Genomic DNA, 288,358 nt, shown 5'->3' on the forward strand with positions numbered 1-288,358 from the left:
CTGGATCTTTGAATAAAGAAAGAAGGGCAAGGCAGGTACTGGCCAGAGCCACCACGGGCTTACCTCCCCTCCCTGTGCACCCGGTGGGGCAGACGCAGAGGAGTAGGCCACGGCCTTTACTTCTCTTCCCCCTGGGAGATCTTCACGGGTGCGAAGGACAGGGGTGTGTGGCCAAAATCTGACTCTTGCCCTTGAGGCTGACTCTCTCCTTCAAGGCATCTGTCCTAAGGCACGAAACAAGAAGTGGGGCCTGGTGAGCGCCTCGAGGGGCACAAGAGGCAAATATAAGAGTCACAGTAAACTTTCTTCTTCTAAAATGCAAGTTTATTAGATTCATCTAAATGGAGTTCCAAGGTCTTTGAGCTGCAAAACCAAGAAAAAGGAGATGGTGGAAGCTGTGGGGGTGTGGGGCAGCATGAAGCCTCAGGTCTTCTTTGTGGATCCAAACCACCCACCATAGTTTACGAATCTCTAATATACACCTTTCAGAGCGACCGTGCCGGGCCGTGAAGGAGGAGAATTGGAATATGGTGGATCCTTCCCCTCAGGTTCTGGTTTTTGTCCTGCAGCATAAGTCTTGCATTTATTAAAGAAATCGGGGCTCCTGGAAGAAAGGAAATTTAAGTATAGAAGTGATTATGATCGTTATTGCTATTAGCAGTGGTGGGTTTGGCATGAGGCCTGGGCCACCCGGATACCAGAGGCCTAAGTGACTAAATGGGAGGCTCAGTCTGACTCAGATGGGTCTGATCTGTCAGCCAGGATGGTGCTGGGGAACCTCCTGCAGACAGAGGGAATGGTGGGCCTGGGGGGCAGGGAGTTACACAGGGGGCAGGGAAAGAGGCAGTAACAGCGGGGGTAACCAGATTCAGGGGGCTCTGGGGAGTTCAGAGCAGGTGCCACCCATGAAATGAAATCTCTGGGGCCGGGAGGCCCTCCTCCTCACTTGCTTCTGTGCCACCCCTCCTTGCTTAAGGATCCTGGACTTCACAAGGCAGAGAGATTATGCCTTTGGCGTCAGCCTTTGTACACACTGCAAAATTTCAGCTCTGCCCTCCCGCCCTGGGAAGGTTAGACTGACGAGCATTGGTATCGCCAAACCCCGCTTTGCAGAAAGTCCCCAGGTGTGTAGAGGGAGGGAGTGTGTGAACAGAAAGTGGCAGAGGGGAGTGAAGGGATGACTGGGAGGGGGTAGGGCCACTAGGGGACAACCAGGCTTTACTGGGTCCCCAAGTTGGATCTGGGCCAAGTCTGCTCCACGCAGCGCCCAGGAGGAGGCTTAGCACCTTCCACCAACCCCAGGTTTAGCAGCCTGGACAATCTCCTGCCATGGTGGCTGTCGTGCAAAGGCGAGGTTTGCATCCGGAGACCCTGCTAGAACGAGAGAGCCCTGGCAGAATTTACCAGATGCCCCAGCTGCCCCGGAGAATCAAGGACTCAGCCTCAGCCTACACTCCCTCCCAGGCACATTGACCGCAGACCCAAGGCCCTGAATCTGGAAATGTGATTACTCTTTAGACGGTAACGACAACAAACTGACATTTATTGACCTGGGAATGACACATGAAGAAAAAAAGACTAGGAGCAGGGAGTTCCAAAAGCCAAGTGGCCTAAGCTGGCCCTTCCCAGCTCCCAGCTGCAGACCGTCCTGTTGGAGGCCTTTGCTGAGTCCCAAGCACAGCGCTAGCCCCCAGGAGCTAGTGCCACAGCTTCAAGGTCCCACGTCCCCTGCTGCCAAGCCCTGTGGGGCCATGTGGCAACACTGAGCAGCCGCCTGCCGCAGCTGTCCCAGTCTGTCACACAATGGGTAACAGCCGGAAATTTGCAGTCAGACGTGGATTTGAATCCTGTCTCCACCACTTCCTAGCTGCCTGATTGTGGGGAAGTATCTGGACCTCTGTGAGCCTCATTTTCCTCATCTGTAAAAGAAGGCTAATAGTAATTCCTCAGAGCGTTAAGCGAGTGAGATGCCGACAAAGCACCTCGTACAGCACCAGCTCGTCGGAAGGGGCTCTCTGTATGGGCAACCGTTTTCCTCTTTCAAAAAGACAGGCTCAGGCCTCTCCTTTGCTGATCTCTAGAGCCCGTGGGAGAAAGGCCTTGCCATGCAGGGAGGTTGGTGGGGGGTCAGTTCTGGTTTCCCTGGAAATCCTCTGAGCTAGGGACTAAGCCTCAGCTTGGGCTCTTGCTTCAAGGAAAAATAAAACGCAGGTGAAATTCATGAGAAGCAGGCGGGCACTTTCGTTTATGCCACGCAGCTGATAGGGTCCACATGCGCCCACAGGCCGTGGCTCTCTGCTGGGAAAACACTGCCGGTGAGGCTGGCACCAGGGATTCCCCAGACGGCCTCTACCCACACCTCCACAGATACTGCCAGGCAGGGAGCAAAGAGCCCTCTTGCCATTAAATCCGTCACCACGAAGTATCAGGAGTGAACAAGAAGGTTGGGCCCGGAAAGCTCTGGGTGGAACGTGTTTCTTCTGGGTAGCCATTTGGGGCCCCTGCTAGCCTGCTGGCCTTGGGGATTCTGGTGGTGATTTTGAGGCCTACCCCCACCCCCCCAGTTCCATGTTCATCTCACCCGGAAAGCAGAAACTCATTAGATGGGGCAGAATTTGTGCCTCACATATGGAGTTTCTTATTGACCTTTTCTCCTCTCCCCCAAGGGGTAGTTCAGAAAGGAATTTACCGAAGTGGAAAACCTAAGAGAGATGACAGTAAGGAGCCCCCAGGGAACACACAGGCAGTGCGGCCAGGCGGACCCTGGGTTCGAATCCTAGCCCATGGCTTCTTTGTCACAAGAGGCCTTTGTCATCTCCTCCCTAGACTGGTGCTCTAGCCTCGTGGCTCGTGAACTTGTCTGTGTCAGAACCTCGTGGAGGGCTCGTTAACACAGCTCGCTGGCTCTCCTCAGGAGGTCTGGGGCCCAAGAAAATTGCCTTTCAACAAGTTCCCAGCTGCTGCTGTTACTATTGATCCAGAGACAGGACTGCACTTTGAGAACCACCACAACACTGCACTTTACGATTAAGTTAATCTGTGAAGGACCCTTTGCTCACAGGGAGACGGGAACACAGCTTCACCATTTGGTGGACCGGGCATCCTGAGGGCTGGCTAGCCCCTCTTCCTCTTACTAGCTGTTCAATTTCCTCAACTGTAAATGAGGCTAAGGCCAGCCACCTTTCGGGCGACAGTATGAGGAGATAAATGTGACAGTGCCTTGTAAAGTCTCACACCCTATGTGATTGTAAAGGACACAATATGGGGATTATTCCAAGGGTTAAAGTTTACAGTGCAGAGGGAGGTCTGTTGTGCAGCGCCTGGCACATAGCATGGCTCATTAAATATGAATTAAATGAAAAAAACAATATCTAAAAATAGCCACTGATTCCATGGCAGACATTTTGGTCTCTGTCATACATTAAAACAAAAAAAAAAAATGGTAATAAAGTTACAACACATGAAATTCATATTTCAATCGTGGGTGGCAGGGACCTCCTTCTTGGCTTCTGATCCAATTCATTATTCAAATCCTTTTACCATTGAGCACTCCACTGCTTAATGTGGAACCAACTATGGATCTTGATAAGAAGAAAAGCCTGGGCTCTGTTTCCACTTTGCTCTTGGCAGTCCTCAGGCCTCCAGGATAACTTTCTTACAAAATGAATAGTGTTGGCTCCCAGAGAGACCAATCTAATCTCATCTTGTTCACTCAGAAGATCCGTATCAAACATTACAGACTCTCTGACTGCAGGACGGAGTATCTAATTCCATCTGGATTTGGATCAGTGTTTAAATGATCAAGAAGAGAGCCATTAGCATCGTAGAAATAGAGAAGCAAAATATAACTGGCCCACTTTTTTTAAACATTGCTCTTGTCGAAGGTTTTATTTGCAAAGCCCCCATATGAGACAAAGACAGAGGGAAACGGCACGAGTGAGAAAGAGCAAGAAGAGAGTTTAAAGCCCACCGCCTCCTCTAAAAACACCTATGAATGAATCAACATCCTGAATTTTTACTGTTTATGGGCATGACAGTCTGATCCGATAACCATGCTGTGCCAAGAGACCTAATTACAGATCCACTGGAGAATTTAAATTACTTTTAAAGTGGGGGGAAAAAAGTCTCTGGTTACTCTTGGTGGAATAAAATGTCCCTTATTTCCAGTCAGCCATTTTCAGAAAGGTGCTGCCCACCTCGAATGGCATTACTGGTGAGCTGTTCCTCAGAAAAGGGGTAACTTCAGACAATCAGTTTTGAGAGAAGCTTAAACACATCAGTTTCCAACACACAACACTCTGAAAAATCTCTACAAGGTTTTTACCTCTCAACCCAGCTGTGTTATTAAGGGGGCCCCCAGAATCAGTAAAAGGGATGCAAATTAAATGTTCCTGCCACAAACACTTTATAAATAAATCTCTAGGGAGGCTACGTGAAACACCCCGATTTCGGTCAAAATGGTTCACGTTTGGAAGAGAAAAACCAAAGTTCAGAAGCTAGATCACTTGGGGACTGGAGGTCTACCCTTTGCCAGATTTTAACACTCAATTAGATGTAGGCTAAAGCTTTAGTTTGCTACTTTAAGAAGGCACAATCTTGAAAAAAAAAAATCAAATTAGGTGAAACCTTTCCCGCAGCTGACTACCTGAAGAAATTAGGTGTTGCAAATGTCAGCGTTCCTTTGGTGTCAGGTTTCTACTAAGAGATTGATTTACATTGGAAGAAGGAAGAAAGAGGGAGGGGGAGAGAGAAAGAACCAAACTGTGATTCTAGAATCCCAGGATAATCACCGTTGGATCTGCCTGACTCCCAGCCTCAGAGGATTGCGGAGTCCCATGCACTGCACGGCCGGGAGGAATTTCTTACATTCCTACAGTCATTGTTACAGTCCCAAATACTCGTTGTATGCTGCCTGTTTGCTGGGAGGGCAGGGAGTGTTTAGCAATAAAACCTGAACACAGGGTCAGTTCCTACACCTGGAGCTCACCGTGTTCCTTTCCCAGCATCGCGGGTAGGTGGGCAGCTCTAGTAAGTCGGTTGCCCAATGCCTGACTGCAGCTCTAAGATGAAAATTGATCCAACTACGCTTTTTCTCTTTCCCTTTAAATTCTCAGTACTAATGATGAGAAGCATTTCCAGACATGACTGTAATTTTGAGGCTTTGGCTTGAGGACAATCACAGAGATAAGGCAGAGGCTAAAGTGGACTGATGTGTTGCACCAGACGCCGCAGGGCAGCAGCAAAGTTTTGGGGAGGTTCTTTGCCACACCCTCACCCAGGTCAGGGTGAGCAAAAACAGGCACAGGAGTCACATATTTGATAGCAAGACAGTGGATTCTGTCTCTGTGATCCTAGTGTTTTGGGCAAACACTAGCCTGCATATAAACTTTCACTTGGAAAGTAGCCATCATTGCATAATTGGGGCAAAGGCAAGAGATGTTGAACATTTGTACGGATGCAGTGTTTTGCAAACCCAAATATTGCTTCCCACTCTCTTTACTACTGATCACTTCCCATCTGTCACCAAACGTTGGGGTTTGTGACCCTGAGATACAACCGCTTCCTGTGACAACTGCAGAAACCTCCTCAGAGGTTTTCGTGTCCCCCACCTTTCAGTCCGGGAGCCCATTCTCTACACTATGCTGCATGTAGCTTTTAAAAACTCAAATGTGACAATCCTCTCCTTACAACCCCCATCACCCACGGGTTAAAATATAAACTGCTTAGCTTTAGGATTCAATACTAAAAAAATCTCCTTGGGGGAAACAGCAGAAAAACAGGAAGGACAGAGCCCTTAGCTTCCTCAGCTCTCATGAAGGGATAAATCCTTGAATGCTTAGAGTAAACCAAATTTGTGGGTTGCGCCCACATGTATATTGGTTCTACGTGGGTTTCAAACAACCAGTTTATAATGAATTCTGAGAACACAACCCAATTATAAGATTGGGACGAGGTGTATTGCTTTATCTGTGTTTCTTATTGTTTTACTGACTTTGGAATTGAAATATTTTAAAAATTACATCTGAATGTTAGCAATGCCTCTCACAGTAAAAGCTTATCATTTTAACCTGTGAACCCAATTAGGCGTCTAGAGAAGTGGGAGGACAGATTCATTTGTCATAAAATTAAGCCTATCATATGGATGAATATGGAGGTTTACATTTTCAAGCAAACTAATGGGTCTAGGCGTTAGTACTTGATTACCTGGGCTAGGCTGCTGCTTCTGCTATTTCAAGGTTAAAACTCAGAGATGAGCTGTTAGATATATTAAATTAAAAGGTCTGAGATGGGGGTTAAGAATCTTTAACAATAACAAAATAGGTGGTTAACCAGGAAGGTAAAAAAGAGATTTTTGCTCAATGCTCTGTATTTCTTCTTGGCCTCCTTTCTTCTCAACAAAGAGAGGCCATGCGTCTTTTGTCCATCTTTCCTATTTCTCATGCCCAGCACATGTTAATGAATGACTGAGCGCATATACACCTCCACACAGTATGTCTGAATAAATGAATCCTCATCTTTTTCATCTTCACCATCGAAGATAACATGAGCACTTCTTCAGTGCTTACTATGTAACAGGAACTAAGTAGGTACTAAGTAAGTACTAACAGGAACTAAGTAAATGCTAAGTAAGTTCACATGCATATTATCTCAATCCTCTCACCGTCCATTTTACAGATGAGGAAACTCAGCCTCAGAGACGTTGTTCTGTCCAAGATCAGATAGCTAGTAAGCGGTGGCGCTCCAGAGCCCATTCTCTAACTCCTATAAAACTGCCCTTTTTTCATGGCCGATCATAGAACTCTCTTTTTTGTAACTGCATCTTTCCAAAGTGACTTTCAGTCGTCCAGCTCTGAGAATCTGCAGAAGCAACGTGTGCATGGTGATTTGGTGCAGAGCTGTGGGGAAGAGGAGGGAGGTGCTGAGTCTTACCGGAATACGAGAGATCAAGTGAGGTCTGAGACCTCTTTTCAAGGTGAATAGTAAGGATATCAAGTTTAAAAAAAAAAAAAAAGCGTATGGTAATCTCACCAAGCTGGTCATGTGGTTTTGAATAAACACAGGGCCAAAAGGTGGGAAGAAAGGAATAACTCTTTGGGGTTATCTTCTTGTGAATTCCCATAGTCATCGTTTTCAAACCAAAAAATCATCCATTCAAAGGGATTTCATTCTCTCTCATAAAATGACACAGATAAAAGGCAGCAACAACAAACTCAACATTTTTCCTGTTGTTTCTCCTCACAGGTCTTAAGTGGTAACTATCGAGAAGCCCATTATATCTTATATATATGCCCTTGGAAAATTTTTAAAGTTTGTGTTTATTTTCATGCTACAAGAAATATAGCAAACCACAAAGAGAATAGCCTTTATAAGATTTCTCCTTGTCTGCTCATGCCTGGAGTGGAAAGGGGGAAAACCTGCATACTGAAGTCCATTTTGGTGGTGGCGCTGCTATCGTCTGCTTGCCCGGTGGTATACCTGTGACCTATGCTAACAGCTGAGACAGGGTGTAAGAAGACAAGGCAAGCCAGTGGGGGGGGAGATGCCTTCGGAGAAAACCAACGGACAGTGATCTGGGATGTGCATCTTGGTACTTGTTACTATCGACAGAAGGTTCCGGAAGCTTAACTGCCACTTTAAAAAACAGCTAGCAACAGGGTGCCTGGCTCAGCTGGCAGAGCATGCGACTCCTGACCTTGGGGTCATGAGTTCGAGCCCCACGGTGGGCGTAGAGATTACTTTAAAAAAAAATAAAGCTCACTGGCTTATTTGATTTAAAAAAATAGGAATGATGAAGCGTACAGTGAGAATGTGAAGGTTTAGGCAACAATCATTGCGTATTGTTTGTTTTTCAGATGTCCTACAGCCCTGGAAATCTAACATGATCACCTGATTCATAACTCTAAGACAAATGCTCTCTTTTCCTACAGAGTATAGTTTTGGTTTTTTTTTTCCCTGTTGAAAGAGGACCAATCATTTTAGTCCAGGTAGCCTGAGCTTTACACATGTACTTCTTGGTAGCACATACCGTTCAAATAGAGTATGTGGACACAGCCACTTCTGGAATATGCAAGTCCGGTCTCCTTTAGCACAATTAGCACCTCCCACCTCCCACTTTTCTCATAGGGAATCTGTAGATGCAGACAAAAGCAGGTATGAGAACCAACAATTATCTATGTTATAGGCACACAAGGAGGCATTACAATAATAACTTGTCGGTAAAAAGTAAAATTCAGTGGCATTTGAAAATATTTATAAAAGATCTTCTATAAAGGGACATGACTAGTGCTCTGCAGGGTCAGAAGGGCAAGCCAGCTTCCTAACAATATTCTAACAGAGCGCATAAAAGCTATTAGTTATTAGTCTGCCCCAGGTCGGCACTTTGTATCCATGATGTCCAACCTTCGCAACACTGTTCTCTCCATTTACTAAAGTCACACTGCTAACTGCAGGCCCTTCTGACTCTCAAATCCATGCTGTGTGGGTACAAACCAAATCTCCTGTTAAGAAAGTTCATCACTGAACTGGTATGTTATTCACCACAATACTATAGAATATAAAAAGAACCAATTATTTGCTCAGAACAGTGAGCCAGTGGCTGGGAAGTGGCGATGTACACAATTGAGAGTTTCTCCGTTAAGGGTGAAAAAAACAATTATTAGAAATGTGTATTCTGGGGACGCCTGGGTGGCTCAGTCGTTAAGCATCTGCCTTCGGCTCAGGTCATGATCCCAGGGTCCTGGGATCAAGCCCCGCATCGGGCTCCCTGCTCGGCGGGAAGCCTGCTTCTCCCTCTCCCACTCCCCCTGCTTGTGTTCCCTCTCTCGCTGTGTCTCTCTCTGTCAAATAAATAAATAAAATCTTAAAAAAAAAAAAGTGTATTCTGTAAAAACATTATGCGCATGTCCGCGCTGCGTAATAAATGTTAATCAGGTTAACCACCCACCCCTCCCAACTTCCTTTACTCTTCTAATTAAGTGTATGCCCTAAGTATACCTTGTAAATTTTCTATCTGAAATTTCAACACTAATGATGAAGTATGAAGCAAAAAGTGGCAGGGGCATGTCAGTCGGTCTGCATGTCATAAATAAGCCAGAAAATCATTACAGATCAATGATGATGCATAGGTTTCTGGTGGCAGTGATAGCTGAGACATTCAACACCGAGTCCACTTGGAAAACGTCCATCAGTGTCAAGGCTACGGAAGAAAATATTAAAACAGGACACCAAACCATTTTTCCCCTTCCCACTGAGTGTTTATTTTATAGCTTTTGCATCAGGTAATCAACTGAAACACTTCAACAACAGAAAGCTGGCAGAATGTTAAGGAAAAGAGTGATTATCTCTCCAACAGATGTGACAAAATGGTTTCAAGTTGGAAACAGTATTGCATAAATGAATCAACTGAATGGGGGAGGAGGGAGAAGAGAGGGAGAGCTGAGACAGGAAGGAGTGAGCATCTTCCAACATGGATTGTGATGGGGCAAAGGCACTGTTTAGCTGTCTGTAGTATTCAGAAAATAAAAGTCAAAATAGACAACCCATGTTTTCTCAAAATTACATTCAACACTGCTTTAGAGATGCTCACATACCTGACTCTCAATAGAAAGCTGGGGAAGCTGTCTAAAAAATCAGATAGACAGCACCAGTGGGTCTAACTCATAGGCTCACCAGTAATGTGTTTTAAAGAGATCATCACCATCAGGGTCCTTCTATCAATAGTACTGCAAAGGTCACAAAGCTGCATGAACTTAAATTACAGGATAAATCTGACTAACTGATCGCCCATTTCAATCTCTAAAATTCCCACTGCAGGAAATCAGAAAGTAAGCTCCACTCCAGAGGAGCTGAATTGGCAGTGCATTTGAAACAGGGATGCTTTTCCCTCAAAAGGCTGCCTGAGCAGCAGTTTAGTTGGCACGGTACAGCAATTCTGCATAGGGTAAATGGATGCAAAAATTTCACAGCAATTGCCCTGCTTCCTCTCAAAGTAAATAGCACTAATTTATGAAGAGGCAAATTTTCAAATCATAAAGTAGAAGCACCTGGGCCTCTTACAGACAAACTTCATAAAAGTTTACAGTACCATACAGCATGGTACTTCTCACAATAAAGGCTTCTAGAACCATAGGTGTGTTTGGGAATGATCAATGGGAAAACCCAGATAGATGGCTTACACAGATGTTCTCTCTGTGGAATTTGAATATAAATTAAAATACCAGCTATGCACTTGGGAACCAGCCTTTAGTTAAATTCTCTAGTGCTTTTAAGAATTTTTATTTTGTTTTATTAGAAAAAGAGAATCATTGTCTACAAACTATTTTCTTTCTAACTATGCAAATACAATGAGCAAATCATCTGCAATATCAAAATACTGTTTGTAAATCACTGATGGCACTAACAATTTTAGGAATTTCCAATAGGACATAATATTGAGAAAGAGCAACAGATTTCAAATTATAGGCATTAACTGAATTTTAAGAATAGAAAATAAAATTCAAAGTTTAAAAGTCAGTAAGTTTAAGTTCTCTGATTTTCAATAATTTAAACCCAATCATCAAGAATTCAGAAGCACCCAATATGTTCAAAGTTGCACAAATGGGTATGGATGATAGAAAAGTAATCCCCATGCAATATTTTAAGTGTTGCTATCAGATATATTTAAGCGGTACTTTACAGATTAAAGCTCCGTAAAATCAAAATATATCCTCCCCATTACATTTTAAAACAGTCACAATAATTTATCAACAGTTGCCATTTCACAGCAATTAGAAAACAGGAGTTGATACAAGTTGAACAAAAAAAGTACTTTTTCCTCTTTTAGGAAATAAACATATGTATATATATATATATATACACACACACACATACACACATAACATCATCTTTTAAAACTCAAAGTGGTTAATTTGCTTTTGTATTATAAAAAAAAAATTCCCTATGGTCAAAATACTGAAAAAGCGCAAAGGCTGAAAAAAGAAAACCACATTTGCCACTTTTAAAAAATACATTATTGTCTCAGTGGTTCTATTTTTTTGATTATAAAGTTAGGTATTACAAGGACTCTGCACTCGTCAGACTCCCAGGACTGTACTGGACCAGACGGAATTCAATCTAACCCTTTCTCCGTCTCCAGGAAGGATACTCCCTAACCCATCCTACAAGATGATAGAATACATGCCTCTCTTATGAACTGTTAAACTGGGAAAGAAAACATGCCCACCTGGAAGCAATCTAAGTCATAAAAGTTCATGAATCTGTGGGAGAGACTGCCTGATTAAGAAAGCTATTCTTTGGATATAAGTTAGGAGCTTTTAGAAGTATATAAACTCTTTTAGGTCACTAGAATACAGATTTAAAAAATGGTTTCTCCATAAATAACCATCTATTATGGGGGTTGGTAAACTACAACCCATGGTCCCTATCTGGCATGTCACCTGTCTTGGTAATAAAGTATTATTGGAACACAGCCATGCTCACTCATGTCTGCGTTGTCTATAGCGGCTTTTGTGTTCAAATGACAGGGCTGAGTAGTTTTGCCGGAGACTGTAGAGATTGCAAAGCCTAAAAGAGTTACCCTCTGGACCTTTGTAGGAGAAGTTTACTGAACCCATGACACAGGGCACTACGTGCTACTCTAGTTCCCTAAGAGTTAATGCACCTCAAGATTTTAGCGTGTCCTCCAAGAATAACCTGCATACTGGGGGGTTCCTTAACAGATTAAATGTCAAACACCCCACCCTTGAAGTGGTGCTTTCCTTTTGGGCAAGGGAATAATTTGTCTAGATTTTCAATAAATATCCGTAAAAGTTAATAAATACACACACAAAAAGGAAGCCAAATAAGGAAAGTATACCTATCAATGTTCTCTTAATGTCTTCCTGTTAAGGGGGGGGGAGGAGTACTAAAATGATTCTCTGCCAACTTCCTTCAGCTTTTCTTTAAATTTGTTTGTTTTTTGATAAGTCATGCCCCCTCCTCACCCCCATACAATTAAGAACCTTTAAAGCAGCCTGCCTAAAATGTTTCTTTACCTAGTTTGGTGAGACTTTGTTCAGGAACAGTATTTATTTAAACTAAACATAGTAAAGATTATTCTTTTAGAAAATGTTCCTAAAATTCTTTATCTCTGTTACTCTAAGAAGGGTAAGATGGTACAGGGAAATTAAACTCTGCAAAATATAACTTAACAACCAGAGGTACAAAATAGCTACCATTTCTGAATGGTAACGTAAAATAAAAACAGACAAATCTCCCAAATTTGAAGAGCACATTTTCCCCTGCCCTGAGTCAGCTAACGAAGTCTTTTTCAAACATGGAACCTCCTGAACTCAAGCAGCTGTTCATGAATCTTTAAGAGTTCACAGGTGTTTCATATTTCCATAGTTGTTGAAACAGGGAAGATAAAACAGAGAAGATACTTATCGAACACAAATTTATATCAAGATCAACCGTTTTTTCAAACCAGGTTAGAAGTAGACTTTTCCCTTCTTTGTTAAAAAATGAACGGTACGGAACTGTACGTGATAGATGTTTCCATCACCCCTTATGGTTCTACAGCGGTTAACAGTTTCCAAAGTGCTTTCACGTGCCGTCTCGTTTATTCCTCACAACACGCCTGTGAGGTAGGTACAGCAGGTATTAGTCTCCTCATTTCAAGATGAGGAAACTGAGGCAAAGAGAGGTTAAGTGACTTGCCCAAGATCACACAGCTGATAAGTGGCAGAGCCAGGACCAGAAATCAAATTTTCTGACTCCTTGGCCAGTACTCTTTCCACTCTAATTACTGCCCCCAATTATGAATAATGTTCTGTGTATCAAAATTGAAAGGTTACTAAAGTTCATTTCAGTGATGTTTAACAGTAAAGTTAATTGAGAACTACAAGAACAGTAGGTCTGATGATTTTACTTGAATAATAAAACTGGTGCAAAACCACTTTTACCTAATTACTTACAACCTTTTGGTCCAAATACATAAAATATGCAATATTTACAGCAATTTCCTTTCTTTTTTTGTAAATGCAATGCTTTAAAACACATTATAAAGCACCTTAGTAAAAACAGTCTACAAGTAAAAGTACAGAAGTAGGAAAATCCTACCCATACCACAGCTCACTAATGGAGTTATAATATGGAATCACCAATATGTCAGTATACTGCTCTACAAACAACCCATGGAGGAACAAATACTGAACTTATTTTTTTGATATTAATGTGTGGAAGCCTTAATTAAAACTCCTGACAATGTCAACATTCTTTGAAGTGTCTCCCCAGTCTTAGATACTGGGGAGACGGGAATGAGAAATACTGCTTTGACTCTTTTAAAATTGGTTTTTAACACTAATGATCAGTTTTTCTTTTTTAAAGAATATTAAAACGACCTACATAAATGTGGGCAATTCCAACTATAGCAGAAACATTCTTAGCAAATAGGATCAAACATTCCAATGAATTTCATGAGACATGATTCACAAAAACAAAACACACACTGCCAAACAGTTAATAACACTATTCAGTAGAGGTGTATAACCCAAACCTCCAGGTGAGGGCGGAAGTAGCAAATGGATTCATCTTCACTCATGGTTAGCTGGAAAAAAAATGCTTTATCAAAAAGACAGTATCAGAACTTGTGTTTAAAATTGTATTTAGCCTCCAATTAGACCTGCTATGTGTTTATTTTAGGTGATGTGTAGGCTTTTTCCAAGCAGGAGATTGTAACTCCCACCAAAATTTAACCAGGAAAAAAGAAAAAAAGAAAAAAAAGGAAGAAAAAAGAAAAAGAAAAAAAGGCCAAAACTGAAACCTCTTAGGCCACTGAAACTTACCAGCCAGCATCTACCTCCTCGGTGTTACTGTTCCCTAACTTGGCTCAATACACACCGTCTTACACACCAATCAGCAACCTGACTTGTGAGGCCGAGAACGAAGGTGAAGACAGGGTCAAAGTTTTAGTTCAAGAACCTAAGAGTCACACCTTGTACTCAGTTCGATTTAGGGTAAATCTTTTCATAGAAAAAGTTTTGTGCGAGGATGTAGAGGTCTCCGTCTTTTTCCCGTACAGCGTGGGCTCTGATGAACTGGAACTGCTCCAGAGCAAATTCATAGAACTCATTCTCCATTTTCCAAATGTCAGACTGCTGCAGTTTTGCAATGGTTTGTTTAGTTGGGAGTTTCTTCTCCGTGGTTTTCCTAAGATGAGATTTCTTTCCTACTTACGAAGGAAAAAAAGAAAAGGTGAGTAATTCTGAAAACACACAAAAGAGCGATGCTTCTTTACGTGGAGAAATGGATTAAGTTAATGTGGCACTTTGAAGGACAGTAACAGTGTTTTGCATTAATATCATTCAGGCGAAACTAGTGCCCTAATCATACCAGAACTGTGATTTATTCCTTTATAATGTAAATCCTGAACCTGTTAAAGACTGAATGAGATGTCAAATAAGAAAAGTAAGGATCACCACTCAGTATGTGTAGGCTATCGCCTTACATGCTGTTCTAATCTCAAACGCTTGGTGCTCTAAGTAGTTTATTTTTTAAATATGATAAAATATCTATTTTCAAACTTAATACTAATTTACCATAACCTACATTCTCTACGTGTGAGAAGCTAGGGTATATGCATACTCTAGAAGAGTCACTATATTGTATTGTATATCGTAATCAGCACGTGCTGATTATCACGGCCAGGACTCAGTCTCACCGTCCCACCCCTACTCCAAACAGCATTAGGCAGGTCTCAGGTGCAATACGGTCATGTTTGGTGTCTGGCATTAGTTAATATTACACATTTCTAACGAAGGCTGGTTCTGCAGATCGTATCTTTCCACTATTCCTACAATGCCTTCTAATTATCATCTAATGCATGTTTATTTGCTCAAAAAATACTGAACGAACACCAGCTATGTGCCAGGCACTGTTTTGTATTGAAAATGCTAAGAAGAAACAGGCAATATACCTGCCTTTCTGGAGTTATAACTTGTGCTTTACTCAAGAAACGTCAAATCACACGTATTTTTCAAGTTGCAAACAAACAAAGCTAAGGACAGCTTTAAAAAGAAACCCGTCCTTTATATACCTGTCCGGTAGAGTTCTGTAGCGCCCCTGAAGAACCGGGGCAAAGCCGCCTCCAGCAACATGATAAAATCTTCAAGCTCTTCAGTAACTCCCACCAGAAAGTATTCATTAATTAGGTTATACTTGGCTTGATCCATAGCCCACCTGCTTCCCACATTCCTAAAACCAAAGAAAAGGAATTAAAAACCTGGCTGTGAAATCTGCTAAGTACTTTTGATGCCTCTGACACTATATATTATGGAGAAAATAAACATGTGTCCATCCAAAGCCTTAATGCCCTTTTATTAATGTCTTTGGTGGGGGTGGGGGGGGAAGTAAATTACTTGATTTCGAAGGTCCCTCCCAGTTCAACGAATCTATGAAATATACTAAAGCAGTTCAATTAAAATCTCCTCACTAAAGTCCAAAAGAGCAATACCCTTTTATTGCTCTAAGGCTGGGGTTGGCAAACTTTTTCTGTAAAGTGCCAGGGAGCAAATATCTTTGGCTTTGCAGGCCATATGTTCTTGGTTACAAATACTTAACTTTGATCTTGAAGCATGAGAACAGTCAGGGACAATAATAAATGGAGATGGCTGTGTTCCAATAAAACTTTATTTATAAAAACAGGTGATGGGCCAAATTTGGTCTCCAGGTTATAATTTGCCAATCCCCATTCTAAGGATATGATTAAAAATTGAGAAGATGTTCTTCCTTTGTTTCTAGTTCTTCTTATGCTGTTATTATGCTTTGGTATAATCTATTGAGTAGGACCCTTAAGGTTCACAGTGATCCTGGGGCGCCTGGGTGGCTCAGTCGTTAAACATCTGCCTTCAGCTCAGGTCATGATCCCAGGGTCCTGGGATCAGGTCCCACATCGGGCTCCCTGCTCAGCGGGAAGTCTGCTTCTCCCTCTCCCACTCCCCCTGCTTATGTTCCCTCTCTCGCGGTCTCTCTGTCAAAAAATAAAATCTTTAAAAAAAGAGAAAAAGGTTCACAGTGATCCAAGTAACATGTCTCACATAATGAGAAAAAGAATGAAGGCATTCCTTGCACTTCTCATCATGGTTTTAAGGAAGACACTAACTCTGAATGAGTTCCTGTTTCTACTTTACCTATTAAAGCAATTAGAACGAATAAATATGTATAAAAATGTACCATTTTTTAAATTTTTATTGTTATGTTAATCACCATACATTACATCATTAGTTTTTGAAAATGTACCATTTTTTTAAAAAAACTGAAAACTGCACATTCTGAGGAAATAAACTCTTTATTAAAGATAAAATATCTATTTTCCACCCCACATTTATTAGCAGACTAAACTGCAACCATAACCTTGACTTCTCTCAAAGTAAAAAAATCAGTTAACAGTAAAACCAGGTGAATAATTTACCCACTAAGCCTTTTCTTGATCTAAACTGAATGGCTAAAACAATAAGCTTAGGAGAAAATGAGGTTTATGAAATGATCCCTGGTCTCTAATTAAGAGCTCTGCTGGAATATAGCAAAACATGTTAATACCAAAACCAAAAAACTATGGGGTGCCTGGGTGGCTCACTTGGTTAAGCATCTGCCTTCGGCTCAGGTCATGATCTCAGGGTCCTGGGATCGAGTCCCGCATCGGGAACCCTGCTCAGCGGGAAGCCTGCTTCTCCCTCTGCCTCTGCCCCCTTCCCTGCTTGTACTCTCGCTCGCACTCTCTCTCAAATAATAAAATACAATAAAAAACCAAAAAACGAAAAAAAAAAAAAAATTAAAAACCAGCATCTGAGAAAACATTGCAAGGATATGATGTATGAAGAATCTTTTCAATGCACTTAAAGGTAACTATAAAACTAGGTATTACTTAATTACATGTTATTTTTAGCCTGGTCTTTCACTAATTTCCCTATAGCTAGCCCTTGACTACTATGTTCACACTTGTGAAAAACAGATTATAGAGATAATAAAGAAGATTGTCAACTTGAGCTAACTTTACGTCCCTACCAGCATTCGGAGCTGTGGCCACAGAAGAATGGGATTTGAAGCCAGAGCTTCTCCGGAGCACAGTCTGAGCCGCCCTCGGCTACACATTCATCAAAGGTCTGGAACAGACACAAAGCAGCACATATGAGTCATAAACGCAGGTCTCACCTACCAAACACCTTAACAGGGAAGTTATTAAATACACGGGCCGCAGCGGGTGGGATGAGCTAGTGAATTAAAGAGATAGGCGGGTTACGAAAACACACTTGAGATATTAGGGAAAGTTAAAAGATTTTTTCCCCATCTTTGTTTAATGCCGATGTGTATAGGTTTTTTTGTTTGTTTTGTTTTCTTAACTGACAAAATATACCCTCCCCCACTGAGATAATAATTTGTCCTTGAGAGTTAAGTACTGGTTTATGTTGAATTTGTGTATTTGTACTTTCTAGCCCCCTTACAAAGGAAATTAAATAAAAACAAGGCTAAAGATACTTTATGTGAAATAATCATTTGAAAAGAGTATAAAGGAGGACTACACTTAAAAGTCTTCTCTCCTTTTCGCGATAAAACAAACAAAAACTCATTGTACAAAGCAGATACTGATGACTTCTGTGCCCTCCTGTCCAGGGCATCGGACTGAATTAATTAAAAGGGAAAGAGACTCACAGGTTACGAATCTAAAATTAATCAGCTTCACTTCCTCGAATACTTACTGTCTGTCACAGGCATTTTAACAGTAGGCACTACCTGTTTGAAATGATACTGAGATCCCAGAGAACAAACTTGGGAGCTCTGGTTGTCGTGGTGAGACATCTACAAATGCCACCTGTTATTTCTGAGAAGAGAAAGTGTGAAAGAATAGAAAGAGCACGAGAGCTGAGTCAAGGCTCTTAGGTTTCTGGAACCAGGTTTGACCTTATTGTAAGTAAGTCTTTAAGGACTCCAAACCTCAGTTTCTAACCTATACAATTAGATAAACTCAAAGGGCCCCTTTAACCAAAAATCTATGAGAATAGAGCCAAAAAATCCTTACACCTGGTGTTGGGTGGAGCTAGAGTGGAATGATTCTCTTTATTCTGGCAACATTCAAAAGACAACAGCAGACCACACACAGCCCAGAATTTACCCATTCCTTTTATAGATGATCTTCTCCATGATATAGCAAAAAGTCTATGACTTGGGTTTGAATCCTGAACCCAGAAAACTTAAGTTTTGTGTTTGTCTCCTTACCTAAAAAAGGAGGACATGATCTTACTTTGAGGAAGAAATAAAATCATGGATGTAAGAGAATCCACCACAGTGACTGTCCATTGTAGGTATCTGATAAAGGGAATGTGTCTACGTCTGTGCCTGACTCTCTCCCACCCCACCTCCCCAAGTCAAATACAATGTTTTGTTGGTTCTTGTTCTCCTTGACCTTCACAGCATTTGACCACCTCTCCTTTCTGAAAATCTCTTGGTCTCTCTGCCCCTAATAGATCCTTGTCTATTTCTTTGGACACTCCCCTTTCTGGCTTTGTTGGTGCTCTGTGCCTTTCTGAATGTACTATCATTATCTTCTTTGAAGGCATGTTTTGGTCCTTCCACCAGGTATGGAAATTCATCTCCATGATCTTCTCTTTGCCCACTGCCTTCCTTAGCTTATTCACATTTCCTACTTCCTTGGCTTCGTTTATAATTTCTAGGCAAAAGACTTCTAAATCTGTACCTCCAGATCCATCACTTCTCATCTTCTAATACCTAGTGTGCGTGTTCATTTGAATTTCCAATATTACCTCATGCTCAATACTTCTGGCAAAAGGATTACGTTGCCCATGTAATTCAGACTGAAGATCTCAGAACATTTACGAATCTTTCTTCTCCCTCACCTAACATCGTTGAGGTAATGTCTTTCCAATCCATCTTTTCTTTTGTCAATCTTGCTTCTATCAGGGTCCCACAATGCCGTGTCTCCATTGTTACAATCACTTTCTAATGGGCTCCCTTCCCTCCTTCCTTCAATTCCTTCAACCTGCTCTGTACAGTTACCAGATTAGTCTAAGGAGTCACTTCTAACATCCTCTACTCAGAAACCTTCAATGGTTTCCAATGTCTCAACAACAACAAAAAAATCCAAACTTTTATCCTGGCTTTAAAAAATGCTTCATATTCTGACCTTGAAATGCTAGTCTAGCCTTATCTCTATGTGTAACTTCCATGTTTACCAGATTAGCCTGTTTTGTAATTTCTCAAGCGTGTGATTTGGACCTTAAATCTATATACCTTTGCTGATTTCTCTAAAAGTGCCTTCCTTCTACCAATCTTGTTTACATGAAGACTATCTTTCCAATGATTCTGGCCCAAAGTTACTCTTACTTTCTTTGGGCTCGTATAAATTAATTGTATACTGCCTGGTAATAGCCAGCTTTTAGGATCCAGGTATGTATATCTATATATACATCTTTATCTGAAGGACTTGCTTCATATACTTTTTTTTTTAATGTGTATTATGTTCTCTCTCAACTACAATGAAAACTTCTTTGAGGGATCATGCAGTATGCATTTGTGTCCTCCAAAGCACATTCAAACTGTCTGCACAATTGGTAGTGGAAATAACTGGAAAGACTGCATTTCAGGGATTTACATAAATTTTAAAGGCACGGTTCTAGTGAAGATGAAGATAGGGGCAGGAACATTTTTTCATGAAGCATTTTCACAGTCCTTAGAGTTCTCTCAAATTCTCTTAGGATCTCTCTGTAGCTAGCTAGATGCACATACATAAAGTATACACACACACACACACGTAAAGTGAAAACACCTCAGTTTACTCTTAAGACTCAATAAACCCCATGTCAGTGGCCATAACATTATTTCTGAATTTTATGAGATGGTCTGACTTAGATGTGCTGGCCTAAGTCACTTTCTAAAAAGTAGTTTTATTATCATTTATGGCAACTTGTAGCTCATAAAAATAAAACAACCAATGTATATATCTATCTCTACCATGTTCCAATTTCCAAGAAATCTTTGGCTCAATGATCTGGGTGATGATATATTAGAAGGTTTCTGATTCCATGCCTATCCAATTTAAAAAAGATCCTAGATCACAGTAGTGCTTCTGAAGCTCAGAAGAAGTGCTCTGCTTCTTTACCCTTCTACCTGATTAGAGTCCTGATAGAAAATAAATGAATTATTAAGGTGATTGTGGGTGAACACACAATCTCTGCTACCATTTTGTGTGTGTAAGATTCAAAGACACTGAAAAGATTCTGCTTAAATATAAGAAACTAGGATATTAAAATGCTGCAATATTAAAAATTTCCATAGAGCTACTCAACTTCGGGAAATTTAAATATCCACTACTAGAATAAAAACTGATTAATGAATAAGCATGCATTAAATTAGTCTCTAGTTAGCCAACTCCTAATTCCTGTGCTCTTGAAGTATTTTGGCATTTCAAATAAAACAATGTGTAGATAATCTTCAAGTCTTTTTCTGGCCAGTAGTTTTAAATCTGCTAGCCCACTCTGGCAGTGTCCAAAATTCACTCTTCCATTCTTCCAGAGTCATAGAGTTTTAGCCTCTCTTGCAGTTAGGTATAGCCATGTGACCAAGTTCTTGTCAGCAGACTAAAGGCAGAAGTGATATGAGCAGGTTCTGGGTCACTTGGTTAAAAGGAAATTGCTTGCTCTCCACTTCCTTCCTTTCCAACAGGCTGGAAGGCAGAAGTAGTGATGACCCAAATTCAACAAGTACATAAGGACAACCTCCTAAAGAACAGCAGAATAACAATATGGAAGGAACCTAGGTCCCTGAATGTGTGGAGCAAAGTTGCTCTAAGAGTCTGGACCCCTCACTTTTAGGCTTTTAAGTATGATAAAATTAAATAATCTTATTAAGGGGCACCTGGTGTGGCTCAGCAGGTTAAGCCTCTGACTTCAGTTCAGGTCATGATCTCAGGGTTCTGGAATGGAGCCCCATGTAGAGCCCTGTGTCCCTCACGTTCCACGCTCAGCGGAGAGTCTACTTCTCCCTCTCCCTCTCCTTCTGCCCCTTTCTCCCTGCTCATGCTGTCTCTCTCAAATAAATAAAATCTTAAAAAAATAAAATAATCTTATTTAAATCATTTGGGCTTCTAGGGGCGCCTGGGTGGCTCAGATGGTTAAGCATCTGCCTTCGGCTCAAGTCATGATGCCAGGGTCCTGGGATCGAGCCCCACATTGGGCTCCTGGCTCAGTGGGGAGCCTGCTTCTCCCTCTTCCTCTGCCTCTCCCCCTGCTCATGCTCTCTCTCTGTATCTCTGTGTCTCAAATGAATAAATAAAATCTTAAAAAATAAATAAATAAATAAATAAATAAATAAATAAATAAATAAATAATTTGGGCTTCTTTTAGAAGCTTAGCATCTACTTTAATTCACCTAACAAATATTTTATTAGACAATACAAAAGTAGAAAAATAGATTGGGTTTTGCTTCCTTTATCATTTGGGGGAGGAGTTTTGCTCCTATCAACTAAAAGAAACAATCCAAACTGCTCAGTGGCCAGTAGCAAGGAAGACATGGAGAAAACAACAGACCATAAAAAATAAAAAACTGGTGAACATACACGAGTGTGCCAGATCTTAGCATAGCAGAAATTCTCCCATTTCTATATAAATATTTGATGAATAAAGTAAACTAAGTATTTCCTAATGGGAGAAGCTAAATTAAGATAACTCAGTATCATCTTTACCACATACACCTTGATGATTCAGTCCACTAAGATTTTAATCAAGATGCGGCACTGACTCCCCAACAGTGACATCAGCACTTGCGCTTCTGTACCCATAACACTGAAGACTGTCACTCAAACGCATGGTCATCAAAATTTTCCTGCTGATTTGCTAACTTCTATTAGCCTTCTCCTACACATTTTGGTCATATTTCAGAAATAGGATTTTCTATACATAAATATTTTTCTCTTCTAAGATATGAAGTCCTTCAAATAAAAGGCAAAAACAAATAAAAACACTCCAGACTCTCTTCCTCTCCTACAAAACCCAGTTCAGTACACCACAGAAACAAAAAATTATGAACAGGGGCGCCTGGGTGGCTTAGTCGTTAGGCGTCTGCCTTCGGCTCAGGTCATGATCCCGGGGTCCTGGGATCGAGCCCCACATCGGGCTCCCTGCTCAGCGGGAAGCCTGCTTCTCCCTCTTCCATTCCCCCTGCTTGTGTTCCCTCTCTCGCTGTGTCTCTGTCAAATAAATAAAAAATCTTAAAAAAAAAAATTATGAAGTTTTTTCACTTAAAAACCATCTATATTTAGAAAGAACAATTCATTGTGAGCAAGATACAGATGTTTTTAAAAAGCATGAAATATTAAAATGTTCTTCAGATTATTTAGATTATTAGTTTAGATATTTAACTCCTAAAACTGAAGTTTAAAAAAAGTAATCAAAATGTGATGCTTCATAGTGATGGCAATTATATTTACATTCAAATCCTTTTCTGCAAAAGATCTTGCTTCACACTTTATACAGAAAACTGAAGCTAAGAGTAAGCTCCCAGGATTTCCTGCTTAGACAAAAGCTTATCTGCATCTCTAGCCCCCTGCTGCCCTCATCTTTAAAGAGGTATTTCCTTCTCCTATCTTTGAATACCATCCTCACCCCCTTCTGAGACCCTGCTCCATCAATTTTTCTCTAGTCTCTTGTATCAGCCATCACCCCTGCTCTCTTTAGATATATAATATGCCCAAGTGTCTATCATCTTAAAGAAACATTTCCTGATGTTTTTTGTTTGTTCTAAAGCCAAACCTCTATCTCAAGAGTGGTCTTTCCTCTGAGTCTTAACTTCATTTCTCAGTTACTCCTCGACCCTTAGGATTCTACTTACATTACTTTTTCAAACAACCCTAATGACCTCCCCAGTGACAAATCTAAGGGACAGTTTTAAATCCTCAATTCCCGCTAACTCCTTTGCAGCTGAAATTATTTTCCATCTATTTAGACTCATCGGGTTTGTCTTCTAATTCTCTGACCTCAGGCTCCTTGCCATGCTCCTCTTTCTCTGTCTACTCCTTAAATGCTAGCACGCCCCAGAGCTACATACTGGCTCCCCTTCTTTTTCTTCTTCCTTTTTCATTTGGTCCTCTTTTTATATTCTAGGTCTTCCAAGTGCAATTTCATTCAATCCCTTGTTTCAACTCCCACCTAATGCTGATGACTCCCAAATCTGTAATTTAGTTCAGACCTATTTCTTGAGATACAAATATAATTTCTAGTGGATACCTCCACTTACTTATACATGATTAAAAAATAATATCCAATCTGAACTCAACATCTTTCTTCAACTCCATGATAACTAACTCTTCTGTTTTCTCTCTTTTGATGAAAGGAAACACCTACAGTCCCATCAGAAACCTGGGAAGAAGACAAGTCAAGGCTGACTCTGGGTTGTGCACTTTTTACTGAGATAGAGAATACTGGTCTATATGAAGCTTTCAAATAAATATGAGCTGTAAAGAATTATACTGTTTTCCTGTGATGCTTTTTACATATAAAATACTACCTATGCAAACAATAATTTTTTCACATGCCTTTGTGAGACAGAATTGTAAAATTCACCAGTGTCAGGGGATTGTGAATTGCTAAGAAATATGGAGGCAGTATTTTTTAAGTTAACGACAGAATCAGGTAGCACTAAGTATGAATTTCTTCTAACCTCATTACTCCCTTGTATAAACTAATACATATTTTTAGGTAGAATACTCTAAATTCACTATAATACTTAGAGCTGTCAATAAGTCTAGTTAATTTAGAGTAAGAAATAAAAAGAATACAAATTGGGGTAGGAATTATAATCCCTGGGACCAATGAGTACTTCCTAACAAACATAAACTGATTCTCTTTTAGATTGTTATTTAGAGCATGTAACTATTTACTCTTTTTAGATATATGACCCCTCCCCGTTGGTGTTCCACTAACAAAACAATAGTTAATAAAAATTTTTTAATAATCTATAGGGCAGTTCAAAGCCAAAATACTTATTTATAATATTTAGAAAATGTGAGTGATGAGAATTATAGGCGCAGTTAATATTACTTAGAAGTCATAAGAAGCCCTACACTGAAAGGAGGACTGAGAGACAAGCTATGGTTATTCAAACTTGGGTATTTGGTTGATGTTTTCTCAAAATGAACAAAGTGTACCTGCCTCTTGGCAGAAAACAGTGACAGTGTTAGTAGCCCAGTGGTTCCCAAATGGAGCTGTTTTGATCCAGCAGGTGACATTTGGCAATGTCTACAGACATTTTTGGTTCTCACAATTGGGGGGTGTGGGGGGGTGCTACTAATTAGGGGTCAGAGATACTGGTTAACATCTTATGTGTATAGGCAGCCCCTCATGACAAGGAGTTCTCTGGCCCAAAACAACAATAGTATTGAGGCTAAGAAATCCTGTGGCAGCCGGTGACAAAAGTTAAGCTTTCAAGCAAAAAAATAAAATTTTGGAAAACCCAATCTGCCACCTTAAGTTTGACAGTTTCCCAATACTTAAAAGACTTCTCTGATGAGATCAGTGGTGATATTAATGAATGTGAATTTCTGATACTGTATAATAAAATATGTCAACATTTGGATGGTCCACATAACTTAGTGTACGAATATGTTTCCAATGACCAATGCATGAGGTTATACAATTATGCTCAGTTAAAAAATCCAAAGTGTAAAATATATCATCAATGGATTTTAATATAGCAGAGCATAAAAAGTTCACTGCTGTTGTTTCAGATTCCATACTTCAACAACTTTAAGAAACTACTACTTGTCAAGTTTTAGTGCAATATTAAAGAAGAACATCCACAATCTTCTCAAAGGCTCTTAAAATCCTCCCTTTTCCAATTACATATCTGTGTAAACCTGATTTTCTTTATACACCTCAACCAAAAGAACATATTCAACAGATGGATTCAATAGCAGATATGAAAATCCAACTCTCTATATTAAGCCAGATATTTAAAACAATTGCAAAAATGTAAAACACATCTCTTTATACTTTTTGGTTATCTGCATTAAAAAATGCTTATTGGCATTAAAATATATTATTTATGTTACCATATGATGGGTTTCCTGTTATTTTTAAATTAATATTTTTAAAATTTCCCTGTAAATTGGTATATTTATTGATATTGATAAATATCACACAAACAAAAGCTCTTTGGGGGTCCTCAATAACTTAAGAGTAAACGGAGTTCTAAGACTATAAAGTTTGAGAATCACTGATTTCTCTATATAGTTCTTTAATGCTCACCTCTGTATTATTTAATATCCCTATTTTCTAGGTTCTGGGCAAAGATTATACTAAATAAACCTCCAGTTACAAATATAAAGAACAGAGTATTTGAAATCTCCCAATCTTTTGTTCCTTACAAGATCAACTGAAAGCTATCATAGGTATACATATGCCTGAAATGTGTTTGAAATTACTGTTTGACAGTGTAAGGAGGAAGCAGTTTAGATTATGAGTTACTGCAGTTTAAAACACAATAGTTGCCATGAGTGCTGAACTGAATATTATCTAATAGGCTTCCAAGTATCACCTGATGTGTAAACAATATACATTTAAAGGAAAGGAGGAAGAAGTGTTGGAGTGAATTTAGAAATAACTATCAACAAATTCTGAAGTACTAGGTCACAAAAGAGTTTTATTATTAGATTTTATAAAATGTCGTAGAATCACCATTTATTTAATATATCATTTCAGTGGAAATGAATCCAATGCAAGGTATTTCCAACCTTTGCCAGGTATTTCCTACATCATCATAGCCACATTTTAATCACCCTTATCTTCAAATACCCTGCCATTTAAAAAAATGTTATATGCCATGCAGTTATCAACTCTATAGATATGAGTTTATTAATGAATGAAAGCCCTTCCTAGTTAAAGGTATGAAGTTATTTGCAATAAAACAATATTATTTAACTAATTAGGTCCCAGAATGTTGCCAACACTTGTGTCATGAGAAACAAGCCAAATTATTAAAAATGTGTATGTTTCAATATGTTTCAAGACCAAAGGGTCCATTTTGCCTATCATAAAGCAAAATAATTGTTCACTTTAATAAAGCATTTGTAGATGGCCCTGTCTTCATGAGAATTAAGGTAATACACAAGTATTTTTCTGATGTTACTAATACTATATCTAAATAAACGGGTGTAGTAATATGTATTTTATAATGACATAAAAAGACAAAACCAAAAACAAACCAAGCGCTATCATTATTCGGGTGAAGAATGGTTAAGTCTCTAGGCTTGGAGAGCATATCTACTTAAATCTTTCAAATATGAAAGGAAAATAATGTTAAAATATCTGCCTGAATTTTTCTGTGGGTACTGAAAATGTAATTTGGGAACATCTCTCATATACAAATGTTGGGTAGCATGTTGCATTCCCTCCCTCCTTTTTAAAGGGACTAGAGGGCTTAAGACGGTGAGCTCTGGAATTAGAGTACTTGTGTATAAATTCCAGCTCTACCACTTACTGGTAGTGTAACACTGGGCAAGGTACTTAACCTTTCTGTGCCTCAGTTTCCTTATCTATAAAATAGAGACAAGAACAGCAGCTACCCTACAGAACCATTGCACAGGCTACCTGGAAAAATAAATACATATATATATATATAAAACTTAAAACACTACTTGATATACAATAAGCACTCAATAGATGTGAACTATTAGTGTTATATTAAGTATTATTATTACCTAATTCCCCAAACTACATAGGGCAGCAACCACTAAACTATGGTATCCAGGGCTGACAGTGACAGATGGTGCATGTAGGAACTGATGTGACTGCAAATCTTTTCCTTATCCACATTAATATTCTTTCCGTCAACATGGGAGGTGGATATTAACATTTACTGAGTAAAAACAGTGTAAATGAAAGGGCTAAAATTAAAAAAAAAAAAGGAAGGAAGGAAGGGAGAGAGGAAAGGAGGAAGAAGTGTTGGAGTGAATTTAGAAATAACTATCAACAAATTCTGAAGTACTAGGTCACAAAAGAGTTTTATTATTAGATTTTATAAAATGTTGTAGAATCACCATAATATCCTAAGTATATATACATATTTTAGAAGATTAACTAATACTAAGAGATCAGTGGACACTTGAAAATAAAAAAAAAGGTCTGGTCAGTTATCTGTGTTTGGATCAGTACCTTCGGCCCAAAGCTTTGAGACTAAGGAAAGAAACAGCAATTTCTAGAAAAGAGAAAAAAGTAAATAAAACAAAAAAAAATCACCTCCTCATGTGACACAGAAGGCACATGTAACTTAAGTGAGAAATTGTCAGATGTTTATTATTATATCAGGTATCTAGCATCATGATTACACAACACTTTAGGCTCAAAAGGTGCAGAATTCACTCATTCAACTCATTTGCTAAGCACTTAACAGATGAATTAGGCAACTGTGCTAAACACTAGGGAAACAAGGAAGAATGAAATATAGCCCCTGCTTCAGGAAGTTCACAACCTTTTGGAGAAGACATATATGGAAACAAATAACTCAATTACTACAAATAAATGCTTAAAAAAAGGGGTTTGGATGGAGTGCTCTGGGAGCTTTAAAAGCGACATGACTAACTGCCTATGGGGCACTAGAAAAGACTTCATCGAAGAGCTAACATTTGAGTAGACCTACAAAGTGGACAGTTTTCCAGAGTGAAGGAGAGACATTCTAAATATGGGGAACAACACACGTGCCAGAAGTGTGAGGCAATAGTTAAGTTTGGAGAAAGTAACACTTCACGTGGCTGAAGCACTGGGCACCTGAGGAAAATAAGGCAGGAGAAGTTAAGTCTCAGCTTACGTCAGACTGTGTCTCTTGTGCCTTGGGCAAACTTGTGAGCAATGGCGTCCCAGTAAAGGTGTCCCACCAGAAAAGTGACAAATCAGTTTGGTATCTCAGAAAAATAACACCGGTGCTACTCTACAGGATGCACTTAAATAGAAGACAACCCAAATTTGAACCTGCTGGTAAGTAAGAACTGTTACTATTCTCATCTTGTCTGGAAAAAAAAAAAAAAACAGCTGCTTTAGCAAAAAAGTGTTCCTAAACCGATGATCACAATTCAATATAAATTGCCACCATTGAGACTAAAAGAACCAAAGTACTTACACAAAACCTCATATGAATGAATAATTATAATGGTCTCACAGAAGATCGTTAGGACTATAGTAAGAGAAACATTCAGCCCTGGAACTAAAGTAAAATATCTTTTTTAAATGACAAAAAATTATGCGTACATCAAAATATCAACTATAAGTTTTACTTTTGTTTCTTTATACTTTTGGGTTCTTTTCAAAATTTCCACAGTAAGTAGTACATTTAGAATCAGCAAAAAAATTTTAAAAGCACACTGTTCATTGCAGTTGATAAACAATTATCTTTATAAACATCTTAAAACTAAAATATTACCTTTTTGTCTCCTTGTTTTCGTCTTCTTAACCCTGGTCTATAATCATCTCCAAATCTCAGAAAGTAATAGTAAGATACTAGCCTCTCGATAGGATCCCTTATGACATTAATGTAAATTGGTTTCTTCTTCACACCAAATCTGAAGCAGAAGGAAACATAAAAGGTGAAATCTATATTTTTGTTCTGTTTTGGGGTGTCCTGAAATTATAAGTTTGAGGTATAAATTCTATATGGAAAGAAGAACATGAGTTTATTTAAATAACATAGAATATGTGGAGATTAGGAAATAGTTTATGATTATTTATGTTACAATACAGTAAAAAGGAAATAAGAATTTAAAAATCACTGCTGAAGATAAAGAAGAGAAGGGAAATTTGAATGAAAGACAATTTTATATTTTACTGGCAAGAATTACATTAAGCATTTTAATTTCATGTAGCAATGATTTCTCACTTCTGGCCCATCAAACCAGACACACATTATCAATAGATACAGCATTAAATCCACACAAGCGTGACCATTGGAGTCTACCGTCTGCTAGTGCTGATTTTAAAGACAACAGTGAAAGACATTTAGTTTCCAGCACTGTTTCCTTGGGGAATGAGAAAGAGGTGAAGGATTAGAGGAGACAGAGTAGGCTTTTACTTTAGCAACATCTGCAGCCCCTAGAATCATCCAGCTGGCTCCTGTTCTAATATCCTCACTTGTCCCAGTCTTGAAACTTTTGTGTTACTTTCATCTCTACTTTCCTTTATTCTTCATTTAGTCCAGTTACCAAGTCCTTTTGATTTTTCTGCTGTTGGCTTCCCCACAGATCTGACCTGTCCTCATCACCCCTTTCCTCTCCACCACCGCCCTCTCCCGGGGCCTCTTGCTTGCATCGCTGCAATAACCTCGTTGGTTTCCTTGCATCGGTGTCTCTCCTTCTCAATCTGTCTTCCAGACCAATTCCCAACTGATATCACTAAAACACCATTTATTAAATCATTCTTCTTAGGAATCTGGAATAACTCTACTGTTTATGTTGACATCAAACCCACACTCCTTTGCCTGGTTGCTGATGGCTGCTGGCCTCTCAGGTACCACCTTATTGACCTAACTTTATTTTTAACTGTCCTCAAAGAAGAAACCATCTGTTACAGTTAGGCTCACCTCTTCTACCTCCCCCAGCATATCACACTTATTCCTATTTCTCCTTACGTGCCTCTGCTCATTCTGTCTTCCTTCACTAGAATGCCATTCTCATTTTTCTATTTTTTCTATTACATTAATGCATTTTAAAAAAACTTTTTTGTGCACCCGATACATGCCAGCACTATTCTAATACTAGGAGTACAGTGGTGAGAAAAAAAAAAGAATTCCTTGTCCTGGTGGAGCCAACATTCTATTTGGGGGAATATAAACCAATAAGTAAGTATGTGAGATGGTAAAAAGTACTAAGGAAAAAAATGATGCAGTGAAAGGGAACAGGAACTGCCAGAAGTGGGGAGAGTACAATTCAAAATAGGGGTTTCCAGGCAGGCCTCTGGAGGAAAATGTTCCAGGAAGATGAAACTCCAGGAGTATGAAGTCCCTGCTCCCTTGGCCCCCCAGCCTCTAAGTGCCAGGCATTTTCAGGGAACAGCAAGGAGATCAGCCTGGCTGCAGCAGAATCAGAAAGTGAGTAGAGAGAAGGGGGTGGGGTGGAGGAAGTGCAGATCATGTGGGCCCTACAGAGCTTTATAAGCATCAGGAGGGAAGCCTGAGTCATCAGAGAAGTGTTACGATATGGGTTTAATATACAAAAGGGTGACTATAGTTACCAACACTGTACTGTAAACTTGAAGTTGCTACGGAGAGTAGATTTTAAATGTTCTCACCATAAGGATAGCAACAACAAGATGGTAACTGTGTGAGGTGAAGGATGTGTTAACAAACCTTATTGTGGTAAACACTTTACAATATATGTGTATCAAATCATCACACTGTACACCTTAAACTTACACCATGTATATGTCAGTGTATCTCAAGCAGGAAAGAAAAAACCCCACCACCGGCTGCTGTTTGGGAATACAATGCAGAGGGGCAATAAAGAAATCCTGTAAAGCCTAGGAAGCCTGGGGCACAACGTGCTGTCTGCTTTCATTAACACCTGCACCCAGGGGCTACTGTTCTCAGGACCACTCACTGCTTGTCCCATTAGTGCTTCTCTTGTAAGTCTTCTCTCCCAGGACCATCATAAGCCACTTGAGAGCAGGCACCGTACTGAACACTTCTTTTATATATTTCACAGGGCCTAGGAGATACAAATCCTTGCCTACTGATTACTACTAATTTGAAAGATTAAAAAAATATATTAGCAATCTCTCCTAAAATAGGAATCACAATGAGAAATGATAGACCTAAGCTTAGGTTGTGTGACTCTGATAAGAGACAGTGAAAGTTGCTTATTCTTTTAACCACTCTTGATATGTTTGTTCATCTGTCCACAGAAACTTTCCATTTTAGCTCACAGCTTATAACTTAAATTTCCCTTCTTATTCAAATCTGTTTCCAAAGGCATTAAAAAGCATATACCTAAACTAACCAATTCCACATTTCCCCGTTACTTCTGCCCACTGCAATCAATGTCTTACACATCAGCACGCATTCTATAAGTGCTTTCTACTTAGTTCTTAAGCAAATGAGTAGTGAAAAGAGACTATACAAGAGAAAAAGCAAGGTGCCTGGATAACTCGATTCTTTCAGCCTCTGAATTACTGAAAATTAACTAACCAGGAAATTCCTAATTTACAAATAGGTTGTATTCTATAAGAACCACTTTCTGTGTGAGAAGGGGTCAGCTGTCTTGACTTCTAGTTCTTTTCTCACCATTAAGTGACTCAAGGTCACTAAAATTCTGCGTACATACAGAAATACTGCAAACTACAGAGAACCCTTCTGTCAAACATTATCATAATATTAAAGTTGTGAGTTGGTAATCAGAATTGGTATGCATTTTTTTCACTCAATTCATAAAACCAATAATGCAGTAAACAATTTTTTCACAAGTTTTTAAAAGAGGAAACAGTATCATTGCCAAATATATGGCACTGTCACATTAGGCATTACAGTAGAAGCTCCATGAGGGCAGGGACTGCTTCCCTCTTAGTCATGGCTTTATCACTAGTGTTCAGCACAGTGCCAGACACACAGGTGTTGAATATTATAGAATTAGGTTGAACAGACAGCTGGAAAGTAACCACTTAGGAGGCCTTTCTGTGGGACAGTGTACTCAGTAACGAGAAGAGTCGGAGGGGGGGCGGGCATCAGAAATACACGGTTGAGGGGGCGCCTGGGTGGCTCAGTTGGTACAGTTGGACTCTTGGTTTCAGCTCAGGTTGTGATCTCAGGGTCGTGAGATCAAGCCCCAAGTAAGGCTCCATGCTCAGTGTGGAGTCTGCTTCCGATTCTCTGTCTCCCTCTCCCTCTGTCCTTCCCACTCATGCTGTCTTTCTCTCTCAAATCAATCTTTAAAAAGAAAAGAAAAAAGAAAAGAAAAGGAGAGAAAAAGAAAGGAAAGGAAAGGAAAGGAAAGGAAGAGAAGAGAAGAGAAGAGAAGAGAAGAGAAGAGAAGAGAAGAAAAAAGAAAAAAACACAGGGTGCCTGGGTGGCTCAGATGGTTAAGTGTCTACCTTCGGCTCAGGTCATGGTCCTAGGGTCCTGGGATCGAGTCCCGCATCGGGCTCCCTGCTTAGCGGGGAGCCTGCCTCTCTCTCTCTCTCTGTCTCTTATGAATAAATAAAATCTTTTAAAAAAAAGTCTATTAAAAAAAAAAACAAAAAACAAAAAACAAAAAAAAACACAGTTGCTACCTTAACTGAGAGAGCGGAGTCTTGTAATAGGAAGCTACGAGGAGGGGAACGCACAGGATGATGGGGCAATGACTCCAATCTTAAAACTGTGGGATTCCCTGGGAACCCCCTTACCATCTCCGTTATTAGCCAGTGACCACCCTAAGTCATTCTCTCGGGAATTACCTCCTTCCCCTATCATCTCCCACCACTGCTTCCTCTTTTTTCCTTCCCCCAAGTCCCTGACATGTGGGACAGACAGCAATTCTTACCAAGTGGCACTAAAAAGGGGATATGGCACTTTACAAAATTCTTTTTGCTGTCTGGAAAATGACTTTCTGGGGCATGGCTTTGGGTGGCATTTATGTGTATGAAGTATGATTTTAATGAGATAACATGTATGAACTCATTCTGAAGATGGATAAGACTATTATTTATATGTTAGTTATGGTTACATAGACATGGAGGCAAGAGATTCTAACAGAAAACAGGCATGATAAAAACAGCACCTGGGCCATTCAGCTCAGCCGGTTAGGAAACAAGCATCCTTTTAGGTTTGTAGGTTTAATTCTTTAGCCAACCAGGTAGTTTTGTACACGGGGGGGAAATGTGTTCTATGGTCATGAACTCCACCTTTAAACCTAGCTGGGCATCTGAGCTGTTCCTCAGGAGGGCTCAGATGAAGAAAAGACAATCCATCTTCATCCCAAAAATACAAACTATTATTGACCTATTAGAACATGATCTTCCTAGGAAGAGAAGAGCATACGTAGTAGGAATCTGCGATGTTCTATAAAGATCAAAAGGCAAAAAATATAATCTGAGCAGCAGATTGGTAAGAAGACATTTTAGAAACCTTATTCTTCCCCCTTAAACATATGTGGTAAGACAAAGAAAGGAACATGAACTGGGCACATGTCTTTACAACTACACTCTATATAGTTTGGATAAATGAATAAATGTCGAGAATGGTTAAAAGAACAAGTGCATACTCAGAACATCTGAAAGTATCCTTGTCGTCTAGTTGGACAAAGCCTACATGGAACATGATGAAGCTGCAAGAGGGCTGACTAGCCTTTGGGAAGCACGATGCTTTGTGATTTCTGCTTCATACTAGATTTAACCTCTTTAGGGAAGCAGCAGTCTCACTGGGGACACTGATATCTTATATATATTTATTCTGGACTCTCTTAGCCCTAAAGTTTCATAGAAACTTTCAAATCCCTCCCCATGTGGCAGGTTCCCATGATCTTGTTTCAAAAACAAAGAACGACCTGTTGGTATCTGTTGGTCCCACTGGTGGATGTTGTGATTTCTGTAGTAATTATTTACGTCTTAAAAAGGGCATTCATCTACTATGCATCTATTAGAATGGCCCAAATTAAAAAAAAAAAGAAAAAAAAAGTCTAACAGTACCAAATGCTGGCAAGAATGCATAGCACCTGGAACTCTCATACACTGTTGGTGAGATTGCAAATAACACAACCGCACGAAAAAAGTTTTGCAGTGTCTTATAGAGTTACTATATAATCCAGCAATCCCGCTTCTATTTGCCCAAGAGAAATGAAGAGGTATGTCCACATAAAATCTATGTGCAAATGTTTTAGCAGCTTTAATCATAATCACCAAAAGCTGGAAACAATCCAAGTATCCACAAACTTGTGAATGGATGAAGACTATGGTGTATCCACACAATGGAATACTAGTCATCCAGGAACTAACTACTGATCGATACATACATTGAATGAATGTCAAAAGCCTTATACTAAGAGAAAGAAGTCAAACTCAAAAGACTTGGTGACTGATTAAATGTACGTGGTAAAGAAAGGGGTTGTCCAAGATGACTCTAGTTTCTGGCTTTGATGTCTTTTTTTTTTTTTTTTAAAGAATTTATTTATTTATTTGACAGAGAGCGAGAGAAAGAGGGAGCACAAGCAGGGGGAGCAGCACAGGAAGAGGGAGAAGCAGGCTCCCCGCTGAGCAGGGAGCCCGATGCAGGCTGGATCACAGGACCCCAGGATCATGACCTGAGCCAAAGGCAGACGCTTAACTGACTGAGCCACCCAGGCGCCCTGTGGCTTCGATGTCGTGATAAAGAAAAATGGGCAAACTTCCCCAAAGGGAATAATGGAGGCAAAGACAGAGTCTTGAGCAATGCCTTATTAAGAGTTGGTAATAAGAAGGGCCAGCATGGATTCAGACAGAGAGAAGAAAAACACCAGTTAAGACAACGTGGTAACTGAGAGAAGACAGAATTATAAAAGAAAATAACACTGCTTTGTGTGAGACATGGAACCTACTGCTTCACATACATTATCATATTTAATCCTCACAACCACCAGGAAGTAGTTACTTTAATTATCTTCACTTCACAAATGAGGAAAATGCAGATCTGAAGTGATGTGGCTGAAACGGCAGAGCCAGTAAGGAACGGGGAGGATTTAACTGCAGACCCGTCTGGTTTTTGGAGACTGCTCCTAAGCAGTCTAGAGGATCAGTGCTGTAGAAAGAGCTGGTGTTACAAGGTCAATAAAAAGGCAACTCTTGCATATCGCCTGTAATGATTACAATAACTTAAGAAATGTTTCTATAATGTTGTGACATACTTGCTGAAAGCGAGAGAAAATGGTGCAAACTTCAACTGGTTCAGCAGAGAAGTACAAGATAAAAGGGACAATCTCACATGAATCTATAGACTAACAAACTACATTAGGCCTAAAATATTGTCGCTTTATTACTCTCTAGGATATTTCAGACCTAGTGAAGCATTCAGTTATGTGTTTCTTGTCCTGACACATCTGCTCTTTACTGATTCACCTCAATTGTTCTGAGAAAGACAACAGGTGATATGGAGAACCCAGAATGACAGCGACAAAGACCCATACTCATTTCTGGGGACAACCACAAAGATAAACACCTGACATGCACCTGAATAAGACTGCTGTATCAAAAATAATTTCCAAATATCTAAGATGCAGACATGTCACCCATAGATAGCTAGATCACAGAAAATCTCAGCAGACTCTGATCGAAACCAGCATTCACACAGTATTCTTTCAGCTCAATATTATTCACTATAAAGGGAAATGTCACTGAAATAAATGAAAGAGGTGTTCTAATGTTTTTATTTTGTAAAATTTGAAGAAAATCAAACTGGAGGTAATAGATGCTGCTGGTAAAGAAGGAGTATGAATTTAAAAGGGAGGATGATCTGTAATATTTTCACTGTTTATAATGAAACATAGTGAACTGATAACTACAGAAAAAAATGGGGTTTCAGTGAACTCACTGAGGACAAGAACTACAACTTATTTATTCAACTTTATATTGCCTGCACTCTAGGACATTTTGAAAATGTCCAACCTATACAATTTCTTTTAGTGAGAAGTTTTAAATTTATGACATTAATGATATATTATTTTAAAAATTGTGCTGTCCACCAACTGAAATGAAAACAAAAATTTAACACTAAAGAGAGAAATGGAAAAAGGAACTAGGAAATGGGCTAAAACAAACAAACAAACAAACAAACAAATAAAAACAAGAATGAGACTAAGACAAAAAGGACCAAGACAGGACAGGAATACAAACTTGGAACAAGGAGATGTTTTTGTTATTATGCTAAAGTTCTGAATAAAACCAGAAAAATAAAGCCAAAACATGGCTTGAACACATATAGGCTTACAAATAAAATGTGTGCCTTCTTAGTGATCAGTCTAAACCAGAAATCACTTTTTTTTAATTTTCTTTATCTTGCTTCCTGGGTTTCCTGGGATATACTGAGTTTATATGCTGTTTAGGGACTCTTTTAAGGCAACTGAAAAGCTAAGTGATTAAACATTTCTTTCACCAAATTCGACTGTTTTCTCCTGAAGGCAAGTATTTTAATGGATTCCACAAAGTACTATGGCAGTCAAGAATATGTTTTGAAGAATAAAAGTATTCTAAAAATTGGTGAGGTGATTTTTGTTTCCTCTTCCTTACTCCTTCATGGTCAGTATGCCTGTCAAACTAAAATTTATTTTAAAAGATACTAGTCACATCTACAATAGTTCTTGACTATATACCTCAAAATATATTCTCTCTAGGTGATTTCTTTCAGGCGTTTGTTTTAAATCTTGTAAAAGTCTACTGAAATTTTTCACAATACTTTTCACTTCCAGTAACATGAGACCCATTATGGAAATATTCAAACCTTAAATGTTCATGTTAGTATTTAATAAATGAGATAAATCTTTTCAAGAAACCTTATACTTTTCCAACTGCAAGAACCCCAGCAAACACCAGAGCTTCAAGTACAAGACTTTTGCCAAAAGCAAAAGCACTCAATATATTATTTTAATAATGGAAACCTCAAGTATTAGAAACCAAGCTGTGTGTGGAAAAAATAAATCATTTAGGTGAAAGGGTAACAAACATTCAACTGAAGGATAATGCAGCCCTGAGGGAAAATATGCATATGAATGGAGTTTATGAAATTGGTTCAGTGCCTCTGTAAGGAAAAAATAATTAGTTTATTTTAAAGCTGCCTATAAAATGTTTTCGATATTGCAGTATGAATTATTTACAGAAAAATGTACATCAAACTTTAAAACTGCCATTTTACTGAAACATCTTGAGTACTGTGGAACTAAACATATATTGTTTCATGTATGTAATATCTGGGAGATTCCCCTTTAATTACAAGCTCTTCAAAAAGTTAAGGGTTAGTATCTAAATCAGTAATAATTCATTCAATTCTTTTTCATTTCAAATTTAGGAGGTTAAAATGACTGGGATATCAATTTAATTTTCAAATTTGACACAGAATGCTCTCTAGAGTTGACAAATACATGAGAGTATATTACTTTGAAGTCATGACTGCTAACAAAATGACTGAGGGAACATGTCTGAGCGTAAATCATTTTAAAAATACATTTTAAATATGTCTTTGAAGTTAGTACAGGTTATTGGGGAAAAGATTTGGATTTGAGGTTTTACCATAATGCTACTCTATGTGCTACAAAAAACATTCAAATGGATTCACAAAATAACCTATGTTTAGAATATTCCTTTTGCCCAGTTGTGTGAATAGTACTTCGATGTGGCACAGACTCTAGGGGGAGCCACACAGTGCGTGGATACCAAGTGTAGGCCTGTAGTTCTATGAACTCTTTTTGAGAGAATTATGATAGAACCCACTCCACGCCCCCAAAATATGGAAAATCGGAGTTATTTATCTCCAGTTTCAGGCAAATCACTATAAAAAAAAATCACTATTTTTTAAAAAGTCTCTTTTGAACATATCACAACTTTAAAGCGAAAACAAGGTAGCCCAAAAGAAAGTGTACACTTCACTGTCTCTTGGCTGAAAAGCAGAGGCAAGGGTAACCAATAACTAGGTGATGGGGTTCTTTGCTTTCTCAGTCCTCAGTCAGTGATATGGTAAGTCAGAATCTGATTGGCCTCTAGGTTAAAACATGGCACTCTCCTAAAATAGTGTCACTTGCTTATACAAGATGCATAAACAGAATAAGGATAAATAACTACCTGCATTTAGTCTACTTTGAATTTCTAAAATTTCTAAAATTAATGTGACAGTAATCAACTTATGAACACTAGAGGGCAGTAAAACACTAGAAGGTGTATTTAAATTACATCTCTAAAAGTGGCAAAGGCAAGCCAGTACATTTTTTTTTTGAATCAAAATCATAACAATTTAATAAATGTGTTTCTTTTTAGGTTGCTAAAGTACAAAGCATTCTTTAGTGTGTCATTTTGGTACAACTTACTTTGCAAAATCCAAATAAGAAACATGTCCATGATAAAACCCTGGTTTCATCTCTTTCCAGGAGGTTATATTCTTTACAAAGCGTACCTAAAACAGGAGAACACACTCATTACTGAAGTTCAATATAAAGGAAAATGAAATCTGATGATAGTAAAATACTTTCCATTTAGACATTTAAAACAAATCACACAAGTTTGACAATTACAGAGCTTGAAACACAGGTTTCAACTAAGGAGAGCACAGTGTGATCTGTAATTACCAATTCATTACAGAGAGAGCCATTATCACCACACTCAGAAAAGAGTGAGAGAGAACCCTGAAAGAAAAACCCACACAGTGCAATCATTTACAATGCTGCACAGTGAGTAATTCACATGAGTGAGGGGAGGGTGGGTACCAACACACGCCCAAGTCTGTTTTTTACTCCCAGAGACTTGTTATTCATAAAAACTCATACTTATTAGCAGCTCAACAAACAAAACAAAAAGTAATCCTTAAACCAAAATAATTAAAGAAAAGATGATTATCAGAGGGCTTTAGAGAACAAAGAGCAGATATTGTTAAGTTCATTGATAAAAAAAGATTAATAAATTTAGAGAGGTCCTATAGGTAATGTTTTTAAAAATTTTGAATATCTATTACTATTTTAATTTGCTGGAATTAAAAGCACTCAAAAGATTAGTTAATATAAAAATTCTTTTAGTATAAATATGCTAAAAAAAATTTTAAGAGCTGATTAATATAGAACTTGATAAGCCTAAGTATCACTAGCTGCAAAGCAGTGATACACTATTTCTCAAAGAAAAATGTTATATATTTTTGATAAGCAAATTTCTGCATGATACACAGCAAGTGGTTAAGAATGTCTTCTGGGGACTAGATACATACAGTGTGGTGGAGAAGAGCTGAAGGGTAGGGGGCCCACCACCCTAAACTACACTGAAAGCTTCTGCAAGCTGTGACCTAAGTCTCTAGAGCACAGGCCTGTCAACTGCATACTTCTGACAACTTATCAATCTTGCATTTACATTTTAGAATGGAGTTAGTCACATGGAGATATTCTGGACCACTTCTACCAGATTAGTCGATAAATTAATAGCAATGAATGATGATGGCTGCCTCCTAGAAAATACCTATTGGTAGCGCAGAGTACAAAACAGTGCAGAAGCGGCCACATGTCAGAGAATGTGAACTAGAGAAAAACAGAAGGTTCTGGGAAAATTTATGTCTTAGGGGAAGCCTTAATAACTCACATACTAAGGGAAATAACAGAGTTCTTAGAAGGGAAGTGATAGGAACCTTATTATCTTATACACACACACACACACACAAGCCCTTAAATCTGAAAATTGAACGTAGATGATAAAATTATGTTGCATTAGAAAATACAGTTATATTCAGCAGTTACGAATTTTCCCCAACCAAAAAAAAATAATAATAAAAAAAAGAGCCAAATAAATGTGTGATTTGAGGTTCTCATGTTCTTTCCTATCTGTTCTTTAAGGAAGGTTCCAAATAGAATGAAAATATCAAAAGACAAATGAAAAAGAAACAAAAAATTAAAATTAGATAACCCAAAAACTGAATCCTTAAAAAAAGTTCACATGTTGAATATGGAAAGTCCTTATAAACTGCCACTTACTGGTAAATTATTTCATATAAGCCTTTGGTTCTGTGAAAATCAATTCCATTATTTCAGCCAAAAATGACGGGGAAATAGAAGGAAAAGAGAATAGGAATGGGAGGTGGTGGTTTAAGGGTACTTAAGGCATATTTAGCAACTCAGCTCTATTTTCCAGAAGCCCAGATTTAATGTGGATGTGATGGTGTGGGAGAAAAATAAGAGGAGACGGCAGATTGAAATCTGGGAAAATGGTGTTCTAGAAGCCACATGTTAGAGAGGATCGATAGTACCAACTTAGAGTACACTGTGGTAAAAGACTCAGGTGAAAATAAGAGTTAGCTATAAATATAAACTTCAAGGATCCTTCTTTCTTCCACCTTTCCTCAAGACAGTCAGGATTAAAGTGAACCCTCCTAAGGACACACTTCATGCAACATGTGTCCTTCACCATCAGGTGTAGAGCCCAGGAAGCTGGATAATGTCTGGACTGCTGCAGGGCTTCTCAAACTCAATCACCTGGGACTCCGGTCAAAATGCAGATTTGATTCAGTAGGTCTGGAGTGGGGCCCAAGATTCTGCACTTCTAACAAGTCTCCACAGGATGGCAGATCAGTGGACCACACTGAGAAGCAAGGCTTCAGCATAGGTAGGCCCAGGAGCTACTGCTTGGTTTTATTTACATGAAGTTTGTTATTGTAGTGCTTTGCAAAGTAGTCCCTGAGGTCTATAAAAGCTCTTAGCAAAGATATACTCTCATATTCACTGCTTTCATGATAAAGAAAAAAAAAAGTGTACTGAAGTAGAACAGATTTTTAAAGATTGCCTTGTAAGCCACAATATATAAAACCGAAGTGAGGACAGGAGCAGAATGAACCCTGCCTACTCCGTCTCCTTCTACCCACACACAGTGATGCCTAAAGCATACTGGAACTAAAGCATTCCAAGAAACAGTTTAAAAACAAATGAAATGAGAAAAAGGGTTGTTTCCAGTTGGGACTCAGGGAAGAGTTGAGTGATGGTGGAGAACAGAACAAGGCATGAAATCTTCCACTGCTGTCACCAACCTCAAGCTCTCTTGTTTACAGAATCAGCATTTTAAAGGTGGAAGGGATTTAGGATATCCTGTACTCTTATTTTACAGATTAAAAGGAAGCTCAAGAACCACATACCTTGGATTTTGGTCCACTCATCCTTCTATACCACAAGCTAATTTCCTTAATTTATTATTGTTCAGTTGAAGCAAAGTGGAAAAAAACCCAGAAGGATGTGAAAAGAAAGGTGAGTAGCATTTGTATCAAGATTTTGATCAACAAACTGGGGCACTGAGAATTTCAGGTTTTATCCACTGCAGAGGAAACCCCTCAGATCTAGCCATTCGAAACTCATCACAAGATCTAAAAGCTCTGTAGATACAGCTCTCAAAACTGTTTATTTTCCTCATCACATTCATTATAACCTCCACGTCCAATCCACCCTGTTCACTACCCTTGTATTGGACAACCATTTTTGCAACAATGACCGCTGACTTATTCTTGCCTTTTTACTATTTTGGGTAACCTTGGGGTTTGCTGAACACTGCTATCAAAACTAAGAGACCTGGTTTAAATGTCTATATAGGACTTCACATTTTATTTTCTAAATTCATTATGAGGTAAATTCACATGGGTTATTATTGCTTTTAAATTCTCTACCCTATTACTGTTAAAGTCTCTCAAAACACACAGAATCTTTCTCTAATCTCCAATTATGAGAATACTGAAGGCACATATGCATATATGTGCATATGTTTTTTTCTTTCATCTCATCAACATTTAAGGCAATGTGTTGAAGTCTCATTAATAAAGCTGTGGCTGATTTACAATTTGCAATAATCAAAAGATGCTGAGCTGAGACTGACCTTCCCTTTACAAAAAAGAAAAAAGTGCTAAGCAAACAAATGATGTCAATAGGTTCAAGTAGTGGTTCAGACTAATTTGGAGAATAGGCGGAGGGAGCATTTAGAAGTGTCATTTACAGGGGCGCCTGGGTGGCTCAGACGGTTAAGTGTCTGCCTTCGGCTCAGGTCATGATCTCAGGGTCTTGGGATCGAGCCCCGCGTCGGGCTCCCTACTCAGCTGGAAGCCTGCTTCTCTCTCCCCCTCTACTACTCCTCCCTGCTTGTACTCTCTCTGTCGAATAAATAAATAAAATCTTTAAAAAAAAAAAAGTGTCATTTACATACTGCTGAAATTCTATAACCATCCTTTGACCCCATTTGAAGAGCAACCTTTTTAAAAGGTTTCCTTTTTGGGGTTCCTGGGTTGCTTAGCTGGGTTGTTAAGCAGCTGACTCTTGATTTCAGCTCAGATCACAATCTCAGGGTCATGAGATGAGCCCAGGGTCTGGCTCCATGCTCAGCGGGCAGTCTGTTTCCCCTCCCCCCTCATGTCCCACCCCCCTAAAATAAACAAACAAATAAAAAGTTTCCTTTTCAAAGTCTGAATTTAGCCATTTCTCCTTTTAGCCATGTTAGCTGATTCCCCCAGAGTGCCCCCTGCAGAGTTTTCCCTGCCTCTCCTCCCTCCATCCCCATTCTCGCCCTTTCATCAGTCAGCCCTACTGTAATTCCTGCTCTACGATTTTCTGCCCTCCCACCTCTCCTGCACCACTTGCCTAGTCTTTCGGTTTATCTTCGGGTTTTCCACTGCAGTGGGGCATCCTGCTCAAGACCTCGAGATAAGGCTCTGGAATAGAGAGGAGTGAGTGGAAGTGGAGATTAGGTGAGCAAACTTGCACGCCATTCACTGTATGGACTCTCACTGACTACATTTGGCACTAGTGAAAGGGAAAGTGGAAAAAAAAAAAGAAAGGGAAAGTGGTAGGTGAAAGGAGCAAAGCATAATAGTGGCAAATGGATTTAAGGAGACAGAAGACACTGAACACACTGGCTCGGGGAGAAGAAATAAAGTCACTGTAGTGAACTTATTCAAAGAGTATTTCCATACTCTGATTGAAATAGGCTATCAAGAAGGACTTTTCAGAAGTAGTTGTTAGATATACTACATGAAAAGAGATGTTTTTATAGCTAGCCTGGAGCAGATCCGAAACTGTGATTTCTGTCAGATTTTATAACTCAAGCAGAGTCAGGCTAGCAAGTCATCAAAGGAGATCTTTAGGGAAAATACAAGCGATGTAGGGATTGGTGCTGTGATTTATCTGTTAGTAGACTCAGACCTGAACCAGTGCGACAGAAAAAAGCTAAGAAAGCACCATAACAGTGTACCTAGACCTACATTTCTAATAAGATTCGTCTCAACATTAATTATCTGAAAGAACTTGCTTTCACCATCTATAAGTAGGAATGTCATCCTGACAATCCTGGCCAAATTCCAGCTTTGTAATTACTATCTAGTGAATGAATACTACTATTAACTTGGGTAATTACTATATACCAAACACCTACTCATGCCTATACTTAAAATAAACATCCACTGTACAGCTCTGGGTAGTTTTATGAGACTAGAAAGGAAGTTTTCTACACAAAAAGGAAAAGTGAATAATAATTGGATAAAAAAGGTTCAGCAGCAACAGAACATATTTCACCCAAGTCCAGAACTGTATTGTTCAGTCCTTTTTGCAGAAGGGTGGGTGTGTCCCAAATCACCTGAGGTAAGGGGAGAACATATTACCATCAATCAGAGGGGCTCATTCTGCCAGTAATTATCATCACTGGCATTGTGCTGAATTAAGAACTACTTTCAGAACCTAATTCCATTCATTTGTTCTCTCATTCATTCATTCATTAACAAAAATTTTATGGAGCATATGTACTATGTCTCAGACACCATTCTAAACACAAGGAATACAGTGGTGAATAATATGATGAACAAGGTTCCTGCCTTTTAGGAGCTTATACAGAGGAAAAGACCAATAGGAAACAAACAAATCAGAAATAGGAAAGATACAGAAAGAATGATGGTGCACAGTAACTTGGAAGAAGTATTTAATATATAGGAGAGACAAGTAAGGTTTTCCTGGAGGATGTTAAAAGGATAACATGAAGTCAATAGTGAGAAACCAGAAGAAGTGTATTCCAAGACATAATGTTAAGTGCAGAGGCCTTGAAATGGGAAAGGCTTGGTACATTCAATGAACCAAAAGGCCAATGTGGCTAGTAAACAAGAGGATGGAGTAATGGACAAGGGCTAGATTTAAAAGGGCCTGGTGGCCAAGGTAAGGAATATGGATTTTGATGGGGAGGTTGGAATATGAATTTAAAGACAAGTACTTCATCATCCTAGGAAGACTATAATATGCATCTTCTCATAACCCATTGAGAACTAGGTTCTAGATCTTTGCTACTCAAACTGTGGTTCAAGGACCAGAAGAATCAGTTTTGGCATCAGGTTCCATCTTAGTCCTTCTGAATCAGAATCTACTTTAACTGATGATTGATACACACATTACAAGTTAGGAAGCACTCATCTAAAGTGATGCTCTGAAATATCAGTATCTGCAACTAACATCAAATCATGGGCTCTAATGCAAAAGACCAGAAGGTGCCCTAACAGTGAATTAAAAGAAAAAAATTACTATGTTGTCCTACAGAGAATGCAAATTCTGGAATATTTCCAATGCTTAGAAAGGGGTTAAATATGATCACAAACCTAAACAGATGAAGAGTAGAAAAGAATTAAGAAAGATGCTAAAAGACCCTGCCACTTAACACCTATCTGACAGTTACTTTAAAGACAAGATGTTCTCTACAACAGACATTTTCATGATAGCAGAGTAAACTTCATTTTCTAACTACAAGAGCTAACTAATCACCTGTCTCCTGACAATCCCTGCCTATTCACTGAGTAAAGCACACTCACAGATATACCTCCCATGACTGAGTCTGTCTCCCTCTCATTGCTTACTCTTCCCATGCCTCATACTCTCAAATGCTTATCTTTTCATTTCCTTGTTCTAACTTTTCCTCTTATTTTATTCCAATTTCTGAATTGTGAAAGATCTCTGAACCGCAGAAAAGTTGAAAGAATATGGTGAACATCTGTATACCCATTCACTAAGATTCACTAACTTCACATTTTGCCATATTTTGCTTCTCTCTTTGTTCTCTCCACATGCACACACACGCTTTTTTCTGAACCATCTGAAAACAAGTAGCAGACATTTTTGATCAAGGATCCAATTACAAATCGCACATTACATTTGGTTTTCATATCTCTTAGTCTCCTCACCTCACCTTGTTTGGTTGTCATGATGTTGATACTTTACAGGAGTTCAGGACAATTATTCTGGAGAATGCTCTAACAAGATGGATTTGCCTGTTTGTTCAAGATTAGGTCTGGATTAAACATTCTGGTGAGAAACATTTTGGATTAAATAATTTGGTAAGAATACCATAAAATGATGTTTTCTTTAAATAATCTTCATAGTTCCTACATCTATGTTTTATGTTCCAAGTAAATTACAAATAAGCTTCTTGAAAGATGTGGCCTTGCTTTTTATTTCTTTAAGAATGTAGCACCAGGGACGCCTGGGTGGCTCCACTGGTTAAGCATCTGCCTTTGGCTCAGGTCATGATCCCAGGGTCCTGGGATCGAGTTCCGCATTGGGCTCCCTGCTCAGCAGGAAGTCTGCTTCTCCCTCTGACCCCCTCTCGTGCTCTCTCTCTAATAAATAAATAAAATCTTTAAAAAAAAAAAATGTAGCACCATCTCTGTATATATTACATACTCAATAAATAAATGAAAACGTGAGAGCAGAGTTGACAACTATTCCTAAGGATGGCAGAATATGCAGAGATAGCTATTATCCACTCAATAGTTTCATACCTGACTCAAAATATTTGGACTTTGCCTCTAAAATCTGAGAATAATTAAGCATGTGAACAGTTTAGCACAGTGCCTAGTACAGTATGTACAAAATACATCCAGGAAAGAGCTGGAGCTAGAGACTATTTCTCTACTCTGTCCCACACAAACATGTTGTAAGTGCTGCTCATTATGTAATCCAACTGCTTTTAAGATAGCGTTTATGCTTCTCTTCTAATGGGTTTTTTTTTCCTATATATAACTAACAAGCTATTGAAAGAAAAACAGAAGTTTTATCTCATCCAAATGCAACTGTGAAAATGTATCACTACATGATGCTTGTAAATGTCATATGTGGAGAGCTTCCAGAGACTCTTATTTCATGAAAAAAAAAATGGCCAATATTACTGTCAGACATCTTATAGCTGCCACACAACTTTGTAATGCTGGACACAAAATAAGCAAGGTAACTTTGTATTTTCTAAAAAAATACTACTGAATAAATCTAAAATTACTATGTGAATATTAAGAGATGTTCCTTTTAAACCAAGATGTATTTTGAAAAGCAATCAAGCAAAGAAATTTAACATCTACCACACACTATATAAAAATGGATTATTTAGGATACTTGCCCCTTGAGATATACAATATTACATAATGAATAGTTTTTATGACCCACTTAGCTAAATAAGCTCATGTTTCTTCTCATTTACAGAAGAGTTATTTAGTTTGGCTGATGGATGTAGATTTTTGGTTTTATGAGAAAGAGTAATTGAGGATACTGCAGAGAGCCAAGAATTATATGGGCAGATGATATACCATATACTATTAGCCTTTACAAACAGCTAAGAAAGCAAACCTTAACCTTATGTATCAGTGTTACTCTCTTGCTTCAGGGTAAGGATTATAAGTTTGCTTAAGAGTAGGATAAGAGTCAGTTCTGTAATAAACAAGTTCAGCTGTTTTCAAACAGATAAATACATTCTTAACTGTATGACTATCACAAAACCTAGGCTACCTTAACATGGTATTTAATTCTACATAGTATTTTCAAATATTATCTTTTCTCCTCATAGGCCCCAATTCCCATTCCCTTCAATATTTATAGAGAATTCTATTTATTTATAATTATAGTGAGAACTCCAGGTGTGGAAAAAATGTGTGCTACTATTGCTAAAGAGATAAGTGATTTTATTTCATGAGATAATTTCCTCTACTTTTCTTAAGACTATTTCATATCTATCCATTTGTTTATCTAAAGTTTCTTGACAATTTAAAGGCAAGGTTATGTTAAAAATATAAACCACAATTCCCGTTCTCCAGGAGTTTGTAGCTAATATTATATAAATTACTAGTAAAGATAAGATGAAGTTAAAAAAAAAAAAAAAAAAAGATAAGATGAAGTTTAGGAGGCTAGTCACAAAACTGAGCGATACAGAACACAGGTATTCATTAAATAAAGATTTCTTTATCATAAAATGAGACAACAGAATGATTTTTGTTGCAAGGTATCTTGCTAAAAATATTTCATATTTTTAAAAGGATACCATACTAAAGAGCATCATTTTCTCTTCAAAAATTCAAGCTTTTAATAAGTTCATTAATTTTACAAATATTTAAATACATATAATATGCAAGGAAATATACCAAATACTGTGAAAAATGCAAAATTATAGAGAAGTTTGTTTGGGGGGGGGGGCACCTGGATGACTCAGTCAATTAAGCGTCTGCTTCGGCTCAGGTCGTGATCCCGGGATCCTGGGATCAAGTCCCATGGCTGGCTCTCTGCTCAGCAGGGAGCCTCCTTCTCCCTCTCCCTCTGCGCCCCCCGCCCCCAACTCACGCACGCTCTCTCTCTCTCTCAAATAAATAAAATCTTAAAAAAAAAGTTTGCTTGGTCCTGTCCCCCAAGAGACTTACAATTCATTGGGGTCAGTACACATACCCCTTAAAATGTTTTTTCCTCTTGAGATACAAAATATGAATGAGGAAGTGTCAGAAAACATTTACTTATCCCCTATGTGTTTACCTGGTCTTGTAGTGACATCACTGGATTATTTTTGGTAGTGTTGATGTGAAGAACATGGTATTTATTCTTTGCACACAGGTCATAGGCAATATTGGTAAAGGAGGTGCTTGCAGTTTTGGGGACTCTGTTATAAATGATCACCATGTCCTCCTCCTCATCCAGCGCTGCCTCTTGCCGAGGACCATCCATTGTATGTCGCTGCTCAATTTCTCGAACTTCATGTCTTGCAATAGCCCTTTCTGCAAAGAAAAACAGTTATGAGTTCACTTTTTAAAGACAATGAAAATAATTTCCAATTCCTCGAACATAATTTTCCTATTCAAGAAATGAGTAAGAGCACTTGAAATGTTTTGAAGACCGAACATTCAGAATTACTCTTTGAAATATAATACACATGCATATACAGAAAAACAGAATAAACAGTCATCAAGTTTAGAATACCACAGACCGGAGACCGATGTAGTACAAAAGTCACACTATGTTCTTTTTTTTTTTTTAGATTTTTTAAAAAATATTTTATTTTATTATTTATTTGACAGAGAGAGAGAGAGAGAGAGAGAGAGCAAGCACGAGCAGGGGGAGCGACAGGCAGAGGGAGAGGGAGAAGCAGACTCCCCAAGGATCAGAGAGCCCGACGCAGGGCTCAATCCCAGGATCCTGGGATCATGACCTGAGCCAAAGGCAGACACTTAACCAACTGAGCCACCCAAGGCGCCCCACACTACATTCTAATAGAATTTCTACAGCCTGAATTAACTCTCAAACACACAAAGACAGATTGCATGGAATACTAAACTTCACGGTAAAAAGTACATTTAGAAAATAAGTCACTTAGAATTTAAGCAAAGATTCTGAAATTTATACTTAGGATTTAATTACTACCTCGTTTATCAAAAGGTAGCAGGGCAATGGTTATAAATGCTGGAGTGATTTTACATAACAAGAGTAGAAACTATACCATTACAAATCCTTTTTCTTTTTGGTGTTGCAAGTCTTGGCTGTGTTTTGTTTTGTTTTGTTTTTTAAGATTTTATTTATCTGTCAGAGAGAGAGAGAGAGAGAGAGCGCATACAAGTAGGGGGATTTGCAGGAAGAGGGAGAAGCAGGCTCCCCGCTGAGCAAGGAGCCCGATGTGGGACTCGATCTAAGGACCACAGGGTCATGACCTGAGCTGAAGGCAGACACTTAACTGGCTGAGCCACCGTGTCCCAGTCCTGGCTATGTTTACTCCTTAAATGGTTCATCTAACTCAAATCACTACCATGCAGTTTGAAAAGCAGTTAGTATTTTGCATCCTATTACTATTACTCTCTATTTAATAGAAGCTTTAGCTTTGAATGTTTTTTAGAATAAGGAAGCAAGAGAGGGGGAAGAGAGAAATGAGGGGATAAAAACCTCTAACACGATTACAATTACCTTGCACAGAGACACATACCGTGCACCCTCCTACCGCCAGATCTTTGTGCAGCTCTCTCACACTCTTCCATTTCTCCTGTACCCTAATGCTGCCTGGTGAATTCCTCAACCTCCACATGGAATGTCATCATTGCTCAAAGGCGAAGTATTATCTGATCTCCCTAACTAGGTAGAATCACACACACAATGCATGCATATGTCCCACATACCACATGTCTCATAATAGCAATTTTTTAATATCGTATGTGTTATTAGTATCTGTCTACCATAAACCATGACTTAATACAATGACATGAAAAAGCAATGAGGTATAATTACAGTAACAAGCGCAGGCTTCAAATATTGTCAAACCATGAATCTTATATTTTGGTTCAGAAGATATGGTCACCACATTATAGAAAATATACTCTGAGCTGAGGATTCACATTCACAAGACTTGAATAAAAGTTCCAGGCCTGTGGGCTTTCCAAAACAGGAGGAGTAGTGCATATATTTATCTATACGTATATGCATATATGTTTCCTTTTTTTTTTTTTCTTCCCCTTGGGAGAGTTGGACGAGAATGTGCAGAGAAGTAAATGAGCTTAATGTTGAACACACTGTTGGATTGCCTGGGATATCCAGGAGATGTTATGTAGATAATTGGGCACATAGGTCAAGAGTTGAGAATAAACATTCAAGTAGAAGATATCTGGGAAAACCATGGAAATGAATGCAACTGCCCAGATAATCTAGAATATGTAGCATGGGAAAGAGACTCTGGGACAGAATCTCAGGAAATACCAAAATTTAAGTAGCAAGTAGAGATAATCTATAGAAGGAGGCTAAGAAGAAAGAGAAAGAAAAAGGAAGCAGGGCAGACTTAAGAATCACATGCTACATGATAGAAAGCATAATACTTTTCAAATTGACAGTGCTTTCCAAATGGACCTATAAATCAAGGTAATATATGAGGTTACAAGCATCTACATAAGATCTGGAAGCTATCTCAGGTTAAATAGAACAAGTATTTATTGAGAACCTACATACATTATTATATTCAATAATTTTTAAGGACTCTTATCTCCCAAACAACCTCAAACTGTCATCAGATCCAAAACTATTACAATATTGTTAGGTACATACACCATCCTCTTTCCACAGAGGGAAATAAAACAGTTCCGCTGTCATTCAAGGGCTGACAGAAGCGTGAGAGGTCTCCTCTAGCAGCCCAGACGTGCAACAAATTGCCTTTAAAAGATTCACCTACGAGCAACAATGCTGACTTGACTTTAACTGGTTTTTCTGAAATCAAGTACTTGGAAAAGAAGACTTCATGTGTTATTTCATATACGGGTACCCCTTTTACCTATAGAATACTTAATGACTAAAGAAAATCTGCAACATTAATAGTATTTATAATTATCTACCTAATAAAATTTTATATGCCCAACAAATTGGGAAAATCAGCTACTAAATTAAAAAAAAATTTTTTTTTTTTAAGATTTTATTTACTTATTTGACAGAGAGAGAACAAGCAGGGGGAGCGGCAGGCAGAGGAAGAGGGAGAGGCAGACTCTTCGCTGAGCAGGATGCCCCATGTGGGGCTCGATCCCAGGACCCTGGGATCATGACCTGAGTCGAAGGCAGACATTTAACCAACTGAGCCACCCAGGCGCCCCTTAAAAATATTTTTAAAAAGAAGTGATCATTTAGTCTGTGGATTTTTAAAATTTTTTTGTAGTGATAAAACTCTAGCCAGACCATGTCACATGTTGTAAAAATTAATCATAGTTCTTGGTTCATCATGGTATTAAATTATATGCAGTATATATTAACACAATTTAAAAAGACTTCTATGCAAAGGTGCAAATATGGGAGTCAATACTTTCCTCATTCAATAACATATTTATATGCATTTTCTATTTTTCAAGTGTTTTTACTTTGCTTTAACAAACAGGATAATTATTAACATAGTGTTATGCCTAAAACTACATAAAAAGATAAAAACAGTGTGGAATATCAAGAGCATTTTTGTTAGGAATATTTGTTTATTACATCAAATCTCGGGGCGCCTGGGTGGCTCAGTCAGTTAAGTGTCCGACTCTTGATTTCGGTTCAGGTCATGATCTCAGGGTCCTGAGGTGGAGCCCCGAGTTGGGCTCCATGCTCAGCGGGGAGTCTGCTTGAGATTCTCTCTCCCCCTCCCCCTGTTCATGCTTTCTCTTTTTCTAAAATAAATAAATAAATCTTTTTAAAAAAATCAAGTCTCGCTTAGTTGAATAGTAATAACTGCTGAGGGTAAAATACTATCTCTTTCCACCTGTGACAAATGTGAAATCAGTAAGGGTGTTTGCAATATAGCCATATTCTTTACTTACTAGGTATTCGACAGTTCCAATTCTTTTTTATCAAAGATGCTCTACATCTAGTTAGTACAGCTTCTTCCAAGATCTCTTAAATCAATGGGGAAGCTTTATTAGTTACAGCACATTTGTAGTGCACTTAGAGAATGTAGGCAGTAACTTAAAATACTTACGATGCTTTCTGAAGTAATGTTTTTTTTCATGTTTGAGTAATGAATTATAAAGAATCTGCTACGCAAGCTATTTCAGAACCACCACAAAATGTGAGGCCTACAAACAACATGGGGTGCGATCCGAGAGTCATGAAATTACAGACAAGCCAGGCACCAGTGGCACTAACATGCACAACACTGAAGACAGACACTGAACTCCACGGCGATTCTAGTTCTTCTAGGCTCCTGCACAGGGTGGCATATATCTCAGCTCAGTGAAACCTTTCCTTGTGGCAAATTATCAACAAACTCAAGTCTTTTAAAAGACCATTCATAACAGCAGTAATTACCTATTTCTGCATTGGCAGGGCATTAAAGGCCTTATTTAGGGCCAGAATGTAATGATCAAGCTAAATATAAAACATTGCACTAAATACACCAAACCAGATCCTACACAGCATTAAAGTCACAAAGATGTATCAGACTACAGAAAAACAAAAGAAAACAGAAGTGAAGATTTTTTTTTAAATCACAACACATCTTTTAATGACAATTTTTTTTTAACTTTAAGATTATTGTTTTGGGGAACACCTTTTCTCCTTGAACATGTTATTAAATGTTCAATGTACTAAATAATTTAACTTATACATTTATAGAGAAATAAGTTTTGTGTTTTATACAAATTAAAGGACCCATGCATATATAACTCTCTCCCCCTGCCACAGCTCAATTTTAAAATGGTCTCAGCAGAAAATAAATACTTCACAAATGTCCAAAATGTGTAGTATATCTCTGTACTGTGGATAACAGATTAGGACTTAAGGGAGAAAAGAAATAACAGAAGGAAAGAGCAATACATTGCCTTGTTTTCAAATACTGAAACTTCTGCATGTTAAAGTAAAAAATATATAGTTAGAATACATGGGGTGCCTGGGTGGCTCCGTCGTTAAGCGTCTGCCTTCGGCTCAGGGGATCGAACCCCGCATCAGGCTCCCTGCTCGGCGGGAAGCCTGCTTCTCCCTCTCCCACTCCCCCTGCTTGTGTTCCTGCTCTCGCTGTGTCTCTGTCAAATAAATAAATGAAATGAAATCTTTAAAAAAAAAAGAATACAAGTAAATATGTAATAAATAAAAGGTAAGGAATACTAAGAAAAAAATTACCAGATTTTAATATTTACAATTATAAGAAAAACACAGAAATGGGCAAGACACTATTAATACTTCAGGAGATAATAAGCTAAGATGGTTCATAAGAGATTCAAACCATATATGCATGACAGGGCAGAGCAAAAGTATTAGTGGCATCATGACTTTTTGGGTCATAAGAGTATGATAAAAACTATGGACCCTTTCTCCAGAAAGACTGACTTGGGCATTTCAAGGAGGGGGCTCTATGACCCCAGATTAACTACTTAAAAAAAAAAAAAAAAGCTCCAAGGACAACAAACCTAACAGTAAACTGCCTTAAGGCAGTAGTATATATAGATAATTATAAAAATAGGTTACTCATTAGTAAGGACTGTAGGCAAATAGAAATCACTGAGGAAAGCAGCAGTGTCCACCTGAGAAATGTCTATGGGTAAGGATGCCCTGGCACAAAACTTGACCTGTCTGGGCAATGCAAGGATGCCTGTTGCACAGCTAGATAAACTGGGCTCTAACAGCTTGCTGCCATCAAATATCTGAATTAAAGTGGATCCTCAGCATTCTCTAGGGATTAACCCTGAACTGTGTAAATCCCCAACCCTGTTATGAAGTATAATTTATTCCCCAAAATATGTATACACTATGTAAAGTAGGAAGGGACAAAGTTGCACCAAAAGAAAGTTATTATGAAGCTATTTAACGGATTCTTTCTTCAGCACCACTTGCTGTGAATGTACTATCTAACCAAACCACCATGGGGCGCCTGGGTGGCTCAGTTGTTAAGCGTCTGCTTTCGGCTCAGGTTGTGATCCCAGTGTCCTGGGATCGAGCCCCGCATGGGCTCCCTGCTCGGCGGGAAGCCTGCTTCTCCCTCTCCTACTCCCCCCTGCTTGTGTTTCCCTCTCTCGCTGTGCCTCTATCTGTCAAATAAATAAAATCATTAAACAAACAAACAAAAAAACACCACCACCTGATCCTCACAGATGTAGTACTTGGCAATCACTATAAATTAAATATGGCTGTCTTGTTGTATACATCATTTTCTTAAGAATATTTTCAGCCTGTATCAGTCTCCTTGAACTCAACCACCATGGGTCTGACAAAATAAATTTCTACATGAAAGGCTGAAGGCTGGACACTGAACACTGGCCAGTGCTTTCTTGTGTGGTTTCCAGGCAGTCAACAAAGGGTGCTTGAGCGATCATTAAAAGTTATGTCTAAGTGGATCATCCGGTAAAAAAAAAAAAAAAAGAGCTGATAGCACCTTTCACTTCAAGGGAGATGGAGTAGACCAATGTTTTGCTATTCTTTCCACTATGGACAACGAAAAACCCTGGATGTTATAAGACAAGCACAAGACTAGAAGGTAGGAGAGAAGGCAGCCGGCCAACTAGTTAGGGTTCTTGGGACTCAGGAATGACAAAGTGGCAAGTTCCCGTCACATACCCCAGCTCTGGAGCAATAGTGGCTGGCAGCCCAGAAATGGGCACACAGAGGAAGAACCCAAACAATAGCCTATTCTCTAGCCAAAGGACCAAGGGAGTGACAGCAAACCAAGACTGAAAACTCTTAGACAATGACAGCTCTAGTCAAACCCTACAGAAAAAACTGGTCTCCTCTCCACCCTCCAGGACAGGTAGGCAGCCAGACTTCTACCCTCACAAGGTTGTAATGAGGTACTCAATGTCCCTGATAGGGTGGTGTCAGAGAAGACCAAGCAGGGAGCCAGGACCTTCATCCCAGGCAGCAGGTATCAAGCCACCTCTACAGTCAGGGAGACCATGCAAACACACCTACTTCCACAGGGCAGTGATGTGGGGCCCCTACCTCTCCCCTTCTTGGCAGGGTTAGAGGAGACAGGTGGAGAGTCAGGACTTGTACCATCCTCCAGTGTGCTAAAGCCACTCCCACCTCTGCCCAGCAGTAAGAACGAGCCCACCGGCTGATAGAGGACCTGGACTTCCAGTTCCACTTGGAAGTAAAAAAGGAGCACCCCTCCCCTTGCCAGAGCAGCATCAGAAAAAGTCAACTGAAACAGATTTAAATACTATCCAGAGTCACATCAGAATACAAAAATGTCCAAGTTTCAAATACTACTCAACATATCAAGAACCAGGAAGATCTCAAACCCAATGAACAGAGACAATCAAGAAACAACAACATCCAGAAGACAGAGATGTTAGAATTATTAAAGATTTAAAGTGGTCATGATAAAAATGCTTTCATGAACAATTATGAACAAGCTTGAAACAAATGAATAAACAGAAAGCCTCAGCAAATAGGCTCAGTAATAAAAAATAATATATAAAAAAGACTTAAATGGAAATTTCAGAACTCAAAATTAAAATAAGCAAAATAAAGAACTGAATAGGCTCAACAGCAGAATGGTAGGTAAGAAAGGAGAAAAGTTTCATAAACTGGAAGACAGAACAAAAGAAATTACTCAATAGCAGTAACAGTGAGAAAATATGTTGCAAACAACAATAACAGAGCCTGAGGGAACTGTGGGATATAACAAAAGATCTATGTATTTGAGAGACAGAGAGCACCCAACTGGGGGTAAGGGGCAGAGGGAGAGAGAGAATCCCAAGCAGACTCCATGCTGAGCATGGAGCCCAACGCGGGTCACGATCTTACAACCCTGAGGTCACGACCTGAGCAGAAACCAAGAGTTGGATACTTAACCAACTGAGCCACCCAGGCACCCCTCTGTCACAGAGTCTTGAAATGAGAGGAGAAAGAAGGCAAGGCTATAATAGTACTGAAAGAATTCACAGCTGAAAACATGACATTCTGACAAGAGACCTAAACATAAAGGTTCAAAATACTGGGCAAACTCCAAACAAGATAAACCAAAGATATCCAATAATAGGACACATCATAATTAAACTTCTGAAAAATAAAGACAAAGAAAAAAATCTTGAAAGTAGCCAGAGCACATGAAGCCTTAACTATAGGAGAAAACTGGAATAGTAGAATAACAGCATGAAGTGGCACAATGTTTCTCAAGTGCTGAAACAAAAAGATCCTATACCCAGAGAAAATAATCTTCAGGAATGAAAAAGATAAATGGGATAGTTTCATCTGAAAGAAAACTAAGCGAATTTACCACCAGTAGATCTACCTTAAAGGTTAGCTTAAGAAAGTTATCTAAACATTGTGTGATGTGGTTCTAAATATATACAGAGGAAGTATTTAAGACAATTATATTGTAAATGACAGATAGTAAAGGGATGTAAAAGGCAGTAAGGTATCTATACTTCACTTGAATTGGTAAAATTATGACACCAGTAGACTGTGACAAGTGATATTTATATAAATAGATAAAGCAACCATGAAAAAAGCTATATGAAGACTTTAAACTCAAAAACACTAGATAAATCATAATTCTAAAAAAAATATAAAACCTACAGGAATGCAGAAAGAAGAAAACAGAAACAACAAAACCAGAGAGAACAAACAAAAAATAAAAGTATCATGGGAAATTTTAAAAAGACATTGAAGCGAATTAAAAGAAAATTTGTGGGATACAGCTAATGCAGGACTGAGAGGGAAATTTACAACAACTACATGCATACATCAAAAAAGAATAGTCTCCAAACAATCATCTAAGCTCCTACCTCAAAAACCAGAAAAAGAGGAAGATAAACTCAAAGCAATAAGGAATGGAATAATAAAGAACAAAAACCAATGAAACTGAAAACAGAACAATATGGGGGGGAATGAATAAAACAAATAACTGGTTCTCTGAAAAAAAAACAAATTGATAAAATTTTAGCAAGACTGATAAAAATAAAGATAAATTATTAATATTAGGAGCAAACAAGACATCACTAGAGATTTTGCAGACATCAAAAGGATAGAAGAATACTATAGCTTTACACGCATAAATTTGACAGCCTGATAAAATGGACAACTTCCCTGAAAAACAAACTGAGAACTCGTTCAATATGAAATTTATAATTTGAACTGCTTTATAACTATTAAGGAAATTGAATTCATAGTTTTGAAACTTCTGAAAATGAAATACCCAGGGATCTGGCAAAAGTGAACTTCTGTTCATGATAAAAACTCTCAGAAAAATAGGAATACAGAAAAAGTTCCTCTACAAAATCCTACACCTACCATTATAGTTAATAGTGAAAAACTGAAATTGAATGCTTTCCTTCTAAGATCAGGAACAAGGCTACTGCAGTTTCACTACTCTTATTTAACATGGTGTTGGAAGTTCTAGCTAGTGCATTAAAGCAACCCTGTTTGAAGATGATATAATTTTCTACAAAGAAAATCACAAGGAATCTACAAAAACAAAACAAAAGAATCCTAGAATAAGTCAGTTCAGCAAAGTTCCAGGATATAAAATAAAAATACAAAATCCTGGGGTACCTGGGTGACTCAGGTTAAATGTCCAACTCTTCATTTCGGCTCAGGTCATGATCTCAGGGTCATGAGATTGAGCCCTGCATCAGACTCCATGCTGGGTGTGGAGCCTGCTTAAGATTCTCTCTCTCCCTTTCCCTCTGCTCCCCTCTCCCCCTCAAAAAAAGTAAATTAAAAAAATACAAAATACAACTGTATTTCTATACTAAAAATAAACACATAGACACAAAAATGAAAATTACAGTATTATCTATAATCACACACAAAAAATACCCAGTTGTAAATCTAACAAAACATATACAGGACTATGTGCAGAAAAAAAGGTTGAAAACCTCCAAAACTTGTTATAAGACATGAATCTACACATTCAAGCTCAATGAACTACGAGAAGGATAAACTCAAAGAAATCCACAGTGACAAATTAAATCAAACTGTTAAAAGCCAAGGCCAAAATGAGAATCTTGAAAGCAGCAAGAAAAAAGCCACTTATTACATACAAAGGATCTGCAGTTAAGATTAACAGTTTATGTTGGTCCACCTGATCATGTCCCTTAGGGTTCCTAGGCTCTGTTCCCTTTCTTCACTAGTTTTTCTTTTCATTCCTCTGACTATAATTTTAAATATTCTTTCTTTCTGTTCACTGATGGAAACTGAAAATAGGAATAGATTGCTTGAGTCCCCATTTTCTATCAAATTATTCATTTCAAGTGATGGAGATGCATAAAGAATGAAGTCTTAAAGTTGGTTAACCTATGATTTTTAACTATAATTTTTTTTTTTAAAGATTTTATTTATTTATTTGACAGAGAGAGAGACACAGCGAGAGAGGGAACACAAGCAGGGAGAGTGGGAGAGGGAGAAGCAGGCTTCCCGCGGAGCAGGGAGCCCGATGCGGGGCTCGATCCCAGGACCTGGAATCATGACCTGAGCCGAAGGCATACACTTAACAACTGAGCCACCCAGGCGCCCCTTAACTATAATATTTTATATTTAAAAAATAAGTACCTGAAAAAAAAGTACATCTATAATATTATCATTCTGTATTTAACTGTGCGGTTCAACTCTATACTAATATAGAAACAGACTAAATCTCAGACAACCAGGGGCGCCTGGGTGGCTCAGTTGTTAAGCATCTGCCTTAGGCTCAGGTCACGATCCCAGGACCCTGGGATCGAGCCCTGCATCAGGCTCTCTGCTCAGCGGGAAGCCTGCTTCTCCCTCTCCACTCCCCCTGCTTGTGTTCCCTCTCTCGCTGTGTCTCTGTCAAATAAATAAATATAATCTTTAAAAAAAAAACAAACCAATCAATCAATCAATCTCAGACAACCAGTTAAATGTGGAGCACATGGGAACGGTATCCTGACATCAGTATTTAACATCAGTATTCAAATGGGGATTACTTCTTTGACACTCAGTTTCCTCATCTAGATGGTAATAATAATGGTGCCTCTTTGGACTGTTTTAAAAAATCAAAACATGAGAATGCATATAAAAACTTACCACAGAACATGCATATAACAGATGATGCATATAAATTTAAAATACATAGTGAGAACTCCATGTTAGCTACTACCAATATTATTATTTTATATAGGTGATTAGTGTATTTCTTAGATTGATAATAAAAGAAGGTTATAACTTAGGAGAATTTCACATTTTTTAATTTGTGTAATAACTGTAAAAAACTACAGTCCAGCTTAGCAAGTATATTAAGTAAAATATAACTCATACGTCTTTAACTTAGTAACCTAACAACAAAAAGAATTGTATTGGTGGTCACTGGATTGATGTGATATTTAACAGCTACTTTCTTATGCTTACCTAATCATCTCAAGAGCATTAACCAATATATTTTTAGTGGTAGTTCATCAGTGAGATGAAGTTTGGAAAGAAAATTTGATTTTTATAATGTATTTTCATTAATGTTAAGGATTAATGCACAAGAATAATGTATATGTAAAACCTGTATTGCAAGGCCTAGGAGAAGTCACTGCATGTAAAGGCACTCAGTAAGTATTTGTTAAATTAAAAATAAATGAGTGCTAGGGTCGCCTGGGTGGCTCAGTCGGTTAAGCATCTGCCTTCAGCTCAGGTTATGATCCCAGGATCCTGGGATCAAGTCCCACATCGGGCTCCTTGCTGAGCAAGGAGCCTGCTTCTCCCTCTGCCTGCCTCTGTCTCTCTCTCTCTGATAAATAAATAAAATCTTATAAAAAAAATAAAATAAATGAGTGCTAGGGCGCCTGGGTGGCTCAGTCAGTTGCGCGTCTGCCTTCAGATCAGGTCATGATCTCCAGGTCCTGGGATTGAGCCCCACGTCAGGCTCCCTGCTCAGCGGGGAGTATGCTTCTCCCTCTTCGTCTGCCTCTCCCCACTGCTCCTGCTCTATCTCTCTGTCTCAAATGAACAAAAAAAAAATTCTAAAAAAATGAGTACTTTATACACTGTTGAGTGTCTTATAAATCCTTTTGTTTTTAATATTAATGAACCCATTTAATAAGATCTTGAGAGTACTTTATTTTTGATAATTTTTAAAAGTGAAGTTCTCATAAAATTAATCATCTTAAAGTAAACAATTCAGTGGCATTTAGCACATTCACAATGTGGGCAACTGCTATTTGTATCTAGCTCTGAACACGTCTTCACCGTGAAGGAAATCCGACACCCAGCAAGCAAGTGCTCCACGTTTCCTTCTCCCCTGACCCCTGGCAACTACCAGTCCGTGTTGTCCCCATGGGTTTACCTCTTCCGGATATTTCACTACACAGTACTGCAATGCCACAGCAACAAGTATTTATTCATATCCAAAAAATGAGCTGACAGTGAAAACTTCAGAGGAATGTTTATATGTAAACTTTATATCTAAATTCTCATTTTAACTTTTAACCTCCTAAGTGTTCTTTTTTCCTTCTCTTAAGTTTAAAATTTCCTTTCTCTTATACGTTCAAGGGGAAATGTAAACTTACTCATATGGACACATACTGATTGTGAAGAAAATACTCACATGGGCAAAGCATCTGAATAGATACTTCTCCAAAGATGATACATAAATGACCAACAAACGTAAGAAAAAATGCTCATCATCATTAGTTGTTAGGGAAATACAAATCAAAACCAGTCACACCTACCAGGATGGCTATAATTAAACCAAACCAGACCAACCAACCAAACAATAAGGATGTGGAGGAATTGGCACCTTCATGCACTGCTAGTGGGAATATAAAATGCTGTGACGATGGAAAAGGGCTTGGAGGCACAATACTGAATGGTGCATGTAGGCCTTAAAGGTGGTTCTTGATAAGCTTAGAATATGGGAGAAGGGGTAAGGGCAAGGTAAAACCTGACACAAACAAGTGCGCAGAGGCCAGATCACAGTGTCTTAATCACCATTCTGGGAATATGAACTTTGAAGTCAGCAGTTCTCAAACTTACTGATCTTGGAACCTCTTTTATATAAGCCTAAAAATTGAGGACTTCAAAGAGTTTTTGTTCATGTGGATTATATCTATCATCATCCTAGTAAAAATAAAAACTGTAAAACTTTAAAAATATTAATTCATTTAAAAATAAAACATGTTAAAATTAATGGCATATTTTTGTATTTTTCCAAAACAAAACAAAAAAATTTTAGTAAAGAGTTTTTACATATCTTTTTTATAAATGTTTGGCTTAATGAAAGAAAACTAGATCCTCATACCTGCTTCTCCATTCAAAATGAAAACATATATTCTTTGGATTGGAGTCTATGAAGAAAATCAGACTCATACACATACGCAGTTGAAAAAGGAATATTTTAATAGCTTTTGCAAACAATTGGGAATATTCTTGACACTACACTAAAACTCAACAAGTGTTAGTTTCTTAAAGGCTAATTACAATGGGATATAAAGCCATATTAATAAACTTTTCATACACTGTTATATTGATCTACCTTATACTGTCATTTGAAAAATACTGGTTCATGGTGTTATACAGATCCTCCAAATGTTAACACATTTAATGATACAATCCCACCCCCCATGCAAAAAAATCACAAGCATTATATCACTGCCATTCTCACGAGAAAAGTCCTTAAGTACTGGGAAGCTGTCATGTTTGTGGTGGCAGCCACAAGTTTGTCAAATTTTATAATAGCAATAAATACTGTCAGTTGATTTTCCTTGAAGTGACAAGTTCACTTTGTTTCTGAGAAAATGTCTACCCCACTCTGAATAAACCCAGTTTATCTGTTGATTTTTCTTTCAAGTAAAAACAGTAACTTATGGAAAAGTGGCTTGTTGAGCTTATAACTCAACCAACACAAGTACTTTCCCTCAAGACGACCATTGTACTTTTGGTATGCAGAAGTGCTTGGTGTACTTTCCATTTTGTCACAGAATATTAAAAAGACATATGTTAAATAGTCAAGATTTAATAAAGACAATGGTTTTGACTGCTTTATAAAGGACATTCTTACTGAAAATGGCTTCATTTTGTAACTATGAATCAATGTGGTAAAGAATACAAAGATAACTAGTACAATCTGATGTCACAATTCCTTTGTACGAGGTACAAATGAAAACTAGTGAAAAAAGGCAACTAACAACTCAGAATTATTGTGGAAATAGTTATGGAGTACTTTGTGAACACCCTGAAAAGGTCTTGAGAACCCCTGATATCCATGGACCATACCTTGAGAATAACCTCTTTGTAAGCAATGTAGACACATTCTTGAAGAGTTTTAAGTAACAGTCCATGTAAGACCTCCACAATGCAAGGTTCCATGGGGCATCACTTTATAGACTGATACCCCTGGAATTGACTATTAATCTTCTGAAGACATAATAGAGATAAAGACCTGAAGGAAGGTAGTTGCAGTAAGGATGAAGCTTTCGAACTGGTAAGAGACAGACTAATAAAAGCTTAGGTGAAAAAAAGTAGATGAGAAGCTGGAAGAGGTTAAGGCTTTTCTCTAAGCTTCTGTACTAAGGAGGAGCATGGTGCCATTCACCGAGTTTGAGCATTAGGAACAGGAAGAAGAGCAACTGGGGTAGGAGAAGAAAGAAATTCAAGATATTTGGTAAGCTACATTGAAGTTCCAACTGAGAAATCAAATATGTAGGTGGTATGTTGAAGAGTCTATTTCATAAGGGCTTTTTGAGCTTATATAATACTACAACCAAGTCCAAGAGGTCTAGAAGACAGGGTAGAGAAAGCACAATAGCAGAAAAGATCTGGACTGCAGAGTGTAATATGGCATCTGTTCTCTCCTAGCCCCATGGATAGCCATATACCCATGTGTTTGAGCTGTTGGAGAAAGGAAATGCAGGACAATGATAAAGGAGCTGTTTTTAAAGAAGGGCTCTGTAATACACAGGGGTACTATTCTAGTTAGGGAAACATCAAGTACTAGAACACATAAAATTCCATCATTTACCATAACAAAAGTTTAGTTCTTATTCAAGTACCAGTGTGAGTGTTCCAGACTGGTAGATGGCCTTTTACACAATGATTCAAGGAATCAGCTTCCTTCCTTCTTATAACTTTGACATTCCTCCAGGAACTCAAAGCATTTTGCAGCCAGTTAGCAGATGTGGCAAGATAGGGTGGAGAAAACACTGTAACATCTCAACTATCCTGGCAAACATTAGTCATATGGCTACACCTAGCTGCAGGGATGGTGGTAAAAAAAATTTAGCCTTGGGTGGGCAGTTGCTTCTTAGCAATAAAGACATACTATGAGAGGGAAAGCATGAACAGTTGTTATATAGTTAGCCATCTCCCTATATGGGCACACAAATCAGATTCACAAGTGATAAAGTATGACATGGATAGGGGGCAGATATAAGAAATTTCTCTATTTCTACATGGAACTTAGCATCAGTCTCAGCAACATGAGGCTCTAGTACTTCCTGACATTTTCTCTTGGGGAAGCAGCAGAGACAATGATGTTTGATCGGAGACGGTTGCTCAGTTGATAAAAAGGAGATAGGGCAGATGCTTGGAGGTAGACGGGATTCTACCCTTTTTTTTTTTTTTAACCACATTTGAGACACCTCTGGAAGATTTCGAGAAGAATGAGAATGACATTTTAATGGAGAATAAGGTCCTACGCAAACATCTGGGGTCAAGACCAAGTGAAGAACAAGCTATTATGTAACTCTGATTCCATAAACATTCACAGGGCTAGTGTGAGGAAAACCTGGATTACCAGTTTTAGACATAGTCCGTTTTAGGTGCCTATGGAATGTCCAGGCAATAATGTGTAGGTTGCTGAAGACATACAACTCAGGAGAAATTTCTGAATTAGAGACAGAACTTCAGGAGTCACAACCAAAGGCAGCAACAGATGTCAAGGGAGTGAATGGGATCATGAAGGAAAAGTAGAGAGTTAAAAATAAAGAGCATCAAAATAGAATATAAGACCATCAGCCTTCAATCTAAAGATTTCTTTCACTAACACTACCTATATGTGCAATACAACCAAAACCAATCTTAGAATATTACTGCAAGATCATGTGTTTACCTACTAATAAACATTTTAAGTGCTTCTGGCCACACTGTCCACTTTTAAATATCCATATTTAGTGCACTTCAACAAGTAAAGCAGTTGTAAGACCTATACCCTTAGCTTTACATCTTACTGATATGCCTTTGGAATGCTTTTTGAGGGCTTGATGAGTTTTCTAATTCAGAAAGCATATATTTGGGCCTTATTACTACAGAATGCACTTTATTAAAATAAATCTCTAGCATTCCTTTTTAAAGTAAAATAAAGATGTGATAATATGAAAGATTTGAAGGTAGAAAGTAAGTTATTCAGGGAAGACAAAAATTGTTCCTAAAGCATAAATGTAAACACTAGAGGTAAAATACAATAGGGGGGACTCAATTATATGTAAACTTTGTAATCCAGCTAAAATATTAATTTTAATATTAAACTGGCAGGAAGAGTCAGAAATTTCCTCATATTTTAGCATAAGTCCAAACTGCCACTAAAATAGATGTGCTTTGAATACTGAAAAAAATACCATACCAAGAAAATTAAAGCATTTTCAAAATCAAGAAAGAAATGCCAATACTGTCTACAAAGCTGAATTATTTTCACACTTCAACAACTGCACCTGATGCTCCATTGACTAGTAAGTAAAAAAGAAGGAGAAACTAGGACTCAACTCCAGCTGGGTTTGGAGATCATTAAAACCTAATTCAACAGCTGTTTGAGAATTAGAATTCGTGATGCTGAAAACCTGCTGTTATTTCACTAGAGCCTGATATATATATATCATTCTGCAGAGCAATGGTTTTCAATTTGAGCATGTAACAGAATGACTTGCAGGATTTGTAAAATATAGATTCCTGCCTTCCCATATTTTCCAGTTAACTAATTCAGGGCCCAAGGAATTTACATTTCTATCAAGTTCCTAGTGATGCTGATATGATGGTCCAGGAACTGAGAATTCAAGTTCTATAGAGTATTTCTTTTGGCTTATTAAGAAGACAGTTATAGAATAGTCTTTTTTCTATGTAAACAGCTCACTGGTATCCCCATTTGGAATTTACAGTAATTTTTGAAACAGTTTAGAGCTGTGAAAAATAACACTATTCAACTTCATGGTATAAACTAATTGAAAGGGTGTTCCAGTCGAGACATCCATTCATGGTACTGATTCTTCTGAGCTAGGTGTGTGTCCCATCTCTTTCCCTGCTCCCCACCAACCATTAGGTCTCCAAAGGCTAGGCAATTCCTCCTTCAAGGAAGCTATAACCATCATTATGGGAGGCATACGTGAAATATTTAAAAAGTTCTTGAGAATAAACTGTTAACAAATGCATTTAAATGGAATATTTATTGATTCTAACTGACCTTTGCTGTTCCCATTCCTTTTAGTCTGAAATAAGACTAAACTGGTTGTGTTGGACACAACCACTAATTCAAGAACCATGTTAAAGGTATTCATTTTGCAAGATTCTACTATATATGAAGAAATTCTTTTTTTTTTTTTAAGATTTTATTTATTTATTTGAGAGAGAGAAAGAGCACACAAGCAGGGGGGAGGGGCAAAGGGAGAGGGAGAAGCAGGCTCTCCACTGAGCAGGGAGCCCAACACAGGGCTGGATCCCAGGACCCCGAGATCATGAACTGAGCTGAAGGCAGATGCTTAACTGACTGAGCCACCCAGGTGCCCCTATATATGAAGAAATTCTGATCAGATTATAGTTTCCACTCTTACACGTAAACTAGATATTACTTATTGTCATTAATTTTGTATTTTAATAACAAAGAGTTTTGATATTAATTTTTATATTTTAGAGTTTCATATCTTTGGAAAGTTGGTATTTGCTTATTAAGAGTTAATAATACATAAAATGCAATGAAAAGGCAGAGATTGTCAAACTGGATAAAAAAGCAAGATTCAGCTATATCCTGCTTACAAGCAACCCACCTTAAATAAAAGAAACAAATGATTTAAAAGGAAAAGGATGGAATGAAACACTTATCATGTTAACATAAATCAAAAGAAATCTGGAGTGGCCATATTAACAATGAAGGATAGTAGGAAGAAAGGCAGGCAGGGACCCCACCCTAAGAGGAAACCACCTTTAAAAGGATTTTACACCACCCTGGAAGGAGCCCTCCACCCCTTCCCACACCAACAACTACCTGATATGTAGATGAGCAAGTGGACAAAAATCTGGGCGGGTGACAGGTGCATGGAGAGTTAATCAGATTAAAACAGCCCACCAATAAGCCCATAAAAACCCCTAGACTTAGAAACTCCAGTGGCAACCCTCTCAGGTCCCCTCCCTCCCTCTTCAGGAGCTTTGTACTGTTGCTCAATAAACTTTGCTTTGCTGCCCACCACTCTTGGTCTGGTCTACCTCTTCAATCATTCTTCGAAGTGGCGTGACCAAGAACCGCGAGCGCTAAAGAAAAAGAAATGCTGCAATATTAATAGCATGGATTTCAGAAGAATATTGCTAGAGAAAAAAGGTTATTACATAATAATAAAGGGGTCAATTTATCAAGCACACATGACCTTAAAAACCTGTGCACCTTTAGGTCTCAAAATACACAAGTAAAAAACTCAAAATAATAGACAAATCCACAAATATAATTAGTGATTTCACCAACCAGTAAAGATACAGAAAGCTTGAACAACTATCTGGCCAATACTAACTGGCCAATTGGCATTTACAGAACATTCCAACCAGAACACAGATACACATTCTTTTCAAGTGCACCTGGAACATTTAACAAGATAGACCATATTTTGAGTCATAAAACAAGGCTTGATAAATACGAAAGAATTCAAATCACAAAAAGGATGTTCTCTGACTAAAATGGAATTAAATTAACAACCAGTAACAGAAAAGGTATTTGAAAAGTCTACAAATATTTGAACTAAACAACATGCTTCGAGTAACCCCAAGTACAAAGAAAACACCAAAAAGGCAAATAGAAAAGCATTTTGATCCTAATAAAACTGAAATATACTGAAATTTCTTTAGATGTAGCTAAAGCAGTGCTTACAGGGAAACTTAACAGTACTACATAACCATATTTAAAAAGAAGGAAGGTCTAATATTAATGAACTAAGCTTTGCCCTAAAAACCTAGAAACAGTAAATAAAAGCAGAAATCAAAATAGAAAAGAGAAAATACAGAAAAATGAATAAAAACTGTAAGTCTGTAGCCAGACTAATAAGAAGAAAGAAGAAAAGACAAAATTATCAACATCAGGAATAAGGAGAAGTCACTACACAAAATAAAGGTACATTATATAAACAACTCTATGCCGATATATTTGACAACTTAGAAGAAATGGCCAAATTCTTTGGTAAACAAAAATTAACAAAGCTCACTTAAGCATAGGTAACTGAACTGAATAACCTTTTATCTACTAAAGACGTCAAATTTGTAGATGAAAACCTTCCCACAAAGCAAAGAAACGGACCTTCCTACATATAAAACAATAGGCCCAGATTGCTTCACTAGGAAATTCTACCAAAGATTTAAGAAAAATACCAATTCAACACAAACTTAAAGAAAACTGAAGACAGAACACTTCCCAACTCACTCTCCGCAGCCACCATTACTGTGATACCAGAAAGAGACAGATATTTGGAAAGCACACTACAACAGAGGACGAGGTGGCAGGATCTCGCTGGCTGCCTGACTAGTCCTTGCTCTGCCTTGCTTGTTTGAGTTTGAGTAGAATTCGAAATGGCTGGCAGAAAGGCTGGGGTGACTCTGCAGAGGCCAAGACAAAGGCAGTTTCCGCTTGCAGAGAGCTGGCTTGCAGCCGCCGGTGCGCCATACTCATCGACACGGGCCGACACCTGCCGTGGTGGACGGCTCAGCCAGCCCGGAGTACCTCACTGCAGAGGCACCTGAGTTGGCCGGACAGCATCAAAACAGTGAAGGTAAAGCGTACTACCCCCTGCTCGCTTGCAACTTGCTATTCCTAGAGATGAAGAGTTGGGCTCTCTGGTCAAGGCTACAATTGCTGGGGGTGGTGTCATTCCACACATCCACAAATCTCTGATTGGGAGGAAAGGACAACTGAAGACTGCTGAAAGGATGCCTGGATTCCTTATTATCTCAGGACTCTAAATACTCTTAACAGCTGTCCAGTGTTGTGATTCCAGGGGACTCTATTTCTGTGAAAAACACAATTTCGCTTTTCTGTAATCCTATTTGAGCAAGTTGGAAATTTAATTAGCTTTCCAACCAACCAAATTTCTGCATTCGTGCCTCAACCACGTTACTGTGTTACTGTGGCTTCCAAGAAGCTACTGATTCTTAAGTAGTGCATTTTGATTGAGTTGACTGTTTTTAAAAAAATTGTTTGGATTTTAATTGTGAGGCAGAAGTTATAGTAACAAACGTTTGGTTCCATACAGCCATTATTTCCATTCCAGTGGATAAGCTCAATAAAGATCATATGCCTCCTCCCCGCCAAAAAAACTACTATAGACCAAATCCCATAGGAACACAGAGGCAAAATTTAGTAAAGTGAGTATAATACATAAAAGGATAATCATCAAACCCATGTGGGAATTCAAAGTTGGTTTAACATTAAAAAGTCAATGCAATTCATATTAACAAACTAAAAAAGAGAAACGATATGATCATCTTAACACATGCAGGAAAGCATTTGACAAAATCCAATATCCATTCATGATAAAAATCTCAGCACAGTAGGAATAGAAGGGAATTTCCTCAAAATGATAAAAGGATACCTTTGAGAACTCTATAGCTAACAGCATTATTGAAACACTGGATGTTTCTACCCTAAGATTAGTAATATAGCAAGAATGTCCATTCTCACCACTTTTATGCAATACTGTCCTGGAGGCTCTAGCCAGTGCAGTAAGGTAAGAAAATGAAATAAAGGCACACAAATTAAAGAGCAAAAAGTAAAACTGCCTTTTGTTGCAGAAAACATAGTTGTCTCTGCAGAAATTCCTAAGGAATCTACAAAAGACCTAGGAGAATTAATGAGTTTAGCAAGGTTACGGTATACAAAAATCAGTAACACATGTCAATTTATTTCTATATGCCAATAACAATCAAATATTAAAAGTTTCAAAACTACCATTTAAAAAAGCATAGGAATATGGATAAATTTTCAAAAAGATATATAAGACATACAGTAAAAATTACAAAACACTGCTGAGAAAAATTAAGTAAGACCTAAATAGATACACCATGTTCATGATTGAAAGACTATTGTTAAGATGTCAATTCTCTCCCAAATTTATATATAGATGCCATGCACTTCCAATTAAAATTCTAGCAGGCTTTTTGGTATAAGTATTTGGTATAATTCAACTCTAAAACTTATATGGAAATGCAAAGGATCTAGAACAGCTAAAACAATTTTTGAAAAAGATCAGAATTAGAGAACGTACACTACTTTATCTCAAGAATATTATCAAGTTACAGTAATCAAGACAGTGTAGTATTGGTGTAAAGACAGACACCAAGATCAAAGAAACAGAACAGTTAATCTAAAAATATAACCATACATATATGATCAATTGATTTTTGACAAAGTTAGCAAGGCAGTTCAATAGGAAAACTGATAACTTTTTCAAATAAATGATACAGGAACAAGGATAGCCATATGTTTAAAAACATACTTCACACCACATAGAAAAACAAAATCAAAATGGATCAGAGACCTAAACATAGGAACTAAAATTATAAAACTTCTAGGAAAAAATACAAGCCTAGTAACTGTGGGTTTGCAAATATTTCTTAAATATATCACAAGCAAGAACTACAAAAGCAAAAATTAATATATTCAACTTCACTGAAATCAAAAGACATGAAAATTAAAAGGAAAGCCACAGAAGAGGAGGTAACATTTGCAAAATATATAGCCAACAAAAGATTTGCATCTAGTATATGCAGAAAACAACCAACCTAAGTTTTCTGAATGGACAAAGATTTGGATACTACCCCAAAGGAGATACAGATAACAGATAAGAATGTGAAGAGATGTTCAAAACTCCTACTCATTAGGGAAAAGAAAATTAAAAGCACAATGAGACACCACACATATTAAAATGGCTAAAATTAAATGACCATACCATACCAAGTCTTCACAAGAATGTGGAGAAACTGGAATTCTCATGAACAGCTGGTAGGAATATAAAATTGGACAACTACTCTGGAAAACAGTTTGAGAGTTTCTTAAAAAGTCAAACATACATCTGACCATAGAACCCAGCCATTCCATACCTATGTATTTACCCAAAAAGAAAATGCAAGTACAAAAAGAAAAATGAAAACATATATCCAAAGTCTTGTGACCAAATCTTCACCTTTATTTTTAATAGTTGCAAACAGAAAACATCAATATGTTCATCAAATAAATGACTAAACAAATGGTAGTACATCCATACAATCAATTACTTATTCATTGAAAGGAAAGACCTACTGATATATGCACATGAATAAATCTCAAAATACTATGCTAAGTTACAGAAGCCAGACGCCCACCGCCCCCCAGCAGAATACATACTATATAATATATACAGTAATGAAGAACAAAGATGCTAGTTTTATCAAGTTCACCTTTTGGTCAACTGTTCATCCCCAAACTAGTTTGCAACCAGTTATATTTAATACTGTAACTGTATAAATCAATGGTACATGAGTGCAAATGTAAGAGGGCTGTTGCTTCCATGAAGATCAAATTGGTTACTCTGGGAAGACCAAGTAAAAACGGCTCTTGAATTAGATATTGACAAGACAATTGCAAAAAACTTGAGAAAAAAATCTGGAGATCTAGGCTGCTTTGCAAAGGTATTTGGTTTCTTTTGTTACATATTAAAGAAGCCCAAAGTGGAAAATACAGACTATGGTAAGTGTGCTTTATAAAACAAATGTGGAACTCCCATAAATAGATTCATAGTCAAAGAAAAAAATTTCTTTTATATTTTTGATATGTGCATGAATGAATGCACTTACAGATTCTAACTTAAAATATTTAAGGTACAATTCCCATATGCATCAAACAACAAAACAGGAGCTTAGCCCCAATGAATAAGAAGGGTTTCTAAGGTCTTTTTGTTTGTTTGTTTGTTTGTTTGACAGAGAGAGACAGCAAGAGAGGGAACTCAAGCAGGGGGAGCTGGAGAGGGAGAAGCAGGCTCCCTGCCGAGCAGGGAGCCCAATGTGGGGCTCGAGCCCAGGATGCTGGGATCATGAACTGACCTGAAGGCAGACGCTTAATGACTGAGCCACCCAGGCGCCCCATAGAGGTCTTTTGAGTTTAATTTTTTCCTGATACACTCCTGAAAAAGATGGATTCACAAAACCAGAAAGAAGAAAATACCATACAAGCTCGCCATCCAAATATAACCCTTGTAAATATCCAGTAACGTTTATTCACTTTTTTTCCTATACTTTTATTAAACAATAATCTTAACATATAAATACTATTGTATTTGCCTCTTCCCCTTAACTTTACAAACATGTTAGTTCTCCCATATCACTGAAAAAAAATTGCTATTTCAAAGACTTGCATCTGGCTCAGGCTTTTAAAATTACAGAAGCCACACATGTACATACTAATGGCTATCCATACTGAGGTACAAAGAGAGTCATTTATTTCTCTTCCTGAATTGAAAATTAGAAATTAAAGATAATATGCATTAAGAAAAGCTAAAAACTGGATTCCTAAGCGATCCTAGACAATAAATAAATGCTACTTTAAAAACAAGGCCTGCCCTATTATTTCTCCCCTTTATTCTCACTTATTATCTCAGTTTATTTAAATGTACAACAGCAGCTTCTCAGAAAGACTGAGACAACCAGAAAATCGCTGCTAACTCAAATAACCTGTGGCATTATCAAAGCACTTCCCACTTCAAAGGAGAACAGTATAAACAATTACCTATTTGGAGTTCCTAAAACACCCTCATTTATGTGTCAAGACAGAAATATATTCTGACATCTCATCCTGATGTCTAACTGCCACTTTCCTATGTTTGCATTCCAGGGAATCAATGAAATAAATATGATAAAGATGACAGGAATGGCTAATGATGTCAACTAGGAAGCAAAGAACAAGTACAGCTGAAATGTCCAAAAATGTGGGTACTGCCCGTAATTGCTGTTTATTTAATGGCCTTCATTTTCTTTTTTTTTTTCTTTTTTCTTTTTTTAAGATTTTATTTATTCATTTGAGAGACAGAGAGCACAAGCAGGGGGAGAGGGAGAGGGAAAGGGAGAGGGAGAAGCAGGCTCCCCGAGGAGCCGGGAGCCTGACACAGGGCTTGATCCCAGGACCTGGAGATCATGACCTGAGCCGAAGGCAGACGCCCACCCAGGAGCCCCAATGGCCTTCATTTTCTTACGCTCTAGTTCCACGTAACAAGAGTAATGGCACATTTCAAAATTATATGACTGAATGATGCTAGTATTCAACACCACAAAACCCTTCTCCTACCAAGTGGTGTAGCCTGTTGATTACCAAAAATTTGTTCTAAGCTCAACTTTCATGATTCTACATAAATTTCAAAGTTTAACTGCCTTCTGAAACTTAAAATACAAGGAAGAGTATTTTCCAGGTATTTCCCAAATTGTCTAAAATAAGCACTACTTTTGGAATCCAAAGAAAATTTATTCTCATAGAATATATTATGGCACAAATATAGTCACTCAGCTAAGATACAAACTACTACATATTTCTATACATGCATTTTGTGGCTACATATATACTTTTGTTGATAAACACTAAAGCTGATATATAGAATCAGAGATAATGCATTTAGTAAAGTCCTATTTCAGGAGCATTTTTATGTACTTCAGAACATAAACATCCACATTTTCAGTAAGAAAGATGTCTTTTAGTTCCAAATGACCATACTCACAGCAGGGCATGGACTAACCATGCAGAATATAAGGCAAGACTGTAACAATAAAATCTTTACTTTCACTTCTGACTACATTAGAATGTAATAAACAACAAATCTCCATCACTTGTTTCTTTAAGAAAGGAAAAAAAATCCAGTAACTGTTTTGCTTTACAATAAATTTAGAATAATTTTTTTTGCTGATTACTAAATCAGTTACTTAAAGTAAAAGGCACTTTAAAGAGGTTTACTTGGTCTCATAAAATGATCCAATCTAAAGGCTTAACTTAGAGCCACATATAAAGTAACACTAAAGACTAGTCTTTTAGAATACTCATCTTTAAAAGTTTAACAGTTCTTGAATTTACAAAATTTTTTACATTATACCCAGAAATAGGATTAATTCTAAGGATATAGATCTAGGTTATTATTCCTTCCCATAAGTCCCAATCCATACAAAACAGTGTTTAAATTATCATGAAGATCCTCCCTCGTATTACTTCTTTGCTTTGCAGCATCTTTTGAGTTAGAAAGCACAATTAACAGAACTGTTCTCTATAAGGAAAGATTTGTTATACATGTCCCCTTATACAAATATGTTGCTTTCCACAGGCAAAATCTAATCTTGAAGGGTGAAAAAGGGGGAGAATAAACAGTAACATGGCTCCTCTTCATTTTCATTTTAAATGGCCACCATGAAAAGAGCTGGGTTTTAGACATTCTCTTAGCAAGGATGCACTCATTTAATTTTTTCATGTGGTGTAAAGCTGGAAAAAAAAAAAAAGAAGTCTGGAAAGGGAATTCCTATGAATCATAGACTTTTTTTACGCAGTATTTCATTTAACATATTCCCTAACACACAGTATTATAAAATTTAGCCAATTATAATCTATTCAATGATGATGATGGAAATACATAATGTCCAACGGATGATATATTTATCATCTTGATACTCTAGAAGAACTAAGTAATACACAAGCTCTCTTCAGGAAGTTAATTTTTTTGAAGGAAAAAGGTTTATCTGTTTAGGCATATTTGGTGGGCACTTTTTCTCTATTTAACACAGCTAATGCCTATCTGTCCAAAAATACTAAAAGGAGGCACAGATAAAAAGAAAATGGGCTTTCCATTTTTCTTTTAAAAATAATAACTGCTGGGCACCTGGGTGGCTCAGTCGTCAAGCATCCGCTTTCGGCTCAGGTCATGGTCCCAGGGTCCTGGAATCGAGCCCCGTATCGGGCTTCCTGCTCAGCGGGAAACCTGCTTCTCCCTGTGCCTGCCGCTCCCCCTGCTTGTTTTCCCACTCTTGCTGTCTCAGACTCTGTCAAATAAATAAAATCTTTAAAAAAAATAAAATCTTTAAAAATAATAATAATAATAACTACTGTAAAAAGCAAATGCAACTCAAAATAGATTAAAGACTTAAATGTAAGACTTGAAACTATAAGACTCCTAGAAGAAAACTTAGGGGAAAAGCTTCATGACACTGGTCTTGGCAATGATTTCTTAGCTACAATATCAAAAGCACAGGCAACAAAAACAAAAATAGAGGGGCGCCTTGGTGGCTCAGTCGGTTAAGTGTCCAACTCTTGATTTCAGCTTGGGTCATGATTTCAGGGTTGTGAGACTGAGCCCCATGCTGGGCTCAGTGATGGGCATGGAGCCTGCTTGAGATTCTCTCCCTCTGCCCCTCCTCCCACCACTCGGACACGTGCGTGCCATGTGCACTCTCTCTGTAAAAAAAAAAAAAAAAAGGAAGAAAAGCAAAAATAGACAAGCCAGACTACAACAAACTAAAAATCTTCTGCACAGCAAAGGAAATAATTAGCAGAGTAAAAAAGCAACCTTTGGAATGGAAGAAATTACTTGGCAAACCATATATCTGAAGGAACACCTATAACTCAGCAGCAAAAATACAAAAGCCCAATTAAAAAATGGACAAAAGACTTGAATAAACACTTCTCCAAAAACATACAAAAGGACCAGAGGTATAAGAAAAGATGCTCAACATCACTCATCATCAGAGAAATACAAATCAAAACCAGAGATGTATCACTTCACACCTGTTAGGGTGAACATAATTAAAAAAAAAACAAAATAGGGCGCCTGGGTGGCTCAGTTGGTTAAGCGACTGCCTTCGGCTCAGGTCATGATCCTGGAGTCCCTGGATCGAGTCCCGCATCGGGCTCCCTGCTCGGCAGGGAGCCTGCTTCTCCCTCTGACCCTCCCCCCTCTCATGTGCTCTCTCTCTCTCTCTCATTCTGTCTCAAATAAATAAAATCTTAAAAAAAAACAAAACAAAACAAAATAGTAAGTGTTAATGAGAATGTGGAGAAACTGGAATTCTTGTACACTGTGGGTAGGAATATACAATGGTATAGCCACTATGGAAAACAGTACTGAGGTTCCTCAGAAAATTAAACAGAGAAGTACCACATGATCCAGCAATCCTACTTTTGGGTATTTATCCAAAAGAATTGAAATCAGGTTCTTGAAGAGGTATTTGTACTCACACGTTCACTATAGCATGATTCATAATAGCCAAGAGGTAGAAACAACCTAAATGTCCATCAGTGGATGAATGAATAAAGAAAATGTGGTATATACATACAATGGAATACTATTTAGTCTTGATAAAAGAAGGAAATCCTGTCACACACAACAATATGGATGACCCTGGGGGATGTTATGCTAAATGAAATAAACCTGTCACAGAAGGACAAATACTTCATGATTCCCACTTATATCAAGCATCTACAGTGGTCAAACTGACAAAAAGAGAAAGTAGAATGGTGGCTGCCAGGGGCTGGGAGATGGGAAAATGGGTCGTTTTAGTTCAGTGGGTACACAGTTTCAGTTATGCAAGATAAAAAAATGTTCTAGAGATCAGGTATACAATAATCATGCTTATAGTTAACAATAATGTACTACACACCCAAAAATTTGTTATGAGGGTTAAAAAAAAGGCTCATGATTATTTTTGCCAATTCACTTTTTCCATTGGAAATTTAAAAACAATTTACAATTGTATACAATAGGAATTTTATTAAAATTATAGATTAATTTGAGAGGGGGGAAAAGCAATTTATTCAAGTGGTTCAAATATTAAGAACAACAAAAAGTCTTGAGAGGTCTTGTTCCATCTGCCAAATTTCCATTCTTCACAATATGTAAGCAATATTATTAGTTATCCCTTCAGAGATCTTATATAAATAGGAGCAAAAACAAATATCTTTTTGACACAAATATTAGGATAATATATACTTTACACCTTGCCTTTATTTCTTTTTTAACTTAAACATATCTTAAGGATTTTTCCATATCAAAACAAAGACCTTCTTTGTTCCTTTGTTTTTTGTTTCCTTTGTAAATCAGCACAGTACTTCACTATGTAGATGTACCATAATTTATTCAATCAATCCTACTGATGGGCATTTGGCTGGTTTCTGTTTTTTAGTCATAATAAAAATATCTTGGTATAATGTGGCATATACATCAAGTTATGGAACTTTTCAGATCCTTAAGAACAACAGAAAGCTTTGGGTACAGAAACCCTTTTTTCATGAAACCCTTCAATAAATTTTTTCTCTTATCTATAAAATGGAGGGTTGGGGCTGGATTATAGCTCTACGGTCTCTATAATTTTTACTGGACTTTCCATAACATCTGTCACATACAATATTTTTAGCTTTAGTTTTATGAACTTCAATTAATTTTCTTGAACTTATGTTTTCATTTGACACAATTTTGAATTTTTTCATGACAATAACCTTAAAAGTAAATGTCAGAATAATATACAAGAGTAGTTTAATTACTTACATGTAGATTGAGCTTCCAGGATGGCACACCCAAACTCAATATAAAATGCATGGACTATTAATTACGGTATGTGCTTAAGATAATTATTTCAGTGGTAGTGATGGATATACACATCCATATTTTCAATACATTTCACGATTTTCCTTAGTCATAAAAGACTCATTATGAGATAATTGCTGGATGTTAAGAGCACAGCATATTGTCATAGAACAGACCAAAGACACTCTGATCAAAAGAATGATCATGACAAAACCAAACATAATTTGATAACTTTTTAAACCATAATATTAAGAGAGAATAAAGTTTACATCTATTTATAACTAAAACACCACTGGTTAAAATAAAGTATATTGATCACTAATGCTACAAAGCTTTTGTCTATCATTCTTCTCCCATAAAAGCATCCAAAATCAAATTCTACTAGATGAATTGAACACTGACCAAGAAACAAGCTCCCAATGTTAAATGAGAAAAGAGGCCACAAAAATATATAAACAGTAGTATCTCAATTTTTATACACACACACACAATATGTTGTAAGTACAAACTGGTACAAATCACACTGAGGGCAACCTCGCAATATAAAGATGTGCATCGTGTGCCAAGCAATTTTATTTCTAGGCACCGACTAGAAAAGCATTTGCTCATGGGTACAAAGAAACACGAACAATAATGCTGACAGCTGAATTGCTTATAATTGTAAAAAAAAAAAAAAAAAAAGATATAACCTAAAAGTCCATCAGAGGGAGAATAAATGAAAAACAGTACATATAAGCTCCACCACAGCTAACAAAACTGGATTTAGAAATATCACCATGGCTAACTATCAGAATTGAGTGAAAATGCAAGCTGTATACAGAATGATGCATACAGTATGATAAACATCTCTGCAAATAAAAAACATTTTTTCTATGGTTACATACATGTGAGTGAAAATATTTACCAAAAAATAGTAGATAAATACACATCCAATATATAATTACTTCTAAAAGAGAGACGGGGATCAGAATTAGAGATGGTCATCAAAAGGAACTTTAGCTTTATCTGAAATTTCTAAATTTAAGAAATAATTTATGTAATTTTTAAAATGTAACCATGGCTGGGGGCGCCTGGATGGCTCAGTCGTTAAGTGTCTGCCTTTGGCTCAGGTCATGATCCTGGAATCCTGGGATCAAGCCCCGCATCGGGCTCCCTGCTTGGCGGGAAGCCTGCTTCTCCCTCTCCCACTCCTCCTGCTTGTGTTCCCTCTCTTGCTGTCTCTCTGTCAAATAAATAAAAATCCTTAAAAAAAAAAAAAAATGTAACTATGGCGAAAAGTCTGGAAGTAAGTATGCCGAAGCGTTAATATTTCATAATTCTGAGAGAATAGAATTTATTAATTCATACTTTTCTGTATTCTTTTAATTTTTAAAATGTTTTTTAAAAGAAAAATATAGAGTAAAACTTATGTACAGATTAGGCCAGAGAGTTTTATTTTACAATTACAAACATGCAGAATAAACAGAATGAATAGAAAACATTTTAACTTGTGCTTTTCAACAGCAAGCTATGTTGAAAAATTACAACAGTTATCCAATGCACAAACCACCTTAGCATCCTCCAGTGGCTGTCGTACATCCCAGGGAGACATTTTCCACTTTTGGACCATAAGCAAACTATCACCAAGATAGTCACTATTCAAAATATTATATAATTGGTAAACATTCAGGTACCTCTTTTACCAGAAAATGAGGACATTCAAATGACAAAAAAGCAGAAGCTGTGAGCAGATAATGTCAGTATCTGTGAATGTGATAAATTAAATAATCAAAGAAATAAATCAATTTATATTATTCATTTCATTAGAAGAGGAAAAAACCACTTCAATTACCAACATGTATAATGTGTCATTTAACAAATATTGTTGGGAAATGATGTGATATATATACAAGTGAATTTTCCAGATAACTAGAACTCAACCTTTTAAAATCAAAACCTTTCAATTTAACCATTCTGATGAAAATCCCTCAAAAATTACATACTTCCCTATGGTTTAAAACCACATAGAATATAACCAAGTTATATTCATATTGAACATAACCAAAGTTTTCTTTGAAAGCTGCAGGTCAGCATTCATTCATTCACTCATTCATTCAGCAAATCAGACCTGTCTTCATAGAATTTGCAATCTAGATACCCTAATCTTGATATTAAATAGTCTGATTAAGGTAATTTTACTATTGATCAACTTAATTAAAAATAAAATTCTACATAATAGAAATTTTTAAGCACTTTTTCACTTCATTGCAGTATTCCACTCTTTCCCTAAATAAATCTTCTAGCCAAACTGTTACATCCCCATAACCTAGTTCATGTTTTCATATCCTTGAGCTTTTGCTCAATATTCACTCCACTTGGAATATTGTCCCTCCAACTGCTGTTAAGAACCTACTCACCCTTCAAAGACCATCTCAAAGTCCAACTATACTATGAATGGTATTTCTTATTTTCCCAGTTAAATCAATGGTGCTAAAAATCTAAGATACTCCCTTTCCTCAACAACTTGTTTTATTTCCTAAATAACAGTACTGGAAGTTGAATTGTATTTATTATATTTTTTAATTTTTATTTTAGAGGGGAGGAGGGGCAGACGGAAAAGGGGAGAGGGAGAGAGGGAGGGGATGGAGAGAGAAAAAGAGAATCTTAAGCAGACTCCATACCCAGCGCAAGCCGATCTCACAACTCTGAGATCATGACCTGAACCAAAATCAAAAGTCAGACACTTAACCGACTGAGCCACCCAAGCACCCTGGGAAGCTGAATTTTAAATCCTTCTGGGAAAAAAGATTTACACAACAAATATTCATTTATTTCAAACTAATCAGTCACTGGGTCACACTCAGGATCCTCACTTATAAAATATATAATGCCAAACTGGCAAAGTTATTATAAAACTTGTAATATATATAGCAACAATGGTATATACTAGATGCATGAAAAATTGATAAATATAATCTACACTACAAATGGAAAACCAAGTCGAGAAGCTACTTGCCAAATTATCACGACAATATCATTCTTTCACGGGCATGTAGGACCATTAGAAAATCTGGGTGATGGAACTCAACTAGGTGGTATGTCTATAGAAAAAAATAATTTGCAGCAGGGGCTCACTCATCTATCTGAGTACATGGAAGGTCTGAATCCTAAAGGAGAATAAGTTTTTCAAGAAAAAACTTATTTTTAAAAAATGTTTAGAAGTAATGCTTAAAATACGAATAGGTCGATGCCACTGTTGAAAATTATTGCTATTGCTGCTGTAACAAATTACCACAAATTTAGTGGCTCAGAAGAACAGAAATTTATTATCTTATAATTCTGGACATTAGAAGTCCTAAAATCAAGGTGTTTGCAAGGTTACATTCCTTCTGGAGGCTCTAGGGTAAAATCCACTCCCTAGAAGCTTCATGCAGCTTCTAAGAGCTCTCTGTATTCATTCTTAGACTCATGGCCTCGGCCTCTGCCTCTACCTCCCCCTTCCAAGCTAGCATCATAGCATCTTCAAATATCTGATTATGACCTCTGATTCTACCTTCTCATCTCTTTCTCTATGACACTTCTGCCTCCCTCTTAAAAGGATCACTGGAATTACACTGAGATTACCTAGATAATACAGGATAATCTCCAGATCTCAAAATGCTTAATTTAATCATGCCCGTAAATCTCTTTTGTCATGTAAAGTAACATATTCACAGGTTCTGGGGCCTATTATTCAATCTACCACAATGGATATTTTTATCTCTTTATTTTTATAAAGATTACTGACACTTTAATTCTTTGATCCAATTTTAAATAATCTTTTAAAAGGAAAAACTTACTACAAATACTTGGTAAAACTAATAGTTTCTCAACTGATAGAATTCAGAAGTCTTTTGAAAGTTCAAGATTCTCGCAAAAGATTTTGATTTCTTAAAGCCTTATTCTACTAGCCTCACACATTATATTTGCATTTTTGAAAATTTAAGTGGTCACACTTATTAGCATATTTACAACTTGAGGATAATTTTAGTGAATAATTTAAAATCCCATAATGAAAAGAATTACAACTGCTTGAAGAATAAAATTATCAATCCATTATTAATTTATTTTCTCCCCTTTGGAATCTGAGAAAAGCATACATAATAGTTACCCTGGAAGCCACAGATCAGAGAAATTAAAGGGCGGGGGAACCCTAACTGCTCTAGAATAATGATTTTCCAAGTGTACAATATATACTGGTTATTTTCCTATAACACTAATATTTCCAATCTCAAAGAGCTTACATTTTCATTTGTCATGGAATAGTAACTTACTATGACTGTCTTCACTGGTATCTCATTAAGTCATTCTTACAACAAATCCTATTTTTGTTTTAACACCTTGAAGCAAATTAAATGTAGGCGGTCTACTCATTTTTTAGATTTAATCAAGATTAAGAACTACTTCCCTCTTAAAAGGAGCAAGAGAAAAACAACTAGTTATGAACAAGGAAATCCCCATAAGACTACTAGCTGATCTTTCAGCAGAAAACTTTACAGGCCAGAAGAGAGTGGCAAAATGTATTCAAAATGCTGAAAGAAAAACACAACCAAGAATACTCGACCCAGCAAGGTTATCACTCAGAATTGAAGGAGAGATAAGGAGTTTCCCAGACAAGCGAAAGCTAAAAGAGTTCAACATCCAACCAGCCTTACAAGAAATGTTAAAGGGACCTATTAAATGGGCAGTAGGGGTGGGGGGGGGCAGAGCATAAATAAAAATAAGAAAATTATGAAAGAAAATATCTCATTGGCAAAGGTAAACACATAGAAAAGGTAGATCAAGCATCTATACAGCTAGTACGGGGGTTATAAGACAAAAGTAGTAAAAATATCTAGATCTACAGTAATTAGTCAAGGAATACAGAAAGTAAGATGTAAAATATAATACCAAAACCATAAAATGTAAGGGAAGGGCAGTAAAAATGTAGTGCTTTGAGAATGTGCTTGAACTTAAGAGACTACCAACTTAAAATAGACTGCTATATACACAGGATGTTATATATGAACCTCTTGGTAACCACAAATCAAACACATATAATAGATGCACAAAAAATAAAGAGAATGGAATACAAACATAACACTAAGGAAAGTCACCAAATCACAAGGGAGGAGAGCAAGAAAAGAAAAAAGAAATGGATAACTACAAAACACAACCAGAAAACAATTGGCAACATGGCAATGAGTACATAAGGGCACTTCGTACTCATACTGCAGGGTCTTAGTAATGTAATTACCATATGACTCAGTCATCCATATGACTCAGTCATTTAACTCCAGCAGAAAATTCATATTCCCCCCTAGCAAAGATTCTTCATTACTTATTATTTCTGAACATCTGATGGGGTTGTTGTAGCTCATTCTAGTTTGCCAAATATGTGTCAATAACCCCCTTGAAGAATATTTATGAATAAAATGATACAATGTCTGAGATATGCTACCGGGGGAGGTATAAATGAAGTAAGATTGTATTTGAGTTCATATTGCTGTAACTTGGTGATAAGTAAACAGGGATTCATTTTACTATGCAAAACGATTCAAAAATATACATAATCTCAGCTTTCCTAATTTATTAAAACATTTAAACAATGGCATTTATCATTATTATTTTTTAATCTAGAGGCTCATCATAATTAGAAGACTGTGTTTACAACACACTAAATGGATTAGAAAAACCAAAGACTGAGAATGAGTCAGATGAAAGGGAGAAAATTATTTTTATAAAGGGCAGTCATCACAGATGGTCAAATGGAACCAGCTGTTCATCCATAAAATCTGTGGGAGTTAATCTGGAGCCTATTCAAAACTTTTAATTACACTGGTCTTCCAATATATACATTTCATTGCTTTTTAGGCCAAGAATATGTGTTATTGGGACTACCTTTGTTATCAAAATAATTGGGGAAAAAACAGCAAAAAAATGAAAGGAAAAGGAAAATGCATTCTTATTCAAAATAAGAACTCAGAATAGATAAACAACAGGACCATAAATAAAAAGAATCCTGACTACTTTGGAAATTAACCCCTGATAGTAAAGAGCTATCCTAGCCAATCTAGACTAACCTACAACAATCTATATTTGCTCTGAGATAAAGCAAATAATTTTCCATAAACATCTATAAGAGAATCAAAGTAACGAAGTTTCAAATGTATCAGTTTAACAGAAACAGAGATGACCTTAACTCTGTGTCTTAAAAATTAATAGTTCAGGGGCACCTGGGTGGCTCAGTCCCTTAAGCGTCTGCCTTCCGCTCAGGTCATGATCCCAGGGTCCTGGGATCCAGCCCCACATCAAGCCCCACATCAGGCTCCCTGCTCAGCGGGGAGCAGGCTTCTCTCTCTCCCTTTGCCTGCTGCTCCCCCTGCTTGTGCTCACTTGAGCGCTCTCTCTCTGTCAAATAAATAAAATTAAAAAAAAAAGTTAGTAGTTCAAATTAGAGCTCAATATTCAGCTCCGGGCGCCTGGGTGGCTCAGTTGGTTAAGCGATGGCCTTCGGCTCAGGTCATGATCCTGGAGTCCCTGGATCGAGTCCTGCATTGGGCTCCCTGCTCGGCAGGGAGTCTGCTTCTCCCTCTGACCCTCCCCCCTCTCATGTGCTTGCTCTCTCTCATTCTCTCTCTCTCAAATAAATAAATAAAAAATCTTTAAAAAAAAAAATATATATATATATATTCAGCTCCATTTTTTACCTTTAACATATAAAATTACGCAGAGTTGGGAAAGAGAACTGGCATACCACAGTTACTCTAAAATAAATGAATTTTTTTCCAATACTATTTATAGTACTAATATCTTATTCAAATATAAAGAAGTATATAAATTTATAAGTTTCATGTCATACAATCAATTTTAGTTTTTCTGTAATAGTCAAAACTTTCTCACGAGCCTGGTATTCTCAGTCCACTCACGAACAATCCTTTTGGTATGAGTTATTTGCAGAATAATGCTATTGATTAACTGATACATTTAAGAGCAACTATTTTCTTAATTTTCCTCAGCTGTCATTACTGGAGTCCTATTCAATAGATCACAGAATTTTTTACACTTTAAAACTGACCTGCAATCATTTTTAATAATTAACCATGTGTAATTCAATTATCTCTTGTGACAATGAAGAAAGAATGGTGCACTGAAGCAGTAAATTATGCCATAAAATATAAGAATTATAATATCATGGTTGCAGAGTGGAACATTTTCCATTTTAGAGGACTAACACCTAAACTTTTTCATTTGTCCTTTAAAAAATTGTCACCCAGTATTTTTAACCTTTCAAACTTAACCATTTCCATTATCTAAATAACATTCTTCTGTTTATTATGATTTTAATTAATACTGCAATAGCAATTTTAATCAATATTGCAATAGCAATTTAATTTGCAAAAGCAAATTTTAGACAACTATATAGTGAATATTCAGCCACAATTCAAGAACTAGGAAAGATCATCGAGAGAGTGCTACTGGAAGTGCTCATTTGAGAGCAGATAAGGAAGGCAGATAAGGACCCTGTGCCTCAGTGTAAATTAAATTCACTACTTCCTAATCAACAAACTCTCGCTACCAAAAAAAATTTTTTTTCAGCCTAATTCAATAGTGCACTAGTGCTCTAGCTGATTTACATTCTGGCACAAGCTCCACATGTCCTCTTGGACTGGTAATAAACAGACTGGCAGGCAATCCGTGGACCACACCAAGTTACACTGTCTTATAGATCATCTAGTTCAGTGGTTCTCGATCTTGAATCCATAGGAGAATCAACTAGGAAGTACTAGAAAACATCAACATCTGGGCTTTGTTGCAGAGATTCTGATTTAACTGGTATTGGCTGGGTAAGTATTTTTGCTGATCTAGGCTCATCCCATTCTGCACATGAGAACACTGAGGCTTAGAGAACTAAACAACTTATTCCCAGTTTATGAGACCTGAGAATCAAAGAACTAACATTACAATATACTTTCCACTACACCCCAAACATAAGATTAGTTACAATTATTATAGCACCATTTTACATTCAGGACATTTTAAGAATGGTAACGTTTGTGAATTTTTTGTTTCTTACTATTGAAATAAAGGATAATAAATATAAGGGAAGCATGACGTGGTTAAATTTAGGCTACCTAAATTTAAGTTAAATTTGGATTATCTACCTTAAGATACAAATAAATTTCTGTTACCAGAGAAAAATCCAAAAGGGGTATTACTAAATTAAATACTCTGGGCTTTTCTTTAAAATACTGACTTATTAATTCTTGAGCAACAACCTATTAGCAAATTAACTTGTTTTAATGTCAAATGAACAACATATTTTTTTTTCTAATTTGAAAAGATCCTATGAGCATCAAAGGCAAATGGACTTTTTTTCTTTCTCTCCTGATTTAATGCTCACTGTGGAAACAGCCAACCAGCTCATCCTGTCACTGATGAGGATGTTTTAAGTAAGGACCCCCAGGGCTTTGTAACTCTTTCTGTAAGGCCTATAAACCAGCAAAAGCATAGATGGGAACAAGCTAGAACAAATACTTGTAACTGCAGGAATGCTCTGCTTCCTCTGCATTTGAAAATAAAACTGTATACATATTTGTTTTCATTTTTACTGAATTACTTTTCTTCTAGGGCATGAAACCAAAAAGTAGTGTATATATTATAAGTGAAACAGAATTCTACTTATAAGATCAGTATATTTAAAACTGGTCTTTATCCATCTGTATGTGTCCTTCAGAAATGTTCCTTCACCTTTCAGAGCTTCAGCTTCCTAATCTGGATAAATCTTCTAGCCACTTTTCCTAACATCATCTTTCCGCCCTAGAGGAACTGGATACATCTCTCCTTTTTATTTTAGCCTCCAATATACAGAGAGTTATCTCATTCTAATGAGGCTACATGGAACCATTAAAGAAGAATACAAGGTAGCATATAACCAAGTATTCAACTGTATGGTTCAGACAGTAAAAGTTATACATTTCAGAAGAAAGGGAGACCAACAAGAACTAGGACTGCCTTGTACATGAAGATGGGTTCCTACCTGGGCTTTGAAAAATGAGTACAATTTTAAGATGGAGGAAAGCAATGAAGCAGGGTGTATTAGTCTGCTAGGGCTGCTATAACAAAATACCAGACTGTGTGGCTTTAACAATATACATTTTTCCTCATGGTTCTGGAGGCTGGGAAGTCCAAATTCAAGGTGCTGCTGATTTGGTTCCTGGTGAGAGCTCTATTTCTGGCTTGAAGACGGCCATCTTCTTGCTGATGGGAAGAGTTCTCTGGTGTGTTTTTCTATTTTAAGAGGGCACTAAATCCTATCATGAGAGCCTACCCTCATGACCTCATATAAAACTAATCATCTCTCAAACACCCCATCTCTAAATATAATCACATTGGGGTTAGAGCTTCAAAATACGAATTTTGGAGGGGCACAATTCAGTCCATCGCACAGTATTCCATCAGAGAAGAATAACATTAGTGAAAGCATTGAGGTGATAATGAATACGGCATGTTAATGGAATGAAGCAGAGACCTGATTCTTTAGACCCAATGAACCTTAGGATACCATAAATCCCAAGAAATTCAAGGGATATAAAGAATGGGATCAGATTATGGAAGACCCAGAAAGCTAGCTTAAGATTTGACTATGCTAGAAATAAGAAGACACCAAATGTTACAGACCAAAGCAGTGACAAAAGGAAAACATTCTTTAAGACTAGCATGGCAAAACTGAAGCTTGGCTTGCAGTAAGAGTTACAAAAAATACCCCAAACAACTTTAAACCAACATGTGCCCAGAGTTAACTCAGTACACAGGGGCCCTAGAGACTCAGGAGTTGAGGTGGCCTAGGGATAGGTATGAATTGAGATGTAAACCACACTGTAACCTGTAATTTTGTATCAGATATTAAGGAAGTTATAGAACAACCTCAAAGTTGAAAATCTGGATAAGGACTCCTTGGATACTTTATTGTTTCACAATCATTGTTTTTGATTGACTTCTCTCAAACATCATCATCCTCATCCTATCACCATCAAAACAAAACAAACAACCAAGTACCCCTTGTACCCACCCCCCACCCCCCACCATCACAATGAATTTAATATTAAAAAAAAAAAAACACTTGGGAAGGTTTAGTTCTCATGTCCGAAGACAGGATAATCCAGTTATTTCAACCAGAAATAGAACACTAGAGCAAATTTTGTTACCTTTTAGAAAACAGCTTCTGATTTCAGTAGAGGTTAAAAAACAAACAAACCCACCAACTATACTTTTTAGTTGAAACTTACTTTTCAGTAGAAAAATAATAAAAGAATGGTGGCAATAAACTTCAGATTTATAAGCTTTCCTGGTTTTACAGTTTTTCTTTTCAATATAATCCTTTTCAACCATGGAGTCTAAAAATGATGGGCCAATATTACCTTTAGCCCTGGAAAGAGCAACAATATTTCAGTCTGTAGGATGTTCCACTCAAATACAGTATATGCTCTTCAGGAAATCTTAAAATATGTTGCTATCCTCCCAAAATTAGGCTCTACAAGGTGTGTATATGTATCCAATATATAGTGTATTTCCCACTGTTAAAAATACCCAAAAGGGAAGTTTTAATTCACCTTCTAATCTTTCCACCATTTATTTATAGGGTGGTAAACAAAACAACGTTGTCAGTTTCATGAGAAAGAATAGAGAGCAAAATCTCTTTAGAAAAATTCCCCAAACTGAGTATGCCAACCATAAAGGGCAAATGGTGTTATTTGTGGGAAGGCTCTTCCATGGCTATCCAAATTATTTTTTTAGAACAGAATTATTTTCTTCCCTTGGTAAAGCCTTTTGCAAGTAAACCAAATAAATAAAAGACAGGAAAATGTGGGAAGTGCTCTGATTTGAAGGGTGATTCGAAGCCCAACAGGCTTCTACCCTGGCTCTCAGGGCTGGCAGTGAAGCACATTTGTAGGACCCTGAGGTTACCTGGTACACGATCTAGAAATCACTGCGCAGATCTACCTCAGCTGAGAGTTTCATTTAGACTTCTGACATGAAAATCACCTGCCTGGTAGAGATATCTGAACAGTGTACTTAAAGTTTTGGTTATTCTCTAGTGTTATCCTGTATTGTTCAGCCCTTCAGAGGAATCTTATTAGACCTGACAGAAGTAGGAGGGAGGTAAGTTAATGCCAGAAAACAGCCAGATATAATCTAAGGCAGTATTTAATATTTTAAAAACTTCTGTCCCATTCTGATAAACACAAGATTTTTTTCCCATTCTTCTCAGTTGAGAATCTAACTTTTCTTCCCCAGAAGTTACTGAATTTTACTCCTGTGGGTTGTATTACAAAACACTATCTTCTTAATTTTCATTTTCCCAGCATAAAATTATGCTATCATGTTAAATACGCTTTTCAAACAGTATCACCACCTATTTTGATCTATCCTAGGATATGATTCTAGTTGAGAAAGAATGATCTAAGTGCTATATGGTGACTTCTCATTCAGGTTTTTAAAATCATGCCTCTTTCCAACAATTTTCAAACATGTTGTCTACTATATGCTTCCCTTCCACTGATCAGTAGTAAAGTGATTTAATTACAGTGCTTATTTTACAAATCTCCAAGACACAGAGTAATTCAGGGCATAAAACCACAATAATTTAATTAAGCAATTATCCTTATCTGATAAATGAAAGCGGACCCTAAAGAAAGGATGTGAAAGCAGCTCATGAGAATACTGGTTAGACAGAATTCCCATTGGAGAAAAAAGGGTTAACACATGGAGCTGTGTACAGTGCTGAAAATTGACACTGGCATTCTAATGGTATTCTATAACCAAAAATCTGCACTGTTCTCAACTAGTATTTTTTTTTAAAGATCTATTTATTTATTGGGGGGAGGGGCAGAGGGAGAGGGAGAGAGAAACCCAAGCACAGGACACAATCTCATCACCCTGTGATCAGACCTGAGACGAAATGAAGAGTCAGATGCGCTTAACCAACAGCATCACCCAGATGCCCCTTAACTAGTATTAACTAATTGACCTTCCTCATCTTCATAGCTGGTGAAAACTTTTCAGTCTGTTTCAGACTATTACGAACACAGATAACAGTGCTGTGGAGGGTTTTCATTAATATAAATCAGAAAAACAAATTGATTTTAAATCTCACTATTAAAATCAACATACTAATAAATGGTTTCCATTAAATTTTAGGATTATTTTAATCAAGAATTTCCTGATCTTTGTACCTAATATCTTTTTTTTTTCTTCTAAGCGGGTAATCGAAGAGTCTAGTTATATGTTGCCATTCATCCAGAGGCTGTAGTACAGGCTTCACACATCTAAAGCTGCCAAATATCCCCTAAACTCCACCCCTGAAATGCCTTTAACGTTAGGCATACAATCTTAAGCTCATAACTGATGACATGGAAAGATCAAAAAGAACTTCTAAGAAACTTTGCCAATTTGTTTTGTTTTTTATTTAATCACATATTCCTTACTTAACAATTGCAACCAAACCATAAATTTTGAATAATTTTGTTAAATGCTTAGAATATTTGTTTTAATACTGTAAAACCTACCTTCCTCAAATAAAGGAACTGAGGTATTTTAAAGGCAGTAAGACTATTTACTAACATTTATGTAACTTCTATAAATCACTACAATGCTGTGTGTGACCAAGTCACACAATTCACCCAAAGCATTCCCTCAGGCAAAAGAAAAGGTGTTTCAAAAGTATGGTCATACCATATTTTTACAAGAGATGCATGCTAAAGCATGCTTAACAGCAACTACAAGATTGCTCACTAGAAGGCAGGAACATATCTCAGTGACAGCAAGGGCCAACAGACAACTGTGGCTTCACTGGGAACTGTATAACTAACTGGAATGTAGTGGACATGTCCAGTTGAAACATGTCTTCTTTGTATCAGCACATCTGGTATGGATTCCAGTATCTGGGGAAAAAAATTACTTTCTTCAAAAATACCAAACTATTATTAATAAAAAATACAATTGTGACCTATTTGGTTCACTTCCGTAAAGAAGAACTTATGTTTTAAATCATAAAGACAGCCTTATCCCTATAAATCCACCCTGCTCTAACTGAAACAAAAAACGAAAAACAAAAAAACCCACACTAGTAATTTTACTCAAATGATAAAATCTGTGACTGCAAAAATGAAGTCATCCTTTAGGTTATAATTTTACAATTTTCATGTTACATTCTGCAATCTTACTTCCTGAAAGAATCACATACAATAAAAAAGGGAAAGGTTTTCTAGAGACTCATGAAATTTTAGATCAAATTTTTAACAAAGAGTTGAGGGAAAAGTAATTTGCGGGATGTTACATTCTGCAATCTTACTTCCTGGAAGAATCACATACAATAAAGAAGGGAAAGGTTTTCTAGAGACTCATGAAATTTTAGATCAAATTTTTAACAAAGAGTTGAGGGAAAAGTAATTTGTTTGGAATTCTTGGTGAACTCAATCTTTTCTGGAATGAACACATTTCAAATCATTGATGAAAAGTGTGTGTACAGTAAGTCCCTTCTAGAGAAAAAAGGATTTCAAAACGTAAGTTTTCAACATGAAAAAATACATAAATGTATTAAAAATATACAGAGAGATTCTACTGAGAGGTCTCTGAGCCACTTTTTAAAAAAAGATTTTATTTCTTTGAGAGAGAGAGAGAGAGCACGAGTGGGGTGAGGAGCAGAGGGAGAAGCAGACTCCCTGCCCAGCAGGGAGCCCGATGCAGGGCTCGGTCCTGAGATCCTGAGACTCTGGGATCATGAGCCGAGCCGAAGGCAGACGCTTAACCAACTGAGCCACCCAGGCACCCCTCTCTGAGCCATTCTTAACACCTACTGTTTCTTAATTCCAAATTTACCCTTCTATACTCTGCTGAGTGATCCTGGAGTTAGGGATGTGTAAACTTACACTCATTCAACCCTCCAACACCTATTTAACCAGTTCCCTATATTAAGTTACCTCTATGGAAATGCACAGTTCATTTCTGTTTTAAACTCTGGCTGATACCGTCTGTACAGTGATATTTGTACCTATGTAACCTTAGGTAGTCACCGTAACTGCAAAACATATCTTATAATTATTAAAATATACATTAAGCATGGTTAGCACACTATAGGGGCATTTACTAAATTCTCCCAGTTCAAAATTTTATTTTTGCTATGATAATTCAATCATAGACATATACAAATTCAATCACAGACAAAACAATACATAAAATAAAACTTACAAAAATATCAGCTTTAGAATGGACCCCAGAAACCAAACAATATAACTTTGTATCCAAAAGCGTTCCTATTTCAACAGCAACAGTTACATTTATTGAGGGCATAATATAACATGGTATTGGGTACTTTGCCTTTTCTTAATCTTGACAGCAATCCCATGAGATACATTTTATTGTACTTGTCTCATAGTTAAGGAAATTTAAAAAGCTAAGTTTCTTGCCCAAGGTCACAGTAGTTCCTAAGTGGCACAGCATTCAACCCTAATAGGCTTGGTTCTAAAAAAGGACTACAAATCTCTCCATTTTACCATTAATCCTGACAGGAATCTCTGCGTAAACAATTGCTACCAAAAGGCTTTATAACAATGCTCTTTCAAATGTTAATAGCTGTTAGCATGCTCCTATATTGGGCTGAAATTTATCTCCCTGTACCTTCCATATCTATTATAGCCCTGTTTTTCTCCTTTGGAAAACACAGAACTAACTTAAATAATGCCTCCTGATGACAGCTCTTCAAATATTAAAAATTTAACATGTCTGCCCTTCATCCTGTTTTCCTCCTCCTCCAATTTCTTCAATGGCTCTACATTACTTAGTTTCTCTACAATGGATTACGTTGCAGTAGCATAACCCTAAAAGATACATTTAAACCAAAATCCTGATAGCAGAATCATGTTCTAAGTATAGGGAAAGCTCTCTGCTTGAAAACAAAACAAAAGCAGTAATATGAAGAATACCGTAGTAACTCAATCATCGTCAGTCTGTTTTACATTTTGTATTCTGTGTATCAAATTTTCTTACAGATATGAATATTAAGAGATATGTCTGTTTTCTCATTTAACATATCCTTATTTGGGTGCTGGTAAGAGCTAGGTACTTTGCATCCTGTTGAGGAGAGAAACATTAATGAAACATAGTTCCTGTCTTTAAGGAACTCAAAGTCTGGTATTATCAAGATATTAGCATGGGCCTCAGTTTTATTCTGTTCACATAAACACGCACAAAAATAGTAATTTTTATGCAAGTGATAGCATATTATACATACTGATCTAAACTCTGGCTTTTAAACATATACTGAGGAACATTACACACCAGTTTGTGTAAGTGGTTATCCTTAATAGCAGCACAGTATTCCTCAAAATGTATGAACCATAACTTATTTAACCACTGATCTGTTAGTAGACATTTAAGATGTTTTAATCTCTTTTGTTACAAACAACTGCTGCAATGAATAGCCTTGTAAATACATCATTTTGCATAAGTACTTACTATCTCTAGGATAATGAGAATTTGTGGGTAAATGGGTATATACATTTAAAGTTTGATACATATTCCCAAATTACTATCTATAAAAATTATGCCAATTTCATGAATTCTGCTGTAACACTCACTTTGAAATGTGTATTTGTTTCAACGCAACTGATATACTGGGGTACAATGTAAGCACAACACAAATTTTGTGTTTGCTTGTGGACTGATTTGATCCCTAAGAACTTGATAAACGCAGAAAAATGCACCCAGCAGAACCAAGCAGGGTAGGAAAACACAAGTCACACATACCTCAAACATAGACCAGCTACCTCCGATTACTACTTGTGTCATGAGCCACAGCCATTCACATCTGATATTACAAGTTTCCAACCCATTTCAGGTAACCTTCTTCCGCCACTTCACAATAACTCACAAGGTGCTACTCTTCCAAGGTCCCCTTCCACAAGAAAGCTTCAGGTCTTTTTCAGGGTAAAATGCCGTATTTATTATAGTCTAACCATTTAACATGTACAACATTTGTTAAAATTTTTATTAGATTTGTTTATGTGTGTGTGACTAAAGAAGAGTAGTCTCAGGAAAAAAAAAAAAAAATCAACCCTGCTAACACACCTTGATCTGACTTCTAGCACACAGGACTGTAAGAAAATAAAGTGCTGTTGTTTAAACCACCCAATCCATGGTAATTTACAATGGCAGCCTTAACAAACTAATACAGACATAAAGAAAAGAGACAATGAAAACAATTAATCAAAGTAAGAACAGTAACTAAAATGTGTTTAAAACTCAGGCAACATAGTGCTACTTGGTAATTAAGAGTGCAGTGGAGGGGATCCTGGGTGGCTCAGTTGGTTAAGTGTCTGCCTTTGGCTCAGGTCATGATCCCGGGGTCCTGGGATCGAGTCCTGCATCGGGCTCCCTGTTCAGCGGGGAGTCTGCTTCTCCCTCTCCCTCTGCTCCTCCCCCCAACTCATGCTCATGCGCTCTGTCTCAAATAAATAAATAAATAATCTTAAAAAAAAAAAAAACAGTGCAGTGGAGCATCGAGGGCCGGAAGTATGGTTTTCCTCACTTACTGTAACACTGCATCTGCTGGCACAGAAAACAGATAAGAAAAAGACCAGAAAGCAGTTGGTCAGAGCTCAGAATGAGAGGCTCATCTGCAGTAATGTAACAGAGGCAGCAGGCACCGTGGGAACTAAAATCACTTGGAATTACTCAACACTTTATGTACTCCAGGGACCATTTTTATCTCCTTTCTTCTTCTCTCAACTATAGAGCCAAAGAGATGTGAAATGGTTAGAGTTCCATATGATAAGGGGAACCGTTTTTTATTCAGTAAATGCAAACACATTCCCAAAATAAAATTTAGCAAAAATTATACCGTCACATAATTATAAACTCAACACCCTACTCACTCCTGTAGTTAAACCACACAAAAATAATGTAAGATATTCTCCATGGTAAGAGAAAAAAGGTATTTTCCAAGGATATTCAAACTGACAACACTATTCTCCCTGCCCGCCCGGCATCCATTATTAGTATACATATGAGCAAACTGATCAATTTCTGTGGGAGTCAGAAATAAGTTTTTATTGTTGACAGCACAAACACACACTGTAGAACAGATGCTGTCATCAAATTGTAGTATTCAGTTACTCTGCTTTGAAATTAAGTGAAGTACTTGTTTAAAAATGTTTTCTCATTAGAATGTACAATGATCATTTCAAATTCTATCTGCTGCAATAGGACATTTCTATGTCCTACAATCTGGACTATGCCATAAACACTATTGTACTTGAACAGATGGAAATCATAAAGTGATATTTAGCTACAGATTTCCTGTCATATAGTTTTGCAAACTGAAAAAGGAGAAATCAACATTTGCAATCAACTAAAAACAAAATACTATCTAGTAAGCTAAAGTGATGCTAATGTGACACAGGAATATAAATGCCTTCAATTTAAGGTACTGTAGCATCCAGGGAAAAGAAAATACTAAAATGATACCTCACAAAGTTAGTCAAGACGGTGATGTGTGGGGGCAGACCTGGGGAAGGAGTGATATGTAAGATATCTACAATAGACTTGCCTGGCATTGTGCATAATAGTTTTAACTGATCAAGCGATATATGTTCCAGTGAACTTACCATTTGATGGTTAAGAAATATCCAAGAGTATTAAGGAATACCCTTGAACTTCAGAGTCTTAATTTCTTCTTACGGAAAATGGGGTGATAATACTTGCAACCTAGTTCATAAAATTACCAAGGAAACTAATAAATTTATATAGCATACTATAAACTGCATAGAGGGTTTTTTTTTTTTTAACTCAGTAATGGATGTCCATCTATTCACCGCGTGACATAAGGTCATACTGCTGATGCATATATCTAAAATTCTGCAAATATCTAAAATTACAGTTTAAAAAATCAACAGTCATCAAAATTAACATTATGATGAAATATTCCACTCCCATGCTCAAGAAGAGCAATCTAAAGAAACAACTTAATGAGAAATTCATATGTATTAGACTGCACACATTTTGCAAACATATAGTATTTCAGTCAAGGTTCAATTAGGAATTAAAAGTAATTTGAACAGAGGAAGTGTTTTTGGTTTTTGTTTGTTTTTGTTTTAAAGTAGGCTCCACACCCAGCGTGGAGCCCAACATGGGGCTTGAACTCATGACCCTGAGATCAAGACCTGGGCTGAAATCAAGAGTCAGATGCTTAACTGACTGAGCCACTCAAGCGTCCCAACAGAAAATTTAATATAAAAAATTATTAACTAAACAGGGTTTTGGAGTAATAGGAGATTGGCTACCAAGACAAGAACTCTGAAGAGTAAAAACAGTAGATATAAGGAGCAACCACTACCCACAGGACTGAAAGAGTGACCAGGAGAGAATCCTATATCCTATGCCTGGCTGAGATCCAGATATTGTTGGAAAGGTCACAGCTATAGTTCACTGGGTGGTAGAGAAGCGGCTGGGGTACTGCACCAGCAGCACGTGCTGGAAATCTATCCTCGAGCATGTTAAAGAAAACCATTCCTGGGGAGATGTTATGAAACCACCCAGGAACTGCAGAGGCTGGACGCTGTTGTGCTGGCACTACAGGCAACAGAGGTACTCTGCTACAAAACCGCACGGTGGGTGGGGATGCAGGTGCGGAAGGACTCCGTGCAGGAAGCTGCTGGTTGTTGGGGGCTGCTGACCATTCTGCACTGCAGGAGCCAGGGGAGCTGCAACCCCTCCAGAACCATGAAAGAAGCTCCCTTCCTCCTTCAATGGGACTGTGCCAACACCCTCAGTTGACAAAACTGGACACTGTGCCAACTGGAAAAGGAAAAACATTTAAACATTTAAAAGGTTCACCTCAATTTTTCCAGAGCAGCCAGTGCAAAGTGAATATGGAGTTGAGAAGTAATAAACTGATGAGTGGGACACTCAGCTAAAATTCTATGCTGTAACATTTTACCTTCAGAACTAAAAGATATAAGTGAATGAGTCAAGGACAAAAGAATCTTAGATAAAATTCATTCCTTGAATCCCAATTTCCCTAATTTACTAATGAAAGAACAATCATTCACATTTAAGACTCACTCGAGGGGGACAGATTGATAAAAGACAGAACTGAAGATTCTTATTTGGGGCCTGTTTTCCTCTGAAATCAGGCTAAGCCAGGGGGGAAAAAAACAAAATGGTGAAAAAACAAAAAAACAAAAACAAAACATGCACCTTATAAGGTGTAAGAGCAATTGGATGAGAGGAGAGAGAGGAAGAGGGAAAAGCTCACAAAGAACTGTATAAAAGTTTACATGTGTATATTTGATTACCTGCAACACAGGAGGAAGAATGCAATTAAAGCCAAAGCTACTAATTTTGGTTTTAGATAAAACCAAGGCATGCATTGAAATAGTAATTTTTTCCCATTAATTTATTAACATAATAAGTTATACTGAGGTTTTCAATTAATAAACTATCCTATCATTCCTAGGATAAACCGTTCTTAGCCTTTTTCCAGTTTTACTGAAATATAACTGACAGACATATGACATTATATTAGTTTAAGGCATACAGCATGAATTGATGTATGGATATATTGTGAAATCACTACAATAAGTTTAAGTTAACACATCCATCACTCACACAGTTAAAAATCTTTTTTCCTTGTGATGAGAACTTAAGATTTACTGTCATAGCAACTTTCAAATATACAATAAAATATTGTTAACTGTAGTCACCATGCTGTACATGACATCCCTAGAACTCCTCTTGATCATACCTCCAGAGTGCCTTGGTTACTGGAATAGAAATACAACTCTACTTGATTCTTTGCCCCCATACAGACCCTCACCATCTCATGCCCAGATTATTACAGTCTACTGTGAGTCTCCCTGCCTCCAGCTCCTTTACTTTTAGGTACTGAATGTTTTTATATACTTGCCTCTCTTCCAAAAGAGAAAACTTATTTTAAAAAGACATTTGCAACATGACTGATAAAAAGGAATAAAAACGAAAAAAGAGAGTTGAGAAAAAGAAAACAATTATGTCAACCTTAAGGGTCAACATACTGCCATAACTGTGAAGCTTCTAAGCACTTAAGGCAAAAAAGAAAATTCAATCTTTCACAGAAATCTTCATTACCAAAAATGAGGAAACATGCCATTTCCTATAAGATTTACCCCAAAATAAACTCTCTTAGAAACCTGTCATGGGGGTGGGGGGGGCGCGCCTGGGTGGCTCAGTCAGTTAAGCATCTGCCTTCGGCTCAGGTCACGATCCCAGGGTCCTGGGATCAAGCCCCATATCGGGCTCCCTGCTCAGTGGGGAGCCTGCTTCTCCCTCTGCCTCGGCCTCTCCCCCTGCTTGTGCTCTCTCTCCCTCTGTCAAATAAATGGATAAAATCTTAAAAAAAAAAAAAAAAAAAAGAAACTTGTCATGTGTGAAATTATATAATACAATGAACGGTGTCCTCAACAATAGTTTTCCAGTAAAGAAAGAGAATTCACAAAGCTGGTTTTTCCAAATACTTAAAAAAAAAAAAAAAAATGAAAAATATAAAACTGAGATACAGCTCAATAATTTTACAGAACACCAGGGTGATATGGTCCAAGTACATATTCTCCTAGGAATCCAAATGGATCTAAGGAAAGGATTTAGAGTGCCTAAGGAAAGAATGGATTGCCTGTTCTTTGGACAAAATGTTTCTACATCTTATTCTTCAGATCCCAAGTAGTTCCCCCAGAGTCCCAAAAAGGGCAGCCTGATCTAGGGCACAAAGTAGAACAAGGTGGGATTGTAATCCCCTCAGTAAATCAGTGCCACTCTACTTCTATGTCTATATACAGGCATTTAAGCTGTAAGGTATTATATGAGTCCTAAGAAAAAAACCTTTTGTCGTCTACAAAGTCACACACTATAAATAATTGGCCTTGGGAGGAAAAACAGGGTTAGTATAGGCCATTCAAATGCTATGCAATCTGAACCAGAGAACTAAAAGACATAATCACTACTCAAATAAAAAGATGTGGTAAGGGCCTAATGAATAATTATAAATAATTACTATAGTAAATATACGGCATTATTTTAAAAATAAAATTGAAGAGAGCTTGACAGAAGAGGTGTAACAGTTGGGTTATAAGAAAAAGGGCAAAATGAATGAAAACTGTGGAGCACAGAGAACAAAATCTTTTAAGATATAGAATGTGGTTAAACAAAATCAAAAGGCAGAATGTGGGGTGAATGAGCTGCAGGCAGTTTCAGGATTCAGTTTAAGAAGTCTTCATTCAACTGCTACAACCTGAAGGTGCTGAGAAATACCACTATAAACCAACCCTACTTCCATATTACACTGACATCGTTCCTTTATTTACCAACTATGTATATGCCAAATGAAAGAGTAACAAAACAGACTGTACTGTTTCTCTAACATTTTATTTGAAAAAAAATTATACTGAAAGGAGGGAAGAGGGAAGTACGGGAGGAGCAGAGAAAGAAAAAAGTAAGGAGAGAGGAAAGGAGAAAAAGAGAGGGAGTAATTAACTTACTAATTTGGAAAACGATCATATTACATTAACTTTCCTGAAACCGACTTCTCCCATCCAGGTTTCTAACGGGAGGTGAAGAGGTAATGAATGAATGACTTGAAGATTAAATATCACTGATGATACACTAAGATTTCCAGAAGCTATGCCACTCTGTTTTGAACTGGGTCTATGCAGAGTGGGTTGACACATTTGGCTTTAAAATCTGAGTTAAATAAAAATATAATACTTAGAAAAACTTTCATTCTCCTTGAAAAAAAGAGCTAAATTATTTTTCATTGGTGTTAATTTTCAACTCTGTGATATAAATCCAAAACTGTATCACTCCAAGCCATGAAATTTAACCTAGAGTAGAATAGGCCATCTTAAGGTATTTCCTTCCAAATGCCCTTCTAGAAAACACCTAACCTAAAGCCTGAGACCAAAGAAAGGTACTACTGAGAAAAGGCACATAATATAGGCATTCCGAAATTTCACTTTGTGAAATGAATGTTGACAGTGATAGAAAAATCTATGATTTGGATACAAGTAACAGTAAAAAGGTAAAAATACCAATGGGGACATAATTCTCAGGTGAAGAAAAAAAAAAATATGGACAACTTCTAAACATTATTGGCAGTTTCTATTCTCTGAAAACTGCAAGACAATATTATGGAGAGGTGTGAATCAACAGTTATGAATAATTTCATTGCCCATATACTGAAGGAAAACTTCGATAATTACAAAGATACCAGATACAAAGAAATGAACTGAGCAAGAATTCAAGTTAACCTTCCTAGCCACTAAAAATATATAAATTAGTATGTCCTAGATATGCTACTTGCATCTCCAAAATCATGTATAAAAAAGAAAGTTACAGCATCAATTCCTCAAAGTACATACCTGAGACCTAAATCTGTCATTTTGACAAACTACCTTTAGCTTTGGACTGTACTGCTACCAAGTAAGAAAAATTCTTATCCCTGATAGAGGTGCTCAATATGATACTAAGACTTAAATTATGCTGATTTTGCTGGGTAAGACAGATGGCTGTCCTATAAAGTAACAACACACAATGCCCTAATTCTATTATCAATGAGTGAATTGAGGAATGAAAAGGAAAGAGAATAAGTTTATAGAACTAAACCTTTCAAATGGTATTAAGAATACTGGGGAGAACAGCAGAAAGAGCTCATTTGGGAGGACATTAGACTGAAGGAAATTGGGGATACAATTTTGGCAAAAAGTTAATAACCACAGAACAAAAACATAATGAAACCGGTGGTAGAAAGGAAGTTCAGAATCCCTATTTTATGTTTAGCATGATTTGCTGTTCATTAACAAGAGTATTTCTCTGTTACAGATATGAAGAAGACTCAAAAATACTTAGGTTATAGGACTGCCACTATTCCCACACATCCTAATATATTTTTATTCAGGTTAATTTTTTTTTTAATCTCACTTGGTTATCACCAGGACACTATTCTGCCTAAAAATCTCAAAAATCTTAACAACAATGCTACAAGATAGGTACTATTCTTATAGATGAGACGCTGTATCATGGAGACGTTTAGGAACTTGTTCAAGATGGCAAAGCTGGTGAGGAACAGAGCTGAGATAAAAAGCCTAAAAGAGAATAGAAAAGTTTTTGGTTTCTATCCCTCCCATTTTCCTGATAGTTTTCAGGTGAGCTGGTATTGTTAGCTAAATGCAATTTCCACAGGAAAACCAATTCTGAATTACAAATAAAGAACGAATGTTACAGAAGAAAACCTTTTCTGTAACTTGGGACCTCTTTCTGTATTTCACACCTAGCAGCTCGGAGGCAACAGTACCGTGGGGGGCAAAGCACAGGTAGATGCCTCACAGGAGCCTAGAAGAGCAGAGCCAGGCAGGGTGGCATTATAGAATAACACAAGCTTTTGAGCTTAGCAAGCATATAATTCAATCCAGTTTGATTGAAATACTTACTAATTCACAGTTCATCCTGTTTTGTTAAGATTTTATTTATTTGAGAAAGAGAGAGAGAGAGCACAAGTGGGGACAGAGAGAGAGGAAGAAGCAGACCCCCCGCTGAGCAGGGAGCCCGACATGGGGCTCGACTGAACCCCGGGATCATGACCTGAGCTGAAGGCAGAGGCTTAACCGACTAAGCCACCCAGGCCCTCATTTCATCCTGTTTTATTCTGAAGACTTTACAAAACTCAAGAATTAGAGTAAATAACACAAATTTGAGTATTGTCTAATGTTTGTCTCTGATATGTTAAAATCTCCATTTGTTACTTTATCCTCCATTTTTCTGCCTCGAGTAACCTATGGCCCTACAGGGTACTTTTTAACATCTCTCTTGCTTCCTACTTTTATTTGATTATTAATTCTTGGCTTTATCCCAGAAATCTTTGTCAGATCCTATCTTTTCCATCTACAAGGCCACTGTCATAGACTTACTTTTTAAAATCTCTAGCATGAATGTTAACAACTGATTCCCCTAAATACAGTAATTCTTCATTGTTATTCACGTTCCACAAAGGAGATAGGATTTTATGATTGGAGGGAGATTATTATTTTATCCTATTTTAAAAAAAATTCTTGATGGCATAAATCCAAACTCCCTAGGTTGGCAAACTAAACTTGCGGTAATCAAGCCCCAAAACAAGCATTTCAACTTTATCTATCCCCATTTCCTTCTCCACAGTGGATTTCTCCCTATTCTCTGTTTAACACAGTCTTGTATAGTTCCCTTCACTCTAACTACTGTTCCGTCTCCCTGGGATGCCCCTCTAAACCTCCTACTCAGTCTAAAAGGCCCAGCTAAAATCCCACTTTCCTTGAAAACATCAGAGGAAGGCCTCTAGACATTAAGTTACAATAATTTGCTTCCATCTAGAATACAGCAAGAACATATTTTACAGTTATTCACTATTTGTATGTCTGTCTTCCACCCCAGAGGTCTAGTTCATCTTTATAACCCAAACTTGTAATCCAAAGCCTGGCATACAGTAGGTACTTGATTAGTGTTCATTGTTCAAGCAATTAAGAGTACCATACTGAAGTGACAGTAGCAAGACCGCAGAATAAGAAGTCCCAGCCCTTATTTCCCCATGGAAACATCAATTTAACAACATAAAGACCAAAATACTTTATAAGATTTCCAGAGTCCAGTTAAAAACTTGCAGTACCCCAGGCAACACAAGGCCAAAAAGAGCTGTGTTGAAATGGATAAAAAGAAAATCTCACTATCCCCACATCAATCCCTCCACCAAGCCAGATCAGCACCAGGAGATAGCCCTGGCTTGGAACTTCCCCCTGGGGGTAGAGAGAGAGAAGAATGTAGTATGCATCCAAGATCCTGGCTTTTTGGAAGGAATACCCAAGGGACCAGTTTCTGTACACCCAACTCTTAACCAAAGACACTTGTACAGTGAAAACTACAAACCATTGTTGTAAGAAATTAAAGACAGCACAAATAATGGGAAGACATGCCATGTTCATCAATTAGAAGACCTAATATTGCTAAAATGTCCATACTGCCGATAATGATCTGTAGATTTCAATGCAATCCCTATTTTAATCCCAATGACTTTTTTTTTTTCCAGAAATAGAAAAAAAGAATCCTAAAATTCACATGGAACTACAAGAGACCCCAAAGAGCCAAAACAGTCTTGAGAATAAAGAACAAAGCTGAGGGCCTCACACTTCCTGATTTCAAAACATACTACAAAACTACAGTAATTAGAAGAGTATGGTATTGGCATAAAGATGGACATATACACCAATAAAACACAACAGAGCCCAGAAATAAACCCGCATATATACAGTCAAATCATCTTCTACAAAGGTGCCAGGACCACACAATGGGGAAAGGATGGTCTCTAACAAATCATGCTAGGAAACTGATATCCACATGCAAAAGGATGAAACCAGACCCTTGTCTTACACCATACATAAAAATCAACTGAAAATGGATTAAAGACTTAAATGTTGAGACCTGAAACTGTAAAACTCTTTTAGAAAAAAACATAGGGGAAAAGTTTCGTGATATTGGTCTTGGCAATGATTTCTTGGACAGGATACCAAAAGCACAAGCAACAAAAGGCAAAAATAGACAAGCAGGACTACATCAAACTAAAATCTTCTGTTAATGACTCTTCTTATTAACGAATCAATTTACAAAATGAAAAGGCAACCTACGGAATGGAAGAAAATATTTGCAAACCATATATCTAATAAAGAATTAATATCCAAAATATATAGGGGTCTCCTATAACTCAATAGCAAAAATACATCTGAATTTAAAAAAGGGCAAAGCACTTGATTGAATGCACACTTCTCTAAAAAAGACATACAAATGGCATACAAAATACATCTGTATATTGGAAAAGACATTTAATATCACTCGTCATCAGGGAAATGAAAATCAAAACCACAACAAGATATTACCTTATACTTGTTAGGATGGCTATTATCCAAAAAACAAAACAAAACAAAACAAAAAAAATGCTAGCAAAAATATGAAGAAATTGCAACCCTGGTACACTGTTGGTAAGAATGGAAAATGCTGTATGGGAAGCAGTATCGAGGTTCCTCAGAAAATTAAATATAGAAGTACCATATGATCTAGCAATTCTACTTCTGGGTTTTTATCCAAAAGAATTTAAATCAGGATTTTGAAGAGATACTTGCACTCCCATGTTCATTACAGCATGATTCACAAGAGCCAAGAGATGAAAACAACTTAAAGGTCCATCGACGTACGAATAAAGAAAATGTGGTATATACATACAATGGAATATTATTTAGTCTTAAAAAAAAAAAAAAAAGGAGGGGCGACTGCCTTCGGCTCAGGTCATGATCCCTGTGTTAGGCTCCCTGCGTAACAGGGAGCCTGACTCTCCCTCTCCTGCTCCCCCTGCTTGTACGCTCTCTAATAAATAAATAAAAATCTTTAAAATAAAAATTAAAAAAAAGAAGGAAATCCTGTCACATGCAACAAAATGTATGTATGTGAAGGGCATTCTGCTGAATAAGCTAGTCACAGAAGGTCAAATGCTGTATGATTCCACTTATATGAAGTATCCAAAGTAGTAAAACTCACAGAATCAGAAAGTAGAAGTGGTGGCCAGAGGAGGGGGTGGCGGGAGGAAATGAGCAGTTGCTGTGCGACTGGGTATAGTTTCAGTCATACTAGATGAAAAAGTTCTAACGATCTGCTCTACAACACTGTGCTTTATAGTTACAAATACTGTACTTTACACTTAAAAGTTTAAGAAAGTAGCTCTCATGTTACGTGTCTGTGCTTTTTATCACCAAAAAAAACCAAACAAACAAAACTAAAACACTACAGTGCTGATGACATGTCTTTGGGGGTATTACAGACTATCTTAGGAAAAGAAAAAGAGCTTGCTATATTTAGGTCAACCACTAACAGGTGGTTCAGGTTGCTAGGACTGAAATGTGTAATTTTACAAAGAGAAAAATTTTAAGCAGATACAACTTCCAAAGTGGGAATACTAATCAGAATAGAGACTGTGTCAAGTTACTAATAAGCGTAAATTAGGATATGTAAACACAAGGAAGCATACTTAAAATTTGAACAGAAAGAAACTGGGAAGGAAAATCTATTCTGACCAATAGGGTTGTACCCTTGAAAGGAGCTTGGGGATTACTGTCACTGTGTGGTAGCCACAAATTTTAAAAGCGGGGGGCAGGGCGCCTGGGTGGTACAGTCAGCCGAGTGTCTGGCTCTTGGTTTCGGCTCAGGTCATGATCTCAGGGTACTGCAGAGTCTGCTCAGTGCAGAGTCTGCTTGGGAATCTCTCTCCCCCATCCACTCGTGTGTGTGCGAGCTCTCTCTCTCTCCCCTCCCTCTTTAAAATAAATAAATCTTACACACACACACACACACAGGGGTGAGAGGCAGGAGATGAGAACTGATATCCCAGATTCTGTATGGTATTTAAGTGAGAGGAGTCAAAGTCCTTGATGGAATTCTTAGAAACAAACATTACTTCAGTATCTAAGCCAAGAATTAATAAGGAATTTGATTTATTGAGAGCAGTGAAACCTATCATATCAAGCTTGAGGATATCAACTCTTAAGCGCTAGCATGGGTTCTCAGTAAGAGAAAAAAATAATTTGGGACCATACAGAAACTATCAAACCCCACCCTAAACCCAACATTCTCTTAAATAAGACAATGCATATAAAAGTGCATGGTAAACTATAAAGTCGGATATGTTATTTATAGCTATATAGGTTTATATAGTTACATATTAATAGTTTAGTAATACATAGCAATATTTACATATTGCTAATTTCTAGTGTAATCTGTTACATTATTTTATGACACAGATAATCTCAGCCATCTGGATAGCTTTATATCACACAAAAAATACTGATTCAGTTAGAGTTATTCTCTGTTTACTTAATCGTAAAGGTGAAACTTAACCACAGTTTGGTATATTACGTTCTAGCTGAATTAACATTTTATTTTTATTAAAATATTTATTTTATTTATTTTATCTAGCATTTTATTATTTTTCCTTATATAGCCAATCTTCTGTACCAATCCTCCTCACACAAAGTTGCTAACACTAGGCATATGACACCAGATGCGCACTAAGTAAAATATTGTCATTATCTCATATCATTTTGTAACTCCATATCCTAAAATCCAAAGTCCCTTGCATTCATTACATGGCAAACACTCCTTTCATGATACGTTTCTAATTCTAGCCAGAAAATCCAACACTGTTAATACCATACATTAACACTTAACATGTTAACACAAAAGCCCATTTTTAAAATTTCTAGACTCCTTTTTATTCTCTTAAAAACTATCATAGACAGTGTAGACTTGAAGGTTTACATATGCACTTAGTCTTTTCCTTTCATCTTTACCTCCTATTTTTTCTAGTCTAGATTGCTTCTCCCTTCCCCATAAGTTGCCTCAAATTCTCTGGGTATTCATAAAAGTTATACAAAAATGTTTAAAAATAACACTTAAAAGTAAAACGAATCAATTGCTCGGAAACTTTTTTTTTAATTTCCACAAATGTTTTGGGTTGAATGAATGATATTCTGCAGTGATGCAGAGTTAGAATTTAGCGATTTTAGAGAAGACTGCATCGAGTAAACCAAGAATTCTGTTTCAGTTACTCTATCAACTAAACACAGCATTTATTATTACAATCGTAACATCTGAAATGTGTTGACAACTTTTTAACCAAAACTATCAAGGATTTGGGGGGAAAAAAGCTATCTATTTAAAATGTGGCTTATTAAGGTTTATTCTGACTACTCCAACTTTGTCTATACTTAACTATCTTAAGACTAATTTTCTTCTCTAATCCTAGAAAGCTGCCTAGAAGACTAAGAAACATAAGCACTGTTTTTTTAACCGGTTTAATGAAAGATGGCAGGAAAAAAGCCTGGAAAATCTAAAACACATCAATACCAAGTCCCAATCACTATATACTGAAGAAGTACCACCCTTCAAGTTTTGTTGGACTTGGTTCGGATGGGATGACTTCAGTTCAACAATCCCATTAATCTGACTGGATAAGAGAAGCATTCTTTCCATTTACAGTGGGGAAAGAAATATACTGAACACTAGTGAGAATACTATTTTAGATCTGGTGTTGGTTAAGTTCCTAATGAGGTAGTCTCTAAGAAGTGGGTTGTTTGTTTGCTTGTTTGTTTGTTTGTTTTAAGGAGTGGGTCTTAAGAAGCCTATGCAGAAGTGTAAGACCATTATAACGTTACCGAAACCCCAAAACAGTTTAATAACTGAAATGGAACATGGTTTTATAATATATAAAACCACTAGGACAATTTAAATAAAATTTAATTTAAAAAATTAAATTAAAAAATAAAATAAAACCACTAGGACAAACCTCCATTATAGCACTTATATTGTATATTTATTATCAGTCTTTCTCAAAACAACCCAGGACCTAAAAGATTATAATCATCAGTCAATAGTCTGCTAAATGAATGTTTTGCTTTTTAAGGCAACTTAAAATGTCTATCTCCCCACCCTTACCAACCAGCCCTTATCCTTAACTGTTCATTATTGAGAAGTATAGACATGTTTTTTAACTTTTTTTTAACATCTAAAATGTACTAGTTGGTTTTAAAGAAATACAAACCAAGCAAAATTTTAAAATAATTTTTTAATTAAAAATAAAGTCAAGGTATCCCAATCAGATGCAGCAAATGACAGAACAAAGAATGCAGAGAACTATTCTGGTATAGTAAAAACCAAAACTCCACAGTCTACAAATGACGTAAGACCCAATATATCTTAGGATATACCAAAAAGTATGCTTTATAAAAGGGACAACTTATAATTAACCTTGACAATTTCCAGGGTAGTGTAATATGTATTTTAAGCAGTTGGTTGCTAAATTTGTGTGACAGATACTTGCAACTCACTAAATTACAGTAAGGCTCTTTTCCAAATGCTAACAACAAATGCATGATTAACATTATGTAAATATATTCCCTTTCTGATCAGAACCAGGCAGACTATTTCATTAAGATATGCACACAATACACAGAAGTCAGTTCATATTACCACAGTAACATTTCTACAGTAATAACTAAGTATTAAGCAGAATCCAAGTTGGCAAATACCTAACAGTAAAAATTAGAAAATGTATATTGCTTTTATCAAAGTGAAAGCAAAGAAATATATTTTGAAATTTATGCACTTTTATTGAATTTTAAATAATAAGAAACTTTACTTTAAAAGCTTTGGTACTTCAAAATATTTCTAATTTATATCCATATGAATACAAAAGCGGAACATCGACTTTTAGTCTACTTATGAAAATTCCCTAACATGAGATAATAAAAATGTATGATAAAATTAATTTGTTATTCTAAATTTCTCTATTGGTTCCTTAATCCCCTAAAAGGTACTTTATCAAAAATATAAGAGGAGGAAAAAATCATTTTTTTCTATATTACTGTCAACTTTTCTTTAATAATAACTCAGAAGAGGTCACCAGTATGGATATGAACAACACCATATGGTCTGTAAACTAATCTCTCTACGCTCACTAGTGTCAATGATTTTACTGTTACTTCCTAATTCTTGTTCAATAATATGTAAATAGTAGTTAAGAAAAAAAGTCAAGAATCATATAAAAGTTAAAAAAAATGTCTATACTTTTCTATAATGAACAGTTAAGGGTAAGGGCTGGTTGGTAAGGGTGGGGAGATAGAAATTTTAAGACCTATGTGATAGATTTTATTACTGTCCTAATATTAGCTGCCCCTCTTTCCTGGGTCTATTTCTATAGGAGAGTTATATTTCCTGCCTCTGTTTGCTGCTTTTACCAATGAAATGGGAGAGTGACAAGCACCAGTTTAAGACCCATCATAAAGTTCCATCATTTTTTCCTTCTCCTTCAGGTCTCAGAATGAGGAGGGCACTGGCAGAGAGCCACAGCAGATCTGCAAAGTATACCTAACATGAGAATAATTAAGCCTCAGAGCATTAGAGTTGTATAATAGCACAATATAGCAAAAGCTCTCTAATACACCGTATCTATGGCAAGTGAGAGAGGTACCCAATATTACAGATACGGACATTAAAGCGTCAAATGGTACATATCCATGACAACCACTCAATATAAAGCCCATTTCTGTATTCCTAAATACGAGTCTAGTTAAATGTCAGGAGACTGCCATAACAAGGCCAGCTGTTCCCATTTTCTAGGGTGTCCCTCTGATGTCTGCGATTGCATTTAATTTGAGCCCACTTACCTTTTCTTTCTACCACTCTCTAAAGATCACAGAAAGTCAATAATCACACTTATATTACACACAGGGTAAAGGGACAGGGAAAGGTAAAAACATAATGCACACTGGCCACAACAGAGGTGGTAGGAGCCAGCTAGACATTAACAATCAGTCTAGGAATTTTCTGATCTCAAATTCCTCCTCAATTTTGCATTTGGGTAGCTACAGAATTAGCTATTTAACATTAGTGTGAGGGATTTTGAATATAATTGAGTTTACCTAACCTTCTTAAGATATAGCTAGCCAATATAAACAGTCATTACATCAATTCAAAGTCCTTTTAATTCTACTCTGCATTGTTTCGTAATAAATTCAACTACTTGCAATTTTAAAAGGCTTGTCAAAACATTAATTCATGTGCTGGGCTAAAAGGTTACATACTGGTGAGTTTAGAAAGTTCACTGGAGAAATGTGTTGAAGCTTTCAGATAACTGATAGTGGAATGAATGCTACTGAATAAGGCATTCACATGTCATTTTTGCTCAGCAATTATATTTCAAAATACCACAGTATATAAATGCTTTGTCAAAACATGGCACAGGCAATCAGTCTTCATTTTTGCTTGAGTGCTGGATATAATTTAATTATCAAATGTCAAATGTGAGCCATTAACTAATGGTATATACCTCCTTCAACATGTCATACATTATTTTGCTCTGAGAACATGAGTTGTGGAAAGAAAAATGAGACAGATTTCCATGTAAGACTTGTTGAACTTGTCTTATAATTATTTAGTCCTCCCATGTATGTTGACTAGGGAAGATTTTATATAAGTTGACTCTGAGACAGGAGTTATTTGATTGAAACCACTTGTCAGGAAGCCTAGACCTAAAGCAGTGACCAAGAACGCTTGATTTAAGTAATTTTCTGATACAGTATTTTCTTTTCTCCACAATTCAGAAATATGAATACCTCTTTTAGCTATTACAGGCTACGATTTAAAGAAGTATTTTTACTTTTAGATTAATTCTGCTAATAAGGTTAGAAGACAGAATGATTTGTACCATTTTATTACACTGAAAATAAAGATAACAATTGAGATGATTGCCAGTTTTAAAACTGGATGCACAGAAGTACACAAAAAATCCTAAGTACAGCATTTAAAGGAGATTTCTATGCCACTGTGTTTAAGTGATAGAGATAGTAACACACTACTTAAAAAAATACTGAGAAGCCATGTATCATGGAGTAAGCTCAGAATTAATAAAACACTGTATCAGCTGTGTGTAACAGGAGATGTCAGAGGAGTGCCACATATTTTGAAGTGGGAAAAAAAAAAAAAAAAACACCTCTGAATGGAGAATAATAGATGAGAAGTTAAACAGAAGAGGTGGTTTCTCTAACACATTTTAACCAACTTGCAGTGCATGGGTACCAGTGTAACTATCCCATAGCACTTCAGTTCACATCCTTCTGTGTGTTCTCTGAGACCCAGAGGCCTGTGCCAATCATTGTGGGAATCTTGGCACGATCTACAAATTAAGTATTTGGTAGGTCTTTTTATTCAGTGTGCTAGGAAGCCAAGGACCACAAAATCTAAAGAGACGGAAATATGCATGTACATATACGTGTATCTCTTAGGATTTTATATGAATGTATGTATGTGAGGGTGTAGGTATGAAAGTGTATTTGAGAATAAAACTTTTTTTTTAAGCTATAGCAAATAGTCTCATAAACTCTGATGAACTGGAGTTCCTAAATGGATGAGATCCATCAGCTTTTGGTGTGGCCATAGGCCTGAAGAAGAGAAAGAGGATATTCAGGTAAAATCCATACAGAATTTGTTAACCAATAAACTTTTATGGTATTGTTGGAAAAGAATTTAACTTTCTTCCTATACAATGGATATCCTTATCCACCTAGTTGAAAAGCAACCATTTTAAAATGCTTTCCCTTTTATAAGATTGTTATTTCAATCAATCTACATAACAGAAGGGGAAAAAAAGTTTCAAGTTAAAAAAATATTAGTAACCACAGGGGCGCCTGGCTGGTTCAGTCAGTAGAGCATGCAACTCTTGATCTCAGGGTTGTGAGAACCCAATGTTGGGTGTAGAGATTACTTGAAAAAATAAAATAAAATCAGGACACCTGGCTGGCTCCATCAGTGGAGTATGCAACTGGCTCTTGTGAGTTGGAGGTTGTGAGTTTGAGCCCCATATCAGATGCAGAGATTATGTTAAAAAATAAAAATCTTCAAAAAAATACTATTAACCACATAATGAAAGGACTAGAAAAATTCTACAACAGCATGTTAATAATGATGTCTTTAACGCGAACTCAGCAGCTGCTAGTGAACAAAAATTATTGCTAATAAAAGGGATTAAGCCAACATTTTATGTTAGCAAATATTTGAAGATTCATTTCAGATTAATCATGTTAACATTAGAAAAAATTAACTAAAATCATTCAAACTTTACTTAGAATACTCATAGCATGAGCTACCTTTTAAATAGCAATTTTAAACTTCAATAATTTCAAGTAGAATGAGTCAACAGAATAAAATGATTCAATCTATTCCAATCAGAATTTTCATCTTGACCATTTTAATTAATTAAAATCTATAATCATTTGGCTATTAATCATTTGTGCACAGAATTACTGAATTGTTACCTTTAATAAATACAATCTCATGGTAATAGGCCTCATCAATCAGTAGGCAGGTATTGCTTATATATGCAAACCAGCCCCTGTTAACTAAGTGCTCTGTGTGCATTATTCACTTTGATATCCTGTATTTAAGGATTCCCTGCATATTTCGGTAGTGCTGTAACAGCTAACTAGCTCAGCAACTCCTATGGCTCACAGCATTACTAAATGTCTTCTCCTGGATATTTTGACAACAAAAAAATAAGCTGAGTGGGTTATGTCAATGCTAAAATTTTTCATTAATTCACTACTGTCCCTAGACATTAGTGGTACATTTCTAAGGTAATGGAAAACATCATAAGGAAAACAGTAAGTACTTCTCAACTCTCACTGGGATGCTAAATAGCCTATTACAAAAATTGCCAGCATGTTTTAAGAATTTCATAAAAATATTCGTCTAAAATTTTGTTTTCATAACAAATTAGAAAAGAACCTTTCCTGTTCTATCTGGTATTTAAAATATTATGAAAACCCCTACTTTTATACAAAAATAATATGGCTCTGGCAATATTTTCTTTACCTGAAAGTAGAGGCAAAGGTAATGTAATCTTCCACTGCTTGCAAAACTGCTAATTCTTTTCTGCAAGTATACCCAAAACTGCACTCTTTTCTGCAAACATACCCATTCTAAAAAATTGGACTAAAAGATTATTTCACTAGAAGAGAATTCTTCCAAATACACTAAGTTTTGGTGATGCGATTAGAGGAGAACAAAGATTGGCATGTGATGTCTTTCACTAATTTCATTTTAGAAACATCTCAATTCTTCTAATAAAAGAGAATCTCTTAAACACACCACAAAAGCAATCTAAATACTCCTATCCAACAAGTAATGATTTGTAATGGAAGAGTTTTAAAAATATTTATCCCATTCCTATTGTACAATCCATGACTGAATGGGCTGAAAAAACATTAAAGGCAAATGTATTGAATTTTGCCATTAATGACTCTGCTTGTTACTATAATTTTCTTAAGATTCTTCTCTTTATAGCTACTCTGCATCTTCCTAAAATTTTTTTCTCCCTAGTTTTCTCCATTAATGGAGGCTAACTAAAATACACATTCATTTAACCTTTAATTATTGAAACCAAGATTGCTTACAGGGAGATCATGCATAAGTGTTAACTATTCTTTCAACTGGTGTAAATCACTGACATCTAAACACAGAACTTCTAATATCAGTCAATTTTGGCGTTTACTGTAGTTAGCTTTTTAAAGAATATACATTACTATTCACTGTATCATTAAATACAGTGATTCTTAAGAGTCAATTTTTTAAATACATGAAACTAGATTAAAATATTTTCTTCGCCTAAAAAGTTAATGGGATTGACTGGAACATTTAGAAAAATTAGGGGATCAGGTACCCCCCCTTCCTGTGCAAAGTTTCTCAAACTATCAAGGCATAAAACATGAAAAGCTCAAGAAAAATGACAAAGCCAACATACATAGAAGAGACTCTGCCTACAAATGGGCAAAAGGGAATTTATACATGATAAATGATCCTTCTGAATTTGAATGTTATAGCAAAAGATATATACTAGGTATTTTTTAAAAATTTACTGGAGAAACATGATAAATATCTTTAAACAGGTCAACTGCCATCATGTGGAACTCTAGATAAGATTAGACTTAAATTGGTAACTCAAAAAAAAAAAATTTTTTTTTGTTAACTCCAGAAGTCAAAACTTGTATGACAGAATGGGAAATAAGAGGCACCTTTACTTTAACTAATAAAGAATTTTCCAGTAATGACAGCTACTTAAAAATGAAATTGATCAACCTTTACTAATGTTAGTGTTTCTAGAAATTTTAAGTAGATGACTTAACGCTGGCCTATCTAAAATAATATGGAGATTTCTATATTGATTGAGAGAGTGAACTATGTAGCTTCTAACTCTTGTTCCATGCTTAATATTCTTTGAAATACAAGGGCTCTTTAGCAGTTTAGTGTTCACCATGAATCCACTGCCAATATTGCTAGATAGGATAATTTTCTTTTATATTCTCATATCAAACTATGTATCAATGAGTTCAGGGAACACATCAAATTGGTGCATAAATTTTTATTTGGCCATTCTTCAGATGACAGTGACTCAATACAGAAGTAAATATTTCTTTTATAAAAGCTTATAAACAATATTTGCTATATGATGCACTCTCTGATAGAGAAGCATCTCCTTAGTAAATAATGACATATAGTAACAATTCAGATCCTGAAGTTAAATGTTTGAGATATATGGCTGGCATTCAATATTTTTTGAATCAATCAATAAATAAAACGTATTTGGAAACTACAGTGGCATAAGTAAACATTTTCCTTAGCCACATACTAAAAATCCTACTGCTAAAAAACACAAAATACACTAAGCTGCTGACTAAAAGCCACACTATTACATATCTGACAGTCCTATAAAGGTAACAGCATCAACCAAAATTCAAGACAAGCACAAAATTATAAAAATTGACTCTTTTTTGTTCTAACACAAACCCAGAATACGCACCCCTAAGCACATGTGATTAAATGGGTCAATGGTAATGTAAACATTTAACTCTATGATGCCATTTCATGAAAAGGGGGGCGGGGGGGAAGAACACCTCAACAGCTTCTTTTTGTTTGTGAACACTATACAAAGTTTATTTTTTAACTTTGGTTAACTGTATATAAAATCCCATCTAGTACAAATACTATGATAATTTCCTACCCAACCCCAAGACTGTGTAAACATTATTCTTTTTTCTCCTGAACCTTGGGCTCAACTAATTTCATATCTAACACAAAACAGATGTAAAGCATTTTAAACAGTTGTTCATTTAATCCTATGACCTACTTCAAGGAAATCAACCATAACCAACCAACCATTACTCCAACTTTCGAGACAACACACTTTGCTTTCCCTTTTGAAAGATCCTTCTTTACCTGACCCATCATTTATTAAAGACCTATTCTTAGTCTGGACTGCGATGCTGGGACCCCCAGGATTCCCTAGCTCACACAGTACATGGAGTTCAAACCCCACCTCTGCACCTACTGCTTCAAAAGAACAATACATTAATGTGTCTTACATTTATACATGTTAAGCTTCTATGAAAGATTTTAAAGAGTTCCACTGCTGAAAAGTTTGAGGAGCTATTGCCCTAGTCTATAGGCTAGACTGATCAATGATTCCCAAAAGGCCTCCAATGATCCCCAATACATCCAATCAGGGGTAAAACAAGGATTTTCAGAATTGTTGGTAACCAAAAAGTGGACCAAAGCATTCAGTGGGAAAAAGAAAAGAAACTGGTATTTTCTTGAAAAAGTATTGGGGCGCCGGGGTGGCTCAGTCGTTAAGCGTCTGCCTTCAGCTCAGGTCATGATCCCAGGGTCCTGGGATCGAGCCCCACATAGGGCTCCCTGCTCAGTGGGAAGCCTGCTTCTCCCTCTCCCACTTCCCCTGCTTGTGTTCCCTCTCTCGCTGTGTCTCTCTCTGTCAAATAAATAAAATCTTTTAAATCTTTTAAAAAAAAATATGTAAAAGAATAAGAATTTTATATAATAATAATCTAACAACTACACCGAGATAAGCAAGATACACAGGCTTACCATTCTAAGTCTAAATAGTAGCTACATGTAAAGTTGTCACCTACCAAAGATTTAGAAGCGTTACTAAAAAAATACAGTAGGAACTGATTACAATAAAAACTTCTCTTAGTCTTTTTAAAATTATAAAGTTCTTTATTCTAAGCTCTAAAGTTCTAAAAGGCTCTTTCACTTAATTTCAGAGCATAACTGTTTTGAATCTTTAAAAATCACTTAAAAGTAAATATTTAAAGCTCCATTAAATTTAGATCTCAAATATCCTCCTTTCAAATAGCCCATCAAGAAAAGGATGGGGCAAGGAAGATTTCTAAAACAACCACTAAAACAGACTTTACTTTTCAAACAGCAATAAAGATCTGAATTTCTTGATACTAACAAAATTTAACCCAGAAACTTGTATGGATATATTTTGGAGACAGGAACTTGGTTCAAAAAGATAAACAACAGATTATGAGAAATAGCCTGTACAGTAAACCCACAGTGCCTCTCTTCTCCTGACCATTCTCACCAAACATTTTAGCATTTTAGGAAAATAGTTTTAAAGAATATTTTTGCTCTAGCTATTCATCTATTTTTCCAATTCTCCAAACTAATATAGTAAGATTATCAGGGATATGCCCATTTCAATAAACACAAAAATTTTCCATTATACTTGAGACTAGGCTGCTGGGTGGCTGTTCACTGGGTACCCCTCACTACCCAGCCCTCCCCATGCTTAGGGAAGGGGGCTGTATGTCTGGGTAACCATCGGTGAGCAGAAGTTACTGTGACTCAGGTCGGTTTCACATCTGTACTCATGTCAACTGCAGAAAACCCCTCCCCAACTGGGGATGAGGCTTCTCTTACTCTTCACAGAGTACCAGGCTCACCTGGGAAACCTCAACCCACCCACCAAAGCACTCACCAATAAAGACTGACCCACCTCATCAAAACAACAAAAAGGTAATAAGCTCTGGAAACCAATACACTGCAGACATTAATTGTGATCCTGAGTGAATGGTATCTTAAATATCTTTAAAATAGTAGGAATAATTAGCTACTCCTCAATAAAAACTGAGAGTAAAACTGTTAAACCTGTTTCAGTAGTTATAACCCAGAAAACAAGGGAGTTATTTTCATAAGTGTAAAACTAAATACATTCCCACTATGCTGTAGCCGAAGCATACAAAAGCTATAAAATGCTTGCCACGCCTTAATAAAGAAAAAGACAGTTGGGGAAAAAATGCAAAGAGCGAAACTTGGCAAAATCTTACAGGCTTTTAAACACATAATTGTAGATGTCCCCAACAATCCATTAACCACAAACTACCAAAGCACATCCTACTCTTTAGATCATTTTTTAGAACATGAAGTTTTTATGTTTAAAACTACTCACATGCACAGTCTGATGCCAAATGTTGTCATTTAATCCAAGTGCTAACCTTTTATTCCAAATTAGAAGTACACATAATTTGGAAATCTTACACCTTCAAGCTTCTGGACTTTAGACTAAAAATCAAAAGCTGAGAGATGTGCCCTGCATACTTATTTGGCATGAAATAAAAATAAACATTTAACTGCTATTTCCTTTACTATAAAATAAGGGGGCTATGATCGTTAATGTTCTTCCATTCTAAAATTGTTTTAGTATTAATTAGTTTACATTTGTATAATTTAATTTACCCTTAAGAAATAACTACCTGTCCATTTTATACTAAGCAATCAAATGTAAATGTTAATTCCTCTTTTTAGGTAACTAAGGGTGACTGCATTGATGTATTTGCTTTATAAGAACCATTCTAGGGGCGCCTGGGTGGCTCAGTCGTTAAGCGTCTGCCTTCGGCTCAGGTCATGATCCCAGGACCCTGGGATTGAGCCCTGCATCGGGCTCCCTGCTCAGCGGGAAGCCTGCTTCTCCCTCTCCCACTCCCCCTGCTTGTGTTCCCTCTCTCGCTGTCTCTCTCTGTCAAAATAAATAAAATATTAAAAAAAAAAAAAAGAACCATTCTATTGTTGGAATTTTCATTTAGTTTTTGGACAAATCAAATTTGGTAAGGGTTGGTTACTGCATAACATGGAAACCTCGTTAACTGTAAAACACAAACTTAAAAATCAATGTTCACAATCATCCAATTGGCAAAGTGTACTTGCTGGCATACTATTTTCAACTTAATGATTTACAGTAATTTTTTAAGTTAAAAAGATGCATTTCAAAGACCGTTTTCTGTCAGAAACTTTATTTATAGAAGTAGAAGTAATGTGAAAATAGGAAGTTGTATTGAAGACATGAATTCCAATTCTGTATCTTCTAGAAGGGATGAAAGGGGGTTACAGAAATAAAGAAGAAAGGGGAAATATCTGTATACAAGAAAAGTTGTGAAAAGACTAAGAGAATTTGAGGCTTTACTGAGCCTAAAACAGATATATAATAAAAGGAAATTAGGAATGAAAGCACTGTTTGAAAAGGATGGTAATATATTCTATCTGGGTCACGATGAATGTCAGAAATGTAAGATAAGAACCAAGATGGAGAACTTAAGGCTGATAGTGGTTTAAAAAGTCTACAGCAAAGACCTGAGAACTAAAGATGTGACTGGATTAAATTAGCAAAAAGAAAGGATGGGGATATAACAAAAAGCACAGTAAAACCACTAGGAACAAAATAAATATTATTTTCTTAAAAGTACAGATTACAGGGCGCATGGGTGGCTCAGATGGTTGGACATCTGCCTTCAGCTCAGGTCATGATCCCAGGGTCCTGGGATCGAGTCCCTCATTGGGCTCCCTGCTCCTTGGGAGCCTGCTTCTCCCTCTGCCTCTCTCTCTCTCTCTCTCTGTCTCTCATGAATAAATAAATAAAATCTTTAAAAAAAAAAAAAAAAGTACAGATTACATCAGCCTCTGAGATATTCCTTGAAAGCTTTTAAAAAATGCTGATCTTGGGCGCCTGGGCGGCTCAGTTGGTTAGGCGACTGCCTTCAGCCCAGGTCATGGTCTTGGAGTCCTGGAATTGAGTCCCACATCAGGCTCCCTTCTCAGCAGGGAGTCTGATTCTTCCTCTGACCCTCCTCCCTCTCATATTCTCTGTCTCTCATTCTCTCTCTCAAATAAATAAAAATAAAAATCTTAAAAATAAATAAATAATGCTGATCTTTGTGCTTTGAATATTTTTTAAAGTACAGGGCCCTTTCCCTTTAAGGGTTAGATAGATTTAATATAAACGCTAGGAAACAGGCTGTTATCAGTGCTCCTCAAACTTTAATGTGTATAAAAATCACTAGAGCATATTAAAATGCAGATTGGGACACCTGGGTGGCTCAGTCCCAGGATCTCAAGAGTCCTGGGATCGAGCCCCGCATCAGCATCATCGGGCTCCCTCCTCAGCAGGGAACTTACTTCTTCCTGCCCCTCTGCTCCTCCCCGCACCCCCCCCCATGCTCTCTGTCAAATAAATAAAATCTTTAAATAAATAAATATAATAAAATGCAGATTATGATTCAATAAATCTGGAATGGGACCCAAGATTCTGTTTCTAATAAGCTCCCAGGTGATGGCCATAGAATTTCATTCCAAGGACCAAAGTTTGAGTAGCAAGGTTTTAGATGAATTTCTAAAAATGGGCCATGAGATTAGATTTTGGGAAAGAAGTAACTATCTCACACATCTGTGAATTTTACTGAAAAGTTCAATTGAAGATGCTTGACACATGGCAACAACAAACATACATTGTGATCAAAAGAACACTAACTTTTTAAAAAGCTGTGTTGTGTGTATGTGCATGCACACATGTATAGGAAAAGAAATTTAAGAAAACTGAAGACCTCCTCAAGACCTAACAAAATCAATCTTAAAAAAAAAACCCAACAAATTAATAATTCCCATTAAGGAGAAAACAGGAATGACTTTTGTACTTTTGTAGTATAACTACTGTGAACATTAAGTAAATAGAGACATTACGTCACTTGAGAGAACAATTTGTTTAGTGCTTTTCTTTATGTATTGCTTGAAAACTTTCTAGTGCACTAGACTTATTGACTTAGACAAGCATATTTGAGAAGGTACTTTAAAAATAATCCTCAGCAATAGCTCTGTAGAAACTCAATGGCCTGTAAAAAAAACATGCTCCTCAGTGCTTTATGTTCCTGTGGATGCTGAATGAATGCATTTGGTCATGCATTAAGTGTGCTGGTCAATCCTGAGGACATTTTACTGCTTACATCAAATTTCCCTAACCATCTAAAAGTCGGCTGTATATGAGAGCAAAGACAAATTGAAAACTTTTAGCAAAATAAAAGCAAATAAAAAAATGACTTAAAGAATTACATATAGACCAACACAAGGATATCCATGACCTCTAAGTACTTACCTCCTGTAACAATCAAGTACAGCAAATGAAAAGTAAGAATCATATACTGCTTTTTCAGATAATGTGCAGTTATGACCCAAAGATGTATTAATTTCATATTTTAACCTCTAAAAACTCAAGCAATATTTTCATTTGGGACATAGCCTAACTCTTCTCTATTTTATAAGACAAAAGATCACAATGTCTGGTCTATTATATTTCTTTAAAGAGATTCTCTTTCATCTTTAGCTCTTAAAAACAAAGTGACTATACAAAGGTGAATATATCCCTGCAGGTGTATATTTTTTAGATAATGGCTTAAGTGTGCCACTTACTAGTTTTGATGGACTTGACTCTAATCTCTATCCCCAGGGTTGCTGAAATTTCTGCTCAGCTCTTTATCCTCACAGTCAGCATTGTCTGATGGGTTTTCAAAGTCCTGTTCTGGGCCTGGTAGTTATTAAACTGCCACACTTGAGGAAGAGTTTACATGCAGATATTATATGTAGAATATTCAATTCCCTACAGCTTTCTTGTCTCAGGGATTTGGCCTCAGTTCCATTTCTTTGGACCCTTCACCCAGTAAAAATGCTTTCTGCCTGAGCTCTATCGGGCATTGAGAAGTGGAAAATTTCCTCAAAGGAAAAACCAGAATAAATATGGAGATCATTCATGAACTTTCCTTTTCCGAAGAAGCATATTCCCTCAAGTTAAGCTTACACTGGTTGCTCTCCAAGGCCTTCAACTAGTTGTTTTACATACATGGCCTAACTGTTATAACTGCTTTCAGTAGGAGCCTTCATCTGATATAAACTAACCAACACAGCCTGAACCGGAGGGCTCACCTACTTACCGTGCTTTTCATTTCTAAGTCTGGCTTCTTTTCAAAGCTATGTTGCTTTTTATGGTTTCCTTACAGATATTTTCATGTGCGTCTCAATTTGTAAGCAGTTATTTTTTTTAAAGATTTATTTATTTATAAGAGAGAGAGTAGGGGGAGGGGCAGAGGGACAGACTCTTCATTCTCTTCATGCAGACACCCCACGGAGCCCATGGCCCATGAGATCACATCCTGAGCCGAAATCACAAGTCAGACGCTCAACCAACTGGGCCACCCAGGTGCCCCAGCAGTTATTTTAAATCTGCATCTAATAATTTCAGTATCTGAAGTATAGCAGTTTTGATTCTGTTTATTCCTGCTGGTTCTGATTAGTTCAATCGCCTTGTGATCTTTGACTACCCACTCAAAAGTGTATTGTAAGAGTTCATTGTAAGATAATGTGATTCGTCTATAGAACTTTACATTTGCTTTTGTGAGACACTACCAGATTAGACCACCTCCAGCCAAGCTGGGCTATGTGTATCTGCAACACAAATACGTACGAAAGGCAGTTGGTGGCCATACTTACCAGTTATTTCTTTTAAAAATATCTTTCCATTTAATTCTCTATTCTGCTCAGCATTCAAATATTCCTATCTGGTTACAGGCTGTTATGTAAAAAGTGGCTATTTTTTTCAGAGCTTCAGTATTTTTAAAGCATTTAAAAATATATTTTATCCAGTATATTTACTCTCAGTGAAAAAGCTGATCTGAATAATTTAGCTTACCATTTTAAGAAACCAGACCCACTGGTACTCTCTCATCATCTTAATTATCACCCTTTCACAGAGGCCTTCTGTGAGCACTGAATTTAAGTAGCTCCCCCAATCACTCTTTATCACTCTATCCTCTATTGTTTCCTTCATAGCACTTATTGGTTTATGAAATAATCTTGTTTACTTATTTTTTGCTATCCCTGAATACAACATAAGCTCCAGTGAAACAGGAAGTCTACCATATATCCTATATAGCAATATAACCCCAGAATTTACCTAGCACAGTTACTGACATGGTATAGTTGTCCAATACATATTAAAGGAATATATTAAACCAATAAACTGGGTTACAAATTTGAAATTTCCAAATAAAGTAGTAAGGCCAAGGGAGACCGGGGGGGGGGGGGGGGCGCAGGGTAGAGAACATCTTTCATTTCATTTCTCTCTTTAGATAAAACTCCAGTTTCTAACAGCCCAGTCCCAACTGACCAAATCTAATCCCTTCTATCTAACTCTTCATCACATCTCTATGTTGCCAAGGAACTGCTAATAAAAAAAGAAGAAAAATATAATGTTGGTGTTTTTAAGAGCTTTCAAGTATCAGACTGTGAAAATGACTGTGGATCATATCCCGGTAAACAGATTAATACTCATCAGAACTCTTAAATGCTAAGGTAATCATACATGCATTACCAGTAGCTAGTTTTACACAGAGATGTTAATGCTTAGGGTAAATGGTATGCAACAGATTTAAATTTTTACACTTAAATATATACTTCTGAAAACAAAGAGGTCAATTACAAAACCAACTGTAAATGTTTGCTTTAATTTCCAATTGAAAAACAAGAAATCCAACAGTTAAATAACCATACAGGTTGGGCTCTTTCATCTCAAAGCATAACAATAAGATGAGAGCTAAGTAAGGAAGAAAAACTTCCTAAGTTGACACTTTCTAATTTTTTTTTTTTTTTAAGATTTTATTTATTTATTTGACAGAGAGATAGAGAGAGAACACAAGTAGGCAGAGAAGCAGGCAGAGGGAGAGGGAGAAGCAGGCTCCCCGCAGAGCAGGGAGCCTGATGCGGGACTCGATCCCAGGACCCTGGGATCATGACCTGAGCCGAAGGCAGCCGCTTAACTGACTGAGCCACCCAGGCGCCCCGACACTTCCTAATTTTTTTTAAAGATTTATTTGAGAGAGAGAGAGAGAGAATGCAAGACTGTGTGAATGGGGAGCGGGGGAGGGGGCAGAGCGAGAGGGAAAGAAAATCCCAAGCAGACTCCCCACTGAGCACAATGCATGTATGACCTGAGCCACCTGAGCCACCTGAGCCAAAATCAGGAGTGGGATGTTTAACAAACTGAGCCACCCAGGCGCCCCTGAGAATTTTTAATTTTTAACATATTTAGTACCTTTTATGTTAAAAATATTTTAAACAAACAATAACTAACCTTATTCTCTATTCTGAGTTAGTATAATTAATGATACAAAAAAAGTTTTGTCAACGGAAAAGAACAACTAGAAATTTGTAATATTCACATTCCTATTCTAAAGTACCTTTATTCAGTTAACAGAACCCCAGAAAACTTCATTGAAGGTCCATGGGCAAGATACTGTAAATTAGTGTTAAGCAATAAAGCATGCATTTTTAGTCTACTAATTCTGCAAGAAACAATACAGCTTTCATTTTGGAATAAAAGAGCCTAAAGCATTAGCTTCACTTATCCAGCATTAGGTTCAACCACTGCAATCCCCCTACAAAGTCTCACATCTCCCAAAGATTACAGGACATTCTCACACTCTCCTTCTGAAACCACCATTACCAATTTTTTTTAAAAGAAACTAAATCTTCTAAAGCAGGGGAAGGCATCTTTGGGTTAAAAATTTCAATCTCAGGAGCGCCTGGGTGGCTCAGTTGGTTAAGCGACTGCCTTTGGCTCAGGTCATGATCCCAGGGTCCTGGGATCGAACCCTGCATTGGGCTCCCTGCTCCTCGGGGAGCCTGCTTCTCCTTTTCCCTCTGCCTGCCGCTCCCCCTGTTTGTGCTCTGTGTCAAATAAATAAATAAAATTTTTTTAAAAAAATTTTAAAAAAAATTTCAACCTCACATTACAGCTGTTACCACAAATATTTTTGTATTTTAGAATTAGCCAACAGTCAACTTGGAGCTGTTTTCACTATGAGACCTAGTAAGCTGTAACAAAACAATTTTGCTGTCCATAATTAAGAGAAAACAAGTACCCCATCCAACTTCTCTACACACCACATAAATACACCCACTGAAGAGCACTGAAAAGCAAAATGTAGGGGCGCCTGGGTGGCTCAGATGGTTAAGCGTCTGCCTTCGGCTCAGGTCATGATTCCAAGGTCCTGGGATCGAGCCCCACATCGGGCTCCTGGCTCAGCGGGGAGCCTGCTTCTCCTTCTCCCTCTCCCTCTCCCCCCACCCCCCCCCATGCTCTCTATCTCTGTGTCTCAAATGAATAAATAAAATCTTTAAAAAAAAAAAAAGCAAAATGTGTAAAACTGCATATTCTGTGGAACATTAGTTTGTATCTATACAAACACCAGTTTATCAAATCGCATCAAGAGAGAATGCAATCATATTGAATAGACTATATGATTATGAAATGATTATATTAAGTTTTCCCTCTTGGTGTAATTTGACAAATGTTAATTAATGTAAATGTGCAATGATAATTTATACATAATATAATTCATACAGAAATGGGACTAAGTCCCCATCAAAATACCATCCACTTTTTTCAAAGAAATGGAACAAATAATCCTAAAATTTGTATGGAACCAGAAAAGACCCCGCATAGCCAGAGGAATGTTGAAAAAGAAAAGCAAAGCTGGCGGCATCACAATTCCGGACTTCCAGCTCTACTACAAAGCTGTCATCATCAAGACAGTATGGTACTGGCACAAAAATAGGCACATAGATCAATGGAACAGAATAGAGAGCCCAGAAATGGACCCTCAACTCTATGGTCAACTCATCTTTGACAAAGCAGGAAAGAATGTCCAATGGAAAAAAGACAGTCTCTTCAACAAATGGTGTTGGGAAAATTGGACAGCCACATGCAGAAGAATGAAACTGGACCATTTCCTTACACCACATACAAAAATAGACTCCAAATGGTTGAAAGACCTCAATGTGAGACAGGAGTCCATCAAAATCCTAAAGGAGAACACAGGCAGCAACCTCTTCGACCTCAGCCGCAGCAACTTCTTCCTAGAAACATCGCCAAAGGCAAGGGAAGCAAGGGCAAAAATGAACTATTGGGATTTCATCAAGATAAAAAGCTTTTGCAAAGCAAAGGAAACAGTCAACAAAACCAAAAGACAACTGACAGAATGGGAGAAGATATTTGCAAATGACATATCAGATAAAGGGCTAGTATCCAAAATCTATAAAGAACTTATCAAACTCAACACCAAAAGAACAAAGAATCCAATCAAGAAATGGGCAGAAGACATGAACAGACATTTTTCCAAAGAAGACATCCAAATGGCCAACAGACACATGAAAAAGTGTTCAATATCGCTCGGCATCAGGGAAATCCAAATCAAAACCTCAGTGAGATACCACCTCACACCAGTCAGAATGGCTAAAATTAACAAGTCAGGAAATGACAGATGGGTTGGCGGGGATGCGGAGAAAGGGGAACCCTCCTACACTGTTGGTGGGAATGCAAGCTGGTGCAGCCACTCTGGAAAACAGTGTGGAGGTTCCTCAAAAAGTTGAAAATAGAGCTACCATATGATCCAGGAATTGCACTACTGGGTATTTACCCCAAAGATACAAAAGTAGGGATCCAAAAGGGTACATGCACCCCGATGTTTATAGCAGCAATGTCCACAATAGCCAAACTGTGGAAAGAGCCAAGATGTCCATCGACAGATGAATGGATAAAGAAGATGTGGTATATATATATACAATGGAATATTATGCAGCCATCAAAAGGAATGAGATCTTGCCATTTGCAACGACGTGGATGGAACTGGAGGGTATTATGCTGAGCGAAATAAGTCAAACAGAAAAAGACATGTATCATATGCCCTCTCACTGATATGAGGAATTCTTAATCTCAGGAAACAAACTGAGGGTTGCTGGAGTGGGGGGTGGGGTGGGAGGGATGGGGTGACTGGGTGATGGACACTGGGGAGGGTATGTGCTCTGGTAAGCGCTGTGAATTGTGCAAGACTGTTGAATCTCAGATCTGTACCTCTGAAACAAATAATGCAATATATGTTAAGAAAGAAAAAAGAAGAAGAATGTAGCAGGAGGGGAAGAATGAAGGGGGGGAAATCGGAGGGGGAGAGGAACCATGGGAGACAATGGACTCTGAAAAACAAACTGAGGGTTCTAGAGGGGAGGGAGGTGGGAGGATGGGTTAGCCTGGTGATGGGTATTGAGGAGGGCACGTTCTGCATGGAGCACTGGGTGTTATGCACAAACAATGAATCATGGAACACTATATCTAAAACTAATGATGTAATGTATGGGGATTAACATAACAATAAAAAATTAAAAAAAAAAGAAATGGGACTAAGGTCCCTCTTTAACATACTTCTTAAAACATTGCATTTATAAACAGTAAGGATCAATACAGTTGTATAGTATGTAATCAGCTTTTAAATTATCTAGAAATAATGACAACAAAACTTTATTATAGACTTTATTTAGTTGAGAAGGAGGGGGAGAGAGAGCACATCAGGGGGAGAGGCAAAGGGAGAGGGAGAAGCAGACTCCCCGCCGAGCAGGGAGCCTGACACGGGGCTCGATCCCAGGACCCCAAGATCATGACCTGAGCCAAAGGCAGCTGCTTAACCAACTGAGCCACCCAGGTGCCCCAAGACAACAAAACTTCAAAATAGCATGTGCTCGCAGACATGAACACAGGAGACAAAAAAATACTACTGTATTTTTGTAAAGAGAAAACAATTTTGATCTAAGTACCAGAAAAGCACATGTAGATTTAGGGGCACCACCTCCCCATACCCTTATGAGGTTTTGGATTTTGAAGTATGGTTGCACAAATTACCAACAGGACTTTTTATCACAGAGGATTCAAAAGCTTTTGAAATGAAGGCCAGTACATATAAAGCAACAGAAAATTAAAATATTACAAAACTCCAACTAACTTTCAGAGTATTAGTTACTCAAAAGGAATAGTTTTCCAGATAACTGAAATCTAATCTCCTTGAGACTCAAAGAATATTTAATAATTTTGGTTACTAAAATCTTCCTTCTTAGAGTGTTTTGGATGTACTTTATCCTCTTGATACTGAAGGTTGGCAGAATATGCCACCACAAAATAAGACTAGAACCTCAGGACATGCCACCCTAATATATGCTGCCTTGGTTACTGATTACTTCAAGCTGTAAGAACTTGAGAAACAGCAAATGCAGGGAGACGCTTTATCTGCCTAAAGACAGATCCTCTAAAAGGAACTCCATTGTCACAAATCCCCTCCCCAGCTGCATCAAGCAGAGCACTGACTCCTATCACAGGGGAGGAGACTAGAAGCCAACACCACACCCTGACAAACTTTGTCACGTTTTCATACCTCACATCTATTCTGCAAGGACCCACTTACCTTTCCTAAAAACCCTTTGCTCTCCCCTAAAATGCCTCCATGCCCCTTCCCCTATTAAGATGGTAACTAAGTCTAAACCACTTCAGGGAGTTAACTTCTTTTTCCCTGGGTATCTCTTACATATACATGAGGCATACATGTGAATAAACTTGTTTGTTTTTTTCTTGTTAATCCATCTTTTCTTACAGGGGCCTCAACTGAGAACTCCCATGGATAGAGGGAAAATTATTTTTCCTAGCCTACAATACATTAATATGGGTATCAAAGGGCCAAACTATGCTGGAAATTTTCATAGATTTTCTCATTTAATCCATAAAACAGCTCCCTGAGACAGGTCTTATCATTTCCATTTTGCAAATGAGAAAATAGAGCCTTGGATATGTTTCTTGTCAGAGGAAGTGGCATTACTGGGATTTACCCTCAAGCATGTTTTATTCCACATACAAGCTCTTTTCAAAATAAGCTGTTCACCCAATTAAAAAAAAAAACTATCACCATGGTTTTTACCTGACATACATATACACAGAGCTTCTTTTTTTTTATCTGACATGCATAAATACAGCTTCAATAGCAAAGGTAGGCACAATATATACTAAGAGCCAAAATCTTGAAAAATGTGGAAAATAGAGGTTATATTATATTCTACTATTTCCTTATATTTCTTAGTGTAAACAAAAGGTAAAATATATTTGTAATATAAATTAAACTGCAAGTGTCTTTAAGACAACGGGCCCATGTCCTTCTGAATCCTTCACCCCAAGAGGATTGGGATTGATCTATTAACTGACTTAAAGAACAAAATGAAAAATAAAGAATAATGCATATCTAGGTAGACTGGGATGAAGAGATAGGAGGGGAAAACAAATTCAGAGATAAAGGCAAAAAGAGATGGAAAAAAAATCAAAGGAGTAGCAAAATGAACTGTTTCTTGAAAAGACTTCAGAAGTGCTTAAAAAAAAAAAAAAGAGGGAGGCTCCTACTAGAGGAAATGAACACCCCAGAGGTGTAGGCAAGAGAGATACTATAGAGGAAATACAATACAGAGAGGACAGCGGAGTCTAAACACTTGTTGAGATCTCCTTCATTGGCATTTGTGTTCTGCAATGTCATATTGTGACCTGCAGTTTCCTCTTCCCACAGGAGTAAGGCAGGAAAAAGTCCTCAACAGCAGTAACAGTGATGTCTCTTACCAACCCTGCCACCATCCTCATCACCTTTCCTTCTAATCACATCATTAGAAGATTTAGGAGACTATTTTTTTTAATCTTATTTCTATCTTCTTGATGTGACCTCAGAAGGACGAACAGCCATCCTCTGATCTTCACCCAGGCCTTCATCCCCACTCCAACTGAAGCAGAAGTGAGAGAGACCAGCAACTCTTATTTGGATCAGCTGGAGAAGGGAGTCTCTCATCCTGGAAATTTGAATTGGAAAGGGGGAGGGGGAGGATGGCAACCCAGTGGCCACAGACTCAAAAGACAAAAACGGCAATGGTGGAAATTAGCAAACGGGGAGGAATAATGCTATAAACTTAAAGGAAGAAGGTGTGTGTGCTTGGCTAAGGGTAACTTCAACTTATACGTTGAGCAAATGGGTTGTTACTATGCAGCAGAGATGTGCAATTACTCTTAAACACAATCTTAAGACTTAAGTAGAAGAGTATTCTGAGTAGCATGAAAATATTCCAGGGAGTAAGAATGACCTGTACGGTCTCAGAAGAGAAGAGGAAAGAATATATATACATGCCAACAGGTACACTTAGAAGTATAAACATGTGTTCTTAAAAAATAACAGCTGTACTATGGAATTTCTCAGAATTCTGTTTGAGGATATCTGGGAAAATAAAGTAAGGAGAGCATGGTCAGAGTATGGACTGCAAGTAATGTGAAGTAGATCTATTACTTTTGAATATTTATTGTACGAGTAATGCCTGAGATCCACCACAATCCCTCACAGGGGCCCTGATACAGTCAAATCCTCGTGCAAGCTTTCTTGACAATGTATCCACCATCAGCCACATCTATTAACAGTAATAATCTTGAGGTCGATATAATCTAGCCTTGAAAACTGATAGAAACAAGGGAAGAACAGTTGGTGCTCTTTCCTCTTTTGACTAGTTTGGAAAATAAATAGCTTTTCATGTTGAATGCTTAATTATTTGATCTATGTGGATGGTTTAGGGAAATCTGAAATAAACCTGCTCCTATCATTAATTCCTCTGGTTTATACACATCAAGATCACTTACTGGGCAAGCAACATTTACCAAAACAAATAGCAAAAAGCAGTGTTCCTCCTACTAGAGAACATATAAAGGGCAAAGAATTGAGAGAATTTTAATACATAGCTAAAGAGAGAGCATAACACGGATTTCTTGCAACCTACTCAGTTATCCATAATAGGGCATAATATAACTGAAAAATGAAAATACAGATAAACAAAACCCTCTAATTCCGATTGTTATCTTCTAACTTAGCAATCAAAAACTTTTCTTCAGTTGCTAAGAAGTGGTGAGACTGATTCAACCTTTACTATCATTCACTGCTAGCCTCTAAAATCTTAAAGAACATATAAAGACAGGTAATAGAAATGAGAGGTTCTGTTAAAAAAAATCTATAATTCGGATAACTACTCTTTGAATGAACAGTGAGTTCACTTCGTATGTCCAATTTGAAATGAGTATCGGTATTGTCTATTTTCTCCTCCAGGGCAAGCAAACATTTTAAAAAAAATATATGTATCTAATAATAGTGATCTCTCTGCAAAATCAAAAATAAAGATGCCGTTTGAAATTTATGTTCAAGTGCTATTATTTTTGGATAAATCATGTCAGTAAAAAGTTTCTTAATTCTACTATAGATGAACACTAGAATTTATACAATACTAGTGAAGAATTGTGAGGAAAGACTGAGAAGTGTTAGAAGACCCAGTCTGTTAAAGACTTAGATGTGCATGACACATGCACACAGCAGTAAATATATAGAATGAAATTAAAAGTAATTCCTCTGAATTACCAGAACACTCTGGTAAGGTATTTAAATTTCACAATAATCACTTAATCTGCAGATTAAATGATAAATAAAGCCACATTCAATGAAAGTCTTATTTAGAATCAAAAAATCTCAAGAGATTGAAAAATATATAATGAAAAACCAAAAGCACTTTCAGAAATGTGTATTTACTTCTTAAAGAAATATTTATTGAGAACCCGTAATATTTTGGCACTGTTACAGGTACAAGAGATCTATCAACAAAGAAAAATAATTACTCTAGTGGAATGAAACATTATTTTTTAAAGAACCAAATGAGTAGATTACATAGCATATTAAAAGGTGATAAAGAGTAAGGAGAAAAATAAAGCTAAGAGGATTAGATGTACTGAGATGGGTTAGAACTGTAATTTTAAGCAGGATAGGCAGGGAAGGTCAATAGTGTTATTTAAGGGGAAAGCTAAAGGTGAGGAAATCAGTCACGCAGGTATCAGAGACAAGGGTGCCAGGTGAAAAGAACAGCGAAAGCAAATGCAAATGCCCTGTAGCAAAAGCACGATATAGTCTAGAAACAGCAAGAAGACAACGTTCCTAGACCAAAGTGAATGGGGATAAAGGAATAGGAGGTTCGGTCAGAAAGGTAATGGTAGGGACAGATGGTTTATGGCACTGTGGATCACAGTAAGATTTAGGTCATGGCCAGGCAAAAGGACCTGGAGCAAGCAGCTGTGGTAGTGGCGTCCAGATTCAGTGGCTTCCAGAGGAAAACAGAGGGAGTAGCAACTTAGTTTATCTATTTTTGCAGTACAGTTTTGAGAGCCCTTCCAGGAAGCTCAACCTGTTCCTCTAGCCCTCCCAACAATCACCCAGGTTACAAAACCTTTTAAAAATCTATGTTAAAATGTAGCTACACTGCATTCTTTATCTGTGACTAAGTATCCTGTCAAATCCAACCCTGATATAGAAGGAGAGCCTAGGGACTGTAGCTCTGAAGTCATCAGGGGGAAAAGCCCTCCCAGGCCAATTACGGAGCATGGACTAGGCCTAAGAGTGACTAACAAAACGCAAAGGTCATGGGAGTTAGGTAGTGTATTCTTTCTATGGATGCCATAAAAAAATACCATAAATTTAGTGGCTCAAAACAACACAAATTTATTATCTTAAAATTCTGGAGGTAAGTCCCAAATGGATCTCACTAAGCAAAACTCAAGGGGTCAACGGGCTTCTAGGGGAGAATCTGTTTCCTTGCCTTTTCCACTTTCTAGAACCCTCATTCCCTGGCTCATAACCCCTTTCATCTTCACAGCCAGCAACCCCGGTCAAATCTTTCTCAGATGGCATCATTCTGACATTGACACTCCTTCCCTCTTCCACATTTAAGGATCCTTGTGTTTGCACTGGGTACAGCTGGACAATCTTTAAAGTCAGCTGATACCAACCTTAACTTCATCTGCCACCTTAATTCCCCTTTATCATACCTACCATAGGCAAGAGAATCAAAAGACTGGCTGCGTAATAGGGTACTCAGGCTGGAACCCTTGTTTAGCAGTAAGATACCAACCTAGTGGAACTAATTCAACCCTGAAGTTGACAAAGTACGTAGCCAAGGTAACTGTAACAAACACGGGCCAGGAAAGGGTTTTTACTTTGTGGATTTATATATATAAATACTTATATAAAAAGTTATTTTAAAAACTCACTACATGATACAAACCTTAAATCACATACTTAATCACTTTTAATAACTTTAGAAGTAAAACACTATTTACCAAATGCAACAGACAAAATAATCCTTAATTGTATGAAATTAGGGCTATTCTGAAAATCTGGGAGGCTTTTTCAATTTTTGAAGAAATAAAGCCAAGCTCATTAATGCATTACAAACATAATGAATACCTTAACATGCCATAGACCTGCAAAGTACATAAACTTAAGAGGATTTTATAAAAGGAAAATAATTTGTGTTACTTTCCAAAAACCAGGTGCCAATTCCTACCTTCTAGGTTAACAGAAATGGTTGATCTGATTTCCTTTGTATGGTTGCTGGAGATCAAAATTATTAGGTGGAGGTAAGCAAAATGGGTAAAGGTAGTCTAAAGGTACAAACTTGGAGTTATAAAATAAATAAGTCCTGGGATATGTAATGTACAGCATGTGCATACAGTAATACTGTTTTTTATATTTGAAAGTTGCTAAAACATTAAAAGTTATCACAAGAAAAAACAATGTGTCATTATGTGTGGCAAGGGATGTTTAAAAAAAATTATTAGTATTATGAATTAAGGTAGAAGTAAGGAAGACAAGCATGCAGTAAAATATTGTAAAAGATTTAGAAACTCTGGCCTTTGAAAATATGTTCTTTTTACCGATAAAATCTCCCTAAACTAACAAGACTTAGGATGTCAGAGATTTTGTCAAGTAAACAATGTAGGATTTTTTTCTTTTGGAGGAAATTTAATCTCAAACACTTTTAAAAAATCAATTATAGATGTATATCAAGATTAGAAATGGGATCATACGCTAAAAAGGTATATACTTTTAAAAACTATTTGACCACAAATTCCAGAAACCACACTATAGAATAGGTTTATTTTTTTTTTTTTTTTTAAGATTTTATTTATTTATTTGACAGACACAGCGAGAGACGGAACACAAGCAGGGGGGAGTGGGAGAGGGAGAAGCAGGCCTCCCGCCGAGCAGGGAGCCCGATGCGGGGCTCGATCCCAGGACCCTGAGATCACGACCTGAGCCGAAGGCAGACGCTCAACGACTGAGCCACCCAGGCGCCCCTAGAATAGGTGTAAATTAACAACTTCCAACACCTTTACCTAAAGAACACTGGATCAAAACAAATTGGCTTAAAATTAGACAAGAACTGGCGTTATACAGATTCATAAGTAACTTTGAGGTACTAATTCACATTAAAAAGGACCCTGATTTATAAACCAGAATGCCTATTTACAGTGTTAATTAATGGACAAAACTAAGACACAGGAGTCCCTATCCCTTTTTGTCAATAACCATTCAATAAGTATCTCCCTACAAAAAAACATAGCTAAAATATTTTTAACTAGTAATTAGTATCAGTGACTTAGGAATAAAACAGAATAAATGGATATCAACATCTAGGGAATTGAGGGAGATTTATACATCTTGTAATTTCTTGCAAATGTTAACAGGATACTTAGTAGTTTATTGTATTCAACTATATTAACCTGTTATCTGTAAGATACTGCATAATTTACTTCTTTTAAACATTTAACTGCAAATGAAGCTTTGAAAATCCCAAAAGAATATAGGATTAAGCTGAGTATATCTTAAATCTCTCATTTTCCTTCCTTTTCAAATCCTAATTAATCACCTTACCTCCATTTCTCTAATTTCAAGGTGGGGTGGAGGGTGGGAATGACAACAGGGGACAATGACTTTTGAGAAAAACTTCTTCCTTGAGAGCTGAGATGACAAAATGAATTCAAAGCCAGATATCATGTAAACTAGGCAGCTACAATACGTAGCTAGGAATTTTGAATCAGACATCAGAAATCTACGAATACATCCATTTCTAGGCCTTACTGGACATTTTATCTAGTTTCTTAAGTTACTGTTTTTATAAACCTGAAACATACAATATTAACTGTGACTTTGGAAAAGCTGAGTAACATTGCTAGGCCACAACTTTCTCTTCTACAGCATCTACTTTTACAGGGTTAGAGACACTGCATGCTCTGTAATGCCTGGTAAATATCAGGCGTCTAGTAAGTGGCTATTACTCAGTTGCAATTTCTTTATTTCTTTAGAAGGGGCATTTTCTGGACTGGTCAGGAAAAGGTGAGAGGGAAGGGTTCACTGAAAAGTTCTCTAGCACTGGTGGTCTTCAACAGTGAGAAGGCCAGAGTCCAGGGTAAAAGGGAGTGAGAAGGCAAGGGTCAAGGCTGACTGACTGGCTCTCTTCCTTTCTTCCTTCAAAGGCATCTGAAACTTCAGTCCCTGCCATAGCTTCCATCCCCGCTCCTCTGCCATAGCAACACACAGCTTCCTCCCCAGAGCCCCCTTCTGAAACATTATTCTATTACTAGGTAATCTACTGTACTTGCTATGCTGAGAGGTACTCTTCAAATCAGAATGTGACATCAATTGATAATAACAAGGTTATTCAAAATTCAGTAATATTTTATGGTCTTATATATTACCAGTGCGTATTTCTTTCAGCCAGAAAGAATGGACTATAGTGAATTTTCCACTTTTTCTTTTCTTCTTGATTAAAATGACAAGTTCCCCTTAATAAAAATTAAGGTGTTTTTTAAGTAATACTCCTTATTTATACTAGAATATTCGGATCCTGCTGGACAGAAATTGACCAAAACTAAAAACTACCTTCCTAGCTAAAATTAACATTCTTCTTTGATCACAATAAACTCTGGATTTACTTGGCATAAATTCAAGGTAGACAAAATGTTAATACTGAGCAACATAAGAAAAAGTAGAATTAAACAGCATCCCTAAATTCTTTTCCTTTATTGGATATGTAATTATCTGTAATTTCTAAAGTAATAATAGGTGCACACTGTAGAAATTTCAGGAAATTTAGAAAAAAAAAAATGAAGCGGCTCATCATCCTAGAACCACTATTACCATTTTTTGATATTATCTAACAGTGTCTTTTCAGAAGCATTTTTTAAAATGAGGTTGTGGGGCACCTGGGTGGCTCAGATGGTTAAGCGTCTGCCTTCAGCTCAGGTCATGATCCCAGAGTCCTGGGATCAAGTCCCACATCGGGCTCCCTGATCCTTGGGAGCCTGCTTCTCCCTCTGCCTCTCTCTCTCTGTCTCTCATGAATAAATAAATAAAATCTTTAAAAAAATAAAAAAAATAAAAATGAGGTTGTAATTGGAATATATGCAACATAAAATGCTGTAATATGTATGCTTTAATATGTTAACCATTTACCCTGAATATTGTCTTTGAAGCCACGTTTTATAAATAAATTCCATAACGGTTATTATGTTTTACTTTTGTGTTCATTAGTTTATTGTCTGTCTCTCCCGTTGAATCACAAGTTACCTCAGGTTAGGGGCTCTGATTTTCTGATTCATCACTGCATACTCACTGCTTAGTACAGTGCCAGGCATGAAGTAGGTGTTTGATACATATTTGCAAATAAATGAGTAAATGAATGTATTTAGCCATTCTCATACTGTGACATAATTCTTTGCCCTTAAAGCAACAGCTTATGCAGTGTAGTAATCTTTTATATTGATCAAAATTTTCTAAGGAAAACATAATAAATCCAGTGAAGAGAGGGATAATCCTAAGTAGAAGTAAAAACAAATAAGGATACACTTCACACCCATTAGGATGGCTACTATCAAACAAAACACAAAACAAAAAACCAGAAAACAGCAGGTATTAGCAAGATGTAGAAAAACTGCAACCTTTGTACATTGCTAGTGGGATGTAAAACGGTGCAGCCGCTGTGAAAAAACGGTATGGTTATTTCTCAAAAGTTACACACAGAATTACAATACGATCCAGCAATTCCGCTGATGGGTATATACCCAAAAGAAGGGAAAGCAGGGAATCCAACAGATATATGTGTACACCATGTTCATAGCAGCAGTATTTACAATACCCAAAAGGTGGAAGCAATCCAAGTGTCCACTGATGAATGGATAAACAAAATGCAGTATATACATACAGTGGAGTATTATTTAGCCTTAAAAAGCAATGAAATTCTGATACATAAGTATGAACGTTGAAGACATTATGTTAAGTGAAGTTAAGCATAAAAAGGCAAATATGGCATGATTCCATTTAAATGAGATACCTGAAATAGTCAAATTCACAGAGATAAAAACTAGAACAGTGGTTACCAGGGATTGGAGGGAGGGGGAAATAGAGTTTCAGTTTGGGACGATGAAAACATTCTGGCAAAAGCAGTGGTAACGGTTGCACACAATGTGAATGTACTTAATGTCACTTAAGTATACACTTAAAAATGGTTAAAATGGTAAACTTTTATGTTATAAATGTATTTCATAACAAAAAATAAAATAAAGAAACTAATAAAGATAAAAATTCATAGTAAAACAAACCAACCAGCCAAGCCAGGAAATCAATGTTTTTCAATTAAAAGATTTCAACTTTTAGGTAACATGGTCAAAAGGAACGAAGATATACTTCAATTACCCATTTTACCATCATCGACATATTATATTCTCAATCATAAATAACTCCTCTCTATTATTATGCATGTATAATTGTTCAGTTAGGAGTGTAATTATGACGAATCACATATTCTCAATGTTCAGATCTTCTGCAACATGCCAAATTATACAACCAGAGATTTATTAAACATTCAACTATAATATCATCTGATGACTTAGATGCTATTATTTAAATATTAAGTCTGACCCCTTGGCTATATGAATATAGGGTATAAGAAAAAGAACATTTCTCAGGGGCGCCAGGGTGGCTCAATTGGTTAATAAGCATCTGCCTTCAGCTCAGGTCATGATCCCGGGGTCCTGGGATTGAGCCCCACATCGAGCTCCCTGCTCACTGGGGAGCCGGTTTGCCTGTTTCTCCCTCTCCCTCTGCTGCTCCCCCTGCTTGTGCTCTCTCTCGCTCTCTGTCAAATAAACAAAATCTTTAAAAAAAAAAAAAAAAAGAACACTTCTCAAGGAATTTAAAATTGATATTCTACACCTTAAAAACAGGATAGAAAACCGCCTTTTAATATTACATATTCCTACCTTTTAGAGTAAAACTTGTCTAGTACAGAGACATTTGAATTTGTGCCACCTTTTGACACTGCCCAATATTATTTATTGACTAAAACAGGCAAGGTACATAACAGTTGATAAATTCTTAAAATTCTCTAAAAATTTAAAAATACTTAAGTTCTCCTAGATTTTTATTAAATTTTATATGTGTATGAACAACACACAAAACAATGCTCTGAACTTTTCTTTTTAAATTTCCGTGATGCCCATCTCTATATTTCCGCATGTCTCAAAAGCAAAAACAACAGGTGTTGCCTTCAGCTATTATATTCATTCCCTCAAGTACTTAGCCTTAAAAACATTACCAAATAGCCAAAAGAACAGAGAAACAAAACTCAAATTGGTGACACTGTCTTCCTTTCCTTTGTGCTTCAGATTAAAAAGCCTTTCCTATTTGAAAGGTTAAGTTTAAGTGGCATCCTCATTTAAATACAAAACTTTTAGTATTTTTAGATGGTCTTTCACATGTTCAAATGACCAAAGAATCATAATTCTGCCTCAGTAAATATCACAATAGCTCCATTATCTCAGGACACGACATTACAAATATGTAATGTGTCTTAAAGCTGCCAAGCCGATATGATACAAAATACATCAAATTAACCAAAGACATGTTTGTTAGCCTTACAATATCCTGAGACACTGCACATAGCTCAGTGTGTATATTAAGAACCAAAATCACAGAAACTGAGGGTAAGGCAAATAGAAACAGTCATTTACCAATAAAGGCCTCTCCCCCAAATAAAAGATCGTGACTTACTGAGATACACACAATGGAGTGAGAAGATTCTCTCCAGTATTTCTACACTGTCTGATGACAAAAAATGCATAAAGAAGAAGACTAGATTTTTAGTTGGGGGTTAATATCCAATACATAGAAAATTATTAGTCTGGCAAGAGTTGAACTACCATTCTTCCTATATATAACGTAATGTAAAACAAAATATTCAGTTAGTCTTCAAAAATCACTTATACCAACCAGATTATACTGCCATGGTTTTCAAAAGAACAAGTGGAAAAATGAGGGGCTATGCGGAGCAAGAGGTGCTGGGACATGTTACTTTCTTTTAAAAATATGGATATACAATTTTATTTAAAAAAGATAAATTTTGCACTTGTCTCATGGCCTGGAAATAATACTCAAAAGTAAACCCTTTCATAACATACAATTTGGATATGTTTCATTGAATTAGTGAAAAGTAATATTATATTAGGCTCATATTTTTCTTCTTTAAATAGGTCTAGCTTTATCTTGCCTGTTTTTAATTGAGAAGAATCCATTCTAATTATATCTAACCAAAGCCAATGGTTTTATTAAGCTTTAGTCTAACTTACATCCCACTAGGAAGCATTCAGCATTGTCCCAATGAAAGCTTTCTAAAAGAACAGTTCATCCTTCCTACTCATGGGAATAAGCAGCCAGATAGATCACTTCAATGGCAAAGATAAAAGATGAGATAGCAAGTTCCTTTGCCATGGCAACAACTTTTAAAATTCTCAATAGATCACTTTCTCCTATTTAAATATAAATGCAATCTAAAGCAGCTGCTACAGTGACTGACAAGTTCTCAATCAAAATCTATTACCATGAGAGTTTCCAATTTAGGATGTGTAACAATATCCGCTACTGAACAGATACAGAAGCTTAAAACGTATCGTTCCAAACTATGTTTCAGCTATAGATATCTAAATTGCAGGATTTGAGATTAATCTTAATCATGTGTTTAATAAAAGTGTACTTTGGTTTTATTCTAGAGAATTAGGACAAATAAACATCCCAAATACACATTTGCTGTGTTTTTTTAAGTTTGGGGTTATAAAGCTGGATCTCATGAGAGCTATTTAAATCTTCAAAATGTGGGCGCCTGGGTGGCTCAGTTGGTTAGGCGACTGCCTTCGGCTCAGGTCATGATCCTGGAGTCCCTGGATCGAGTCCCGCATCGGGCTCCCTGCTCGGCAGGGAGTCTGCTTCTCCCTCTGACCCTCACCCCTCTCATGTGCTCTCTCTCTCTCTCATTCTCTCTCAAATAAAACCTTTAAAACAAAACAAAACAAAAAAAAAAAAAAATTTAAATCTTCAAAATGTATAGCCTATAGAAATAGCTAGTAGAATATAACATATGTATAACATAAAATAATATATAAAGATTAATAAATGCCATCAGTTACATTTAAAGCAACATAATATTTGGCAGAAGGTATAAAATATACAGTACCTTAAAATGAACCTAAATTTGAGGTAAAAATCCAATCCTGATTTTTTACTTCCAATGTAAATACATAATTGTATTTTATCCAGCATAGTTCAAAGTCATCTTGATATCACTAACAAAATTATATTAAGCACCAACTACGTAAGTCAAAAGCTCTGCCCTTGCCTTTACATAGTCTATCATTTAGTAGCTTCTCTGCAGATTCAGAATTTCTATTTAAATATATTACTATCTAAAAAACTATATGTCATTGTTTGTACTTATTCTCTCAGCCTTTGATCCTTCTAGGGGGAGAGCTACCAAGTGAATTTACTTCAGAGTAAAACAAAATTAAACAGCATTTGATATAATGCCAATTAGCATCTTGAGCACTACAAATCCCACCTGCACTGCGCCCTTTGCCTAACATCAAAATAAGAAAAGCCAGAATTATACTGATCTACTTTCTATAGAATATGACGCTTAAATTACACAGAAAGGAACAAGATTTTAAAGTACACATATAAGGGGCACCTGTGTGGCTCAGTTGGTTAAGCGTCAGACTCATGATTTCAGCTCAGGTCATGATCTCAGGGTCTTGAGATTGAGCCCTGCATTGGACTCTGCACTCAGTGGGGAGTCAGCTTGAGATTCTCTCTCTCCTTCTCCCCTCCCTCTGTCCCTTCCCCCACTTGCGCATGCACACACTCTCTAAAACAGATAAATAAATCTTTAAAAAATGTAAAATAAACATATAAAAATTATTTCTCTACCAAAGTCCTTAAGCACTCTAAGAATAAATTAAACGTAAGGCTCATATGTCTATACATACATGGGAACACTGACAAAATCAATCTTAAAAACTACAGATTACCAAGTAAGAACTTCTAGGGGCTCATCAGGGTCCGGCAAGTTCTGGAGTTGCAAAGGAAAGACAAAATTCTGTACTCAAAGTGTCTCAAGAAGTTGATTTTAGTCAACTTGACCTCCTGGATAATTAACCCAAACCCCTCTTAGATAATTAATCTAAAAAGTTCTAAGACTAAAGGCTCTGGATTCTAAGCACACCAAAGATCCTAAGGGTTTGGAATCCACTTAAGAAAGAGTGACTTAAGAGTCTTAGACCCAAGACATACTAAAATATAAAGACTACAGACCTGAATGAACTTTTAGATTGCTCTGCAAATGCCTAAGGTGTCACAAGGCTCCTCTGAACTAGGTGAGAGCTAGATGATTTTGAAAACCAAAGACTTTTATGGATTCCAAGTGATCATATCTTGCATCGTTAAATGGAAAACCATGTTCAAAAAGAACAACTTCGGTTTTTAAATTAACTTCATTGACATATAATTTACATACAATAAAATATGCTAATTTCAAATGTACAGTACGATGAGTTTTGGAAAAATAATTAGGATTTAGGAATTTCCTTCATCTCAAAAAGCTTCCTCAGTCCCCTTTGAACTCAACTTCCCATCCTTGGCCCCAGGCATCTAATGATGTACTTACTATTCATTACAGATTAGTTCTGCCTTTTCTAGAATTTCGTATTTATTCCTCATTAATAATTCTGTGAGATTAATGTTTGGCTCAGTGAGGTTAAGCAAATTTCACAATTTCACACAATTCCAAGATTCAAAATGAGGATCTGAAATCAGGTCCCTCTGATGCCAAAGCATACTGTTAAATGATACTACAGGATTTGGGTCTTGTTCATTTTTACATTCCTAGCATTTTGTAAACCTGACCCTTCGAAAAAAGAACTGAATTTAAGGAAACTGACCTGCACTGGGTGGGACCCAAGGAAAAAAAGATCCATTTTGAATGATAAATCAGGTCTTGAGAAAGGGAAAAAAGAAAGATAAAGGGTCCTTGACTATTATTTGCAAAGTCTCAAAGTATCCCCCAAGAAATTTATTAACTACAAAGGGAAAGATAGCTTTATAGTGAAGAAACCAGCAAAAACCACCTTAACCAAGTGAACAAAATCAACATCACCAGTAAATAAAACATATTGACTTCATGAACCCATATCATTTTGTGATATTTTTGTCAAACCTGTATAGCTTTAGTCTAATTAATGAGGGAAAGAAGCAGAAAAACGTTCACCTTTAACCCAGAAGGCTGACCTATAGCCTGCATAGTTTCTATGAGAATCAAATTAAGTGCTGGTTTCTATATTCCTTTTTTTTTTTTTAAGATTTTTATTTATTTATTTGAGAGAGAGAGAGAGCATGAGAGGGGAGAGGGTCAGGGGGAGAAGCAGACTCCCCACTGAGCAGGGAGCCCGATGTGGGACTCAATCCTGGGACTCCAGGATCACGACCTGAGCTGAAGGCAGTTGCTTAACCAACTGAGCCACCCAGGCGCCCTGGTTTCTATATTCTTAAAGGGTCTCGTGACTGCTATATGTCTCACCAATAGTTAGAATCAAGCTGAATGATAAGCATCAGAGAAATCTTGGGAAAGTAGTTTTATGAGTAGAAACTTGAAGAAAACATTTATGATCTAATACTCCCTGCACATGCCCTCCCCCTTGAGCACTAAGCATGAAACCACAGGCTTCATACAGCAAAAGTACAGCTCTTTCTGCCCACGGGTCCTGTCCCCGTGCTACTTGAATAAACTTACTAAGTTGCGCCATGAAAAAACATCTCAACAATTTTCTTTCTTTTTTTTTTTAAGATTTTTAATTTATTTATTTGAGAGAAAGAGAAAGCAAGCGAGTGCAAGGAGGAGCAGAGGGAGAGGGACAAGCAGACTCTGTGCTGAGCACGGAGCCCAAATCGGGGCTCAAGCTCATGACTCTGAGATCATGACCTGAGCCAAAATCAAGAGTTGGACACTTAACTGACTGAGCCATCTAGGCGCCCCAGGAATTCTTTCTTGACCTTAGTGCTCAATGATCCGGCAATACAATCATGAGAAAATACTGAACAACTAAACTGAGGTCATGAAAGACAAAGTCTGAGGAACTATTACAAACTACAGAAGAATAAAGATGAAATAACAACTAAATCCAATGTGGATCCTGGATTGGATCCTGACCAGAAAAAGAGCATTTGTGGAAAAACAGGTAAAATTCAAATAAGGCCTACAGTTTACTTAATAGTATTGTACTAATATTAATTTCCTAGTTATAATAACTGTCCAGTGGTTATGCAAGACGTTAACATTAGATGAAGCTGGTAAGGGATATAGTTAGAAACTCTGTCCTATTTTTGCAACCTTTCTGTTAAGACTGAAATTAGTTCAAAATAAAAAATTAAGAAAAGGGAGGACCTTGAATATTTTTCTGCAACCTAAAAATACTTCAAAATCTTATAATAATGGATGCATTTAAACCAAACCTGTGTTAAAACTATATATGGTCAGGGTGCCTGGGTGGCTCAGTCATTAAGCATCTGCCTTCAGCTCAGGTCATGATCCCAGGGTCCTGGGATCAAGCCCCGCATCGGGCTCCCTGCTCCATGGGAAGCCTGCTTCTCCTTCTCCCACTCCCCCTGCTTGTGTTCCCTCTCTTGCTGTGTCTCTCGCTGTCAAATAAATAATAAAATCTTTAAAAAAAAAAAAAACTATATATGGTCAATTTCTCTTATACTCAAAACACGCCAATATTTATTGAACATCATCTCTATGTAAGATGGTATAGAATGTGGTGACATGGTGACTGCCTTAAAGCCACTTAGGATTTAATAAGTGAGCTATGAAAGGGGCTCATGGGTGGCTCAGTTGGTTAAGCATCTGCCTTTGGCTCAGGTCACGATCTCAGATCCTGGGATCAAGCCCCGTGTTGGGCTCCTTGCTCAGCAGGGAGTCTGCTTTTCCCTCTCCCTCTGTCCCTCCCATTTCTGCTCTCTCTCTCTCAAATAAATAAAATCATTAAAAAGAGAGAGAGAGAGAAATAGAAAATGTTGAAGGTCAAAATCTTGAAAGCATTGGTTCAAAACACAAAACCACTTATTCTGAAATGTAATAGTTTTCGTATCTTCTGAGACTGGAATATTTTTGCTTTTTCATCTTTTAAGAATAAAGAATCAACTTCAGAAACTATTTAAGATAAGTACTAGATTCTAACTTCCAGAAAATTCCTACAAGTTCTTAATAAAAACATGAGATACGATAGAATACAATTTGAAAATCCTAACAAAACACAACATATATGATTGATACATGCTGTAGGGACATTGTTTCATCTGTAGTGAACAAAATGGAACAAACTTCTGATGTAAAATGCTCATTTCCCTATTCTTAAGATTGAAATTGTTAAGAAGCTATCATTTGTATACAAATCCCACATCTTCATGGGCAAACTGTCTGTCCAGTCTTGGGGTAGACATCTGACCTAAGCAGAGTCCATCATAAAATTATAGTCCAATTATATTTTAGTTAAGCTCTTTTGGTTTAAAACAAATAGAAGAAATTATAAATAAGAGGGAAGCAGTCAGCTTTATTGGAAAGATTGGAAGGATACTGGGGTAAGCTCACAGAACGAAAGAAAGAAATCATCAGAATGACAGAACCAGGGGAGTTCTGTAGACCTTAATAGTATTTATTTATGTGCCTTCCTCTTGAATGCCACCATCTCTACGTCAAGCCACAATTTAATGTTTCAGGAGGGCAAGAATTTTATTTTATCTGTCTTTTCCACCATTGTATCTTTAGCAATTAAAACAATGTCTATCATATAATAGGCCTTCAAAAAACACTTGCTGAATGAACTGATAAAATTAGCTAAAATAATTCCTGGGTAAGAAAATGTCATTGGCCCAGTTTATTTCAGGAATCTGCCCCCCCCTTCTTTTAAAGATTTTATTTATTTATTTGACAGAGAGAGACACAGCGAGAGAGGGAACACAAGCAGGGGGAGTGGGAGAGGGAGAAGCAGGCTCCCCACTGAGCAGGGAGCCCGATGCGGGGCTTGATCCCAGGACCCTGGGACCATGACCTGAGCCGAAGACAGATGCTTAACGACTGAGCCACCCAGGCACCCCTGCCCCTTGATCCTAGATAAGCTGATGCCATTTTGGGGCCTTTTCCATAAACGAGACACTTGTAAATGATGCTAATGGGTAGCTATTAGATATACAAATATTAGAACACTACTGTAAATTATTCTATCAAAGAAAGGCATTTTTATGTAGTTTAAAGGCCTCTAACTTTGCATATTTGTATCATTCCTTCATTTTCTTATGCTTTTTCTCAAAAACAACATGCAAATCAAAGTAACTTTAAACATGGACGATCACCCATGGCACTACTGGCAAAACTGAGTAAAAAGCATAAATGCTAAAATTAGGCTTAAAATCTTTTAACTTGGATTTCATTAAGCAGATTTTCATCAGTTTTTTATTCATAACTGATCTATATTTCTTTCAGATTCTTCTCCATACTGTTAGATTACTAATACAGAAAATTATCTTAATCATATTTACATTAATATTTGTAAAATGTGCATTGGTAGAATGAATAACCTAAACAAGGTTTAATCATTCTGTTATGAAATGTTAACTATCTTCTACTGAATACTCTTAATTTAAAAAAAAAATTTTTTTTTAAGATTTTTATGTAACTCAGTCTTGTCAGTAAACAGGTTTAATCTAATTGTTATAACTCAGAAGCAAAAACCAACTAAACAAAGATTAATTTATCAAATTATATTTATAAATTTATAATATTAGCTCCTCCACTTCATATAATTCTAAATTTCAGAATACCTATTTGTTTATAATATGTGTTTTAAAATGCAACACTATTATAGAAGTCTAGCCTTTAGAAAGAAAATCATTAAATCATTCCAACCTTCAAATTGAGAAGAATTATCTGAAATTATCTGAGAAAGAATGACTTGCAGCTGCAACCCCTCCACCCTCAACATTTTGTATGCATTCACAATTGTTTAAAAGCTACTTCAGCAAGTTAGAATTAGAGAAATGGGCTCCATTAGATAAATTAAGATGTTTGCTTCAGAAAGAGAAGACACAGAAGGCAAATTTATCCTTAAAAGAAAACCTAATTGAGGTTTTGAAGAATCTAACTAGATATTTGTAACCGGGCACAGAATTTTAAATCTGAAAGGCAATTTTAAACCTAAAAGATTAATGTAACTTTGTTTATGAAAAGGCTTTTAAGAAAAAGTCTCTATAGGTAGATCAAAGTAAAGTTGCTGTATGTCAAGTAAGAAAAGTATACTTAGGATTTTGGAGCACAAAATGTGAAATCAAATTACCCTCGATCCTGGTTGACCTTGTATCAGCTGCATAACTTAGAGTAAATTATTTAACTTCTCTATGTTTCAATTTCCTGATTTGTAAACACCTCATAAGTTTGTAAATATCAACGTAATATTACACGCAAAAAACTTGGAACTGTATTTGGCACACAGACCTCAATATAGGCTAGTAATTTTTAAAAAACTGTTAGATAAAGTAAGGGAAATTTTTTACATTACATAAACACACCGTTGTGGCATTTTTCTAAGGACCAATTAGTTGTCCTCATTTAAAGCTCAACCTTGGATTAACCATACCAACCTGGCAAAATAATTCTCATGAGGGGTAGTTCTAAGAAGCTCCTTTTAACACTTACTCCCACCCTAAATTTTTCAAATAAGATCAATGAACTAATTCTAGGAATTAAAGAGATTTATAAAAACTTGTGTAAATGGTTGTTTGTCATAGCATTACTTTTAATATTGAAAAACTAGAAATCTAAATGTCTAATAATAGAGGACTGGTTAAAATAATAATCAACACAAATGAGTATCACCACCACGTCTAACAATTTTCATAATGCTTTACTAAGCTCCAGGCACCATTCTAAGTGCTTAGCATATATGAATTTATTTAATCCACAACTCTGTAAAGTAGATCATTTTATTTTCTCCATTTTAGAGATGAAGTGATAAATATCCTACCCTAAATCAAATGACTAGAGAAAGAACCAAGACTTAAGCCCATGCAGTTCCAGTACCAATGCTCTTAACCATAGGCTATGAAACTAACATTGCAAAAACTCAAAAACTCCGGTTACTATCTTGATTGGTTGGGCCATATCTTCAGTACAGATGATCCCTGAACAACACAGGGGTTAGGGGTGGTGACCTAACACCCCCCACAAACATCTGCATATAACTTAACTATAGTTAAGTCAGCCTAAAACTGGTCAACAGTAGGCTATTTTATCTATAATAACAGCTGATCAACACATATTTTGTATATGTGTTATATATTCTTACGATAGAGTAAGAGAAAAGAAAATGTTATTAAGAATATCATATGGGGGGGCGCCTGGGTGGCTCAGTCGTTAAGCGTCTGCCTTCGGCTCAGGTCATGATCCCAGGGTCCTGGGATCAAGCCCCGCATCGGGCTCCCTGCTCGGCGGGAAGCCTGCTTCTCTCTCTCTCCCACTCCCTCTGCTTGTGTTCCCTCTTTCGCTGTGTCTCTCTCTGTCAAATAAATAAAATCTTTAAAAAAAAAAAAAAAATCATATGGGGGTGCCTGGGTAGCTCAGTAGGTTAAACGTCTGCCTTCAGCTCAGGTCATGATCCCAGGGTACTGGGATCCAGTCCTGCATCGGGCTCCCTGCTCAGGGAGGAGCCTGCTTCTCCCTCTCCCTCTGCTGCTCCCCCTGCTTGTGCTTGCTCTCTGTCAAATAAATAAATAAAATCTTCAAAAAAAATTTAAAATTAAAAAAAAGAAAATCATATGGAAGAGAAAATGCATATACAGTACTGTACTTATTAGAAAAAAATCTGTAAGTGGACCCATGCAGTTCAAACCCGTGTTGCTTGAGGGTCAACTATACCTGTGGAGAGCTTTTGTTTTGTTTTTAATCTCTGCTTGCAACATCTATTCCAAATGTTCACTCAAAGCAAAGAAAGACAGTATACAGATGTTTTTCACAGAACTTTGATATGGCCAATAAAGGTTTAACAATCTTTAAGTCAATGGCTCTTAATCTTGGCTGAATATTAAAAATCATTTGGACATTTTTAAAACATAGCAATACCCAGGTCCCACCACCAGAGTTCTAGTTTAAGAGTCATCCTTATCATAGTCCAATTAAATCAGAATCTCTGAGAATGGGGCTCAGACATAATTTTTTTTTTTTTTTAATTCCTCAGTAATTCTTGGTGGAGACAAGGTTGAGATTCCCCAGCTTTAAACAGTAAGAGTCTTGAGGGGAGGAGATATTTACATGAGTTTTCAGCAGTTCTTACCAACAATCAAGAATCCTATTAGCAAACATTAGATAAGGGAAACAATGGCCAAAAACAAAAACAAAAACAAAAAAACAAACAAACAAAACAAAAACACCTCTGGAATCAAGAATCAGAACTAACCAAGGCCATGAGATTAAAAGGAACAAAAAGGAGGAAGGTCCATGAAGCAACTACTTCCAAAATCAGTGATCAGTGCTCTACCCTGTGGATAAGAGCAAGCTGAGATGCCAGGGTTCCTTTTTGGGATACTGGATAACTACTGGGAGGAATGTAAAAGTGGAATGCCCTTCAGCCTGACATAAGAAAAACTTAAATTATGTGAAAGAAAGCTTTAGAATAGGAGGCAGTGCTTTGGGCTAGGACTCTAAAGGTCCACACCTGAGGAGAAACCGTGTGAATCGAAATAAAACAGCCCTTATGCAACCTGCAGCAAGCACCCTGGCTTTAAGTCATCTCCCCGGCCTAGAAAATCTCAAGTCCCCAAACTGAAGGTGATTCTGATTGCTAGTACTCTCAAGGTACCTGACCCAGGTAAACACAGGAAAATCCTCCCTTGAGGAAAGTAACAATGTCCAAGGCTTCAAATTATCTCTGTAAATAATTTCTTAAGTACAAAGCCCAACATATAATCAAAGGAGATGAGACCACTCTCTAAGAACCAATAGGGAATGAAAATAAGCGCCAAAACAGCCTACCAGGACTCCAGATATTGAAACTGTCATTGATTATGAACCAACTACGCTTATGCTCAAGGAGTTTTTTAAAAAGAGTAGTAGAAAAACTTGGCAGGGAACTAGAAAACTCTAAAAAGCAACTAATCAGATCTCAAAAAGAAACAACCAAAAATTCTACAGTGGAAAAACACAGTAACTAAAGAAGTCAACAGATGAGTTGAGCAGCAAATTAGATACATCTGAAGAGCTTTACTGAACTAAAAGGTCAAAAGAAACTATGCTGAAAGAAGCAGAGAGAGGGAGAGAGAAAGTAACGGAAAGTACAGAAAAGATACAGAGAAAACAATGAGTTATTCTAATATACATTTAAGAGGAGTTCAGAGGAATGAAAAGAAAATATGTGGCAGAAACAATATATGAAGAGATAATGGCTATGTATACTCCAAAAGTAGTAAGAAATCAGTCCACATATCCCAGGAGCCCAATAAATAGAAAGCAAAATAAAGACCTACATTTAAGAAAACAAAATAAAAGATTTTTTTCAGGTAAAAGAAAAAAATATACTAGAAGTAGTAAAAATAGAAAGAAAGACCAAATAAAAACAGACAGTACTGGGGTATCTATGAAATGAAAAGAAATCAGACTGGGGTATATGAATGCAGAAAAGAGAGGAAAAGAAGGGGAGGGAGGGGAGATTAGGGGTAAGCAGAGAAATCTGTATCATTTCCAGAAATGAAAAAATCTTAAGTGCCATCATCTTGGTTCAAGACAATTACATAGTAAAGAAAAAGAATTAAAAATCCCAAATTAAACCAAACCCCCCAAAACACATAAGATATGGTATGAGGATCTATGTCCATTAACTCTTCACCCTCAACCCTAGCCACAGTGTTTTTGATAAAAATCTGAAAACAAACATAATTCATCTTCAAAGAAAAAGTTCATCTGGAAACTTGCTGTTTAGATCTTAAAACACATTTTACCAAAGAAGTTATAAATGATGAATAGATCAGATTCCTAGGCGACTCTATAAGAACACCCTCCACATGAGAATTATAGACTGCAATGACAATGACATAGTCTTTTTTTTTTTTTTTAAAAGTCTAAGAGAAAATGTTTGAGAGTTTCAGTGTCAGGAAACCTTTTCCTCAGTTGCTGGGTACCAAGACAGTATTTTTTCTCCTTTTCCTTATCCCACATGCTTATATAGCATCAGAAACCCTACACCTGGTCTAGGGAACAGGGGTAGAATATGTAGGTACTGGTAGTACCCAGGAAGTGCTTGCCCTGCTTCTGGAGTAAGACATTGTTAAGCAGTTGGAGAACAGAAGTCTATAATCAGGAAGGGGAGTGAAATGATGAGGTCATGGGATAAATGAGAAGGAAAAGTTGAAAAAATAAGTTTTATGGTTTTTCCAAAAAGAAGTGAGAAATACATGTTCCTACCTAAAGGATACACATATCAAAAAAAAAAATCATGTATTTGGAACAATCTTACTTACATGGAATTAAAACAAAGAATTTGATGAAAGTGTCTTTATCCCATTCTTCCAGCAAAAAATCCAATTTTCTACACTACTCAGTGGTACTAATGATTTCATATTCCTGTCTCAACATAAATAATAGAGAATAAAATTAGTTTATAACTCTTATTTTCAACAGGGTTGAAATTAAATTTCCAAATATATGATTTTTAACATCTTAGATCTTAAAATCTAGCAGCATGAAGTTTGTTTTTTAAGCAAACCAAAGATACTTAAACAGTGCACAGAAATAAAGGTTAGAGGAACCACTTATGTTTCAAAGATTAAAGAGGTAAGTAATCCAAAGGTAACCTAAGCCAAAACCATACAAACATCCATTACGTTTTTGCCAGGACTTCAAGAACATTGCTACCAAATACATATATATGCTTTGGATATCAAGAAAGGCCTATATCCGAATAAATAAATCTCCAGAGAAAGAAATACAGTGAAGTGGCCACCTATTAGTGAATTAGATCCTAAAACTTGTTCAAAGACTACATAAAGAACTATAATTATATTGATAAACTTAGCAAGTATCTCGTGTTAGCTGCTTTTGTATTGTGTTCCCAAGATTCCTAATGGTTTAAAAAAAAAAAAAAAAGAGAATCAATTAGATAAATTCTCAGTAATATGTTCTAACAAATAAGGCAATATAATTTACTACACTCTTCCTTTCATAAAAACAATAAAGGTCCTTGTTGAAATAACTCCCTTGTACCTTAAAGTGCTGATCTTAAATCCCTAAAGAATGGAATACATTCTATTATTTTTTAAAATAATCCAAATTAGAGTTTAGTAAGAGAGATTTATACCATGGGTTAAAATGTAAAAAACAAAGGCAGTACCAACAGTTAATGGACAGGAAGTATTACTTAAAAGATGATTACAAATGTATTTAATAATAAATTTTATTTAAGAAGTTCATTATAAAGATACACTTCCCATCAGGTTTCTAATCCAACTGAGAAATAATATTAGTAAGAATTTTCCTCCTATACTCATTAGTATGAATATCTCCCAGTGGCTAAATCCAGGCAGAAGCCTATGGGATCAGCCCCTGAGATAGAAGTGAAAATTCACAAATGAATCTAAAAGCTAAAAGGCAAATGATGACACAAAATACACCCAAAAATCTTTTCTGGTATTAGTAGATATCATACAGACCTTATATTTTATCACTTATTCATATCATATCCTTGTTTAAACTACACCTTCTCCTAAAGAGGGTAGAAAAATAATCCTATATTCCTCACTTTAATGCTGTTTTTAAAAATTCATTATGATATCTAAAAATCTAAGGATTATTTCCAAGTAGTTCAAGCCCTACAGTATTTCAAGGGTCATCTACCCAAGTAGTTAGATTTTAATCACCGGCTGGATATTTTAATCACCTAAGGAGTTAAAAAACAAAATAAAACAAAAATGCCCACCCCCCCCCCAAACTTGCCCCCAGACCAATTAGATTAGAATCTCCAAAAGTGGAGCCCAGGCACTGGCAGTTTCTTTAAAACTTCCCAAAGTGATTTTAATGTACAGCTAGGCTTGAGAACCACTAGTCCATACAAGATAGTGCTAAAATTGTAAGGATTAAAACTAAAATTTTATACTCAATGGCACCCTAAAATCACAGCCAGAAGAGGGCAGCAAGGAGCTATTATGGAAAGTCACACATGGAAAAAAGGTACTAAGAAGCTGTCCTCAGGGAAAGACCCCATGGAAATTCAAGCGCTCTGGGAGAAATGCCACACCTCAACTGGGAACTAAGGAACGGTAAGGAACCAAGAGATAAGCCAGCAAACAGGAGTTGAAGGAACGAGAGGGGGGGAGGGGGAGAGAGAGAGAGAGAGAGAGAGAGGGAGGGAGAGGAAATGTCAGAGAAGTGTCTGACAGAGAAAAGACCACTTAATGGATGGAGAGTTTAAGTTATAGATTCACTAGCAAGCAGAAGGTAATTCTCCAAAATAAGAAGACAGAGGCTAGAAGAGTTTCTTGAAACCTCCATCTTCAACAATAACAGTCCCAGATGAACTAGAAAAATAGTGTGACTCTTGAGAGGTGGTTTTGGAATTCACAAAAGTAGAATAACTTAGGCATAAAACAGGTAGCTTTAAAAAAATCTTGGACGACATATATAAAGAATTAATAGGGGATGTTGGAGTATTCCATAATAAAGAACATATACTCATTTTAAAATAGAAACTACAGAACCTTTAGCTATGAGTATTAAGACTTCATATCCCTCTTCCCCTATAGGATGCTTGAAAAAAAAAAATTGATGTTCCAATTCAGACACTTACCTACAATTATTTATAACCTGTATCTATTTTGGCAAAAAAAAAAACCTCTTACTTTACAAACTAATCCTTCTTTTCCTTGGCCACTAGGAAAACTCAGAGCTTTTAAGAACCTTTTCTTTCTGAGTCTTTGAAGGTTGCATGTTATGGCATACATTTTTGTGTATTAACATTATCCTTAGAACTATTATCTTCCTTGTGCTCATTTTCCAGTCATCCTGATTTCATTAGCTACTTACTCTATCTTATTTATCAGTGAAAAATGAATACAATCCTTTTTGAAATGAGATTGAGATTAAGGGAATCAATTAAAATATGATCCAGACTCATCTAACCTTTGCTCTTGGATCACTTAGTACTTTATAAGCCCTATTAGGAATACTACAAATACATGATACTCAAAAGGAGTCCAGCTGTGAGTTTACCAGTACAAATCCATCTTGACGATCAGAAAAATTGCCCTAAGCATATGGGAGATTGTCATTCTTTATAAATGAAGACAATAGATCTATTACTACCAATATCCCTGCCTACTAAAAACAATAAATTGAACTAAAGAATTATGCCCTTAACACCCAAAGGCTGGCACTGAACTGTTACTTGTTCATTATTTTAAAAATACAAATAAAATTACTGAAGAGTATTTTGAAAGGTATTTTAGCTTTAAGATTTAAATTTTTAACAATTTTTCTCACTTTTTGACAAAAAATGAGACAGGCATTCAAAATTTCTTTGGACTCTTTGTTTTAAGCTAAAACTTCAGCCTCTACCTTTTATTCAAAAATAAATACAGCAAAACCACTTGTTCCTACACCGCCATCATTAGCCAGGGGCTGGGGAGCAGAGGAGAATCATAACCTTGTAAGAAAAGTCAATTATCAGATTTTCACTTGTAATCACAAATGCTTAGCTGACCACAGCCTCCAGGTGAGCTTAATATCCTAACCAGTCATCTGTGTGCAAATTTCATATTTTATAATTTATTAATCTATATTATCTTAAAATTACTTCATGGGTAGCTTCAACTCTATGCTGTGGCTCTTTAAAATGTGTACTGTTCATTTACTGCTTTTATAATGACACAGTAAAATTCCACATGCTGAATTATGTTTACATTTCTTGGGATTAAGGACCATGCTTAATTCATCTTTGTACCTCTCAACATTTAGCACAATGCTACTGATGACAGTAAATATGGTCCCAGTGAGATCTTTTTCCTTCTCTTACTTTTTCATTATTACATTTATATCTTACATACATTATATACTGTATAAAACCAAATGTACAGAATAATTATAGCAGAATTATTAATAATTCCCAAAAGGTGGAAACCCAAATGTCCCTCAATGGATAAATAAATGAACAAGTCATGGTATATACATATAATGGAATTATTATTCAGTCATAAAAAGGAATGAAGTGCTGATACATGCCACAACTTGAATGAATCTTAAAAACATTGTGCTAAGTGAAAGAAGTCAGACAAAAAGGTCACATACTGTATGATTTTTTCACGTAACATATTCAGTATCGGCAAATCCATGGAGACAAAAATCAGATTCAAGATTATAAGGGGATTGGAGGACAGACATTACTGGACTTCCAGATAAAGCTACAGTAATCAAGACAGTGTAGTATTGGTGAAAGAACAGACAAGGTCAATGAAACAAAAGAGCCCAGAAATAGACCCACATAAATACAGTCAACTGATCTTTGATAAAGGAGCAACAATGGGAAAAGCAGTTTTTTCAACAAATGGTGCTGGAACAATAGGATATTCTCATGCAAAAAAAAAAAAAAAAGTTTAAACATAGATCTTACATCTTTTACAAAAATTACCTTAAAGTTGATCAGAGACCTAAATGTAAAACACAAACCTATAAAACTCAGGGTGCCTGGCTGGCTCAGTCAGAAGAGCATGCACTCCTGATCTTGGGCCCATGAGTTCAAGCCCCACCTTGGGTGTAGAGATTATTCGAATAAATAAAACTTACACACACACACACACACACACACACACACACACACACACACAAAACTATAAAACTCCTAGAAGAAAACACAGGAGAAAATCTAGATGACCATGAGTTTGGAGATGACTTTTTAGACACATTTCAATGTTAAATATAATTCATTTTTATTGTCCAAAGATTCAGGGATGAGGAGTCTTAATCTACAGTTTCTGAATATATTCCCTAATTCCTTAAATTCAACTAGCAAGGATCTGTATGAAACTAATAAGACAATGATACTCAAAGTCTAAACAGAGAAAATCATGAAGCAATATAAACCTTTCTAAATGCAGGATAATTTACAATGGAGATGTATCAAGCACCATAGAGGAAGGTGGTATTTTTTCCTGGTGGGGAAATCTTTTTGGTGGCACCCTATAAAGAAGCCAATCCTTTCTACAGAGACTGTAGATTTTCCTGTAAGAAAATCACAAGTCAAGACAGCAGAGCAAAAAGTCAGATCTTACAAACTGGAAGTAAAGGCATCACAAGGAGATAACCTGAAGGAAAAAAAAAAAAGTTCCTTCTACTATTAGTTCCTTTTGGATAGGTTCACACTGCCCAAAACCAGATTTTCATGGGAGTACTATTGATATTTTTCTGTACCCACGGTGGCCAACTGGGAATACTGTTTGAAACTATCTTCCAGGTAGAAGTATCTAGGCCATGCTATGTTTTAAAGAATTTTAAGGACTTGACTGATTCCTTTTCAGCACTGTATCATAGAATTATTCCTTCAGAAAAATCCTGGCTTTACCTGCAGGTTCTCTATTGGCCTACTTTCCTCTGAATGTGGGACAACCTTGGATTCAAAAAGAAATTTTTTTAAATCCTGAATTTTCAGAAAAGGAAATTGTGAGGTAATAGAAAATATATACCAGTCTCTGCCCCTAGTTCCTGGCACAGAGCTCCTAAATCCCTTATAATTTCCTGGGTGATAAAAGTGTCTTTTGTTCTAATGAGGTAGCTATTGGTGGGCTGCTGGATAAAGTACAGGTGTAACTGGGCTTGTGACTGTCCTCTGAAGGCAGCGGGGGCATTTTTGTGGGACTGCCCTTAACCTGTGGGATTTGATGCTATCTCCAGGCAGATAAGTGTCAGAATTGAGTTACACTGTAGGAGATTCAGCTGGTGTCACAGAGAATTTCCTGTTGTGGGGGAAAAAAAACCACACATTTGGTGACCAAAAATATGAATTCCATGTTAAGTAGTAAACACGACTCAGAGGGAAGAAAGACCTAGTAGGGAAGAACTGAGTTTTTCCTCTACACAGAAGGTGGAAAAGTGAGTTTTTCCTTTACATAAATTATCACTTGCATGTTTATTCCTTAAAGCAATAAATACACACCTAGTTGATAACCCAAAATAACTGTCATTCAAGCCCTTTCCTTACCCAGTTCTTACCAACAAAGAGATTTAAAGAAATTATATATATGTATTACACATGGATATGTATACAAACATATACATAATTTATAAATGTGTGTGTATATACATATAGAGAGAACGAGAGAAAGAACTTTTATCTGAAGAATATACAGATGAATCATTTCTTGATATACTCTGGGTTTTATTTTTAGATAAAGACTTTTTTTTTTTTAAAGATTTTATTTATTCGTTTGAGACACAAAGAAAGAGAGAGAGAGCATTAGCAGGGGGAGAGGCAGAGGGAGAGGGAGAAGCAGGCTCCCCGCTGAGCCAGGAGCCCGATGTGGGGCTCAATCCCAGGACGCTGGGATCATGACCTGAGCTGAAGGCAGACACTTAACCATTGAGCCACCCAGGCGCCCCAAGACTACTTATTTAGATTCCCCACCTCCCACCTCCAATAAAAATTACACCTCGGCATCATGACCTCAGCTTTCACTTAGGACACGGTTAAAAAAAAAAAAAAAACAGCTTTGTGAAACCCACTACATCATTCAGTACTCCCTACATGAAGCCCCATTCAAGAACTTTCAGAAATATGCACTAGGAAAGTTTTTACCCCCTCCAAGGAACTAGTGTGTTTTCTGACTTTAGACAAGAGAAGAAAACTCTCAGAACCAAATTCTCAGATCAAATATATCAATCTGTACACTTAGATTTATACACTGTAAATTATAACTCAAAAAAATTTTTTTCACGTCAAACTAAGAAATGATTAAGGACTCTAAGACAGCATGTGTGTCCTAATTGTTCCTGTAGTCTTGACTTTCTATATTTTACCTGATCCTAAAACTTGATTCCTTTTCCATCTATTTTATTTTCCACTGATACAGAGGTAAGCTGGAAAGGTCATACAACATACATGAGAAGAAAGCAGAACAGACTGGAGCTGTGACAGCCAATCCTGACCAGTGAATTATCCATCTCCTAGAGAAGAGGAATAAAATTCATACTGATTGCTTACAGCATACACGCTATTTATAATTAGTTGAATAGTGTATAATTAAACAATTTGATAAATCTATTAACATTATGCATTATATCTATTAACATGTTATTCTCAAATAAATGTCTTTTTATCTTAAAATCCAAATTCAAGAATCTCAAGCAGGTATTATTTATAATAAATATCTGAATCGAAGTGGGCAATGCTAAAAAGTTGAGACACCGACAGCATGTTAGCAGTAAGTGCTATTAAGAGAATTTATATGCAGATGGCACCTGGGTAGCTCGTCAATTAAGCGACCAACTCTTGATTTCAGCTCCGGTCATGATCTCAGGGTTGTGAAATCCAGGCCTATATCAGGCTCCACACTGAGCACAGTGTCTGCTTCGGATTCTCTCTCTCTCTCTCCCTTCCTCACCCCCTGCCCCCCTCTCTAAATTAATTAATTAATTAAATTTTTAAAGACAGGATTTATATGCAAATACTTCTCATATGCATTCCAATTTGCCATAAAAAGAAAGACCAAATCTGACTAATCTACTGTCAATAAATTACAGCTGAAATAAATATTGAAACATAAACCACTGGGGTGCCTGGCTGGCGCAGTTGGTGCAGCATGCAACTCTTGATCTCAGGGTTGTGGGTTTGAGCCCCACGCTGGAGGTAGAAATTACTTAAAACTAAAATCTTTAAAAGAAAGAAACATATAAACTACTAAAAAATGCTTTAACTTGTGTTGTTTCCTTGCCTAAAATGCCTATCTTCCTATTCCGTGGCTGAACCAACTTACAACTCCTGATCAGGAGGTTCAGCTCAATACCACCTTCCACTTATCATTTGCATATTGCACCTTTTCTCTTTCAAAGGCTATACAAACTTGACAAATCTATTCCACTGTAATCATATAGCAGGAAAGATGGGGGGGGCATGTCCTGGAATTGTCTGCAAAGTAAACAAAACAAGAAGACTTCTCTCTTACTCTGACTTATTATTTTGAGAAAATTCAAACCTACAATAAGTTGTAAGAAAGTACAATGAAGACCTTTATACATCCTCCACCCGATCATTAAGTTTTAATGGGGGCAAAACTGGTTCTTGAGGATAAAAAAATCTGACATTACAAGAAGGTTGTGAAACCCAGACTGACCAATTGTTAACATTCTGCCACATTTGCTTTCTCTTTACACACACACACACACACGCACTTTTTTATGGTTGAACCATTTTAAAGTTACCTGCAGCATCATGACATTTTACTCCTAAATATGTCAATATATATCCTCAGAACATGAGCATTTTCCTCTAAAATCAATATAATTATCACACCCAGAAAAATCCATGATGATCATTGATCCATGATGATTTATTATCCATTCCCAAATTTCTCTCATCACTCCAAAAATGTCCTTTATATCTGTTTGAACCTCCAATCCAAGACCCAATGAAGGATCTAGCACACAGTTAATTGCCATGTCTTTGTAGTCTCCTTTAATTTTCCTGTATTTCTGAAGAGTGTAAGCCAATTTTTTATAGATTTCCTATTTGTATTTGATGTTTTTTCATTAAATTATAATTTTAAAAAAGATAGAATAAGTACTACATAAGTGAAGTTGCATTCCTCTTGGTGCATCACATCAATAAACATTTAATATCAGTTCATCCTATAATGTTAAGTTTGATAACCTATATAAAAACTACTAAGATTTCTCCATATCCTGTCCCATTAATCCTTCCACCCAATGATTTCAGCATCTCATCATAATTAAATATTTCTGTGGTGCTTATTCTATTTACAGATTTTTCTATTTCTGTAATTCTTTCTACATTTAGTAGTTGGTTTAAAAAAAGAGCAATGGCCACTTTCCAACTATTGACCTAAAGGGCCTGTGTTCTGACAGCCAAGGGGAAGTTAAATGAAGTGATTCTGGGGTCTCCTGAAGAGCATCTCTGCATCTTACTACCTTTTATATGGGATTCTGTTTAAAATTTCATGATATTAAAGGGTTCTACTAGTTGGGAGAAAAATACTAAAACCACTAGCTTATAATAGCACCATCCAATTCAACTTTCTGCAGTGATGCAAATGTTCTGCACCATCAACAGTGGCTACTGGCCAGATGCAACCATTGAGCACTTGAAATGTGGCTGGTAGGACCAAGGAACAGAATTTTTAATTTAAGTTTAAATAACCACATGTGGCTTAGTGGTACTGTATTGAACAACACAGGCTCAGAGAATCTCCGCTTTAAAATCTGTATCATCATTTTCTGGGATAGCTTACCACTTAAATGCAAATATACTTAACATAAAAAAAGCAGCTTTTAAAAATAATAATATGGTAAGAGGAGTAATAACTATCATTTGAGAACTTTCTAAATGCCACGTTTTACATAAGGTGCTTTACAGGTACTCTCATTTAATCCTCACTATGACCTTCTAATCAAGAGTACACCATTTTGGAAAAAAAAAAAGAGTATACCATTTTGAGAAATGTTTCATAATGAAATTACCCATGTAATTAGAGCATAGTTCTCTTTAACAAAATGCATTTAGAAAGTCTAGGGTCCGTTAAGCTGTTAATTGGATCTGTATTTTAATATGCTAAAAATTTTAATACAAAAGTAAAAGCATTAGTTGGAGGAAATCAACTCTAATTGCTAGACTTTTTAAAAAATTAACAACACCTTTACTATTCTGATGTTAAAAAAATGGCAGAGGGGAAACTTTATTTAATTTCTAATGTCATAACAGCTTAAGAATATGGACCATATTGTGCCTGGAGGAAGTGATAAGTTTTTCAAATGTAAAATAAACCCATGATTCCAGTCAATAAGCAAATAGAGAGGTCTGGTTAAATAAAGCTATTGTGAAAATTTCATTACTGACAGAGGAATGAAAACTATGCTTTAAAGGGCAAGATCACAAGCGGTCTCCTTCCAACAGATGCCTTTTATACCTATAAGGTATGTAGTGAAATATTTCCCCTGTCCTCTTCCCCCCCTCAAAAAAGAGATTTGAAAAGTCTGCCTGGAAGGTTTCATATATGATAAACACCACCACAGAGATCCATAAAATCAGAACTTCAGTCCCTGATAGAGTACAATTTGCAAAAACCTCAACAGTTTACATTTGTAACTTTAGCTTAACAGTTTACTATCAGTATCATGAAGTACTCACAATTCTACATTCTTTCTCTCTTCTGGACCTTCAACATATACTGCTCTTCTTCTTGGGACAGCCTTTGCTGTCTTCTCCAAACTCTGTCTATATGCTGTTCACTCCCCCCAGGAATACGCTTTTAACCTTTAGCCTACCCTCTCTCCTTCCCTCAATTTGCATAGATTGGTGTGGGGGGATGGAATAAAAATTAAAATGTCTGGCATATATCAACTCTGAATAAAGGGCAATCTTTCCTAGCTCTACATACAGCTAGCACACAGTACCTAGTCCATGACAGGGACACTCTAAGCATCTGCTGATATAAAACAACACAGAGGAAAAATGTTTTGGGGTAAAAAAAGGGAAGGGAATTAAAGGGATAGGATATGTTCTTTCAGCATACAAGAATCTGAATATCTTAAGAGAAAATTCAGTTAAACAGAACACCCTTCAGTAAGCAGAACATCCTTCAACAAAACTAAGTTAATTTTCACGTTACTATACTTGCAGGGGTATGTAATATGCAAACAGAAGTTTTTTCTCGAAAAAAGTGCGCAGAGATCAGTGTCAGAGACTCCTCACACCCTGTTTATTTTTTAACATATTTCATTCAGATTGAGAATAAACAATGGCCTAGTTTGTCTAAAATGATATGATGCCTATTGGGAGACAGTTTTCCACTGGTCTATCACATTTCTGCATGCTCTGTGAGCGGTGCAGTGATTGCTCTTTGGTCCAGACTGCTTTTTCAAAGGTGGCTGTAAAGCCTTGGGAGATGGGGATAATGTCTCCTTCTGGAGCAAAAATTTGGGCCCCCTCAACCCAGGGCTGCTCTCCAGTACTCTCACTGGGTGTGCAGTTGTCATCCAGCCCACTTCATGGGGCTTCCTAGTCCATCATACACTAAGTGGCACTCAGGAAACTGGTACAAAATGCCGAATACTCAAGGCTTCTTACCAGCATCCATGAAACTATGGCAGTCTAATTTACTGGTTTAAAATAAAATTTCAGAATTTACATATCCATAAAAGTAATCATGTGGAAGAATCAGAGGTCTCACAAATCTTATTTTTTTACTTATCATTTTTCAGAACATATATGGATATCTTTTGTGAACCCTGGAAAGGATAACTTTATGGTATCCATTGGCAATACAGTCATTAGGTTATTAAGCTACATGTTTTCAGACACCTATTTACAAAACACAAGAATATTTTGCATGCTTTATAGACACAGGGCCTATGCTTCCTGATTAAAGATGCTCTTAATATGATGGGCTCTTTTGCCAAGTGGTTTTCAAAGAGGAGTCAGTATATGTATTTTGTGAAAGATTCCCAGAAGATTCTAACATACAACCACATATATCTCATCCAGCTAAGCCCATCACTCTAGGAGTCCGCCTCATAACCACTAAGAGACTGACAGTTATGGTAGTGGTCTACATATATTAAGAGGGCAGCTGCACTATGGTAGTGCCATTTGGTGAAAAGAGTTCTAGCTCTAACAGCCTTAAGTAGCTGCAGCCACATCATCTAATTGCTTCATCCACCTTACCTGTACGGGAAGACTTTAGTGGACAATTACTAAGATCCCTTCAACTCCAAAGTTCTCTAATTCTCATGCTATCAGTTACTAAAATTGCTGTGGTTCAATGGAAGACATTCACCTACTACAACAATAATAAAAGTACTTCTGTATTCCTTTAAAATACAAAGAATGCCACTTCTGGGGTAGAAAAAAATTAAACATGTATGAATCAGCTTCTAAATTCAAGGAGCCAAAAGGTAAGTAGCCACATTATTAGTAAAACCAGATGCTTTCTGGCCCAGACCTAAACTGTCAAATACTTAGAGTGATGAGCGTCTCTATGAACATACCAGATGGAGCATCTGTCCCAGAGACCTCTATTATTTTAAAGAGCCTTGGATATCGAGGAGTTATTTTGTTATCCAAAATAAACACAGTCTTCTTTTTGGGGCCATGAGTTCATGATCCTGTACTAGTGGATTTATATTTGAAGTTCTTTCAGAAGAACACAGTTTTGGCACATTAATAATCATGGCTCCTCACTCAGTCCAGTAGGGCAGTAATTGCCTAGTCTATGAGAACAAAGTTCAAGACCATTGCAAATTTCTTGTATAAAATCTACAGGTCAGTACAAAGCAATTTTAATTAGCTAGAGAGGCCTATGATGGCCACATATCTTAAGAGAGATGTGGATTCAAATCTAACTTAGCTCTTTGAGTCTTAGCAACCTATTTAACCTCTCTAAGCCCCAGTTTCTTCAGAGGATATTATGAGCTACAGAGGAATGCTGTTTGTAAAAATTAAATGAGATTATTTCATAAAGGGCTTAACAGACTTGGATACATAGTAGGTGGTCAATAACTGATAGATAATATTACTAAATGACCTGGAATTCACTGAGTTCCATGATCTTTTACCTATCTTCCCAATGGTATCCCCTCCTATAACCTAACAATACTGTACACATTTACTATACCATATCACATCTCATGTGTTGAATATACTGTATGTGCCTCCATTTTCATATCTTTTTTTTTCCATTTTCATACCTTTGATCATGCTATATATACTCTCTGCCTGAATTTTCCCTGTCAAATTCTTATCCATTCTTAAAATCCTTGATCAAATTCCATTCTCCTTCAAAGGAACTTCAAATAACCTACTCCTTTCAGAAAGTCAGAATGCTGGTGCTTGCAGCTGGTGCTCAAAGGGAAACAAATTATTAATCCCCAAGAAAATTTAGAAGGCTCTAAGAGATAACAGGTGTTGGCTTTGTAGAAGGAAGAAACTAGCAGCCTGAATATTAGAAATAAGCCAAAGGAATAGATCACTTTGAAGCTAAACTTACAGCAAAAGTGGGGCAAAGATAGCAGAATGTCCAGTATAGTATACACAGGAGTTGCTTCATGAATATTTGAGTAATGAACATAAGGGGAAAAGCCTGGAAAATTAAAAATTTTATTTTTCACACTTCTATGAAGATTCAGGAACTAGGATACCTATGTTAGAGAAAAAGGCCCACTACAGCCTTTAAGCAAATATGCTTTCCACTATTAAAAACAAAAAACAAAAAACCCTAAATATCAAGACACCACTGAGAAAAATGTCAATTTTAACTAATGCTTCATTTTTCAATCCCTGAGGTCAAAAAATTTTATGTCATTTTGACACAACATTTTCTGATTATTCTCAAATTTACTTCCCATTCTAGCTCAAAAGTCAAATCCTCAAAAGCAGCTACCTGTCCTCAAAACTTTGTTTAGGCTTTCTATCTACTCTCGCAGACATCTTCCACTATCAAATAAATTTTTTCATAATTTTTTAGTATTTTCCTAAGACCAACCAATAGCCTCTTTTCACAGTGTATGATCTCCAAAGGAAATGCACAATACAATAAATCTTTCAAAGTGACTTCTGAAATCCTTTGTAAGAAGACGTCAGAAATAAAAATTTGAATTAAAACTTTTTCTTTTGGGGACCAGGTTCTCCCACTTGCCCAGATGCTGATCAATACAAGATTAGAGTAAATTTACTCTTCTTTCTTCAACAAGAACTCAAAGTTTTTTCATCATAAAAAGTTAGATACAAAGCTCAGTATCAAACATTTAAGCCTTATTAATACTCAATGATTCCTTTGTAATATTAATACTAAGACTTCACACTAAGTACAAAGTTCTCAATTTCTAGGATCCTTTTAGTTAGATCCATCTGATCTAAAATCAGTACTTTTTGTTCAAAATTTATTAATATTCCTTCAACAAGCCTTTAATATGACATTCTAACATTTAATTTTAGATTGTAAAGGTCATCATAGTATTTGAAAGCTGGAAGAAACCTCAAACATCTCATGCTTGTTATGAAATGAAAACCTTATAGTAAGCCTAGAAGAAAAGAACAGAGTCCAAGAAGTTTGGTAATTGACTATACATAAAGGGAAGAAGAGTCAAGGATCACTCCTGGTTTTCAAGTCTAAGAAATATGGAAATATTAAGGAATCACTAACCAAAGCGGAGTTCAAAAGGGAATAACTGGGGGCAGGAAGAGTGGAATGCAAAAAAGGTTGTTTTGTTGTTTTAAATAAATGGAGTATGACTCTAACCTTACCTTATCAATGAAGGGAAGCATATTTCTTCATAGAGGGACGGATGGGGGCAGGGGGTAGAGGAGAAGAGGACATTCATTGCCTCAGCTTGAAGCAGGAAATCTGTCTCTAACACATACATGGATCCTTTTTCATTTCCCACAAATAGGTAAATTAGTGCCCCAGGAAAAGTCCTCCAAAAAGTTGATTTTCTTAGAAATAATACAAAATATTTCCATTATTTCTGAAATAATTTTACTTATATTTTTGAACTCTAAAAAGGTTTATAATCTTTGTTTTACCCTCTTCTGAATTACTTCAGCCTTTTTCACGTGAACCAAATAGAATAGCGTAAAGAATCAGGATAATCTAATCAACAATAACCTATTTCAGCAATGCACTGTAAATTACAGTCTGAATGAATTCTATTCATTATCTAAAATGTAAAGGGACTGATCTCTTATTTGACAGAGATAAAAGAGTTGGCTTGTTTCGGTGATGCTAGCACTGTTAATTGTGCCTGCCAACAACCTAGTCCCAAAAACACTGAATTCTGTTCATCCAATGGTTCCTTGTCAACAAGCCATAATCACATTTCTACACACATTACTAGATTTTAACAAGGTAGAATTAATCCTTTGTGTCCCCTTACAGCCTAGGTTCACAAGCTTTTACAAGTTTTTAACAGGAAAGTCTTTAAAAGATCAGTATAGAACATTCAGAGTCAGGATGAAAAAAATATCTAGACGCAGAATTGGTTTTATCACTATTAATAACCTCTAAGTGGGGTATCAAGTTTCTGCTCATAAACATTTTCCTCCCAAATTTCACTCATTTTGATTTATTACTTAAGAGACTGATCTGGTTTATGAAAATACCTCTGAAAAAGATAAACGCCACACAGTGGTTACCTGTGCAGAGGAAAAGAGGGAAATGGATTCAGTTAGAAGTACCAGAGGCTCTGACATATCTGTATTGTTTTAGTATAAATGTGGAAATATGTTAATACTTAATAAAGCCAAGTAGTGGGTACACAGGCTATATGGTAAGGAAATGGTCAGGAGGAAAATTTTATGAATTGCTTTCTCTGTCTCTCAACCCACCATTCCTACCCCCACCTCCAGTAAAAACCCTACGGATAAGAGAAATTTTAGTCAAAAGGAGAGAAGAAATTTGGGGAATACTCTACATTTGATAGGAAGACAAATCCAGAAAGTTTATAAAAGGTAACTGAGAAGAATAGTATCACAGCACAAGAGACAGAGTAGGAAAGACTCCAGAAAACAGGTAAGCACCAAATACGAACAATGACATAATTTTGCCAAGAATCAATCAGCCTTGATCAGTAACTGTCCATGGAGATGCTTCTAAAATTATCCTTAGTATCATCTTTTTCCAGTTCTACAGCAGACTACAGATGTTTGAGTCACACACCTTTGATTGGTGTATGAACAGCTTATCTACCGCCCAATGTGTTTTTAATAGTCATCATTTCCCAAAATCATATGAGAATGCTTGTTTAATTATTTTCCCATACCTAAACATGTTGAAATAAGATAGTCACCTTTCCCCAAGTGACATCAGCTACTCTGAACAGAACATTAAATGTCAGTTTAAATCTAACTGGACTTCCTACCATAGCCTATAGAATTTGGAAACCTGTATGAAGTCACCTAAACAAGCTCTTAAACATGCAGCTTTAGTAAATAGTAATTAACTATTATTAGAATGATTAATCTATTTTAATAACGTTTGCACATACAACTTCAACAATCTGTTCCAATTTTGAAAATGAGAGAAAAAGGACTAAAACGCACATGGTGGATTTACAAAACACCTTATGAAAACATACTGCTAACAGGAAATGTACTAACTGGGATTTTATTCATCCCCCTGAATTATAAAAGTTATGAAACTAACCAAAAAACAGTATTTCTCTACTTTTCTTTTTCTTATATTTTGAAGGAAATAATACCTCACTATGAAAGGCAGTTTAACTATTAAGTCTTTTAATCTTTTGGCCAAATCTGGTAAACCTGCAAAATACAGGTAGCATCAACAATGCTCATTTTAAGGTAACCATGGTAAATTCAAAAACGTAATTTAAAATATTCATAATAGTCCTGTAACTATGACAAGAATTTTTAGGAGCTAATTCTAAAAAACATTAACGTGTGCTCAAAATGAGTTGATTCAGTCTGAGTCTCTAGAACAGAGGCTTTCAACCTTAGCTGCACGTGAGAATCACCGGGGAACTGAAGCCCAGGCCACCTCCCAAAGCAAGCAAATCAATCTCTGGAGGGTGAGACCCAGCCAGCACCATTTGTTTGTGTAAGCTTCTGAGGTGACTCCAACAAGTGACTAACATAGAGAACCACCACTCTAAAATTCTAACAGTATAAACTTGATTCACTATTCCACAAACAGAAAATGCAAACACATATATGATATGGAGTAAAAAAAAAAACTAAGTATTTGTGGTACACCATACAGTAACTTTTTTCTAAGTGATCCTGACATACTTCAGCTCAAATTAATTTTTCCATCACAAAAACAAAGTCAGCAAATGGATCAGGTAAGAGATAACCCACAGATCTGGGAGGAATGGAAACACCTTTTACAACCGATCATTACACAGAGCTGCAATTAGTCTGTACCCTACGTGTGAAATGCAATTTTTATTTATCTTTCCTAAGGACTTATATTTAACTCTTGTTCTTAACAAAAATAAAAGTCCAAAAGGTTAATGATGAAAATGGCTTAGCTCTATCGATGAGAAATCACCCAGTCTGAAAGCAAACCTCAAGAAGCCCTCCTACACACTTTATATGGCAAGAAATTTAAATTGAACCTACTTGCATAAACACTTCACAACTTTAAAAAAAAAAAAAAACTTCAGTTTTACATATGCTCAAGGACTAATTAGTATTCAGAATGAAAGACCATACAGAAACTCAAATCCAATCTCTCCCTTAAAGGAAGATTCTTCTACCAGTTCAATTACTTTTTTTTTTTCAAAACAGCTTTTACTGTATCATAATAGTAGTCTGCATTTATACTGCTTTGACATTTCTTAGGCTAAGAATCAATTAATCCACAAAACACCTCTCTGAGGTGGATACTAATCAGTTACCCACACATTATTCTCAACTCCTTACTTTTTTTTCCCAACTCCTTATTTCTAAGGCTGAGAAAAACTTACTCATAAGCAGTTACTGATCTGAGCCAAAGGTGAATGATACAAAAGAAGAAATACCTGAACACTTGCCAACATTCACTATTTTTTGTTTTTGCTTTTCTATTAATCCGCACCACCTCAGCCAATAAAAGGAAGTTATAATGTGAACATTTATCCCACTGCTTTTCATAACTGGGCTATCACAAAAGCTACGTAGGGAGTCCTTGCCTTCCAAAAAAAACCGCTGTCAAAAAAGACTGAGTATAAAGAACTCAACTAGGAAGAGAATGAAAAAGCTTAAAAGAGAAATGGGCAGGAGGAATTATTCACAGCAACTTAACTGAAAGTGACTGATATCTGTATTGGGAAAGAAGATTCTAATTTAAAAATTAAGCAATGGTGCTAGAAAATACCCCTAACACCAAACAGAAAAATCTATGTACACTTTAATTTCAAAATTTCAAGCTGTTCACCCCTAATAAGCTCACCTACCTTCTCATTAACTTAGCAAAGAACTTTTGGAAAAAAGACATCTGTGTAGTCCATCTTCAAACACAAAACAGAATATACTTTATACACACTGTTCTACCAATGTACCTTTCCTTTGACCAGAAGAAATCAACATACAATCTTTATCTTTCCTTCCAGAGGATTTCAGAGAATTAATGTTACCGTAACAGCTCAGCGAAAGGAATGCAAGCTAAAAACATTTAACAAGTGATCTAGTTAGATATCAGAGAATAACTGTTGAGCACACATGTAACCAAAGTCAATGACAAAATAAAATTCATTTTAAAGAATTTATTACATTGTTATGATATATAAGCACAAGTATGGTTTTACAGCTTTTACCTAATTAAGTTACTGAAATAAGTATAAGGTGGAAGAGAAGGAACCAATGAATGTCAATGCAAAAGATAAAGGTGCCTAAAGAAAACAATATAGGTACACTAAAACTGGCTCAAATTTGAAAGAGATATATACATACAAGATAGAAGGCTGGGGATTTTAAAAATTATTAAAGACTGCAGCTAGAATAAAAAATTAACCCTTTCCCCACAAATAACATACTAAAAAAGTCAGAAAAGAAAGCATTCCTACAATGGGAAGGAAACTGAGTAAAATGTCCTTCAAGACTCATTTGAAATAAAACAGTCTATTATTTTATGATTCATTAATGCTAAGTCACAGTAAAACTCTGACATCATCTTAAAGTCATCAGAAATAAGAATGCATACTAAACTTAAACTGCAGGGGAGTTAACATTTGATGTTCCTGAAAAAGTTAATGTTCTCTATAATTAAGTATAAAATATTAATTTCTTTGTACTCCCACAATTAATTTCATATCCATCTAACTAAAGCAATCTTGACATATTTAAATACTCAACAATGGCTATATCTCCAAACGAATACCTGCAGAAGAAAGGGAGGAAGGAACCCGCTTAGTACTCCTACCCTTTAAAGAACATACTTTTTTGATAAGTATAATTAAACACTGGAATAGCAGTTTGCAAAGTGTTTAATCTGAATTTTACAAAATTAATTTATTTAATTCTAGAATACCACTCCCATGGAATAAACACATGCCCCAGAATCAAATTCATCTAAATAGCTGAAAATGCATCTTTTGTATTGCTATAGGAGATAACAAAGAAGAATGGGTAAATGCAAAATGAATAAAAAATTTTAAAACTTGAGCTTGAGCCAAACTATGTAATTTTAAGTAAATTATTTAACCTAAACCAATATACTACTCACCTGTAGAGAAACAATATTGACACCTGTTTTAGGAGGTTGTGAAGATTAAATGAGATAATTTGTATAATGTAATTAGAATTCCAGAAACATGGCAAAGCACTTATTACATATCAATGATTAATTTTAATACCAAATATTAGAGAAATCAACTAATAATATACATCTACAGCTAATTTTCCTCGTAAATGTGAAGCCCAAGGACAATTACATAAAAATCAGAACAAAATAAGTATAACTTACAAATCTAGCCAGTGCAGTATGACAGGATACAGAAAGAAACAAAAATAACACTATTAGCAAATGAGAAGATTATATTCCTAAAAACCTCAATGAAAGCAACCGAAAAGCTTTTAGAATTTCAAATCTGTTAGCAAAGCAGCTTCCTGAAAATTATCATCATTCTCACTCCCCAGTAGAGAGGGAGGGGGAGGAGAGGTTGAGGAAGAATGAGAGGGCAGGGAAGACATGTGTAGTAAAAGACGTGTGTAGTAAAGCTAGCAGATATATATATGTGTGTGTACGTGTATATATGTATATACTTAAGAATGCATATAAAAAATTATGGAATCCAAATAAAATCCATAGTTAATAGTATCACACTAATGTCAATTACAGTTTGATAAGATGCCATCATTGCAGGAGCTAGGTAACATTAAACAGTACACGGGAACTCTGTGTACTCTGTGCAACTTCCGTGTGCATAAAATTATTTCAAAATAAAAAAGTTTTAAAAATGCACAAAATACATCTCACAAGAAACCTGTATAACTGAAAACAAATTATAAACTTCCAAATGTAAAAGAATACCTGAATAAACAAAGATAAATATTTCCAGATGGCGAAGTCCAAACATTACACTATCATTCTAATCAATCTGAAGCATTTCAATTAATAATCCTAATGCCTTTTTTTTTTTAGCAACATCATTCTGAAGTTGAACTGGAATAATAAGTAAAGCAAAGAATATGCAGGAAAGATTACCCCTACCAGGTACTAAAGAAAATAATCAGGCTATAATAATTGAAAGCAGAAAACCCTAACACCCAAGAATTGTTAAGCAAAGTAGTGCAAACAAATGGCCCAGATACATACCCTATTCCCTATATCCCTACAAACCTAAATTCCAGATGGACTAAAACACAGAAGTCAAAAAATAAAAGTAACAGAATAAAACTGTATGACTACTTATAAAATATCACTAAGAGTGTTTCTGGTTACATGTGAAAAGAGCTTCGAAGTCATTACTACCATACTCACAGTAAGAAAAAAGCCAACAACCTGAAAATCAACAACTCTTGTTAGATCCATCAGAGAATTGAGGACCAGGGCAAACTGCTGCCCTGAAAATTGGAGAGATAGGTGAATACAGAAAATCACAGCTTACAGAGGCTGTGAAGCCCACAGGTGGGGCCAGTATCCCTGGGAACACAAACTACAATTGATGAATTACTGAAAGTTCAGTGTGGACTAACTTGAGAACAACAAAAAATCTGGGAATGGCAGACGTGGGGAGGAGGACTTTCCTAAGTGTTACCTCCAGGTGCACCAACAGGTTCACACTACGAAGATCTGAGAAAAACTCCCTCATACTTCCAAAGAGGGATGGGAAAAGCAGCCATTTGAAATAGCCCAGGGCTCTCTCTGGTCTCCGTAAAAAGAAACTACTTTACCAAAGCCTAACCAACCCAGAGTAAAGGAAATACCTACCTTCAATCCTCTCTAGACTTCTTGTCTCACCTAGGTGTTGAGGGGAGAAGGGCAGGGGAACTAACAAGCACTCCATAAAGTCACTGCCAAGAGGCACAGGCTCACTAAAAGACTTAGACCAGGAAGGATCCTTCAGTTATAAAAAAGTTTGTTTTATGAAATGTCATGGCTCCATTCATAATTTTGTCTTTTCTTCCAATTGATATATACAATTTTCAGAGCTCTCGTATTTGGAAGACTAGAAGGGCCCAGACTTTGAAATAGTGTCTTGTTTTCATTGTTTTTGTTTTGTTTGTTTAACTAAAGCTATATAAAGCTTGTGGATTAAACAGAATAAATTTCTAAATTAAAAAAAAAAGACTTAGACCTAATTATAGGATAATAGAATGCTTCCTTTCTTCCCATACTTTACCTACTAACAATAAGGCTCGTATCTTATAATTATCTAATAGTTGAAAAGAAAAGCCTCAGGAGTTACTAGAGAAACCCAAAGACAAGGACATTAGAGGAAATTTTAACCTCTGACACCACAGTTAAAATAATCAGTAAATACAGCCTCCTAGCCAGGTAACAAAAAACCTCACACTGAGGCCTATTTACCTGAGTTCCTTTTACTCAATACATCATGCCCAGCTATCAAAAAATCACAAGGCATGCTAAAAAGCAAAAAACATGTGAAGAGGCAAAGCAAGCATCAGATATAACATATTTTTAGAATTATCACATCTGAGAATTTAATATCTATGACTAACAGACTGAGGGCTTCAATGGAAAAAGTGGACACCATGAAGGAACAGGTGGATAATGTAAGCAATGTAAGCAGAGATATGGAAACCCTAAGAAAGAATCGAAAGAAAATGACAAAACTCAATTAACACTGTAATAGAAGTGAATGCCTTTAATGGGCTAACAGACTGGACACAGCCAAGAAAGGAATCAGTAAGCTTGAAGATATATCAATATAAATTCCCAAACTGAAAAACTAAGAGGAAAAAATAACAAACAAACAAAAAAAACCCAGAATATCCAAGAACTGTGGGACGATTACAAAATGTGTAACATATGTATAATAGAAGTATCAGAAGAAAAAGAAAAAAACAGATGAACTTTGAATAATGGCTGAAAATTTTCCAAAATAGATGACACAGACCAAATCACACACCATAAAGCTCAGAGACCATCAAACAAAATACTGAAAAAATCTACACTTAGGCACATCATATTCAAACTACAGAAAAGCAAAGACAGAGAAAATCTTGAAGGAAACCAGAGGAAATAACACTTTATCTAAGAGGAACAACATTAAGAATTATATCAGAATTCTCTTCAGAAACCATGCAAGCAAGAGACTGAAGTAAAATATTTTAAAGTGTTGAACGAAAAAAAAAAAAAACACATCAACCTAGAATTCTGCATCCAGCAAAATGATTCTTCAAAGGCGAAGGACATTATCAAGATTGTCTAAGAGAAACAAAAATTGAGGGAATTTGTTACCAGTAGACCTGCCTGCAAGAAATGTTAAAAGTTCTTCAGAGGTAAAAAAATTATAGATGTTAGAAACTAAATTTATATAAAGAAATGAAAACTCTTAAATAAATGAAGATTAAACCAGAATACCATTAAGCACATACTCAATTAAATAAAATTGTATATATATTTATTACATCTTTATTTAAATATATACACATATATGTATACACACATAAAAAACCAAAGGCAAAAACCCTAAAGGATAAATAATTTTAATTATATCAAAATCAAAATCTATGGTATACATAAAAATACCATGAACCAAACTGAAAAGCCAACTACTATCTAGGGAAAATTGTGAAGTTAAAAGTCTTAATACCTTTAAAAAAAAAACAAACATTCATAGTGTGGGGAGAGAGAGTGTAAAAGATAGACTTCTCTGGTGAATTTGGGAGATAGAACTGGGCATGCTTTTTTCAGTGTCGCATAAGTTCTTTTTCATTTAGAGCCAGTCTTTATCTGAAGATGCACACAGTTTTTGCTGTTCTGTGCTGTAGACTTAAAGGAAAGCCTAGATTCTGGCCCCTGTCAAGAGGCCTATAGTTGTTTAGTGCAGTAAATGGCTGGATAAATCGTATTCAGAGATGAAGAGTACTGAGAAGGCCATTGTGGTGATACATCTAAGCCAAACCTTCCAATCCAGCTTTATCCAACCAAAATTCTGATCTCCACCTGCAAATTTCTGATCTCCATCTGATTCCCTTATGTATTTGCTCAACTGGCACAGAATTTCAATGGGGGGGGGTGGATTAATTATCTGCTCCCCAGACCCAAGCAGTTATCTCCAACAGCAACCATGTTTTTTTATAACTTCATCTAAATGTTTTACAAACCAAGGTACTCACAAGGTATAGAGACAGAAATATATAGATGGAAAGATATATAATTCACTTTAAAGAAAAAAAGAACAGTTCTTTAGTATATCAGAGAGCACTTTCCTTCTTGGACTCTGAGTATCATAAGGCATCAGAAGGATGGAATTATACATTGGATTTACACTATAAAGCTAATAAAGTTTAAACTTTCGGTTCATACACTTGGCATGGGCCCCTTCCAAAAGTCATAGGCATGATTTTATATTTATAATTTTGTACTTTTTCTTAAAAAGGACCCCCGAAATTATAAAACCTAGAGGCCTCACAAAACCTGGATAAGCTCTGGATGAAACCCACAAGGGAAAGCAGAATAAAGTCAAATGCATTCTAGATTGGGATTTTAAATTTCAATCCAACTAAGGAGATTCTGAAACTCTTATGTTATTATATTTAGGATATTAGAGCTAAATGAAACAAAATCAGTACTTCATAGTAGTTACTTCATAGTTTACCATAATGAAAAGCTGAAACCCTATTAAAAGACTCCTATTTCCCCACCTCAAAAAGGGGGCTTATTATGCCACTGTTATGTTAGCTACTGTGATAACAACCTAGGAACATGTTTATGATCTGATGTTAAATGTAAAGATAAAATATTATAATCACTTTTATCTAAGAAACCTACATGAAAGAAACTTGCGAAGAATAATGGGCTTGTTAGTATGCAAAACAAAGATTACCTTTTCTTTCCCCTTTTTCCAAATAATCCATAATTACTTTTTATAATTTAAGTTTTTAAATTATAATTTTAAGCTATGTCTATAAGGAAATAAAATTGATCTTGGGTAGTTTTAAAACTTCTAACACCAAATTCTACATAGTTCCAAAATATTTTTGGCAACCACATTATTTTTAATGTATAACTTTCTCAAGGTAACTACTTTGAAAAAGAGTATTATTTTGGGTCCTATTATCTTATAAGCATACCATAACTGCATTACTTTCTTCAGAACTGTTCTCAGAAGCTTTTAAGGAAGATAGCTTCATTATACTAATTTAACCTAGACTGTTGTACTTTTCCTGACTTCTTCTGTTCCTCCCTTGAAAAGAGCTCCCACTTCTTATGTCTAATGGTGCATGTGCTCTTAGTAACCAGGATCTTACCTATTATTAATGCTGTTCTAATATAGAAAGAAAACTATTACTATAGGTATTACTACTTATTAAATCAGTAATCTCAATTTTATAAATCATAAGTTAATATATTTGATCATGACCCTAGCCTAAAACAAAACATTATATGACTTTTGTGCATCACTTTATTTATTCAAGAATATTTTCATCGCCAGGCAAGATAATTAGGTAGCTACTGCTTGGACTATAAAATGAATCAGTATATTACACCAAGTATGTGAAACTGTACATACTATACTATGAACAACCAGAGGAATGGTTAAAAAAAAAAAATTAAAATTAAGGCAACAGCTCTCCTCAAAACTATCTTTAATTTAACCTTCGGCAATTTATTTTTATCCTTTAATGTTAATCTAACAATACTTATTTTAAATCATATTTGAAAACTGTAGCTTAGAAATGTCAACTTAGTCCAATTTTTCTTAGCTATCATGGCTATATGAATAAGTTATAAACTATTTTATCAGATTTTCTTAAATTAAAAACCAAATAGAAAGATAACTTACTTACCATAATTTTTTTCTAAATAATCAACAATGTGGTCTTAAATTCTGTCTACCCTTAATGGGTAGACAGTAAAAACCTTAAATCACAGTCAGAGCCTGTAGTATCATAGCAAGAAGAGCAGTATCACAAAGCATTTATGCTACAACCTTCTATAACCTCAATTCTTATGATTTTCCCAAACTGTCTTTGTTATTACTAACTAATAAGACTTTTCCACTTCACTTTTATTGTGTAAACCAAATGCAAGTATGGACTGTTTCCCTGACTCCTTAAATAAAAGGCAGCAATGATGCTATTTCTCCAAAATTTACCTCAGAAGCTGAAGTAAGCATTATATTTAATTGTAGTTGAAAAGTCTCTGATGCTGTGTAAGATTCAAGAATTCTGTTCTTTAGGATTCTCATAATCTCAGCATTAAACCTACAATACAATCTATTCCATATTCAAATAAAAAAGAAAAAGTTGAAATTCCCCAATTAAAATAAAGGATACAGAATATATTTTTCCCCTCTATTTAAGAATATGACAATGAATCACTGTGGGAAAATTGACAATAAAGGAACTATCACATAAAACTTTTTCCATAATGGAGAAATAGGCTTGGGTTCTTTCTTCCTCCACTAATTTGACTATCAACGCTTTAAAAAAATTATTTGGAAGCTAAGAAACTATTTTACATACACACACACACACACACACACACAGAAATTCCCTTGTCACAATTCAAATTTAACGTGCATTTTATAAAAATCTATCCTTAAACTGCCAAGTTGGCAAAGATTAGTAGGCAAGAGTGAAGGAACTTCAGTCATGTTAAAGAGCCAAGACTTTTCTCTAATTTTTATGAAAGTAAATAGATGTCTATCTTTAGGAGCAAATAATAATATGAACTGCCAGTGATTTTTACTCCTTCCTAAGAGAGGAAAGAAATAGTTAATCTGAATGTCAAACCTTTAACTCATGTAACATCATTTGATTTATCTAAACACTTGTAAGACAAGTGTAATCCTATGAGGTAGAGCATTGGACAAAGCCTAGGGCAGCAAAAAAACATAAACTCAAAACTACATTAAACCAAAAAGACAACAGCAACAAAAAGATAAATATATTATCATCACTAACAACTTATAATTACACTTTTTTTAATTGTAGTTTTTATGGTTTACAAACGTTTTCACATTCATTACATCATTTGAGGATCATTTTATCTTCCCACTCTCTGAGGACAGCAGAAATAAGCAACATTTATATTAAATGAAGTTATACATATAAAACACTTAAAATATGCCTAGTTTACAATAAGTATTCAACAAGTGTTAGTTATTATTGTCTGTTATAGATGAAGGTTCACAGATCATGATGGCTTGCCACTGGTGGGAAAAGCAGAAAACCACTGAAGAAACATGGGCCCAGTGGTAAAGAAGGAAGAGATTCAAATCAAGTAAAAAAAAAAAAAAAATCAAAGGGAAGTCAGAGTGGTCATGAGGAAGACTAGTTGTAGCTAGTCACAGGCTTAATTAGTCAGAGTTCTAACCTAGGACAAAACAGAAAGGGTGCATAATGGTATCTCACCAATCAGACATTCCTGGATGGGTTCATCCCAAATCAGAGAGAAACTTCACGAACAACTCCCAGGTTCAGGAGCAAAAGTCACACATACCCCTAATTTTCCTTGCTTAGAAAGCTATTTTGAGACACTAAAATATCATTAGAAGGGTGTTTGCTTCTTTTGTTTTAATCTTCAAAACATGAAGGGAAGATAAGAAATTTATGTTCTAGAGGACAATGATGGTTTTTATTCTATCCTATTTAACAAAATGAAGAATATACCTAAAATATACCTTAAGATCATGTCAAGCCAGTTTTTCTAATCAGCTCTTCTATGGAGGGAAACAACTGAGTTAAACTGGCTTTCTGCCAGAGATGTATAACACACAGGGAACATGCAACACTTTATTGGAGATGGCTGTATTTTATTTAAAAAAAAAAAAAAATACTATGGTGAAATAAAAAATGCTGGCAATTACAGGCAGCTTCCTAAAATCTAAATACAAAATAATCACAAATTTCTCAGTTGTATTTGATCAACAATCTTCACGTCAAAACCAACTGCTGAACTAGTTTCAGTATGATATGGACAAAGCTAAAACAACTAAGTCAAATGCAAGGCTGAAGGAGGATTTCTATCGATTTTAATTCAATAACTCAATTTACTCAAAGCTCCAACATTCCTCCCTATATTCAAAATATTATATTTATCACTTAAGATATTGTCCTTTTACATCACATCTTAGAAATTGAAAGAACCATAGACAGCCCTAATTAACCACTAAGCTCTTTTCTGAAGAACAAAAAGAAGGTCGAGTTTACAACTCTCTTTACTGAAGACCAAATAAAAATTCATTTTTGCAGTAGGATTTCAGTTATGATGTTTACACTGTGCAGCTAAATTTTCTTAATTCGTATCTTTTAAAAGTTACTATTAACCAAAATAACACATATACTGTATCAACAATATTAATTAAAATAACATACATACTAAAACATGTATGTTAGTAAAACAGCAAGGTCCATTTTAGTTAACTTAAAACCTAGTGAAAGTCTTAAAAGCAGTCAAAAGAATAAAGGATATTATGTACAGCTGAACAAAGGTAATAATGATGCAGCCTCATAAGAAACAACATAAGCCAAAAGACAACAGAGCAACATCTGTAAAGTACTGAAAGAAAAAATATATATTAACCTAGAATTCTATACCCAGCAAAAATATCTAAGGCAAGTAGAGACTTTTTCAGACATACAAAAGTGAAAAAAAAAAAAAAAAAATGCATCACCAGCAGACTTTCAGTATAACTAATTTTATTTTTTTAATGATTTTATTTATTTGAGAGAGAGAATGAGCAGTGGGGAAAGGCAGAGGAAAAAGGAGAAGTAGGCTCCCCACTGACCTGGGAGCCCAATGCAGGGCTCGATCCTAAGACCCTGGGATCATGACCTGAGCCAAAGGCAGACCCTTAACAGACTGAGCCACCCAGGCACCCCAGTATAACCAATTTTAAAAGAAATCCTTCAGGATTAAGGAAAATAGTACCAGATGAAAACCTGCATCTACACAAAGGTATGAAGAGCATTGGGAATGGAAAATGGATGAGTAAATATAAAACAAGAATTTTTAATCTCTTTAAAAGATAACTGTTTAAAATAACAATGTGTTACAGAACCTACATGTAAATATAAGATCTATAATAACAATAGCAAAAAGCTAAGGGAGAGGAAATGGAAGTATAATTAAGGTTCTTACATATGACATAGTATAATGTATACCATAAACCCTAAAGCAATCACTAAAAAAAAATCACAAAAAAGTGCACCACTAATAAGTCAACAAATGAGATAAAAGGGAATAACAAAACAATCGTAAAGAAGCCAGAAAAAGAGAAAAGGGGAAACAAGGAACAGATGGAACAAATAGGAAACAAATAGTAACGCACATATTTAAACCCAACCATATCAATAATTACATTAACAATAAATGTTCTAAACACCACCATTTACAAGGGGGATTATGAAATTGGATGCAAGCCCCAACTACATGCTGCCAACAAGAAATCCACTTTAAATAAAAAGACAAACAGGTTAACATCAAAGAGTGGGAAAAGATCTATCATGCTAACACTAATCAAAAGAAAACTGAAGTGGCTAATCAGACCAAGTAGGTTTCAGAGAAAAGAATATTACCAATGATAAAAAGGGTCATTTCATAATGAAAAAGGGGTTAATTAGTCAAGAAGACATGACATTCCTACACATTTATGCACCTGATCATAGTACTTCAAAATACATGAAGCAAAAAGTAACAGAGCTTCAAGCAAAAATAGACAAAGTCACAATTATTATCAGAGATTTCAAAACCCCTCTCTCTATAATTGATGGAACAAGTAGGCAGGAAGAAAATCAAAGATATAGAAGAACAACTTTACCAACCAACTAGACCTAATCGACATGTACTGCATACTCCACCCCATAACAACAGAATACACATTTTTCATGTTCACACAGAACACTTACTGAGAGTTTATAGCTGAGGCATAAAACAAATCTAAATAAATTTTAGGATTTATGCAGAGATTCAAAAATTCAAATATATGCTGTCCCCTTCCATAATACACAGTTGTACTGATAAGTAACTGCCAGATAAAAACCCCATTTCCCAACCTCCCCCCTTGCATATAGTGAAGTCTTCATCAATAAACTGAGGATAAAAGAGGCCAAAAAAGTTTAGAAAGGGGGACCTCCTCGCCCTTTTCATACCCTATACGGCAGGAGGTACCCAAGACCCTGAATCAATCACCCATGTAGAAGAAAACCATCCACCAAAATGATCACCTAATATGTGAATGGAAAAAAAAGTCATTTGCCATGTTTAGCCAATAAAATTGGGGGCTTTGTTTTAAAAGCAGCTAGTTTCACTCTAACTCAGGAAGCTTCCAAAGAGTTTTATGCAGAGTGACATGATTTGATTTACATCTTAGAAGGATCGCTCTAGCTGTTGTATTAAGAATAGTCTGTAGAAAAGCAACTGTGGAAGCAAACTAGTTAAGACATGGCAGTAATCCAGGGAAAAGATGATGGCATCCTGAATTAGGGTGATAACAGTGCAAGTGTTGAATAGTAGTCATATTCTAGAAATATTTGAAGGTAAATCTAATAAGATTTTTCTGACAGATTAGAGGCAGAGTATGAAAAAAGAAGTCAAGTAAAAACCTGGTGACTGAAAGGATAGAGCTGCCATCAACTGAGGATAGGGAAGGTCAAAGATAAAATGGATTCAGGTTGGATAAGGCAGTGGAGAGATATCAGAAGATCCATTTTGGACACCATGAGCTCAAGATGTCTATTAACTACTCAAAGACAAACTCTAGTGGGCAGCCAAATTCCTAGGAAATAGGCCTGAATTAGAAATATATATTTGGAAGTTGTCAGCATATAAATCACCCACTAAGGGAGAGTAAATTAAGAAGAGTTCCAAGAACTGAGCCCTGGGTTATGCTTATGCTAAGAGGTTGAGGAGAAAAGGAGAACCTAACACAGGATTTGGAGAAGTAACCACCAATGAGGTGGGAAGAAAACCAAGAGTATGGTATCTTGGAAGCAAGGTAAAGAAAACCTACCAAAAAAGAAGACATGAGCAATTGTGTCAAATTCTGCTGATAGGTCAAATAAAATGAAGATCAAAAATTGACCATAGGATTTAGGGAAATTATTGTTGAGTTTGACAATTAAGAGTTAGCAAAACTAGACAAGTTTTTAGTTTTACTACAAAGGGAAGCCAAAATATGGAACAGAGGTTGTCTGAAAAAAGGGTAGTCAAGACAAAGTATTGCTTTAATGAAAAAAAAGACAAAGTATTGCTTTGGTTTTTGGGTGGGAGAAATAATAGCATGTTCATATGCTAGTGAGAATACCCAAGCAGAAAGAGAAGTAATGATTATAGGAGAATGAAGGAAAACTTCTGGAACCATGCCTTGTAGGTTAGGAAACTGGATCAGGTGCACAAGTGACCCAACAGGCAGATAATCTATTGTTAACAGGCAGAAAGGTAGAGTAGCTAAACACAGTTACTAGTAGGTGGGTAGATAATTGTAAATAATTAGGCTATAGTGACTGTCAAGTCCAGATATCTGTAAGAACATCCCTCAAAAGTGGTCTTCTGAAGTGCAGTGTTTGAATATTCACTATTATTTCAACTCCACTAGGTGCCAAAAAGCTATTAGAAGTCTTCACAGAGTGGGAGACAGACATCTCGGGATTACCTTAATTGAGACCAGTTGTTTCTAGTGACTACTCCATGGCACTAGACACCCTATCCAGGACTCATAAGTGAGGCACTAATTAGCAATTCTAGAATAACTGCATTCCAATTAATCCAAAGTCTTCTAAACAGTAGCTCCTGTGCATTTTTCAAACAATTTCAGAAGTAGAGAAATCTATCATTCTTGGCAACATTGCATATACTGTTGCATCATTTCAGGCACTTTAAATACTACCAAATTCCAAAGTTCAGTCTCAACCTTAGTCCTGGAGTGAGTTAGTTCATTAGTTTAGGAGTATTTTAAGAACAGAGAGAGTAACATAATTTTCACCAGTGAAGAGGACTAAATAGTCCATTCTGAGTTACTGTCCTCATTTAAAAGATTATGTCCTAAGCTATTCACAGACTCATGTAGGGGTGGTGTTAGAAGCATTTGAACAGCAAATATTATTTTAAATCCTTAGACCCTATAGAAAATAAAATAATCAAGCATATTAATTCTAACATTTACGTAACAAAGCTTTCATTGCACTATTCCATCTTAGCATTAGCAACAGGTGTCTCTTGAGATTCAGAAAAAAACTACTTTGTAAAAGCAACAAATTCTGATACACAATTCTAACAGCTAAGTAAGTAGTAAGCTAACTAACAGTTTTCATTGACTCCGTATCTTCCATTAGAAAAATTAAGTATACATTTTAATAAAATGAAGTTTTTCAACATAACACCCCAGAGAACGTTTTCATAACTAATGTGTTTGTATCCTAAATGTAACTCTCAAGCTGCATGTTATATTAATATTAAAAAAAAGAAATAAAAAACGTGCTTCATTAAATACAAACCATCTACTGCAAGTCAGTGTTTCCTACCATTAAAGGGATCACATATGCCTTTGCAAATCTGATGAAAGCTATGCATATAATTTCAGGGAATTCATGGATGTCTTGAAGCCTATATAGAGGTCCTGCAAGTTTAGAGAATCTGTAATCAGTAGAAAAAATGGAGTCCAAAATCAATCCAAAAACATAGGAAAATTTAATATATGAAAAAAGGAATTGTAATATATGAAAAAAAGAACTGTAACATACAGTGGAAAATGATTTATTAGTATAGTATTTGCCATAAGTTGCTATTCATTGGAAGAAACTATAATAAATCTCTATAAATATATGAATGCTTTAATGAACTAAATGTAAAAAATAAAAATTATAAGATACTATAACAAAATATAGAGAATGTACATAATCTTGGTTGGGGACAGTCTTCTCAAATAACAGAAGAAACCTACTTGCCTAAATTGATAGATGTGACTGTGTAAATTTTGTAACTTACGCATAAGCTTACAGAAAGCTTTACACTTACAGAAAACAACTGCATCCTTTTTTTTTTCCTACAACAGAAATAACCTATTTCAGTCGTTTCATTGGGTAATATAATTATGTTCATTATTTGGATATAAACAAGGAGCAGACATTACACTAAACCAATTTCTTTGTATCAGAAATTAGATTTTCCCAGAATTATATTCATTCTTAGCAATAAGTGCAATTAAACATTGATATTACCGTTTAAAAATTCTATTCAAACTGCTAAATCTTAGTGTAATGTCAATATAAAGTCCCAAGCAGCCTGGTATAATTAAAGAAGCACTTGATTTGGAATCACACATACCTGGGTTCCAATCCTGACTCGGCCACTATTAGTTATGTGGTCAAGTTATACAACCTTTGAGCCTATTCCTGCATTTGTAAAAATAGCTTTCTGTGGTGGTCTTGGAAGATCACATAAGAATATCGCATATGGAAGTGCCTAGTACAGAGTCTGATTGTCAAACTATGCCTTCTTCTGCCTTCCTTCCCTAAGTAAGATTACTAACTGGGAACATCTGTTTTAGTACTGTCTTTTGTAAGACTTTTAAGAAATCAAGACTGCTGACATAAAGTTAAACATTTTACTTGCCGTATTTTTGCAGCTCCAGAGCATTATTAGTCCTTCAAGTGTTTTGTATTTGAGCTCCTTTTCTTGGCTCATTTTTGAGTATGTGATTTGATCTATATTTACTATTTCTGATAGAATTTAAAGGTTTCTTGTAAAAAATCATGGGGAAAAAAACACATTATTTTCTACCTGTGGCTTTCTACATGTTAAGATAATCCTCTTTTTAAGAACAATTACTTTGTGTCTATGGAAACCACTCTCAAGTGTTATGAAAAAAAAAATCTGAGGCAAAAAAAGAAAATAAAAATTGAAGTTATCCTAGCCACTGTAATGTGCTCAAGAAATATAAATAGCGATACAACAAAGAAGAAATACGAATCTTAAGTTTAATATAACTTTCAAATTTCTCTAAAAGGAGTCATTTTTTTTCTGTAAAGTTGGATCATTAAAGAGGCCAGAAAAATGACCCCAAATGCTAAGTGGATCCAAACAAAAAGGAAAAGTGTATTGGCCAACATTCGATGTTTAAGGTGAATAATTTTTCCATCACACAAGACATATAATTAATAAGTCATGGTAAATAAATTTGATATCTCTTCAAAACTGTACAGGGGTAAGTTTTACCCTAGAGTTGAGGAATGGAATTATCCTTAGCTCCTTCAACTTTAGCTGCACTTCAATTAGATTTACTTGATACTCTTTGATAGACTGCTCTTTAAAATGTTTCCAAGGCTTTTTGCAAAGTCTGCTAAAACTGCATAGGCAGCTATCCTTCTAATACTACAATTATTTACTAATACATTTTTCCTTAATGTTAATTATCACCCACAGCAGAATCTAGCTGTTACTTAGTCTAAATGATTTTGCTGCTGGTATTTTATCGCTTGCTTCTCAAAAAGTATTTAAAACAATACTGAGGTGAAAGAATATACACAAACACACCTCACATTACTTTTTCATATTCAAATTACAGCCTCTTGAGCTGATTTTTAAATGCCATGTACATTTTTAAATCAAAATGTATCGCATTCTTTTAACACTCCCTCCCCACCCCAAAATCCTCCCAAATGCCAAAGTTCCCTACTAATCTGAAAGCACCTATTATCTGCATTTTTCTGGTCTTTCACAACTTCAGACTCCAACATTACATACTTCAGACCCCTTCTCTCATTAAAGTAAGCACTGTTAACTCCTTAAGGTACTTAAGCATATGGTTTATTTATTGCATAATCTTACTTTTCCTTCCACCAACTTAAATCTCACTATAATTCCCCTTCAGCGTTCCCTTCTCTCCTAAATGCACTACATCAACATTGCCGGGGGCCACATACGCAAACATTCCTCTTCGTAAACCCAAAATATTAATAAAATTTAGCTCCACTAAAAAAAAGTACTTAAATGCCTCGATGCCTCCTCTCAGTACCACGCTGAAGCTTTTTATTTGCTTTCCTGTCCTACCTTGGCAGCCTATTTCTCCCATCAGTTGTGTGGTCCCTTGCTGCCCCCAGCACAAGAGTGCAACTCACTACAGTGTATTTCTCTTACCATCATTCCCAGTATCTCCCTCCATTTCCGGGCATCTATCCCTTCATGAACCTCCCCGTCCCCAAAAGATGTGCATCCAGGTACCCACACCTAAAATTAGAATACCCCTCGACTGACACTGCCAGGGCTTTCCGTAGACTCAAGAAAACACACAAGGCTAAGCGTTCCTGCCTCCTCTAGCAGTTCCCGCTCCCTACCGAATTCGGTCTTCTCTTGCCGTCTCCCCGGTGGAAATGCCTACTTCTGGTAACCCTTAGGCACGGGAAAGCCCACCTTAGCAACCTCTGCCCGGTGACCTCGCGAGCCCAGCACGTCCCTCAAGCTTAATTCACACCATTCTTGGAGCTTATGTTTTCGATGCCCCCAGTCCCAGCTGTCGATGCAAGCTCTTTCACCCTCTTGCCCCCGAGCCAGACCGCAGGTTAGACGATAACCCACTTACTCCGGTCGCAATGCCTCCCCGGCCCGGCCCCTTCCACACCACTCACCCCGGAGTGGCTCTGCTCCTTACCTAGCTTCAATCGGGACTCCTCCAATTTCTGGATTTGGTTCTCCAAGAAGAGCATCCCCACTACGAAGGCCACCACCGCCAGCAGCTGCAACTTGGGCGGCATCATAATCCTAAGGAGCCCCATGAAACCCGCTGCTCGGGATCAAGACATACCGCGGGGGGCGGGGAGCGGGGCCCCGGAAGCGAGTGAGACGCCGGGGGGAGCCCACCGAGCCGAGAGAAAGGCAAGGAGAGCGCGACAGCGAGAGAACCACCGCAGCGACCCCCCTTCTCGCCTCCCCACTCCCCCGCCCCCAGGCGCCAGCACCAACGCCGCCGGTGCCCGCTTCTCCTGGACCGACTCAACGGCCGCCCCCTCCAAAAGCCCGCGCAGCAAACACAGTGCGAAGCGGCTGCCGGGCTCTCGCCTCTCTACTGCCTCAGTCCCCGACCCCCGCGCCCGCCTGCCCGCCTCCTTCTCTTCCTTCCTTCCCTCCCTCCTTTGCTCGCGGCCGCGCGCTCCTCCACCAGCGCTGCGGCTGCGGCTGCGCCGCCCTCGGCTCCGCCCCCTGCCCATCCCCCTCCGCCCCCTGCCCATCCCCCGCCGCCCCCACGCGCACGCATCCACGTACGCTGCTCGGCAACCAGAGGCTCCACCCTCTGCTCGCGTTCAGTTGTGCCTATTGGACCGAAGAAACACGGAGCCTCACTCTTGGTTCGTGTTACGGTTGGTTTCCTTTGCCGTGCGTGTCAACCAAAGCGGCATTCGATTGGGTAAACTTGGAGAAGGAGGCGGGCTGAAACCGGCGAAGGCGGGGCTTCTTGGTGGCTGGACGAAATGTCGTGAATAAAAGGAAGGAGCCCAGAGCAGCACAGATTTGGGGAGTTTAGGAAAATGCCTGATAGGGGTTTCGAAAGGACCCAGCGACTTTATATTTATGTCAAATATAAAGATATTTGACCACCTTTAAGTTTCAACATACCCTTAGGTAATACCTGTCTCTGCAGAGTAAGAGACTTGATGACAACGGCCTTTAACATCCTGTTTTGGATCAGGCTCTGGAGTGGACGCCCCTAGCTGAGGGGTCCTCCGGGCAGTCGGAAACCTACGAAAGATGGTAGCGATGGCGGCTAGGCCGGGTGGGTTGCTCTCGCTGGCGTTTGGGCTGCGATTGCTCTTGGCTGCTGTACTTCAAACGGTAAGTGGAGATCATCTCCGCGGCAGCCCAGGGCGAGTGGGGAATGTTGCGCTGAGGAATACGAAACATTCGGTCCTGCATGGTAGCCACACTTGGAGAGGCTGGGAGGACTGGGCTTCCTTAGCGACTGCTGCGACCGGAATGCTACGTGGCTTCATTCCTCGTTTGATGCTTTTCCTTTCCCGCCCCGGATTTCTAGCGGTTCTTTCTCCTAACTTCAGAATATCTTGAGTAGTACTTACATTTTGCAGAGTTCCAGCTAAAAACAACCTGTAAACCACACATTGGGCGGGGGGGGGGGCAATGAATCTTAGAAAGGAATGAAGATTGTTTTTAAACGGGCAGAATACAAGGAACTACCGTTCTTTGTGATAAGGCTCCCTAGATCTTAGAAGAAAGCCCCCAAGTCTTTGGTCTGGGGTACACTTCCTGTTTACTTTTTTCTCTCAATTGTTAGTGGTCTCTAATTCTTTTATCTCCGAGCTCTGTTATTCACGTGCTGCTGGTTGCATTTCAGTGCCATTTGTGGTTTTAAACAACGTTGTTGCAATAAAAGGAGCTACTCTATGCTAAAGCATAATTTTTTTTTGAAATCCATTTTCTAAAATGATAGCCTTCATCTCGTTTAAAATCGGGCAGTGTCAACCAACTTTTTAAATTAGTTCTTCATTAACACAACAGACGCGTTCTTAATCTTTGAATGGGGAAGGACTAATTTTGTCTTATTTTTCTATTCATTCATGTACAACTTAATATTGGTTGATTCCTCCTAAGAAGCTTGCGATCCATGTTTTGCCTTATGAATAACTTCTTTTTTTCTAGGCACTGCGGGAGATTTTACACGTTTCTTAATCAGCTTAATTCTTCAGGTATTTTCATTACTGAGCCAGCTGAAAAGTTTTCTCCTAGGAGACCTGGTTTCATTGACTTAAGCAAGATTTGAGGAAGTTAGGGCCTATACCGAAGACATCCATAAACAGCCCGTGCTTTTCTTTCCTCAAAGAGTTTGAAGTTCCTGCCTGGTTTTTTTTGTTTGTTTTTTTGCAACCATACCTTAAAGGTGGATTTTTAACTTCTCTAATTAGTATCTAGTATTCTGTTATTCAGGCATTTGGTGCCCTTTAGAAATTACTGAAAGAGCCCTCTCTAAACTTTCTACTGGAGGTTTTCTCCTTTTTTTTCTTTGCCAATCTTCGATAATTAGAGTCCACCACCATACAGAGATAAGGAGTAACATTTCATGTTGACTTCTCCTGATTTCTCTGTCTTTAATTATCTATGTTGTGTAACCACCCCAAAATTTGGTGGCTTGAAATAACAATTTCTCATAATTTTGTGGGTCTGCTGTGCAGTTCCTCTGTTGATTTCCTCTGGGTCATGTACGGAGCTACATTGAGCTAGTAGGTCCCCTGAACTGAAAGATCCAAGATGGCTTCATTCTTAGTTGGTGCTGTCAGCAAGGGTGACTTGGTTCTCCTCCGTGTGACCTCTCATCCTCCAGCCCGACTTCTTTTCATGACAGTCTTAGAGCAGCGCTCCTAAAGAGCAAGAGCTGCAATGCTTCCTGAAGCCTAGCCTTGAAAATCACAGATATCACTTCCACCTCACAATTTTTGTCAAAGCAAATCACAGGACCAACCTAGATTTCAGGGATGGAGAAACAGACTCCATCTCTGTGTAGGAGGAGTGACAAACTCAGCAAAGAAATGTACATACCAGGATAGAAGGAATTTAGGGCCATTAAATAATCTACCACCGTGATCGTCCACATAAGTCAAAAAGTCGGGTATCATCTTTGACTTTTTTTTTTTTTTTTTAACATACCTCACATCAGGCAATTACCAAGTCTTGTTGATTTTACTTCCTAAATATCTCTCAGATCCATGCACTTCATGTTAATCCCTCATTCAGGCCACCAACATCTCTTTCGTTAGCATTAATAACCTCCTGGTTCACTCTTCTAGCTATCAGAACCTAAATGGTTGGCTTTGTCAGCTTCCCAATTGCCCAAGCCAGCAAGTAGTCATTTTAAAATTCTTTTTCACTCTCTGAATCCAATTAGTCATTAAACCCTTGAAAATCTCCAAGCCAGTCTACTTAATTCTATGTCCACAGGCAGTACCTAAATTTAGGCCACCATTTTTGTTTGCCTGGAATTCCCACAACAGCTTCCTTAAACTGGGTTCCATATCTCATTTTCTCCCTTTCTAATCAAATCTCTACAGTGCATCAACAGTCACCTTTTTTAGAACTTTATTATTAAAATTCTTCAGTGGTTCCCTGTTGCTTTTAAGGTGAAGTCTGTTCTCCTGAACATTCCTTAACGAGGCCTGTTTCACCTGATACTTATTTGTTTAACCAGCTTAATTCCCAGAACTACCTCTACTGCAAGAGCCAAAAGGTAAGGTGAAGAATTGGGGTCATTTGTTTTAACATATCTCACATACCATGTTCTCCCTCACCAGGCCTAAAGTAAAGTATTTAGATAAAATGCAAAGCTTAATTTACATACCACCTCCAGATATGCAAAGTCAGATACACTCTCTCCCTTGTATATTCCATCATCATATCTTACACTGTATTACACAGATCCACAATCTTAACAGCACCATACCTCTGTGTTTGTATCCCTCCACTCCCCCACTCCTGTGCCAAGAATGTAGCTAAAGGGAATACAGAGACCTTATTTTGTTTTTTGTTTTTGTTTTTTTTAATATATTGTGCTTCATATGTATTTGTTCACTAAAATCCCTCAGGGGTGTGCCTGGTTGGCTCAGCCCGTTAAGTGTCTTCCTTTGGCCCAGGTCATGATCCCAGGGTCTGGGATCCACTCCTGCGTCAGACTCCCTCTGTGCCGCCCCTCCCCCCGCTTATGCTCATGCATGCACACAAAAAAATAATTAAAATCTTTAAAAAATAAAATCTCTCAGAGGTGTGAATGGCCTCCTAGTTCACTTGTGTTTGTTCCTTGCTATCAGAATCCTCAGGATATCTGTAGTTTGTGTAGATTGGTGATGAACCCCACTCGCTCCCACAAATACAAAATGACTCCAAAAATAGAGTCCTGAGCAGTTCATCCTTGTTGAACTATTTTCACTTCCTGAACATTTATTTCTGTCTCTTTCTTGGGTAATGGGTGGTGTTTTTAAGAAAATAAGGCAATAAATTCCTTGAGAAAGAAAAGGGTAGTATGAAGGATTGTTGGAAAAACACTAAAGAGTTAGAAAACTGCATTTCACTGTTAGTCTGAAGGAGGGGAAAAAGACCAGGTGGAATAAGTTGTTGGCAGTGGTTTAAAAAAAAAAAGCCAAATCTTTGGAACCTGACAGATGAATAAAAAGGGAATGAGGGAAGAATTTCTTGGCACCTTGAGGTTGAGCTACCAAGATGGATAGAGGACTTAGTTCCTACTTTGTTAATTTACACCTCTGAGTCCTTAGACTAGACAAGTTTTATCACTGTGCTGCTGTGTAGCCCTAATTTAAAGTTAATAGCAATGCATAGTTCTCAGCATTCTGATGAGGTGACAACTGGGAGGATATAAAGTAATTTAATCTGAAAATACATTCTGAGTATGCTTTAGCATTAGAAAAGTAATATCTTAGTATGGCCTACGGGAGCTGATCTCTGGAGCACCCCAGAACTAAGTGGCATTCAAGGCTTCATTCAGCTCATACATAATATTTCTTCATTCAAAAAGGCATTATACTGGGATGCCTGGGTGGCCCAGTCAGTTAAGTATCTGCCTTCGGCTCAGGTCCAGGGTCCTGGGATCTAGTCCCACATCGGGCTCCTTGCCCAGCAGGGAGCCTGCTTCTCCCTCTGCCTGCTGCTCCCCCTGCTTGTGCTCTCTCTCTTTCTCTCTGACAAATAAAATCTTGGGGAAAAAAAAGAGGCACTGTACTGAAAGCAGTATAGAATGATACTGTGTATCTTTGATTCTGAGACACAACACCTCATCCTCCTTCAAGGTTAACCTCCATCCATCTTATTACAGTGGGCTGCACAATTATAATTGCCAGCATTTTTGTTATTATTCTTAGTGGTACATATGATAATGGTGCATGAAGGATTCTGTGAGATACGATAGTTAATAATAAGGGTTTTGAGGGCTGATCAGGATTAGAATCTTGATACTGCCATCTGTTATGCTGTGTTGTCTTAGATTACCTTAACTATCCTAATTAAGCCTCTATTTCCCTCTCTGTAAAATGGGGGTAAAATCTATTTCATAGGGGCGCCTGGGTGGCTCAGTTGGTTGAGCGGCTGCCTTCGGCTCAGGTCATGATCCCAGGGTCCTAGGATCGAGCCCCACATTGGGCTCCTTGCTCCGTAGGAAGCCTGCTTCTCCCTCTGCCACTCCCCCTGCTTGTGTTCCCTCTCTCGCTGTGTCTCTCTCTGTCAAATAAATAAAATCTTAAAAAAACTTAAAAAAAAAAGAAAAACATTTCATAGAGTTGTTAAGATTAAATGGATTAATGATGTAAAGTGCTTAGCGAAATATCTGGTGCTTTGTGAGAGCCTGCTGTCATGGCAATGTTTCTGGTAGTCATTTTCATGGGGTTTGTATGTAAACCCATCTATTTGGTTTAGTCTCAGATTTGAAATCTATTCACAATTACATGAGAAACCTATGAGTTTTCTGAGATTAAGGACCAGTTAAGAGAAAACTAATCATGTATGTATAATAAAATGTATATCTATACCAGACTTTTGCCTGAAAATGTATTGTTACAATATGGTTAATCCAGTTTCTCCGCCAACAACCCTCATCCATAAAGAAATAATAATACCAGAAAAATAAATGAGTAATGCATGGAAAAATTAAAATTTTGAACATCTATATTATTTAGCATTTGATATTTATTAGTGAAGTACTTAAAAATATGTTCTGATATCCTTAGATTCAAACCCTTGAGGGGCACCTGGGTGGCTCAGTCGGTTAAGGGTCCTACTCTGGATTTCGGCTCAGGTCGTTATCTCAGGGTTGTGAGATGGAGCCTGCTTAAGAAATATCTGGCTCCCTCTCTCTCTGCCCCTCCCCCTCCCCCCAAAACACAAAACCTTGAGTCTGCAAAACTAATGATAGAAGAGCTAGAAAGAAGTAGTTCACTCATGAAACTCAAGTGAGCCTTGTATCTCCACCACACTTATCCTTTATCCCATCTCTAATAATTAAAACATAAGTAGTGTTTTGTATCTCTTGAGGGTTTTTAAGAGTACTGGAAAGTGAATAATGCAAACATCTATCAGGTACCCACTGGGTCCTGGGTAAAAAATTAGATGATTCCTGTACTTTTTCTCCTTTAATCCTCAAAACTTTGTGAGATAAATGGTAGTTATTCCTATTCAGAAATTCAGAAGTAAGGTTGCTCTGTGCTGGCATTTGAATCACGATGTCATCAGACTCCAAAACACATGTTTTGCATATTTATGCCACCTGTCAGTAGGTGCTCAATAAATGCCAGAATAAAATCAAATAATATGATTGCATGATCATTCATTTGAAATTTTTGTTTTTTGAAACATGCTTTGGCAATAACAATTTCTTAAATTTGTTAAGCAGGTCATGGTTTCAAAGTGATTTCACTTTTATTGCCTATTTTAGTTACCATGGCTGCAAAACTGATCACCATAAAATTTAGTGGTATAAAACAATTATTTTGCTTTTAGATTCTGTGGGTCAGCAATTCAGACCCGTCACAGCAGGGTGAGTTGTGTGTTCCATGATGTCTCAGCTGAAAAGTCTGAAATATGAAGTTCTTTATTCAGATGTCTACTAATTGATGGTGGTTGTCAGCTGGGGGCTTCAGTTGCTCTCTACATGGGCCCCTCCATGTTGTCCCTCTAATTTAGGTTACCTTACAGCGTGGTGGCAAAGTTCGAAAATTTAGTGTTCTGAGAGCGGCAAAGACACAGCATGTGGGAGCACTAGCCATTCAGAGGCTGTTTCCTTTTTTATGACCTACCCTCAAAAACCACATAGTATCCCTTCTTTTGTACTCTGTTGATCAGAATCAGTCACAAGCCCCTGCCCAGATTCAAGGGGAGGGAAAACAGCCTCCTACTTCTCAGGAGAGGACTGCCAGTCACATTGTAAGAACACCATGTGGGATGATGTATACATATTGGTGTGGCCATCTTTGGAAAATACAGATTAACCTGTTAAATAGATCAAGCATATCGCTTTACTAATCAAGAAATTACTCAAAGTACTAGTACAGTAACACGTGTCTTAGGTGCCTCCCACAACACTGGGATCTATTTTGAATATTACATACATTCCACATTATTACTGAGATAAGATGAAAGATGTGTAACGTATCAAATCAAGCTGTTGACTGGCACAAGACCAGTGGGATGATCAGCATTTTGGGAGTATGCCAGCACTCCTTTTTTACATTGGCAAATGCACTTGTGTTTTTATCTACCTGGTTTGTCTAGAAGAAGGTTTGACAAACTACAGCTGGTGGGCCAAATCCACCTGGCCCTGTTTATGTGAAGTTTTATTGGAAGACACCCACTCATTTATTTTTGTCTATGCTGCTTTCGTGCTGCCATACCTGAGTTGAGTAGTTGCAACAGAAACCATTTAGCCAACAAAGCCTAACACAGTTACTCTCTGGCCCTCTACATAAAGTTTGCATACCCTTGGTCTAGACGATCAAGCAATTGCAAACAGTCTGAAATTCCCGCTACTTGAGGCTGTAGTTTTCATTTGTTCAGCACAGATGAGAACTAGCTTTAAATACAGAGTAGTAATAGTTTAATGCTTGCCCTCAAGAGTTCACAGTACTAGGGAATCAGACAACTCTACATTTACATAGTACAGTGTCATGAGTGGTGCTATCTTAGAACTATGCACAAATTTATTTATCTGAAAAGCACTATGGCTAAAGATTAGGATCTGATTTTCCCCCCTCCCCAGAGAAGGCTTCCTGGAAGACTGATACTGATCGTGTTCTTGGAAATAAGTAGAAATTTAAAAAGGTGAAAAGGGAGCCTTAGATGTAGGAAAAGTATGAGCAAATGTATGAGTAGGAATTTTATTCTTCCAGGAATTCATTACAGCTGAAAAGTAGAGTGGGATTGGAGAAGTAAAGAAAGGTAGGACTGGCAGTGACCATTTAAGCTACTGAGGCAAGAAATGATTTGAAAGCTCTTTAAGAAACAGAATTGTCAAAACTTGTTAATTAATTGCCTATAAGAAGGCAGAGAATGTAGAATTTAGGATGACTGACCTGGGCAACTAGTGGTCCGGGAAAATGGTGCCATTTTACTAAGATATTGGGTACATTGGGAGGAACAGATTTAAGCAGAAAAGATAAGTTTCACTGTTGGAGTTTTTGAATTTGCAGTGCCATTGGAACATATAAATGAGGTCAGTTAGGCTGTTGGCTTTGAAAGTTTGAACTTAAGTAAAAGACTCAGGAGTTTTAAATAAGTGGGTATTTGAAGCCTTGGGAAAGATGCAGTCATCTATAGAAAATATGTAAAGCAAAGACAGAGCCAGAAATAGAAATGGGAAACAGCAGCACTTAAGAAGGAGGACAAGCCCATGGAAAGAACAGCTGGAGCCAGAACAGTTTTGAATACCTTTGCATTTAGTGGTTTTTGGCAAGTTTAGTTAAATGGTAGGATCAGAAGCTAGACTATAGTAACAATTCAGAAATGACAGAATGTGGGGAGAGCAATTAGAACGGTAAGGTTTGAATACACTGAAGAACTGAGTTACCAATTAAGTTAAATCCCTGTGGAAATGGCAGAAGGTAAGCTCCAAAGCACGGGTAGAGGGATTGACCTTAAATGAAGGTATACCATATTCACTGAGACATGCATGAGAGAGTGGATAAGGGAAGAGAACAGATATTTTTGAAAGCCTGCTTTTGCTGGTTGTTCTGATTGGTTGCATAAGTAATTTCATTCATCTTACCTCAATCTATTTTATGTAAGAATTATTGCTTTCCAATATAAATATGTAATAGTGTTTTATTTCTCATTTTGTTTATTTTCAGGTATCTGCATTCGGGGCAGAGTTTTCATCAGAGGCTTGCAGAGAGTTAGGCTTCTCCAGCAACTTGCTCTGCAGCTCTTGTGATCTTCTTGGACAGTTTAACCTGCTTCAGCTCGATCCTGACTGTAGAGGATGCTGTCAGGAAGAAGCACAATTTGAAACAAAAAAGGTATTGTTTTCTAGTATCTCTCTTCCATTAGTTGGTGTAGTTGAGATAAGGTGAAATGTTAAATTGCCTCATCAACTTAAATATAAAGTCTCTAGCTTTTACATTTTGTAGTTTTAGAAGTCAACTGATTTCTTTCTGGCCCACTAGATCAATTAAAGCAACTAGGAAGGAAAAGTTAAGGTTTATATACTAGGACCCCATTCTACCGTGGTTGTTTAACAGAGGGGTTGCAAAATGACTATAGCATGCTTGGATCCTAAAGTTCTCCAGTCTTCCTAAGTTCTGGCCACATGAAGATGCTTCTATTCATTTGTAATAAGAACTCAGTCTTAAAATGAAATATGAGATGAAATTGTAGTACCTAGGGCACCTGGGTGGCTCAGTCATTAAGCGTCTGCCTTCGGCTCATGTCATGATCCCAGGGTCCTGGGATCGAGCCCCACATTGGGCTCCCTGCTTGGTGGAGAGCCTGCTTCTCCCTCACCCACTCCCCCTGCTTGTGTTCCCTCTCTCGCTGTGTCTCTCTGTCAAATAAATAAATAAAATCTTTAAAAAAAAAAAAAGAAAGTATAGTACCTACTACCTTTCACATAATTGTAGGTGATAAATAAACTATAACTTTTTATCTAGTTTACAAAGAATATGGTCTGTTAATTTACATGGCTTTTACTAATATTTATAGACACGTAATCTCCTCTTTAACACCTGAAAACAGCCAAGGATAGGTAGTTCTGACTGTCCAATAAAATCTGTTTTGTCCCATTGTTCAAATTAATAGTTAACTTGCTCGATTTTTAAATCTTTTTTAAGCCCCTACACTTTTTAAAATTCAGAAGCGGCCTGAAAAGATCATTTATATAAGCCAAATAAAACTGAATCAGTGAGTCCCCTGTGTTTGGAATGAGGAGAAAAAGTTAGCATCTCTGTTATGTTTCCTTTTCATATTCTCTTTCACTTGTACATACTGAATTCTGTTTTGAGGTGTTACAGTTTGTAAAGCTTTCCATAATTGTACCCTATAGATAGTAAAAGGTTAATTTCTAACACCAAGTATAGTTTTATCGTTCTAAAAGAAAAATAAGCAAAGCTTTAAAAATGTTAATATTTAACCAAAATTTAATATTTGATTTCTCAGTTGTGAACCTGAAATTTCTGCTGTCCCCAAAATAGCTTCAGAGTCTTCTGTGTTTTTCATTTTCTTGGTTCACAAATATCGTTGATATATTTTCATGTTTAGAAGGTTTCTAGGGGCGCCTGGGTAGCTCAGTCGTTAAGCGTTAGCCTTCGACTCGGGTCATGATCCCAGGGTCTTAGGATCGAGCCCCGTATTGGGCTTCCTGCTCAGCGGGGAGCCTGCTTCTCCCTCTGCCACTCCCCCTGCTTGTGCTCTCTCACTGTCTCTGTCAAAGAAAGAAAATCTTAAAAAAAAAAAAAAAAAAAAAAAAAGGATTTCTATACATATGAGTTAGTCTTCATTGCATGTAAGGTCATATCTAAACAAGTTTTAAAAACTTGATTTTAAATAGATTTAAGATGTAGGACTTAACTAGCTTAGCATGACCCTTCCCTCTTAATTTTTGGGGTTTGTTTTTGATTTTTTTTTATGAGATACTCATATGGGACGAATTGCCAAAGGAATCTGTATGTCATCCTCTAGTCATAATGCTGTTATTCTATGGTCCATACTACTACTTAGCCGACGATGATTATTTCCCAAGGCACCAAACTTAAAGGAATTGAATAACAAGGGGTGTTTTATAATAATAAACAATGTTTATCATATGCAACGTCTTGTAATTAGGGTAAATTGAGAGGCTCTATCCTTTAAGTGATATCAGATATTCCTAAATTGTAAATCAAGTGCATATAAAAGCTATTTTTACTTATTGCCCTTTCTCAGTAATCCTTCATAGCATACTTTTTTTTTTTTTTTTAAGATTTTATTTATTTATTTGAGAGAGAGAGCACATGAGAGGGGGGAGGGTCAGAGGGAGAAGCAGGCTCCCTGCCGAGCAGGGAGCCCGATGCGGGACTCGATCCCAGGACTCCAGGATCATGACCTGAGCTGAAGGCAGACGCTTAACCGACTGAGCCACCCAGGCGCCCAGCATACCATTTTTATGTTATACTTTTACTAGAACCAAGCTTAAATCACACACTTCTCAAATTATATTCCCGTTCAGTTTTAATTATTAATTGAGCTCTGTGTGGTATCTTGACACTTCTCAGCACTTAACAGTTCAGCGATAACCATCAGCAAGTAGTGTACCAGTTAATATATGCCTAACTAATTATACACTGAAATAATTGTAAGTACAAGTGAGGCTGTATCCTAATATAACTTTTATGCTGTCTCCATTGTTTTTTCTTTACTCCTTGCCCATCATCTCTACAATGTACTTTTCATTAAGCATTTGCTTAGCATACTGTTGCACAAAATCAATGAATGGTGGAACCAAAACATGTCAGGAACACTTAGAAATATTGCTGGACATACAAAAGTATGGCATGTCGGACAAGCCTCCATTCAGATGCAAACCACATTCAGGTATAGAAGCAGTACTTCAGTAGTACTTCAGTACTGCTCTCTAGATTATTGGTACATGATCATATGTAATATTATATACAATATTTTTTTCTGTTTCAGCCCTGGCTTAAGGCTTAATTTTGAAATCATAGTTTAATTTAGGGTTAGTTTAATAAAAGTAAAAATCTGCAATATGTAGACTAGTGCCTTACATTAAAAACATTAAAAGTACTTAAACATGTCTCTGTGTATATATATGTGTGTGTGTGTGTGTGTGTGTAAATCATCGTGAATATAAATTCTTTAGAAAAGAAAATTATATACAGGAGTGTTTTAGCAATTTATATATAATAAAAAAGTGTAACCAGAATCACTCATTTTGGTTCTTGCTTGGTTTATAGGCCTCTCCAGAGATGAGGCTAATCATTTTTAGTAATGCTTACTCATTTAACAGACTGAATTTAGTCTTTGATAGCCAGAAGCATAAAATTTGCTTTAAAAAAAAAAAAAAAGCACCTGGGTGGCTCAGATGGTTAACTGTCTGCCTTCAGCTCAGGTCATGATCCCGGGGTCCTGGGATCGAGCCCTGCATCAGGCTCCCTGCTTGGCAGGGGGCCTGCTTCTCCCTCTCCCTCTACTGTTTCCCCTGCTTGTGTTCTCTCGCTCTCTCTGTCAAATAAATGAATAAAATCTTAAAAAAAAAAAAATAGCAGAAAATGTCTTTGAAATCTCTTATTCTGTAAATATATGCTCCATTATTTTTACTGGGTCTCATTCTCCCCCACCCATTCTGTTCATAAAGGACCTACTAGTAAGCATCACAAATACTAGCTAGAATGAGATTTTTTGATAAGTTATTTTACTACTAGTTTTGCTCATAACTATGTATCTAGGTACCATTTATAAACATTAGGATGTTGGCTTAATTGTAAAGAGCGTAATAATTTGTAATTTGAAGAAAAAATGTAAAAAATGTAATGAAAGAAAAAATATTTAAATTTAAATATTTAAATCTTGGTGCTATTTTTATACAGTTGGTATTTTATACGGTTAGCATGAGTAACTTCAGCTTAATGTATAGAATCTTAAGATGGAAGGGAAGGGACCATTTCTTTTCTACTACTGACTGACTTGTTCCTTGTGGTGGGACAGCATAGTAACTGCCAGTTTCTGAGTGTTGTATCTTTTAGCTTTTCCCATGAGAAAAGGATTAATTCTTTCTCGTTGACTATTTTTGAGATATTTTAGGCAGGGATTGTTACTAGCTCAAGTTAGATCACTACCAGTTGTTAGCTAAGGTAGAGAATAATATAAGGCCCATTGGCTGCCACAGCAGCTATGTGGAGTGTTGCCCTGGGGTACAGAGAGATGAAGCACTAAAGAGCAGATATTAGGTAAGCAATCCCATAGATAACTGTCACTCCCCCCCCCCCCCCAACCAATGACTAGAGTAAATAACTTCTACTTAAGCTGTCTTTAAAGATTTAGTTCAAGTGTCCACCCTTCTGGGAAGGCTTCCCTAATTTCAGCTCCCTTACCTCTCCACCACTAGCACTCCCAGGTTATGTTAGCTACACCTCTGTATTCCCAAAGCACTGAGGATACCTTGATATGCACTTACCTTCACTATACTGTATCTATTGTTTTGCTTTTCTTTCTCATCCCATAAAATTATGCTCTTTGAAGTCTAGGACAGTTTCTTTCTGAATCCCTGGCCTTCAGCATATAGTATTTCATAAGTTTTTGTCCTTGAATGAGGCTGTTTTTACTAAGAGTAAGTTGGAAAAGGTGATCTTTTTTTTTCATTAAACCTTTTTTGAGTGCTTTCTATATACCAGGCACCAAGCTAGGCATTGCTGATACAAAAATTGAAGGGCATTGGGGCACCTGGGTGGCTCAGTCGGCTAAGCATCCAGCTCTTGATTTTAGCTCAGGTCATGATCTCAGGGTCGTGAGATCAAGCCCTGCATGGCTCCACGCTCAGTGCAGAGTTGGCTTGAGATTCTCTCTCTCCCTCTTCCCCTCCTCTCCCCCTGCTCACTCTCTCTAAATAAATAAATAAATACAGTCTTTAAAAAAAAAAAAATTGAAGGGCAGTCCCTACCCTCGAGGAGCTTATAGTCTAATGGGGAGATAGACCAGTAAGCAGGCAAATAAGCCTAGAGTGATAGGTGTGGTTTGCTAGGGGAAGAGGGAACAAAGCTTTGAAGAGTTAAGATTTGGGTTGAGAATTGACAGAAAATGTACCCAGGTGAGTAGAAGAAAAGGGAATCAAAATGGAATCTCTGGATACAGAAGACTGGGACCCAGAGTGCAAGATGGCAAGGGAGGAGTCTAGAGATAAAAGCAGGAACAAGGACATCATGAGTCTCAGAAGCCATGCTAAGACGTCTGGGTTTTATCTTGAGGGAATGGGAACCAGTGGAAATTTGTAGGCCAGGGAGTAACTGATCAACTACCGGTAGACAGAAAAGATAATTTAAAAATATATATGTTGAAAATATACTTGAACTTTGTAGACACTTGTGAAAGACCTTTTTCATATATTTCACTTATGCTGAATATAAAAATAAGATTTGTCTTTATGTTGGCAGTTATCAATAACACTTTGTTACAACTGTTCATCTAAGTATAGATCTCTCATTTGTATATTTTATTTATAAAGATATTGCAAGCATCCCAAATAGGTCTAAAAAGAGAAGTTAATTTTTTAACACACATTTTGAGATTGAGGTCTGACTGCTAACCTTAATAGGTATTTTTGCAAACAGTACACCACTATCAGATTAAAAGTTTCCTGGAATTTTCCTGGGGATAAGCATAAATCAGATATTTTTTTCTATTAAGATTTTTTTTTAACTTCTATTATCCAAGATTTATAAGATTAAATGTAGTATTTCAATAGATGGGTTATTTTTCTCCTCTTTTTATAATCTTTCCAGTTCTGTGAATTTGAACTTGATTAAGGCAGGTTGGTGCTTTTTTCCTGTCTCCTCATTCATTTAAGGTTTTCATATCTTAATGATTTCAACTTCTTCTGGACATAGTTATAGGACTTTTGTATTTTTCCTTAATTGTTTGCTCCTGTTTCTTTAGCTAGCACCTGTTCTCTTTAAGATCTTGGTTCATCAAGATCCTTGTAGTCCCACTGCTTTCCTTTTTCTTTCTAAATATTTTTTAAAATTATTTAATTATCAGTTATTTAGTTGGTTTTTAGTACTTCCTATTCTTTCCCATTTATACCTGCCTTATCTGTGAGCTATCATTCTGAAGGTTTAGCTAGTGGTGAAACCAGAGTACCTTCGGAGAGAAAAAAATTGACTTAGCTGAATTAGTCAAAAATATGAACCAATAAGCAAATGATTTCAACTTAATTTGCTGTTCATTCAGTCTTGATTATATCAGGAGGGAATTTAGAGTAGTGGTTAAGAGCACAGGCTCTGGAACCAAACTAGGTTCAGAAAGTCTTGGGGCGCCTGCGTGGCTCAGATGGTTAAGGGGCTTCCTTTGGCTCAGGTCATGGTCCTGAGATCTAGCGCCATGTCAGGCTCCATGCTCAGTGGGGGAGTCAGCTTCTCCCTCTGCCTCTCCCCCCTCACTCGTTGTGCTCGCGCTCTCTCTTGTTCTCTCAAATGAATAAATGTTAAAAAAAAAAAAAAAAAAAAGTCTTTACTCAGCTGACAGTCTTGGACAAATTACTTGATCACTCTGTGTCTATTTCCTTACTTATAAATTGGAGTAATAATAGTTACTATCTTATAGGGTGGTTATGAGGATTAAACGAGTTAATACATGTACACTGCTTAGAATAGTCCCTGGTGTATAATAAATCCTAGGTGAATAGTTGGGGCTGGTGGTGGTATCTGATTTGCTGATTAAAAACACAAAAAATTCGGAGGACTCTGAGAATAGCATAATAATAATTGCTCTTGGCAAATTAGGATTTAAAAAAATAGATGAGATATAACATGAACTATTACACTTGCCAGTCTTAAAAATTTGGAACAAAATTTTCTGTTACTCTGCTTTCGAGCTCCTAAATCAATTGAATCAAGAAGAACAAGAAGAAATAGGATAACAGAATTAGTAGTATGAAAACTTTTCACCGTTTGCAACTGCTTGTTTATGTGGAACAAAATACAGAAATAAATTATGCCAGACATAACCCTGATTTCAAATTTTTTAGTCCTGCTGATTGACATATTTTAATAAGAATACTATAAAAATGAATTTTAAAAATATGTAGCATTCTGATCATTTTTAAATGCATATGAAAACTTCATTTGGAAAGAAAGGATTTTACTAAAAAAAATTTTCAAAACCAGGGCACCTGGGTGGCTCAGTTGGTTAAGCATCTGACTCTTGATTTTGGCTCAGGTCATGATCTCAGGGTTGTAAGATTGAGCCCCTCATTGGACTTGTGTCGAGCATGGAGCCTGTTTAAGATTCTCTCTCCCTCTCCCCCTCCTACCCACCCCCACCCACAAGTGCCCTCAATCTCAAAAAAACAAAAAAAACAACAAACCATTGATAAAGTGGAGCTTTGTCTTAGGACAAACCTATTCCAGAAATTAAATGAGACCCTTTTTTAAAGTCAATTTAGGGGGCGCCTAGGTGGCTCAGCAGGTTAAGCGTCTGCCTTCGGCTCAAGTCATGATCCCGGGCTCCTGGGATCGAGCCCCACATCGGGCTCCCTGCTCGGGGGGAACCTGCTTCTCCCTCTGCCTGCCGCTCCCCCTGCTTGTGCTCTCTCACACGCTCTCGCTCGCTCTCTCTCGCTCTCTCTCTGTCAAATTAAATAAAATCTTTTAAAAAAAATAAAATTAAAAAAGTAAATTTAGAATAAAATATTATTGGTTTTCAAACTTTTTCAGATGACACATCGGTTTGAAGCTATGATTTTCTTTGAAAGCAGAAATAACAGTAAATTAAATTATGTTTGTAATATAAAAATGATCACTTCGTGAAAACAAGTTGTCAGACTAATTACAATTATTTTCCTACTGACATTCCTCTGCTGCTTATACTTTTAATCTAATACATAGTAACAGGTTTCAAAGGTTTAAGAAAATTTTGGAAGAGAAATCACTTAAAAGTGATTTATTTTTTATTTTTTGATTTGAATTTTGGAACATCTTGGTCTCATTCACAGAATACAAGTAGAAGCCTAGGCTGCAGATCACCAAATTATACCATTACTGGTTCTGGAAAATAGCTCAACAGTTCACGTATTTGATAAAGGGCTTTTATTTTCACTTAAAGATATACTACTCAGATAATATTAAAAATTAAAAAATATTTATATTTGGTAATGATTGTATTACACTAGATTTAAATAAATGGACCTACATAGTGCATAAAATAATTTTAAGAATGTAGTTAGATCCCTTCCACTTCCCATTCCATTACTTAATTGGAATTAGACTAATGCTAATTGTCCCACTTTATATAGCATATAGATGCATTCCCATTTTCTATGTGTAATACTCTTCCTTCACATTTACATGCACTCCCAGCAAGCCAGAGACAGTAGAGAGGAAATATTAATACATGTATAGTTTATTAGAAGTTTATCCCCTTCTCGGGCGCCTGGGTGGCTCAGTTGGTTGGGCGACTGCCTTCGGCTCAGGTCGTGATCCTGGAGTGCCGGGATCGAGTCCCGCATCGGGCTCCCTGCTCGGCAGGGAGTCTGCTTCTCCCTCTGACCCTCCTCCCTCTCATGCTCTCTGTCTCTCATTCTCTCTCTCAAATAAATAAATAAAATCTTAAAAAAAAAAAAAAAAAAAGTTTATCCCCTTCTCTCTGTTTATAAAAGTTTTTGAAAGAGTTAAATTATTGTCTTAGCTACTAGTTTTGTGACTTTGAGTTAGCAAATTACTTTGGAATCTTCAGTTTTGTTGTAGTAATTACACTAGCTCACCTTTCAGTGTTTATTGTACCTTGGTTATATGCTAAAGTATCTTACCTACATTATTTAATCCTCACAACAACTCTATAATGTAATACTACTATCCCTATTTAACAGAAGAGGAAACTAGGGTGTTAATCTATCCAAAGTTACCCAAGCAATTGGGTGCCATAACCTGGCTTCATCTCAAGTCTGTTTGACTCCAGATTCCCAAGTTTTAATTTATTTTTTTAAAAGATTTTATTTATTTGAGAGAGCACAAATGGGTGGGATAGGGAGAGGGAGAAGCAGGCCCCACTACTGAGCAGGGAGCCAAAAGCAGGACTCGATCCCAGGACCCTGGGATCATGACCTAAGCCAAAGGCAGACGCGTAACCAACTGAGCCACCCAGGCACCTTAGAGCCCCAAGTTTTTAAACCTCTATTCTGTCTCTTATCTTGAAAATGTGAATACCTACTTCACAGACTTTACTGGAAGAAAATGAGTGAGTTAAATATAAAACACCAGTCTGACTCTTTGAAGGTCCCTTTTGCATTTATAGTTAACACAATTCCACCACTAGTTTTTATTTTAAATTATTTAATCTTTATTTTTCAGTGTACCATAGACTTTAATGACTCCCATTACTTGGTGTTTTTTGAGGGTATATTAAATTTGGCTTATTTAAGGCCCAAACATTTTAAATAAGTCACATAGCATTTCATAATTTAAGTAAAAGAACATCAAAACATTTAGTTCTATTCAATTTACATGGAAAATCTGTAGCCAATTTCAGAGTAATTTAGAAGTCAGCTTAAGCAGCATTATTCAAGAAAGTGGCATGTATTAAGCTTTAGCCTATCTACTACTGGTAGAGATGCTACTGGAGTGTAAAACTTAGAAGGATGAAATGGAGGTTAAGCTAACTGTGCGTGAAATTGTAGTCACTAAAGAAATTTCACAGTTGCTTAAAATAGCTTCACTTTTGTAGTAATGTCTATAGCATCAATACATGAGCTGATTTCTTCAAAGGAAACAAATATAAGTCTTCAGCAGATTATTCTAATTATAATATAAAACATTCTTCACTAAGAAGCTTTTTTTAAAGATGTGAATAATGTTTGGCAACAGTTCTAATTCACTGAAAGAATCACTTAAGACTCCTACATAGCAACACAAATATTTACTTAAAATAGCCACTAACATTTGTTAAGTTATTATATGAAGGGTGCTATTCCTTTATCTGAGTTAATTTATATAATCTTCACAACCCTGCGGTAAGTACCATTATTATCCCCATTTTATAGTTGAGTCTAAGACATAGAGATCTTACCTAAAGTCATTCAGCTAGTAAATGGTTATAAATATATGTATCATATTTATGTAACAGAAGTCTTAAAATATTTTATGTAGTTATTTAATTGAATTGGTAATATTTAATTTTTTAATATTTTCTAAATGTAGCATTTATCTGTCTTAAATATCAGGTTTTTTTTAGGTATTTACAAATTAGGATCAAGGTTCTAGCTAAGCATATTAAAACATTTTATCACATTTGCAGATTACAATATTTAAAAAGGAAATAAACCCTTAAAGTAATTCATGGTCCAGGCTGCCTTACAATTATATTTCCTAGACATACCTACCTAAGAGTCAAAATAAACTTCGTTTATATACTAAATATTTCTTCTTGTTATAGGCTTCTAGAATGTCAAAGTAAGACAATAGTCACTGTCCTCAAGGAGTCCAGTAGAAGAAACGGGCATGGAACTAGAATACAGTTGGCAGGATATTTTATTAGGCTAAAACATAATATCCAGTGTTAGGAAGGTACCCACTAAAAGAGTTAGAAATAAAATAAAAGTTGAAAAGAGGACAGAATCAATAAATCTCTTAAAGTTGATGTATTCAGACCCATAGATACAACCACATTAATCACAATGAAAGTGACCAACAGAAGAACTAAAAACAGTTCAAAAATTATTGAGTGGGAGGCAGAGGAAAGTTTTTACTTCTTTTATACCCTTCTGTACAGTTTCTTTATTATTTCCAGATGCATTGGTTTCTTTAAAGAATTCAGTGAGGGGCGCCTGGGTGGCTCAGTTGGTTGGGCGACTGCCTTCGGCTCGGGTCATGATCCTGGAGTCCCGGGATCGAGTCCCACGTCGGGCTCCCTGCTCGGCGGGGAGTCTGCTTCTCCCTCTGACCCTCCCCCCTCTCGTATGCTCGCTCTCTCTCTCTCAGATGAATGAATGGGATCTTTAAAAAAAAAAAAAGAAAAAGAATTCAGTGAGAAGTAGGCTGTAAATAAAATATACTCAGGTGCTATGAAAGCACACAGAAGGAGGGACATAACCACCTTTTGACAGTTGGGGTAAATATCACCACTTGCTTATATAGAAGTTGCTGTTTATGCTAACTTGGAAAATAATTAGGAGAAAGTTCTCTCTGGCAGAAGGAAAAGTTAGCAAAAAGGCAAAGTCATGAAAAAGATGGCCGTGTTAGATAAATCAGATAGCTTGGTTATGATGAGAAATGATGCTGGTTAGGAAGGTAGGACCTGTGTGTCTTGATAAGAAGTTTGGACTCTATTCTGTAGGCAGGGAACAAAATTAAAAAATTATAAACAATGAACTGGCATCAGATTTGTATTTCAATGAATTTTGTCAGTATGAGGGATAGTTGATAGGACAGAGGGGAATACTGTTGCCAGAAAAATAACTTATATTGCCGTTTTCCAGAGGCAAGATAAAAGGGCTTAAGCCAACATATTGGTAGTAAAAATAGAGAAGGAGCAGACGGATTTAGGCAATAAAACCTTCAGGATTTATCAATTTACTGGTTGGAAGGGGTGAGTAAAGATGTTTGAGAAACTAGTAGCCTCAACGAAAGAAGGTTACAGGAGACTTCAACTAGTTACAAGGTAGCCCCTTAATGCAACAGTGGGGGATGGGAGAAGGGGCATTAAGGAGGATAACTTTTCATAAAAGCATACCCCTTTGGTACAAACTGCCTTTTCAGTTTTCCTTTTGAAGAATTAAGTGTTAAAAGCTTATCTGGGTACCGTAATGTATTCTAAAATTGATAGTGTGCTTGTCAAAAAATGGGCAAAAAATAAAAATGTGTGGAACAGCCTAGTGTCTTTTGTTCTACTTTCATATTGACACTCTTAATATTTAAGAAATTTAAGCTTTTGGGCGCCTGGGTGGCTCAGTTGGTTAAGCGACTGCCTTCGGCTCAGGTCATGATCCTGGAGTCCCTGGATCGAGTCCCGCATTGGGCTCCCTGCTCGGCAGGGAGTCTGCTTCTCCCTCTGACCCTCCCCCCTCTCATGTGTTTGCTCTCTCATTCTCTCTCTCTCAAATAAATAAAAAAAATCTTTAAAAAAAAAAGAAATTTAAGCTTTTGGGTTATTATAGCTTTATTTTTGTATCTTAGTATATATTAGGTGCTTACCCTCTTTAGTTTTAATAGAGAGCAACCATAATGTAATTTGTGCTGGTGGTTTTGTTTTTTATTTCAGATATTTGCAACCTTCTTAAAGATAATCATAACTGCCCATTTTGTGACAAATAATGATGTTCAGTATTGGTATGATAATAACACTAATAGAACTGAATTCTCGTTTGAAAAGCAGCTTTTGCTGCCATATAATAGCACCCTATGGTCTGTTTTTGAGGCTATTGAATATTTGGGTGTTGAACCATAGTTTGTCTGGATCTCAGTTTTTCAAGTTAAGAGGAAAATGGGTTGTATTTTTCAAACATTTAGGAGCAAAAAGACATTGAATTTTTATTGAGTACCATACACTAAATACTTTGCCATTTTCTAAAATATTTTTACTTACTACCAAGGGGCTAATTGGTTTTATTTTAAAACTACTTAGATGCTCAGTCGGTTGAGCATCTACCTTTGGCTCGGGTCATGACTCCAGGGTTCTGGGATGAAGACCACATTGGGCTCTCTGCTCAGTGGGGAGCCTGCTTCTCCCTCTGCCTCTGCCTGCCACTGTGCCTACTTATGATCTCTCTCTCTCTCTCTCTCTCTCTCTCTCAAATAAGTAGATAAAATCTTTAGGGGAAAAAAAATACTCAAGTTCAGGGTCATTTTTACCAACTCTTTGGATGTTTTGACTTCAGGAAATATAGTGGTGATGTGTCAGGTTATTTCCTTTCATTCTATGATATTTCCTAAATATCAGTAGAATTGAATGCATTGTTCCCAGGTGATGATCCTGGATTATTCACACCAGTAACTATAGATGAGGAGGGGGGTGTATCTGTGGGTGTATTTGTTTTCAGGTGAAAGTCTAATCATTACAGTCCTAAGTCTTGGTTATGAAATTCTCTTTGTTTTAGGTACATGAACAAATTCTATTATTCGTCACAATATTGGAAGAAACCTTGTTCTGTTTTCCCTCAGATTTCATAGTTGGAATTGTCTAATTTAGAATGTGGTGATGTCAAAGAAACATTTTATTTCTTGGTTTTTGTTTCATTTTGTTGTACTTTATTTTAATACATTTTCAATGAGCTTTTTAATGGAACAGTGATTGTATCTTAATGACAGATTCCCCCAGTGTATTCTTACTTTCTCAGAACTTAATTTAAATTAAGGTAGATGTTACCTTGCTTGTTCAGTAGCTTTCTCAATCTCAAGGCAGAAACTAAAGATACAAAATACAAAACTAAAGAGCACTTTAATAATGTAGTAGAATAAGCTTTAAACTAAGCTTCCTTAGACAGTCGTTCCTTTGTTTTTTCAGAGTTCATTAGAAAGCACCTTAAAAATAGTGTAATCTCAAGGATATAATATTAGAGAATTATATTTACCAGCTTCGTTTGCTAAAATTGTAAAGCTGAACTTATTTCCCTAATCCTCCATATTCATTCATTGTTCCTTTTAAAGAATGCCATTAGTCGAAGTATATGGAAGTGTCAACAGATAAACCAAATGCCTTACACATCTGCTGCTTCAGTGACTTGAAGTGAAATCTTGACAAAACCTTTACTACTAGATCTCAAAAAATTTAGTGCCCTAATTGTCCATCTGTAATTGTAGCTTGTTGCTTCTAGCACTCTATGCACTTTAAAAAATATTTTAAAATATGGGAATTATTTTTTTTTTAAGATTTTATTTATTTGACAGAGAGACACAGAGAGCACAGCAGGAGGGGAGCTGGAGAGGGAGAAGCAAGCTCCCCCCTGAGCAGGGAGCCTGACACGGAACTCTATCCCAGAACCCTAGGATCATGACCTGAGCTGAAGGCAGTTGCTTAACCAACTGAGCCACCCAGGCACCCCCAAAAAGATGGGAATGATTTGATGATGAATAATGAATTAAAATTTAAGACATTAGCAGATTACTAAATAAACAATTTTGGTTGAAAACATTTTCCCTAAGAATTAACTTGCCAAATTTTGCAAAAAATAGCTTCTGCATGATGTATTTTTCTACTATAAAAAAGGAGTAATGTTGGTTTTAAGAAATTTCACTGGATGCAATTAATGGTTGGAAGAATGGCTCACTTATATATTTGAGTGCATCATAATTGTTTCTATTTAAGAGCTCTAAATAATGTAATATTCTGCTTTTGTCATGTTCTAGCCATACTTCCTTATTTTTAAATCCCTACATTTAAGGGCAAGCCTTCAGTAGACCTATAAAATAGTTACCCCCCCCATATCTGAATTCTATTCAACAGTTAAAATTTTTCCTTTTGTTCACCTAACATTAGAGCATTTTCTTCATATTGCTACTTAATATTCAAAGTTTTTTCAATTTTTTCTGATAGTACTGAATTTTATTAATGTTAAAGTTTTGCCTTTAAATAAAAGAGGATTTCGAAAATAAGAGTATATGGTTGTAAGCAATGTTTCATAAGGGAAGTAAACAATATTACAGCATTTGTCTTGCTCTAGTCAATGCTTACTTGGTTTATCTTTTAGAATTGGTTAGTCTCTTGAGCAAAAGCCTACTGTTTGTTCGTTTTGCAATATTTGCCTTATTAATACTTGAGTATAGTCCAAGGCAGTAATTCTCATCCCTGGCTGTTCATTACAATCACTTGGGTACCTTTAAAAGCAGTAATGGTAATTAAAGTACTGATACCTGGATCTTATCCCCAAGTATCCTAATTTAATTGGCCTGACATGGAGCAAGTTTACAGATTTGTGGTGGTGGTATGAAGGCACAGTAAAAGTTAACAGATGCAGTGCCTTTTTTTTTTAATTCGGAAAATTTACATGACTCAAAAGTGTCACCTTTGTTCAGTGTTCTAAATCAACTTATTTTGTAATCTAGTTATCTGGTAAGAAACTGCATAGACCTGTTTTGTTTTGTCTTGCCTGTTAATCTGAACCATTTTGTAGCCACAGGGTTTTACTTTAATTACAGCAAGTTAACACCACAAAATTAAGATTTTGGCTGTTGGCTATATATAAAAACCTCATTAGCCCTAAAAATTTAAAACAAGAGGTTGGTCAGGTTTGTATGAGAGGGAAAAAATTATTATACATGGCCTAAGGTATGTTTCCTCTAAGTCTGCCTATTAGAGTTTTTATCATGAATGAATGTTGTACTTTGTCAAATGCTTTTTTTGCATATTGAGAAGATAATATGGTTTTTATCCTTCATTTTGTGAATGTGGTGGATCACATTGATTGATTTGTGAATATCAGATCACCTTTGCATTCCTGGAATACATCCCTCTTGATCATGGTGAATAATTTTTTTAATGTATTGTTGGATTCAGTTTGCTAATATCTTGAGGATTTTTGCATCCACGGTCATCAGAGATAGTGGCCTCTAGTTTTCCTTTTTGTAGTGTCTTTATCTGGTTTTGGTATCAGGGTAATGCTAGTCTCGTTGAACGAATTTGGAAGGTTTCCTTCCTCTTCTGTTTTTTGGAATAGTTTGAGAGGAATAGGTATTAATTCTTTAAATGTTTGGTAGAATACATCTGTAAAGCCATCTGGTCCTGGACTTGTTTTTTGGGAGTTTTTTGAATACTGATTCAATTTCATTGCTAGTAATTGGTCTGTTCAAATTTTCTATTTCTTACTGATTCAGTTTTGAAAGGTTATATATTTCAAGAAATTTATCCATTTCTTGATTGTCCAATTTGTTGGCATATAATTTTTCATAATTTCTATAATCCTTTGTATGTCTATGGTGTTATTTCTCCTCCATTTCTGATTTTGAGTCCTCTCTCTCTCTCTCACTCTTTTTTTTTTGATGAGTCTGGCTAAGGATTTACCAGTTTTGTTCATCTTTTCAAAGAACCAGCTCCTGGTTTCAGTGATCTGTCCTATTGGGTTTCTAGTCTCCGTGTATTTATTTCTGCTCTAAATTGTATGATTTCCTCCCTCCTACTGTCTTTGGGCTGTGTTTCTTCTTTTTCTGTCTCCTTTAGGTTTAAGTGTATCCCAAGAATTTTGGATCATTGTGTTTTCATTGTCTCCATGTATCTTTCGATATCTTCTTTGATTTCTTAGTAGATCCATTCATTGTTTAGTAGCATGTTGTTATTTAGCCTCCATGTATTTGTGTTCTTTCCAGATTTTTTCTTGAATGATTTTCATACCATTGTGGTCAGAAAAGATGCATGATACAATTTCAGTCTTTTCAAATGTATTTGGACTTGTTTGTGGCCTAACATGTAATCTTTTCTGGAGAATGTTCCATGTGCACTTGAAGAGAATGTGTAGGGGCGCCTGGATAGCTCAGTTGGGTAAGCATCTGACTCTTGATTTTGGCTCAGGTAGTGATCTCGAGGTCATGTAAATCAGCCGCACATAGGGTTTGGCTCTTGCACAGAATCTGCTTAGAATTCTCTCTCCTTCTCCCTCTGCCCCTGCCCCTCACGTACACTCTCAAATAAAATCTTTAATTAAAAAAAAAAAAGAAAAACATATTCCTCTGAGTGGAATGTTCTGAATACACCTGTCAGGCCCACGTGGTCTAATGTGTCATTCATAGCCACTGTTTCCTTGTTGATTTTCTGTCTAGATGATCTGTCCATTGATGTAAGTTGGTATTAAGGTCCCTTACCGGGGCACCTGGGTGGCTCAGTCGTTAGGCGTCTACCTTCGGCTCAGGTCATGATCCCAGGGTCCTGGGATCGAGCCCCACATCGGGCTCCTTGCACCACGGGAAGCCTGCTTCTCCCTCTCCCACTCCCCCTGCTTGTGTTCCCTCTCTCACTATGTCTCTCTCTGTCAAATAAATAAATAAAATCTTTAAAAAAAAAAAAGTCCCTTACTATTACTGTGTTACCATAAATTTCTTCCTTTGTCTATTAATAATTGCTTTATGGATTAGGTGCTCCTATGTTGGGTGCATAGATACTTACAATTTTTATACCCTCTTGTTGGAAATAACAAGTGTTGGCAAATACATGGAGAAAAAGGAGCGCTCATGCACTGGTGGTAGGAATACAAATTGGTGTAGCCACTGTGGAAAACAGTATGAAATTTCCCTCAAACTTTAGAAAGAATTACCATATGATCCAGTAATTCCACTACTGGGTATTTACCCAAAGAAAATGAAAACACTAACTCAAAGAGATATACGCATCCCTGTGTTTATTGCAGCATTATCTACAATAGCCCAGATATGGAAGCAACCCAAGTGTCCATCGATAGGTGAATGGATAAAGATGTGGTGTATGTATACACACAGGCATGCACTTTTGCGCGCACACACAGTGGAATATTACCCAACCATAAAAAATGAAATCTTGCCACTCACTACAACATGGATGGATCTAGAGGATATAATACTAAGTGAAAGAAGTTAGAGAAAGACAAATACCATATTATTTCACTCATGTGGAATTTAAGAAAAAATGAATGAACAAAGAAAAACAAACAGACTTAAATACAGAGAACAAACTGGTGGCCATCAGAGGGTGAAGGTGGGTAGAGGGATGGCTGAAATAAATAAAGGGGATTAAGAATACACTTATCTTGATGGGCACTGAGTAATGTATAGAATTGAATCACTGTACTGTACACCTGAAACTAATATAACACTATGTTAATTATAATTCAGTTTTAAAAAACCACTTATTTTTAAATGAGATGGAAATTAGGGGATTCAAAAGTCATGTTACTAATAAGGCAAATCAGTTACAGAGCTGAAGTAGTTTATTTTTTGCTTTCCATTGGGAGGATGGTTTAGAAAGTTTAGGAAAACCTATTAATCATAACTTATGTGGAAATAAGTGTGGACTCCCAAGGGAGAAAATGCAATTTTGCATGTTATTTTTATATTTTTCTAAAGGTTTTCATGTGTTTCCATTTAAATTATTTGGTCAGTATAATAAATAATGGAATAAGGACCTACTAGTGTCTAGAGATAGATTGTCTATACAAATGAGCTTCTTGAGGCCTACAAAAAAGAGGGCTACCAACTTGGTATTTAAAAAATAAGCTTGCTGTATAAAAGTTACCTAACTTTTTTGATTTCTCTTCCATTGGGTAGTTTTCCAGAAATGTTGAAGGTCAGCATTTTTTCTATGCCAGTGATGTTACTTTAAAAAGTCCAGATGCTAAGGGGGAAAGTCAAGGAATTACAAGTTTAACCTTTTTAAATCCTTTCATCCTTTGTGCCCTAGAGAATTCCTGTTATAAGTGGCGTATATTTTCTTATGTGAATTTGTGTGATGCCAAAGATGCTTATGATTATGTCACTGAAAACGTATCATAATTTGTAGTTAATTTCAATTACTTATTCACCATGAAAAACCAGTGTTTTTCTATGAACACCACAAATTCATAAGTAAAATGCCAACTAGCATCACAAATTAATGCTTTTAGGGGAACCTGGGTGGCTCAGTTGATCCCAGGGTCCTGGGATCGAGCCCCATGTCGGGCCCTCTGGTAGGGCTCTGCTCAGCAGGGAGCTTGCTTCTCCCTCTCCCTCTGCCTGCTCGTGCTCTCTCTCTTTCTCTCTCTCTCTCTCTGTCAAATAAATAAAATCTTTAAAAAAAACTAATGCTTTTAGAATTTGGTATTAATAATGTTAGGCAGCTCTGAGATAAATTTTCTTTTTGTTTACCCTAAAGTGAAACTAAGCACAACGTACTCTACAAGTATGTCAAAGAAACTCAAAATATTTTTAAAGTTATGTAATGAAAAAAGAGGTAATTAATTCTGTTAAATGAATAATTCTCTTCATTCAACATACATACATTGAGAAGCTTTGTTGTGTCTAGTTCTGGAGGTAGTTATGATAAATAAGACATTTCTTTTCCACAGTTAAGTTATAGAATATTTATAGTACATTATAAGAACAGAATTCTGGGGTACCTGGGTGGCTCAGTCGGTTAAGAGTCTGCCTTTGACTCAGGTCATGATCCAGGGGTCCTGGGGATTAAGCCCCGCATCGGGCTCCCTGCTCAGTGGAGAGCATGCCTCTCCCTCTCCCTCTGCTGCTCCCCCCTGCTTATGCATGCATGTGTGTGCTCACTCTTTGTCTCTGTCAAGTAAAATCTTAAAAAAAAAAAAAAAAAAAGAATTTTGCAAAAAGTACCTGCAGGATAGGAAATCAACAAACGTTTTCCTGGACAAAGTCACATCTGAGCTGCCTATTTATTAAAGAACATGTTTCTAGTATTTTTAACCAGTTGTTTTGTGGTACGGAGAAGTGCTTTCCATGAATGCCTCACAAGTCTGCTGGGATGCAGAATCCTTGAGTCCTTGAGATAGCCAAATAGGGACTGGGATGCACAGGGCCCACCAAGCTAGTCATCTCCAGTTATAAGCAGCCTCCTCTTACCCCATTGCTCCATGAAGTTGTTAGCCATTTTCCACGTGTCATGATATGGAGACTATTGGGAAACAGTGGTGTAGAGAAGTGCTATTATGTAAGGTAATGGAATCACCACTTAGAGTTTCCAAGGGATCACAGACTTACAAATAAAAGCTAAATCTAATAACCAAATTTTAACTGGCCTTACTACTTTTTTAACTTTCTTAATTCTGGTAATATATATATAACATAAACTTCACCATTTTAACTATCTTTAAGTGTACATGTATCTCCAGAACTTTTTCATCTTCCTAAACTGAAACTCCATTCTCAATATACAGTAGCTCCTATCCTTCCTTCCCCCAGCCCCTGGCAACCACCATTCTACTTTCTGTCTCTCAACTTGACTGCTCTGAGTACCTCATAAAAGTGGAATCATACAGTACTTATCCTTTTGTAATTGCTTTATTTAACTTAGCCTACTGTCTGCAAGATTCATCCATGTTATAGCATGTGTCATAATTTTCTCTTTTTAAGACTGAGTATATCACATTTTGTTTATCCATTTGTCAATAGACATTTGGGCTGCTTCTAACTTCGGGCTGAAAAGTGGAATTGCTGAATCATATAATTCTATTTTTAATTTTTTAAGGAACCACCTTTTTATTTTCTGTGGTGGCTGTACCACTTTATATTACCAACAACAGTGCCCAGGGGTTCTAATTTTTCCACATCTTCACCACCACTGGTTTTCTGTGTTGTTTTTAATAATAGCCATCCTATCTAGTGTGAAATGGTAGCTCATTGTGGTTTTGATTTGCTTTTCCCTAATGATTAGTGATGTTGAACATCTTTTCATGACCTTATTGGTAATATGCGCTGATATTTTTAAAGATATTCTGGGGTCTTGTCTAACAAGATTAACTAAAAAAATTAGATCCCCCTAATATCAAATTATAATGCTGCAGAGAATCTTTGGAGATCATCAGAGTTCTTAATCTGAAATCCATTAGTGGTTTTAGAGAGCCATGAATAGCTCAAAGCAAAAGTTCATCAGATTCTCAAAAGTATCTGTGATCCTCAAAAATTTAAAAACTATTGATCTAGTTCAGAATCTCCAAAATGTTTTAAAAAAATATATCATCTCTTGGGTATAGATGGAATTAAAGTAAATTTCTCATTTCTTTTTTTTTTTTTAAGATTTTATTTATTTATTTAATTGACAGGGAGAGAGAGAGAGACAGCATGAGAGGGAACACAAGCAGGGGGAGTGGGAGAGGAAGAAGCAGGCTTCCGGCTGAGCAGAGAGCCCGATGTGGGGCTCGATCCCAGGACCCTGGGATCATGACCTGAGCTGAAGGCAGTCGCTTAACCAACTGAGCCACCCAGGCGCCCCGTAAATTTCTGATTTCTACTCTGTACTTTTTTATATTTTCCGAAGTATTTAAAATAATCATAGTGCATAGTGCATGGGATATTTATGCTATTTTAGAACTTAAAAAGTAAAATCCATCTTTAGCTCTTAGACCCACAATAAAAATGTAAAAGCTAGCAAGAAATAAAATGGATATAGTAAGTTTTTATAATTGCCTGCTTTCTCTTAGAACCCTAGCATCCCCATGTCACTACAAAAAGAATGGGCAGGCTCTACAGCTGAAAAAAAGTCATGTTTTTCCATTAAATCCATTTCATCTGAACTCATTGCAATAAAATTTTTGCATTAGAGTTTTTTTATAATGAGCTTTTACTATAAATTGTGCAGGTTCTATATAGCTAGAAAAGCGGTATTTACCATTTAATTCATTACAAGTGAATTTCATTAAGGGACAATATTTGCATTTAAATTCTTTCTAACGAGGGGTGCCTCGGTGGCTCAGTCAGTTAAGCGTCCATTCTTGGTTTTGGCTCAGGTCGTCATGTCATGATCTCATGGTTTGTGAGATAGAGCCCCACCTTGGGCTTCCTCTGTCCCTCTCCCTACACACATGTGCAGGATCTCTCTCCCTCTCTCTCAAATAAATAAATCTTTAACAAAAATTCTTTCTAATATTTTACTAGTTTTTAATATCTTTACATAGTATATACTATAATTTTTAAAGGTGTTGAGGTTTTGTTTTGTTTAAAACATTGATTGCTTAATTTTAACCAACCAGAAAGAATATCCATGGCCATATCCATAGATATTTATCTATGATGGATAGATGAGTACAAACCTGTGTTCAATTTAGCATTCTAAAGAACTATAGGAAATCTTTAGAATTTTGTGAAGAACTTAGAAGGACATCTTATCTATTCAAATTCATTGTCCGTTCTCCACATCTCCTTCAATCTTTTTCCAAGTAGAGCTTAAATTCCTCAATCATTTAATATACATGGGCCTCTATTTCCTCTTCTGTCACACTGGAACTACATAGTTCTCTCCAGCTCTGAACATTTGATTCTCTTTATCTGTTTAATTGTAATATTTATTTTAACTGAAATAAGTACATTTTAAAAATTATAAGGGCGGCACCTGGGTGGCAAAGTTGGTTAAGCTTTCAACTCTTGATTTTGGCTCAGGTCATGATCTCAGAGTCGTGGGATTGAACCTCACATCAGGCTCACAGTGTGGAGTCTGCTTGAAAGATTCTCTCTCTCTCTCTTTCCAAAATAAATAAAATCTTAAAATTATACCAGTTTTTTAAATTCTTGTTTTTCCTTTTGTAGCTTTATGCAGGTGCTATCCTTGAAGTTTGTGGATGAAAATTGGGGAGGTTCCCTCAAGTCCAAGGTATGTAAAATTATCTCCAGTAAATTCTCACTTTAATTTAAAATCAACATTTTACAAGAATACTTTCATTAAATATTCCCAAGAATAAGTTTTTTAGGATTATACTTTCTCAACAGTGTATGTATTTTTTCCACATTTTGTTTTCATGGAGGTAGAGTTTTATAGTAATTGTTGAATACAAGGTTACTTTAAGCATAATATATGATACAACACATGATGAAGTGGTTATTTTCTTAGGAGAGCCTTTCCCTAAGTGTAACTTTTACAGGAGGCTTTGTTTTACCAGATATGAATGTAATCCCTTTAAGTAACATACCATTCTAATACATCTTAACTGTAAACTGATTTATATAAAATGCTCATAAGGGACAGTTGGAGTAAGTGAGAATAGACCTGTACAAAGTGAAAAACCGTGAGGAAGAGAATTAATTACCATAGAGCTTGAGGCGCAGAGGAGAGGCAGTCATCCATGTGCAGGGTCCTCTCAGGGAATTTTAAGGATAAACATATGACAGGATAATTGTGAAAATGTATTCTTCTGGTTGACATCAAATTGTAATGGAGCTTTGCATCTCCAGAAAGACTTGGACTAAGACTTTTCTATTCTGTCCTGGCATGTCATTTGAAATTCAGTTTTATAAAACTGAAATTGTATAAAGGTAATGAAGCTATTTTTTTTATATAACGAATACGTAAGTGCTCAGTTTATATACCTTGTTTTTATTTCTGCTAACTTTCTCGTGGTTTCTCACCTTGTTCACTTAATGGCAAGAGAATTTTTTGGACTTAGTATTTTTTAAATTACCTGTATTCACACATGACCTTTATTGCTGACCTAGAATTATTTATAATGATATATTGCTCTTTTTGGCACAGAAATGTAATAGAGTAATAGTTTGGCTTGGGACATTTTATATGAGGCCCAAAGCAGATACGCATCTAATTAAATACATTCTTTGTCAGAATAAACACATTCTAATATAGCACAGAATATATCTACTTCTGCTTAGGGGAAGAAAATTCCTCATGCTGATTTTTTTTTGCCTTCAGCACACTCAGAATTGTACCACAGTTGGTTTTGGTTTTTATATCACTTCTCTAAATGATAGTTTGATCACCCTTATTCCTAGAAATTGCTTTTTAATTATATTATTCACATTTACTGACTTGTTTTATTAATAATCTTTTGTGACTTAGATTTTCATGAGGTTAAGAGTAACTTTGATACCACAATTAGCCTTATTTGTGATATCAGATTTTATTATGTTTTTGGTACTAATTTCTACAGTTGGAAGTTCAGTCTTTAAAAGCTTGAGTGGAGTTTATCAGTCCTTGTAGTGGAACTTAATTCTATATATTTCTTATATATAGTTAAATTATCATACTTAGGGTACATGTAGTCATACTGTCTTTTCCTTTTGAAAACAACTGGCTGGATTTTAATTCTATGTATAAATTTTTTAACATACAAGTTTTTTTAAATGAAAGTGATTTATTTCTGTAATGTGTAGCCATATTCAATATAATTATGTATAATGCCAATGTTTTCTGAGTCCATGAGGAGCTGGTATATTTTAAGTATAACCATTATTATATTCCCACTTTCAGACTCACTATCTTAAAGATATTCTGGAATAGGGCATAAAGGACAGTTTCACTTTTTACAGTAATTACACATACCAAGCTAATTTTCGTGTCATCTTTGCATTGTCTTTGTCATCAACATCCACTAGCCTCTGGGATTATCATAACTTTCATTATGCTTTATCTTACAATAATGGTAATTTTTTTAATTCACTTAATTTAAAATACCCATGTCATAAAACAGGAAAGGAAATTAATGTTAAATAATTCCAGAAGAGAGAACTAAATTTTGAAACATTTTATTGAACTTAAACCACTCAGTGTGGGGGAAAAAAAAGTCCCAGATTATATTCCAAAGCCAATTCCAGGTCCAGTTCCTAAGATTCTTCTAATTTCCATGTTTTGGTTGTGTAAGTATGAATACTTCCTTGTAATCCTTAATATTTTTAATATTGAAGTATAATTGACATACAGTGTTTTCCGTGTACAGCTTTGATAATTTTATATATTACACAGTGCTAACCACGTTGTGTCGTCATCATCTGACACCATACAATGTTATTACAATATTATTGACTGTATTCTTTTTATCTCTGTGACTTACTACTTATTTTGTAACTAGAAGCTGGTATCTCTTAACCCCCTTTAATCACCCAACCCCTCCATCCACTTCCTCTGTGGCAACCACCAGTTCTCTGTATTTAAGAATCTGTTCTTTTTTTGGTTATTTATTTCACTTATTTTTTAGATTCCACATATATGTGAAATGATACGGTATTTGTCTTTCTCTGTCTGGCTTATTCCACTTAACTTAATCCTTCTAGATCCATCCATGTTGTCGCAAATGGAAATACCTCATTCTTTTCTATAGCTGAGTAATATTCCATTGTGTATTCCACACTTTTTTTTTTTCAATTAAAATATACCTGACACAAAATTTTACATTAGTTTCAGGCATACAACATAGTAATTTGACAAGTCTGTACCTTATGCTATACTCACCATGGGTGAGTTGTCATACAATGCTATTACAATACCATTGACTACCTTCCCTATGACTTAGTCTGTAACTGGAAGCCCATATCTTCTACTCCCATTCATCCATTTTACCCATCTCCCCACCACACCTCTTCTGGCAACCATCAGTTCTCTGTATTTATTGTCTGTTTCTGCTTGAATTTATTGTTTTTTAGATTCCACTTATAAGTGAAATCATATCATTGTCTTCTCTGACTTATTTTACTTACCACAATACCCTTTGGGTCCATTCATGTTGTGCAAATGGCAATATCTCATCCGTTTTTATGGCTGAGTAATATTTCATTGTGTGTGTGTGTGTATATATATAGGGAACACACACACACACACACACACACACACCACATCTTCTTTATCCATTCATTTATCAATGGACACTTGGGTTGCTTCCCTATCTTGGCTGTTGCAAATAATACTACAGTAAACATAGGAATACATAGTTTTTAAATTAGTGTTTTTGTTTTCTTTGGGTAAATACCCAATAGTGGAATTAATTGGAATATATAGTATTTCTCTGGTTGTTTTTTTGAGGAACCTCCATGCTGTTTTCACAATGGCTGCACTAGTTTACATTCTCACCAGCAGTGCATGAGAGTTCCTTTTTTTCCACATCCTCACCATCACTTTTTATTTCCTTTTGATTCTAACCATCCTGACAGGATAAGGTGATACGTCATTGTGATTTTGATTTGCATTTCCCTGATGATTAGTGATGTTCATCATCATTTTATATGTCTGTTTGCCATCTGTCTTTTTGTAAAAATGTCTTTTTAGGCCCTCTGCCCAGTTTATAATTGGATTATTTGGTGTTGAGTTCTATATAAGTTCTTATATATATTTTAGATATTAACTCCTTATCAGATATATCATTTGCAAGTATTTTCTCCCATTCAGTAGGTTGCCGTCTCATTTTGTTGATGGTTTTCTTTGCTGTGCATAAGTTTTTTGTTTTGGTATGGTCCCAATAGTTTATTTTTGCTTTTGTTTCCCTTGCCTGAGGAGACACCTAGAAAAATGTTGCTAAGGCTGATGTCAAACAGATTGCTGCCTGTGTGTTTTTGTAGGACTTTGATGATTTCAGGTATCCCATTTAGGTTTTGAATCATTTTGAGTTTATATTTCTATGTGGTGTAAGACAGTGGTCTAGTTTTATTCTTCTACATGTAGCTGTCTAGTTTTACCAGTACTATTTGTTGAAGAGACTGTCTTTCTCCCTTGTATATTTTGCCTCCTTTGTTATAGATTAATTGACCATATAAGCATGGGGTTTTTTTCTTGACTTTCTATTCTGGTCTGTTGATCTGTGTGTCTATTTTTATGCCAGCACCATACTCTTGATTAGTACAGCTTATATTTTGAAATCTAGGATTTTGATACAGCCAGCTTTGTTCTCAAGAGTGCTTTGGCTGTTCAGGGTCTTCTGTGGTTCCATACAAATTTTAGGATGATTTGTAGTTCAGTGAAAATGCTGTTGGTGTTTTGATAGGGATTTTGTCCAGTCTGTAGATTGCTTTGAGTACTATGGACATTTCACAATATCAGTTCTCCCAGTCCATTAGCATGGTATCTCTTTCCATTTTTTTATGTCATTTTTAATTTCTATCACAAATGTTTTATACTTTCTAGAGTGCAGGTCTTCCATGTCCTTTGTTGTTTATTCCTAAGTATTTCATTCTTTTTGGTACAGTGGTAAATGGGATTGTTTTCTTTATTTCTCTTTCTGCTACTAAATTGTTAATGTTTAAAACTATAACCACTTTCTGTATATTAATTGTATATCCTGAAATTTTACTGACCTCACTATCAATTCTAATAGTTTTTTGGTGGACTCTTCAGGTTTTTCTATATATAGTATGTCATCTGCATGTAGTGGCAGTTTTACTTTAACAATTTCTTTGCCTTTTATCTCTTGTTCTTATCTGATTGCTGCAACTAGGACCTCCAGTAGTATGTGGAATAAAAGTGGCAAGGCAGCAGTGGACATCCTTGTCTTGTTTTGGATCTTAGAGGAAAAGCTCTCAGTGTTTCACCATTGTGATGATGTTGGCTTTGGGTTGTTTTTTTTTTTTAATACGGCCTTTATTATGTTGAGGTATGTTCCCTCTAAACCCACTTTGTTGAGAGTTTTTATCGTGAATAATGGATTTTGTCAAAGGCTTTTTCTGTATCTGTTGAGATGATCATTTGGTTTTTATCCTTTCTCTCGGTGATGTAGTGTATCAGTGACTGTTTTGTGAATATTGAACCTTCCTTGCATCCCTAGAATAAATCCCACTTGACTGTAGTGAATGTTCCCTTTAATGTATTGTTGGTTGATTGAATAATTTGTTGAGGATTTTTGCATCTATGTTAATCAGAGATATTGGCCTGTAATTTACTTTTTTGTGGTATCAAGGTAACACTGACCTAATGGAATGTATCTTCCTCTATTTTTTGGAATAGTTTGACAATAGTTATGAAATCTTGAAATGTTCCATAGAATTCACCTGTGAAGCCATCTACTCCTTGAATCTTGTTTGTTGGAAGTTTTTTGATTACCAGTTCAATTCCTCTAAGAGTTAATTGGGCTGTTCAGGTTTTCTGTTTTCTTTCCTGATTCAGTTTTGAAAGATTGTATGTTTCTAGGTATTACCCATTTCTTCTAGGTTGTTCAGTTGTTGGCATGTAATTTTTCATAGTCTTCTCTTAAAATCTTTTGTTTTTCTGTGGTGTCAGTTGTTATGTCTTTCATTTCTGATTTGGAGTCCTCTCTTGATGAGTATGGCTAAAGCTTTATCAATTTTGATGATCTTTTCAGAGATCCAACTCTTTTATGCTGTATTTTTAGTCTCTATTTATTCCTGCTCTAAAAGTTTTTTTTTCTTCTGCTAACCTTGGGTTTTGTTTGTTATTCTTGTCCTAGTTTAAGTGTAAGGTTGTTTGAGATTTTTCCTGTCTCGTTTACAGGTCAGCCTGTATTGCTATAAATTTCCCTCTTAGAATTGCTTTTGCTGCAACCCATAGATTTTGAACCATTGGCATTTCCATTTTCATTCGTCTTCCTGTGTTTTTATTTCCTTTTTGAGTTCTTTGTTGACCCATTGGTTGTTTAGAAGTATGTCTTATAAGGCTGGTGTAGTGGTGATGAACTCCTTTAATTTTGTCTGGGAAGCTCTTTGTCTCTGCTTCAATTCTGGATGATAATCTTACCTGTAGAGTACCCTTGGTGGTAGGTTGTAGGGTTTGGGCGGGGCGGGAGGGGTTCATTTTCCTTTTCAGGACTTTGAATATATCATGCCACTGCTTTCTGGCCTGCAGCATTTTTGCTGAAAATTCAGCCAATAGCCTTATGGAGTTTCCCTTGTATATAACTTTTTGCTTCTCTTCTTGCTGCTTTAAAATTTTTCCCTGATCTTAAACTTGACATTTTAATTATTTTATGTAGTGATGTGGCTCTCCTTAGGTTCATCTTGTTTTGAACTCTGCTTTCTGAACCTGCATGTCTGTTTCCTTCCCCAGGTTAGGGAAATTTTCAGCTATTATTTCTTCAGATAAGATTTCTGCCCCTTTTTCTCTCTCCTTCTGGGACCCCTATAATGCGAATGATGTTGTCAAAGAAATCCCTTAAACTCTACTCGTCTTTTTTTTTTTCCTTTTTTTTTTTTTTTAATTAAGTAGGCTCCATACCCAACATGGGGCTTGAACTCCTGATCCTAAGATCAAGAGTCACATGCTCCAGCAACTGAGCCAGCCAGGCACCTCTTACTCATCTTTTTTTTTTTTTTTTAAGTATTATTTATTTAATTAATCTCTACACCCAGCATGGGACTTGAACTCATGACCCCAAGATCAAGAGTCACACGCTCCAGACTGAGCCATCCCGGTACCCCTCTACTCACTTTTAAAATTCTTTTTTTCGTTTTGCTGTTCAGCTTGGATGCGTTCCATAGCCTGTCTTCAAGATTTACGATCCATTGTTCTGCATCTGCTAACCTACTGTTGATTCCCCCAGTGTATTTTTCATTTCAGTTATTATATTCTTCAACTCTGGTTCTTTTTATATTTTCTCTTTGTTGAAGTTCTCACTTAGTTCTTCCGCTCTTCTCTCCAGTCCAGTGAGCATCTTTATGATCATTACTTTTAAATTCTTTATCAGACCATTGCTTATCTATGTTTCATTTAGTTCTTTTCCTGAAGTTATGTCTTTTTCTTTCTTTGGTAGCATATTCTTCTGTCTCCAGTCTGCTTGTTTCTATGAATTAGGCAGAACAGTTACTTCTAAACTTGGAGGAATGGTCTTGTGTATGGTTGTCCCCTGGGTGGACTGTGAAGCTGATCAAGTGCATGCTGGGGTGTCCTGGGGCTCTCCATCTAGAGGGCACCTGGCAAGGCAGCTTGATGCAAGGTGGGGCATGGGCCTGGGGGTCCTAGGGTACTCTCTGTAGGGGGCATTTTGGTAAAACATCCGTAGCTGAAGTGGGCATGGGCCAAGGTGGTCCTGGAGCTCTCTGTGCCCAGGGAGCCCTGAGAGGACAGCTAAAGCTGCAGTGGATGTGGGTTGTGGCTGTCGCAGGGCTCTCCAGGCAGAAAGCACCTTGTGGGATAGCTGAAGCTGAAGTGGGTAAGGTCAGGGTATCCCAGAATGCTCAGTGCAGGGAGTATCCTGGCAGGGGACTAGAACTGGGCCAGCATGGGCTGGGCGTTCCTGGAGCTGAACCAGGTGACCCAGAAGGTCCCAGTACTCTCTGTGCCAGGGGTGTCCTAGGAAGTATTTAGGAGCCAGGGAGGTGTGGGGCTGGAGTGTTAGGGAGTGCTTTGTGTTTGTGTCACATTGGCACAGCTGCTGGCTCTACAATGAGCAATGACCAGGGGTGTCCTGGTGTGCGCTGTGCTGGAGCTGCTGGGTGGGGTGGTTGGGGTTGATGTGGGCGAGGGATCCAGGACTCACTGAGGCAACAGGCTGGTTAGGGTACCTGGACCCTCCTCCCATCCAAGTTATCAAGGTAGAGGGAGAACATAAACCATGGCACTCACCAGCCCCTCCAACCTAGAGAGTGCCAGCAGCTCTCCCCCCATTTGGCAGAGTTCTAGTGCTGGATCTTTAAATTCTACTTGAACTTTTTTTTTTTTTTTTTTTTAAGATTCCATTCATTCATTTGACAGAGAGAGAGAAAGCGCAAGTAGACAGAGTGGCAGGCAGAGGGAGAGGGAGAAGAAGGCTCCCCGCTGAGCGGGGAGCCGGACGCGGGGCTCGATCCCAGGACCCTGGGATCATGACCTGAGCCGAAGGCAGCCGCTTAACTGACTGAGCCACCCAGGCGCCCCTCTACTTGAACTTTTAAACACCTTTCCCCTCATTCCCCTCCCCACCCCTACCCCGTGCCCCAGGATGTCGGGCTGGTGTGGGCTGGGGGCCCTGTTCTTGATTGCACTGTCACAGTAGAGAGGGAATGTAAACTATGGTACTCACCTGCTCTTTTGACCCAGAGAGAGTTCCAGCAGCTTTCTTACTATTTGGCAAGGTTCTGGGGCTAGTTCCTTTCTGTTCTAGTTGCTCTTTTAAACCTCAGCTTTTTTTTCTGTGCCCCAGGACATCCAGGGCTACAGTGGGCTAGGGGCCAGTGCCGTAGACTATGCCACAAGACAGATGAATCTGCTCACCCTCAGTACTATCCCTCCCCACTGCCGTTCCCACCCTCTCTCCTGCCGTTCTCTGTGCTATCTTTTGTTGTACAGAAACTTTTCAGTCGGCCCTAAGTTCCCCAGGAGGACTTGCTCTATAAATAGGTGTAAGTTTGATGTGTCCGTGGAGAAGGTGAGTTCAGGGCCTTCCTGAGTTGCCATCTTGGACCAGAACCTTCCTATACCACATATACTTTATCCATTCATCTATCGGTGGACACTTGGGTGGCTTCCACATCTAGGCTTTTGTAAGTAATGCTGCAGTAATAGGGGGTGCGTGTATCTTTTCAAGTTTGTGTTTTCATTTCTTTGAATAACCCTGTAGTGGAATAAGTGGATCGTATGGTTTTTCTATTTAATTTTTTTGAGGAACCTCCATACTGTTTTCCCATCAGCAGTGCATGAGGGTTCCCGTTTCTTCACATCATAGCCAACACTTGTTATTTTTTGTCTTTTTCATATTAGCCATTCTGATTGGTGTGAAGTGATCTCATTGGGATTTGATTTGCATTAACCTGGTGATCAGTGATAACATCTTTTCATGTATCTGTTTGCCACGCGTATGTCTTCTTTGGAAAAATGTCTATTTAGGTCCTTTGCCCAGTTTTTAATCAGATTGTTTGGTTTTTGGTGTTGAGTTGTATATTCTCACACGTGTCATTTGCATATCCTCTCCTGTTCACTAGGTTGCCTTTTGGTTTGTTGATGGTTTTCTGTGCTGTGCAGAGGCTTTTTGTTTTTGGTGTAGTCCCAACAGTTTTTGTTTCCTTTACCTGAGGAGACATTTCCATAAATATGTTGCTAAGGCCAGTATCCAAGAGATTATAGCCATTGTTTTCTTTTAGGAGTTTAATGATTTTGGGTCTCACATTTAGGTCCTTAATCCATTTTGAGTTTATTTTTGTGAATGGTTTAAGAAACTGGTCCAGTTTAATTCTTTTGCATATACCTGTCCAGTTTTCCCAACACCATTAATGAAGTTACTGTCTTTTTCCCGTTGTATATTGTGTTATAGATTAATTGACCATTTAAGCATGGGTTTATTTCTGGGCTCTGTCCTATTCCATGATCTGTGTGTCTGTTTTTGTGCTAGTACCCTACTGTTTTGATTACTGCAGCTTTAGTAGTATATCTTGAAATCTGGAATTGTATTATCTCTAGCTTTGCTTTTCTTTCTGAAGATTGCTTTGGCTATTGAAGGTCTTTTACATTTCCATAAAAATTTTAGGATTATCTGTTCTAGTTCGGTGAAAAATGCTATTTGATAGGGATTTCATCGAATCTGTAGATTGTTTTGGGTAGTATGGACATTTTTAATAGTAGTAATTCCTCCAGGGCACCTGGGTGGCCCAGTCAGTTAAGCATCTGCCTTCGGCTCAGGTCATGATCCCAGGGTCCTGGGATCCAGCCTGGCATCGGGCTCCCTGCTCTGCAGAGAGTCTGCTTCTCCCTCTGCCCCTCCCCCCCACTCATGTTTTCTCTCTCCCTCCCTCTCTCTCTCTCTCTCTCTCTCAAATAAAACCTTAAAAATATATATATAGTAATTCCTCCAGTTCATGAGCACAGAATATCTTTCCATTTGTTTTTGTCATGTTCAGTTTCTTTCATCAGTGTCCTGTAGTTTTCAGAATATTGGTGTTTGACTTCCATTGTTTAATTATTCCTAGGTATTTTATTCTTTTTGGTGCAGTTTAAATGGGATTGTTCTCTTAATTTCTCTCTCTGGTACTTCATTATTAGTGTATAGAAATAAAGCCAGTTTCTGTGTATTAATTTTGTATCCTGAAACTTTGCTGAATGTATCTGTTCTAATTGGGTTTGGTGGTCTTTAGTGTTTTCTATATAAAGTATCTTGTCATCTGCAAATAATAACAGTTTTACTTCTTTACAAATTTGGTTGCCTTTCTTTTTCTTCTCTGCTGCAGCTAGGACTTCCAGTACTATGTTGAGTAAAAGTGGTAAGTGTGGAATCCTTTCTTGTTCCTGATCTTAGAGGAAAAGCTTTGAGTGTTTCACCATTGAATGTGATGTTAGCTTTGTCTTTTTCATATATGGCCTTTATTATGTTGAGGTATATTCCCTCCTAACCCACCTCATTTTGAGTTTGTATCATAAGCAGAGGTAGAATTTTGTCAGATGCCCTTTTCTGCATCCATTGAGATGATCATATGGTTTGTATCTTTCCTCTTATTAATGTATGTCACATTGGCGAATATTGAACCACTCTTGCATCCTTGGAACAAATCCCACTTGATCATGGTGAGTGATCCTTTCAAAGTCTTGTTGCATGTGGTTTGCAAATATTTTGTTGAGGATATTTGTGTCTGTGTTCAGCAGGGATATGGGCCTGTAGTTTTCTTTTTTCATGTGAGGGTAATGCTGGCCTCATAGAGTGTATTTGGAAGCTTTCCTTTCTCTCCCCTTCTATTTTTTGGAATAGTTTGAGGATAAGTATTAAATCTTCCTTACATGTTTGATAGAATTCACCCGTGAATTCATCTGGTCCTGGACTTTATTTTGTTTGTTGGGTGTTTTTAAATTATTGATTCAGTCTCATTACACATGATTGGTCTGTTCAAATATTCTATTTCTGATTCTGTTTTGGAAGATTGTATGTTCCTGGGAAGTTACTCATTTTTCGTCATATTTTCTTACAGTTCATTGTATTCTGTAGTGTCAGTTATTTCTCCTTTATTTCTGATTTTGAGTCTTTTTTTTTTTTTTTAAGATTTTATTTATTTATTTGACAGTGAGAGGGAGAGAGAGAGCACAAGCAGGGGGAGTGGCAGGCAGAGGGAGAGGGAGAAGCAGAATCCCCACAGAGGGAGCCTGATGTGGGGCTCAATCCTGGGACCCTGGGATCATGATCTGAGCCGAAGGCAGACGCTTAACCAACTGAGCCACCCAGGTGCCCTGAGTCCTCTTTTTCTTTATGGGTCTAGCTAAAGGCGTTTGAATTTTATTTATCTTTTCAGAGAACCAGCTCTTGGTTTCATTGAACTTTTCTATTGTTTTTTTAGTTGCCATTTCATTTATTTCCGCTCTAATCTTTATTATTTCCCTCCTTTCCACTGGCTTTGTTTGTTCTTTTTCTAGTTCCTTTAGGTGTAAGGTTAGGTTTTCTGAGGTTTTTCTTGTTTCTTGAGGTAGGCCTGTATCTCAATAAATTTCCCTCTTAAAACTGCTTTTGCTGCGTCCCAAAGATTTTGGACCATTATATTTTCATTTTTATTTCTCTCCATGTATTTTTTTATTTTCTCTTTGATTTTTTTGTTGACCCATCGGTGTTTAGTAGCGTCTTTTTTTTAACCTTCATGTGTTTTTGCTTTTTCAAGTTTTTTTTTCTTACAATTTATTTGTTTCATACCTTTATGGTCAGAAAAGATACATGATATGATTTCAGACTTCTAAAATTATTTGGACTTCTTTGTGGCCTAAGATAGGAGCTGCCCTGGAGAATGTACCATGTGCACTTGAATGTATATTCAGTAGTTTTTGGATGGAATATCCTGTGTATTTCTGTTCTATCTGGTCTAATGTGTCATTCAAAGCCACTTTTTCCTTGTTGATTTTCTGTCCACAAAATATCTATCCATTGATGTAAGTGGGGTGTTTAAGTCACCTACTATTATATTACTGCTAATTTCTTACTTTATGCCTTTTATAATTGCTTTATGTATTTATGTGATACTATTTTGGGTGCAGAGATACTTATAATTAAGTCCTCTTGTTGAAGTGATCACTTTATCATTCTGTAATGCCCTTCTTTGTCTCTTGCTACAGTCTTTGTAAAAGTATTCCTACCTTTTTCTCTCTCTCTTCCATTTGCATGGAATAGCTTTACCCATACCTTCACTTTTCACTCCTTATGTGTCTTTAAGTCTGAAGCAAGTCTCTTGTAAACAAGATATAGATGGGTCTTTTTTGTTGTTGTTTACCCATTCAGTCACCCTGTGTCTTTTGATTGGAGCATTTAGTCTATTTACTTTTTCTTTGTGAGAGAGAGAGAACGCAGGTGCACGCACAGGCAGGGAGGGGCAGAGGGAGAGACAGAATCTTAAGCAGGGCTCGATCTCAGGACCCTGAGATCATGACCCGAGCCAAAATCAAGAGTCAGGCACTTGGGCGCCTGGGTGGCTCAGTTGGTTGAGCGACTGCCTTCGGCTCAGGTCCTGATCCTGGAGTCCTGAGATCAAGTTCCGCGTCAGTTCCCCACTCAGCGGGGAGTCAGCTTTTCCCTCTGACCCTCCTCCCTCTCATGCTCTCTATCATTCTCTCTCTCTCAATAAATAAATAAGAATCCTTAAAAAGAAAAATAATTTAAAAATTTATTAAAAGAGTCAGGCACTTAACCCACTTAGCCATATTCCATTTACATTTAAATTAAGTATTCATGGATGTGTCCTTATTGTCCTTTTGTTAATTGCTTTGTGGTTGTTTTTGTAGTTCTCTGTCTTCTCTCGTTCTCTTTTGGTTTGATGGCTTTAACATTATGCTTGGATTCCTTTTATTTTTTGTGTATATCACAGATTTATTTTTGGTTATCATTGGGTTCATATATAACATTCTTTGTGTATAGCAGTCTATATAAAGTTGATGATCACTTAAATTTTATGTATGATTTTGTATTTTACATCTTTTTGTGTATCCCTTGACTGATTTTTTAGATGCAATTGATTTTACTACTTTTGTGTTTTAATCTCCACATTGGCTTAATCTACTCCTTTTACTATGTTTGCTTTTACCTTTGAAATTTTTTCTTTTTCCTAATTTTCTTCTCATTATGGCCTTTTCTTTCTACTTAAGAATTCCCTTTATCATTTCTTGTAAGCCTAGTTAAGTAGTGATGAACTGCTTTAACTTCTGTTTGGGAAACTTTTTTTCTCCTTCTATTCTTAATGATAACCTCACTGAGTATTCTTGAAGGTTTTTTTCCTTTCAGCACTTTGAATTTATCATGCCACTCCCTTCTGGCCTCAGTTTCTGGTGAAAAATGGGGTTTCCCTGATTGTAACTGTTTTCTCTTGCTTTGCTTTTAAGGTTCTCTCTTTGTCTTTAATCTTCGATATTTTAATTATTACGTGTCTTGGAGTGGACCTCTTTTGGTTTGTCTTGTTAGGGGTTCTGCATGCTTCCTGGACCTGAATGTTTGTTTCCTTTCCCATGTTAGGGAAGTTTTCAACTATTTTTTTAAGTAAGTTTTCTGACCCCTTGTTTTTCTCTTCTCCTTCTGGTATCCCTATAAATGAATATGTTACACTGGATGATGTTGCATATTTCCCATAACCTATTCTCATTTTTTATTCTCTTTGATATTTGGCTTGGTTACTTTCCATTACCTTGTCTTCTAGATTGCTGATCCATTCTTCTGCGTTCCGTCATCTGTTGATTCCTTCTAGTGTATTTTTCATTTTAGTTATTGAATTTTTCAACTCTGGTTCTTTTTTATATTTTCTGTGTCTTTGAAGTTGTAACTGTGTTTATCTACTCTTCTCAAGTCCACTGAGTATGACTATTACTTTAAAGTTTCATCAGGCATATTGCTTATCTGTTTCATTTAGCTCTTTTACTGTGATTTCTGTCGTGTTCATTCATTTAGGACATATGCCTCAGTCTTCTTACCTTGTCTTACTCTGTGTTTGTGTGTATTAGGTCAACTACGGCTTTTGGTCTTGAAATTAGTTACCTTGTGGGACAGCTGGGTGGCTCAGTCAGTTAAGCATCTGCCTTCAGCTCAGGTCATGATCCCAGGGTCCTGGGATCGAGTCCCGCATCGGGCTCTCTGCTCAGCGGGGGAGCCTGCTTCTCCTTCCGCCCTGTTTGTGCTTGCTTGCATGCACTCTCGCTCTCTCTCACACACAAATAAATAAAATCTTTGAAAGAAAAGAAAGAAAGTAGTTACCTTATAAGGAAATGGTCTTGTGGTGCCCTAGAACACAATCCATTCTTTTCACCAGAACTCAGTGCTCCAGGGGTATCCCCTCTGTGGGCTGCATGTGTCATCCTATTATGGTTGAGCTACCCACTGAAGGCAATCACCCTCTTTGCCTACTGTGGGCACACTGGGCAGAATTTGCTCCCTGTGCTGTTGAGGCCCACCTGTGGCTGATGTGGGCTCACTGGAGGGTGGAGCCAGCAGTCATCCTAGTTGTCCACAGTTAGCCTCTCTGCCACAGCTGCAAGCACGCAGAAGAGCAGGGCTTTCTCCCTGTTCAACCAGCTAAGGGGCTCAGCTTCATGAACTGCAGTCATGCTGGGGTGAGGGGCTCGCTCTCTCTCTCCCCAGGGCAGGAGTCACTTTGAGTGGCCCTGTGGACCTAATGTTTTATCATTTGTAGTAGCATGAAAAGTAATAATGACAATTCCTTCTTAAGCATGAGTCTTACAATGTTAAGCATATGTGTGTGTCTCAAAAAAATTTTTTTCCCTAATTATGTAGGTCTTGGCAAACTTTCTGTGAAAGGCTAAATAAAATTTTTCAGCTTGATAGGCAACAAAGGTCTGTGCTACAACTATTGAACTCTACTTCTGTAGTGTAGAAGCAGCCAGAGACAGTATTTAAGTAAGTGTGGCTTTGTCCCAGTAAACTGTACTTACTAAAGCAGCAGCCTAGACTATGGACCTCAGACTATAGTTTGCCAATTCCTTATTAAAATCATATACCTTTGAAGGCAAAAAAAAAAAAGTGTTTTTGTTTTTTGGGGTTTTTTTGCCAGGCCCGACTCTGCTTAGCTTCTGAGGTCAGACGAGATCAGGCACGTTGATGATTTCACTTCTACGAACTTCTCATGCCAGTAGTAATGCCTAGGATTATGAGGCTACGTTAGAGTTTTACTAGAAGTAGTATCATTCATTAGTATTCACTTCATCAGTTTTTCTCATTTATAAAATGGGTAATAGATGGTTTAAAATCAGTAAAAACACACCTTATAAGATTGTTTTGAGGATTAAATAACACACCTACATCACTTAGTATGTGCATGGCACCACCAAATACAGAGTAAACCATTCACTAATTCTGTGAATACTTACTGAGTGCTTTACTGTGTGTCAAGCACTATTTCAGTACCAAGGATATTAAATGGTGGGTATTGTTTTTGTAACATACTCTCTCTTTAGGTAATAAATTTCCATTAGTAACCATCAGGCATTTCTATACTCCTTTATTTGCTGTCTTTAAAAAATAAAAACAGCTCAAATCAGTATATCAGTTATAGCTGCAGCCCGACTTCTCATAACATGCAGAATTTTGTTTATTTGCTGCCAGCCATTCTTCTACCTATGACATTCTGGCTTCTGTTTCTACCATTTTACCTCCTGATGTTTAAATCTTACTTGAGTCTAGTATTTGAAACTCTTCCCTTCACTTCTGTGAATTTGTTACCTCCTAGTTTTTCCTACAACTAACAAGCTTTCCATTTTCCTTTCCTGGCGTCTCATCTACCACCCACCTTTCAAATGTTAGTTATAGTCAGGGTCTATTTTTATATTTTCCTTCCTTTCTTACTCTCTTGAATGTCCCACTCCCTCAGTACCAATTATAGTAGTTACCTGATGACTCCTAATCTGTATCTTCAGGTCACATCTCTCTGTTAGAAATCACATTTCTGACTGCAAGTGGACATTTTCGTTTGTATAATCTCGTAGATACTTTAAGCCTATGAATCATCTGAAAATCTTGTTAAATATAGAGTAAATTCTGTAAATTTCGGGTGGATCCTGAGATTCTGCATTTCTAGTAATCCTCCAGGCTGTGGCCCACATTTTTGGTAGAGAGGCCTTAAACCCAGCATATCCAAAAACTGAATTAATACTCTTCTCTTAGAAAAGTATACCATCTTCTTTCCTGTTTCCACAAATGGCAGTATCACCAAGCAAAAGCATAAAACACAGGAATCATGACTAACCTTTATTTCACTTTATACCCAGTTAGTCACCAAATGGTATCTCTTCCCCTCCTTAAGAACTTTCAAATCTTACTTCCTTGGCCTTCTCTGTGATTTAAATTAAGCCTTTGGCATCTTTCTCTAGAAGGATTAGGTACTTGTTATCTGGTCTAGGTATCTATGTTCCCTTTTCTTTCTTTTGTTGAGTCCTCTACACAACTACCAAAAAGACCTTTTCCGGTAGACATATTTGATTTCTGTGGCCCTCTATAGTTCCCCATTACAGAATAAATGTCAAACTCAGTAGCTTCACAGTACAAGACCCATCACAACATGCTTTTCTTGATTGTCATTCACACCTCTAGTTCACGTGCACAACTATCTGCATTTCTCTGAACTCTGACCTCTAAGACTTTGCATACACTGCATGTTCCTCCTGACTTATGCCCCTTCCAGTTCTTGTAGCAAACTGCTGTTCATTCAAAATTTAGTCCAAACGTTCTTTTTTGTGGCCTTTAGACAGAATTTTTCACTTTATCCTTTATATTCCACAGTTGCCACATAATATTATAATATATACATATTATAATGTACTTATTTGCTTTATTGGTCTTTTGCCTCTACCGAACTAGGAACTCTTAAAGCCCAGAATTTTTTTTTGTCATTAATTTACCCAGAATCTATCTAACACTACTCCTCGTATTAAGAGGAATTCAAATATTTATTGAATGGAATTACAAAATGTATCTAATTCAAGGGTGCCCCCACTTTTGACAAATGGGAATCGGGTGAAAAGCCTGTGTTTGTGTTGGTTAATATATCCCTGATGGATTTATAGTCTTCAAACATTCTTTTTCTTTATCTTTCCACACTAAGAAGTCATATTTTTAGTTTGTCTTGTCTTCATTGTTGTACCTCCAGTCTCCTCAGATTCTTTCAGTTATTTAAGTTGCTCTTTTCTGAATGTTTTTTCAAGTGCTTTTAAATGGTCTTGTTGGGAAGACCCACATGACTCATAATTCTACACTCCAGATGGTTTGTATACAATAGTAAATTTTCTTATTTTAGAGATACTCTTTTAGGTACCCAGAAGCTTGCTGGAGCACAGTTGAGAATTCAGTTCTGTTGTTTGTTGTTGTTGGCCGTTCTCATTGTATTGTTTCTGGGTATGATATACGACATTTTTATTTAGAATATATTCTGATTCAAATGTTTATTTTTATCAACAGGAAAACATCTGTCACTCCTTATAATTTTATGTGATAGTTCACAAGTCTTAACCATACTTTCTATAAGCCCTTATAATCAAATTAAACCTTAAAACCAGTAAAGTACATTGTATGACTGACTAATTGTGATGTGATCAAGGGTATATCATTACATCTAGCCAAGTATATTGTCTTTTTCATTTATATTTTCACTTATTTTGAAAATAAATTCATTCAAGCATTTTCCTTTAACCTCAGGACATACCCTTCCTGTTATCTCATCATCCCCAATTTTACCCTCTTTTTGGAACTAGGAGGATAGATTTTGTTTTTAATATTGTTTATTACCTCTGAAGAGTCTGAATTAGAAGAAGAGTCCTACTAGTTTCTAAGTACTACATATAGCAAAACCAAGCTCCTCTCCAAGGGAGCTGTGCAAATGCCCTGCTGATAGAATCCAGAGTGAAAAGCTGAAACATTTCATGTGTTTTCTAATCACTTCTGTATATTTGATCACTTTAAAGTACTATTCACAAAACTGCCTTTATAACTGACAAATAAGTTGGCATAAGAACATTTTCTAGAAATGCAATGACTGGATTTTTTTTTTTTTTTTTAGATTTTATTTACTTGTCAGAGAGAGCACAAGCAGGGAGAGTGGCAGGCAGAAGGAGAAGAGGCTCCCCACTGAGCAAGGAGCCTGATGCAGGACTTGATCCCAGAACCCTGGGATCATGACCTGAGCCAAAGGCAGATGCTTAACTGACTGAGCCACCCAGGAGTCCCAGTGACTGGATTTCTTTAGGAATAATCAAACTGATGTTATTGAGCTGTTTTTAAAACAGCAGAAAGTAAACTAGAAAAGAAGTTACTATGAGTCTTTTTGCAAGTTTTATACTCTCATATAGCCTATCCCAGTGCCATGTGTACATAACAGCACCCAAGTATCTATTGGAAGATTAATTCACGGCTTGTAAAATGTGATTTGCTACTACAGGGTATGTAACAGATATTCCCCTCATTCAAGATTAGGGGGCTTTGTAGATCTATGGTTAAAAAGCAAAGAACTGATGAAAATAGTCATTAGTGACTCATACTAAATTTATTCATTTCAGCCTATTAAAAATCTATTGAATGAAAATTATTAAATGTGCTAGGCTCTATTAAGGGATACAAAAAATATATAAGAACAGTCCTTTTCCCCTAGAGAAGTTTCTTATGCATTAGACAACACACTTAGTGTTAACCGGTGTTTTGCACAAGTATACATACAGCATTTGCCAAAGGGATGGTATAAAATGCAACAGGTATCATGAGATCTTTTTTGCTTGGGGATTCAAGAGTCTGCAGAGTATTTGGATAAATCCTAAAGGATGGAGTTAATAAGAAATTCTAATAAAAAGACTTAATCAGCTTTATTTTGAACTGAATTCTGTAGGGGAATTATAGATAGGATATCTGAGTCTCTTCCAACAAGTTCTTAATCTTAAAAAGAAAAACTATATACTTGCATTTAGGATGATAAAACAAAAATAATAGTAAATAAAGACCTTTATAATGAAACATGTCTATAATTCCAGTGCTAGTTAATTGTAAGTTTAAGAAATAAGTTCTCACAAGCATGTATGTCACCATAAAATCTAAGAACTATCAAGTATTTGTATGAAGTATCTACTTGTATTTTAGAAAAATGTGTTCTAAATTTAACTTAAACAGTTTTATATGATGATTGCTAAAAAATTGGTAGAGTGTAGATCAATAGTCCAAAAAAGGGAAAACGTTCATTTAAAACTTCCCCAAGGGGCACCTGGGTGGCTCAGTCAGTTAAACATCTACCTTCAGCTCGGGTCATAATCCCAGAGTCCTAGGATCAAGCCCCACATCGGGCATCCCTGCTCAGCAGAGAGGCGCTTCTCCCTCTCCCTCTGCTTGTGCTCGTTCTCCCTCTTTCTCATTCTGTCAAATAAATAAAATCTTAAAAAAAAAATTTTTTTTAATGTAAAACTTGCCAAACCCCGTGCTCCAGATATAACCCCCTATTAAAATAATAGTTAACATTTTTTAAAGGTTATGTGTATTGTGCCAGGTATTTTATATTTTCTAGCTTAATTTTTTTAAGATATTTGAATAAATATATTGAAATATTTTTTTGTAACAACCAGAGGAAACAAACTAATCTCAAACTTGCTTTTTATTTATTTATTTTTTAAAGATTTATTTATTTGACAGAGACACAGCAAGAGAGGAAACACAAGCAGAGGGAGTGGGAGAGGGAGAAGCAGGCTTCCCGCGGGGCAGGGAGCCCGATGCGGGGCTTGATCCCAGGACCCTGGGATCATGACCTGAGCCGAAGGCAGACGCTTAACGACTGAGCCACCCAGGCGCCCCTCAAACTTGCTTTTTATATATGAGTTTGCTTCTATGTCAGTAAATAGATTAGTTTTTAATGATTGGATGCATTTTGTGGTATGGTCCACGTTAATTTATTTAACCTGTAGCTTCTTACACATTTAGATTTTTTCCAAATTTCTAGATGTGGTTAGCAGGACCTTATATATTATGTATCTTTGCATTATATTGTACACTTATTTCCTCAGAATAAAGAAATACCCAGCAGGGGACTTTCAGATTTGAAGAATATGTACATTTTAAGACTTTGTGTTCATTTTGCTAAATACCTCTCTGGAAATACATGTCTATTTATATTTCTCCCGCAAGTAACTCCCAGGAAAATCCCTCTCCCCACCCCTTCTCTAACCTTAAATATTCCTTTTAACTTTTGTCACTCTGAGTGAGAGTATCTCATTGTTTTGACATTGGATTTTTAGTGAGGATGAACATTTATTTCAAATGTTTATTGACCATTTGTATATTTGTACATTACATGCTCCTCTCTTTAGTCCATCTGTGCACCTATTATGTATTTAATAATTTATGAGAACTTTTATACATTGTTAGAGATTTTCCCCAGTATATCATTTTTACTTTTAATTTTCTAGTGGTGTTTAACTGTCCTGAAGTTTTCATTTTTGTATAGGCATATCCATAAAGCATTTCCTCTATGGTCGTAGTTAGGAAGAAGAATTTTATATTCCGTATTGAAGTTGTGTATGTTAACTTCTCTGTAATACTTACCACAGCTGAAATTATTAGTGTGACTACTGGTTTAGCATCTTTCTTCCTCACCGGACCGTAAGCTCCATAAGAGCAGGAATCATGTTTTGTATAGCTTTATCTCTGTCGTCTGGCATACAGTTAGGTCTGCAATAAATATTTGTTGAATGAATTGAAAATCTTAATCCATCAGGAATTCATTTAGATACAAGATAGAAAAACAGGTACCTAGATCCTATTTTTCCCTAATAGTTTGACAGATTTTCTCCAGTGTGCTAAATAATTCACACATACACCCCCAGACACAAACACATAATCATTTTCTCCTTCCCTCTCTGATTTGATAGTTTTACCATATTAAACAATGCATGCGGATATTTGATTATCTCTAGATTTCCTAATCTGTTTTATCTATTCTGGTATGACATTGTCTGTTAACAATGGAACAAATTCCCCTCCAGTATTTCACTTTTTCTAAACCACCCAGACTTCTTACACATTTAGTCTTATCACAGAGCTTTACTACCAAGCCCTCAGAATCCCATTAGAATTTGGGATTTTGATTAAGTTTGAAACAATTAACATCTTAAAATATTTATTCTTATTGAATAGTATGATATGCCTTTTCCATTTATTTATATGTTTGAATTTCCTTAGTTTTTTTTAATATAGGATCTAATTTTTTTATTGAGTGTATTTGTACTTTTTGTATTAATCTTTGTAGCTAGCTTGAGTTTCAGAGTGAATAATTGGAATCTTTTTTCTTAAGCTTTTGTCAGGAGTGATAAACCCAAACTATTCAGAGGACTACAAATCAAGGTAAGAGGATTTTAATGGAATTCCTTTTTTCCAGTATTTTTTTTAATACCTTAGAGTAATTTTAGGTATACAGAAAAATTGATCCAAAAGTACGCTGTTCCCATATATACCCCCCTCCTTGTATCCTCCCACCAGTTTCCCTTAACATCTTGCATTTATGTGGTACAATTGATGAACCAGTACTGATACATGATTAACTAAATTCCATAGCTTGCATTAGGATTTTTTTCTGTATTGCATAGTTCTAGTTTTGCCAAATGTATATAATACCATGTATACACCATTACACTATCTTACAGAATAGTTTCATTGCCCTAAAAATATCCTGAGCTCTACCTCTTCATACCTCTTCCTGCCTCACCCCCTCCCGCAAACCCCTGGCAACCACTGATCTGTCTGTAGTTTACCTTTTGCAGAAGGTCATATGGTTGAAATCATACAGTATTGTAGCCTTTTCAATTGGTTTCTTGGACTTAGCAATATGCACTTAAGGTTCTTTCCATATCTTCCCTATAGCTAGGTAGCTCATTTCTTGTTACCACTAAATAATATGAACATTCTGTTGTACCATAGTTTTTATATTCACTTATGGAAGGACATCTTGGTCGCTTCCAATTTTTGGCAATTACGAGTAAAGCTGCCATACACATTTTTGTGTAGACATAAGTTTTCAACTTATTAATTACCTAGGAGCACAATTGCTAGATCATATAGTAAAATTGTTTAGCTTTGTAAGAAATTCCCAATCTATCTTCTAAATTGGCTGTATTATGTTGCATTCCTACTAGTTATGAGAGTTTCTGTGGTTCCCCATCTTCACTAGCATTAAGTATTGTCAGTGCTTGGCATTTTAGCCATTCTAATAAGTACATGATATTATCTCATCGTTTTATTTTGCAGTTCCCTAATTGAGCATCTTTTCATAAGCCTATTTGCCATCTGTAGGTCTTTTGGGTATCTGTTCAGATCTTTAGCCCACTTTTTAAATTTTTAATTTGTGATAAATACATAATATTAAATTTACCATCTTAACTATTTTTAAACATACAGTTCAGCGGTGTTATATATATATTCACTGTTGGGGGCGCCTCGGTGGCTCAGTCGGTTAAGCATCTGCCTTCGGCTCAGGTCATGATCCTGGAATCCTGGGATCAAGCCCCGCATCGGGCTCCCTGTTCGGTGGGGAGCCTGCTTCTCCCTCTCCCACTCCCCCTGCTTGTGTTCCCTCTCTTGCTGTCTCTCGTTCTGTCAAATAAATAAATAAAATCTTTAAAAATACATATATACACACACATATATGTGTGTATATGTATATATGTATATGTGTGTATAATGTGTATATGTATGTATATATATGTATATGGATATATTCACTGTTGGGCAACAGATCTCTGAAATTTCTTCATCTTGCAACACTGAAAGTCTATACCTATTAAACCCTAATTCCCCCTGTCCTCCTCCCAGCCCTTTGACCAACCACCCTTCTGCTTTGTTTCTGTGATTTTCACTATTTTAGATACTTCATACGAGTTGAATCATGCAGTATTCGTCCTTTCATGGCTGGCTTATTTCTCTTAGCATGAGGCCCCCAAGGTTCATCTACCTTGAAGCGTGTGACAGGATGCTTTTTCTCCATCGATTGATAATATTTTTCTTAGTTAGCCTATTGGTGGGGGTATAGTAACTGATTCTCAAACGTTGTACCGGGCTTGTATACCTGGCATAAATCCTAATTGGTCATGGTATGTAATTCCTTCATGCAGTTAGGTTTGACAATATTTTGAAGATTTTTACAGCTATATTCTATGTAAATTTTTCTTTTTGTGGACTAAAATGAGTTTTTGAAAAGTCAAATCTTTTAAAATAGTTTGTAGATAATCTAACCAAAAATGGTTTATTAATGGTATTGATTCGTGACAAATGGCTTGAGACTACACCAGGTGCTAATCACACCAGAGCTTGGCTCCAGCTCTGTAGGGTTCACAGACTAGACACCTGAGGCACAAATTGCCGAAAGAAGTTCTGAGAGCTGCCTTCTTCATCACTGCTGCATTTTTGGTTATGTGATTCAGCTTAATTTAGCATTGAAGATGGATTTAATGAATTGGAATCATGTTTGTTGATCATGTTGGTCACTGTTAGAATTTCCTCAGTTCTCTGTCATATTATTAGGGTCAACTAGTGAGTCTGAAGTTTCAGAATCCAGCCTAATTATAAACTAATTACAATAAAAAATAATTGATTTCTTAAAATTTAAAACAATACAGAATTTTGATAATTTGTGTGCAGTCATTCTCATTTTGAACTTGTCTCCTCCATCAGGTTTTAAGCTCATGTGGACTTTGTTGTATATACAATAAATGTTTGTTTACATTCAATCTTAAATCTTAGTCTTGATACCAACAGGTGTTTCTCTTTTTAGAGGTAAATGTAATTATTTAGTTCTTTTTTGAAATCCTGTAAGACCTATTATGATGTTATATCTACACACCTTTTTTATAGGGTAAAGCTGGATTAAATTGTTTGGTTTTTGGTTGAGGCTGAGAAGGCTCTTCTAAGCAGATAAAAATGATGTCCTTCTTTTTGTAGTATGTTCGTGGTTCAGATCCTGTATTAAAGCTCTTGGATGACAACGGGAACATTGCTGAAGAATTAAGCATCCTCAAATGGAACACAGACAGTGTAGAAGAATTCCTGAGTGAAAAGTTGGAACGCATATAAATCTTGCTTCAATTTTGTCCTATCCTTTTGTTACTTTATCAAATGAAATATTACAGTACCTAGAGAATATTTTAGTTTTGCCTCCTTCCTTTGATCATTCTTTCTGTGAGGCATTAAACAGCTCATTAACAGTTGAAGTGGCAGCACAGCCCATGGTATCTGAGGAGTTGGCAAGCTTAACAAAACCCAGTTTTCATAAATTTCCATCCTTCCACATTTGTTGATACCACTAACGAAATGCTTTGTAATAGTTGGCTAATTATGCAAATGATAGTTTGTAATGATTGGTCCAGTTTTAGGAACAGCAGATGTTTAGAGTAGGCGGGTGATAAGGGAGATGCCTACTGTGCCTCATGCACGTGCTGTGTGCTCTTTGAAAGCAACAGCAGAAACTACAAAGTACGAGCCACTGAGCCTCAACAGATTGCCTGCTTCTCGTTTTCCCAGCTTTCCTTTTAATAGAAATGCTATAGTTCATAATGAATGTGTTGCATTAAAACTTTATGGCTTCATTATTGTAAAACAGATTCAAGATCTACAGTAAGAATGAAACATTCACAGAGATTTGCATTAATGAAGACTACACAGAAAACCTTCAGGAGGATTTGTGTGGTTCTGATATTTAGCAAACTTTTGTGCTTCACGCTCTTACAGAAAAATAAAAAATCATTTGTTTAAGACCAAAATATAAATAAAGTTTCAAAAAAAAATCGAGAATTTGAAATTCTTCTGATTTGTCCTCTCGTGTTTAAAAATGACACATTTCTCAGTGCATTTTTATTTTTTCATCGAAGCCCTATTTTATCCAAAATGTTAAAATGGCTATAGTGTTTCAAACTTATTGTGGGTAATATTACTTTATACTTGTCTAGCAGTTTCTCAAAGTGCTTTTATCTGTGAACACATTTTTTACTGATATCTCCTTTAAGGAATAGCTCTTAAAATGCAGAATTTTTATTGCGCTATTAAAAATTATTTTTCTTGCTTGACCCTCTGGTGGTTCACTAAGAACAGCATTCATCCAAATGAATTTAGGTCATTTAAACCTCTTATCAAATGGGTCTAATCTAGAAACTTCAGAAATAAATTAAGAATTAAACCATGTTAATGAAGGATATTTGGAAGTCTTCAAAGATACTACCAGGAAATGTTTATAGAATATTTTTAAGAGATTGGTTATTATTACTAGCATTTTGTATTACGTCATATTTTAAATTAAGTATATTTGTAAAGCCATGAAGAGAATAAACCCTAGGCAAGTTGGTTAACAAAATACAACACTATGAGAAGTCTTGGCAAACAGACTAGGTTCTATTTTTATTTAGAGTAATGGAGAGAGCCATCGTTTTGATAGTGCAAGACCCCGGATGGTGTGGCACTATCTCCAGTGGCCGTTATTACTTCAGAACAAGAGGGAGGTGAAGCTGGTCAGGGACAGTGGGAAAAATAGCATGAGGAGGGGCCACCACATACAGATGAACAGTAGGATAGAAGGGATGAAACTTCAGAACTTCCGGGATTGGCACAGGAAGCTAATTGGACGGCTGTCTGGGCAGGAAGAGCCAGTTAAATGAGTGCTGGCATTGGCTTAAAAAAAAAAAAAGTGAAAGGAAGCTTAAAAACTCTTCAAGTTATTATGAGAGAGCAAAAGAGGCTAAAGAACCCCCATAGTAGCTTAGAGCTTGAAGTTCTTGAGTTGATGAATAACCGTGTATCCACCAAGCTCTACTATTTTAATTGGGAGGTTCAAATCAGTCAATTCCAACTATTTTTCACCAGTTCCAATCAAAGAACACCTAAAAGCTCTTTTTAAAAAAGACAAATGATTACAGGAGAGAGAGAGAAATACTGATCCAAAAAGTGCCATTTTGTAGCCAGTTCTGATATTTGATTAAGCTTATTCTGGCTCACAAATATGGATATGTAATACTTGATAATTATAAATTTGTTCCCCCTGCCAAAATGTTACTTATAATGTAAAACAGTTAATTTATCTGTAAATTCCTGAATTTGGCAAAAGCCTCTTAAAAGAAACTATGAACAAAAACATTATTTCCTGTTTTAAGAGGGTTTGAGGCTTAAAAGCTAGTCTAAAATTAAAGATAATAAAATGCAAAAAAACACTTGTGAAAGCAAATACTGCAAAACTTTGGAAATTAAAATTGGCCTTCCCTTATATGTGAAAGCAAATACATGGGAAGGAGGAGTAGAGATTCCAGATATGAGCACAACTAGGTAAGTATTTCTTTTACTTGAAAATTAAAATGCCCTTTAATTATATTCTGTGGTGACAGAGGACTTGCTCTGGGAAAAGGCCTGCATTTGTGATCAAAAAGTCAGAGTAGGCTTTTGCTGAACATTTTACCTTCAGACTGCCCCTTTGCCAGAAATCAGTAACATGAGACATGGTTATTTAGAAACGCAGAGGAAATAAGAATAATCGTCTGCAGCCTCTATAACTAGTCTTTTCCTTTTAGCCACTCTTGAAACATATTTTACAAATACAGCCATTTTATCTGTCCAGCATTATGAAGAGATTGAAGTTTAGCCCTAAAAAAAGTTTAGTAGAAAAACTAAGCTACAGTCAATCCTTATTATTCATGAATTCCATATTTACAAATACACGTACTCATTAAAATTATCTGTAACCCCACAGTCATAATACGCAGGGTACTTTTGAAGTCATTGGCAGGTGGGCGCAGAACAAAAAATTTGAGTTGCTCAGTGCACACATTCCCAGCTACAGTCAAACAAGGGGACACTGCCTTGTTTCAGCTCTCATGCTGTAAACAAATATCCTTTCATGCTCTAGTTTTTTGCATTTTTGTGCTTTATGTTGGTGATTTAGCCTTTTAAAATGGCTCCCAAGCATAGTGCTAAAGTGCTGTCTAGTGTTCCTAATAAGAGCAAGAAGGCTAGGATGCGCTTTATGGAAAAAAATGCATTTTAGTTTTGTTGAGGCATGACTTGTGGGCCATGAGTTCAATGATGATAAATCAACAATATGCATTAAAGTGTCTTTAAATAGAAACACATAAGACAAGATTATAGATAGGTTGACAAAAACATTGTGACCAGGGGCTTCCAGGAACTTAACCCTCCCTGTATGTCCCCTGAGAGCAGTGGTCTGTTAAAGTTCAGTGTTTGCAGCAACTTCATTGAACTACTTTGAGTACTGAGAATGGACTATAACTTTTTACATTTTTGAGATACAATTCACATTTAAAACACACTTGAAGTATGCAATTCAATGTTGTTTTAGTATATTCAGAGCCGTGCAACCATCACCACTATCTAAATTTAGAACATCTTCATCACCTCAAACAGAAATCTTATCTATACCCATTAGCAGTGACTCCCACAGCCACCTACCCCCAGCGCTGACAGCCACTAATTTTGCTTTCTGTCCCAACGGGTTTGCCTATTCTGGATATGTCATATAAATGAGATCATACAATATGTGACCATTTGGGGTCCTTTATTTAGTAGGTCTTCAAGCTTCATCCATATTACGGCATGTATCGTCAGTACTTCATTGCTTTTTATGGCTAATTTTCCTTTGTATGACTATACCACATTTTATCCATTATTCGGTAGTCATCCAGGTTGTTTCCACTTTGGGGCTGTTATGAATAATGCAGCTATAGTCTGAAGGGAATTGCTGAGTCATACTATCTATGTTTGACTCTTTGAGACACAGCCAGACTTTTCCAAAGTGGCTACACCATTTTACATTCCCACCAGCCATGTACAGGATTCCAATGTCTGTACATCCTAAATTTCTTGATCTCTCATTAAGAGTACTCATCAGGGGCTACTGAGATGTGTTAAATACTTTGCTTTCCATTAACTGGTCATCAGACTGCAGTTGTTTAATTCTTCATGTATGTTTTATTCTCAATTTTACCTGCCTCTTTTGCCTATTGTCACCTTAACTAGATTTCATTTTTCTCTTCCGCGACCTTAGTTATTAAAAAAACTAATGTCCCCGGGGCACCTGGGTGGCTCAGTCAGTTAAGTGTCCGACTCTTGATTTTGGTTCAGGTCATGATCTCAGGGTCATGAGATTGAGCCCTAGGGAGGGCTCTGCACTGAGCATGGAGTCTGCTTAAGATTCTCTCCCTCTCCTTTTCCCCACCCACCCTGCTTACGCACGCACACTCCTTCTCTTAAAAAAAAAAAAAAATTTAATGCCTAGTATCCCCATGTCTAGTAAAGGTCACATTCTAGTGAAAGCCAACAATTGCAACAAATATATCAATTACAGTAAAAGTAATGAAAAAGTTACTAGAAGGGAATTACAAAGGGAACTAATGAGCTTAGGGATCTCTGAAGAATATATTTAAACTGAGGCCTAAAATATGAACAGAAACTATCCAGGTAAAGTGAATTAAAATGCCTTCCAGTGAGAAGGGAGAGCATGTGCAAAGATCCTGACTTAGTAGAAAGTCTGGAAACTTCACATATCTGAAAGAAGGCCTGTGTGTCTGGAAACCAGTGACCCAGGGAAAAGGGTAGTAGGAAATGAAGTTGTGAAGGTAGGCTGGGAAAGTCTAATAGATGTCATCCTAAAAATTCAACTGTATCCTAAGTTGCTTTCAGAATAAAACCTTGAACAGGGGCAAGACAAAATCCAGTATGGTCAACTCTAAAGGTCATGAACAATGAACAAATACTCATTTATGCCTATGTAAACAAACACCTATCTGTGCTTTCATGAAGGACTAATAACCGCTTCAGAAACCTCTAGTATATTACTTGCTTTTTAAAACTATTCCTCCAGGGCACCTGAGTGGCTCAGTCAGTCAAGGGTCCAGCTCGATTTTAGCTCAGGTCATGATCCCAGGGTGGTGAGATGGAGCCCCGTGTCAGGCTCCACACCGGGCATGGAGCCTGCTTAAGATTCTCCCTCTCCCTCTGCCCCTCAACCCCCCCTAAAAAAAAACAAAAAAATTAATTATTCAACTTGCTTTTAGGACAAAAAAGACAAGCCTAAACATAAATGTTAAATTTTATGAGAGTCCAATATTCATTTGTATACCTACTAAGTGGATTCTTAAAATATTCACTAGTTAGGTGAACTAATAGGAAGTGACTGTTCATACCACACTCAGGCGTTCTTCCTTGCCATCTTTAAGCACCAATCTCCATTCTAGTTCCATTGTGGAGCTCCAGTCTTAGAACTATTTGACTCAACATCTAAGATGGTCTTTTCTGTCACCACCTCTATAGTAACTAGTACCAGAGTTGGTGGGACTGGTTTGATCTCCTTCTATACTCAGACTTTTGACCTAAGTCCCCGGTTCCTGTTGCCTAATCTTTCACATCATGAATGCCCATATGCCTACAAATGCCCAACTAAACTATTTTGTTTGCCATTCAAGGTTTTGAAATTACTACTATTGGCCTGAATTGTGTTTCCATTCTTCTTTCCTGGCTTGAACATCTGGATACTCATCTATAGCCCAGACTTTTTTTTTTTTTTTTAAGATTTATTTATTTTAGAGAGCATATGCACATGAGTAGGGGGAGGGGCAGAGGGAGAATTTCAAGCAGGCTCCATGCCTAGCGCAGAGTCCAACATGGGGCTCAATCTCACGACCCTGAGATCATGACTGGAGCCAAAACCAAGAGTCAGATGTTTAACCAACTGAGCCACCCAGGCACCGCTAACCCAGACTTTCTGATCTGATTTCTGTCTTTTCCTGACTAACTCTTCTACTTTAAATCCACGTATTTTCTCTCTGCATCTTAGTTCAACAATACAGAACTCTCAGTTCTTTCCCATACGGAAGGAAATCTCTGTCCATCTCTACCCCTTGCCTATCCACTTGGTGTTAGCTAAATCTTACCCCACAGGCCCAGCCCAGATCCCAGCCAAACATCTAGTTTCTTTTACTGCATAAACACTCCAAAACTTAATGGGTTAAAACCATAACTATTTATTTTGCTCACAAATATATACTTTGGGCAGGGCTCACTGAGGACAGCTCATTCCTGCTCCACCAGGCGTCAGCTAGGGCAAGAGGATCCACTTCCAAGATGGATCACTCATACACCTGACAAACTGGCCCTGGTTGTCCATTCTTTTCCATTAGGCAGCTTTGGCTTCCTCACAGTGTGGTGCCTGGGCTAAAAAACAAGCATCCTTCTAAGAAGCAGGAACTGAAAACTGCCCATTTCTTAAGGCCTGGGCCCAAATATGACATGGTGTCACTTCCACCATATCCTATAGGTCAAGCAGTCACAGAGTGCAGGGACTCCCTAAAATTTGGAGTTTTGAAACTCAGTCATGTACCTGGGATAAAACGCTGAGACACAGCCAGGGTGGACAGAGTTCTGACAGAAACCAGGGAGACAAGAGTGATTGCTCTTCTGTGAGGGCTCAAAGAAGAGTGGGGTGCACGAATTTTCAGCTCCAGAGCTGGAGAGTGGGGCACCACATACCCCACCCATCAGTGCTGAGAGACTTCAGGGCACAAAGCAGCGCCACCTAGTGGAGTCTGGAGCTGCTTACACCAAGCCCTGCCGCCCTGTGCACTGGAGCTGCATTTCCACTAGGGCAAGTCCACCTGAAAAATCACTGCAACAGGCCCCTCCCCCAGAAGACCAGCACAAACAACTCGCTGGCACCATGTTTACTGATCACAGAGTTCTGCAAAGCTTCAGCTCTTAGGGAAAACAGTATATAGCACTCTTATTTTTATTCTTTAGTCATACTATTACTGTTTTCAGTGATTTTTATTTTTTCAATTCTTTTTTATTTTTAAATTATATATATTTTATTTTTGTTTCCTTTCATTATACTTTATTATAAATATATTTTTATATATTAATATATATGTGTATAAATATATGTAAGTAAATTTATACATATAAATTTATATATAAATATATTTATTTATTTATTATTTTGGGATCTAGTTTCTTTTAACAAGCAGACCAAAACACACCCAGAATCTAGGGGTTTTTTTGTTTTGTTTTGTTGTTGTTGTTTTTCTTTTTCTTCTTTTCTTTACTGGACAAAATGATGAGATGGAGAAATTCAACCCAAAAGAAAGAACAGGAGGTAGTACTCACAGCCAGGGATTTAATCAATAAGATATATAACAATGGTTATAAAGATACTAGCTGGGCTTGAAAACATAGAAGACACTAGAGAATCTCTTACTGTAGAGATAAAAGAACGAAAATCTAGTCAGGCCAAAATTAAAAATGCTATAACCAAGATGCAGTCCCAAGGCCATAAAAATGAGGATAAACAAAGCAGAAGTCGGGCGCCTGGGTAGCTCAGTTGGTTAAGCATCTGCCTTCAACTCAGGTCATGATCCCAGGGTCCTGGGATCAAATCCCACATCGGTCTCCCTGCTCAGCAGTGAACCTGCTTCTCCTGCCCCTGGTCCCCCAGCTTGTGTTCCCTCTCTCACTGTCTCTGTCAAATAAATAAATAAAATCTTTTTTAAAAATAATAAAGCAAAAGAGCAAATCAGTAATATAGAAGATAAAATTATGGAAAATAATGCAGATGAAAGAAGAGGAAAAGAAAACTATTAGATCACAAAGGCAGACTTAGGAAACTCAGCAACTCCATAAGGCAAATTAATATCTGTATTATAGGAGTCCCAGAAGAAGAAGAACAGGGGGAAAAGAGGCAGAAGGTTTATTTGAACAAATTATAGCTGAGAATTCCCTAATATGGGGAAGGAAACAGGCACTCAAGCCCAAGAGGCACAGAGAACTCCCCTCAAAATCAACAAAAATAGGTCAACACCTTGATATGTTACAGTGAAACTTGCAAATTACAAAGATAAAGAGAAAATCCTGAAAGCAGCTCAGGACAAGAGGTCCTTAACCTACAAGTGTACACACATGAGGCTGGCAGCAGACCTGTCCACAGAGACCTGGCAGGCCAGAAAGGACTGGCATGATATATTCAACATGTTAAATGAGAAGAACATGTGGCCAAGAACACTTTATCCAGCAAGGCTGTCATTCAGAATAAAAGGAGAGATAAAAAAGAGTTTCCAAGACAAACAAAAACAAAAGGAATGTGTGAACATTAAACCAGTCCTACAAGAAATATTAAAGGGGACCCTTTCAGTGGAAAGAGAGCCAAAAGTAACAAAGAGCAGAATGGAACAGTGACTTTGCAGGTGACACAATGGCACTAAACTCCTATCTTTCAATCATTACTCTGTAAATGGGTTAAATGCTCCAATCAAAAGACACAGGGTATCAGAATGGTTAAAAAAAATAAGACCCATCGATATGCTGCTTACAAGAGACTCATTTTAGACCCAAAGACACCTCCAGACTGAAAGTGAGGGGGTAGAAAGCCATTTACCAGGCTAGTGGACAGGAAAAGAAAGCTGGATTAGCCAACCTTATATCAGACACTAGATTTTAAATCAAAAACTGTAATAAGAGATGAAGGACAGTATATCATAATAAAGGTTCTATCCAACAAGAAGATCTAACAATTGTAAATATTTATGCCCCTAACGTGGGAGCAGCCAAATATATAAGTCAATTAATAACAAAATTAAAAGAAATTCATTGATTATACAATAATAGTAGGGGACTTTAACACGCCACTCACAGCAATGGACAGATCATCTAAGCAGAAGATCAACAAAGAAACAAGGGCTTTGAATGATACACTGGAACAGAAGGACTTACCATATGTTCAGAGCATTTCATCCTAATGCAGCAGAATACACATTCTTTGAGTGCACATGGAACATTCTCCAGAATAGATCACATACTGGGTCACAAATCAGGACTCACCTGGTACAAAAAGATTGAGATCATACCATGCATATTTTCAGACCACAATGCTTTAAAACTTGAAGTCAACCACAGGAAAAAAATTGGAAGGACCAAAAATACATGGAGATTAAAGAACATCCTACTAAAGAATGAATGGGTCAACCAGGAAATTAAAGAATTTTAAAAAAATACATGGAAGCAAATGAAAATGACAACACAACAGTTCAAAACCTTTGGGATGCAGCAAAGGTGGTCCTTTTTTTTTTTTTTTTTTTTTTTTTTTAGCAAAGGTGGTCTTAAGAGGGAAATATATAGCCTCAAGAAGCAAGAAAATCTCAAAATACACAACCTAACCTTACACCTAAAGAAGCTGGAAAAAAAAAAAAAAACAGGTAAAGTCTAAATCCAGCAGGAGGAGAGAAATAATAAAGATTAGAGCAGAAATCAATGATATTGAAATCAGAAAAACAGAACAGATCAACAAAACTAGGAGCTGGCTCTTTGAAAGAACTAAGAAGATTAAATCCCTAGCCAGACATATCAAAAAGAGAAAGAACCCAAATAAATAAAATCATGAACAAAAAAGGAGAGATCACAACCAATATCAAAGAAATACAAACAATTATAAGAGAAAGGTGAAAGATGTGTACTCAGAAAACTATAGAACACTTCTGAAAGAAATTGAAGAAGACACAAAGAAATGAAAAAACATTCCATGCTCATGGATTGGAAGAACAAATATTGTTACATTTTCTATGCTACCCAAAGCAATCTACACATTCAAAGCAATCCCTATCAAAATACCACCAGCATTTTTCACAGAGCTGGAACAAACAATCCTTAAATTTGTATGGAATCAGAAAAGATCCCGAATAGCCAAAGAAATGTTGAAAAAGAAAACCAAAGCTGGAGGCATCACAATTCCAAACTTCAAGCTATATTTCAAAGCTGTCATCATCAAGACAGTATGGTACTGACACAAAAACAGACACTTAGATCAACGTAACAGAATAGAGAGCCCAGAAATGGACCCTCAACTCTATGGTCAACTCATCTTTGACAAAGCAGGAAAGAATATCCAGTGGAAAAAAGACAGTCTCTTCAACAAATGCTGTGGGAAAAATTGGAGAGCAACATGCAGAAGAATGAAATTGGACCACTTTCTTACACCACACACAAAAATAAATTCAAAATGGATGAAAGACCCAAATGTGAGACAGGAATCCACCAAAATCATCGAGGAGAACACAGGCAGCAACCTCTTCAACCTCGGCCACAGCAACTTCTGCTAGACACATCACCAAAGGCAAGGGAAACAAAGGCAAAAATGAACTATTGGGACTTCATCAAGGTAAAAACTTCTGCACAACAAAGGAAACAGTCAACAAAAGCAAAAAAAGACAACCACCAGAATGAGAGAAGATATTTGGAAATGTCTTATCGGATAAAGGGTTAGTATCCAAAATCTATAAAGAACTTATCAAACTCAACACCCAAAGAACAAATAATCCAGTCAAGAAATAGGCAGAAGACATGAACACATGTTTCTCCTAAAAAGACATACAAATGGTCAACAGCACATGAAAAAATGCTCAACATCACTCGGCATCAGGGAAATACAAATCAAAACCTCAATGAGATACCACCTCACACCAGTCAGAATGGCTAAAATTAACAAGTCAGGAAACAACAGATGTTGGCGAGGATGCGGAGAAAGGGGAACCCTCCTACACTGTTGGTGGGAATGCAAGCTGGTGCAGCCACTCTGGAAAACAGTATGGAGGTTCCTTAAAAAGTTAAAAATAGAGCTACCCTATGACCCAGCAATTGCACTACTGGGTATTTACCCCAAAGATACAAATGTAGTGATCCAAAGGGGCACTTGCACCCCAATGTTTATAGCAGCAATGTCCACAATAGCCAAATTATGGCAAGAGCCCAGATGTCCATCAATAAATGAATGGATAAAGAAGAGGTGGTATATATATACAATGGAATATTACACAGCCATCAAAAACTGAAATCTTGCCATTTGCAACGACGTGGATAGAACTTGAGGGTATTATGCTAAGCGAAATGAATCAATCAGAGAAAGACAATTATCATATGATCTCACAGATATGTGGAATTTAAGAAAGAAAAGAGAGGAGCATAGTGGAAGGAAGGGAACAATAAAACAAGATGAAATCAGAGAGGGAGACAAACCACCTTAATCATAGGAAACAAACTGAGGGTTGCTGGAGGAGAGGTGGATGGGGGGATGGGGTACTGGGTGATGGGCATTAAGGAGGGCACTTGGTATAATGAACACTGGGTATTATATGCAACTGATGAATCACTAAATTCTACCCCTGAAACTAATAATATAGTCTATGTTAACTAAATTGAATTTAAATTAAAGAAAATTTTATAAATTTATTTTATATTATATTTTTATTTATATTATATTTATATTTATAACTTAAATAAAATAAACAGTACAGACAACTGGAGATTCCCTTACTCCCTATCTTTTTTTCCATTGGTATTTGACTTTTATTTGCCCTCCCTGTGACTTCCCTTGGTCTAGACTATAAATCTGCTTAGTCTCACACTCCTTGGTGCCAGTCATCTATGAAAGTGGCCCCTCTACCCTTTCTTTTTATATTTGGCCTCATACTGATTTTTCTTGATTGCTGGGTGCATAAGAGCTTTATCTCTTCCATGCTCTCATGACACTTTGAGGTACTGAGGATTAAGACTTCAACATATAAATTAGGAAGGAAGAACACAATTCAGCCCATAACACTGTCAGCAACCTGTTTTCAAGGGAGGTAAGGAAAGAAGGGAGTTGAGAAATTGGGAGGTGGGAAGTAGAACTGTTTGGAGAAACTTGAATGAGACAGGAAAGAGCAAGATTGGATTGGAGCTTCAAAGGAGGATTTTTTTGTTCTGTTGTAATGTGAGAGAAACCTGAACATATTTATACACAGAGGGGAAGCTGCCTGTGAAAGAGAAGTAAAATGAGAGAATGTGTGGAGAGGCTTGGCTTCGACCAGAAGGGAAAGCCTAGACCACAAGTGAGAAGAACAAGCAAGCACATAGACAACGTGGTAGGAAGACAGTATGGAAAGTTTAGGGACCTCTGCTTTCTCGGTGACATAGAAGGCCCAGGGCATTCATCAGGATTTGAGAAAGAAGACCAAAACACATAGTGGGTATGTTAAAAAAGGTTTGGAAGAGGTGCTGAGGAAAGTAGAAGAAATAGCAGATGGAGGACAGATCTAGAGTTGCATTGATCTTCCTATTTGGAGTCTAACCCTGTATTTTCACTAACCTACTATGTGAGTTTGGCTACATTATCTAATTATTTTTCATGTTATTCTCATCTGTGAAATAGGGTTAATGATAGCTACTGTGAACACTCTGCATTACCGTGAGGATTAAATAAGAAAATGGTTTAATTTTCAGTGACATTAGTAGCATTCTGCTTCTTGTTTTTTTATTTTTTAAAGATTTTATCTATTTACTTGACAGAGAGAGAGAGAGATCACAAGTAGGCAGACAGGCAGGCAGAGGGAGAGGGAGAAGCAGACTCCCTGCCGAGCACGGAGCCCAATGCGGGACTCGATCCCAGCACCCCGGGATCACGACCTGAGCCGAAGGCAGCCACTTAACCGACTGAGCCACCCAGGCACCCCCTGTTTCTTGTTTTACTCAACACTAGTACCCTGGTTTAGCTAACTAGTTCTAACTCCTTTTTCTTTATTCAAGCTTCACCTGCGCCATTTTCAAGGGCATGCTTGTCTGATTATATAGACTTGGTAATGGTATTCCCATTTTCCATTCAAAAGTTAAGCCTGGAGGGGTTACCCTGCCCATGGAATCTTAACTATATCCAGAACATCCCAAATAAAGCCTGCCTTTTCTCAAAGGAAATAAAACATACACATACCAGAACATTTTCAAATTAAAATAGGCACAAATAGACATATATCTGCCAAGAATAATCTCTGCTCTACTCCAAGCTGGTTTATAGGATTGTAAATTGAGACCAGCCTTTGCTACTTATTCTATAGGGGCAGTGAGTCAGGATTTCCTGAAATTAAACAAGCAGGTAAAATGCATTAGTGGCGGGCGCCTGGGTGGCTCAGCTGGTTAAGCGACTGCCTTCGGCTCAGGTCATGATCCTGGAGTCCCTGGATCGAGTCCCGCATCGGGCTCCCTGCTCAGCAAGGAGCCTGCTTCTCCCTCTGACCCTCCCCCCTCTCATGTGCTCTCTCTCTCTCATTCTCTCTGTCTCAAATAAATAAATAAAAAATCTTTAAAAAAATAAAAAATAAAAAAAAAAATAAAATGCATTAGTGGCTTCTAAAAGACCTCATGCTTCCTTGTGCTAAGAAATTAACCTGTTTTCTACTTGGCAGCTCTTTGATATTCACCAGTGACCTTAGTTAAGGTCCTCCCATCAGCCTCAGAGGCAGTATGACACTATAGCTAAGATTCATCAATGAGAATTTATGTTGTTCTAGAAACCTATAAACCAGGTGCTGACTGCTGCCTATCAGTGAGAAGGTCGGAGTCCAAGTCTGATTCATGATTTGTTTTTGGTCAAAGCTCCACGAGCTATTAGAATGAGTTCAATCACTTGCCTCAATTAACCCAATTATAACCTAGTCTAGGTCCCACTTTAACAGTAATTCCTAATTGCTAATCCCTGCTCTCATTCTACCTGATCTTTCTTCTTTTTTTTTTTAAGATTTTATTTATTTATTTGACAGAGAGAGACACAGCGAGAGACGGAACACAAGCAGGGGGAGTGGGAGAGAGAGAAGCAGGTTCCCTGCTGAGCAGGAAGCCCGATGCCGGGCTAGATCCCAGGACCCCGGGATCATGACCTGAGCCGAAGGCAGACGCTTAACGACTGAGCCACCCAGGCGCCCCCTACCTGATCTTTCTATGCCAATTTCACTTTTGTCTTGGAATACCTTTTGCTTTCAGCACACTCTTCCTAGTTCTCTTCTATCCTTCATTGGTTATTCTCATCTGCCTACCCGACAGATAGCCCTCCATTGCCTACCCTCCGGCAGGTGTCAGAAATTCAAATGGGTACCTGGGTGGCTCAGTCGTTAAGCGTCTGCCTTCAGCTCAGGTCATGATCCCAGGGTCCTGGGATCGAGTCCCGCATCGGGCTCCCTGCTCGGCGGGAAGCCTGCTTCTCCCTCTCCCGCTCCCCATGCTTGTGTTCCTGCTCTCACTATCTCTCTCTCTGTCAAATAAATAAATAAAATCTTTAAAAAAAAAAAAAAGAAATTCAAATGACAGCAGGGGCCAGGCTAGGCAGGCAACACACAGGTCAGATATAATTAGTAGGGAGTGATGATAACTCTGGCAAAGAGAAAATGCATACTCCATATAAGGGCACCCACAAGTGAAAGTTTCTTAAACACCATCTTGGCCAAAAACCCTTGCATGGACTGCATTAGGTTGTACAGCTCTTTAGTGCCCGTGGTCCTCAGGACCCCAGTCTTGCTATCCAGGGTTCTGAGGGTAGGACCCATGTACAGGGTGTTTTATAGACCACGTGACCCCTGCAAAGTTAAACAGCAATCACTCCTGACTGAGTTTAGGGGCTTTGGGTAAGTGGCCTAATGGGATTTACTTTTAATCTATAAAAGAGACTTCCCTAGAGACTCATATTTGTTTGACGGGATGCAAACCTTTTACTAAGTGGCAGTGACATCATTTAGATCTTAAAAGTTTTCCAAAGGGCCCTTTCTATTTCTGTAACATAGAAGTGTCACCTCCAGGCATCCGGAGGGCCCGTCATCTGTGCCACCCACCCAGAGTTCACTTACACCATACACTTGGGCAGAACTCATGAGGGAACATCTTAGTTCCTAACAAGGGAAGAATTCACCTTCTCTACCCAGAAATGGGAGTTTTTTTATGCTCTGCCTGTGCCATGTTGGAAGATTCTATCCCCCCGGGCTTAGCTTTACAAATATGTGTTTAACATCTTTGCTCCCTGAAGTTCAATTTTCTATGAGAAAATTTGTTTCAGAGAAGAATCTGAATGAAAATCCTACCTCCAAAGGTGTTTTCTCTTATACAGATGAGACATTTGAAAAAAATAGACTATTTTGCAAGAGTTCTTGAAACGACGCAGTCTCAGCCAGCGTTCATGTTTGCTGAAACTGCTGCACATACACCAGAGGAATTACTCTAGAGACCAGAGAATAAAAAGACCCTGTGGTTTTTCCACAAGGTGTCATCACCAGCTCGGCAAGGCCAGTGCAGTTTGGCTCAAGAACCACTGGTCCTCATTTTTCAACGTTCCAAGCAAGCGAACTTTAGTTTGAAATAAAAGAGGACCCAGGTTAATAAGGTAGGAGACAAAAATAGACACAGGAAGCAGCATAAGGGCGAAGTTCAGGCTTCCCACACCCTTCCACACCAGCTTGGCCACCAGTCCTCTGTGTCCTCCACCTTAATCCCTTCTGCATACCAAAGATTAAAATACCATGCCTTTGCATCAAGTCCTTTCTTGAAGCAGTTACTCCATGTCCACCCTTCTCCAGCTCACCGGCTTGCCCTTGCTCTCCAGCCTTGCCTCCAACCCGGATACAAATTCTCTCCTCATCTACTGTTGCCTGCGTCCCTGCTAGAGTCTGAGGCCCACAGGGCTGGGGCCCTGTTCCTCCTACTAGCATGGCATTCACAGGGCTGCGTCCAGAATTAGGCACAGAGTGCCTCTTAAATACCTGTCAGTTAATGGAATGTTCATTCATAGCGCCAGGTCTTTGTCCCAGTAATTCTATCTGGAAAGTCTTCACTCTTCATCTCCAAATTCTCAAGCCCACATTCATCTCTGTCATGGACTGGATGTCTGCGTCCTCCTCCCCTCTCCAAAAATATTCCTATGTTGAAATCCTAGCCCTCAGTGTAATGGTATTAGGGTGTGAAGCCTTTGGGAGATGCTTAGGTCATGTAAGTGGAACCCTCATGAATGAGTACCCCTATAAAAGGGACCCGAGAGCGCTCTTACCCCTTCAACTCTGTGAGGACACGGCAAGAAGACGGTTATCTAGGAACCAAGAAACAAGGGCTCACCAGACACCGAATCTGCTGGTGCCTTGATCTTGAACTTCCCAGCCTCCAGAACTGTGAGAATTTTATGTCTGTTATTTATTAAGCCCCCCAGTCTATGGTATTTTGTGATAGCAGCTGGCTGACCTTAGACAATCTCATTCTCTGTAGGGGAATGGCGTTTCAAATTTGCTCTGTACAATTTAGTGTTTGAATATATCCCACACTGGTGATATTCCTTCAATTTTCAGGTGAAGATGTGGTCTGTTAAGTTTTTTGCTGCTCCTAACATGTTCGGTTGTTCAGTGAACACTGGGAACTTGGTAAGTAGATATTCATAATACCTGCAACTTGCCAGGAGGGGCTGCACTTAAGTTTGGGGATCAAGATGGCCGTTTAGCTTTCAAGTAAGTCAGCTTCATTCCAACAAAGTCTGAGTAACTGCAAGGAATTGGTCAGAAAGGACAGAACAAGCAGTCCTGGTCCAAGGAACAAAAGATCCTCCTCATAGGTCATTTCCTAGGAAGTGTGAGAAATTTCCTTGACAGTAATATTTGGGTCTTTTCTAAAGATCCGAATCTTCCCCTCCACACAACACCCCTCTCACTCCTGTTTTCACGAGGACTGATTAAGAGCCCTTCTATGGGGTTATTAGCATTTGTGGAGGACCCCCTCTGGGATCATTCAGAGGAGTGTTTGGTCTCTTGTGGACTGCTTGCTCTAAGGCAAAGCCACATGGGGGTACTTGTTCCTCTTTCGTGACAAGGAGGAGATAAACACCAGTTAAAATCCTACTTGGGAGGCCGCGACACTTGACCCTAAACCACTAGCAACTGCAGAATGGACTTAGGGAATTCCGACCCCCCCCCAAGTTTCTGCTCAATGACAGAAATGACCAATTTCTCTACCATTAGGCAATCAATCTGTGACGTACAAGATTAATTAAAGTCATATTTGATCAAATAGAAGCTTTTATCAGGACTCTTTCCATTGGATTGCTATAAATCTGACTCAAACTAGCCTAAGCCAAAAAGGGAATTTAGTGGCAAACCTCATTGAGAAGCCCCAATGTTGTCTGACTTTAGGCTTGGCCGTAGGGCGGAAGTTGGCAAACTATGGCCCATTGTCCGCTTTCGTAAGTAAAGTTTTGCTGACATACAGCTATGCTTGTTCTCAGACATATTTTCTATGGCTGCTTTCAAGCTACAACAGCAGCATTGAGTACTTGCAAGAGAGACCTGATAGCCCGCAAAGCCTAAAATATTTACTATGTAACCCTTTCTAGGAAAAGTTTGCCCGCCTCTGGCCTTGGGGCTCAAATCATGTCATTAGGATTCTCTATCTCTTGGCTGTGACAGTTGTCTGAAATGGTTTCACTTTTGGGCGTCATATATGTCCCCAACAACTCCAGTAACTCTTGCAAAAGTCCTAGGATTTACTCTCAACTGACAGCTTGGGGAGTTTCCCACCCTTGGATTGATGCCTGAGGCTAAGAGGATGGATTTACACTGATTGGCTTAGGCCTAGGTCATATCATTAGCCCTGCTGCTAGGCTTGGGTCAGCCACGTCCAAGCCACAGGGACTGAACAAGGGAGAGGCTCTCCAAGGGGAAAGATGCTAGGAAGGCAAAACCTACAAATGCCCATTACAAAACTTCTCCCTCCAGTTCATGGCTGGGCACATTCTGATCCTGGACATTTCTCAAGGCCTGTCACCGAGACCTTTCTGTGATTTCATACACACTTAAAGAATTATTAGTAGTAACAACCAGTTGTTATTGATGAGGTTCCAGTGCCAAACACTATTCTAAGCACTTAATAAATATTAGCTCATTGATCTTCCCAACAGCTCTTAAAAATTAGGTCTTTTCCATTTTACTAATGAAGCAACTAAGGAGGAGAGGTTTAATCACAACTTGTCCTAAAAGTCCCAGCAGCAGAATTGGAACCTAGATTTATCGAACTCTGAACTTGAGTTGTGCTGAATTCCCTCCCAGCCTGGTAGATCCTCACATTTCTGAGAAACCCCTATCACACCCTCAGTGCCTGAATAATACTTGAGTACAGAACTGGGGACGAGGAGGCCTGAGTTCTAGTGAACACTCTGCCATTAAGTCACTGGGAGACTTAACAAGTTACTTACTGAGGTTTTGGAATCTCCGTTTTCTCATCTGTCATGAATAGTTTCAACTACTAGAACTACGGAGAACTATGGTCTACAGAGCAGAAAGGCTTGCACGGCAATGCCTTAGAGTCTGCAGTAGTGGGTGAGGGGATGCTCCCTCCATACTCATTCCATAGCATCATTTCCATTGCTTTCTATCAGGCTTTTTCTTAAGCTTAATATACAAAGAATAAAGGTTTCTATTGAGAAAAAAAATAACCATGAGACCAGTAGATCTCCAAGATCTCTGCCAGTATTCTCTGCTTGTTCTTGCAAATCCCCCCTTTTTCTCCACCCTGCTCTATGTCCTGGGAGACTCATCCGTACGGGTTGCACCAACAGGTTCCCTGTCCTCTGGCTTCCTACTGGGTTTGGCCAATAAAAGAGAGTACCAGAAAAACAAATGATGGAAGGAGATAGAGGTTGGGGTATCAATTCTCAGTGGCTAAGTTCAAAGACTACAGCTCCTGTCGGGTAGTCCTCTTCAGATTTGGGTGAATGTGTCATTCTATGGCCCCGTCGGATCTAGAGGTGGAAATGGCTCATTGCAGTTGCTAATCCTGGGGTACATCACCATCCTTGGGAAACCTATTGCAATGAAAATGTGTCTATGTCCATACTTTTGTGAATGGCCCCTTCTTTAAATATTCCTCCTTTGTCCATTTTGAATGGGCCATTAGAACCCTGACTGTATAATCTAATCTATGATTCTATGCATAGTAAACTTAGGTTCACCTACCCCATATCCATTCCTACACCACTTAAATGTCTGCTAAATGCCAGGCACACTTGACACTGGATAGTTCTTCTAGCTCTACCATTCTTTCAGCCTTTGACTCAAAACCCTTTATCAGAATTTTTTTTAAAGCAGAACTAGGCTAAAGATAGAAAAATAAACTGACATCTGGGGATTTCTTTCCAAATATCAAAGAGTAGGCACATACTTTTCCCAATTGTTATTGCTTTTATTTCTTAACTCCTCCATTTAACAAACATTATGGCGTACCTGTATTCTAGGCGTTTGGATTGTCTCTGGAGATATAGGCTCAGCACAAATGTCAGGGATTTTACAGACCCATGAAAGAAAGGCAGGTAAATTTACCTATCATATTCGTGATTCGCTTTCAGACTTGCAGAGATATCCTGCAGCATCAAAGACGGCTCAGAATCAATCTTTTTTTTTTTTTTTTAAGATTTTATTTATTTATTTGACAGAGAGAGACACAGCAAGAGAGGGAACACAAGCAGGGGGAGTGGAAGAGGGAGAAGCAGGCTTCCCACTGAGCAGGGAGCCTGATGTAGGGCTCGATCCCAGGACCCTGGGATCATGACCTGAGCCGAAGGCAGACGCTTAAGGACTGAGCCACCCAGGCGTCCCTCAGAATCAATCTTTCAGTAAGGATTGCAATGAAAATGTGTCTGGTTAACTTTAGCTACTCTGGAAATAAATTTTACTGTTAATATATAATAGGTTTCTAAAATGAATTCTCATTCATTTGGATTCTACTGATTTAGATTTTAATTCATTAAAATATTCATCTTCACAACTGATTGGAATTTCTAAATATGGTAATTCCTTCCTCTGCAAATTATCAGAGCCTTTTTCATTAAGGAATTCAGTATAAAATTTTAGGGTTAGTTGGATTAAGACAAATACATAAAGAATTTAAAATAATGTAAAAATAACGGAGAAATAGGAGAACTGTGAGAAGCATTATGCTCAGAGAAAGGAGGACAGTAAGGATATAATATTTGAATTGTAGGGCCAGGGAGGATTGGTTGATAGAGCTTGAAAGAGGGAGAGAAGTGTTCCAGATCAAGAGAAGAGCAGGACCATAAGCTCACTAGCAGGAAATTACAGAATGTACTTCAAACACTATAAATAGTTCTATTTGACTATAATGCACGTGTGGGAGACATCTATTATTTTAACCACTCAACAACCACGGCTATTCATGTAGTTGTGGTAAATAATGATTCTACATATTGTACTTCGAGACTAACCCTCCCTAGTGTTATCTGATTAGATGGGAGACAGGTTGTGAGACAGACAACCTTCCGTTTCTAGGGTGGGCCTTGCTTGGTCTCAGTTAATCAGCACATCTAGCTCATGGGCCAAAGTGATTGGTCTAAATTGGCTTACATACTTATCACTGGATCAATGAGAATCAAATGCCGACTTCTATTTGAATGTGGCAGAGATCTAGCAAGAATTCACCTTTGAGAGTTCTCTTTCCACTGGATTTGAAGTTAAGAGGATGTAGAGGCAGGAGCTACTGCAGTCAGCTTGTGACAGTGAGGGGGAAAGAAAAAAATCTAAGAATGAAGCCCGCAGAGAAGAGAAAGCATCTTTGAGACAGAGAGACAGATCTCTGATGTACTGCTGAAGCTGAAGAAATTCTTGCATATTCCATTAACCAACCAATTATTACATTTATCAGTACAATCCCTTTATTTCCTAAGCCAGTTTTAATTGGGATTTCTAGGTCTACATGTAGAAGAAAAGAGTGATAAGACTGGAAAGATAGTTTGAAACCACAGTACAAAAGACCTTGAATACCAGGTTTTGGACTAGATTCAATAGCAAGAATTTTTGCAAGGATGGACATAATTCTTAGATTTTCCTTCAGTATGTGCAAAGCACTTTCACACAAATTTCTCACTGCATCTTTAGTTACCTAATGCAATACATATTATTCACAATTCATGAACAAGGAAATGGAGTCCCAGGAACATTAAATGACTTGCTTAAAGTCATGCAGCTCATGAAAGAGAGCAAAGCCTCCATCTTGGATCTTTCATTCTGAATCCATGATGCTAATACCAAAGCTGTCTCACCAACATGTGCAAAGTGCTAAATCTGAAGATCTCAGAGGATTCTCAACCACAAAGATACCTCTCTGGTTTCACGATCTATCAGTATTGTAACTGATGTAACTTTTGGACAGAATGAGATGATTCTGGTACTGATCTCTTCTGATCCTAGGAAACATCTAGAGTATGTTGCCATGGAAAGAACATGTGCTTCAAATACATAAAACACTTGACTACTCCTTAACAGTATGGCCATTGGGCAAGTCACTTAATATTTGCTCATTTGTAAAATGCTGATGACCATAATTCCCACTTTGTTGGGTCAATATGAGAACACTAACATGGAAAGTTCCTGGCACAGAACACGCATTCAGTAAACGTTAGTTCTTTATTATGGAGGGTCACAGAAACAAGGTTTTTTTTTTTTTTGTTTTGTTTTTTAAATGTTTTATTTATTTATTCATGAGAGTCAGAGAGAGAGAGAGAGAGGCAGAGGCAGAGGGAGAAGCAGGCTCCCCGCCTAGCAGGGAGCCTGATGCGGGGCTCAATCCCAGGACCCTGGGATCATGACCTGAGCCGAAGGCAGACGCTTAACCATCTGAGCCACCCAGGCGCCCCAGAAACAAGGTTTTTGAATCAGACAGAAGTGGGTTCAAATCCTGACCCTGCTCCTAAAGTAGCTACACGACCCCAGCTATACAGTAAGTTTCAGGATGGCAGGGACCATGCCTGTCCTCATTCCTGCTGAATCTACAATGGCCCTAAGAGGCAGTCAGTAAATGCTTGAATGAATTTAAGCAAATGACTTAAGTTTGCTTTTCTTTTTTCTTGATTTATTTATTAGAGAGAGAGAGAGAGCGTGCATGTGCACAAGTGAGGGGAGGGGCAGTGGGAGAGAATCTTCAAGCAGACTCCCTGCACAGTGCTTGATCCCATGACCCAGGAGATCGTGACCGGAGCCGAAATCAAGAGTCCGACGCTCAACCAACTGAGTCACCCAGGCGCCCCAGCAAATGACTTAAGTTTTCTAAGCCTGAATTTTTTTAAAAAATTAAGATAATAGGGGCGCCTGGGTGGCTCAGTCGTTAAGCGTCCGCCTTTGGCTCAGGTCATGATCCCGGGGTCCTGGGATCAGCCCTACATGGGCTCCCTGCTCAGCGGGAAGCCTGCTTCTCCCTCTCCCACTCCCCCTGTTTGTGTTCCCTCTCTCGCTGTGTGTCTGTCTGTGAAATAAATAAATAAAATCTTTAAAAAAAAACCTGAGATAATATACAAGACTATTGTAAGAAATGAAGGATACAATACATATATGACGCTTAGCTCAATGCCTGGCCCACAGTAAGTGCTCAGTAAATAATATTTGCAGCTAATTTCTATTGCATGCTTACAATGTATCTATCACTGTTCTAAACACTCTCCATATTCATTCACCTAATTCTCAACCCTCCCCCTTCCCCATTTTACAGATAATAATAAAAATAGGGCTGCAATTCATTTATCTAAATACGTGATGCTGCTTTAGGCCCCAAGACTTGTGAGTCCAACTCTTTCTTTTCTTTTTAAGGTTTGGGCCCCTCAAGGCATCTAATTCAGGGTCTGTTCAATGAGGGCTTCTCTTTTTTCTCTTTTGCATTATGAGGAAGAAATAAAAGCTTCTTTCTTTAAAAACACAATGAAGACTTTCTCCGGTCCTCCTCCTCCTTCCCCCATTATTTCCAGAGAATGAGGTCGGACCGCCTGAGGTTTTGTCTGGCAGGAGCCCTTGAATTGCAAGACCGCCAGCCGCTGCGTGAGCCCGCCCGGCCTTTGCCCTCTGCCGGCCGACTTAGCAGCAGCGTCGGACCTCCCGGTTCCAGAGGGCGCTCGGTTTTGCTTGTTCCCTGAATTGCCTGCTGCCATCTGCTGGCCAAATTAAGTTAGAATAACCGCGTTGATGTTTTCCGAGTTCCCGAAGGAAGCTCCGGCTGTTTCTCAGCACCGCCTCCGGAGGCGTCTACAGGGGCCGCCCCCAGACGCAGTGTGAGCGGACCCACCAGCCGGGGTAGCCCTGGCGGGCCTCAGTTCCGGCTAAAGTGCTCAGGCAAACAGGGCTGACAGCAGATTCCCACTCAGGAACACAGAGGTGAATTTTTATTTCACCTCACAGGTGAAGGCAGGGGACCTCTCAAACCATTATCCCTAAACGAATCTTCCTCCCATCCTACAGCTGTGCCATCGTTTCTGGGGCCAGGTGTTTCACCCCCTTCACCCCACCCCCACCCCCATCTCCCACCAACCTCCCTGACATTCTTTCATCCCTACTAATGACTTGCACAAGACTCAGATTACCAAGATGATCATCTATGAATTTTTGGGGGGGGTGGTCAACCATTCCACTGGAAAAGTTATCAGAATAGTAAAAGAAGTCCCCTATATCCTTCTCTTAGAGGCCCCACTCAAGTTTTCCCAGTTGTTTCAGTAGCTCCCTTATAACAACGGAGTCAACCCAGAATCACAGGTTGCTCCAGTTGTCATGTTTTTCCAGTATCATCCAGTCTGGAACATTCTTCATTTTTTTTCCTTGAAGGTCTATTACGACTTCCATGACCTTGGCATTTTTAAATAAATTACATGCCAGTCATTTTTGTAGACTGTCCTTCCATTTGGCATTTGTCTGATGTTGTCTCAGGATAAAACCCAGCTTATGCATTTGGGGCTAAAATAGAACACATGCTATGTCTTTTCATTGTACCCTATCTGCTGGCACACTGTCTATTCATTGGTTTCTGATGGTGTTCGTTTTGGTCATTTTCATTAAGAGTATCTGTCAGATTTCTCTACTGTGAAGTTACTCTTTTTTATAATTGCATTAGTTTCCTATTGCTTCTGTAACAAATTACCCCAAGCGTGTTATCTTACCTTTCTGGAGGCCACAAATCTGATGGGTCTCCTGGATCTAAATCAGTGTCAGCAGGGCTGTGTTACCAACGAAGGCTTGAGGAGAGGATCTGTTTCCTTGCTTTCTCCAACTTCTATAGGCCACCTGCATTCCTTGGCTCATGGGCCTTCCTCCCATCTTCAAATCTTTCTCTGACTCTGACCCCTGCTCCCTCTCTCATACCTCTTTCTCTGCCTCCCTTTCACTTATAAGGGCACTCGTGATTCCATTGGGGCCACCTGGATAAACTCCTGACGTCAAGATCATTAACTTAATCACATCTGCTAAGTACCTTCCGCCGTGTAAGAAAACACGCTCACAGGTTCTGGGATAGTATGTGAATGTCTTTGAGGGGCTGTTAATGCCGCCTACCGTGGTAATTAATCAATATTTCATGGAGAGAGATTTTGAGACTATGGAAACTCCTGTGACTTATCCTACTTTCACCCTGAGTTTTAGCATCCACTGATGTTTCTTGCCTGATTAATTATTACTATAGTTATTACTGATACTATGATTTTCTAATTCTATCATCCTTTCCACATTTATTAGTTGGTGTTCTACTCTAAGGGGAAGCTTTCTCTTTTCTCCATATATTTATCCATTCACTCACTTATTTATATCAGTGTGGACTTCTTAGGTTCCTTATTTTGTTTCATAGATTAGGATCCATTATTATGGGTATTTGTCCCGGATTTGGCCAGTGGGAGCCTTTTAAAGTTGCCTTTTATGTCCTTTTAACATTCCCTGTCATTCTTTGGGCTCTTCCTTACTTTCTATTAAAAGTAGATAGTCCAGGCTCATCTTGTCATTTCTTTGCTCCAACCCTGAAATCAGCCATTTCTCCAAGGAGCCCTGGTTCCTTCTAGTGGAGAGAAATGCTCGGAAACCAAGATCTGGGCAGTACATGTGCTCATTGTTACTGGAATATCACTGCTTCCAACTCCTTTCAGGGGGCAGAGCCAGGAAATACACATTTACATTTCTCTATTTCTGTCTACCTGTAAAGAGTGAAAACCGAGAGTTCATAATGATGTCTACAATTCTAATTTACCACCACGGGATTCATTTTAGGTTTTCTTTTTTGCATATTTATGCTGCCTTTGTGAGAAAACTGACTCTGAGTCACCCTCAATCTATGTGGTTTATTTGCTCAATCTTCCTGTATGTAGTTGATCTCCTGACCCCGCTATAGCGAGCTCCCCATTTTGTATAGACCACGATCCCAGCTCAGGCCTGCCTCCTCCCCTCAGCCTGCCCACCCTGTTTGTATCTGCCTAAGTGCTTTTTGGGGGAAAAGGAAAAAAGAAAGACACCTGCAGGGATTTTTTTTTTTTTTTAAGTGAAGGGAGGGGAGGGAAAGAAGAAAAGACAGTTATACACATTTTTAATGGTCATCTCTTATTTACCACTCTTGTAATTCATTGTTTGTTTAAACATTATTTTCTCCATTAAAATTTAAAGTCCATGGAGACAATGACCATGGGTGCCTTGCTCACTGTGGATTGAATCCCCAAGGCCTAGCACAATGCCTATCACATAGTAGGCACTTAACATATTTTAAAATAAATGATTAAGTCAGGTAAAGCAATAAGAGCAAAATTGTAAATATTGAACAGTTTATAACACAACCAAGGGCCCCCCATCTAAACAGTTACCAGTGTCTACATAGCCCAAAGCACCTGTGACCTTTTTCAACTAGAAACCAAATATTGACACCTTAAATAAATTTGCTTCTTAGAATTTTCTCTGCGGCTGAGTGCCCCGGGGTAAAGAGATCCCATTTATTGAGACTTTATTGTTATTAAACATTTCTTTGGTTTTGGATTCTACTGCTATTTCAAACAGATTTTTTAAACAAGCATTTCAATGCAAAGTAGTATTATAAGACAATTTCAGAAATCATTGTCCTGCAGCATTTGGTTGAATTGACGTTGGCAGCATAGGCAAGACAATGGAGTCTTCCAGAGTTCGTTGTGAGAAATAAGCGCTATCCTACCTAGCATGGTGCCAACACAGTGCGCGTATTCCTTTATGCCAGGTCTGTCCCATCATTCTCCTACAAGCATTTTTAAAAATAACTGTAGGGGTGCCTGGGTGGCTCCATCATTAAGCGGCTGCCTTCGGCTCAGGTCATGATCCCAGGGTCCTGGGATCGAGCCCCGCATCGGGCCCCCTGCTCGGCCAGGAGCCTGCTTCTCCCTCTCCCACTCCCCCTGCTTGTGTTCCCTCTCTAGCTGTCACTCTCTGTGTCAAATAAATAATCTTTAAAAAAAAAAAAACTGTAATTATTTGTCCCCAGCCTCTGCCAGCCAATGTCAAAGACAGTCCTAACTCTACAGAGCCTCCCTTCTCTCCTCTGTGTTTCCTCTCAGCCTCTCAGTCCTAATGCATTCGTGCTTTCCCAGAGAACAGGCGTCCTTTTCAGTGACTGATGGAAATGAACAGCAGGACTCTCTCAGAGGGCATGTCGGGAAGTGAGGGAACAGGGTGAAACAGCTGTTGCAAGGGCTGGAAGCACAAAGGGCTACAACTTTGAGCATAGAGAGCCATACTTTCTTCCCTCTCTCAGAAAATCTGCCTCGCAGGGGTCACTCTGGTTCGGTGGATAAGGAACAGAAGTGGTGCTGCCTTCCACAAGCCACAGCATCAGCGAGGAGCGGGAGGGGGCTGAGTGCAAGAACTCAGCCTCTCGCCGGTCTCTGTGGTGAACCCCACCACCACCACCCCCAGGGTCCCCTGCTTCGGCCATGGCTGCCTGGCCGTGTAGACCCAGGAAAGGTAAAGGATTAGAAATCCCGAGGGCTACTTCTCACTCCAGGCCCTGGCGAAAGCAATGACCTGACCTCCCCACGTTTAACTGTCTCCTTTGCAACCAGATTTCCCAACCCAGTGGTTCTCAACTCTGGCTGCCTAGAATCGTTTTTATTAAAATCCCAGTGTCCAGGACCTACCACCACCAATTCTGATTTAATTGGTTTAGGTGGGGTTCAGGCCCAAGTCCATTCAAAAGTGGCCCTGGGGTTCCTGGGTGCAGCCAGGGCTGAGAACCACCATCCTCACCCTTGTCCTTGTCTGGGTGTGTGAGGATGAAACCAGGAACACCAGGGAGCATACGCTTTCCCTCAGCACAGTGGTTCTCTCCCTTGATACACAATAGAATCACCTAGGGATCTTTCTGAAATCCCACTGCCCAGGCTGCTCCCCAGGTGAATTACATCATAGTCTCTGGGGATGGGATCCCGGATCTGTATCTTTTTAAAGCTCCTGAGGAGATTAAAATGGGCAGCTGAGTTTGACCACCACTGAGCTTGAGTGTTTCCCAGTGTCTTCTGAAATGGTGCTTCTCAGCTGTCTGTGGTGAAAGACTAGCCTTTTTTGTTTGTTTTTAACTTTTCATTCTTTGCTGATAATTTTGTAAAATACAATAAAAATGCATCACTAGAGGGGCGCCTGTGTGGCTCAGTCGGTTAAGCATCTGACTCTTGATCTCGGCTCAGGTCCTAATCTCAGGGTTGTGAGTTTGAGCCCCGTGTTGGGCTCCACAGTGGGCATGGAGCCTACTTAAAAAAAAAAATGCATCACTAGAAAAAATAAGATTTAAAGAGCAGACATAAAAAAATACAAGCCCAGATATTTTAATTATTAGATCAAAAGTCACATAATTGCTGTTAAGTTTCTAAATGGTCTTGATTTCTATACTTATGGACTGTTAACAGCTTGGGAACCAGTGCTGGTCAGTGGGCCGGGGAGCCACACTTTGAGTAACAGTGTTCTAGAAACACCATTACAGGAATTATAGGTAGATGTTGTATGTGGGAGAGGAAATGAAATAGATTTGATAAATATGGTAGACTATATTTCTAGTTTAGGACATCAAGGGTCCTAGACTGTTAAGGACTCTGAGAAGTTCTGAGGTAACAAACATCATTTAATTTTTTTAATTAATTAATTAATTTTTTAAGTAGGCTCCATGCCCACTGTGGGGCTGGAACTCACAACCCTGAGATTGGGAGTCACATGCTCTACTGACTGAGCCAGCCAGGTGCCCCTGTTTCATTTTATTAATTCATGGTTTTCCAATCTTATAGGATGGGGACCCTTCTCCCCGACCCAGCAGCTCTATTACACGTATATAAAGTGTAATCTAACTATTTAGTCTCAGTCTTATGAAGCACGCAGACTCACCAAAAAGATAGACACATCTCAGCAGAGTTATTTCCCTGCTTTGCCCTAAGCCCAGCTGTGTCTCACTCATCTGTGGCTCCAATCTCAGGGACCAGCATTTGCCACTACCCAGTGACGTCCAGGTAGTCATCGGGTCCTGCCAAACCTTCCCTGTGTTGGCGTCTGTCCCCTGGCTCTACCCGAACACCACCGTCTCTCTCAGATTGCTGAAACCCTCCTTGCTGATCTCTCTGCCCTTGCTGGGCCCGCCTTGCTCTGATCTGCTCTTGACACCGAAGCCTGACTGATCCCAAGGAAATTCCCTCCGGATCAGCCCACTCCCCTGCCCACAACTCCTCTTGGCTGCCCATTGTCTTCAGTGCTCCACCCTGACTAGCAGCGCCCTCTGCCTGTCCCTCCATCACTTTCATCCCTCCCCACGGGTCCACACTGAACTAGTAGCAATCCCCTAAATACAGAGACGCTTCCTCTAGCTGTTCTCACCTCTCTTCTCTCACCCTGCTCTCTCTGCCCATTAGGTCTTCAGGGTCAGCCTTGATGGCCCCGCCCAGGGAAGCTTCCCCACACCGACCAGCCTCGGTGGGTATCCCTCTCCTGTGCTCCCTCTGTACTTACCATACAGACTGGGTTTTGACTGGCTGTTGACCCCACTAGACTTGAGCTCTCCAGGACAGGTTGACTTACTCATCGTCTATCCCCGGCACCTGGCACTCTGCCTAGCACAGGCCAGGTCATCGATACATACTTGTGACGGAATGGATTGATGAGGGAGCGAATGAATTCCGCGCCATCTGTGCCTGACCTACAGGAGCCCCAGAGGTCCCCTGAAGATTGCCTTTCAGCATCTCAGAAAGTCCTCAGTCCCAGCGCGTACCTCTGTTCAAACTTCGTCGTCAATCCAGCTGCCGAAGGGTTCTTCTTGTTTCTCTTTCCAGGATTCTGACTCTCTGTTCAGCTCCTTCAGGCTGACAACTTTGTGGGATGATCTGCCTGGTTTGTAGTTTGGGTTTTGCCTTGTCAAAACTGCCTCTCAGATCACTGTCAGTCATCATTCACATCCAAGGATGCGGGTCCTCCTTTCCTGACTATGGATCAGCAATTGGGCTTTCACTTTTCCAGGGCGGGTGAGAGCATCTATGCCTAGGCAAACTGCATCTACTTAACTCAGTCCTCCAGGCCAGGTTGATCTGGCCGACGCAGTGGAGGACTTTCTGAGACTTGTGGAATTACAAACCTGCTGGGCTGGTTATTCTGTTCGCTCCTGTACACGCACTCTCTACCCTTCTCTGTCCGGCTCTGTGCATCACATTGGCTTCCATGTCCTGTGGGTTCCTGTTGGATTTAATGAATAAGAGGCACCGAAAGGAGATTGGAGGTTGGGAGAGAGAGAAGTCTAGGACGTATTCCTTGGCTCTGTCCCGTTGGGCTAGGGTTTTGGTAGCATCCGAATTCCTCTATATCACACTTCCTTTGGGCTGGCCTCTCTTCCAGGGCTCCAGCTCTCGCCAGCTCCTAGGAACATCATTCCCTACCCTTGCCCCTTTCAGGCTGTGGGGGTAATAGCTTCCTGCTGCTGTGAGTCCCTGGATGCTTCTTGTCTCTTGCTGGTTCACTTCACCTTGCCCACACTTCTATAAATAATTCCCTGATTAAACTCTCTTTAAGTCACCCTTGGAGGGCATCATCTGTCTTGCTGGGACCCTGTGTGATGAGATTCTCTTCTAGAACCATGTTTTCACTTCACAGAAGCTAGAACCCAGGTCTCCTGGACTAGTCCAGTGCCTTTTCCACCCCCACTGTCATCACCACCGTTGCTCTGGAATCTAGATTCTAACTACTTTTTTTTTTAAGATTTTATTTGTAAGCAATCTCTACTCTCAACGTGGGGCTTGAACCCACAATCCCGAGATCAAGAGTCATACGCCCCACCCACTGAGCCAGTGAGGCACCTTTAGAATCTAGATATTAAACATATAATGATAATAATAATATCATTTGAATTTTTCTTATATGGCAAACATCATGCTAAGTGTTCTACATAAAGGATCTTATTTAATCCTTACAGCATATCTGTGAAGCAACACTGAGGCAAGTATTATTTATTATTCTCATTTTAAAAATGAAAAATCTGAATCTTACAGAGCTTATGTTACCCAGCAGAAGTCCTGCATTAGGGAAACAGCAGAGCAGGGATTTGGGTCTCACTGCTTGACTCCAGAGCTGGTACTTTGAGAACTACTGGGTTATTTGCTGGTGGGATGACCCCATCATTCTACTGACTCTTGGAGCTTACTGTCAACCTAAACCTCATCACATGAAAGATGCGGTCTGGCCAGGGCGGCTGGGAAATCAGGACGAGGGGGAAACTGCCCAGGAAACAGCACGGAGATGAGATAGTTCTGATTAAACAAAGGGTTGGCACAGAGTCAGAGGTGGTATCTTAAGAAAAGAAAGGGCAGAACAGCCTTCAGTTGGAAAAAGCTGCAGGCAGGTCACACCCCACTCCCCAACGTGACCAGCTTTGGTGCCTATAAGGCTAAGGAACAAAAGCTCTGGAGTTCCCAGCATGAAGTCGGACGTACACTTGGATGTTAAAGAGCAGGAGAGCGGACGTGGCCATTGCAGGGCATCCGGGCCAGAGTCAAAGTAAACGTTGTCTGTTTACCAATGACATGTCGAGGTGAAGGAAGAGAAAACATGAGCCTTTGAACACGGGAAGACCAAGCTTCTCTCTCTAGCCTTCCTCATTCTCAAGTGGCCCAAAAGTGATCAAAATGAGACCTTTATTTTCTCACTTCCTTGTCCCCCACTAGGAGTAAAAAAGGTGAGTTCTATACTTCCTTGTTTCTTTATTAGTGTGTTTTTTAAAATTAAGTGTTATTTTTTTAAATAAAAATATATTTTGTGAAAAATTTTAAAAAGATATAGAGGAAAAAAATGAAATAAAAATCACCTTTCATCTCGCTTTCCATAGGTAACCGTTAATCACACTCTGATGTATAATATGCCTGTCAAATTGCCTGAGAGAGCTCCTCGGAACACGGACACGTCTAGTTCGCAGCACCCAAGAGTATACATGGACGGTGTTCCAGATCGTCCACTTGGATCACACCAGAACTGTTCCCTTTAATTTTCACTAGCATTTAGGGTTCTGCATGAGATTTTGAGTGGGGTACACAGAGCTGCTTTAAAAAGACATGAAAACAACTGCTCTGCATCTTCATGTTTAATGGCTTCGTAGTCTATAGACAGGTCATACTTGGTCAAACTATCCGCCCAAAATCAGACAAGGTCTGTCTTCAGAGACGTATCTGGGAAAGGGCAACAACAGGTCATCAGCTGAGAGAGTTTTCACTGTCCCATCACTGTCACGTTTCTTTTACAAGAATGAAATCCAAAACTCTTCAGTTCCTAAAGACTCCTTAAGACTGTTGGTCCTGTGAGCACCTCAGTTTCTTTCTCTATCAATTAATTTATAAAATTCACCTCCATGAAAAATAACCACTTGGGGAAAGAAAATAGTGACATTTAATGAATAACTGCCATTTTTGCTCCTCCTTATGAGTTCAGAGTTGTGGATGAACACCTATATTCCTTCCAAAGGCAGAGAGTGAATGACTCTAAGGTGTTTTCCTAAGAAACTTGGAGCATTGGGAGGTTGGTTTTTTTTTTTTCTGTTCTAGATTGCAGAATGAGGTTCTTGGTGTCAGCAATGTTTCTACATTATACAGTTAGCTACAGATGAAGAAAATGAAGAGAACAGACACCGTGTGCTATAACCATTTACTCAAGCTCACTTCATGTTCTCTGAAGAATGAAGTTATTATAGAGTATGTCCCATCATGAGTACTTCTCCGTGGAGAACGATGATTCCAAACGCACTACATTTATGAGGTGGCAATTTTGGAAAACAGTATTACATATATGATGGAGTCATCATGCCTGTGAGAAGCAGTGAATGCTCTCAACAGAAGTGCACTTCTAGAGGGAAGAGAAAGGCTGAGGAGCCAGAAGAGGAGAAAGAGAAGGAGGAAGAGGAGGCCACGGTAGCGAGTCAAGATGCTGTCCCCGAACCTTTGCACAAACCATGGTGCCTGTTAGAAGGCTTGGGCTCCATTTTCTTTTCTTTTTTTTTTTTTTTTAAAGATTTTATTTATTTATTTGAGAGAGAGAATGAGATAGAGAGAGAGAGCAGGAGACCGGGGGAGGGTCAGAGGGAGAAGCAGACTCCCTGCTGAGCACGGAGCCCGATGCGGGACTCGATCCAGGGACTCCAGGATCATGACCTGAGCCGAAGGCAGTCGCTTAACCAACTGAGCCACCCAGGCGCCCCTGGGCTCCATTTTCTATCAATGCTTCATGTTAAGGTTTAAATGCCACATCTTCCAGGCTCATCCCACTTAAGAGTGTTTTATTTACAGAGGGAGAACTGTCAGATCTTTCTTCTTCTTTTTTGAAGTGGCAATTTCCCAATTCATTATTCCAATTCTAGCAGTTTTGCTTCTACTCATAATTGTGTAGAGACATTTTAAAGCTTTAATTCATTTTGCAATCCTAAATAGTTCCCCTTTAATCGTTCATGTCAGACACCTATTAACATTCCTTAAAAATTTATAAAACAGTTCTGATCTATCAGAAAAAAAAGTGCCTCTTTAAAATGCAGGTTATTAACTTGCTGCCTGTCCTCCATGTTAATGTGTTTTCTATCAGTCACTGGTTTCACAAAACTATTTGTACAAGGCTTAATATTCAGAAGGTGATTTTATATTTTTACACATGGGAAATGTTTTCCTACACTCTTATTTTTAAATATGCTGTCTGTCAACCTCTTCTATTGTGATGTTTTGCTTTATCTCTGACTCTTCTCAATGTCTTTCGTCTGAAGGGATTGATGACCACTACTTGTGGGAAATGAGGTAGCCATATAAACAGCGGTTAAGAGCATGCCTTTGAAATCGGGCAGGCCTGGGTCTGAGTCGGCATGGCCTCTTCCCAGCTATGGGACCTTAAATAAGTTAAAATCTTCTGAACATCAGGTTCTACAACTGTTACATTGGGCAACAGTACCTGCCTCACAGCTAAAGGTCAAGGTGAAGACCCTAGCATGGCTCACAGTAACTGCTTTCTGGGTTGTAGCTACATATACATGCACGTGTTCATGCATGCGTGCATGTACACACACACACACACACACACACAGAGTCTACTGTAGTCTGTTGCATCCTGGTGAAGTTACTGTCCATCCCTCATCTTTAGGGTAGGATAGCTGACAGCCATTTCTATTACTCCCAGGAACAACTAGAATAAAGGCATAAGAAAATGCAGAGATCAGGGATGGAAGTCATCCAGGTTTGTTATCTTCCTCTGTGGTATTGGAAATAGACTAAGTTGGTAGAACTCATGGATATGAACAAAAATTTACCTAGGCAAGTAAATAAAGTGAAATGAGTTCTAAGACATCCTTAGATATTATGAAGATTATTTCTTACCCTCTTCCATTTATAAAGACTCTTAACTACAACTCAGAATTTTCAAATAGGCATGGTAAATGTGTAGTTAATAAACAATGGTTAAGTATTACTCCATACCTAAGACATGCTGAAGAGAATATTAAGAACATGAGGTCATCCTCCTGGAAGAGTGGAGAGAAAGGCCCTGGGGACTGGGTAAGAATCCTGTGAACACCTTAAAATTTCCTCTTCTGTGGAATCAGGATAAGAGGAAATATCTCACAGAGGTGTTGTCGAAAAGAGACAATGGATCTAACAGTACCAAGCCCTGTGCCTAGTCCATAGGGAGTGCTCAATAAATATTAGCCCCTTCCCTTCAGGGAGTTTACAGGTTTTGTAAGGAGAAGGAATTAGAAAAGATGGTTCAGATACCAGGATGCTAAATAGAATCAAGGGCAGAGAGTAATAGGTGTGTCTAGAATGTGAGTGAAGGCTCCTGGAGGAGGGGGGGGTCTTAACAAAGTAAAATGGAGCTGATGAGAAGGTATCAACCATAAATCCAGAAATCCATCTAATTTTCTACTCTTCAGTGAGAGAGGGGCCTATGTTTGGGCTCTAGTCCTCCCTAGACAGCAGGACTCCATCCAGAGCCCTGTCATCATTTGCTTCAGGATGGATCAATTTGGGTTATGAGTCCTCTGAATCCTAAGCAGCTGGCTGACTGGTACATTATTCTTCAGAGTCCCCTTCAAAAAACCAGTGTAAGCAGAATATGGCAAGGCCATATTCCATCGCTTTCTAGGCTGTGAAAACAGGAGGAATCCTGCCTGCCGTCACCCAGTTTTTAAGCTAGAACCTGGTTCTTGTCTTCAACAGTTATATTTCAGTTTTTAAAAAAGCAAAAAAAAAAAAAAAAAGCAAGTAAGGAATGAGGACGCTTCAAACAAAACAAACCTTGTCTGCTATCTCCTTTCATCTGATAAAGGCCCCATTCTCCCCTTTTTGTCTGCTCTGGAATCCAGAAGAATTTCAGCTTCCAGCAGCAGAATCTTGCTGGCAAGTCCCCGTGGCCCCAGGCACAAAACACAGCTGTCCCCCACTCCAGGCGACCTGTTGTTTTCCCAGCACGACCCTTCACTCACATCTGTATGTTCACTTGCCCCGCCTCGCTCTGAGTGCAGCCTAGGGTAAGGTCATGGGAGGGAAGCAGTTTTGGGAAAAATTGAGGACCTGGTTGGGCTTACGGTTCGAACCTAAGCAATGTGTGTTTACCCTCATGCCCCCTGCAAGCGGCTCCTAAAGCCACACAGATACGCTTCTGAAAGCTTGACACTTGCCAGCCCTGACAGGATTTAGTCGGGATATCAACAACCCCAGGGAGAACTTCAGGGGCCAGAGCAGTGAGAAAGAACTCTCCCTGCCTCCAGCAAAAGCAGGGCCTGGAGCTGGCGGCGGGGAGGGCAGATGAAGCTCATTCCGATGGAGGCTCCAGTATTCCCAGCACAAGGGCTTCTTTTTTTTTTTTTTTTTTTTAGCACAAGGGCTTCTTAAGGGCTTCTGAGCAGAGCAAGCAGGTGGTGAAGGAACATAAAACTCTGCCACTTGGAACAGCTGAAGGAAAGCAGAACAGTGGTCTTCAAATGGGAAAAGTGTTGTTATGAAGAAAAGAGATTAGGTTTGTTCCAAGTGAACTTGGCCAGGGGGTAGATCTACCACCAGCGCCTAGAATCACACAGCTGTATTCTAAACAGCTGACTTGTCAAAGAAAAGGACTATCTTTGGAAGTAGAAGCATCATAGGAGAGGTCGTGTTGGTCAACTTTCAAAGTCCCTTTCAATCTTGAGATTCTGTAAAGAGCAAAGGAGAGAGGTGCCACGGCTCTGTTCCCTTCCTTTCTCTTCTCAACAACCCCCAGTGTGGTTTGGACACCCCGCATGATTCTGGGAGTCCATTCTGTGTGAGCCAGTGGGAGGCCTGGGCTATACCAGTTAGCTCATCTCACACACACACACATACACCCACACACACCTATGATTAATTCAGTCTTTACTGGCCATGTCCCTGTACATTAAATGACAAGAAGTTTCTAGGGCGTTTAAAACAAATACTTTCTCTTCTCTGCTACATGTGACTAAGGAAGCAAGAAGTCCTAGTTGCTACTGGCAGATATTTGGGACCACTATAAAAGCCATCTTTAAGAAAAAAGGCAGACAGGGGGCAAGGAAAGACACAGGGACCTTGGTGACATTATTGTCTTGAATCAAGACTTATCCGAAGTCAGACCTACTTCTGGGCCTTCAGTGCTATGAAATCAACAAAATCCCTTGATTGTGTAAGCCAGTTTTAGTTGGGTTTTCTCTTATTTGCAGGTAAGAGTGTCTTGATCAAAGCAGGGGCACTAACAAGAAGTGTAAGTCTCAGTCCCTGCCCTCAAAGAGCTTCCAATATGATTGGGAAGATGAGACATTTATAGGATAAATAGAACAATATGGGAGAGGAATATAAGAGATATTAGATGTGACTGTATAAGATAAAGTACTAAATGGGTATCACCCAAAACATGAACAACCACAGGAAAGACTGAAAATAATTCTGTAAGCTACTGAAGAACAGGGGCTGTGTTCCATCCCCTTCCTGCCTTATTTCTGGTAACCATGGTGAGGCCTTGGACCCAATGATTGACAGCATGGTTCCTGGAGCCGGACTGTATAGACTTGACTTCTGGGTTAGTCATTACTACCTGTGTGATCTTGGGCTAGTAACTTAACTTTTCTGCACCTTAATCTTCTGATCTCTAAAATGGGCATGAAAGAGTAATTATCTCTTAGGGTATACAATGTACAGTAAGTACAGCTATTACCACGATTCAGAAAACAGTTTTTGAATTCCTAGGATATATCAAACGCTCTATTTGGAATAGGATAGCAATGAATAAAACAGTCTTTGCCTTTAAGGAGGCTACAACTTTGATGAAGGGTACAGAATAGTGAACAGGCAATTGGATGAGAAGAAGAGGAGAGGATGAGGAGGAGAAGAAGGGGGAGGGGAAGTGAAGGAGGAAGAAAGGTGGATGGATGGTAGAGATCTCCTTCCCAAGTGGTCTCTTTGGTTGAAAGTAATAGAAAGAATTATTTTCCAGTGAGTCTCTGTGAGGCTTGGGAGGGGGATGGAGGCCAGAGGCCAGCTATTCACAGGAAATAGTGTGGGATCCAAGCAGGAAAAGCGCATGGTGGCTGCTGTGGGTGATTCAGCTGATAGAGGGTTTCATGGACCACGTGGGACCCCCTTCTAGAAATACTTGGGAAAGAGGGGAAGAACTTCAGGGGAAGGGCTGGGCTGAGCGCCTGCTTCTGTGTGTGTGTGTATGTGTGTGTGTGTGTGTGTGTGTACGCAAGGGGTGGGGTGGTCGTTCATGTGTGCCCTTGTAATTTGGGCAGAACTGTAAAGAAATCTCATTTTCTAGTCATAGGCTGGAGGCCTGGTATTTGAACCAGACAATCTGGTGTTAAGGAAACAAACAAAAACATACCGGGCAAGGATTTAAGCATTTATTATTTTGTTTCCATGTCACTTGAGTGGGGGTATTTTTGCTAACTCTCTGGGTCCATGGGACACATTACCTTGCCAGTTGGCTTCACTGCGGATTTTTCAAAAGCCTCAGAGTAGCGCAGCTGAGCTGGACCATAGTACAGTTCCCGCAAGCTCACAAGGGCATTTTCTACCAATCAGAGAAGATAGGAGGTTTCTTTTTATAAAACTAGAAGTAGTACCTAGAAGTCCTTTTTTAAGGTGAATGATATTTGTTAGATTTTTTTAAAGCCACACTATATTCCTAATTTTAAAAAGTAACTTGGGACAATACTTTCTAAAGGTCTTTGTTTAATTATGGGAAATTCTAAATACACTCTATAAAAAACTGATAATGAAATATTTGATCAGAAATTTCCATTCATGGTACAAAAAGATCATCTACCATTTTATGTAGTTGAGTTTACTTCTGATGGCAAATGCACTACATGAAAATCCTCAATGGTTTGGGAATAGATGTTTCTTTTAGAAAATCAGCTATATTGTGCTCTGAATACTTGGAATCTGACTAATCTTGAGGAAAATGTCTTTGATGAAGAGATTCAAATCTGGATATTTTGCCATAGAATAAAAGCTCCTTTGTTTTATGAGGAAGTTGGTGCATTTATCTTGTTTTCTATTACCTTGAGGATGACATTCTTTCTTTTGATAAGTGGAAATGCTTTTTTTAAAAAAATAAGAAAAAGTCCTTAAGTGCCCTGCCCAAGGCCTTGGACTCTACCACTGCAGGGAACTCCAAGATTTCCAACTGCCTGTGTCTGTCTCTTCATGCCTGAGAACTTTCTCCAGAACTGAGGCCAACTGCCATTTAGCAGGTAGGATGTACTAGAGAATTAATACTACCCAGGAATAGTCCTCAATAAATGACTGATAGAAAGTGGTATGTAAATACCCAAGCTTGACCCTCCTTGAGTGGGATAATTCTGACATGTGTATTTTATAATGGTTCTTGCAGTTTCCTTATGGGATTAAGCTCCAACATCACTCACGATGGTAGTCGGGTTAATGATTCACTCTAATTAAACAAGGAGGCCATTAGACTGAGGTTATTCTTTTTTTTTTAGATTTTATTTGTTTATTTGAGAGAGAGAGAACACAAATAGGGAGGAGGGGCAGAGGGAGAGGGAGAAGCAGACCTCCCCCTCCAAGCAGGGAGCCTGACGTGGGGTTCCATCCCAGGACCGTGGGATCATGACCTGAGCCAAAGACAGACACTTAACCGACTGAGCCACCCAGATGCCCCTAAAGAGAGGTTCTAACACTTTAGTGGCCCATGTAAGCAAACCAAAACCTAAGGCTGCAATGCTTCAAGCCTACCTAATGTAAAAAACTAAAGACAACCAATCACAAATAGCCAACTACGCTTTCCCAAAGAATGCAACTACTTAAGCTATAGCCAATCAAATAATTCCTTCTCTTGGCTTCTGCCTTTTCTCTATAAAAGTCTTTCCCCCAGCTCCGATCTGTGGAGTACTCCTAACCACTTCTGGTTTGGTGCTGCCCAATTCAAATCCATTTTTGCCCAAATAAACTTCTTTTTTATGGCTGAGTAATATTACATTATATAAAGATACCACATCTTCCTTATCCATTCATCTATTGGTAGAAACTTGGGCTGCTTTCGTATCTTGGCTGTTGTAAGTAATGCCACACTAAACATGGGGGTGCATGTATCTTCTTGAATTTCTGTCTGCTAGATTGGATGCAATTTGATTCATAAGTTGAATAACACCAATAAGATCTTTATAGTGGTCTAAAAAGTAAAGAAATATACAGGACATACATCAGCATCCTCTGAAAATTGTACTTTTTTTTTGGATTAATCTTAAAGGAATCTGAATGGATTCACAATACATTCTTCTTCCCCATGTCAAATTGTGATCAATGATGTAAAAAGATGAAGATAATGCATTTCTGCCTCGCCCTGTACTTTGTTAGAGAGCCCTGAAGGATGGTACCATTGTCAGCTAATGAAACCCACCTGCCCACTGCTGAGTCTGGTTAAACACTCAATTTGAAAACTCAGAAACGATCAGTGAGGAGCACCCCCTGCTCTCTGACACCAGGCAATTTATAGTGGAAAACTTTCTTGCATGTTATCAGGAATTAAGTGGAGGTAGTCCAGGAGACATTCTCAAAGTCTGAGTTCAAATAGGCTCTTCTCTTCCTTGATCTCTTTAAAAGCCAGCAACCCCTGAAGCCTGGCAGAAGGGAGTATTTTCTCATTGTATATTGAATGACCTGATTTTTATCTCTAGTTGGATTCCAGGAGGAAGCATGATGTCATTTCAACCACTGGCCAGAAAACTTCTGGCTTAACCAGCACTTTGAGCTTACTGGCTGCCAAGAAGGTCTTTGTTTACAGTGCTTAGAAACAGAGGTCAAAGATCCTCTTTCTCTGACTTGAAGGAACAAAGGGACAGGCTTGCTAACCAGCCCTTGTCTGTGAGCAAGTTTTTGAGAATGGCAGACAGATATATATATAACGGGCTCCCCCCTAAAAGGTTATAAAGTCCAAGAGGTCAATCAGACCGGAAAGAGAAGGAGCCGAAATGCCATCAAAGATGGGTTTTCCGCATCTTTACTGTGGTACGTAAGTCATCCTTATCTGAGCACAAGTGGGGGCTGAGTTTTGGCCCAGGATCCTGTGGCAGGCGTGTGCGCCACTCTCGTCGCCCCCGCTCTCACTAACTCCTGCACCAAGCCCCCAGCCCCCTGCTTCCCTCAGCTGTCTGAGCAGTTGCTCAAGGGCTCAAGTGGTCTCCACCCCCTTGCAGCTGTTGAGATATACTGTGAGAGTGGGAGCAGATCTCTACAAGTCTGGTTACTAACTGAGGGCAATATCAGCACAATAAGAAGAGAAAAAAGGGAGGGGTTGATTTCTGCTTAGGGTACATAGTACATTATATATTATACATTAGGCAAAAAGGTTGAGTATTAAGGAAAACATAGTGAAGCCCATTCTCCAATAGAAATAGTAAAGAGGGCACGTTCTGCATGGAGCACTGGGTGTTATACGCAAACAATGAATCATGGAACACTACATCAAAAACTAATGATGTAATGTATGGTGATTAACATAACATAATAAAAAAAAAAAGAGGGAGACATGTATCAAAAAAAAAAAGAAATAGTATAAACCCTCTGATAATTTTTGTTTTTAGAGAACAGCTTTATTGGGGTATAATGGACATAAACTGCACATGGTTAAAGTGTACAATTTGATAATTTTGACATATCCATCACCACGATCAGGATCATCACCTCCAAAAGTTTCCTCTCTGGAAGCCCTCCTTTCTGTGACCAGCCCTTCCACACACCCCTTTCCCCGTCCCCAGGTGACCTCATCTGCTTTCTGTCACTAAAGATTATTTTGGACTTCCTAGAGTTTCACATAAGTAGAATCACACGTTATATGCTCTTTTTAAAATCTGAGTTCTTTCACTCAGCGTATTTTTCACGTGGTTGTGTGTATCAGTAGTTCATTCTTTTTATCGCTGAGTAGTATCCCATTTGTGGCTACACCACAATCTGTCAATTTGTCTATTGATAGACATTTGGTTGTTTCCAGTTTCAGATTATTACAAATAAAGCTACTGGGGCACCTGGGTGGCTCAGTCAGTTAAGTGTCTGCCTTCAGCTCAGGTCATGGTCCCAGGGTTCTGGGATCGAGCCCCAAGTCAGGCTCCCTGCTCAGCGGGGAGTCTGCTACTCTCTCTCTCTCTCTGACCCTCCTCCCTGCTTGTGCTCTCTTTTTCTCTCTCTGTCTCAAAAATAAATAAATAGGGGTACCTGGGTGGCTCAGTCGTTAAGCGTCTGCCTTCGGCTCCGGTCATGATCCCAGGGTCCTGGGATCAAGCCCCGCATTGGGCTCCCTGCTCTGCGGGAAGCCTGCTTCTCCCTCTCCCACTCCCCCTGCTTGTGTTCCCTCTCTCGCTGTGTCTCTCTCTGTCAAATAAATAAATAAAATTTTTGGAAAAAATAAATAAATAAATAAATAAATAAATAAATAATAGGGTGCTTGGCTGGCTCAGGCCATGGAGCATGTGACTCTTGATCTCAGGGTTGTGAGTTCATGCCCATGTTGGGTGGAGAGATTACTTAAAAATAAAATCTTTAAAGAAAAAAAAGAAAGTACTTTATGTATTCTGGATATAAGTCTTCTATCAGATCTACTATGCAAATATTTCCTGTCTGTCTGTGTCTTGTCTTTTCATTCTCTTAACAGTTCTTATAAAGAGCAGAAATTCTTAATTTTGATGAAGTCCAACTTATCAAATTTTCTGGTACTATTATTTCTGAAAGGTTAGAGCACTATTTAGGTAATGTGATGGACTTGATATAATTTTAAGTGCCTTCTCAGATTTATGACTTGATTTTTATTAAAAAAATTTCGTTTTTTAATTGTTCTATTTTAATGTAGTGAGATTTTTCTTAAGCTAGTGTTTATTTTAACATGTTTTTCTTGTTTTCAGAGTTCATTCCTATTTTAGATTTTATTTTATTTTTTAAAGATTTATTTATTTGAGAGAGAGAGAGTACACAGAGGGAGAGGGAAAGGGAGAAGCAGACTCCCCGTTGAGCAGGGACTCTCATGTGGGGCTCGATCCCAGGACCCTGGGATCATGACCTGAGCCGAAGGCAGATGCTTAATGACTGAGCCACCCAGGTGCCCCCCTAGTTTTAGATTTTAAAAAATATTACACAGTCTTTTAGCTAAGTAATCCAAACTTTGACTGTCTTCCTAATTTTGAAAACATCATATTTGTATTCAAAATAGAAATATAATCTTCCGCAATTGCTAATTCAAAAATGATTTGTTATTAATTTCCTCCTGGAAAGCTCTGAAGAGAAGTCATTCCTCAGTATTGGATTTAATGTAGGAAGTTTCTGCTTTAATAACAATTTATTTTTATAAATCTATTTATCTAGTTTTCCAATATTCTTATATTTTTCTTTTCCCCCAATATTCTTAAATTCTTCAATACAGTTTTAATTGTTTTTACCTCACATATTTATCAAACTCTTTAATGTTTATTTCATATTTACATATGAAATATGTATCCTTAAACATTTCTTTTCTCCCTATATTTTTCTTTAACCTGTATGATTTTCTCTGAAAGTTAGCACCTTCCATTTATTCCCATTACCTTGTGTAAAATGACAATAGATAAAATACTAGATAGTCTGTTTCATTCATCTTACTGTTTTTCTCATCACTTTGTATGACTTGATTTTTAAATGTGGTCTAGCAAGTTCTTTCCTGGTCAAGTTTCATCACCAAAACAATCAAATAGCTACAGGATATCCAGGTTCCAGTGCATACTTACTTATTTCAAGCAAAATTTGATAAAGCAAAATTTCAGTACCGGAAGGAAATCTGGAGTGAAACAGAAAGGTGTGGTGGTGCTATTTTTATAAGCATAGCTCCAGGAAAGGATAAAGCCACTGAGATGAGCTTCTGGGGCCTGTGGGAAGAGCAGCTTTGTCTTCAACTGCAGGGGATAATAAGGGACAGAAAATTAGGCCCAAATCACCCATGAATCAGAAATAAAAAGATTTCAGTTCTGCACCGGGGAAGGAATTGAGCCATGGCTCTTTATACGGGCATTGGCCAGCTCTGCATTTTAGCATGAGAAATTCTCTACATGTCTCCAAGGGAAGCCAGAGCCTTACTTTTTTTTTTTTTAAAGATTTTATCTATTTATTTGAGAGAGAGACAGAGAGAGCATAAGCAGGGGGGAGGGGCAGAGGGAGAAGCAGACTCCCCGCTGAGCATGGAGCCTGACCCGGGGCTTGATCTCAGGACCCCAAGATCATGACCTGAGCTGAAGTCAGACGCTTAACCGACTGAGCCACCCAGGTGCCCCCAGAGCCTTACTATTTTAGATTATTTACAATTTAGATAAAGGACCATGCCGAGACCCCAATAATAAAAATAACGTTTAACAACCAGTGCTTATGCTTGCTAGAGGAGTTTTCTCATAGTAGCTCGGGTAACCTCCTGACAAGCCTGTGAGGGAGGTCCTGCTGTCTCATTTTACAGATAGGAAACTGAAGCACAGAAAGATGAAGTGAGCAGGACACCAGACAGCTCTGACTTCAAGCTCTTCTTCCCCATCCTCCACTGACACTTCCTCATGGCACTTCCATAACTGGACCCTTCTATCTCCATGAGAGGTCTTCATTTGCATCTTGTTTATTTAAGTCTCTTCCCTATTTAAGGGAATCACCTTAGAGGGGAATATAAGGACCAATATGAGCACGGGGCTGAGCCTAGGAGGGGCGGTGGGTGCTTGTTGACCAGCGCCCTGCTTGTGTCCCTCAGCCCCTGGGCCCTGGCACGTGAGCTGCCTTCAGCACTTGTGCTCCGCTGGGAGGGCCCCGTGAGAAGTCTGTCTCCCTCACAAGAGGGGAGGCCCTGAGGGTAGGCGCTGTCACCCTAGTGCCAGACTTCAGCTGGTTCTTGATATACCTTTGCTGACTGAGGGGATGAAGACATCTCCTAACCTAGCCCTGATGAGGTCTTTGATTCTAAATTTACATGGCTAAGAAAGACTGATTGCTTCATGTAAAAACTCAGTCAGCATCCAAGTAACCCAAGGCATGTGCCAGATCAATTATTCCCATAGCCAACTGGTCAGACCAGCTCCAAAGATAGCTCAGCTATCTTTATTCTCTTGTTACCAGAATGTTTCAGAGCCTCTTTGCGGACATGCGTAGGCTAAAACCCAAGGACTTTGATATACGCAACCACAAGATTATGGATAATCCTCCTGAGGAGCCTATACCATAGTCATGGAAGGAAAGAAGTGGAGAACTTCACCCAGGGAAGCCTTCAAAAGCATCCTTATCATCGTAACAGTTGTCCTTTAAAGAGTCTTGGCTGCGGCAGCACAGTTCTTTACGAGCATTAATGCACCTTATCTCCAACGCAAGACAAATGAACAGTGAATCACCACTAATAGTGCAAAGTGATCATCTTTCTACAATTTGTATCAATTAACAGTTCTATAGGTATAGTTATTTATATGCTTTTATCTTTTAAATTCTATACCTGAATTAAAAGTGATTTATGGCCCACCATTACGGTATTATAATATTCTTTATTTGTCTGTGTATTCACCTTTACCAGAGAGCTTTATACCTTTATATTTTCATATGCATTTGTGTTGCTGTCTAGCATCCTTTTGTTCCAACTTGAAGGACTCCCTTTAGCAATTCTTGCAAAAGCCAGTCTAGTGATGATGAATCCCTTCAGCTTTTGTTTCTCTGGGAAAGTCTTTATCTCCCCTTCATTTTTTTGGTGGGGGGGAGAGGGGCAGAGGGAAAGAGAGAATCCTAAGCAGCCTCCATGCCCAGCATGGAGCCTGTCAAGGGGCTCCATCACACAACCCTGAGATCACGACCTGAGCCAAAATCAAGAGTCAGATGCTTAACCAACTGAGCCATCCAGGCACCACTCCCCTTCATTTTTTTTTAAGATTTATTTATTTATTTGAGAGGGAATGAGAGAAAAAAAGAGGGAACATGAGCAGGGGGAGGGGCAGAAGGAGAGAATCTTCAAGCAGACTCCCTGCTGAGCACAGAGCCCAACAAAGGCTCAATTCCATGACCCATGAGATCATGACCTGAGCCAAAACCAAGAGTCGGATTTTCAACTGACTGCACCCCATCCCCTTAATTTTTGAAGGACAGTTTGTCTTCTTGAGAAAGCAACTCATCACATACAAGGAAGTTCCCCAGATAAACAAAAGTTGAGTGAATTCATCATCACTATACTTGCTGATTTGGTTCAAATGAAACAGCTTTTCTTGCTCATTTCAATGTGGCTGTTCTTGGCTTTGAACTTGCCTTGGGTACCCTGACTTCCAAACTGATTTTGGAGTTCTCATAAAGGCTTTTTGACTAAGTTGTTGTTTAGCCAGTGTCTCTCTCTTTTAAAGATTTTATTTATTTATTTGAGAGAGAGAGAGAGAGAGAGAGAGAAAGAGCACAAGCAGGGGGAGGGGCAGAGGGAGAGGGAGAGGGAGAAGCAGGCTCCTGGACTCTAGGATCATGCCCTGAGCCGAAGGCAGACACTTAACTGACTGAGCCACCCAGGCGCCCCTAAGTCAGTGTCTTTATAGGGGAACAAGGTCTGGAGCTTCCTATTCTGCCATCTTGCTATGTCACTCCATAACCTACACAGTATTTTTGCTACAAATGTTTAACCTGAATCTAAACATGAGGAAATAATCCAACAGATCCAGGGGCAATCTGAAGACAACTAGCATGCATATGTCAAAAGTGTTAATGTAATAAAAATCTTCCTCCACCCTCAAAAAAAGCAGAGAGAGTATTCTAGTTTAAAGGAGATAAAAGATATGATAGTACAACACATGAAGCTTGATTAGATTCTGAATTTTTAGAAGAAAGCCATAAAAATCGTTTTGAGGATAATTGAGGAAATTTGGACATCTACTGCTTATTTAAAATCAATAGTAAATGTCTTAGGTGTGGTAATGACTGGTGAATATGTAGAAAGATATGCTTGTTAGATGATGCTAAAATATTTAAGGGGGAAATGTCATAATGTCTACAGTATACACACCCACAGAATGAGCAACTATGTGACAAAATGTTAACTGTTGGTGAATCTATATAAAGGTTATCAAGGTATTCTTGAAACTTTTCATAGATTTATTTTTCAAAATAAAAAGTTGAGGAGAAAAACATGAAAACCCTATGAGACATTTTATTTCATCAAGATATTCTTTTTTTTTTTTAAGATTTATTTATTTCTTTCAGAGAGAGAGCACAGATGGGAGGGGCAGAGGGAGAGGAAGACAGAATTTCAAGCAGACTCCGTGCTGAGCATTGAGCCCGACATGGGGCTCAGTCCCATGACCATGAGATCACTACCTGAGCTGAAACCAAGAGCTGGATGCTTAACCAACTGCACATCCAGGCGCCCCAAGATATTCTTTTTTTTAAATGTTTTTATTTAAATTCCAGTTAGTTAACATACCATGATATATTAGTTTCAGGTGTACAAGATAGTGATTCAACACTTCCATACATCACCCAGTGCTCATCTCAGTAAGTGCATTCCTTAATCCCCATCATCTATTTCACCCACCCACCCACCTCCCCTCTGGTAACCATCAGTGTGATCTCTATAGTTAAGAGTCTGTTTCTTGGTTTATTTCTCTTTTTCTCTTTTCCCCTTTGCTCATTTATTTTATTTCTTAAATTCCATATATGAATGAAATAATATGGTATTTATCTTTCTCTGACTGACTTGTTTTGCTTAGTATAATACTCTCTAGCTCCTATCTCCAACCATGTCATTGCAAATGGCAAGATTTCATTCTTTTTTATGGCTGAGTAATATTCCATTCTCTCTTTCTCTCTCTTGTCTCTCTCTCAACAATAGCCAAACTATGGAAAGAGCCCAAGTGTCCATCGACTGATGAACGGATAAAGAAGATGTGATGTATATTGATATATATGCTATCGTTGATAATGCTGCTATAAATAACAGGGTGCATGTATCCATTCGAATCAGTATTTTTATGTTCTTTGGGTAAATACTTAGTAGTGCAATTGCTGGTTGTAGGGTAGTTCTATTTTTAACTTTTGAGGAACCTCTGTATTGTTTTCCAGAGTGGCTGCACCAGTTTCATCAAGATATTTTTACCATCTCACCGTACAGATGAGAAAACTGAGGGTCAGAGTGGTTAGCAGCCTACTCTATGCCACACAATAGAAAAGCTGGGAATTCAACCTGAGTAGGTTCACACAATTTTAATATATTAAAGTGAATTCACAGCACTTGACATAGGAATTGTGGCCACTTTTCTATAGAGAAGAAATCTGAGGCCCTGAGATGAGGCGGGATGGCCAGAGTCATGTGTAGGAGGTTGACCCAGATAATCAGCCCAGTGTTTCCTTTGGAGTTTGGTGCTCTTTCCATTATGTGTTGCTGAGATAGGTAAAGAGAGTGAGACAGAGAGAGAGAGAGAAAGGAATTGATTGATTGATTGGGCAAGGGCTAAAAGCCTTATATTTTCTCTCCCCGATAAACTCCCTACCATTTACCCTGACAAACATTTTAGTAAGATCTGGGAATGGGGCCAATCATAAGATACAGCAACTGTTGGCTCAGTTACTGTCTGATGAATCCTATGTATGTGCTGTTCCCTTCGCCTGCCCCGCTCTCTCTTGACCCCTGCTCATCCCACTCCACTCTCTCTCTCTCCCTCTCTCATCACTCCGCCCTACAAGCCTTAACTCCTACCCATCCTACAGGCCTCAGATTAAACTCCATTTATTTCAGGAAACTTTTCTTAACCTTCACTAACCCCTACCCCACACCATCCCATAGGCTAAGATCCCCTTTCTTTCAGAGCTTTCTGTTATCACAGCTAATATAAATTGGGCACAAATTATGAGCACTTAATATGTATAAATTAATTTAGTCCTCAAAGCCTATGAGATTGATAGTAATATTGTCATCCACATTTTATGATAAAGAAATCAAGACATAGAAAAGCTGGTTAACTTCCCTAAGATCACACAACTAGTAAGAATTCAATCACAGATATCTGGTTCCGAGCCTAAATTTTTAACCACTATGTAGTAATTGTTCTTCTTAGCACATAGAACAATTACAAGTAGTTGTTCACTGTATGTCTCTCCTGTTTAACTGAGAGCTCTATAGCTTGTTCACTCGTATATTCTGGCACTCAGCCTCGGGTCTGTCATCATGAGGGCCCAGTAAATATTTGCTGAATGAATAGTAATGTGGGTAGTGTTATGGGAAGAACAAGGTAGCAGCAGTCAAACAGATCAGAGTCAGTCACTTGGCCACTTACCAATTAGGTGATTTTGGGTAGGTCAATTGACTTTGCAGTGGAGTAGTTTTTATACCTGAAAAATGGAAATTAAATTACTGTATGAATATATTGCAACTCTGTGGAAAATTGCAGCTGAATTGCATTCCTGTATAAAAGTCAGTTATGATGGTTTATTGTACCTGATGAGTAACCGGAACATCGCTTTTCTACTTCCAAAAGAGAAATAAGGTAGAGGCTGTGTCCAGAAAAAGTCACTCCCTGCCTATGCTGAGCCGGCCTCAGGGATAGGCCTGAAATTCTAAGTTAGGCCACGAGAACCTGGCCAAAGAGGCCTGACAGGGGAGTTGCTGAAGTGCCCACGTCTGCTCCTGCTTATGAGCTCTGCTTGGAGTATAAGACTTAGTGTGTCCATGTGCAGCTGAGGGTGGAGTCCAGGGGCGAGGCAGTGCCTGGACATAGTGCTGGGGCAGAATCTGACAGTGGGAGTGAGGGGAGCCGGGAAACCATTGTCCTCACTCATCCTAACCCCAGGGGGGGACTGCGAGGGATGGACTAAGGGCTCTGCAGAAGACGGTGCTGTGGGCACCGTGGAATTTGTCCCCTTCACATGCCCTGTTCTAACTGCCCACTGGCTGCCATCTTCTCTGCAGACACGGGGTAAGCCCAGGATGAGCAGGTAGCTGTGAGGAATGTTGTTGGGGGAGTAAGTAAAACAAAGTAAGAAATCCCCGAAAAACTTGGGCTCAACTGTATAAAGCTTAGAAGTAATTCATTCTTAAAAAATATTTCTGAGTTGTCTATATCTACAGGTATTAGGTTACCCGTCGTTTTGGCAGGAGGCTAGTATGATTGCTAAGCAGATGTTTTATGAAGACCAAGAAAAGAAAGCGGTCCATCTCAGAGCAAGCATGAACATGGCAGACACGTTATACCTTTACTAAAAAAGTTGGTTGCTTAATTAGAGACTATGGGAAGTTGCAAACCCAGCAGGCCTGGGCGTCAGAGCTGGGCAGGACTTCCTGAATGACACAGGGAGAGAAATGTGGGTGGGAGACAATTGTCTGCCAGACTGTGGGCTGAAGGATGATAGAAATACAAAGATGAGAAATACAAAGAAATACAAAAATGTATTTCTTCTCATTCTTTCTATGAGAAGAAATACGAAGAATACACAGTTCTTGCCCTCAAGAAACTCTCAATTTAGCGGATTTTTTTTTTTTTTTCCAAAGATTTTATCTATCCATCTGAGAGAGAGAGAATGAGAGACAGAGAGCATGAGAGGGAGGAGGGTCAGAGGGAGAAGCAGACTCCCCGCCGAGCAGGGAGCCCGACGCGGGACCCGATCCAGGGACTCCAGGACCACGACCCGAGCCGAAGGCAGTCGCCCAACCAACTGAGCCACCCAGGCGCCCTCAATTTAGCGGATTTTTGTTTAGAGTGATTCTAAGCAGTTAAACACAAATAGCACAAAGGTAGATGGATTAATGAAGAGTTCACTGGATTTCTATTTCTAGTACAGTGCTATTCAACTTAAAAAAAATCAAAGGTATAGAGACGCAGAAGGCACGACTATCAAATTTTTAGGTGACAAAAATCTGGAGGGGTAACTAAAAGGTTGGATATCTGAATCAGTACTTTTTAAATGTTCTGACATATCAGAATCAATGATGTCCAAGTTGAACCTTAACTTAGAGTCAAAATAATTAATTGGGCAAGTATACTGTTAAACCATCTCTGATTTGTTTATTTTTTATTTATTTTTTTAAAAGTAAGGTTGTTTTAGCCAACCACAGGCTCAGTCTGAGCCAGGAGCAAGATGTGGTTGCCCCAGACATGAGGGCAGCTAGAGGATGTGGAGGAACAAGGGAAACCTTTACACCACTGTTAACTGCTCACGTCTAGTCTTGCTTGGAAAGAATCACGAGTGGTTTTGAGCAGCACAGTTTAAGAAGAATATATTCATAAGTTCCCTATTCCTCCATAAAGTATGTCTTTCATTTCTTGGTAAATAGACTGTTGAGAACACACTGAGGATTTTTATAATCACCCAAACAGAAGTTTTAAATAATGACCCAGTCATAAGACCCAGGAGCCAAAATACTCATGGATAGAGATTGGTCTTCTTTTTCCCGGATCTTGTCATTACATTCCATAGATTTCACTATTCTGTTCTTGAATTGCCTCCAGGACACAACATTCTCTTTCTTTAATCTTATCTTTAGCTCATGATTTCCCCACTGGCAAAGACTCTCTCCTTGACCAAACTTGAGTAGGCTCTTCTGAGCGAGTGAGAGAGCGCTCTTTTCCAATAGGCCTTGCCTTTGGGCCCTGTCTTTGGCCTGCCTGGTCCAGTTGTGGAAAGAATCCTGTTGAGTCCATTTAGCAAGAATCCCCCTACCCTCGATTTAATTTTCCATCCAGCACGTCCTCCACCCACTGGGTTCTGAATCCCCAGCTGCCTTTGCTGCATTCAGATTGAGGCTCTCCCCTATGGTGATAGTCTTGACATCTATCACAAGAGTCCTGAATAAAGTCTTCCTTATTTTAACATTTAACAAGTGTCAGAATACCTTGTTCTTTAACACCCCCCTCTGTAATTGTGGAAATGTGTTTGAATGTTGTGATCAGCCTCTTTCTCTTCCCTTCCTCCTTGAGAATTCGTCTATACCTATGGTTTACAACTTCTTACTTCTTCAGTAACCTAGAAATTGACTGTTGCAGCTGGGTCTCTCCTTTGAACTCCAGGGCTGTGTTCCAACTGCTTAGGGAGAAGGAAGGGTCACTGGATAAGAGAGTAAAACTGTATTTAGTAGAGCTTCACCTCTGTTATCTCATTTAATGCCCACAATAACCCTGTTTTGTTTGAGTATTCGTATACCTATTTTTCAGATGTGGACACTGAGGCTCAGAGAGCCCAAAGTCTGACTTTTATAGCACGACAGGTTGGTGATTTGCACCTTGGCCTTCTGGCTCCTAGTCTAGGACTTTCCCCACCACAGGACAAAAGTTCTCTTTTAGAACTTAGGGTCTGTATTTGATACTTATTTATTCACTCCATCCATTTACTTATGCACAAACATGGCATGCCTGTCAACTTTTGGGAGCTACACTAGGGACTGGGGCCAGAGAAATGAATAGGACACAGTCC

The 288,358-nt window shown here is 37.6% G+C and overlaps 2 protein-coding genes and 1 long non-coding RNA gene across 5 annotated transcripts; 2 read left to right on the forward strand and 1 right to left on the reverse strand.

Annotated features, from left to right (window-relative positions):
* Positions 1-9,229: 9,229 nt before the first annotated feature.
* On the reverse strand, positions 9,230-182,581 carry HS2ST1 (heparan sulfate 2-O-sulfotransferase 1). Of its 2 annotated transcripts, none has more exons than XM_036073280.2 (7): positions 182,080-182,581; positions 47,492-47,730; positions 38,039-38,124; positions 28,456-28,594; positions 17,041-17,138; positions 15,074-15,231; positions 9,230-14,209 (listed from the first exon to the last, which is right to left on the reverse strand). In XM_036073280.2, exons 1-7 carry the CDS (start codon positions 182,201-182,203, stop codon positions 13,980-13,982), a joined length of 1,074 nt encoding a protein of 357 aa, XP_035929173.1. In that variant the 5' UTR covers positions 182,204-182,581; the 3' UTR covers positions 9,230-13,979. The 2 variants fall into 2 exon arrangements, with proteins under 2 accessions (XP_035929173.1, XP_035929174.1); XM_036073281.2 differs by having other exon boundaries at positions 9,230-14,206; positions 182,080-182,579.
* Positions 139,791-154,462, forward strand: LOC118523609 (uncharacterized). Its single transcript, XR_004911202.2, has 2 exons — positions 139,791-140,287; positions 154,203-154,462. It is a non-coding gene; the product is annotated as an uncharacterized LOC118523609 (long non-coding RNA).
* A 331-nt stretch (positions 182,582-182,912) lies between the features above and the next one.
* On the forward strand, positions 182,913-238,135 carry SELENOF (selenoprotein F). Of its 2 annotated transcripts, XM_036073283.2 has the most exons (6): positions 182,913-183,257; positions 191,273-191,440; positions 213,317-213,380; positions 223,589-223,621; positions 234,641-234,690; positions 237,280-238,135. In XM_036073283.2, the coding sequence occupies exons 1-6, from the start codon at positions 183,174-183,176 to the stop codon at positions 237,409-237,411; spliced, it is 531 nt and encodes a 176-aa protein (XP_035929176.1). In that variant the 5' UTR covers positions 182,913-183,173; the 3' UTR covers positions 237,412-238,135. The 2 variants fall into 2 exon arrangements, with proteins under 2 accessions (XP_035929176.1, XP_035929177.1); XM_036073284.2 differs by lacking the exon at positions 223,589-223,621 and having other exon boundaries at positions 182,920-183,257.
* Positions 238,136-288,358: the final 50,223 nt, after the last annotated feature.

Source organism: Halichoerus grypus, chromosome 5, assembly GCF_964656455.1.
Source record: "Halichoerus grypus chromosome 5, mHalGry1.hap1.1, whole genome shotgun sequence".
Lineage (NCBI taxonomy): Eukaryota > Metazoa > Chordata > Mammalia > Carnivora > Phocidae > Halichoerus > Halichoerus grypus.

What these genes read in the sequence shown, in the direction of transcription:
- HS2ST1 (XM_036073280.2), bottom strand. Translation starts at nt 182,203, where the DNA reads ATGGGGCTCCTTAGGATTATGATGCCGCCCAAGTTGCAGCTGCTGGCG. An exon ending in TGATGTCACTACAAGACCAG is followed by an intron (nt 38,125 to 47,491) that starts GTAAACACATAG and finishes CTCCTGTTTTAG; the next exon opens with GTACGCTTTGTAAAGAATAT. An exon ending in TCTTATTTGGATTTTGCAAA is followed by an intron (nt 28,595 to 38,038) that starts GTAAGTTGTACC and finishes CTTCTGCTTCAG; the next exon opens with ATTTGGTGTGAAGAAGAAAC.